This window comes from Semicossyphus pulcher, unplaced genomic scaffold (genome assembly GCF_022749685.1).
Source record: "Semicossyphus pulcher isolate SPU_LCO1_2020_fin unplaced genomic scaffold, fSemPul1.0.p SCAF_16, whole genome shotgun sequence".
Lineage (NCBI taxonomy): Eukaryota > Metazoa > Chordata > Actinopteri > Labriformes > Labridae > Semicossyphus > Semicossyphus pulcher.
The window spans coordinates 3954125-4242482 of NW_027211670.1; the positions used below are offsets into that span (position 1 = coordinate 3954125).

A 288358-nucleotide genomic window follows, 5' to 3' on the forward strand; every position below is an offset into this window, starting at 1 on the left:
TATATCACATCCTGTCCTACAAAGACACGCCTCCACAGCTGGAACATCAATAATAAAGAATTTTCTAAATATAGAGCCAGAATAACCAATAATGTTCCCATCAATCACTGCCACTATGCTTTCATCTGCCACAGACACATCACGCCAAGAATGTACCCTTCATTAGAAATGTTTTCAAGGAATATTTGGTTATCAATCTCAGATCCTGATTAAATATTAATGTATTCATTATTACACATTTTTTATGCATTTTCTTTTAAGCTTTTTAGACTTTTGAATCATGGAGTTTTTCTTTCCAAGGACATGAAACAGGCTGAAGAGTGGTGCAGTAACTTCAGGGCCGGGCTAGACATTTCTGTACCTCATTTACATTTGAAGTCTTGATCTTTGAAGGTTTTAAATGTGTTCCTCAGAAACTGTTGTTTACTTCACAACTGCTACCATTTAACATTAAGTGGCTAGAGATGAGGGGGAAGTTAATATTTCCAATATAGTTCATTAAGTGCATTGTTTACCTCTCATCATCTGCTGCTGTTTCTCTCTCTCTTCTCTCTCTCCATCATTGGTTGCTGTTTCTCTCTTCGTCTCTGTGACTGCAAAAGAGTGTGCTGTCGGATCATTAGTCCATGGCCCACTAGCTTAACAACATAACCTACAATAATGACAAAGAAAATTGTACATCATATTGCAAATCAACAATTAATCATTGGTCTATTGGAGAATAACTTCTTCCCCTTCCTTACCTTTTGAAACAATCAGTAACCTTGATTGATAGAGTTGTGCTTTTCTTGCTTGATCTGGATGCTGTGCCAATTCTCTGTTGTTCCTGCTGTAACAAGCATTTGGGAAGTGTGTGATTGACTATTAGACCTTTTTTTATTCTTACATTTTCCAAGAAAACACTGCAGCTAAAAGGCCTTTCTAAGCTTACTGCCACAACAAGCAAACAATGAGCTAAAAGAAGGTTAAATAAAGTGTGTTGAGTGTGTGTATGAGTTACTGATTTTACATAACAAAAACATTATTGACTGATTTGCCCATGTTGCACACTGTTTGGATTTATGAATATTTGTTAGGATGGCCGTTAGCAGCTGGATTTTAACAGCCAGAGACTTGAGGCAGAGGTTCAGGTGCATACCAACCAGGTGTTTATTTCACCAACACAAAAAAAACATATACATAACAAACATCCCATACACTGCAGACCCAGAGAGCATCGTCCTCCCAGTAACCAAGCATGATAGCAAATGGCAGCCTTTTCTAGCCTGCTACTAGGCATGCCCCTGAGCCACTACAAATAAATATATATTCCACTGGGGGCTCTTTTACTCCGGTACAGTAGCTGGTGGTATGCACCTAAGAAGTAATGGTTGCAACCCTAACCAAAAGAAGAAGAAGAAGGGGACTCTTTTAGATGAAACTCCTGGAGAGGAAACACAAAGAGGAAGGTGACTTGAACAAACATTTCAATATCTATTGCCCAATCCTACAGAGGTTAATCATTAACTTCAGATAAGCATTTGTTAAAGTTAAAGCAATATGCACAACTTGACTTAATGAAACTACAGCAAACTAAATGTTTCTCATTACAGTCTGGCCTCCAGTCATCTCCAACTGAATCTGTAACAAACACAAGATTAATATTGAATAAAACATTTTTAACCTCTGGTTTGTGTCCTAATATTTAACCATACTGCCTTGATAATATTATACAAAATACAAGTAATAACAACATAGGTAAGGAAGACTTTCTTCATTACAATATTGCATTGCTTAAAGTGACTATTATTTCAGAATATTAGCTCAGTACATCACAGGAGCGTCTTTAAAGAACTGTTCTGGTCGGCTGGTCAGCTTAATTTATTCCAACACAGAAGCTCTGGATAAGACCTGTGCAACACCTCACGTTTCAGTGCCAATACTGCCTAATCCTTCCATCAAAACTACTGCCGGCTATTGATCGAGGTGACTGCGTTGATTGAGTAACTGATTAAAACAAGAGGGCAGCTAAACAGAATGACAGATTGGATATCAGAGAGTGATTAGTGACAAGGTGTGTGAGTAAGATAAAGGCCCGAGTACTGTGGAAATGAGGTTGATGAGAAACTGGACATATAGCAATTCAATGAGGCGTGTGAGTATCGGAAGGCTGTCAAGAGCGGAGTTTTTGTATAGCGTGAAAGTGAACAGGTGGGACAATAGACTTCTCTAAAGTGACACGTATACATCTTTCATATTCACCATGACTCAGTCCTTTGAACTAGATAATACACTGAACCTCGCGCTGTTTATGAAACAGCCCACTACAATCGTCACTATACTTGAACCTCTTTTGAAGTAGATGAGGGCGACTGTGTTGCGGTATCAAAGCCCTGCTGCACAGAGCACCAGAGCTCATTTGACCTCTGATTTTCCTCATTAGGCCCGACTTTGTTAAACATAACAAGCCGATATATTGTTAATACTAAGCCAGCCAATGCATGCATCCTCGTCTACATCTTCTAATATATCCTCTGGTACAATTTCTCTCATATTTCTCTTGCCGCATGCTTATAATCACACAGTGGCTGCTGTTTTTACAGAACACTGCACATCTATTATGAAGTGCTTGCAGGGAGCAAGGCACAGATCAAGAGAGATTTGGAATCAAAATGATCGAAACGAATAATAACCTGTGACATTTCAGAGGCTCCTTTTTAATGGTTTTTTGAAAATAAAAGTGGATGTATCCCCTGACGCTTTGATGTCTACATTGGCCCTGAGGTTTGAAAAAGAAAAAGTAACACAGCACAAGGTCACAAAACTTACAATCATACACCATAACTTCTGCAAATGGATGCATGTTCAGAGACCCATAAACTTTCCTTTACCTGAGTGTGTAGTGTGTGATGTGTAATATGTACGCTACCAGTCAAAAGTTTGGACACACTTTCCCATTCACTTGTATGAGAACGTGTGTCCAAACTTTTGACTGGTAGTGTAGTAGTTACTTTTGTAATCTTTAGCAGTAATTGAACAGCTTAGTCCAGCTGTTGTAACTTGACAGTGAATATAGTTAAACCAAATTGTTGAATTTGATATTTAACACTTTTGCTTCCTCTGTTTTATCATTCACTACACTTGTTTTGAGCCACCAGCCGCACAGGGTGCTACCATAGAGAGCATAGTGTGGCACCCATACAGGTGAATTGTATTATTTCTAACTTTTAGACCAAATTCATCTTTAAAATGTGTTGATGTGTTGTCTTGATTAGAAGACACCTTTATACACACTCATAAAACTGAATTGCACTGAGATGATTTCCTGTGGCATGGGGCTGATAAAGGTATTGAAATATCAGTGTGTTAATAACATACAGTGCTTTAACCACTCAGTGATAGTAAAGGAAGCTTGAGCTTTGGTTTGGCCTGTGGTGGTGTATTAGATCCTTTGTTTTTGAACTCACTTCACCGTCTAAAATCAGAGGCTTCTTCAGTGGTCCTTATTTTTCCAGTCCTACTTTTTGGACATCCATTGTGTAAATGGAATAGACAATAGTTGACTTGTAGTTGTGTATGTGCTGTGTTGTCCTGTCCTGAATTACTTGGGTCATTGGGTTGACCCCCTATATTTAAATGTTAAGGCATAGACCTTTAAATAGAATAAGCCTTTGCTGTAACTGTTTAGCCTCACTGGAGGTTTTGGATCAATAGAACAAAGACCTCTGAGCTCTTCCAATTTTACATCAGGCTTCAATGAAAACCCAAGAAATGTGCAGACCGAAAATATAAAGTGATTATATAAAATGTTAATTGAATGCATCAAATATTCTATATTCAAATTAGATTGTGCTTAACCTTAAGCTAATTCATTGAATTAGGATAAGGAAGGATAATGATTTCATTGTTTTCTGAAACTTTGATGGGTTTCCATTATTGTCAAACAAAACACAGGCAAACACATACAGATGATTTAGCTGTTTAACAGAGAGACACAAATCAAGTTTGTGATGAAAATGATTTAGTTATTATAACTTAGCTTAAGGCTAGAACACTTTTAAAAGGATTTCAGCAATTTCTAAATGAAAACGTATTGTTTCTTTTTACTTTTAGATTTCCTAAAAGGTGCACGCTTGTCTGTGATGGACTGAAATATTTTAAAATGAGGATTTACAATGTCACCAATGTAACCCAATTCCTTGCTTTTCTTTTATGAATCTTCCATTTGATGCTGAGCCAAAAACTCACTAAAGAGTCACAGTCGACTTCAATTGTGTTTGCATCTATCAGAGAGTTGGAGGGTTTCAGCTTCAGTGTAATTATCTTTGTAAGCTTTTGCAGCCAAGCGAATAAATCGTTTCCGTTATGCTCGAGCTGTGCAGTATCATTTATCCCCATACCTTTTTTCTCTTGATCCCTGGCAAAGTTTTGAACTTTGCACAAAGAAATTAGTGAAGAAACAACAACAACTTGCACTTGCAGCTCTGCCAAATGTGTTTTGCTCTCTGTTAGTATTTGATAGTGTTTATCTGACTGTTTCTTGTCGCTGAAGGAAGCAAACAGGGAGCAGTGAGGAGTAGAAAGATAGCAGAGACAGATGGCCCCCTGTTGTTAGTGGGAACTACAAGAACACAGACACACACACACACAGACAGACACACACACACACACACAAACACAATGACTAGAGATGCTTCATGCCAGGAGCACAGATGAGCAACTGCATAGTACATTATTTTTCCTGGCCCACAGTAATAAGTTGGACAGGTATAAACTTCTGGAGGATGCGATGCCAGCCAGCTGCCTTTAGTCAGCATAATCACATTATTTAGAAACGTCATGGTTTTTGCTTGTTTGATTTGGATAGTTAAGAAGAAAATGCCAAAGGTGTGTTGTGTATTTTTGCTTTAACAAAAAAAAGCAAACACCTGAAAAAAGACAATTTTCTGCTTGAACACTCAGGCTAATGCCCTTGATGATTAAGCGCTGACTTTGTCTCGGCACTTTCAGGTATAAGTTGTGCTCAGACAAGCGGTTGACGTGGGAGGATACACACAGATCAAGTGCTGAGAAGAGACAGACATCCAGTCCAAATTAGGATTCAGTTTACCTTCTCAATCTAAAGCATGTAATTGTCTCTTCAGTGTCTCTTCCTATCTTTCCTGAGCTCACTTCAAGCATTTTGAATCGACCTATTTCAGTGTTCATCTGTTTCTACACATACACAACACTTTAATTTACTACAAGTTCTGAACTATTTTGGATGACACAGATGGGGTGTAACAGGGTTAGAAGTCAGACATGTGCATCCACTTCCAGCAGAAATCTGTGACTTGCCATTACATATAGTGTACACTATATATCACACCACATAATACATCATGGCTGTATTGTTTTGGAAGTTGGCTGTTTTTCATTTCCAGGTCAACGTCCTTAGCCAAAGTAAACAAGAACAAATGGAAATCTACGCACATCACATCACATCTGTCTGTCAGCACCCACGTGACACTTCTTTTGTGCCTCACAGAACAGCATATGCAGTCAGACATGTGTATTGTAATCTCTGAGTTCTCCTCCTGTAGGTGTTGCTGTGGCTGTTTTGTAAGATGCAGTTACCTTGCTCCTGTACTGAGTTAAGTGTGCACAGAATTCCTGACCTTTTGCTGACTAACGGATCATAACATTACCTGGAACAAACCATCATTGTCATACTGGAAATGGGCAGGAGCTGAGACATTTTTGTTCTACTTTTACCAATATGAATATTTATCACAATCCATCCATCCATTATCTTATATCTGATTATTATTATTATTATTGCTTATCCTGTTCAGGGTTGACTGATCGCCATTCAATCTCAGAGCTGACACAACCTGAGAAAACCTTTCACACTCACATTAACACCTACGGGCAATTTAGAGTCACCAATTAACCCAACAAGCATGTCTTTGGACTGTGGGAGGGAACCCACACATGCACAGTGGGAAAATGCAAACTACAAATATTTTAATGAGAAATTATGATAAAAATGTATCAACATTAAATAGATAAATAACACTTGTACAAAGCACTTTCATGAAAAAAAAAAAATCAGTGTGTCTCTCCAGCAAACAGAGCCTTTTTGAAAGTTGCTGGAGGGTAACTTTTCAGATATTACAATGCCCAAAGCGACGTACATCTGAAAGTTAATACAACACAAGCAACGATCAAGACAGGAGGGAACAAAGTCAGCGAGTGCCAACAAACAGCTTCAAGTGTGATCAGACACAGGTGCCAACAGGCAGTGCACAAACAACATCCTCAATGTCATCATCATCAGTAGCTTCAATTTCATTAAGTGCACTGTGTGTGAGGTGTTCATGAAAGTGCTGGGTCTTTAGCTTCTTCTTAAAGGGGAAAGGGACTCTGCAGACCAAATGGAGTTTGGTAACTCATTCCACCACCGGGGGACGACTGAGGAGAAGAGTCTAGTTAGCGATCCAGGGCCCTGTTGTGATGGGAGTACCAGGCGCCTTTCATTGGCAGAACGAGTGGGCGGGAGGGAGTGTAGACCTGGATGAGGGAGTTCAGGTTGGCAGTAGCCGTTCTGTTGCTGTTCTGTAAGCGAGCAACAGGGTTTTGACTTTGATGCAAGCGGCGTCTGGGAGCCAGTGGAGGGATATGAGCAGTGGAGTGACATGTGCTGTTTTGGGTTGATTGAAGACCAGTCGCGCTGCTGTGTTCTGCATCATCTGCAGAGCTTTGAAAAAAAGGGATGATAGAAAAAAGTTTTGTTGCATATCCTGTGTTAGTTGGCACAGATCAGCAGCATATTTCCCAGACCTTAATATGAGCTTAGTCACTGTTGAGTCCAAACCAGAGCCACATAATTGCGGTATATTACCTCTTTTGTCAAATATTTTCCTCAGCTTTTGAGGATAATCCATAAGTTCAGAGATTTTTAAAAAACAAAAGACAAAAAAAAGAACTTAATGTTAGACACATAAGCCAAATAAGCCTCAGACTTGTTTGTGCAGCATTGCCCCAATACTCCTGCTCAAAGCAAAACTGTCACTCAGCGAACAGAGAAGAAAAAAAGTCTGATCCATTGTAAAACTGTCTTCCACCCTTCCACATCCAATCACTGACATTGTTAGGTAGGAACAGTTACAAAAGGGATACGTGTGATGTGGAATCACTGAGCATGGATGTCATCCTTACCTTTGAGAAGCCGTGAACCTTCCTCCTCTGAATAGACGGTGATTGTTTGAGGCTGACCTCGGCTGAATCAATAGCTTAATCACCCCTATGTGCTATTCTATTCTCTCTTACTGTCCACACTTCATTTAAGTGACGTCACACCTTTCGCTGCGTTGAGAACGGTGATGTCCTCTGATTACCATATTGTGCACAAACTGATATGGGGACAATATATGTACAAAAGAGCAAATGAGGCACAAATGCATCTCTGACAGCAGCCACCTGTTGCAATAAATGCTTGGTGACAGCCAGAAGTGATGTTTTGTCATAAAATCAATTTTATGGAAGAACACATTTAAAGTCACTTGGTACGTATAAAACCACGATAGATAGCAGGATAACAATATAGAACTAAAATATATTTAAACTTTGATCATCTTTTTTTTTTCCAACTTAATCCACAATGAGCAAGCACTGTGCAACAGTGGCAAGGAAATATGAGTGACCTGGTTCAGAAAGCTACACATGAGACTGTGTTTGTTCGGTGAGTTGTTTTATTAATTCATTTGTTAAGCGCTAGCTTTTCTGATGGTTGGGTACAGTAGTGATCTTTAGCAAGAGTCTAGATTGATTATTCAGAGTTGGTTTTGCCAAATCCTCTTCTTAAAAATGACCAGTGCAGACGAAGAGCTGTCTTAATGTGGAGGGTTGATGTTTACATTGAACAGAGCCAGCCACCACCATCTAATCAGTTTCATCTAAATGGGGACCACACCACTCTGTTATTGTATGTTTCTCTTGTACAATTAAAACAATATATTTACAATAGACAAAACATCAATATAGCTAGAATTTCCTCTCACAAACTGAAAATTTTCAGTTTGACTTTGACCCATTTTCAGTTTGACTTTGACCCACATAGATTAACCACAAATAAAATCAACACCATGAGGTAATGCACCTTATGGTGGCATTTAACATTATCCTGGAGCCACAATGGTTGCTTTACAGCCAGTCTTACGTTGTCAAGGTTTGGATTTTAAACAAGAAGGTTGAGGACCCAGATGCAGACTTTGATATGATTTAATAAACAAAAGGCAAAAACAAAATCTAAAATCCAACAAAAGACAAAAAAGGAAAACCAAAGGCAGAGCAAAAAAACTTACAAAACCAGGGAACAGGTAATCCAAGGGAACACGAGGAGTCAGGGAAAGCACGAAGAATATCCACGGTAGAAACACAAGGAACAAAGTACAGGTCACGGACGTAGACTAAACTCCACAGGAAGGACGACAATGAACTGCACAGAAGTGTAGGAACACAGAGACTAAATACACACAGGGTAATCAGGGACAGGTGAGACTAATTAACACAGGTGAACACAATGAGGGCAGGGCACACAATCTTAAAGGCGGGAAACAGAACAAAGGAAGGAAGTAAAACAAGACATGACATACAAGGGGCAAGAACTACAAAATAAAACAGGAAACACTAGAAACAAAATGCAGGTCTAACAGGGCTACAAAGTAAAACAGGAAATTCTCTACATGAAATGCACAACTAAACCAAGACAGGAACATTATATACTAAATACAAAACTAAACAACAAGAACTCAAGACAAGAAGAGACAAAGTGACAAAGGAAAACAGGAAATAATATCTAAACACCAAAATACAAAAACCACATAACTAAACTAGAATGACTCATGACATACATAGGCTGACTTAAGACCTTTTTTGCACAGTTCTCATTTTTAGGCAACCTTAAAAAGGTCAGTTTGAGACTGATTTTTAAAAGTATGTTAATTAGCTACTGTAGACACACTCTGCCAATGATAGCTGTCATTTCTGCAAGCATAATGTAAAGGCTCTGAGTCAAATGAAAAGCTTGTTCTTCTGCATACAATTATCCATTTAAGAAACACCATGAATTCCACATAGTCAGTCTGGTGTATTTACATTGTAGATTGTTGCATACAGGCTGTGCTACGCTGGGAAAGTTTGACTCGCATATTAAGTAAGGTTTAGTAATAGCGTACATTTCCACAAATCTGAAAGGTCTCTCGTCAAGAGTAAAGAGAACAGAACTTACATTTACAATGACCACCCAAATGACAGCCCTTTCTTTTTACTCTCATGCATATAATCTCTGCTGAGGAAGAAATACTTTTCATAAAAGTACTAGAAACCACTCAGAGATGGCATACACCCATCAAGGTCTCACAGACTGATTGACATCTTTTAACAGTAATGGGACTGAAAACAGAACGACCGTAGCAGAGTTTCAAATAACAAAGTTATATGATTGTGCAGCCTTGGTCCAGATAACCCTTTTAATCACAATACCATGTGTCTGCACGTCTCTGTGACAACAAATCCATAGGTAGAACCCCATTCATTATGCTAACATTCAGGGGTAACATGATGAAAGACAAAAAGCTCTAGAAGGAAGTATAACCTTTTTATGAACTTTCCAATTCTGCAGATGTTCAAGTGAGAGAGTGTGCATGTATAGAGTCCATCACAGGGACTAGCCTATAGATTCCAGTGGATATGACAGGTAGGGAACAGGAGGTCACAGAGAGGACAGCAGGTGGAAACACACTGATGTCCTATTCTCAAAAACCTGTACATTTTATGGAGAAATAGAAATAGAGACGGGGAGAAACATGTGGAGCTCAAAGCAAGAATAGAGAATTGAAGGGGAGAGTGAAATACATTTTTAATAACCGAGAATAGAACTGAATTTTTAAGAACAACGGATGCATGAAAACACACACCGAAAGGCAACTTTACTGACCTCCATGGTGATGTTTGGTCATTTAAAAAGATGTTCACACTGCAACAAAATATGGTAGCACAATCAAGCTGGTAACATTGTCTTAATTTAGCTTTGTTTGCCATTTTTAACATCAAATTGATCTTCTTTGCCAGCATTCGTTATTTGAAATCACCGTTATAGGAGCTCTTATTAAATGGCTGTGAATGGCTAATGCTAATTCCTTAAGCTACAAAGTAACTCTCAATTTTTGCTTATCGTAAACATGTGTCATTTATAGTCTTCTTATTTTTTAAAATTTGCATGACTGTTATATATGATGAAAAATATGTGCATGTGTTCCCTCAAAATACCAAACACACAAGTATGATAAAAATAACTGATAGATGTTCTGCTCTTTGTTGGTATAAGTGGTAAATGACTGCACTGGCACCAATCTCCAATCAGGATCTACAGACATTCATACACCAAAGGCTTTGCATTTGGGGTGCAGTGTCTCGCCCTAATGACACTATGACATGTAGAAGTGACAACAGCAAACGAAAAACAGCAATTTTACCTCAGAGAACACGAGAGTTGCTGATGGTCTACCGCTGCCTCGATCGGTTAGTTTGTTATTGTGTGGTGTTTTAAAGGGTTAGTTCAGTTCCCACTAACATGTGTTATGGCACATAACGAGGCAGCGGTCGACCAGCAAGTCCCGTGTTCTGCGAAATAAAATTACTGTTTTGCTAATGGAGTCTGGTGGCTTTGAAGAGAACGATCTAACAGCTGTTTCTGGTTAAACAATAAACTTCCTTCAGTCTGTGTCAAAGGTGGTGTTTCATCCAAACTCTCTTCTGTCCCATTCATGTTTAACGTTATGCGTCAGGTCCAGGTAGCTGCAGCCCAGCTCTCCTTCTTTCGCTTCGCACTCCGTGAAAATAAACCAACGCCGCTGTTTTGTTACAGTAACAGTAACGTGAGGACTTTTAATTCATTACTTCCACCTCTGTCGACATGTGACTGTAGCAGTCAGGGATCGAACCCCCAACCCTCCAATTGAGATTCGACTGACTCTACCACTGAGTCACCGCCCCTTGAATATGTTACAAATTGAGTATTGATTCAGGATATATTTTATTGCTCTTTTTAGTCTTTATATATTTCTGACGACTTATTCAATCAATTAATCAATCAATCAAACTTAATTTATATAGCACTTTTCATACATTAAAAATGCAACACAAAGTGCTTCACAAAGAATAAAAATAAAAACATGCAACAGAAATGCAACACGTCCCCTCCCCTCAAACACACACGCAGACCCACGCATCCATCGCACGCACAGGCACACACACACACACACACCCACCCACCCACGCCACAGTAAATGTCCGCGTAATAACATGGCAGGGCACTGAGGAACCATGAGAGGAAAAAGAACCGCCTATGGGGAGCTCATCCACACTGAGAGGGATCACAGCCCACGGCCACAGGGAGCGACGCCACCACAGAGACCCCCGACCCGGACAGACCGGGGTGGACTCCACACACGGTGCAGAGCACCCCAGTCCTCCAGGCCCGAGGGGTCTCCAGGACGACGCCCCGGTGGGCAGACCAGACACACCTCCCAGTGTGGAGGCCCCCCATGAAGAAGCATTGGAGCTAAAAACTAAATCACTCAGCTAAAAGACAATAGAGTAAAAGGACATAAAAGCTAACAGACAATAGAGTAAAAGGACATAAAAGCTAACAGACAATAGGATAGGATAAAAACAGGCCTGACTTAAAAGGGTAAAAGAAGTCAGTTAAAGGCCAAACTAAAAAGTATTCAACACATACAATGTAACTCAGACGTATTCTTGCATAAATCAGTTTTAGCCAAACCAGCTAAACTATCTAAAAACAGCACTCAGCTTTGTTCAATGGGGGATTGTAGTAGTAAATAGAGCAATATCTCAGGTTGAAGACTTTGAAGAGTAATTGGCTAAAAAATAAAAACATGTTGACTTAAACAACAGTCATTAACCAGTTTAGAAAAGTTACTATATACTATTATTATGTGCAGTGGTTTACAGCATAATCGCTGATACAAAAGTAAAATATGGTGTGTAAGCCTGAGTGCTGTAACAAATAACCATTTAAAAGTCTAATTTGACATTTAGTCCAATGCTTCTTAAAATACAAAATACAAATCAGTATCAAGATGATTTCCCTTGTAAATTACCAGGGCCCCCGTAAATGAGCATAGTAGGCCCAACACACACACACACACTCAGGTAATTAATGCCAAGCCTACATTAGATTACTGACTTAATCCGCAGCCTAGTCGAAGTATTATCTGGTTTTATTTGTGTGTTGGAGGGGTCGCTTGGCTCCTATTTCATCTGACAAGACACAGTCAGATTCATATAATTGCATGCTAATTTGTCCCATGTCGCAGAAGGGGATTATTACTTATTTTAAAGAGAGTGTTTGGCGTTTACCGACCTCTAACAGCTCCATGACTGCAAGAAAATGATATGGTCAGGACTCTTCAGTGGGTTATGGAGGTCAGATACAAGAGGAGAAAATTAAGAAGGCAGCGACAGGAAGGTCAACCTTGGTTCAAGGCCCCAATTTCCACTATTGAGAAGCAAAGCTGGAGGCACCGAATGTCCTTTCTGGTTGCACTCTGGGTCGTTGGAAAGCTGACAACATCTGTGCAGAAGATATTTGAGTTTCACATTTTAATGCAAGCTAAACATGGTGTTAAGATCAGGTCGAATGGGACTACATTCTACTAAAGAATTGGTCAATCCTAATGAGAACTGTAGATAATCCTAATATAACTACTAAGACATGAGGCGTCATGCAACGACAACTAATCAAACAGATTAGGACTCATCAAGCCCAGTTTTACCAGTCAGATTGTACGCATTGCTCTACTGAGTGAAAACAGTGATGTACAACTGATAAATCTTAGTTTGTAATAACACCTAATGTTTAATAGTCTCCACTTAACAGCCCCCCATTATGGACCAATGGATTTTCTACTGACACATCTAAATGTGTGTTGAGTTTTTATCAGATGACTTCTGACAGCAGACTTGAATTTTTGGGTCAAAATTCCCATTTAAGTCTGATAACCTGTTTTGGAATAATGCTACTACAGTCGTTCTGCCAACAGTTTTATGTAATTCTATTCAATTCAATGGGGCAGCTGTGGCTCAGTGGTAGAGTTGGTCGTCTTTCAATCGGAAGGTCGGAGGTTCGATCCCCAGCTCCCTCAGGCATAGCAAACAGTTATGAATGTGATATCTGATTGACAGTTGGGCACTTTACGTAGCAGCCTCTGCCATCAGTGTGTGTGTGAATGGGTGAATGTGATATGTAGTGTAAAAGCAGCTTTGAGTGGTCGCAAAGACTAGAAAAGCGCTATATAAGTACAGTCCATTTACCATATTCAGATAAACTATGACTGGAGATGGAACAGACTTACGTAGAAATGTATGTGTTGATATGATCATATTTTGTGAACGCACAACTCTACTGGTTGCATTTATCAAACTGAATCAATATATTTAGCACAGCTTTTCGTCGTTGAGAAAGTCTGAAGAATACACATCAAAAGAAGAGAACCTTGCAAGAAGAATAAAGATTTTCTTGCATGACGCACATTGTTTGTACATTTACACAATACACACTTTTAATACTTAACTTAGTGTTGCACAAATTACATTCCAAACACCGCCACTGTATTGGAGAAATGGTTGAAATTTTATTGGTAAACACAAAAAAACTAGTAAAACATAAATGCTGAGTGATTTGTATCAGTTAATATCTTTTCCTGTAATTTACCACTCACATAAGATTATTACAACTATTTATTTACAAGTTTAAAATTAAATGTGCAAAGGCGATTAGACCCCATTGTGATGTCTTTGTGTGCTTGGAGGGATGTAGAGGCCGAGAGCAGGACAGGATACCCCCTGATGGAGTCTAGACACTGGTGGTGATGGGGGTGAAGAGAGGATGAGCTGAGCTGACTTGGACACTGATGGGATGGACAGACTGCGGAAGAGAGGGGAGTAGATTTAAAGTTTGACAGCAGCAAGATGATTGGTTGACAGACGTCGTGGCTCACTCTGGTTGGTTCATAACTTAAATGGAAACGCCCATAATCAGCTGAACACAGAACAGGAACAGAGAGGGGAGAGAGAGAGAACGTGGCATGAATGAATGATGCTAATGATGAATGAATGAGTGAGAACAGTCTTCCTGCATGAACTTTCGCTAAGCTACATTAATGTCTTTGTGTTGATTCTTTGGGGCAGTTTTAAATGCTGTTTTACACAAAATGTACAAATGCAGGGAGATTGTGACATCTTAAAAAACACAATGCACATACACATTGATTTATACTTAAATTATGATTGAAATGAATGTAAACTTACTAGAATATCTGTCATCATGCCTCTGATTTACAACTTGTATCATCATTAAAAAAAACACAAACATTTTTACAAAACAAATGTCTTATTTTTTCTTATGTCCCCATTTAAAAGGCCTGTGGAGATTTAAGTATATATTTCCATTGAAAAATTATTTTTATTATTCAATAAATATTATTAAGAAAATTAAAGGCCACTTTTACAAACTGAATTCACTGTGTATTTATCTGTGCATTTTGTTGTATGAGTTATGTAACCTGACGTTTGTGAATAAGCTACTAATGAGACTGTTGTTGTGTGTTTTGTGGTAATCAGTCAACATGTCTTTTTAAAATCTTCTTTCAGCTTTCATCTGGGTTACGATCTAACTGGACATGACCTGTTTATGTTTAATGTAACATGTTTAATCTGCTGTACTGTAGTTCCTGTATACCTTGAGGGATGTGGATGCTTACTTTGAGCTGGCTCAGTCAATGCACCGTCTAGTACAGGTATGAGTAACTCTAGTTAGTGGTAAGTAGAGTACGCTCCATGCCTGAGATATAAGGTAGTACATGGTTATTACAATGTCATAAACCTGTAATAACAGTAATGTGTTTTGTGTATTGTAGGTCTTTATTGGCTGCTGTTATGCTGCTAGTTAGTATATTGTCTCCATTTTATCTAATGTTTTGCTGAAATTGCCTGCGACCAACAGGTTTTTGTCGTTATTGTTTTGTTTTGGTTTGCTTAATACTTTTGATTATTCCTTTTAGTGACGCTGGTTGCAGCTTTTTGGTGGAGGCTAGGCCCTCTAGGTGATTCCCTTCGCCGATTGTAGTGGTAAGAGCACTGGGACACAATATTTTACACCTGATTGCCGATTGCTGTGAGTTCACAAGTGGTACGTAAGTTGCACTCCGGGAACACACTCTTAAGTGATGGACTGCCTCCCCTAACTAATTCTACTCTCTCCACAGACTCTTCCAGTCATCAGTTCTTGAATAATTATTAATAAATTTGCATTTCTTTAATAACCATGTCTGTCTTCCTCCAGTTTTGGAATCTGTGTTGTCTGTGTATAACCAAGGTGCCTATACTATAATATAATTCCTGGAAAGAAAACCCCCAGGTGACATAGCCGGGTTAGTTAGATTGTGGTTGTTTGCGGATTACACCCCTGCAGCCCTCGCACACCGGCACATTGTAAAATATTTGTTGTTATGTGGGAGAACTGATTAATAATGGAAACATGTTTACAGTTTTTCAAGTTGAGGGAAAAAAGGACTCCAGGGTCAGCTGTGCTGATAGGTTGGGATGTTGTTGTTAATGTTATTGCTCAGTATAACAACATTATGCCCATTCCAGCTGATGTTACCAATCTTGGATTGCCAATGGAATCTAAAATTGCATTTCTGCTTGTAATTGTATTTAGGGTCTCACTGAGGCTAGTGATGAAATCCAATCTGCTGTGCTAGTTAAAGATACAGTGGATTATATAATACATTATGGCTGAGTGATGTCACCTGAGGTCAATTTTGAAATTAATTGTCATATTTGCCTTTAGCATTTATTAAATCATACCTTATTAAATACACCTGCGGCCATGATCCTCTGCCCTCAAAATGTCCTTTACAGCTGTTGAACTGAGGTTAAAGCTAGCATCAGGGTTAACCCCTGTCATTATAGCTGCTGCTGCTGCTGCTTGCCTTTGTTGTGCATTTCCAGTTTCATTAAGAGAAATAATCGATCAAAGACATTTGAATTTGAAGGGTTGGGACACGTGAGATCTTAAGGAAGCTGTTTCCGTCTTTGTACAACGAAAAGCTTCTTCATCCTGTTTTGTTCTAACCCGAAGTACAACCTGTTAACTGCTGGTTCAAGATCTAAGGTTCCTATTGTTTTTTTGTTTATTTTAATATGATCAGAAATGTGTTTTGGCCAGAGTGATTAATGGACTGATTAATAAACTAGCTGCAACTATCTATAAGTAAGTGTAGGCCAGTGGAAAGATTTAAACACAGAAGCACAGTTGACCGTGATTGTCTTTTGGGAAGGCCAGATAACAGACCGTAAGAACAGTCCACACTGTAAGAAATAACAGCATAAATGAGTTTCTAAGTCTTTTCTGCATGAGACATCTGATTCTTGCTATTTATTAGTGATCACGCAAAATTCAGATTTCGCCTTCGCCTTGATGAGGCTGCTGAAGCCCAGATGAGATTACCTAGATCAGATCTTGTATGTCTTGTTCCAGAGGTTAAGGACAAATGACTTATTTTGTCATTTAATTTAGAGGTATTGTTGCTTTGAAGAATTCATAATGCTAAAGTAAGCAAAATTTCTTCATTCTACATCAAACTGAATTGTTAATTGGCAATAGCAATAATCTCTACAAGTCAGCAAACATGCTAACATCCATGGAAGCCGGAAATCAGTCCCTTCAAATAGAGTCATACATTACCAGGCAGGAAGTCAACCACTGGGTCACACTGTACCTTGGCAGCAATTGCTGCAAAATAATGCAATATTGTACACACTATAGTCAGACGATAGATTTCCGACGCTGATTCTCAAGCGTTTGTAAGCTGTGATTCCATCAGAGAACACGCTTATCTTACTGTGTGTATCGGTATGTCAGAAGTTGGTGATGGTGACAGGATATAACATGGAGCATAAAAATATAATTTGTACAGTGGTACATAGTCTTAATTCTTTTGGTCCACTACACAAGGTTCATTTATTGTTATGTTTAGATTGGCTTTTTAGAGGTGTATGATTGCCAACAGTGTAAATATAAGCATATTACACAATGTTTGGATTGTCTCTCTTCTGCTAGTGATGTCATTTCCTGCTGTCAGAACTGATTCCACAAGACGGACTCATTTCGCCACAACATACTTTGACCTCCAATTACCTGCTTCATCACACACTCAGCAGATGTGCTCTGGAACAGGAAATTGAGAGAGCATTGAAAGAAAATGGGCGAGCTATTTTTGGCCACCCCTTTCCTGTTTCTGATACCGGAACACATAGTCCATCCATCGCAGGTCCAGAAAAAATAAGAAAGGGAGATTTACATTTTTATTGAGATACATGACGCCTTCCAACTTGTGACATCATACTATCATGTTAGATTTAAAAACACAAATATTTTTTTCACATTTCAGTTTTGTGTGTTTTATTGGTTGATTCTTAGCATCGTGCCGATATATCTGTTAACATGTTGTTACACATTAAAGGTAGAGGCAGACTTGAAACAAAGGAGGTAAGACACCAGCTACCAAAGCCCTACAGATATTTTTTTAAGTAAGGCAAGACTGTGTTCCTTGTCTCTGCTTTGCAATCATTTTGGTTTGTGCTTATGTCTTACATGTTATTTACTGCTCAACTCTCAGAGAATGTTAGTCATTACATTTATTTTCTTGATTTTAAAAACTGTTTTCTCTGACGTGGCTCATGGTGGCAATTTTGAAAGTTAAAGAAGATGTTAAGGCATAAAAAGTGAGTTTGAACTTCTTTAATTCTTCGTCATGCCTATGCTGTTCTTGCAAATTTTTACACATTTGTACCATTATTATTGGCATTGTAACCGTAAGTATGTATTTTCTGTTGTTGTTGTTGTTGATGATGATGATTATGTAACAACATATGTTGTTGATCTCTGCCTGTCTCTATCCTGCATCCCATCCAGTCGAGGCAGATGTTCAACATGAGTCTGGTTCTGCTCGAGGTTTCTCGAAGAAGTTTTTCTGCCAATGTGCCGAATGTTGCTAAGTGCTACTCATGGTGATTCATGTTGGGCCTCTCTTTAAATAACATAACAAAGAGTCGGTCTAGACCTGCTCTTTTGTCTCAAGTGTCTTGAGATAACTTTGGTTGTGATTTGGTGCTATACAAATACAATTTGATTGATTGATTTGATTGATTAATTCTTTGTTTTGCACTGTATTGCCTTAACTTAAAAGGTATGACAAATTTATGTTATCTAACTGTACATATGTTTTCCCCCAGTATTCACACTTGGGACCCGATCATCCACCTGGCGTAAAGTGCCAAAGCTCATAGCGCAAGTGTCATTGCTATCTTCCAACCGGCGCAGTCATCATTTTTACGCCCAGCGCCAACATTGTTTAAATAGCAAGTGATCTTGCACCACCGTTAGTGCCTATGGGCATGTTGGTTTTGAAATGAGGTGTGGTCAGGCAAACGGGTGGTGCATTGCTATCTTGAGGACGCAGAAAGCGACTGCGCCATAGACCAACAAAAGCCTGGTCTAAAGTCTATGGCGCAATCTTTGTTGCTATTTAAAGGGCGCGTTATGGACAGACAGCGGAGAGTTCACAACACATGTCTGTGCTTGTCACTCACACGGGGACGCACAGCAGCGCTTCTACTCATAAGGAAAAAGCAGTGTGTTTGCAGATACAGTGAAAAAAACGTTGTTTGAGGGACAGGCTGCAAGCTTTTGTTTCCCTCGTCTCCTTAAATCATGATACTGCTTTCGGTTTGTTACCGATCTGCTGAGAAGTGCAGGAAGACGTGGACAAGCTCACTGCTGCCTCCGCACACACCTGCCTCACCTCAGGGAGATTCCTACTCCAGCCGTGCATGGGCCAAAAACTACAGAGACCGACACAAAACTCTCCATAATGCACGCTCATTCTGACGCACGCACTCTCTAATACAGAAACACACACACACTCACACACAAGCAACTAAGAGGTACATTTATTACCATACTCAAACATAACTACCTGTGGCTACGACAATTGTGCCCACAGATATTAAAACATATTTACAAGGGTTCAAATTGAGGTATTAATGAACTTTGTCATTAGTAGGATATACCTTTAGTATTTAGGGACCCAGCCAGTGTACACTTTCCAGTGGAACATGCAGTCATGTTTGTGGTGTAGAGGGCATCTCTTTTGGCTGGTGTCAAAGTTGGTGATGTTTTTCAGTAAGATAATGTACTCTGTGTTTGTACACAGTTTAAAGTGATTTTGGGTCAAATATAAGGCAGCTAATGTCCATGAGGTGTTTAGCAAGGTTACAGGAAGAAATCAAGAATATAATGTTGCATTTCACACCAGCTAAAATGTTATATATACCATATTTTAGTATATTGTAGACATTGGCTTGACAAGGCAGGTTTCTGCAAATCCATTTAAAAGGTTGCATTCACTGCTTTCATCTATGTGCTTTTTAATTATTATGCACACCAATAATACATAATCTAATAAAAAATGGTTCATTATGCTCACTAACCCGGATATGATGGGTCTCCCCAACCATCTTTTCAAATTGACTCCACAACTCTTAAATCTGTTAAGAGTTACCAAGTGAGAGAAGCTATTTCATGGACTCCTGGTCCTGGAAGGATAACTCCCGTTTGTAGATGTTGTTCCATGACTCAGGGTGAAGCATTTCTACTGCTTGGGTGGACATGAAACTCCCAAAGTGCTTAAAATGCTGTTATGTGCACAGCTAATGGCAGATGGGTGATCGAGATTACAACGTTGAGAAAACACAGTAAGCATGAATTTGTTCACTTTTAAATAATGGGTCAATTATGGTTTAATTCAGCAACAGTTTTACTTCCTCAATGATTCACGTCTCTGTCTGGCATTTTCTCTATGGCAACAGTGGCTATTGTAAAAGTAATTGTACGTCAGCCATCAGCCATGTCAAAATGACGGAGGAAACATGACTTCTTATTAATAAGGTTGAAATAATTAGAAGTGGTTGCCATTACATTATTGTTACCGCTTCTGGCAGCGTTCAGTGCTTTAGAGTTGAGTAAATCTTTAGGTTATCTTTTAAAAACTTAAATAAAATGGTAACAACATATCTTAAGCCAGCAACCACTCACAAAGTTTGTGCTAAGGATTTGCGACTCACCTTATGGCTTTCTGGAAGCTGACAGAGCCAGCAACACACTGATTGATTCACTTCACAGGCTGTGGTTCCCAGCGAGACCACAGTTTATCAGTCTTCATAGAATTAATTAATTATAATCAGTTTTCTGTACATCAGACAGGTGAACACACAATGATCATAGGCAACCTTGGTGCATAATGACAGCAATTCATCTTTAGCTGCGGTGGTGCAGCTGTCTGCATCTAAGCGTGCCTGATTCTAACAGTGACTCAGTATACAGCATGAAAGTGTTGGAAGGTCACATGCCTCAATGGCAGTTAATTGAACCAGCATCAATTAAACACCCACTGACTGCTGTCATGCCCAGTGGACCACCTTGATATACCAGACTGCAGGCAATCAGCCCCAGGCAGAGGGGGATACAACATAGCATAACATCTGCTGCAGAGAGCCTCCGCTGCCATCACAGGGCCAAAAACACACTAGCATATTTACATACCTTAACACTGCTGGCCTGGAAATCCAATCCCCTTATCACTACTTAAAGTCATTAGAGCTCATTGTGTTTACGAGCTTCAACAATGGCTTCCAGGCAAAACAATATGGCGTCTTTACCTCCCTAATGTGAAACACATTGTTAGAGGGTGACATAACACGGTGAATGAGTGTGTTCTGGCTTGTTGTGTGTGGTGTGCTCTACGAGTTTACTACCAAGCCAGAGAAATGCAGAACTCATACAGCAAATGGGACTTTTGTCCTCAACTGTCTTTCTTAAGCTATGTTTTGACAAGCCTGCAGTGTGACATTAGCAACAACAGTGTCAGTATGTCTTTAGTCCAGACTGACCTTTCTCAACAACTACTGGATCAACTGGTGTGACATTTGCCACAGACATTTTCCAGTCAAAGTTTAAATTTGTTTAATACTTCCCATGTTTTTCCATTTCCCATAACATTGTAGGGACTTGACTATGTTCTTTTCAGTAAATGTATTTGAATTTGATTGTATTTTATTTGATAGGGACAAAGCAATTTTACATTGTTCCAGTACAGAGCATGAAACGATGAGTTTATAGCTTTTGGTAGTTTTCAGTTGTTGAGTCTTTACATTATACATAATAAAAAATAAAGCATGTAGTATCATTAAACCACATAAAACTACAGATATGAAGATATGTAGCTATATCTATCTATATTTATGTACTGCACAGAAGTTATAAGCGCTGAGGTGATTGAAAATATAAAAGTAAACAAATACATTTTAGAAAGTTTATTTGTTTTTTACTAAAATGTAATGGCAAAACAATAATTTAAAGCTTAACAAAAGTGAAAATTCAAATAGTTGGTGATAAAGGTGAAAAATAAGCCAATATCAACGTATTTCGCATTTTACTGAATAACTACATTCGTCAACATTTTTTTTTACATTAGTTTTGGTATCTTTTATGACATATGCATTTATCTATCAAGTTGTCTATTTTTTTACTTTTGATTTTGGCAGATTTCATCCTCCATATTTTGGTGGAGGATAGGCACGCTGTGTCTCAAGTAGCAAGTCACTGTGAACGTTTTATTATCCACACTGTATTAAAAAAATACTGTGATCTTCACCTAGTCTTAACCAAGAACTGTGAATGATTAAACATTTTATACATTATACAATGACAAAGATTTTACATTGTTGATCGATAAGTTCCATTGTTCAGGTTTTGGTCTGATTTTGCTTCAACTTCCAGTAGCAAAAAGTCCAGCAGGCTTTTTTGGATGCTTGTGTATTGGTCAGCCTCTTTGACATTTTGACTGGCTGACGTAAAAGAGCACCAAATCCAGATTAAAAACTATAGACTATTCTACAATAGCTATCCATAGATAACAGCCAATTACTGCAAATGTAAAATGCCCCCTATGATGTGGTGTAATCATTTGAGATATTTTGAGGTTTTCCTTTTCTGGAGACAAACCTAAACAAGATATAAGATAGTCACAATCTCCTATTTTTTCAGATAAAGAAAGTTTGGTAGAAAGATTAAGTGGAAGAGCTCATCAATCATACTGTACTACGACATGTCACGAACTCTACATAATACATACTGATTTCTTTAAACCCAATGCAAAAGCCAAGGTGTGGCTGTGGCTCAGAGGCCACAGGTCGTTCCCCACCCCCTTCGGTCTATATGCTGAAGTGTCCTTGCCAAGGCACTTAACTGCAAATTGCTCTCGGATGCATAGCCTGCGCCGTGTAAATACATGTGCATGATTAACTGATAAGTGACTTTACATGACACACAGTATATGAATGTGAGTGTGAACGTGTGAATGTGACAAGTATCGTAAAAGCGCCTTGAGTGGGCTGAAGAGAAACACGCTATATAAGTGCACCAACCATGCATCATGTTTTCATTACACATTTTCAGTCCCATTCCCTCCCAAACAAACATATGCACACATAAACATACACTAACATCATCAAGCCTGTCTGATTGGACCCACTGGGACAAATGTGCTTCAGCCACTTTCACCAGTGCACAGAACATCGTTCCAACTTTAAACCTTTTAAGATCAGAGTAAAGAAACACGCAGACGTTTTAATTGCAGTGTGATGACTCAAATGTTAGTGCTGGAGGAGCTCATCAACATTGTGTTGTGAAAAGGCTACATTTTACTGAGATTAATTGAAACAGTGGGAGGCAGAAGGGATGGCGCAGTAGGTTGACAATGTGTTGATGATATGCATTAGTTCACAGTCTGTCAGTATTAGCATACAACTTCACATGGCACACCAGTGTATCATGTAAAACAGCTGCAGGGTCATATAACCCCTCAAGGGCTTCATTAACCTTTTAGGGAGACACAGGAAGCAGTTGTCATCAAGACTGGTGTGTTAGTAACAGCTACTGTTCATGTCCGTAGTACACTGCTTTAACCCTAAGGCACTAACCACGATGTTCTGAGCTGAACAGTGCAATGAAGAAAAGTGCCTCTTTAATGTAATTATGAGTTACACAGCAGCAGCCGTGTGAAAAAAGTAAATGTGGACCGTTTATTTCAATAATAATAGACGAACTAGTATTAGACACATTATGATTCAGTCGAAGCGCAGCCTCTTAAAAACCTCTGTAAAACAGTTTCAACAGAACTGATCATTATTGCCTTCATGCAGAGATGATTTACTGCATGGTTCTTGTAGCACATTTGGCATGCTGAACCTAATGAGCAGGCAAATGACTGCAATTCTTTTTGCTATACTTGTAAATTGTAACCGTTTCCAATTTTCTTTGCTGTGTTTTCCATTTATTTATAGAGCAACCTGAAGATGCTATTTTCTACATTTTATATCAACACTGAATCAAATCACTGTGTTTTTCCCTGCTCTGATGTTTTATAGATGCTATGGACCGTTTTAAGCTCTTGTCAATGTCACTTCTCCCTCACTGACCAATCAAAATAAAGAAGGGGCGGGACTTCAGACAACAATGGCAGTTTATCTCATGCAACCAGACTAGTTTTTTCGAGGGTACAGGTCTAGAGCTACTGCTACTCACGTTTTTAGGGATACACAATGTTATCGGCACGTTATCGATATCTGCAGATTATGGCTTGAAGATGACATATCCGCATCGGGAGATATGTCATTTTTTTGCTGATATTCTCTGCTGATATTTTCCACCAATAAAACAACGCTTTAATTATGCCTTAATGCTCGATGACACCATAAAAAAGCTTGACGTAATGCCACGACATTAACAAAAGAAATGCAAAATGCATAAAAGCAAATATTAAGCTTAAAGAGCAATTTAAAACAGACTTAACAGTCACTACCAAGGGAGCGGAAGTGCCGCGAGATAACTTTAGCAACCTAGCATCAGTAAGCGCAGCTGAGAAGCGCTCTGAAATTGAGGTTGTGGGCGCTACCAGCACAAAAAATATTGTAAATGGACACAGGCCCTAGGCTTGGCATTTCCTCATGTGTCAATGTTTCGTGTAGTACTTTTCCACTACCTGCAAGTGGCCAAAAAATCTGGTTTAAAGGAATCGTTTACCATTTCAGGATAAGATGAAAGAGCACAACTTTTTCAACATTTTTTCTGGAGTGAGATGAGATACTGACTCTCATGTCATGTCAGATATGTTCCGCAAAACAGGTCTTGATTTATCGCTCTCTATACTGTCGGAAGGGTACAGAAAGCACAGTCACTGTTGTTCCTAAATTAGACTTGATCGTAACTTTATTATTGCTTGGCTAGCAAGTTTCCTCAACTCAATTGAAAGTCTGTCTCTTTAAGTTAATCAGTTCAACAAGTGTAAAGCTTAGCTTGCAGGAGTTTCTGGCAGCTTGAGCTTTCTCAGAATGATTCCAGCATTTAAGGTATTATATATATATTTTTTCTATTTTTGACCTGCCAAGCATGTCTTTGGACTGTTGGAGGAAGCCGGAGTATGCAGAGGGAACCAACCGTGCACGGGGAGAACATGCAAACGCCACACAGAAAGGCCCACTTAGACTGAACCGGGGTTCGAACAAGGAACCTAGTTCCTAGGAATCAACAGCACTGTGAGGCAACAGCACTAACCACTGCACCACCGTGCAGCCCTCAGGCCATCTTGCTATAACTAATAACCTTCAAAACAAAAAAAATTTGTTTAAACTTTCATAATGTCTCTTGCATGTCACCATCCCTTAGTGTTAGAAAGTACTCACTGTCATGTTTGGGACAAATGTGGACTTAAGTATATTTTTCTCTATGTGCTCTGTGAGCATTATTTGCTGTTGAAACACATTTGAATGATGCTATCAAGTCACTCTTCTAAATAACCACAGCTATTGCCAACTTCATGTTTATATGCAAACCAGGCCTCCCATGCCGGAGTTGACACAATTATCAGTTAATCTCCCGCTGACAGATATAGAACAAACTTGTCACCTCCCTGACTCCCTCTAAATAAAATCCTAATCACAACTGACAAGCTGAGTGTGATGCAGACGTAACTTTGTGTAGTAGCAACTATTTTTCCAAGTCCTTCATTCGTCTATTCCATAAATTATGCACCGAGACCTCTCTGACAGCAAGGTCAGCCGGAGTGAGCTCTGAAATCGATAGAGGTGCACTAGAGCAGCTCTTTTTTTAAACTGGCAACACAAAGAGAATGATAATGAAACTACATTCACAACAAGATGACTAATAGATGGGATTACAGATAACAGCACATGGACGTTTAAATAAAAAGTACTCAGAGTGCCACTATCCTCTTGAAATGTAGCTCTTTGGTAAAGAGTTGTTTCAGCTCAAGGTGGTTAGGCTGGTGAGGGACTTATTTAACTTCTACTACAACATCACCTTAACAATTCAAGATTTTAAAGAGTAGCCTTATTGGAAAATAAAGGAATCATCTGAATAATGTTTTACTTTTACTAGCACAGGAAGGATGACATGTTGCGTGGATCCATCTTAACTGCCTGGTTTTAAATAGATTAATGAGGGTTTATAAGACGCATTAAATTGTGGCGCAGAATCTTAGATTTATGTAACGCTCATGTTATTCTTTTGGCAACTCTGCATTCACAAGTGAGACAAGAGTGTTCGACATCTTACAGCAAAGATTAAGGAGGATTTATGATAATATTTGAAGGTTTTTTTCCCAATACAGAGATCATTACAGCAGATGCATTGCAGATAAATGACATAGTTGACTCAAAGAATAACTTAATGTCAAGGTCATTAGAAGACAAGCAGCCAATAACACTCTCCCTAAAGAGAAGACTTCAGACTCGATTAGAATGACTGCATGGGACAGTCTTGCTACTCTAATTCATAAGACTAATTACCACTTTCAATATCTGTTAACACTGATGAATGGATATTTATTAAATGAGAGACCGGTGACAGAAAATTGATGGTTATAGACATGGCATAAGTTGCTCAGGACCCAGTCACTGTGTCATTAATTGTAATGAAAGTAATGAGATAAGAATTGTGTCTTAATGGAGTTCAGATTTATGTTCTCTTTGTGCCATCAGAGGTTTGTGACATGAAGGATGCTTATTACAATGTCCTGACTTGTGTAGTTATTACTGGACGAACAAAAGGCATTGATTGCCTTTCTCCACACAAACCCTTAAATGAACAACCTTATGAACAAAGGGGCACACACACACACACACACACACACACACACACACACACTTGTCCATTCCATATTATAATGTTCTTTGTTTAGATAATTGTGCCTCCATCCAAAGCACACCATGAGACATAATGACATGACATATTTTAAACCTTAGGGGTGGAAGTGAGTTGCTGCCACAAGTGAAGGAGTTATAGTGTCTCTGCATTCCGCTAGCAGATTTCCATTAAACCAGTCAGTCTACATTCCAAACCCTCACATGCGGTCTACAGCTTTGGGCAGCAAACTGAAGAATGGCACTGCTGAAACAAGCAACCCAAATAAGTTTAGTCACTTATCTTATCTCCAATAAGCAGTAAATGGATGAAAAGCTTTACTTGTTTTGCATCTCCAGCCATAAAACCATTACAGAGGGAGAGAACCAGATTGTGAAGTTATGAAAGTTCTGTTTGTTTGCTGTTTTAATTTGAGTTCCAGTTTCCTTATTGTCCCACACAGATCTGATGCTTCTATCTGCGCACGTAGCACATGTACCTCATGACTAAGTCTGTTTTTTATGGCACTTTGATGTTGCTTTTATCAGCACACTAATTTTTCTTCCTAAGTCAAGTGTAAAGCTTTTATTATTGATTTCAACTCTTTGAATTTACAGCTTTGACACTTTTATCTGCAGATCTAAAATGCACATGAAAACAGGTGGATTGAAAAACTTGAAGAAGCATATGTCAATAGATAATTGTTCAACTGTAACTATTCTTTGTGCTCATTAAAAAAACCATTTCTGCATTCAAAATGCCCCATCTCATTTAAACATCAGTACAGAAAAAACATCAAAAGACAAATGTTCCCTATAATCTGAGGAACAGTTCAATGAACCAAAAAATGGCATTCATACATAAGCAGTTTTTTTCTGTGTTCTTTTTAGTAAAGAGCAAACACACTCACATGAATGCATTATCGTGTTCAAAGACCTGCATGTAAACACTTCTACAAACTGCCTGTACAAAGAATTCACATTCATAATGTGCCCTCATTCACCTACAGGGAACAAACTACACAATTTTCTGTCAAGACAATTTAGCCCATAACCTCCCTGTCATCACTGAAAGCATACAAGTCATCACTGTGCACCATTGTTCCCTGTAGGGCCATACCTGCACGCTGAGTGCACAGGATTATTGCATGGCTGCTGCCGTGTTCATGCTTTTTTGTTGATGCTTAACCATCCGTATCCCCATGTGAATAGCTGATATGCTGTCTGCATAGGTAAATACATTACTTTAGCCTCATTACAGATGTGATGCAACTTTTTTTTCAGTCTTTTTTTATTGAGGCAGATGAAATGATTGTGCTCAATGAATGTGTCTACCTTCACTGTGATGAATACTTCTGTCAAGACAGTAGGCCTGTACTGTACCCGTGAAGAGCAGTACAGCTCCAGTCAATGTCTGATTTTTTTCCCCAGACTATTGATCATACAAACCAATAGGACACTGTGATAATGATATCATGATATGAGTGATGGGGTAATTGTGCGAGATGAAGAAAGAGGGGATGCAAACATTCATCATCAAACTCTCAGGAGGAGGCTTTCTTACTGCGTATGCTAATTATAGTAATAATCATTTTACAAACGGCGACATTCCAACATGCCATATAGAATGTACAATATTCGTAATAACAGTGCTCATTCAAAGGGTACATATATGATGATCACCAGTTTGGGTGAAACAGAATACATAATTATACATGAAAACTGTAACAAAATGTTCACTGTCACATCCATAATTGTCCCTCTAAAGATATGAAAACAGGCAAGCTGTGCTGAAGCTTCTGAGCTGGATCAATGAACATGGGCACTTCTCAGTCATTAGAATCTAATCTAGCGTGCATGCCTAATCAAGGCTTCAAGATCAAACAGCATCCCCACTGTTGAATGAGATCAGAGACACAAATCAGCCTAATGCACTTAATAATCACTACTTATGTTTAGCCACTAACATGAATTGGAGGGGCTCTCTTATTAAATACCCTTATTAGAGCTCAAGGCATCAAATCTACTTTCTTATGTTTCCATTGTTCTATGTTTTGCATATTTAGCCCTTTATCTTTCTCCCTGGAATACCCTACACCTGCACTGCAGTCCCTCCCTCTACTGCTAGCCTGAGCCTGTGGCAACAAAAACAACAATGAATAATATTCATTGATCTCCAACTTTCAAACTGATGCAAGGAAAACACTGCAACTAACACTAACAAGCCATAGCTGTCTTGCTTTAAGAATTCCATTATTTCACTTAATACCAACACAAAAATAAAGGCATGTGGCCTGTTTTCCATTTGTATGAAGAAGTGATTTTGTCGATATTAGACGACAAAGAAAGAAAAATCATATCACAGCTGAAACTGCATGTTCTTTTATGGGTTAGAAATTCTGCTAACCCTTGAGCTGAATTACATATTTAATAAAGCATTAATAACACAGAGTAGGTACAAAATGAGCAACTTTAGATTTTCCACACATGTAAATTTGTATTTTTGTTGCTGTGTATTTGTGTATTGCCTCAGTTATTCCTCCTGAACAACAAAACACACCTTACAGAAGTTTGTCTGGTTTCCTCTTTTTTAACTACAAAAAAAACCTTGTAAATGTCATGGCACATTATCTGTACAAAATGTTTCAGACTTTTCTTTGCACTCTACAGTGAATGACTGAAAATATATACTTTCTATACAGATTCTGCTGCTCAGCTGATGAAAGTCTGATATACTTCAAGGGGAGAGATGACTTTGACAGATCACAGAACATAATACACACGGTTAAGCATTCACACTGTCCGCTTGGTGATGGATGACGGAGCCTCTTGGGGATGGAATAAGGACATTTATGGTGTCTTAAATATTCTGCTCGAGTTCTGAATCCTTCCGAAGTTGACCGACCCGCATTCTTCTTGTCCTTCACACAGGTAAGTCAACAAAAAAGAGGGAAGCTTTTTAAATCATTATAGGCTCATAAACATCCTTAAAATATTACAATATATTTGCTACTCCTGACCAATAAGCAGCAAAAGGCTAAATCTCAATGTTTAAGAGAATTTCCTTAAAATCTCTCCACCACTGCAGGGCAGAAAATTGAGAGACACAAAAAACTAATAACTGATTTAGAAGTAAAAAAGAAAAAGAAAAAAAAGCATGGCAAGAAAAATAACTTTGCAAGTGAATCTAATAAAAAAATAAAAAAAACGAAACAGAATTTATCTGAAGTTCACTAAGTGCCTTTTGCAGACATTGATTTACCCCTGAAGTCTAAACCTCACTTGATTAACTGAAAATATATAAACATCTTAATATTCAAAACATAGTCTATTATTATACCACACAAAAATCCTCCTCATGAGCATCTCAATTATATGTGGGAATAGATGCTAAGTAAGTGACGTATTCATACAATGTATAAAATGCAAATCTAAACACACACAGAATATATGATGCACAATACACAACAAACATTAAAGAGCAGCTCCAGTCATGTTTTAAGACATATAAAATGCTCTGCTTGAAATAATAAATTGTGTCTGATATGTTTAATTACCTTGTAAAAATCCTGCCAAGGCATCTCCTCCTTCTCCCTCATTAAAAATTCCTGAATCTGCATAGGCCCCGCCCACTATGTGCTACGTTTCTGCTTTTGTAAAATAACAGCCGAAAACAAAGCACGTCTCTGCCATCGTTTAGCGGCAACTTGTTGAAACTTAGCCAGCTTGAAACGTTGTAATTAGTAGTTGTAACGTTAACGTTAGCAGTCAGTAGTAGGTTGCATATAATAGCCTCACCTGGTCCATTAACAGGATTGGCTCCGTAGGTTTGTGACGTCTCAAACCTGCCAATCTGAAAACGTGTTGTTCAGCCTGTCCTTGGTACACTGCAGTTTAAAAGCAGACAGGCCCAGCCATGGAGATGACTGCTCATCTGATATTTCTTGTAGCACATGAAAAACACCAAATTCAGATGTTTACAAGGTTAAACACTTGATTTTCAATGGACACTATTGCCGAGTTGGGTGGGTGAGTGTGTTGGTCTTTTACTGCCTTTTTAAAGAATCCACAAAATGACTGAACTGAAAGGATGCTGGCAGAGCATTCCATAGTTTAGGTCTTAGGTCTTAATGCAGGTGTCTAGGACAGACAGCTATTCAGCTTATTTGATCTTTGGAAGGGAGTTGATAAGAGAAGTTACATGTTGGTCTTTTTCCAAGCAAAACCCAAACAACCCTACTTAAAATCTTTTAAATGAGCTCTGAATGATTTTCTTAGGTTGCTAATGTTGGTTCAAATTTAAAGAAATTGTTCGTCTTGGGAAAATGCACTCATTTGGTTTCTTGGCAAGAGATAGACAAGAAAATTACCAGTCACAAGTCATTTTGCTAAATTTTAAGCTACAGCTGGCAGACAGTTAGATTGGCTTAGCATGATGACTGGAGGCATTGGCTAACTCCATCATTACAGAAGTTAAAAAGGGAGAAAAAACAGACAAAACACTTCGGAAATCCATCAGTAATAAGGTCTGAGAGAGGACAGAAAACAGCCATCATCCTTTATATCGTAATGTTTCAACTCAACTCTGCTTTCCTGCAGTGGTCCTGTATCCTCATGTGCACCTCTTGTGCAAGCCCGAGGCTGCTGTCAGAAATCAGCTTAAAGCTTCTCAGACCTGAATGAGTTCCTTAGGATGTAAAAGGCACCCTTGTCTAATCGACACAAGAAAAGTCATCATTTTTAAAGCTTGATGATTCCAGCATTGTAACCAGTTCAGTGTCTGAAAAGGGATTAATTATAACAGATACAAACTGGTTAACTGTTTCCCTATTTGCAGTCGTCATGCAGGGCTGCATGAAAGCGGTATCAATCTTCTCTTGCAACTCGCTTCCCAAAACATCAAACTGTTCTATTGTGTTTCGAATTGAATTCAAGTTTAATTTCCGAAGCAACTTCCTCAGATAGTCATCATTTATTTGGCCAAGAGACATTCTGTCTGTACTGAGGGCAATAATTGGGTCTTCAAATAGAGGCCACATGAGGGTACATTCTGCAGCCATTAGACATGGTCTATTTTGAAAGAAGGTAAGAACAGAGAAGTCTTATAGCTTAAAAATTCTTAAATATACTGCAACAAAATGTATCAGCACAGCATGATCCGAGAAGAAATCCACACAGGCTGAGAAAAGCACAGCATCTTTGGGTGTAAATAAACACAGGCGATGAAAGCTAAAAGGTAGCAGACCTAAAAACAAGGTTAAAAGAAATGCATGTATAAGGGCTATTGTTTTTTATAACCTGAATAAGTTAATAAGTTAACATCAGAAGTGCCTTGACTGTATATTGACTTTACAGACTGTGCCTTCAGATAATTGCTGTCACACAAAGTGCAAAATAAGAATACCAGGGACAAACAGAGCATCAGTGTCAGCTGAGTTCCTGTGGGAAGCGCCTGACGTTGTAAGCCTTTTTTACACTGTGGTTCCGCCTCAGCGCCATAACGAAGCTCCGTCCTCATGCCACCTTTGTCAGTGGACCATGCAACGCTGGCGCAAAGCCACCTCTGTGTGTTTGTACATATAGTCCACGGGCCAAGACCCAAAACTTAACATATCGGTACCATCTGGGTGGGCAAATTCTAGATTTTTTAATTCCTATACATCCCTATTATGTTTTGATATGATAGACATGGCTGACTGGCAGCTTATTAGTGGTTGTCACCTCTTAAAGTAATGGACTGCTGTCGTTCAGAATCAGGAAAGCGCCTTCACTTGAAATCTTTCTTTCTTTATATCCTCTCCTTGGACTGCTGGCCATCTATAGATACTTGTAATAAGCTCCTCAGTACTTTTTAACTAGTTTAACAATATCTCATTATACAGTTATTTAAGCTACCTTTGGCAGATTTACAGGTCTGACTCAGTGCAATGTATTTTCTAATCACGGACACTTTTTTCATTCATTCATTTTTTTCCTAATACCTTAGTTAATTTGTGTAAAATATTTTGCTTTAAAGTGGAAAAAAATGTTATTGCTTTATTTTTATTGAATTACTTTAATATTTAACACATGTATTGTTTTTTTGGGTTTTTTTATTAAACACAAGATACTTGTGCCCTGATGATAAGGATAAACACTCAGTGAAGAAACCCCTCCCCTTGTACCCTCATCCCAATATGGTTAATTAACCTACATGACCCTTAGTTGTCACCACAACCCAAGCAGCATTGTCAGCTTCAACAGAACGGGGCTCTGTTCATACGAGCTCCTGGTATTGACAACACTGATACTACAATAATGTTTTAAACACACATGGGACAAATAGAGAGAGAAGGATAGAGAGAAGAGTTTGTAGGGAAGACAGGGAAGGCAGAGCCAGGGTGAGGTGCTCTGTCCGGGGCTAGCACTCACCCCCACCAGATCGGGTTGTATGCTCTACCTCCCCCTGAGAGAGGAGAGAAGAGGGAGCAAGGAAGATGGGGGATTTAGGCTAAGGTAGGTAAGGGTAACTCTAACCCCAAGCCAACACTACCTACCCTACCGCATGGCTTTGAACGGCCCCCACAACTCAAACTTAGTAAGATGGGCAGCGAGAGGCACACATCAAGTAGGCACCTCCCTTCACCGGTGTTCCATCAAGTTAGGCACACGACACCTGGGGGAGGCTCAAAAGTTAGCTCTGGTGTCCCAGAGCCACCCCCTCCATCCTAGCTCTCACTGTCCACTACAACACTTGTACTATCAAATCCTTATGAACATCCTAACAAAGCAACTCTTCTTTGTGGCAACATTATGTACGAAGAAGGAAAAGCATAGATGAAAGGATTACTGTTACATTTGTTTTGGCACCCAACTGGTATTATTTCTCCTCATCAGTAGTGTCTGTTGATTCTTTCTCTCTCCACAATTTCCTTCATTTAAAAAACTGCAAAAGGGCAAACGGAGGGAGAAAATACACTTTTTTTAGAATTTGAGGATGCGATTATTTCCAAAGTCAACGACCACAATGACTCCGTCAGGCGTCACAGCCACACCAGAGATCTCACTGACTTGTTTTAACTGATTCATCTGACATCTCCTTTACAGCCTTTCACAGACTGTGTCCAGGCACTCCCAGTTCTCCCAATAATGAGATAGTTGATCATGCTATGAACTCTCTACATCCCACTTCTAACAGGACAAACACTAACCTTCCATCCTCGCTGTTCAGCTTCAGCTGCCAAATCTGCATCCAAGCTTTTTCCTTTTATACGCTTCCTTCCACTGTCGCCTTCTACCTTCAAGTCCTGCCACTAAACTTTTGCAAACCTGGTTATGACTCCATGTGTACCAACCTCATGGCAGACTAATCTTACAACCTGACTAAGAGCTAATGGCAAACTAGGACAATGTCAACAAAATCACATTTCAAAAATTTACCATTACATCTCATAACTATATAACACCTACATACTACCAATTGGTACCCACAGAACACTATTAGCTACTGACCATCACAGTTCACTGCAGAGTTGAATATGTTCTACGCTCTCTGAAGAGATGTCATGGCCGCAGCACCTATATAGCCTATATATTTTTTATCAGATATTTGCTTATGATGAGCTCAGTGTTGATTTGTAGTATGTAGGATGTTAGTATAAATTATTAAGCTTAATGTCCCACTTCACCCTATTACTATTCACCCTATATGTACTTATTTAAACAGCATTTCTTTCTTTTCAAAACAACAAAATGTGTTTGCCCATTCAAACACATTGCTTAAATTACTGTTAACAACCTTTATTAATGTTTTTGTTGCCTTAAGTACAAGATAACATCTCTGTAAATATGATATTGGCTGTTTCTGTGCTTTTTGCTAATCATGCAAAGGCATAAATAAGGCAAAATAAGAAAATGCTCACAAAATGTGAAAAGCTGCTCCTGTTGAAAAACTATCATATTTTATTTTACTTATATTGACCCTATGGACAATTTAGGATAGCTAAGGTTTTGCCCACTCAGATGGTACCGACAGCTGGTCTGACCCATGGACTCATAGCGTTCTGCCGTTGCGGAAGCAAAACGTGCGCGAGGTGTAAACAAACAGCGCATGCTTCAAATACACACACACTGTACTGTTCCACCCCGCCAGCTCTGCAGTTTACACAGACGCCGTTTCGCCTCTGTTACGACTCTGTTACTACCTCCGATGCCGGCTCAGAGGCGGAACGACTTCGCCCCACCAATCCGCCTCCACGCGTTCTACATAGAAGACGGAACGTCACAACCTAATAATCCCGCCTTGAACTGGCAGTGTAAAAAGCCCTTAGCGATGTAAGAATGGTGAGGGTTAGGGTTAGCATCAATTACTGTAATGCTAGTTATTTAGTTACCTCTCCTCCTCCCTCCCTGCCGGCCACTCCCACCTCATCAGCCAACTCTGCTCACCTGTGCACACAGCTGCCATCTGCAATCAAGCCAGTATATAAGCCTCTCCTGCACACTTACTCGTTGCCAGATTGTTCTTTGCCTCCTTATGCAAGACTCTCCAGAACTCATTCTTGGACTGATTTCTTGTTGCTGACGCTGCCTGCCTCTGACCTGCCTGCCTTGTCTTATCCCAAAAATCACCTTAGCTCTCTGTCCCTGACCACGATTCTGCCTCAGCATTCCTGGTTTCAGTTTGCCTCTTCCCATTGGCTGTTTGGCAATTTGTGACTCATATCAGAGACTCTCACGGTGTCGCCACACTTGTCACTGTGTGACCTGGTTCTGTACCTGCTGCTTCCCTGACCACGTCTGCTGCCTGCTCATTCATGGTACTGTTACCCTCTTATGAACTCTGTGTATGTGTGTGTGTGTGTGTGTGTGTGTGTGTGTGTGTGTGTGTGTGAGCCATCAATTTACTGCATTCACCTGTGTCCTGGTTCGGAGCCCCGAGCCCCCAGCCCAGTCCAAAGACTCTTGTGTCTCTAGCCTTAATATTGATCTGTAATGTGTAATTACCTGCCTGTTTGTTCCTGTTCCTGCTGAAGCAAAAAGTAAAAATAATTACCGACAATCCCTGCATTCCAGTGTGCTTCATTTGGGTTCGTACACAACCAAAAAAGTCTACTCCTGTTGCTTCAACTTGTGTTCTTCAGAAATTTCAGCAAGCTGAATAATTAGAGTAGGGGAATACAGTAACGCAAACGGCTTTGGGAGGTTTTTGTAAGGCAGAGCTTTGCATTGAGCTACTTTTAACATGTCAACATGCTTAAATGTTATGTTAAAATGTATCATGTATGATTTGTACTGTGTTCTCCATCTTAGTTTACATGGTAGCATTGGTGACTAACAAAAACCGGGGATTGCTCTTAACATGCTAATATGGACGGACGGACAGACAGACAGACAGACAGACAGACACATAGACTGCGTAGACCATTCAAGCCGAACTGAAATGAGACGGTCTGGTCTACCCTTGCGTCACCAAACGTCGCTCCTGTTGCCAAGAAACAAGTAGCTAGTGGGCTAAGTAGCTAGCATAACTAACGTCACTTTAGCTATTATGTTAAAGATAATTTGTTTCAAGGGCCCTTTCGTTTCTTAAACATGTCTAAAACACTAGCTATTCGATTGAGTTGAAACCAAACATTTTTAAAGTGTATTTCTCTGCCGTTTGAAAGTCTGCCATCTTGTTTGAATTGAGTCTAAAACTTGAGTCAAAAACAAGTTTCACTTCAGCTCAGCTACTGACTAAAGTGAATGTTGGTGATTCCCACTTGATCACAGGTTCATTCAGTTGAAGGTAAAAACACTATTCAGTCTGAGTTGTCAAACCATTAAATTGAAGCGCAACAGGGAGGGATAAAGCATGCTGTTATAGCTTGACCTAAGAGCTGTCTGCATCATTCAGACAGAATAACAGGTTTTGTGACACCCTCAATCAAACAGAGCCTTAAGCTACTTTTCACAAGATCAGTTGTATTCTATAATGTATTCCTTTTTCTTGACTTATCTGACTCCAAACATTTCTCTAATCTGGAAATTGAGTTGCTGAGCTTAGTGTGTTGACTCCAGTTGAAGGCTTTATCGCTGTTCCTGCATTGATTTTATGGCGGGACAGACATGTTTACCAACTGGGGGGCTGTGGAGATGCTTAACTTGTTCTCACTGACTCAGAGCTTAAGAGAAAAGAAGCAGACTTTGCAAGCCTCTCTACTAAAGTCAACGTAGAGTTTTTAAAGGAAGGAAGTCTGAACTGTCATATTTTATGTTTATTCTGTAGATGATTTGGAAATCCAAAAATCCAGTCAAACAAAGATGCTGCAATGAGTCATCTCTTGATTTTCTTCAACTGAAAGCTTTATAAAACAGTGATAAAAAATGCTACACACCAAATAAAATAAATACATAACATAATCAATGTGTCCTTTTGTTTTTAATTTAAGCATCCATTTATCACAAGATTTTTTGCAGGTATTGTTTGCTTGTATTTGACACAAAATGTGAGGGAGAAGAGGGGGCTGACATGCAGCACAGGGCCCATTTGAATCGAATTGAACCTTAGCAGCTGTGAGAAGGACTTTCTCATCTAGCTGACCTAATGGTTGGTTTAGTACTTAAATACTATACGCCCATAATCAGCTGATCACCAGACAGGAAGGACAGAGCAGGAGAGAGAGAACGTGACATGAATGAATGATGCTAATGAATGAATGAGTATGAACAGTCTTCCTGCTTGAACTTACGCTCAGCTACATTTGTCTGAGAAAAGGAGAGAAGGGTCGATCCTCTACTCGGCCACCATAATAGACCGATCTCAAAACAAATGACACCCCCTGAGCTTTCTACCACAGTGATCATGTAAACGTGTATGAATCTTAACTTGCTCTAAAAAATACTTGATTTGAACTCTTTTTCAATTTCAAACCCCAAGAGATAATGCCAGGCTAGCGATTCTTTAGAACTCAAGTGTGTGTCTATCTGGGCGTGGTTCTCCATTTCCCCCTTCTACCAATCACCTGCTTCCTGCTGCCAATCAACCCTCACACCTGTAACACATCCATGCGGCAAGCTCGTACTTTATATAGAGCAGCTCTGACCTCTAGTCTTTGTCAGATTGCTCATTTCACAAGTGTGGCACTTACATTACAGCCAAGATCTAAGTTCTTGTCAGTACTTTCCTCATGTACATAGTCTTCATAGTAATTTAGCAGTTTTCAATTTCAGCGATTTACGGGTTTTACGTTTTGGCCCAAGAGATCAACAACTTTGGTCCATATTTTAATACCTCAACCACTATTTGAGGGATTGCTATAAAGTTTTTTACTGACATTTACTGTTCCATAAGGGAGATTCCAACTGACTCTGAGGATCACTGACTTTTTCCAACATGAGGTTAAAATTTGCAGTCTTGGCAACTTCTGGGTGGACTTCAGCACAGTTAATGGTCATTTCACACAGTAGTTGTTCAACGCAGGATGAATCCTAAGACCTCGGGTGATCTTCTGACTTTTCATCCATCGACATTATCGGGTCAAACGTTTAATTTCCAATGATTCGGCAAACTATGAAAAAAAATGTTAACTTGTTAAAGTTAACTTCTAAACATCATAACGCAATATAAGTTGTTGGCATAATAGTTCCAGCATTCAGCTTAAAAGACCCCAGTGTCAATTACAGCTGGTTAGTATATTGGTATAAATATAACATAATAATAAATAGAATAATGGAATATAATATTCATGAACAGGTATTGATCAATGTATGATCACTTCAAAATAATAATGCCTTCTTGATTTTTTATTTGGACACCATCTCTTACATGCTTTAAAACTTAAGGTTGAGGGAGCGGTTATCAGTTGGTATCAGTAAATCCACTCCAATCTTACTTTTAAACTCCACTGTGCCTGAGTACGGCCTCACAGAGGCTCGAGAATCACTCTTGGTTTAGTTTTATACTTGAAGGTTAAGGTGTAAGCTTTGCCTTTCCGTCTCCCTTGTGTTTCCTGATTCCCCTCTGTAGTGTTTCATAATTGTTCTCAGTCTGTCTCTCCGTCTGTTTGCTGGGCATTGCCTCCTGGTTCCATCCTCCTGAGCTCCTCCGGATTAGGTACTCAAGCCACTGCAGTATAAAACCCCGGCTCAGACATATCTTCTCAGTTTTTGATATATTATTTTCTATATGACCTCAGCTAATTCTTGTTCTGTGTCTTAGGATTCACCACGCATGCTCCACCTGAAAAACCTGCCACGCCCAGCTTTATTCTTGTCTGTTGCCTCCAAATTGCTCAGCCTTCAGCCCCTCTTCCTGCTCTGCTCCGCCATTTCCAGTCCCCATCAGCCACATCGAGAATACTTTAGTCAGGTGGTCTGATCCATCGTTAAATTACAATAAGTTGTCTTTAAGTTATTCAAGATCTCTTAGTTCATGTTTACATTTTCAACACTTGAAAATCAAAGAAAAGGGAAAATAACTCTCTCCATCTTGATCTGAATAAGTGCACTCGAGCTGCACTGATTTCATAATTGATATGTGTCACTTCCACAGTCACCTGACAACACTTCCTCCCAATTGGTCTATTTTTATTTAATGACAGGCTTAGCAGAGAACAGTCTAATCTACCAATACAAACTATATTTTGCATGTTGATATTCATGCTACTTTTTCATAGCCTCACTCGTCAGTGAAAGTTCCACGTGGCACCAGGGTCCCTTGGCGGGATCAGAGCCTGGTGAGAATATAAATTCTTTTGAAGTTCAGCCACAAACTCTGAAATTGATTGAGGTCAGGACTCAACTTCACTTCAGCACATTACCATTGATTTTTAAAAGCCTTTCATGTGCAGCTTTAGCTTTCTGCGCAGGGTTGTTTTCTTGCTCAAAGATCTTCTCACAAGTGCAGCATGTTTGCCTCCGGGATTTCTCTGTGTTTTGTTACATTTATTTTATCCTCCACTATCACAAGTTATTAAAGCCTGCTGCAGACAAACATCCCAACAGCATGATGCTGCCACCACGAGCTTCATGCAAGGTAGGTTATGACCTGAGCTGGGAAGTAACACAAGTCCACATACTTTCCCATTGTACTTATGTAGAGTTTTCAGGTATCTTTCTTTTAGTATCTTTTTTCTCTCAGCCTTAACATTTGATTACCTGCTGCATCAATCAAGCAGCATAAATTAAATAGCATTCAACACATTGTGTGACAGCAGAAATCTAAAAGGACACAACCTTGGACACACATATGTGATTTACATTTAACCAATCATTTCTTTGACATTTTGAAAAACAGAACTTAATAGATTATAATATATATCTGATCGAGTGAATCATACAATCTTTCTATCAATTCATTTTATATATATATAATAATAATAATATTCCACAATTATTTTATTACAATACAACATGAATATTCTAATTATTTGTATTGGCACTTGTATGAAGAAGTGCAGTCATCACTTTGACATTGCCTTGACGACCCAAAGGAGCAATGAATAAACTGTTGCCTACTATTCTCCAATGCTGTGTCCGAAACCACATACTAACATACTGCCTACTACATGCTCAAACAGTATGTACTGCATGCTGCCTCCTAACCTGACTATGAGGATGCCGGCGGCATTATACTCAGGTCGCTTCTCCGTATCACGTGACTTAATCGTTTACGTATGTCCGGTCTGATCTCCGGTCCACCTCCGCCATAGTAGAAGCTGAATAGCCGCAATGCATTTGCTCCCGTCTCATTCTCAAATATCCGGGCCGATCTAGGATACATCCGGGCATTTCTCGCATACACAAAATTGCATACTTTGAGATGGGAACGCATGACATACTCAATTTTACTTCACGGTTAGTATGATTAGTATGATAGTATCGGAAACACCGCAAGAGAATTCAAGAACTGCAAGCCCCCCTCCACTCTGTTGCATCCTGTTTTATTTCAGTGTTTCCTTTTGAGTGCTCATGTGAATCACCTGATTGCAGGCACCTGTGCTGACGTCTATTTAGGCAGAGCCTTTGTTCATCTCTCTCTCTCTTTCTCCATCCTGTTGCAGCAACACCTTTTGTGATATTTGGTATCAGGTTTTCAGTCATTTATATATTCAAATAAACTAAAAGGCAATAATACAATATCTCTCCTGGCATTGTGTCCATTATTATGCTCAGTGTTTAAGCCAGCCATAACGACTCAAAACTATATTTCTATCTTATTGTTACTTCACTTGTTTGAGCTGCAGGATGATGTGTGCAAATTCACTGAAGGCGAAAGTTTATTTATTTATTTATGCCCACAGGCCTTAACAACTAGTTTGAAGTCAATCATGGCCCCGTATGCAACTAACACGAGTGCAATTGGGGGACTGCGTGCATGCATGTCAGAAATATAGCTGCAAAGTCAATATAGGTTGCTAAATCTACCTAGCTACCAAATTGCTAAATATTATAATTTCTAATCCACATCCCCGCTCACTATGATTCCTCAAATCGGTAACTGCTTAAATAAAGAATAGTCAGTCATAGTCAGTGAATATGTCAAATAATTCCAACTATCATCAACATACAGGTAGATGAGTACATTTCTGTCTACTGTCCGATGTAAGGAGCCATTGTTTCATTGCTAATCACTGCAGATGTCAAGTAAATGATCAAATCGTATGAATTTGTAAAATATGTCTTATTATGCTTCAGGAAAAATAATCCGTTGTGCTGCATCAAACAGCAAAAGCCACACAGTGAATGAGTCAGACAGTTGTTTGAGCTGTCATCTAGATCAATAATATGATGAGTGAGGATGCGTCACATTCTGTCTGATGTAGCTCAGCATGGGATTGATTGATTGATTTTTTCATACATTCACTTGACAGTAATTTATCAGAGCTGCAAAACCTTCTGGTTTATAACTACTACTCCCTGCTTTCTTACAGTGCAGACGCTTTGCTGCTCCCTCTCCGCTTTGCTTAAATTCTTTTGCTGAAATCTTCATTTTTTTTCACGCTAACTAATGGACAGTGGATCCTGGATAATTATAAATCACTGGGACTGTAATTTTTTATAGATTTTTAATAGGTCTGTTGGCATATTTCAACAATTTTATGACCTACGCAGGGCTACATGACTGTGGCCTAACAACAGCACAAGCCTGTGCTGCAGCACTTAGAAGTAGTGCTGGAGGCCAAAATTCACCGCCTAGAAGTGAATGTGGAGGTGAACGGCCTGTGTGGGAATGACAGCACCTTACCGTTAACTCAAAACAGTGGACAACAGCCAGCTAACACATGGCTAAGGAACACAGACAAAACTACCAAGAAACAGGTGGGCTCTGTACTGTGTAAATAATCTTCGAGTGGTAGTCCTCCTTTGAACTATCTTGGGGCAAAACCCAAGAGTAAATCACGTTCCTGGGAAATGGGAGGACGAATAACGGGCAGAGCACAGCGCGCTGGGATATGTGATGAGACCGGCTGGCCTTCACTACCTCCCAGGCAGAGCGCCTCCTCAACCCCGGTAGTTGGTAAGACACAGCTGCGAAAGGGAGGGTTAGCAACAAACCCTGGATCTTCATCTGATGAGCTAGGCAACTCTCCATCCTCAGGCAGTAGGGTTAGGACTGAAAGCATGTCAAAAAGCAAAAGGCTGCAGGGAAAGCTAAAGCCTGGGCCTCAAACTCTGACTGTGGGCGACACTGCCTTGAGAGATGTGCAAAGTATGTGCAGTAACAACACCAAAGTGCTCTGTTTTCCCAAGGATATGGTCTCTGACATGGCAGAAGAATCCTGCACATCCCACAGTGTAAAATATCATGCTGCACATAGGGTCGGAATGAAGACATAAGATTTCACAGCGGAAACCTCAAGGAAGAACCCCGTCTGCCTCTGCCCCCGCCCGAGGAGAGTTCTGAACTGGAGAGACATCAAAGCCGAGAGGTGGGGACTCCATCCCCCTCCAACCCTTTCACTAACACCTGTGTCTCACCCCCTCAAACCCCAGCCAGGTCATCCTCTTCCTTAATCACCCTTTCTCCCTCCTCCTCCCTTTTGGAGTTCACTGACCAGATGAAGGAGCTGGTCAATGCTGGAACTAGATGCACCCCCTCTCCCATAAACCCTGCATGGCGCCCACCTCCACCAGTTCCGACACAGCCATTACAGCCACGACGCCCTCCCCCTCCTGTTCGGCGGCAACATACTCTGTCTGCCCAGCCTGATAAGGTTGATAAGGTTGCTTGTGTTCAAAATGTACCAAGTATTTATGCCCCAATTGCAGCCAACCACTTGTTCCGGGCCTCCCTTAAAGACAATGCATTTAATCAGCGGTTCAAAAAGGGAATTTTGAACATTAGGCTATTGTATAAAGAAGACATTCTTATGTCATTTGATCAAATTAAGAATGAGTTTGCTCTTCCAGCACATCATTTCTTTCGCTATTTACAAATTAGACACTTTATACGAAGTCAGTTTACTCAACTTCCCTCCCTGCCACCAAAAACATCTCTTGACTCAATCCTAGAAACCAAACCAGGTTAAAGGAACAATATCCAGGCTTTATACAGCTACATTTGATATGGAAATGCATCCCTCTCAATTATCAAGGAAAACTGGGAAAATGATTTGGAAACCAGCATATCAGAAAATCAATGGTCTAAGATACTTGAAAATATTAATTTATCATCCATTTGTGAAAGGCGTGGCCTTACTCAATTTAAGATTGTACACCGGCTTCATATGTCTAAGGTCAAGCTCTCAAACATTTTCTCTGGGGTAAGTCCTACCTGTGAGAGATGCAAGCAAGCTCCTGCCAGCCTTTATCACACATTTTGGTCATGTCCAAACCTAACAACATTCTGATCTTCTATATTTGCAGTGTATTCAGAGATCGCAGGTCGAACAATTCAACTCATACTCTGACAAAAGCACAATTAAGCAGCATGGCTTACTCAACCCGTCAACTCGTCTCATTCTTTTGAATTGGAAGAGTGACCACCCCCCCTCCTTTGGCAGGTGGATTTGTGAGGTCATGCACTTCCTTAAAATAGAAAAGATAAGATACACCCTGCACGGATCCACTGGGAAATTTGATGTAGTGTGGCAGCCTTTCATTTCTTATGTGGAACGTCTGACTCTGCCGCCTGCCCCTTGAAAGTGGTATTGCTTTGTATATGCAAACTACTCTGTGAACTGGTGTTTGTTTTTTTTAGTTTTTTTTAGTTTTCTTTATTTTGTTGTTGTTATTTGTCTGTTTTTGTTTATTGTTGTTGGTTGCTTTTTCTATTTTGTTTAATTTAGTTTTTTCTTTGTTCATTATATCTGTCATTCCTGCTGTATTCTGTATCTGTGAAAAATTCAATAAAAATACAGTGACAAAATGTACCAAGGTCAAACTGATATGTGGAGGGTCCAGGCTGTAAGGATAATGGCAGTCATGACTCTTTCCAGGATAAGCCCGGGCCCTGTATGCCAATAGGTTCCACAATTTCTGTCCTGATATGTAATAGAAAAAGAAAGGCGAATCTACCGCGAAACAGGAAGCACTGATGTGATTCTGCAAATTTAGCATCCATTCGTTGTGAGCCACAATCTGTCCCAATCATTTGAGCAGACAAGGCTCCTCAGTCATTAAAGCTGGCTTTATTAAACATCAGATCTCTGGCAGGGAAAACATTTTAATCAATGATCTTATTACTGAGCACAAACTTGATTTTATGTTTTTAACTGAAACTTGGTAAGACCAAAATAACAGTGCCGCTGTTCTTATTGAGTCAACCCCTCCCAACTTTAGTTTTATTACCGAGGCTAGAGTGCATAAGAGAGGAGGTGGAGTTGCAATTTTGTTTCAGGAGTCCTTTCAATGCAAGCAGCTATTCTTTGGAAATATTTCTTCCATTGAATATGTGGCTCCGCAGCTGAAGTCCTCCCCTCGGGCCATGCTCCTGAATATTTACAGGCCGCCTAAATACTGTGCAAACTTTTTTGATGACTTTAATGAAATGCTGTCTTTCATCTGCATTGACTTTGACTGTGTTGTAATTGTTGGTGATTTTAACATCCATGTTGACAACTCTCAGGACAGAGGGACTAAAGAACTGTGTTACACTCTTGACAACTATGGGCTGACTCAGCATGTGACAGAGCCCACACACAATAAGGGGCACACTCTGGACTTAATTATCTCCAAGGGTCTGAACATCTCCAAGGTTGTGGTGACAGATGTTGCCCTCTCTGCTCACTCCTGTGTTTTCTTAGTGCAGACAATTACTCAAACAAAAGCAATTACAAAGCGTATCACTGAAAGCACCAGCAACATTTTAACCAGGTTTTCTCTTCCACACCTGCCCCGTCCTGGGTCTCAGTCAATGGCTTGGTAGATAATTTTAATTCTAAATTGCAAATGTGATGGATTCCATCGCTCCCAATAAGACGAAGGTTGTCTCTGGTAGGAAAAGATCCCCTTGGAGAAATACCACACTGGTAACAACTGAAAAAGGAGAGTGTCGGAAAGCTGAACGCAGGTGGTGAAAAACAAATCTTCAGATTCATTATGACATCTATAAAGACAAACTTCGCATTTATAATTCACAACTGAGGAATGCAAGACAATCGTTCTTCTCTGACATCATCACCAAGAACAATAATAACACATGTGCCTTGTTTGCTACTGTCGACAGGCTAACAAACCTCGCCGTGTCAGTAGCACCTGAACTCCACTCAGCCTGGGCCTGCAATGAATTTGCCTCCTTCTTTACAGAAAAAAATCTGAAAATCAGACAATCAGTCAGTAACTCAGTATCAGGTTCAGGTTATGTGCTGCATTCAGCTAAAACCAATTTAAACACCATGTCACAATTTTATCTGATCAACAATAAAGACCTGGAAGACGTCATACAACCCCTTAAATCCTCCCACTGCTGCCTTGATATTATGCCAACTGATTTTTTCCAAAAGGTCTCAAAAGTCATGGTACCAGATCTGATACAGGTTGTGAACTTGTCTCTTCTCAGGTGTCTTCCCACAGGCCTTGAAAACAGCAGTCATCAAGCCACTGTTAAAAAAGAACAACCTAGACAAGTCACAGATGAAGAACTATAGGCCTATATCCAATCTACCATTTTTAAGTAAGATAATCGAAAAGGCTGTCTTTCAACAGTTTAACCACTTTTTGACAGTGAACAACTGTTTAGATGTCCCAGTCAGGCTTTCGACCACACCACAGCACTGAGACGGCTCTCGTCAAGGTGATTAATGACATCCGCTTAAAAACAGACAGGGGCAGAGTTTCAGTCTTAGTACTACTCGATCTTAGTGCTGCATTCAACACAGTTGACCATAAGATATTACTCATCTGGAAAACTGGGTTGGACTTTCTGGCACAGTACTAAACTGGTTTGGTTCTTATTTGAAGGACAGGACTGGACAGGCAACAAGACTTTCAATAGTCTTGTTGCTAAAATGTGCTATAAAAATAACCTTGCCTTGCCTTGCCTTCTGAGACAAACAATGCAATCAAACACAATCAAGTGCTGATGTGTGAGAAGAAACTTGTGTTGTTGTCCTGTTCCATGATTTGAGCTACAGTTTATGTAAATATTTTTTCTGCTTGGTAATGTAAGTGTTGAGCTGAATCTCAGGAATGGGTCTAGAAGAACTACTCTTCCCAGAGTGTACCAGCAGCAGCAAAGCTGCTTGTCACCTAATCAGTCATTGTCACTGATTTGGACCACCTGAGAAGAAATGGAGGTCAGTCATTCAGACAAACTTCAGAGAAAAGAAGCTCCAAGTTCACTCAGAGGTTCAATCCAAAGACTCCAATGGTAGGTGAAATGTTTTATTTACTTTCATGGTGTTTGTAATGCTGCTTTATATGTTCAAGTTTATGTTTAACTGCTGTGTAGATTAGTTAAGATAGATTGGTTAAGGAACACATTGCAGCATTGACTTCATTGACTTTCTGTTGAATGAGTTTGCACTAAGATTACCTATCATTTTGAGTTTGAAAAATTTAAAGTATAAGATACAAAAGGATAATACAAAGTTAAAAATGTTACAATTCTGTTAAATGTTAAAACTTGACTGAAAATGTGGAAAATTCATGAAATTAGATTTTTCTTTATTCCATTTAAAAGGCTTAAGTGGTTAATTCATTTATGTTCAATTAAATGTTTAAATTCATTTAAAATTCATTTAAAAATGTTTAATTAAAATGTTTAATTAAAATGTTAACTGTTTCTCTGTCTTTAAAGGTTTACAACCTAATTTACTGAACACACCAATCAACTGACAAAGCCAAAAGAAAAAAAATTGATTGAGTTGGAAATTTGAGTTGTCCTTGTGTCCTTTAGAAGCTGAACAAGAGGAGGACTTGACAGTAGGGTTAGCATTAAGCACAATTTATGCTCAACTGGACAGTGGTAAAGAAAGGATCGTGGATCAGAGGCTTTCTGTTTACTTCAATTTCTAGTCTCTTAGCAAAAGGAACCTGCTGTCATGTCCAGCTCTGCCTCTTACGCCGTGTTTTCTTAAGACCTTACATTATTGTTTCCTGTTTTATTTTGTGTTTGTCCCGCCCTCATGTGTCTCCCACCAGTGTGATTGTCTGCCCTGCCATGACTGTGTGTTTCATTGTCGTCATTGTCACCATAGTAATTAATCTGAGTGTTCCTCTCCCTCTGTGCCAGTTCATCTTCATCCTTTGTGTCAAGCATTTCAGCCATGAGTCCTCTTGTGGATGACTCTTGGTCCCATATTCACAAACATGTTGAGAATACTCTCAGAGAGCTTAAAATATAGCTTAAATGATACTACAAAGCATCTCAGCCCTTAAGAGAGCTCCTAATGTGGAAAAATGTTTGGAGTAGTGTGGAGGACTTTTCTTTCTCAAGCAGAGGAGAAAAAGCAGAGAGACAGAGAGAAAGGTCAAAAGTTCTCCAAACACTGAATAACGGTGAGCTGACTAAATGCAATGACAGATTGGATCATGCAGGGATCATGTTTGTGGTACATCTCATAGAGATGCACTCACATCTCCCACACAACTCAACTACACACTGTTCGCCGAAAGTGATCACAACTTTAAGATATTTGGCAACTGTTAGAAACACAAAGACACATGAATGCATAACCTACTAATAAACCACTATGACATGATAATATTAACTTCTAAAGCTTGACATGTTCCTTGCATGTGTAAACCTGCCTCTCACGCAGGATGAAAAAAGGAATTATACAAAGATTTATCTCATAAAATTACTGAGGCCCTTTGATATGCAAATTAAAGCCATATTTCACTGAATATCACTTTGAAAACTATAAATATGTAGTTGAAATGAAGCAAGAATAAATGGAAAACATCTGCACTTGCACTTTACCTTGGATATTGTAAATCTGAGGATATGTGATGTAAGCATTCCAGGCAAGTATCCAGTCATATGCTATAAATCCTTTTCTGCACAAAATGATCATCTTTGACCTGCATGATTGCACATATGCAAACCAAAGCAAAAAAAAAGGAAATGCACACATTCATTTACATATCTACTAAACACCTTTTCACTTCTTCAGCCCCCCGACAGATCACGTCTCAAATCAGCAACTTCGCTTGGCATAATGCACCATTTGCTGTGGACATGTAGAGCACAAGTGAACAAACAATCCCACAAGAAAAATTTGCTCAGCGGGGAAAAAAAGGAGCTATTCAATTAATGAGTCTGACCTTTCCACGTCTATACCCTTGTGCTTTACCACAATCTGGATACAAAGCACCTTGTAACTAATGTATCAAAGGCCTCATCTCATTTCTCAGTTGCTGTTATGAGCAGAGTGTGTCTTGTATGATCAATCAGCAATGTTGTTTCTACTCCACAATTCAGTTAAAGCAACCACAGTTCATGTCCCTCCTTGTTTTACTCATACATACATGATTTACTCCTTCCCTTGCTTCTGTGTGTAACTTGCTTGTTGCTACTCTTGCATAAGACTCCTCAAGCTTATATGGCCTGAAGATAGTCTGTCCTTTATACTGGTTTGCAGAACTCCTGGTCTTCTCACTCTTTTCATTCAGGCAGATAATAATGACACTTTAGCTCCTTTTTTTAAACATAAAAATACAATTTTACAATATTCTGGAGTATGCTTTCTATCTCCCTATCCTCCCATCACTTTCCACTCTTCTCTTCCTGCCCCGTCCCTTTCGTCTTTTGACCTGTCACCCTGCCTCATTCCATTCAAATTCTACATAATGTGCATACCTACTATATCCTCCTCTTATAAACTCCATATGGTAAAAATAAATATGCATTATCTCACTGATTTAGCTCCAGTGACATAATATACAGTACCTTTCCTTTGGGATCCACAGTAATCTTATCTCTTCCAGCTTCCTTCACTGCAGGGTCTGTGGCTCGCTTTTATTATAAAACAAACTCATCAGCAACACAACACTGCCTAAGGCAGTTTAAGTAGTACAATGTTAGACAAATGGGCTTTAAATATGTATCCCTCATTAAAAAACATTAAAATAGTTTTGAAAACATATTTATACATATTTAGCATATTTTTGACGAGCCTCATTAGTTTTTAGATTTACCATACACATCAGTTATTTATTAACAGGAAAAACAGGTTCATTTTTAAAAACGATGATCTGAGAATATAGTAAAAGGTTTCTCCAGTGGAGGCTGGGGGAGAATGTTCTAGGTGTGGCTGTGGCTGTGGCATGTTCTGTAACTTTAAATTACTTTCCCAATTAACACTAACAGCAGGATTACAGTGCTGTGAAATAATAATCATTTACTCCCCATTAATCAAATTTTAAGACATTTTTCAAATAGAAGAAACAACATACTGTTCAGACAAGCTTAGAATTTTCATTTCTGAAGGTTTAAACATTTTCACACATAATATTAGGCAGAAAAGCTGTTAGGCTGTAAGCTGTAAGGCCAGTTACATGAATCACTGTTTGTTTCATTCAAGTGGCTAAATACCTGCTGTACCTTTAAACTGTAATTGATTCTGATAAAGCTCATAGCTCACTCCTCCTTTTAGCAACTTACAAACTAAGCAGTTCTGCCAGTAATTGATGCTCAGTGTGACAGATATTTCTCTGTCTCCCATAGTTATTGATAATGAATATAGTTTTAGTATAAGTATTTCGTATATAATAGTATTAGTATTTGCAAACATGGAACTCCTTGTTCTGTCTGTTTCCCTGTTAACCTATTTTTTATTTTATCCTGGCACTCTCACCTCAGCCAAAGTTACAGCAGAGAAGGCCCAGAAAATGTAAGGCTGAGTCAGCAGCAGTGCTTACAGCCTCACCCTACAAGAGAGCCCTGGAGGAGAAGGCCAAGAGCAAGAAAACAGTGAAAAAGCCCCAAGCAAATAAAAAGATGCAAGGAAAGAAGAAGACCCAGGAAGATGAGGATGCTGAATGTCTCTACTACACTGAGCTGTTCTCAATTAGTGGTGGCAAATGGATCAGATGTGAGAAATGTATGAAATGGGCTCATGAGGACATGAGGACTGCAGCAATGCAACAGAGACAGTTTGCTGGTGTGAGTTTTGAGTCACAGTTTACTTGTTGTTGTGCTTTGCTGGTTTAAATGGCATTTTTTGGGTCTATTTTTGAAATAGTTTTTCGAATTTGAAATTAAATTTTGTGGCTTGTTCACATCAAAATGAGATTGTAATAGTTGTTTAATTAAATATTAAAAATGATCCTTTTATTCACATCATTTTAAATGATTTGTTTGCACTTTTGCTTGCTGTTTTTTTATCTAACAGTATTTTAATGTCAGTAATTATAACATAAATATATAAAATAAATAAATATATATAGAAATAATTATATAAAAACTATCAATTATAATAAGATAAGATAATCCTTTATCGATATCGGAAATTCGGGTGTTGCAGCAGTACAAAGACAAAATAGCCAGTAAGTAAATACAGTACAAAAATAAGAATAGATAAAGTAAATAAAAATAAAAATATGAGGCATATACAACTGTTATACAAGTAAGAGTAAGTGACAAGTTATGGGATAAAGTGACATGGTATGCAGGATGAGATAATACAGTATGGTCTGAGGTCAAAGGTTAACGATATGGTACAATTAGGTGCAGTGTAAAGTGGCAAATAAATACAGTGCATAAGTAATATAACGGTAAAAAGTGCACTTATATAGTATAATATAGTATAGTGTAATATAATATTGTATACAGTATGGTATGGTAATAATATCGTAATAATGTGCATTATTTTTTTTATTTGTTTATTTGCCAGGGACAATGTACAGCTTCTTAGCTGTACCAGAGTTAAGTTAAGCTAATTTGCATCTGTAGTCCCTGGGCACGAAACAAAGAACAATTACAAGTAAAAAGAATAAAAAACACAATTACCAGACAGTAAATATTCACTATATAACAACAACATTTCACAAGATTAAAACACAAAAGCTGTTAGCGTTTATGTGTGATGGGTACATGAGTTCATCTTACATTTAAAATCATTAAAACTGCAGCACTCTCTAATATAATTTCAAATATAAGTTCCAAAACTTTGTAGCTCTGATAGAAAAAACTGATCTGCCAAAGTCAGTAGATCTGTGCTGTAACGCACGTTGTCCTTCCATTATTTGAGCGCAGTGTTATGAACTCCTTTAGTGGGGGAGGAGCCAGATTATTGATCACTTTGTACACTAAACTAGTGTGTATGAACATATACATATAGATAACTACAATATAATACACTATATAATATACTATATAACAATTAACATTAAAATATTATAAAATAGTGCAGTAAAAGTAAGTAGTAAGTACAGTACAGTATATGAAGATATAACCACCTGATAGATATAACAGTATATGGCAAGTATATAGTGATAAGTGTAAGTTATAATTTTTTTAAACAAATCTTTCTCAATTGTGATTTGTCCTAGGCCCATCAATTCGACATTAATTGGCAATAATCAGAATGTTCTTAAAACAACAGCGGTACTCACTCTTGTGTGAGGATGACCTGAAATTCCGATCTGTGAACCAATCAAGCTGCAGTTTGGCTCCAAGACATATGAGTGGCTCTACATTTGGTCAAAGTCTCTGTCACCATATATTAGATCCTGTCCACGTCCAGGACCCGGCGTGCCCTCTTGTGCAGCTCACAACAGTAAGGTGGTGCTGCTCACAAGCAGGGTTGGGACAGATGGGACACATCTTTACATTCAACAATTTGTAGGGCATCCATACAAGTAGTGCATGGGTGGGCAAAAAAGCAGTCTGGAGCAGAAGTCTGGTGGTACAGGTGGCTGGGGTGGAGAGTACCAGAGCTTCAGGTGGTCTTGAAGCTGAAGTTGGCCCCAACTTTGAAATAGCCTTTACAATCCATTTGTGGTCTTCAGGTGGCAAGCCCTCTGACAAGAAACAGGGCAGCTGAGCTGACAATGTTTCAGGTGCTTCTGTCTCAGAGTCAGCAGTCAGTATTAAGTATTTTATTTGATTTATACTTTCTTTAGACAGGTAATCTCATTGAGATGGTTTCATTCTCAAGAGAGACCTGCTTGGAAAGTATGCAGAAACTGGCAAAAGACACCGATGAGGCTCTACACAGTATGAAATTAAATGTTAAATTACTTACTGACAAAGTGTCAACCTCTACTATGGGAATAGAGACAGGCACTGACATTTCAGTATCTGTCTGAGGGTCTAAAGCCTGGAGAATCACAGCAAGGAATAATATACATTTTTGATCTTGTGATTTATTTATTTTTTGCTTTCTGATTTTTTTAAAGTGCTGTATGAATAATGCTTTACTTATTAACTTACATTTAGGTGTCATTCGAATGGATTGTAATAGTCTTTAATATCTTTGGAAAAAGTTTGCTTTAGTGAGTTGTATGATTACTCACTGAGGCAATAATGCTGCAAAGGGCTGTGTCATGAGAGGATAATATTCCAGGCCAATTTATGAAGGTCATTAAAGGCATAAATACCATTGACAAATTCAATAACGGCCGCTGCTTATGGCCCCCGGCTCCAAGATCTGGTCCCACTGGTGCACTCTGCTGCCCTGCAGCCCTTTGGTCAGGACCCACTGCTGCACTTTGTTGTCCTGAGAATCTTTGGACGCACCCCAGCTGCAGTCTGGTACCCCACAGTGCCTTGGACCCGACCCAAAGCTCTAGTGGAGTGCCCTTCAGGCCCTTGAGCAAAACATGCTCCAATTGACTGTTTTTCCATGAGAGAGTAGATATATCACTAATTAGTTTGTGTACTGATAAGCAAACATATATTCACATGACTTGGGTCTTTAATTAACCAGTTTTTCCGTCTGAGCATGAAATCCACACATGCACTTCCTCTTTTGACCAAACAAGGACATGTGTCCATGGCTCTGCATGGGACATTTCTCACTCTAGAAACAATAGTTCGATATATTTGATTAAACATGGGTTAAATCATTGATACATTTTGTGTCGATACAGAAATGATGTAAAATATTTACTCATAACATACATTCATTCATCTGAATTCATCTTTTTCTACTTGATTCAAGTTAGGATTAGTAATATGTATTGTAAATATATAATAATATAATGTATATGCTCATACCCTTTGATACAGCTCGTACCACTTCCTCTGCCTGTGAGCTGGCCTGTTTCCTTCACCTGCAGGCCAGGGCCCTGTGCTGGCAACTTCCTCTGATGTGACATCCACTCTGAGCCTGACATTCCCTTGTGAGATTCTGGCTTCGAGACATTGCCTTTACATAAATGCAAATACAGTATAATCAAATAAAAATCTAAGGATATAAATTATATATGTAATTGCTAAAACAAATAACAAAGAGCATTTTCTGTATAATATTGTAATAATTCCATTGTGTCATAAGCCACATAAGATATTTTGCTTGTATTTGAAACTAATAAATTACCTCATTTTCATTAAAAGTTTTTAATAATGTCTCGTGAAAAATATCATGAATTAGGAAGCCAGTTATAGAAAGTTAGACCATGTTTTTGTCAGGATAATGGGGGATTGGGCGCAATTGCAGACCGGGGTTGTCTTCAAGTTTTCCCAGAGGGAAAACCACAAAAATAATAATGAGCTAAAAAAAAACAAAAAAACTCCCTTTACTAAAAAACACTTCAATGAGGTGAAACTAAACCACAGCTGCCGAGCAGCTGACAAGAAACGTAACTTTCAAGGAAATACTTCTAAACCAGAGAGAACCTCTCACTATCTCTGATGCTGAGATAATCAGTCAGCCCAGAGCACTGGAACCCAAGGGCATATTTAAAGGCTTCCCACACCTGGTCTTAATCAGGAGACACACACACACACACACACACACACACACACACACACACACACACACACTCGACCCTGCATGATGATTTCCTTACCAAACTCAATCATTGGCAAGTGTGATTGCCCCTCACAGTTTTTATAGTAACCTAACATTAATATCAGGTACAGTAAATAGCTCCACTGTTTTTCAATGTTTATCAGTATAACAGAGGACACTATAAAATAAGCTGTTTGATGTGTTTCTTTTGACTGATAATATACTGATGTTATTATGATTGGCCAAATTATTCATCAACCCTTTTCAGAATAAGTGAAAATGACTAATACGCCATTGCAGTGACTTTACCACCCACCCAGCTGTAAATATGGTTACTGTGACAGTGTCATTAACTGGCATTAACATATAGGAATTATTTTACGAGTGCTAAATGGAGGACTGGACACATTCACACATTGATGGCAGAGGCTGCTATGTAAAGTACCCAACCATCAACCAGTTATCACATTCATACCTGCCACTGGGAGCAATTTGGGGTTCAGTGTCTTGCCCAAGGACACTTCGACATGTAGCCTGAGGGAGCTGGGGATCGAACCTCTGACCTTCCGATTGAAAGACGACTGACTCTACCCCTGAGCCACAGCTGCCCCTAATCATCATTCATCATTGTAGAAAGTTGGACAGCCAATCCGGCGGCTGCTAGCGTTCAGGTCGCAGTCTCTCATGAAGGAATGGGTTCGATGCTCACTTCTGACAACCTGAGATTTTCCAAGGAACCATTGTCCAAAAAATTATATAGGAGAAGAAAAGTCAGCAAGCGTTTGCATGTCTGTGGACAAGAATGATGAAATCCAACATCAACAAAGCCTCTTTCCTTTAGACTGTTATTCAGTCATCCATCCAGGAAAAGTGTTCCTCCATTGTGGATAACAGTATTGCAGAGAGAAAGTGCCTCAAACAAAATTCTCTTTCACTCATCATTAGGTTCAAGTGAAATTACAGGATACAATGTCCGAAGTGCTAACCATGCAACGTGCATATAGGATTGGCTGGTAGTGAATGGCTTACTCACAATATGTCTGCATATACAGTAACTGCTATGTGCTCTGTCTTTCAAGAAATAAAACTTAATTCCAAGTGAGCATATGAAGCAGGAACTAACCAAGTAGTTAACTAATGCTGCGTTCACATGCAAGAAAAGCAGTAGCCACAAAAATGTAAAGTACGCAGTTGTACCTTCTGGGAAGATGTCACAATCTGGGAAAGGTAATGTAAATATGTTTTTGTGAACACCTGCTTCAGCTTACCATTAAGCTTTATCACTATTAAGACCGGTATCCTCTGGCTGTTGTATCTCTGGATGAGGATGTTCTGGTTAACTTCCACCAGCTGAATCTCAGTTTCCTGCATCAACAGAGAGTTTCCGACAGCAAGTTGCCTAATCTTGTGATAGTCCCTCAAAATTAAGGCCCACCTTAAATCAGCCCTCTTACATCTCTGTACTGTGTTCGGAAGGTTGCAGAGTCTTATACTACTTGCACGTAAAATGCAATGGGTGGTGTTCTCCACACCAGTCATATTTGAAGGCTATACAGATTCTGTCCTGAATTTGTGCTGCATAAACCACCCCCTGCTTAATCATCTTCATCCATGTTCATACGCCTTACGTTTTTGTGAAATAATTGTGACTTCAGATAAAATTTCAAAAAGCATTTTCTGAAAATAATTTCACTAAATGTGCCCCAATTTGCAAATCCGTTGGGTAGGGAATGTCTTGCTGCTCTGAATCTTCCCTGATGACGCTTGGAATGTTGGCTGGTTCACTTTTATGCACATGGCTCTGACATCTCATTCACTAGTTGCCTCCTATCTTCCATCTCATTTTTTTGATACGTCTTTTGCATCTTTTTTATCCAATTATGTCTGACTTGAGTGACATGCACTGATATATACTTTTATAATGTGTTATTGTCCAGTCCATGTGAGATGAAATTGGTCTTGATGTTGGGAAAATACTTGTTCCATGATGCCTTTTTATAGGTGCTGCACAGAGAATGCAACTATGTAAATGGTACAATGGTAAATGTTACTTATATTGTGCTTTTCTAGTCTTCCAATCACTCAAGGTGCTTTTACACTACATGTTACATTGATACACTCATTCACACACTGATGGAACTGACCTAAGTGCTCATTTACAATCGGGATCTATGCATTCATACCAGCAATTTGGGGCTCACTAAGACACTGAGGCCAACTCAAAGATCTGGCTAGCTCTATGATTTCCTGAGTAGTTAAGTGAAAAGGCAACTACTACTATACTACTACTTATTATGATCAGCATGCAGCTTTGTAAAAATGCTCAGCACAGATCCTGATGTTGGACTGAGCGGTGAAGTATGGACAACTTTTATTTCTTAAGCTGTTATGAAATCATTCTTTTTGATGCATGACAAGTGTTTAGGCATACAGATTCATTTTTCCTATAAGTTGTACATTTGATACATGTAGAATAAATGTCCTGCCTTGCGGGCACATTTCTGTAGCCTAATGAGGCAAGTTACTACACTGATATCAGAATAAGGAAGCCCAGATTAGTAGGTTTTTGTTTTAAATATTGATATCCAAATAAAGATGTTATTATGTTCAAGTTGAGAATTTCCAACCCTGCACGTTCACTGCTCTGTTGAGAACACTGAGAGTGAACAACAATAATAATATTAAAAGTTGCAGGATGCAAAAAGAGACATTTAAGGCAGAAGACTCTGAAAGGTGCTGTGGGGCTGAGGGGAGCTGCAGAGTTGTGTGATTAATCTCTGTGGGTTCATACAAGGAACCATTAATTCATCATTTTCAGCAGTCCAACTTTGCCGCTCTCTAAAAATGTATGAGAAGCACTGGTCTCCAACCTGCATGTTACATTTTGCTCATGTCACATTGTGATTATCAGAAAAGCCCTGTTTCTCTGCAGCTTGAACCTCTCATGTCTTTAGCAGCATCTGAAGGACATGAGACAATGGCATGATATAAAACATAGCAAGACCAGTCTGATTATTCTTTCTTTTCTCTAATTGCTTTTTTTATGTTATTTTTAATGGATCCGAGTCTCATGGCCTGATGTGCAGAGCCACAGAAGTACAAGTGTTCATGCAATGTACCTACCAGCACGGGGGGTGTTCGTTTTTATCCTGGAAATCACATCCTGTGGCAACTGATTCAGTCATTTATCTGGAAGGAGGACTTGTGTGGGAGTGTGTGAGTGCGTGTGTGTGTGTGTGTGTGTGCGTGTGTGTGCGTGTGTGTGTGTGTGTGTGTGTGTGTGTGTGTGTGTGTGTGTGTGTGTGTGTGTATAAGTGTTGGAGGCAGGAAGAAGAATGTGACAAGACACTATAAACAGACATTACAGAAACAAACAGTGGGTGTCACAGCTTTAATTGCGACTTCTTTTACACCGCTCGCCTGTGCCCCTGCCCTTTCAGTCCAACATGGCTATGCCAACTGGAGCAGTTTGATGTTCAGTGTCATGTGAACCTTCCGATTGAGAGACGACCGACTAAGATGACTTATATTTTTTATTCTACTACTGCTCTGCTCTTGAGCTGAAGCTGAATCTGTAAATGATACATGCACACTTTGCATACTGCACACAGGGCCAGGAGGAATTATGGGTAAAGTATCTGGTCAGTCTTGCAGATCAGGCACATGGATGTATGGGTGTGCACTCATCTATGCTGTCTGTGGAAGATTGTTGGCTCATGATTGCTGGCTCAGATCAAACACGGTTTAGGAGGGCAAGAAGGGAGGCAATAGAGCAAAGTCCACCGCAAACATTAAAAGAACAAAAATAAAAGGACATATATGAATAATATTTGCATGCTGTAAGGGTTGTCAGTAGAGAGACAGTGTGTCTGTTTCCACCTTTGGCTTCATGAAGGGCCTATTGAATGTGTTGAGGCATAGGGATAGATCTTCATCTAATGGCAAAGTGGCTGGTGTTTTATTTCTTATAATTAAAAATTGTCCTTGAAAATAAAAGACAACTGAGCCCTAATTAAACTGACCTTCAGCGCAGAAGCTGCAGCATTAACACATAATTCTACATAAGAAACTCACTGTGAGATTTTCTATTTCTCAGCATAGATTAAAAAATATGCACTGACATTTGAAACTCTCTGTGTCGATTGATTATCATCATAATTGTAGGTGAACTTCCTGAATAACAATGGACTGTTAATTAACGTCCTGATAATGTTGAGATGCAGACCGGTCCATGTGCAGCAGAAAGGGCATGAATTGGATGTCTTGCAGAATTAGCGCGTGTGCGCATGAGGTGGATACAAAAGGAAACATTAATTATCTATGCAGGTTCAACTGATCTTTATTAGTCTCATATACAACAGGCAAACTGATGATCAATTGTGAGATACAAAAGAAAAGTTTGTGCGTAAAACTGACTTTTGTGCAATTAATTAGGTGCACACAGCGTGCTCACCAAACTTTTGATGAAACATTTGAATTAGCCATTTCACATCTCTCGTGTCCATGGAAGCATCCTTTACTATTTTCTCCCCTACACCTCGCCATTAATCATCATTCTCCCATTTAAACAGAGCTGAACAATGTTCACAAATGCGCCAATTAAACGGTTGAGTACATTGGTTGAATATAGGTTGAATATGTTGGAGATGTATTTCCTATATGATTCAGTGTGAGTGTTACAGTCGTGACGTCAGGAGCAAAGAGCATCAGTCAGTGAGCGGAGAAGCGGATAGGCAGGACACAACCTGTGCCAGAGCGCATCGTTCCAAACTTCTCCAGCACAGTCCAAGAGCACGGAGCAAAAACAAAAACATCAGTGAGAGATCATCGGGGGAGCAATGAACAACAATTCAATCAATTCAAACACGAGCCCGCCGCGGGTCGGCGGCTCCGGGACGGTGGATCATGAACTCATTATCACATCCACTTTCGGGACGCTTCTTTCTGTTGTTTACATCATCGGAGTGTCGGGGAATGTGTACACGCTGGTGGTGATGTGTCACTCGATCCGCTTCGCCACTTCTATGTATATCTCCATCATTAACCTGGCTCTGGCGGACCTCCTCTATCTCTCCACCATCCCCTTCGTGGTGTCTACATACTTTCTAAAGGACTGGTACTTCGGGGATGTGGGCTGCAGAATCCTGCTCAGCCTGGACCTCCTCACCATGCACGCTAGCATCTTTACACTCACCGTCATGTGCACGGAGCGCTATCTGGCCGTGACTAAGCCGCTGGACACGGTGAGACGCTCCAAGAGTTACCGAAAAGGTTTGGCGTGGGGTGTCTGGCTGCTTTCTCTGTTCCTTACTTTGCCCATGATGATAATGGTCGCACAGACCACTAAGAAGACGCCGGATGGGGGTGTCAAGAGGATGTGCGCACCCACCTGGGCACCCCTGGCGTATAAAGTGTACGTGACTGTCCTGTTTGGCACCAGCATCATGGCACCGGGACTCGTAATCGGTTACCTGTACGTCAAGTTAGCCCGCACTTATTTAGAGTCTCAGCGCAACTGTGTGATCAGCAGAGGCGGAAATAAGCGATCACCCAAGCAGAAAGTTTTGATCATGATTTTCACCATCGTGTTGGTGTTTTGGGCATGTTTCCTGCCGTTCTGGATCTGGCAGCTGTTGCCTCTCTATCACACCAAGCCCCTGAGCCTGGCCTCGCAGACGCACACCTGCATCAACTACCTGGTGGCGAGCCTAACGTACAGCAACAGTTGCATTAACCCTTTCCTCTACACACTCCTCACCAAGAACTACAGGGAGTACCTGAAGAACAGGCACAGGAGTTTCTACAGGTACACGTCCTCTTTTAAGCAGCGGCCGCCCAGCCTCTACTCGTGGGGGAAGTCTGCGTCCTCCAGCAATCAGTTTGAGTTCAACTCCGAGACGCTGGTCATGGGGACACTAAAGTGACTTTCGAAGCGCGTGGGAAAGAAGCGAAAGCGTTTGGAACAGCAATAGGTAGGTGCCAACCTCTCCATTACGCACTGGTCAGTGCAACACCGTTCTTTAAACTTGCACACTGGTGACAAAAGTTACAGACTTTCTCACTGTTAATCTTTCCACGTGGATTATTTTCAAGCAACACTGTTCTCCTGTCTTCATACAATCCCTTCAGGTGAGAGGAGAATGTACGTTATTGTTTTCATGTCTAAAGGCAGATCGATGTGAAAAGTTCAGGTAGGCCTGTTTAAAGGTTTTGTTTAGGCTTTTATTCTGTTAATATGGACATTGCCGGATTATTATTGGGCCTTGGAACAAAAATGTGTTCTTGGGCCCCACTGGCCCCCACCTCCTGCCAAAGCTGAACCACCAACCAGGCAAAGGGGGCAACCGCCCAGAGGCTCCGAATTTTGTTCTGTGTTTTTAGCTGTTTTAATTATCATGTGTTAGTTTTGCAGAGAGAGCTCTGCAGATAATCTGGCTCCAGGTTAAAACCTTGTGAAAAATAAATGCTGATGGAATTCTAACCTTCAAAAACACTAAGCCACTACAGGCACAAGCTAAACTAACTTTAGCAACAGCTTGACTTGCAACCCCTCCTGATGTCTTGTGTCCCCTAAAGCATGGAGAAACAGCCTTTTCTCCTGTCTTTAGGGGGACATTTGCAAATCTGTAACACTTTAAATTAATGGTACAATTTATATACTGAAGTAATGCTTAAGTAATGGATGATGATCCCCAAGTAAAGTGATGTTGTTACACTAATTTGTAAATGGCCGCATATCAATGAATGTATGAAGTAACTGTGAATTAGCATTCCTTAATTGATGATCTACTAAGTGCAAACTAATCACATATAGTCACAGTGATTTCATCATTTCTTAATGGTGAGCAACAGGAATTCATGATACATCCTGCATTAATGCATGCATTAAATCTTCATGAGTCATGCATCACTTAAGCATTACTTCAGTATATAAATTGTATCCTTAATGTAAATAGTTACCAACACATTTGTATAATTAAATTATCAAAATACATACAGCATTGAAGTTCACTTAGGGGCTCAGAGCTCAGGCCATGTAGTTTATTTAGGGGGTCGTATCTTTTAAATGATATTTTCATATTTGCATGGGTTTCACATTTTTGGGTGTTTATTGTTCACAGTGAAAAAGTGAAAACTGCATAACTTCATGTTTTTCCAGAATTGTGTTTTTAAAAGGGTAGACTTTGAAACGGGACGTTCAGAACAGCTGCAGGTTTCACATAGAACCTTGCTTTCGCTGAAATCGACCAATTATGTAGTCCAGTTGTTTTTCAAGATTTCAACTCACCATTCCGATACCTCCTTGTGATTCTGGCTCCTACATACAACATACATTGCATAGCTAAAATATGTCCCCTTTAATATAGCACCAAATGCCCTTTGTACAATACGGATACACTCATTTCATCGATAAATCACTCGCAGTGACTTTGACTCCGGTGGCGAACATTACGAGTGGCCAGTACTTCGACATCAACTAGCACGAGCTCAACATACCTCGAGGGGAAACGCCTTCGATGCTATATTCCAACGAACGTTGATATAATAGCCTGAATGGAGGCTCCTGTTCACTAAAACAGTCATTTAAATATGGCAACGCCAAATAAAGAATTCAGAGCAAAGCCCCAACATTTTAATTTACCAAACCTTTCACATAGCCTTTTGAACCAGGAGCAGATATGACACAGAGCTGTGTGTTTCTCATTCTCTGTACCTGGCTCAATAACGTTGCGATCTGTCCGTATTTCTGCGCACAGTTACTATAAAGTATAAAGTACATCTTAACATGCATGCTAACTTGGATCTGTGTTAATCACGCCACGCACTGTCACTGTTAACAGAGACTCCAGTCTGTATATATCACACACAGAGCTGAAGAGGAGCATCAGGCTTCATGATCAAACTAAGTTTCATGATCATACTGAAGTTTTATCATCACTTCAGTCTGCAGTCACCCGCTCCCTCCCCCTTTCCCTCTGTGCCCATGCTCTCCCCCTCTTAGCGCTTCACGTCTGCATCACAGTTTTTATTAAATGACGTTTTTTAAAAGTCTAATGAAGGTGAACGACGCTCGTATATTCACCCAGCCACCACCACAACTATGATTAAGATTAAAATGATGGGGGATTACTTGCATGTCGCACTTTCAATAAGTGTTGGGTTATAGGGAGATATCATGCTTGCACTGAGATTCATTCACAATTCTTTGCATCCCAGACTGAAGTGTGTGTGAAAAGTTTAAGATTAAAATGTTGGGGGATTTCTTTATTTATTTAAATGAACATCAGAGCAATGAGGCCTCGTTGTAATAAACACAGTAGTCGTGTTCCCCCGCAGGCGTGTCACATCGCACCCTCGCAATAGTGGGGTACACAGAGGTAAGGGGGCACACGACGTGATTGGCTGCACCGGTACAATACACCTTGCCTCCAAGTTCATATTAAGCCCAATACAAACTATACATTTCTGAAGCCATACATCATTTCTGGTAAACTGATTAAACACAACTCTATTGAGGCATCTGTGGTTAGAGGTGTAGTGGGTTGTATGATCCCCAGCTCCTCCAGTCTCCATGCTGAAGTATCTTTGGGCATGATACTAAACACCAGATTGCTCCCGGAGGTATAGCCTGCGTGTGTGAATGTGTGTCAGTTTATCAGTTGCCTTGCATGGCACTAAATGAGTGTATGAATGTGTGTTAAAGGGTGAATGTGACATGTTAGGCCCTTTGAGTGGTCTGAAGACTAGAAAGGCGCTATAAGGTGCAGTCCATTTACCATTAAATATGCATATGTGAGTGCTCCTGTGAGTTTCAGATACTGAGAATAAATCACAACATGAACAGTTCCTGTACAGAGAGTTTAGTGTTATTTACATCTGTGATTAAAGCACCAAATAATCTATTTTTATACCAAACTCATGATGACTAAAGCCAGACGGGTGTTTTACTTTGTGACTGAATTTAGCTCAGAGGAACTGATTTGAGCCCACATCTGGAGCTCAGAGTCATTATCTGGCTGGAGAAGAAAAAGATATCTCCCCTGCATGGCCAATCACTTCATGGAACTTTCACGCATCCTCCCACAGAGGCGGTGATGGAGCATTTCCAACAAGGCTTTGTATGGTCATTTAACGACTCAAATGTGGCCTGCTTACCTAAGTGAGGACAATGCTGCAATGTTGGAACTTTATCATAGCTTTGTGTGGTATTCAACAGCCTCTTTAATTAAATGACTGCGATTTCATCAACATCCAAGAGCTCAAAGTACTGAAGGAAGAAGGTGACAGCCCCTTCTGTTCAGGATGATCACTTTGGCAGATATCTTAATGAGTGATGCATAAATGTGCTTCCTGTTTTATGGAGAGTTCATAACTCTTTTATTAAGAGAGCTCATACCATTGACTTATTAAAGTCATCAGCTTGCTCAACCATCTGCTGGAAATCTTGATAGAAGTCTTCTTTCTGTTCACCAGACAGGAAAACAACCAGTGTGTATACAGCGGAAACATTATGCATGTCTGGTCACAGCTGCTGTGCTCCTCAAACACACAGTCTGACAGGAAAAACCTTCTTAGTGTCAGATTTTTTTTTTATAATCATTTATACTATATGAAGGATGTCTAGAGCCGCGACATTTACAAACTCATGTCCCAGGTGGTATTGTAAATGTGGGTGCACGTTGACTTGTGTTTGTTGCATGTCAAATGCCACAATCTCATGCATACATTCATTGCAGCAGTGGAATGAATCCCTTGGTGAGTCACAAATATTATTACAGCATTGATATGGAAAAATGGCCTCTGACTTTCTATTTTTCACTTTCCCCAACATTGTTCGACTCTTTGCAGCATATCCTCGATGCAAATTCTGACTATGATGGGCTGTGTGCGAGACTTATGAGCTTATGGCTGTATACATTCAAAATTCATGAGAAATCATGGAGGGAGTTGTTGATTTTTCTCCTGAGCGTGCAAAAATCTGTTCTGTCTCTGAGTTGGAGAGAAGCACTTTTAGTTTTACTGCAATGTAATATTGAAACCCCCCCCCAAAAATACATTTAATTCATCTTGATTTACAGGATAAAGTGGCAGTAAAAACTTCACCATCATGACAAACACTGTAAGTGAGCAAGTTTTTGCACCAGATTGTGTTTAAGGATGGCTGAGTCTGTACAATTAGTCAAAATGTCAATGAACATCTAATGGACTGTTATTGTAAAACAATAAATTATTATTATTATTATGACCAGGAGATCAATCTGTTCAGGGCTGTCTGAGGCTCAATCCCAGCACATACAGACACACGGTTCCAGATGGATGGAGACGGTCTGGAATCTGAAAAATTCTACTTAAGTACAAGTACTGTTACTTGCAAAATTCTTTTTATTGAGTTTTCCTTGGATGCATTTCAACAGCGAATGTCAGGGCACAAGGGATTCACTTCAACACTTCAAATAAATAAGTAAAATAAACAAATCTGTAGATATCTAAGTAAAAACTATGCCAAGATCATACAGAATCAAATCATACCAAAACAATGCAAGTAAAATAAAATAACCATAAGAAAGAAATAAGAAAAAAAAAGAAAAATGAAATAAAAGTAAAACAAACAAACACAAACAAACAAACAACAACAACAAAAAAGACTCACCCCCGAATTTATAAAAAAATCTATTGCTTCTATGCAAAGCGGGAAGGCTGCAGGGCCGGATGGCTTTCCAGCCGACTTTTATAAAAAAATTTCAGACAAATTAGTACCCCTTTTGCATGCGATGTATACCGAATCCTTTCAAACAAAAATTCTTCCTCCGACTTTATATCATGCCACCATTTCGCTCCTTTTGAAAAAGGACAAGGATCCCCAGTGCTGCTCTTCTTTTCGACCTATAAGCCTCCTTAATCAGGATTTTAAGATTCTAGCAAAAGCCCTAGGTCTCCGTTTGGAGAAGATTCTTCCCTCCATCATTTCTAATGATCAAACTGGTTTTATCCGCGGTAGACAGTCATTCTGTAATGTACGACGACTGCTCAATATTTTGCATACTCCTTCCCAACATTTAGGTGCTGAGGTTGTAATTTCGCTAGATGCGGAAAAGGCTTTTGATCGTGTCGAATGGGATTATCTTTTTTTTGCTCTGGAGAAGTTTGGTTTCGGTAAAAATTTCATTTCTTGGATCAGGCTTTTATATGTATCACCCATGGCTTCTGTACTTACTAATTATCAAGTGTCTGACCATTTCCATCTAGGTAGAGGCACAAGACAGGGGTGTCCTTTAAGTCCTCTCCTGTTTTCGATTGCTATTGAGCCTCTCGCCATAGCTTTGAGACAAGATGATAGGATAGAGGGAATCATTCGGGGCGGTCAGACGCATAAGGTCTCCCTCTATGCGGATGACCTCCTTCTTTTTCTCTCCGACCCTGATACCACTCTCCCTTATGTCTTATCTCTGCTCAGTTCTTTCGGGGCCATCTCAGGGTACAAACTCAATCTGAATAAGAGCGAATATTTTCCCATAACACCCTCCCCCCTTCGGCAAATTGATATACCGTTTGAGATTGTAAAGGACTCATTTAAATATCTTGGGGTGACTATCACTCGGACATACTCAAAACTATTTCAGGCTAATTTTGCTCCTCTTCTTGAGCGCTGTAAAGCTGACTTTGCACGATGGGCTGCCCTTCCTCTTTCTCTAATTGGCAAACTTAATTCAGTGAAGATGAACATTCTCCCTAAATTTCTTTATTTTTTTCAATGTCTTCCCATTTTTATAACTTGCTCATTCTTTAAAACTTTACAACGACTAATTTCTGACTTTATCTGGGCGGGTAAACATGCGCGCATACGTAAAGAGTTCCTTGAGAGACCCAAGCGGCTTGGGGGCCTTTTTGCCCCTAATTTTCAACTATACTACTGGGCGTCGAACTTGACCAACATGTCTTTCTGGCTTTTACCTTCTGACAGTGCAAACTGTCCAGCATGGGTTAATATTGAGGCCTCCCTTTGTCATCCGTACTCCCTCTCTGCTCTCTTAGGTGCATCGCTTCCACTTCCAGTTTTAATCCCCAAACATAATGTTGTTGTGTGGCATTCTTTGAGAATTTTGAAACAATTTAAAGTTTCCTTTGGCCTACAGAGCATCTCTCTTTTCTCCCCGCTCTCTTACAACCCCTTATTCCCCCCTTCTAGCCATTCCTCTGCTTTTAAAATCTGGCATGATGAGGGCATCCAAAAACTGGAGCACTTGTACATAGATGGTGTCTTCGCCAGTTTCACACAACTTAAAGAAAAATTTGATCTCCCACGTTCTCCTTTTTTTCAGTACTTGCAGGTGAGGGACTTTATTAGGAAGAAGTTCCCAGATTTTCCCTCTCTCCCGCCTAAAACTCATCTGGATCATATTATTAACATACTTTTACACTCTCAAAGGGGGAGGCTGGCCAGGGTTTATGAATATATAATTTCAATTAACTTGCCCTCTCTAACTATTATAAAACAGCACTGGGAGGAGGAGCTTGGCTTTGAAATCTCGGATGACATTTGGGATGCAGCCTTGGATCGTGTACACTCTTCTTCCATATGTGCGCGTCACAGTCTTATCCAGTTCAAGGTATTGCACCGCTTACATTATTGTAAGACTGCCCTGACAAAAATTTACCCAGACATTGACCCCCTATGTGACAGATGCAAAATTCTTCCTGCGACTTTATACCATATGTTCTGGGGTTGCCCTGAACTAGATCGATTCTGGTCCTCTTTTTTTGATTTATTTTCTAAAATATTTTAAAAAACTGTTACTCCCTGTCCCCTTATGGCCATTTTTGGGGTAACCTCGGGAAACATATCCTTGACCTCCTGTCAGCGCAAGGCTTTGGCATTCTCCTCCTTACTAGCGCGGCGGTTGATTTTGCTAAATTGGAAAAATTCTGCCCCACCCACCCACACACATCACATCAAGAGTATCATGTGTAATCTCAAATTAGAAAAGATCAGGTATACTGTTAATGGTGCTCTTCAGAACTTCCATGGGACGTGGGATGGCTTTGTTGAATTTGTGAAGCGGTTAGATGGACTACAGTTGGAGTGATAGGCTTTCAGCGGACCCACTGTAGCTATGCCCTAGCTGAGGACGAGTGATTGAATGCACAACTGGACCCCCCCACCCCCAGTCCTTCCCCTCCTGTCTTTGTTGTCCCTTCCTGTGGGTCTGTACAAGTACTGTTACTTGACTGAAATTGTACTCAAGTAAAAGTAAAAGTACTTAAAGTAAAAGTTACTATAGTTACTTTCCCTTCCCCGCTAATTTTTATAATAACATTTTTTCTGCTAAGGTTACCTTACACATGAATCCTATGCAATGAACTGAAAAGGAAGAGAGGACATGATAGCACAGTTGTTGGGACATTGTAAAGGTTGATGTAGTTAAAGTGATAGGTGTTCCAAATAATGCCATAAATGGCTTCATAAAACAGGGTTATGAAAGCTTATTGTGTCATCTACATCCTCAGCTCCCAGTTATAATTCAAATGAGTTTGTTTAACCAGAAACAGCAGTTATATAGCTCTATTCATAGCCACCAGACTCCATTGACAATAACAGTTATTTTACCTCGCAGAACACTGGAGTTGCTGAGGGTCTACCGCTGCCTCGATTGGTTAGTTTATTTGTGTTATTGTGTGGAGTTCTAAATGGTAAATGGACTGCACTTATATAGCACTTTTCTAGTCTTGCGACCACTGACAGCTGCTTTTACACTACATGTCACATTGACCCATTCATAGACTGATGGCAGAGGCTGCTACCTAATGTGCCCAACTGTCAATCAGTCTTTACATACATACCGTTGGCTAAATAATGTGCAGTGTATGGTGCTTTCAGCACTCGCACTCCATTCTTAGTGAAGTCCCCCTTAATGTTTCATCAAAATGTGCTTCACAAGCTTTTGGTGAAAATTGTTACTTACTTGCACATATACAGTTCTACGGCAATGTAGTATTGACCTCCCTGCCACCCACACTGTCTACCTGCAATGCTTTCTGTCTAAGATTCCTGTTAGCCCAAGCTGACATAACCTAAGTGGTGTCCCTTAAGTAATTTCTTTAGACTTGATAAAGCTCCCCGGAGCCACAGGAAAAAATACTATATTTATTAAATGCTGGGTATTAATCGTCATGACTACAAAAGCTTGTGCTTTGGGAGGAAAAAGAGAGATGTATAAATAGCCAGATGAGTCATATCACCTTTGCTGGACATACATTTTAATCTTTTCAGCTAATAGCACTTCTGTGCTTTGAGACCAGTTTTAACATTAATAAAGCGATCATTTTGCACTTACCCTCTGGCTAAAACTGTGTAGGTTAAAGCTTGTATCATGAATGAGAGATCACATGCACACAGGCACTTTGGGATACACTTTCCTAGCACTGCAGAATATACCACTGTACTGTGCATCTACAATGAAAATGTGGACAATTATATTGCAGCTGTTTATAATTTTGTATACTTGCAGACACTTCAAGCTTCATTAAATTAAGTCAAGTAAGCAGACTGACTTTTTCCTCCCCAGTGTACACTTGTATGTTACGGCCACATTGATGCTGTATCATTGCTTGAGGCTGTCAGAGGCTTCTGTAAGCAGGTTGTAAAAGTCCAAGGCAGGCAGTGTACATTGGAACAACTAAAGAAAGCTCAAATTACACCGACCTCTCCAGATGTTTGTCCTGACCCACATGTCATATGAAAAGTCTTCTTTTCTTTAATTAAAGTCAATCACAAGAAAAACTGTTTATTATCCGGGTTCATATCGCAGTAGTTAGCCAGAGTGAAGCCTCTGTCTAACCTACTATTTACAGTGAAACTGAGACTCACCAGAAAAAGATGAACGGGCACTGCTCCGGGGGATTTGATGAACAAAGGCATGACAGCATTTATTGTGCAGACATATCTAGAGGGGAGAAATTCGCTTCACTTTTGATCTGAACACATGGCCACTTCTCAAGATGATACTGTAAACAATGCAGCAAGTGGAAAAGGAAGTCTTGCCTGGAAGTCGTTTATCACTAACCGCTGGCTAAACCGGACACACCTGACATGTTCATCGTTCTCCCCAGAGGCTATATCGTCTCAGACGATAGCTGAGGTGTTCCGGGATTGGGTAATGACATACAAGTGGTTATTTTTGTTATTTGATCATTAATTCATCTAATTATACTTTTTTTCTATTTTATTCAGTTATTATTTTTAAGTGTGTTTCCTATTACTTTTTGTTACATAGAATATAGAAATATGTAGAAGCACAGTGACATCATGTTTGATTATCTCTGAAAATGATGAACACAAAAGAAACACATTATCTGACTAAATAGATGGTCGGCAAAAGAAATCACTAGTCTGTGTTTGTATACCTTCATCTCAATTAGCTTGTATAGTAATTTAGGATTTTGAGTGGAGGGCCTGCATCAAAGGGGTTCAACTTATCGGGTTTAGTTTTCCTTTGAGGTTTAGTTCTGTTCAGAGATCCCTGAGCTGGTTTGTCAGTATGACACACAAGCCATTCAACATGATTGTGTGCTTATTATCCGTAACCGAAGCATTTACTTAGAAGATTGAAGGAGATCAATGACACCTTTTACGGGAAGACAACTCACAAGCTCAATGTTTCTGCTTATTATCTGAGTTGGTGTAAAACTTTGAGTAAGGTAGAGAAAAATATGTGACAGGAATAAATGACCTTGCAACACTGACGTCCATACATCCTGTGTGTCTCTTTGTCAGCGAGAAACACGATTCCAAATGAGTGCCTGTATTGTTACAGCTCTATACTGGATGTGCAGGTCTGATCAAACATTTATGATATCAACTATCAGTAGAAAACATGTCAGTTTTGTGTCATCAGCTTGTTCCATTGCTTCCACTACAACAATAATGAAACTTGAAAGAATAATGCAGCGCATAGGTTCACTGTTATGTATTAACTGTAAAAGTTTCAAAAGTATATAGATAGATTTTTTTAGTGATAATGTGCAGAAATTAGACATCTGTACAAGTATTTGTTAGGTTTTCATTTAAAGTAATGTAAACTGCCGAGTATATGTGAGCTGTTGGTAATTCAAACTGACTTTCATTACACAGCTTTCTTAGTTAAATGGTAAATGGACTCTACTTATATAGCACTTTTCTAGTCTTTGCCACCACTCAAAGCTGCTTTTACACTACATGTCACATTCACCCATTCACACACACATTCATACACTGATGGGAGAGGCTGCTACTTAAAGTGTCAATCAGTTATCACATTCATACCCATTGGCTATGCCACCGGGAGCAACTTGAGGTTCAGCGTTTTGCCCAAGGACATGGTAAATGGTAAATGGACTGTACTTATATAGCACTTTTCTAGTCTTTGCGACCACTCAAAGCTGCTTTTACACTACATATCACATTCACCCATTCACACACTGATGGCAGAGGCTGCTACGTAAAGTGCCCAACTGTCAATCAGATATCACATTCATACCCGTTGGCTATGCCACCGGGAGCAATTTGGGGTTCAGTGTCTTCTTCTACACTTCGACATGTAGCCTGAGGGAGCTGGGGATCAAACCTCCGACCTTCCGATTGAAAGACGACCGACTCTACCACTGAGCCACAGCCGACATATGAACAATCCATGTGTCATTAGTTCTAATAATATTCAATTGAGAATCCAAATTTTATTTCTTTATTCATTTATTAATCTGACACCAAAACATGTATGACAGTTTTTAAAATGTTCTTTATTATGCTCAGATCAAAAATAGGAAATAAAAAAATGTGTTTGTTTTTAGTATTTAATTTGTCCTGTCTGTGTGACCGGAAAGTTCACGTCTTTGTGTTTTGTGATGCACTTGATGTCTTGATGCAGCAGCACCTAGATCAAAAAGTGGCCGATGCTATGCCAGAGCATGTGCCAGTAGTTCAGCAGCATGTGCTGTGGCTGATGGGATGCCATTAGGGGGCCAGCAGCATGTGCCAATCACTAGACTGGGTGCCGATCCCCTCAGTGCCACTCGTCTTCCAACTGTAATTGTTTCCTAATGGCAGGAGCCGCTCGAAAGTGAAAGGCCACTATCAAACCACGCATGTTCCACCCACATAATGCTAAAAATACCAGTGGTCTTGCTTCATGACATTTACTGACTTGAATTTATACATGTGTTGTCTTTAGTGACAATGTATGTGCAACATAGTGATGTAAACAAAGGAATGAACACATATCTCTCGTCTGTCTTAATGTGGGATCACATACTTTCTGCTATCAATTACTCTGACTAGCTATGGTGGCTAGGCTAACATAACCTTGTTAGCTGAGATAAGCTTTGCCACAAGCTTACTGGTGACATCAGCAAGGATATGGTCTTAAGATTACTTTTCTGTCATCAAGGTGGTAGTGAACAACCATACTTTCAGTACACATGAAATAAGGCCAAAAAAACGTATATAGTCCTCTATGCATGAGGGTGGTACTGGTGTGACAGCCTGATAGTGGCCTTCCACTTTCAAGCGGCCCCTAACCCCGTTTCGTGAAATGATGGACTCAAGGCTCAAACTCCTGATAGTATAAAGCAAAGCTGAGAGGGTGCTCTGCTCTAAGCGGTTGTGCAGAAAATTTGAGTGCATGTCAGTTTCTGATTGTCAAGTGCCTCCTCAAGCAATTGAGTTTCTGCCTTCTTGAGGATGTGCAGATAAGACTGTAGGAGTAATTAATACAGGTTTACACAAGAAGGATATCTGTTTATTAATGACACCTGATGATAACTGAAGTGGTTCTTAATAAAAACGAACCTGGTGAAAAAACAGACCAAATACTTTGAGTGCTAACAGTGAGGCAAAGAGACGAGGTTCATGTTTTATCAGTATTTTATTTCAAACCATTCATACCAACCCCATTGAAGGAAATGATAACTAACTAAAAAGAGTAATCCCTGTTTGACAAGGAGAGGGTTCTTCTTAGAAGAAAACACCTCCTGGGTCATGGATGAAGGGAATATATAAGTAGGAACTGTGTGGTGATGGAGGATTTGCCAGATTTATATTTCTCCTTCATGAAATTGGCAGCTCTTCTAATCTATAGATACACAGTAAGCACACAACCACACTTCAGATTAATTGATACTGTATCAGCTCGAGCCATCCTCCAAAGGATTAGGAGAAACAAGTTGAGGAATGTGTGGGAAAACTCAACGATGCCGTACACTAGCTATTATGGTTGTGCAGTGAAAAACACTGCTGTAGAAAATTGGATAAAAATACAAGGATCTGTAACAACACCTTTCTTTCTGCAGCACAATCAGTAAATAACAGCCAGTCAATATCTGGGGATAAAAGAAAATTACAGATATTGACTGTGCAGCTGCAGTAAACCAATGTTACAAGTAAAACCTCCATCTAAAACCTTGCTTCTTCCTCCTCCTACTCCCTTGCTTCTCCCCTCTGCTCCCTCTCTTTGCTGCAGGGATTATCTGAGGCAGTGAGCATCCTCATCACTCCTGGGTAACTCAGGGCAGAGCCGGATCAGAGATGGCGTGTGCTGGGTCGCAGGTGAAGGACACGGTGATGGCGTAGCGTGTTCCCCATGCCACCCTTTCCACGCGGTGGAGGTTCTCTGTGCCGGAGGAGAAGAAAGACACTCGGCCTGGGCGAGAAAGGAATATAAGGGAGGGAGAGAAGAAATGATTTGAAGGAATAGTTCAACAATTTGGGAATATGCTTTTTTGCTTTGTCTCCAAGACTTAGATTTTAAGGTTGATATTGATAATACACGTTCAATAAGCAAAGAACTGGAGTCAGTGCATGGTTAACCTAGCTTGGAATATTCAAAGCAGTGGTCCAAAGTTTAGATATACAAGTAGCAACACTTCTACAGTCCTCGAAATTATAAAACATAGACATTTAGCAACTGGTGCACTACCAGTTGCTAAATTCAATCAATGTTGTTTTCATTGCGATTCTTTCTGTCAGAATCTGCCAGTATGCAAACAGCACAGATCATCTCAGTGTACAGGTAGCTGTGTTTCCTGTCCTGCGGTTTTTTTTTTGCATGCTTTTTCTGGGTTTGTGGGTTTTTGATTTTGCATTACTTCTGTATTTGCAGCACGTTTGATTTTAATGCATTTGTTTCGGCCTTTTGCAGCACATTGTTTTCATTTGCATGTGGTTTTGAATTTGCATGATTTCTAAATGTGCAGCCTGTCTCTTCTAATGGAAACCGCTTCGGCCATTGCAGCGGGATTACCCTAGTCGGCCACTGTACATTTCCACATGTATGAACATGGGCAATTGATAAAGGGACCCAAGTTTAAGTGTTTGAAAATATGGTCACCCTAATTTAATACACAATAATATTCTCATCTCAATCATGGAAAGACAGTAAATAAGCTTATTACCAGAAATGTTGAACTGAGCCTTAAAAGAACTATCATGCAAACTATACAGTAGTGCTTGGGGAAGTGAATGAAACTTGATGAGAGGAGACGAGAGGACACAACACACGAGACAAAGCTGGAAGCCTGAACACTGAAGATATGAAAGAGGACACGGTCAGCTTATTCAAGGATTGTATTTTAGTGAATGCTGAGAATATTTTTTTGACTGTCTAAATAAATCAAACTTTTTTCCTTGGACTGACCCACAGTGTGAGTCTGGAGAGTTCGCCTGGGGGTAAATTCTCTTCATTGATCACAGGCTTTGCTTCGCTGAGCCAGCTAATGAGCTAATGCCATTTATCATAGAGTCTGGTTCTTTGGAAAAACACCCAGCTCTTTCTTCGAGAGACCTTTACATTAATATTTACATCTCCTCTGCAGTCGTTGCATAATTAAGAGATTTATATTAAAAAGTTGTTTTGTTATAAAACTTCCAGGTTCTTTGCCTTTTGTACGGGTTATCTCATAGAGAGAATATGAATAAAAACGTTAGAATCATTATGCCCTGATTTGTTTGCTCTACTTTCTCTCAGAGGAATACTGATGACTCGTGTTGGTCTGAGTGTGTACAGTGTGTGCGTGGGAGGGTTAATCCCCCTGGCAGGGCATTAGCTGAGGACATGCGTGGAAAGCAGCACTCAGTTAAACAATGACATTTACACTGAAAACATAAAGAGAGGCAAATAATGAGGAAGATAATTAATGCACACAAAATGAGTGTGAGCAGCAACACAACAAGCACTGGTCTGCTTGTTTAATGTCTTTGAAATAGAGGGCATTTTCAAGTGCTTAAATTAGCCACACAGCTTTAGATAAGTGCACAATGCAATAATCTTTGAAAATAATCCCCTGCACTTGTCAATATAAACGTTCCCAGTGTTTACTGTGAATGGCCAACAGATTTCGTACAGTCAGCAGCACAGATTAGTGGCAGCACAATAGAGGGATATTCACGGAGGAATTCAACAGGGTTCGCACTCTTCAAGGAATCAATTTCCTGGGCATTAACAGGATGTTATTCACCGAGATAATACAGTAGTTTCTGTGTGTGTGCATATCACAGAAGTTTAGAAGGATAGGATAGTTTACAGTAACAGATCAGCCTTTACACTTTGGTTGTCACCAACAAATAATATGACTTTTTCAACTTGACATGACTCATTTCCCTACAAAACCCACAAAACGGGCTGAAAAAGTAGAATCTTCTAGGCTGTGTTGCCGTCCTTAATGTGCAACGGTGCATGATAAAAGGTTCACAAGATCTACAGTATATAGAGCTTTTCAATCTTATTGTATTGTAGCAGCTTTCCACTCGATCGCTGTCTAATAAAAGTTCCATTAAAAAGAAGATGACGTTCCAGCAGGATTTCTCTGGGAGGCATCCTTTGGGAAAACGGATTTTATGACACTGTTGACTGACTTTGATGCGAATGCGGAGAACACATGCTGTCCTAAAAGAAACTGATATCCTCCCACTTGTATTGGTTTTTTTTGCAAATGGAAAAATAAAGCTGTGCAGCAGTGAAGATTCAGTCAGGACCACACTTTCCTGCAGTAATAAATCAAACTTTGATAGCCCTCACAGTGCCTCCTACAGTACCTCCTAAAGGCTCAATCCCAATTTCCTCCTTGGCCCTGCCCCTCGTTCTAAAGTGCCCTTCAGTGGGTAGTGACCATTCAGAACAGAGCTATAAAAGGGTAGAGGAACAGATCCTTACCAAAAAATATGACACTACTTGTAAAATCATAATTTCCAAGCTGAATATTCAATCCAGGCTGGCAACAGTGACTTTCTCAAGAACATGCTATGTGCCTAACTTTATATCTTTAGATAGGGTAGTTAAAAAAAAAAAAAAAAAAATCTGATATTGTTACTGTATTAATAATAGTTACCCAGAAGACTGAGAATTCACTCACACAGAACCTCAAAGCAGGACAAAAAAAAGAGTCCATCCTTGAGTTTAGAATTCTTGGTACATCTTTAATGTCCACTGGACAGAGAGAGGAGAACACTGAGAGCAGAGATTAAACAACTACCAAGATTTAAACATTTCATTAGTGGAGAGCGCTGAGTCTTACGGATGTGGATCAAACCAAGTTACAATGATGTAAGAAGCTGATCTGCTGAGCTTGGAAACTTTCCTTGGAGCAAAGGATTAATTGATTAACTTTGTTAAAATGCTAATGGTTTCATTTCTTAATTTCTAATCTAATCTCAGTGCTGTGCTGGAGATGATTTGGATATAAAAAGTAAAATAAGGAACATGATAATTTTTTCAGAAAGTGCAAAATGCTGAATCAGAAATGTTATTGATTTACAAAAGGTAGTGGAGCAGAGGCGAGAAAGGATGTGGCTGTATGACTTTCTCTACCTCAAGGATACTTAAAGAAGATTATTCTGAGTTGTTAGCTAACAGGTTAACATCAATAAAGCAAATAAAAGCATAAAAGCAATCAAAAAAGCAAGTACTTAAAGCTCCTGTGAGGAGTTTTTCGCTGGTTATGAAATTAATTCTGATGACTCTATATGAGCTACAAAAGCAAACAGACCATCAGCGACAAGATTCATGATTTCTATCTAGATATTTTTGATGCGTGAAACTGCTGGTGGCAGACAAAGCGATTAACTGCACATTGCCTTTGTCCACATTTTCCAGGGCATATATTTAAAGTGAGTGATACATATGATTGTTAAAGAAAACAGGATGAAATGTTTTGTTAAAACCATCACTAAAGCACGTACAGGACAAAATCAGCAAAGAGATAAGAGGTACGGCTTTGTCCACCGGGGGCGCCAAAATCAATGCAAACCAAAGGCTCCTCACAGGAGCTTTTAAGTCAGTATTGTAGACACTAAAAAACACTGTGGTAGAATAGGGCTGACAGCATAATATTGTAAACACAGGCACATCAAATACCAAGGCTTATATTAAAATGTGCACATTTCTATGTAAATGATCTATGTAAACAGCACTATATCCAAAAACAGGATCATTTGGTCTGATTTTTTTTCACATACATCTATACATTAAACCCTAAGCAGAAGAAAGTATTTAGATTCTCACTCTCTTGTCTAATAGCCTTCTTAAAACCACAGCTGTCAGTTTGTCTTTAAAAGAACATCACACTCTAAATGTCAGTGTATCGCCCTTTAAAACTTACTCTATTTAAATTATTCAAGCTTTAAGTCTATTGTGAGGTTAAGTATAGTGAGGTAGGACTGTTAACTGTCAAGAGAGTTCATAGGAATGATCCTGAGACGTTTAAATCACGATCTCCTACACCAACACAAAACGTAAGCTGTGTAAAACAAACAAATCTTATGCACCCAGCTGTGGAATTTGCCCAATAATACCAGAGTCACTCCAGTATATCTTTATTAAAAAGACCCAGGATTTTTTTCGAGACTGAACAATCTTACTGAGACCAACTCTGAGTCATAGCAATATCCAGAAATCAATTTGTTTTAATAACCACTGCCTCTTATGAAAGGCAGAGGGGAGTGGTCCCCATGCAGGACAAGACTGGATGAGCACAATCTGAGACCCAAACTCCCTGTACTATTATTCTGTCATTTCCAAAGCATACTTATGTTCGTAAACATATGGGTCCTTTTTGTTTTGCCACCCGGGAAAGGTCTTAAAAAAGAAAAAATAATATTGTGGAGAACTCCTTTAAAAAAACTGGTGGTGTTTGAGTGAAAGAGCTTAAGCTAACTATTTTTAGAACGTGAATCCGTTTTCCAGACTTCCAGAAATCATTTGCCCAATATGACCTGCAGCATCTAGACTGTCATTAGCAATGACATGTATCAATTGTTTGGAAATCAAGACCAACACGCCTCTGCCTTTGGTGCACTGACATACTGCCTGATCAGCTTCTGCTGGTCCTATAATACCTCCCAATGTTAAAAATAAAAAATGACATCAATCAATCTACAAGCAGACATTAATATATCTGTAATACAATGAAGTTGTCTGACAATATCAGCCATGTCAGTCTATCTGTCAGGCTGTAAATGGTCTGAATAAAGGGTTTGGTATGAAAGGCAACGCTGGCCAACAGAAATGTCTGCCGTGCTGTACTGTTCCAAATGTTTCCAGAAAAAAAAGGGAGGGGGGGTTACAGCGCTGCGTGGCTCACACGAAAATCGTAAAAGTGAGCTTTCTTAAAACAAAAAATCCCCAACAAATTGTCATTTATACACTAAGGGGGGATTCACTAAGCCTGAATTGCGGCCGCTGATGGCACCATCATTTGCGCATCATTTGCCCCACGCTATCTGCTCCGTCTAAAGGTCAGATTCACAAAGCAAATTGCACTTATGATATTCAAGCACAAACGTGCCCATAAAGTTTAGCAGATCCGTCTAGTTTGCTCTTGTTTTGTGTTTGATTGTGGAGAGAAGCTGTCTGCACCTGCACTCTCTGCTGCGCAGTGCTGCGCTCTCGGATGAGCGCACACTGATAGATCTCAACTCCATGCACAGACTGATGATGAGCAGGGAGAGGAGGGGGCAGCTCTTTGAACAGTTTATTGTAAAGTCCAGACTTGACAGGTGTTTACTAGTTTAACTGTCTGTAACAGAGCTTCATTTTTTAGAGGAGCCATCAACAGCAGCTAGTCCATATAATAATCCTGGTCATGCGTAATGGCTCCAAAGTGTGCCTGTGTGCCGGAGTTGAGCCTCACACAGCCCTGGACTGATTGGTCACCCAATTATAATAATAATGACAAAATATTAACATTTTGTTTTTACAGATAATGACATTTTTTGATCACAAAAAAGGTCGAATTTTCGTCATGATCACTGTAAACTCAGAGCGTGACAGCCCTTATAAAAGTGGTATATTTTTACTCTAACTGCGTGTCTGCATAATGACTCATTTAAATACGCGCAAACGCCACGCAATCCTTTAGTGAATTCCCCCCAAATTGTGATAAATAGGTGTGGCCATGGCTGCAGTCTTTCTTTGTTAAATACTGGTTTTCTTACAGTAGCTTGCTATACTGTATTATTAATATAGGCCAGAGCAGAAGTGCAGTAGTGGTTATCCATTCAATTTGTTCACTGTACACTTTTGTCTCCAAAGCAATGCAAGTGTTGGATGTAATTTCATTGATTGTTTAAAGGAAATTTGTTCTTCAGCTGTAAAGGCGCATTAAGGAATCTTACTATCCCAAGGTTTTTAGAGTGGCTACATTTCTGAAACATGTCAGCATGTGTCAGGGCTAAAGAGGTGTGGAGTCCAAAAGATGCGAGCTTATGTATTTTTGTCCATCTATTGTTGACAGCGTTATATATTGTAATGCTGTAGTGGTTTAGTACATATTTTAAAAAGAAAATCAGCCCTTTTTTCATTTGTATTGCATGTTTGTAGAGCTGCAATTACTTCAATCTTTAGAGGCACCGCGGGGCTGGAGCCAATCCCAACAGACATGGGACGAGAGGTGGGCTACAATTCTTTGGATTAATAAATGACTAAACAAGCTGTTCCTGACTGGAGAAAATTGGGCAGTTTATCACCACACAACACCGGAGAGGTGATGGACTAATTTACATTTGACAAGGTAGGACAAGATGTAATAGCCAATTCTAGAAATGTAATGGAAATGTAACATAATCACTACCTATGACTGTCATCAGGGAGTATCTAAGTGATTATTAACCTTGAAATGTGGAACGAGAGGTACATGAAAGCTGACTTTGCTGCCACAGTATGTTATCTACAATGAAGGGGAGACTACACATTTGTCACATGTTGCTTGTTATCTTAGCTGAAGGTAAGGAGAGCTGAATTTAAACATGCACTGACAAGATATCAGAGGAGTGCACTGTAGAAACACTACAATGTCTGACAATGTATTTAAAGACAAATCATGGTTAAGATCCTAGGAAGCTTATGATATTAAATTTACTTCTGAGCAAGTTGCTATCATCGAGCAACCTTTCCTCAACATGTCATGCCTCTAGATGCTAAACGGTGTTGAGTCAACCATTGCCAATACCTAGGTTTGCTGCTAGAGTGCAATGCCTGTAAACAGCATCAGCATGGTCACAAGGCGTGCAATACTTCGACTCACTGCCCCGGTAAATGCATTGATTACTCCCACAGCCAGATAACTAATGAGTGGAGGATGAATCACACAGGCAGTATCATGTCTCATGGGACGCTGGGATTCAAGTTAAAATGTATACGATGCGAGTTGGCATTGAATTAAAATGTTGCTTGAACATTCAAGATCGAAAAAAATGTGGAATACACTTCCAATAACTGAGATTAATTTGTGATTCAGCCCCAGACTAATATGCAAAAACCCTCCAGAGGTTTTAAAGACATAAGAGCTGTTTCCAGCGGTTTCCCACTGCACCATGCATCAGCAGCACTGAGGCCAGAAGCTGCCACCATTTCTCTCAGCAACATGTTAAAGATATAGCTTTAAAGTAATAATCTCAAAGATTTTCATCTAAATAAATGTCTGTTAAGTCACTATCTGTCGCCGAATGAGGTAACACAATTGTGATTGAGCCTATGACTCACTGTTGAAAGCCTTTGCATTTGCAGAATTACGGACTGGATGTCGAGTGCGACTCACAAAATCACAAGCGGCGCCCAGTTAGTGATGTTTTCCATCAGCCAGCAGTGGTTAGTCTGCCAGAGAGGGGGAAGGCGGAGCTAAGCGGCTGCTTGTCCGGCCTCTGCAAGTGGTGCGAGTAAACAGTAATCTACTACGGCTGAACAAAGAAGGAAAAGATCCATGACTACAGATACAACTTCAAAAATAAGTGAAAATCCAAATGATCGGCAGACCGGGAGTCAAGCCTGCGATCAGTGCGGTGAGGACTGTAGCCTCTGTATATGGGTTCTGCTCCAACTGAGCTTAACCAGCGCCCCCAAATTTCTAGGTTTTTACGAGTTTTATGCAGCAGTGGAGATGAGCTACCTTACCGGAAAGAAACAAGCGACCCTCTAACACAATAAAAAACACAACTAGTAATAATTATACATGTTTTGGTGTTGGCCATCATCTACCAATTAAATGTTGCAAGATGAAATGAATCAAGCTACGAAAGGCGCTTGGAGGAAACCTAATCTAATGCTGGAAGAACTATTTAATTAATAAATTAGCAAAACTATTTAATCAAGCAACTATTTTGCTAATTACATAAACTTGGTTCTGGCTTCTTAAAGCCTTTTTTTAGCACTAAAATGAATGGCAATAAAATGATTAATACAACTGTAAGAGTTTGAAGCTTAATGCAAAATGCAGCTGGACTTTGTTGAAGTTCTTGTAGACGTTTCACCTCTCATCTGAAAGGTGGCCCGTCAGTTTAGAAGTAAAGAAGACTTTTGGATGAGAGGATAACATCTTCAAGAACTCCAACCAAGTCCAGCTGCATTTTGGATTAATCTTCAAATTACCTGTCTGACCTGTATGACTCAGAACCTTTAAAGACACAACTTTAAGAGCATTATTCAAAGTTGAAATTGACTTTGTAACATCAGAATTTTATCAAGAGCTGTGTCAACTAATCATTTCTTGCAGTTAATGAGTGATGGTGCTAGACTGAAAGACCCTCATCCGCATGTTCAAAGTGCAAGAAAATACAAAAGCCTGGTAGGCAAAAAAAAAGAAAATCATGAACCTTTATAAGACTGAATGGGGCACACATGCTTGATTGAAACTGACAAAATAATCCCCTGATGATGTCATCGCAGGCTATCGCAGCATTGGCCCGGAGGGAAAATTGCCTTATAAAGTAGTTTGGGTGCAGAGTTTGAAAAACGTCGGCATTTGCCAGGCAGGAAGGAGCCTGATCCATAGTAATGACTAATGCTGGATGTGTTTGCCTGTGATGCTTCGAATGTAGCCATTCCAACTTTGTAGTCGTTTTTAGTCCCCAGACTTTTTTGAGGTGCAATAAAACATTGCTGGAGAACTCCTATAATCGAAACATATAATCAAGAGATTCACTAAGTATGAAAAAATCTTAGTTGCAACCCCTTACCCTTTTGATAACACGTGTACACATGACACCTTATAAAAAAGAAATCAGCCCTATAATGTGCCAAGATTCAGTCCAGACATTTTCATTGTATTTAGTGTGTTGATGTTTGCAGAGGCACAGCCACCAAGGTCAAGCTGCTGGTTTCAAGGCAGCAGCCCAGCTGAGGTTATCCAATTCCCCTGTGGTTGTTTAGCTGGCAGGTTAACCCCTGACTGGCAGCCGTACCTTTTTGACTCTGACCTTCCCTTTCTCTGTGTGTATCTGCCTTTCCCAGCCAAACACCTTATCTCTCTATCACTTATCTGCTCTTTACGTATCTCCCAGGCATTTCCTGTCTGTGCCCACCCTCCTTTATGTTTCCCTCCTTGTCAAAGAGAGGACGCGTTCACATACACATCCCTCTTTTCTTATCTTTCACTTATATTCTTCCACATTTTTACCTTACTTCAACAATACTTCCACATCTATCTCCATGGAGTTTACCGTCATTACAATCCACTTCCGCTCTCTCTGAGAGCCAGGTCTTGATTGTCTTCCTGGTGTTATAATTACACCTTGTTCGTCACTGTCGCCTCAAAGAGACATGATTATCTCAGCATACTAATTATCCCTCCAGATATCAGGATCAAAGGAAGTCAAAACATGTCAGTAAACTGTCCAGCATGCAGCCCAAAGACTTTCTGAAAAAGGGTGAGGTGTGTTTTAGCAGAGACAAATAAATGACGTGGACTACTGATGCATTATGCATTTGAGTTTTATACGTCTCCCACTTGATGCATCTCTCAGTGACAGGTGTAATCAAAGTGGTCCGCTTCCCTGAGAGGCTTGACAGGTCAGTCATATTTAAATACTTGTGCATGTGACGACTCCATTGAAATTAGAAATCTATCAAGAAGGACCTCAGAGAGGGAACAGTTGTCCTACTTCTATCTTGTCCTATCCCTTCCTCCTCCTCTATTCTTCATCCTGCAGGTTTCATTTAGTTTAATATCACGCTGTCACCATTCTCTCTGTTGTCTGAAGGTGATTCTCTTTTCACCCATGCAGGATGTCTGCGCTATTCACAAAAACCTGTCACTAGAGACAAGGCGGAAGGCAAGCCGCATTCACTCTTTATTACCATATGACCTTCAGTCAACGTCTCTCCCTGCCTCATCATAGGACACCACATAGGATACACAACATGTATCTCACTAACTGGGTACGAGGCTTGTGTCCGACTAGTGTATTGGGAGATGAAGCAAAGTCAGGATCAATGACCAGGTGGGGCATGAGGGGGGGGGGGGGGGTGGGGAAGTGAAAAATTGTACTCAAGAAACAAGAGGGAGTAGAACACATTTTTTGAATTGCTGTTGATTAAAAGTGGCTCAGGAGCTAGACTATAGGGCAGCAGTTGATGGACAATGGGTGAGATAAAGGGAAGGAGGGACGACCGTCAGAGGAGGGAGTGAAAGAGGGGACAAGGTGAACAAAGATGGCAGGGGATGGTTATGATGGAGTGGACGTAAAGCTGTAGAGGTAACGCCATACCCTCCTGAGACCCTGCGTCCTCATACGGGGACATTACATTTTGGCTTCACAGCATCATAATATTTAATTCTGCGAAACTTCGACCAGTTGGTCTCATTCATGGACACTTTGTCCACCACCTTGTCGTCACAAAAGCAAATTACACTGTGTGTACATTCAAGATGGCCGTGATCCCGACCAAAATGTGTTACAGTCGGCCTCTACAGAAAACTCAACCAGGAACAAAACCTCTTCAGATTTTATGATTGAAACTTGTTTATTTAATGCGTATGAACAGTTGCAGCTTGATATGGCAGACAAATTTGACTAATTTTATCAATAGCAACAAGCTACAACACCGTTACGACAAGGTACTCACAGGAGGACATTGGGACTTTTTAAATGTACCACAAAGACAATTCTTAGGTTTCATACTTATTAGGTCCATTTAATCCCTAAAAGGTAGGAGAAATTAAAAATGCATACCAAACAAAAGCCCGGGTCTCAGAAGGATACAAGATGTTTTACATATTGATAGGATTTATTAAGCCTTCACTTCTTCACAAGCGATAACATGATAGAGGCCTCACATAAAGCAAAGCAAGTAACTACAAATCAAGGTGGATGCAAATTGTATTGCATGTGGATCATAAATAACAATGAAAAAGTGGAGCTGACACAGTCGTTCCAAAACTACAACCCATTCCTGAACATCACCGTGACTAAAGAGCTGATAGTGTAGATTGGGAGGAAGTAAGGAGCTTATCTCAACAGGTGTAATAGGCATTTCAGACAGTCATTAGGCGTACATGAACGAAAGCCAAGACAACGGTTCCTTGATGTTCCAATGATGGAGGGCTTTACCTCTGAGCGGTATAATGTCTCAACTGTGAGGAAAGCAAGGCAGAGAGGCCTCAGACGCTTTAGGAGTTTGCTTCCTAAATGTCAACAAAAATCCTGCACCATTAAGAGGGTGCTGGTCGGGAACATCACTTCCTGGTTTATGAATAATAGAGTACTACAAGTCCCAACAAAGAGTAGTTTATACAGCTTTACTAACAACAGCTGTGCTCTAAAGGATATACGCATCAGAAGCATATGTGATTGGATGTGACATGTAAAGGAAAAAATCATTGATTGAATCTCTTAGAGAGAAATAAATGACTCAAATAACATTGACTTGTCTTACAGAAACAAAAACACAGCACACTGAGCTCATGCTTGTTTCCACAAATCTTCTTCAGCCCTAGCTTTAACTAAAAACAGGACCACTGAACAGTTGTGTTATCTGTGTTTGGTGTTTAACCTAGCCACTAAACAAATTTGGCCTTGAGGAAAAGTTAGTTGAAAAGGTTTGCGCAGTAAAACGGCAGAGCAAAAGTAGAGCAACATTGCTGGAAATTAACTTGATGTGTGAAAAAAAGTTGTCCAAAGTCATTCTGGCACATTCCTTTAAAGAGACCAGCTCGGAAACTTCCTTGATATCCCGCTGCCTCCCCAGAGAACTGATCCAATTTTATTGAGACACTGAAGTCAGTAAGGTATATTCTTTCATGTAATTTTTACACATGCATATTAAAAATCCATTTAAACCAGCGTTACCTAGATTTTCTTTATGTGTTATATACTATATTAAAAGACACAGACGTCTGTGTCATTCTAGATCAAGATGTTGCTATGTCTACCCCCCCAGGGTAGTTTATATGTCTTGTTATATAGTCTAATTCCCTGCACCTTCACCATGCAGCAGTCTTTGCTGCTGATTCTTCACTTACAGAGGATTACGCCTTCCTTTCTACACATTTTAGAGGGTTAAAAACACCTCCATATTCCCTAATGCAAGTACAAGTACAGCAATCATAATTTAAAGCAAGGCTCGATTATGAAATCCAGTTAATCGCTTGCTTCACTTAAGAGTGGATTAATAGGCTTATATAGATAAAGGCAGGAGTTACCAGGTGTTACTACTGATAGTGATGCCTGAGCTGCTGTGAGGCATGATACATTAAATCCAAACAGTCTTTGAAGCTGAAGTGGGAGAAGAACTAAGAAGCACTGAGTTTGGCGGATTAAGTTTTTAATAGTTACCTGCCCGTGGTTCCACTGTCCGGTTGCCATTTTGGTCCATGAAGATAAATCTTCCCCCAGTGAAGTCAGAGCCATAGTCAGACAGGTACAGGAGTGAGGTGTAGTCGAAGGAGCCATAAGTCACCTGACAGGGTGAGAGAGGGAAGAAGTACCTGAATTAAAAAGTAACTATTTCTTGTCTTGCCTGTAAATCAACCGGCAATTTCTACACCAACTTTGAAAACTTTTACAGCCATGCTAGCAGCGATGTTAGGCTGTACTACGCCACAACTAACTGAAACAATACATTAGTATTCTCTTTACAGCTCAGTGATTGTTTAAGTTTAGTCATGTATTAAGTTTTTCAGTGAGTTCACCTGTCATAGGGAGTACTACTCAGCCTATGGAAACAGTTAATAGATCTTTATGGGCTCCCGGGACTGTTTCCAGTTTGAAGAAGTAACCCCTGATGATGTCAACACAGTTCTCTCTGCTTAGGCTGTTGGGGTGTGGCTTGGTGTTTGAAGATGTGGGTGGATTGACAGGCTTGGTTGAATGAAGACACCCTATCAGGTTGCATTATGGGATGTTTGGAATCCAATGCTTTTGGAGCTTGAACCTTACCATAGAGGTTTTCAGGGGTCTACCTGGAGCCTCGGACCACAGGCCCATACGAGTACTGCTCCACAAGCTAAGTTATTTACTGCTGCAGACGGGGCCAAGAGTACCACATACTTTAGACAATAAAAGAGTCATACATATAAACAAACATTTCAGTTTAAGTGTATGCTGTATTTCTTATTTTTGTCACCGCTTCACCTTGGCGTAACACAGCCCTCTCCCTCAGCACTATGTCTTACTCCACAGAGTCCGCACAACGGCCCTGTGTACCTATGCATGCAGCGCACAGTATCTGATCAGCTGTTTTGGTCAGCGATTTTTAAATGGGACAATAAAAGAAAATACAATATTATTATTATTCACTTCTGACTTTCAGAAGTAGTGCACACAGACTGTCACTGCTGTGAATCTTGTGCACTGTTTTACCACGCAAAGAACAAAACATCCAATAATGCATGCCTTTTCTGTCCGTGCATCTTAGTCCCATGTTTGTGGCCGCTGCGTCAGCCAATCTTGTTGGAATATTCAGTCTTACTTCTCACACGGGTTTTCTTGCTGCTGACTCCTCACCTGGACTGCTCATCTCTTAAGACCTTAGGGTCTGATTAATTATAAGTGATGTGGGGATACTTGTAATTCGCATTGGTGCAACTATTTATGTAACTAAATGGAATTTATTTTTAGGGCAGGCCTGCAATCTGGAGCCCTGCCTTCAAATGTAGTGAAAATCCCATCATGCAAAATGAACTGCGCTGTGGGCTGTTTATGCTGCACAAGTTACAACAGCACTAATAATAGATGCTCAGATCTATGAGAGCCCCTGACTTTGAACAGTACATAGCTTTAATGCTACATCAAAGTGATAGTTGACAAGGAACAGGAGAATGTGTCTTTTCAAAGAGTCAAACAGTATTTTTACACTGAGATTGCTCTCGCTTGATCGTACCTCAAAAGAAAGATAACAAAGTGAGTTTTTTGTGAATCTCTGGAACAACTTCAAACCCGGCTCAATCAGAGAACAAAACTGTTGAGTTTTATCATTTCAATGTGCAACTTTTCAGATTGCATAACAATTAACCTATTTATATTACCGGCACGTATCTCACAGAAGACTACGTCTCTCCCTGCCTCAATGCCTTATTTACCGGCAACTGCCTTTTCATTGTAAACTGAGATGCCCTTATCTTTTGTTGCTGGCGTATAAAAAGTAAAGTGGGTTTTGATTTATAGTGAGACAGCAAATTGGAGTCATGCCAACAACAACTTTGGAGAAGAGAGTGATAAAATCAAGTACAGAGAAACCATGGAGGCTAAGAAGCTGCACAATGAGCTCTAATGTTGTGATACAGGTTTACATTTTTATATTTTCTTTCAGTCCAATTTTGTTTTGTTTTGTAGATGATCATTCTGCTTTGTGAAAAAAGACAGGTAGATTAAGTAGAAGTGTCAGGAGTTGGATGGAGTTTGTTGTTATCTGTAGTCTTTTAAGTTGGACTCGAAGCTCAATGCACAAGCTGGACAATAAGTCAGTTTGTGGGCCCATCAATTAAAACGATATGCCAAAAGAGGCTAAATCTCTCCACAGAACTGAAAGAAAATGCAGCAGCTTTAAAAGTAAGTTTGCCCAAAAATCTGTACATTTTTCTTATTCATTGAAAACAATGAAACTGGCTACACCAGGCAGGAGAGCTGAGAGTGAGTGTGCCATGTACATGTGTTTGACAAACATAAAAATAGGCCATTCTTTAATTTATGCAACTTAAAGCGAGGTTTGCCTCCCTCATTTTTTACACAGAAATGGGTGATAGTGTTTTTTTTATTAAACTGTAATACAGGAAATGACTTGAGCTTAATGGCAGTTTGGATTTGAGAGTTTTTTATTATGAGAATTCTTTTTATTTATTTTTTAATTTTTGACCAAAACCAGCTTGTTGAGTTACTTGAGCCGACTTGACTGAAGATGAAAATTAGTTATAGTGCTGTGCTGGGTCCAAAAACTGAAGACTCACTTGAACCTATGATTAATTTTTCTTCATGAAGGCAAGTTTGTCACTGCCATGAATGAGATACAACACACTTTCCTTGCTGTCATACTACAACTGGTGCTATGACACCTAATCAGCAACATGATCGATGGGGAATAAATTCAGCACAAAAGACGTCAGGGGCCATTTACATTTAAATGAGAGATGGGTTAGCCAATTACCCCCCAAATTGCAGCAGAGACAGATGGGGAAGAGAAGTGGGTCCTTTCAGATTACATTTTTCCAGCTGTCGAGAGTCAATGAGGCAACAAATATCAATATGGACGAAGCAACAACAAACACACTATAATCCAAGAAATACCACAAGCAAAGTAAATATGTACTGTTGTCTCATATTTCTCATTTAGCAAGAGAGGACTAAATCAATATTGGCACAGATGCTTCAACTGTTATATGAGTGATGCCAATAAAAAACGCCTTCAGGCCAATAGTCTAATCTAAAAACGTCAGCTGTATTACACTGAATATTTAAATACAAATTATTCTAAAAGAGCCTTGTTGTAAGACAATAAGAAAGCATTAAAATCATCACATACACTTTGAATCAATGGAATCCCTGTCCAATGAAGAAATACCCAAATCATGTTTTCCTACTTTTTTACTAAATTAGTTGCAAAGCACTGAAACTTTTTCCTCCCTAGACAGACACACAATTTCTTCCGAACTTGCCTCAAGGTTTTCTGTCAGTCCCCAAGCAACTTTTAACACAATAAACACACTGCAAAGCGCATGACTGACATTAAAGGGGTGACAAAAAAGCTGTTCTGTATGAATATTTATAAGGAATGATCTATGTATGACAGTTTACATAACTGAGCAGAGGCGGGGGTTATAGAAATTCAAAAGTTTCCCTGAAAGGGAATACCACTTGTTTTAACAAATCTTATTAAAAAAAAATGTTTCTTCGTTCATCAAGATCTAAAATATGCAGCAGCTCAATGTGTGAACCGATGGTTAAAGAGAATTTGAGAGAGGTAAAGGGCAGTGCCTGTACATCTTCAGTTAGAGCCCCTGTGGCTAAGACCAGTAATCAGGCAAATCATCTACAATTAGTTTCAACATAAACATTTTAAGACATTAAAAATTAATCTATTTCTGTGGCTAATATGAGTTTGAGTTAAGGGGCAGCAGGCTACAAGCCAGGGTATGGAAAGGCATCTCTTTTCTCACCATCATCTTTTGAGAGCATATGTAGCATTGCACTTATTTTTACACACTATATAAATGTTAGTGTTGTAACAATACCAGAATTTAAAACCTTTATAAGATAGCAGTACAAAAAAACCCCAATCCTTTAATAAGTGGGAGTTTTTTTACACTGGTATGTTTTAATGGTAATAATAATGAACAGCTGCTTCCTCTCGCCATACACTCTCTACTTTGCATGGTGAGGGCTTCTCTTTATCTTTCTTGCTCAAACGTGTGAGAATGAAAAAGTATCAAATTATTGATACCCAAGACAGCCCTGGTGAATAGTTCAGTGTGAAATAAAAAATAACCTGAGAGAGATTTTCAAATCCTCTAGTGCTCAGTCTCCTGCTGCGCCTTTTTAAGGTTAAAGTATGTTGAAATCGAGTCAATCTGACCTTCCTTACAGTTTTCTATGTGTTTTAAAAGAGTGGTAGCCTTACAAAGTAGCTCAGTTCACTGAATTGTAATGCCGGTAGTTAGCTTTCATTACTAGCTAAGGCTGATATAACACAGATCGGCCAATTTCTGTGAATGGACTTTGCATTTCCTCAATAATGACAAAAGTCATTCACAAGTCAGCAGGAAGGGTATAAAAATAAAGAAAGGAACTTTTTAGATGATTCTGCACCGAACCAACAGACGAGCAGCCCCATCATTTGTGGAATGTATCTGAAATCCAATTTTTTACGGCCACTACCCATACCTCATGAACATTTAGACTGACACACTACACAAACCATTCCAAATTTTAAGGTGACTTCCATCGGCCCATTTAATAGAAGCCGAATACATCTTTGTCATGTTATTATAAATGCACCAATTCCATTCTGATTTTTCTAAGCTTAATCCAAAAGGCAACTGGACTTGGTTGAAGTTCTTGAAGACGTTTCACTTCTCATCCGAAAGGCTTCTTCAGTTCTAACTGACTGGTGGACAGAGTTAGAAATATAAGCCTCTGTAGGTCATTAGGAGCCATTACATGCTGAGAGGGAGTGTGATCTCAGCTGTTTGGGCAGAGAATTCAACACTGCATTGTAGGTGGGTAATAGGTGGTGTCTTAAGCTGGAAAAACCAACCTTAACAGAGGTGGTGGCCTAACATAGATGGCTTCCTTGACACCTCTTTCGAACCATCGGTCATCAGCCAAGAATTTTAACCTTGCTGTCGTCAAAGGAGTGTCCTTTTTCCTTTAGATGTAGGTGGACAGCTGAGTCCTGATCTGAGGAGCTGGCTCTCCTATGCTGGGCCGTGCTTTTGTTGAGGGGTTGTTTTGTTTCCACAATGTACGGGTCAATGAATTCCTCATTGCATTGGACTGCATACTGGTTCGAAAGACTCACCCCTGATTACACATCCATTGGCATACTAATGACCTACAGAGGCTTATATTTCTAGCAATTTCAATTCAATTCAAAAAGCTTTATTGGTATGAATGTAATCGTTACAATATTGCCAACGCATCATGTAATTAAAAATATATACTATTATACTTCTAGCTCTGTCCGCCAGTCAGTGAGAACTGAAGAAGCCTTTCACATGAGAGGTGAAACGTTTTCAAGAACTTCAACCAAGTCCAGTTGCCTTTTGGATTAAGCTTAGAATTACCATGACCTGGATGACTGAGAACCTTCACAGACATTCTGATTTTTCTTTAACTCCCAATACTAAATCTCAGTGAACACAGATACATTATGTGTTTAATGACTGGTGCAATGATGGTGCACTTCTACACTGCCATCATTGAGTCCATCCTCACCTGCTCCCTCACCGTCTGGTACGCTGCTGCCAATTCCAAGGACAAGTGCAGCGTATCATCTGCTCTGCAGAGAGGGTGATTGGCTGCAATCTGCCATCTCTCCAGGAACCTGAGGCGTGCAGGTAAGATTGTGGCCAACCTCTCCCCTACGGCAAGAGGCAGCGGTCCATCAGGACCAAAACCTTCTCACACAGGAACCGTTTCTTCCCCTCTGCTGCCAGCCCCATCAACAACGGCTCCAACCCACTCCCCCACCTGACCTGACTCTCATCCATCCCCTCAGTCACTCTAAATCAGACTCTATGCGTTACATTAACACACACTGGACACTGCACATCTGTACAGTTTTTAATTACACCTGTCGTAATATACATATAAATGTATCTTCTTCTTTTAAAGCTAAATGCTGATGAAATCAATACCATCTCCAACACAACTTAATGTACAAGTTCAGTACTTCTCTGAAGTCTTCCAAGGTGGAAGGAGTTGCAACCCTGTTTTGGGGCATTACCTTATCTATGTGCGGATGCCAGTACTCGTCATGTTGGGTCTTGGCTGCTGTGCTGTTGATTCTGGAGAAGAAGGTCGGCTTGGTGAGGTACATCAGAGTTGGGTCCAAACCAAACGTCTCAGCAATAACGGCTTGAATTCGCCCACGTACATCTCTGACAGTAGAAAACAGTCAATGAGTCAAATTGGAGAGGTATGATTTATGGCCGTTATACTGCAGGCGACGTTGGGTAAAGCTAGTCAATAGGATTCACAACTGAAGTTATGCAGCTAAGAGTTTATTAACTGATGACTGATATCTGTATAAACACTTCTTCCAGCAAATTCTTTGTGACATTATTCAATTTACTTTCACTGAGGTGCTCATGGGTTTTGTTTTTGCTAAATGTAATAATCCAAGAGGTGTGATGGGCATAAAGATCCATACTTAACTTTGTTGGCTAACAACATCATTGCATGTAATTGATGATTCAGTGCATCTTTAAATATAAGTGAATTATACCAAAGGTATTATTGTAAGGGATCGTGTTTACTATTATTATGAACAAAGTATAATCTTTTGAGTTTGAGTCACTTTTCAAAAAATGTCACTCTTATTCCAAACTCTTTTGAATGTGAAATAAATGCATGGCTGACTTTTAATTAAGGCTCCATAGTCACCTGTAAAGCTGGAAATCCTCTGGAGTGAAAACATCTCCGATCTGATCGCCAAAATACCTGCAGCCATATACCGTCACACAATCACAGGCAGGCAGTTCAGCACGCAGACAGGCAAATCAGGACGCAGACAAGGCCAATCAGAGGCACATGAGCAGACACAAACACGAGCACAGACACAGCAGAGGGGCAAAGAACAGAGGAGACAGGATCTGTTAGCATAAATTAACTTTTGCGGCATGGCACAGTGCACCATTAGCCAGGCAGATGTGCCACCCAGCCAACCAAACACAGCAGATAGTAAACTCTAACTGCCTCACGAGGAGCTACCCAGTGGGGGGTGAAGAGTGCGAGTGCTATCGTCATCACTTCCTGATTAAAATCTGCCAGATAGTCCCTGTGGATCCCATGTCAACCACCTGCCCAGTGGGACGAGAGAGAAATGGGAGGAAACTGAGGTAGAAATGAGTGTAAGGAGGAGGTATAAGGGAAGAGAGGAGCAGCTGATCCAAATAAAACTGGGCTCTGCTGGCAGTGATGAATTAGGGGTGGGGTATGGGTCACTAGACCTGGAGAGGACAGCTCACAAGGACCAGCATCAGTAAGATTGATGACGAATTTTGGTGAATATATTTCTGCAAATGTTGCACATAATGCAGGATGTCATTTCTGTAGGCACAAAAATAGTCTGGACAGAAAACAAAAAAGAAGACAAGATGAACTTTCCCACCTGTAGATGTTCACAAACTGTTTTCCCATCGACAACGCTCCAGAGTGCAGGTCAAGTATGGAGGCCTGTAAGGGAACAAACACGAATTAGCAGGAATTTCAAATGAACTGGAAAAAAAATACTGGCTATTGATGTACATGTATGGCACAGTATTTGTTACAAGGCTTAGTGGTGTTCCCTTTGTGGGCTTTTCCTGGCGTTCTCACTCTGCCCTTTACTTGTTATTGCTTTTCAACTCCTTAGGGGTAGTGCTCTGTCCTTTCCTCAGAAGTCCCCCTGTTGCTTCCCCTCCCTTCACTCCATAAGCAGGTCCTTTATTGGCTGTGGACCAGGTGAGCTGGGGATGGTTAGTTTGAGATAGAGCATGCCAGGGACGCTTGGACGTCTCTGGGTGAGAATATTACTCTATGTTTGATCTGCCAGAGCAGCTCAGCAAGCTGTTGCTTTGCTTATTGTGCCAGCCTGCCTCCTAGTGTCAAGAGAGGTCCATTACAGCTGGGACTATCGATGATAAAGAATTTATGTTTATGTCTAAAATTTGGATAACAGATGTTAGATAACTACTAGTTGTGTGACTGTGAACTTACCATACTTGATAGGATTTTAGTTAATTTTAGTCTAGCTATTAAACAAATCCCATGAAAAGACCAAAATCTACAATGAATGGATTCTACTACCTGCTATTGTGCGTGTATCCAAACCTGAAATACCTTATTTCTCAGTGCAACAGAGCTCGACTGTTGAACAAATCTCATTTAAAAACACACCAGTGAGCCAGAACATTACACAGGGCGAACTCTTCCTTCGATGCCAGATAGGCACACTGTACTTTATTTTAAATTCTATGTCAATACTACTGAACCAGTACTGGTTGAATCAATTGCAGGAAACACATTCACTATGATAAATTAACAATAAAGAAATAATTTACATTATTAAACAGCCTGTCTGAAAAGAAGTGAAACATATTCTGGTTACCTTGATATGATTTGGAGTTATCTCCGTTATACAGTAGCACCAGTGCCAAAAAAGTAACCATGATGCACACTTAATTGTGAGAGTTTCATTTTTTGCAAGTTTATCCTTAAAATTAGATTTTTTTTTTACCACTGGTCGCTCATTGAAATAGTGTTAAGAGTTCAAATGACAGCAGATTGCTATTGATCCTGCATATTTATTTTTTTCTTTAAAAACAGGATGCAAGGGGGGAACTTGTCGTGGATATTGGTCTAGTAGCTAACAGTGTTGAAAGTCATAAACATTCAAACACAGTAGTGATAGTATAACTTCATTACAACTGCAACCAAGCTTGTAGGCCCAGTGCTTCATGAACAGACATACACATTCAAGCAAGCCTTTCACTGGACCTTCAAAATGACCTTTTTGTCATTGTTGGGCCAAATACTCGCATAAACATGACAATCATTGCAAGTTGATAACAAACCATGACTTGTTAGCAGAGTTCCACAGACAGGGAAGGGAAGCTGAGATGCACTTAAATACAGACAACAAAGGAGCTCTGTGGCACAGAGGAATTATGCACATGAGGCTTTGAGTGGACACACAACAGCAGGATCAATTCATTGTTATTTTAGTCTTTGATTAGGGGTTTTTGACGATATGAAAAATCATTTATAAAAAATACAAGCATTGTTGCTTTGATTAGCTACAAATATACTTAAAAAACGCAGTAATAAATACATACATTTATTAATTTTCTTAAATTAAAACTACATCATCTTCGAGAAAGGGCTGTTAAAAAGCTGGGGCACTCAAGGGGGGTGTAATTATGTAAAACATAGTTTTTTTAGAAGACAAACATTAGTTCTGGGTTGTTAAAGTGCTCATTATTACTCCACAGGGGAGACAACAACACATTAATTACAGCTTAGATAAATATCTGAGGAACGTTTCTACAATTATATTTTCATTAAGCACCAAAAAATGAAGAAACAAATGCCTGAAAGGTCAGTTTTAATATTTTGTTATGCTTTTGAAAATGGTGATCAAAAAGTGTTTATCTATGAAATCACATAAAAGCACTTATTTGGGAAATTACTTGTGATAAAAGCGGGGTATGCCTTCCTGTTCGTTTATTCAAACTATTTTATTTGGCCATACACTTACCCCTCCTTCTGATCCAGCCAGCGCCAGCCCTCTCTCAGCCAGCCTGTGACACAAACAGAAAGCATTAATAATGATCCAGCTGCACTGCAGAGATATAGGACAGTGAATGGAAAAACAAGTATGGAAGTCGACATGTTTACCTCCGGAGGACCTGAGCTTCCTCTCTCGTCACCACACTGTCTGTGACTGCACGGCCACACTTCTGAGGAGTGCATCCTAGGAGACAGACGTGTGAGAGAGGATTTGAAAAATAATAATATCGTATTTGGTGCAGTATCCCCTTGTCACAGGCTTTGGGCCCCAAAGCAGAGAGAGAAAGTAGCTAGTAGAGAAACAAAGTGCAAGGTAAGGAGTTCATTGGAGTTCTACTCATTAATGCTCCAAAATTCAGGGCATCCCTCCAAACTTTGAGGATTATAATTTATTGCTTGAGGCCTGAGCCTCCCGCTGTGTCTTCTTTAGATAGTGAGGATGCAAAATGTTCTTTCTCCGAGGAATAGTCTCAAAACTGTTCCAAATTTCATAGATTAGACAGCCACCCTTATCAATTAGGTTTGGAAATGTCTGTCTGTTTGGAGATGGATGGGGAAAAAAAGTCCTTTGATTCCAATAAGGTACCAGATATTTAAGTAAAAAGTTCTTCATCACTTATTTTCTATTTCTGTGTATTTCCAGCACATTCGGAAATGTGACTGCCTACCTGCTCACCTATACTCATTGGGAAGTTTATTGAAGGAAATAAACTCTTTTTTTAAAACTGATTTATTGTGTACGCCAATTTTCAAGCAAAGACACAGAACACTCTCTGGTTCTAGTTTCTCTTTTTTCTTTTCTTTATTTTTTAGTTGATCTTTTTGGACTGTAGATGTCACAGCCAGAAGGTTGGTAGTTCAAACCCTGGTTGATACGAAGTGGGCCTTTCTGTGTGCAGTTAACATGTTCTCCTCGGGCATGCATGGGTTCCCTCCGGGTACCCCAGCTTCCTCCCACAGTCCAAAGACTTTAAATTGCCCATAGGGATGGATGTGAGCGTGAAAGGTTGTCTGTCTCGATGTCTAAGCCCTGTGATTGACTGGCGAACAGTTCAGGGTGTACTCCGCCTCTCATCCAGTGACAGCTGGGATTGGCACCAGCCCCCCGCGACCCTGAACAGGATAAGCGGTATAAATAATGGATGGACTATTGATGGATGAAGATCTGTGTAGCCCATGGCGCAGTAATCCTGATGGTTTTCAGAAGCCCTAAATGTGCTATGAATTGTGTCACTCTCACATAACAGTTCTGACAGACATCATACTTAGTCTGACCTGTAAAATTTCAGTTACACTTTCAACTCCATTTAATTACTATAAAGACTACAGGAGCACAAGGTTAAATACATACTGTCATAAAGCACTATCTCTTACACACAAGGAAAACAAAATATATTCCATAACTTATGAAACGGTGTGGATGCCCCATGTTTATGGCATCAGATATTCTTGTTATGTCCGTTCGTTGTTCAAAACTAAATATTTCCCCTATTAATTGAGGAAAAGTCATTATATACTAATCAAACGAGCTGTTTATATTTTAAACATTCATCTATACCAATTGCATAGAGGAATGATATAAATATTCCGCAAACTCTTTATGTATGCGAAAAGGAATTAAATGAGAGCCCAACCGAACTTATTTCCATTCAATTTATCTGCAATGTTCTTAGATAGGCAGCTCATTATTCATCTGAAAAATGATGAAACCAGATGGGAACATTTGCAGTAGTAATAATGCAGTAATATTTTGGACAAGTTAGCTTGTGCTATAGTGCCATCTAGTGGTTGCCTTTCATGTCGTTGCACACTGATTCAGGAGAAAATGCTTTGAATTTCATTTAAAACAGTGAAATGTAACTTTATACATTTTCTTGAGTATTGCACTTAAGTACAAATTCAAGGGACATTTTTTTTATCCAGAGGATTACAATTTATTCTACTTCATTCTTCAACTCCACTTCATCTCAGAGGGAAATATTGTATTCTATTCACACCAACCTATTCGTCTTACCACTTAAGCTCATAATTTCTTTAAGATAACCTATCATGGCCTTCCTGTCCGGTGAAAACCTTACATCTTGAGGTTTTGAATTTGTTTTTTCTGAAAAACTGACAATGAAACTAACTGTGCCTTTATGGTTTGGGTTAGGGTTAGTAAAATGCAACATGCATACAAAGCCAAAATATGTATCCAAAAACATTGTATGTAAAAGTGAAAGTCTGACGGGGACCATTTAAATGCACAATGAGTATTTGTACTTATGACACTTTAGTACTTATAACTAATAATACTTACATTATTTTACTCCATGGGGTTGAGAGCCTTCAGCTGCTCTGCCCCCCCCCTCTGAAACTCTCTCCCACCAGACATCCGAGACATTGATTCTCTTTCAGTTTGCATCTTTCTAAATTTGCATATTCAGTTTGATCGCTCCTCTGTACACAAAGATTTTATACACTGTAAATTTGTCTTGTTAATTTTGTTGATTTATTGTTAGGTTGTTTTGCGTTTTAAACTCTGCCTTGTAAGGTGACCTTGAGTGTTTTGAAAGGCGCCTATAAATAAAATATATTTTCATTATTATTGGACTTTTTCTCTCTATGTTCAAGTTTAAGTGTTGTGAAAGATAAATTGTATTGAGATTGTATTTGACCCACTCTTATATCATGTTAAACTAGCAGAGCAGAAACCAACATCAGCCGCTGGATTAACCTGGTATTTATCAAGAGGGCTTGTCGTTATCAAAACCCAGTCATGTTTACACAGCAGACAGGTGTCAGTTAGATTACCTGTGTACCTGAGTACAGTGCAAGGATCAGAGCCTCACCTGGATAACGTTTGTAGTTCTCATAGTCTTCAGAGCACTGGACGGTAAAGACTCTGGGCTTGGATTTAACCAGCTCACTCTGGCTGACAAGTGTTTCTGTTATCTCACTGTCCAGAGAGGTGATGTACAGCCACGTAGCCGCCCCACACAAAGAGAGAACGACCAGCAGCACGGCCACTGATCCTCGGGAACCCCTCCATGCAGATCCCTGCCGCAGAGCGTTGCCTCTGACCAAGACAGAAGAAAGTCCAGATTATCAACTGAATTTGACCAACTGCTGCAATGTGGCCCATTTAACACTCTTAACTAAAATAAAGATGAGTTACTGAGTAAGACATTACTCTTGTTGTGCTATCCTTATTCTAATTATATTCTCTAAACACTCCAAATCCGAGGCCTATGTGCCCCATTGCATGAAACAACTGTGGAGCAGCTCAAATAATCTGAAAAGAAAAATTAAATTATGATTTCTAGTTTGTGTTCTGTCTTTGCCAGGTCTCACTTGGAAAACTGATTTTAATATCAAGGCAATTCCTGGTTAAAGTAAAAAATAAAGAATTATTTGACAATATGAAATACAGATCCACTTGTATAGTAACAGGAGGAAAAGCAAACAAAGAGGATTTTAATTTGCTGTGACGCCTCTCTCGAGTAAATTAACTGTCAAAACAAACAATAAATTACCAGATATGACAGGCCAACTGAACAGTACACCTCAAATCAACCTGAGTTCATTGTAACTAGTAAAAGCCATACGTTGTCATTTAGAATGTGCTTTAAAACTGTTAAGCAAGCAAGTGATGTCATATTGAGCTTGAAGTTACAATGGATACATTGTTTAAATAAATAGAAAGAGTAAAATAATCTATAAAAGCTAAAATAGTTTGCTGTAAAAAAAAAAAAAAAGGGAAAAAAGCATAAATAAAAACAATAATTATTGGAAACTTCATTAAAACTTTACTTTAAGTTAAGAAAGTGCTTCATATGGTTGAACCAATGTAAAAACTTTTCAGACCAAGGCAAAATAAAAATTTAAATCAATTACACGGTGCTTTCAATGGCTGGACCACAAGATGGCTGTTAAAGAATCCATAAATAAAACTAAAAAACTCTCCAACAATAAAAAAGAATACTGATATAAAACAGATGAGACATGCTGCCTTGTCTGATTCAGTGCTTTGTTCTCGCTAACGCCACTCCCTCCCTTTATTCACTCTCGCTGCTTGACTAATAATGCTGCTTTCCCGCTCACTCTTGAGCTGGGGAGGAGCTGGGGCCTAAGTTGAACCTTGTGTTTACAAATATCCAAAAGATCATGTTAATAGTCTCTTTTCATTTAAACATCTGCATGCATTAAAGTACTTGTCTTCATTCCACCCATAGACTGTATAAAAAGTATATATACAGTCATTGATTCCACCAAACAGAATATCCTGCTGTCAGACGTAAAGGGAGCAAAACTTAACAATTCTCAATTTTACTAAAATCAGAGGAGTAATGGATCATTTAAAAGTTTTTATCCTCTTAGGCAAAGCCTCTATACTGTATGTCAGGTGGACTCAACCGTATTACTCAAAGGTTATTCTGCAAATTTCTACTTCTATGCGGATGATACTGTTATTTACTGCTCCACTCCAACACAATATCAGGCTCTCTGTTACTTATAAGGTGCCTTTGATACTGTACAACACACTTTTCAAGAGTTAAAATTGCATACTCAATCACTGTTTGGATCTGCCACCAAACAGGACAGAAACAGACTACAACGGACATCACTGCAGACCCCTCGCACCCCGGACACAAACTGTTTAAACTTCTCCCCTCTGGTAGGCGTTACAGAACACTGTATGCCAAAACAACCAGACACAAAAACAGTCTCTTCCCACAGGCTGTTACTCTGATGAACACATAACAGTCACAGAGCGTCAGAGCAATCAGTGAGGAAAAACCCTGTCACCTGTAAATAAGGTTACAGTAAGGTTATTGTTCATCTCATCATGTGGACACACACTTTATTCATGTAATTATCATCCGTCATCTGGCACGAATCTATGCAGTTTTTTTTATTGTAAATACTATACATTAACCACTCTGTTACATAATTACATATTATTTCTAAATCATATATATTTCAGCATCGTTGCACTCCTCATACTTGCACTATGGTCTTTCGCAGGCTTGTAGATACTAGTTTAATATTTAATGTTTAAGTGTATATAGAGAGCAATGTTAAACCGGAGTCAAATTCCTTGTATGTGAACATACCTGGCCAATAAAGCTGATTCTGATTCTGATCTGGAATTGATCTTGAATCCTGATAAAACAAGTCTCACAATGCTTACAAACTCAAAGACAAAGCCACTAAACCTGTCATCTGTTACATTTCAGGGTGGTGTGATTGAGTCTGTATCTTCTTAGAAATACCTGGGATCCTTGATTAATGATTGGATATCTTTTAAGCTTCATATTCAGCAACTCATAAGGAAGTTGAAGTGGCAGCAGGGCGTTTATTTCAGCAATAAATTATGCTTTTCTTTTTCTACGAAAAGAAGACTTGTTGCTGCTACTTCAATGCCCCTGATTGAGTACAGTGATGTTTTATATGCATGCACCTTCTAAATGCCTTCACTCTCTGGATACTGTATACCATGGAGCATTGAGGATCACTAAGATTCTTAAGGCCCAAACTCATCATTGCTCCCTGTGTGCTCAAGTTGGCTGGCCTGCACTGTCCATCCCTAGACTGAATCACTGGCATGTCCTTTTTTTAAGGCAATTCTTCTCCCTCTTACTTATGCAATTTCATTCATCTGAAAAATGCTGGAAGCAACAGTCTTCGCTCTGTGACCCATTCACAAGACTTATTTTTGCTACCTGTCCCCAAAGTCTTGAAATTGGTAAAATGGGTTTTAGGAAAGCTGCTCCTGTGGCTAGGAATCTGCTGCAGGATGATGTGGGTCTACAGGAGCTGATCTCTTTAAATCTTTTTAAAAGTAGATTGAAAGCGTTGGAGGAAGATGCATCACGTTGGAGATGCTTTGACTAATGACCTTTCGCTATGTGACCGCGAATATTGATTGTAATTGTTATGTGTTGTATGTCTGAAATGTTGTTAAAATGTGTTGCTGTCTGTCTTGGCTAGGACACTCTTGTAAAGGAGATTTTTAATCTCAATGAGGCTTTTCCTGTTTAAATACATTTAAATAAATAAAATAAGTAAATTACTTATCAATCAGAATAATCTGTCAGTAATTGATTGAGTGATTTTAGTTCTACCTCAAACCTCACTAACACACAGACACCAAAATACAGATATCATTTTATACGTTTATTTTCCTGGAGGAATTTATGATTTTTTGTTGTTGTTGTGGTTCAGTAATGTTTCGTCCTCCATAACGCAACAGGACAATGTCATAAGTGGAATTAGCAGTGATTAATAAAAGCTGTACGCTAAGGCATAATCTCCATATGGTAAAGAAAAATGTTCTTCGAACTGAAGACTGCATTTACGTCTATAATTATAGCTTCAGTTTGGCACTAGTTTCAGCCAGGTTTTTACCTCAATCTGCATTGTTTGAGTAGACTGACTGACTGACTGGCACACCATCTCTTTTCCATTCACTCACCTTTTAATTTTCTTCTCAATCTCAGTGTTAGAACCCTGCGTGTTTCTCATTCGCAGTAGCGCCATTATAACTCAAAAACTTCTTCTGCATAGCATTTACAAGATACCGTCATACAGTTAGTCTCGACTTGACTTATCATGCCGTACTACCACCTAGGGCTAGTGCTACCACCTGAATCTCATTCCATTTCCTGGTGGACGCATATCGGCATATCTATTGGCTCTCTGGAAAAGAAAGCAGGGCTCTGATTGGACCACGTCAAAGTCATGTGAGTTCTACTGCAAAGCATCGTTGCAAAAAAAATATAGCCATATCCTTATCCTGCATTTGTAACTGTGTCTCGAGCGTCACAAAAGTTGAATGCTTACATCATTTAATCGGCATGATTAAACTCTAAGACTAAATTAATCGATTACCTACACTGTGCTTTAGCCTTGACAGCAGTGGAAGCGATCGAGAAGCGTTTCTTGTGCAGAAAAGGTGATCCACCTCTCAACAACATCATATTCGCTGTGTCAGTCCTCTCTAACATCCCAGCTCTGATTCTGACTTGGTCTACGCTGTTCTGGTGAGTTACAAACATTATTTAATGTCCCTTTACAAACAAAAACAAACTACGGCTGAATACGGATTTCTGTTTGTGCCTGCAGACTGTTTCAGGCAGAATGACGTGCAAACCGTGGCCAAAAGGAAAGAGACTAGTTCACCTTGATTTGAAAGGTGCCCCTCCAAGAGTAGGATACCTTCACCAGGTGAGAAAGAGCACAGTCGCTTCCCCTGTGATCTTCCACCCCACATGTTTACACACCTGTCACTCGTTGAATAGCCTATTGTCATTCATGTTTGCAGTCCACTAATGTGTGTTTCATCCCTTCAGCTGATCGAGTTCTTCTCTCAGCTGGGAGTGGATGGCCTGCTGGTGGAGTATGAGGACATGTTTCCTTATGGGGGGGAGCTGAAGCTGTTGCAGGCCACAACTCAGCCTGCTTACAGGTGCAGTTTGGGACGTAAACACAGGACACTGATTATTTCATGACTCATTTATGGGCCAACTGTGATTGTTTTCTATCTGCCTTATCATCCTGTTGATCCTGTTATAAAACTAGAATCCTTCCTGTGTGTGACAGAAGTAAAACTTGATATGCAAGTCTGATGTGCCATAAAATGACTTCCTTCTATAATTTATGTCTGTGTACTATGTGCTCTATTTACAGTCGAGAGGAAGTATTATCTATGCAGGAATTTGCCAAAACCAAAGGCATAGAGGTCATCCCACTTGTGCAGACATTTGGTCACATGGAAGTAAGGCAAACATCCTGTTCTCCTTTTTAAAATGGCTACTATTGCACAATTTTCAGATGGTTCAGAAGCTGTTCACTGTCCAAATGACCTGCTGCTTCCATTCTCTGTCACAGTTTGTGTTAAAGCATCGGCCCATGTGGGGGCTGAGAGAGGTGCCATATTGTGTGGGCACCCTGAATCCCCACAAAGAGGAGGGGGTGAAGCTGTTGATGGAGATGCTGAGGCAGGTGGTGGAGCTGCATCCAGGCCTAAACACACTGCACATTGGAGCAGATGAGGTGAGCGAGCTATTGTCTTTTCTTAAAAATGAGTTATTTATGATCCAAAGTAACATCAATTCTCCTGTGTCATCAATTACTATTACTCCAGGTGTACATCCTTGGCGAGGGGGAGGAGTCCAAGCTTTGGTTGGCCTCACCAGGATGCACAGTGGAGCAGCTTTTCCTGAGTCATGTGACCAAGGTGGCCAAGGCAATCAAGAAGACTTGGCCACACATGACCATCATAATGTGGGATGATATGATGAGAGGCATGAGTCAGGAGGTTTTAAAAGGTAAGGAAGACATAATAGAGATGGTCCTATTAAACCAGGATATCACTGATATTTCACATACTGCATGAGTTTTGTGAATCCATAAAAGGACACAGGGGCATTACTGAAGTAAAGAAGAACAGTTAGTTCCGAACAAGTAATCTGATTGGACAAGAGTTTACTTTACTACATTTATCTTACGCCTATAGTAACTTGTAATTTTACAAACTAGGATATTATGTACAAAACATCAAATAAAATATGACCCACTGCTGCAAATTAAACTACATTAAACTTGTATTTTGATTATGTTGTTTTACTGCGACCAACTTCAGGAATAAAATGTTAAATATACATTGTGGCATCAGTGACAAATCTATTAATATAATGTGTAATTGTATAATACTCAGCGTGGCTATTTTTCAGCATTGAGCATCCCTACTTTAAGTATATTTTGCCTAAAATGACTGTCACTGTTACCGTCACTGTTCATTTCATTCAAGGATTTTTATATATAAGGACTTTAATGATATTGCTACTTTTTTTTTATAACTAGAGGATTTAAAAACTTCCTTTAACACAGCATACATGGATTAACTGTCCAGGGTTCAATATCACTTCATGTGTCCCGTACATTGCGCTACAGAACGCCCACTTATTATATTTACGTTTAAGTAGTGTTAATCAAATTTAAAGAAATTTCATGCAAATTAAATTAAGTTTGACACACAAGGCTTACTTCCTTTTGCCAGTAGGTGGTGCTACTACTATGACTGAATTTTCATGCAGATGTCTTTAGGCCAATTATTTTTATTCCGGGCAAATTGAACATTTATTTCCTATTTCCCGGCAAAATATCAGAACTGGACATCAGCACCCCCACAGCTAAACAACACTCAAGATTTAAGAAACTTCTTTTCTAAAAGTCTATTTTTATCCATCTCACAGATAGCGGCCTAGTGGGACTCGTCCAGCCAATGTTGTGGGACTACACCCCTAATCTAGATGTTGAGAAAACTGGTAAGAACTGTTTGCTTTGGAAATCAGTATTTAAATATGTCACCCTTACACCTTATTGACATTAACATACACAGTGCTTTGTTAGTAGTGATGTACATTTTCCGTGTTGTCCAGTGTCTCTGCTGGAGAAGTACTGCAGTGCTGGTATGTCAGACCTGTGGACAGCCAGCTCCTTTAAAGGCTCCACCAGTGTTTACACCTGTGTGCCGAGCACACAGAGACATGTGGATAATCATTTGCAGTGGCTGAAGGTGGCTGCCTCTTTATCTGCTGGTGTAAACCTGCAGGGCATCGCCATCACAGGCTGGCAAAGGTTAGTGTTCAATTACTGCTCGTCTCCTACTTTGTTGGAGTGATTTATTGCATGACATCAAGTTTGAATCCAGGACTGTGTTTGTTGTTGGTAGAAATGAATGCGCAATGATTTTTCACAAGCATAAATGTGAAGATAAAAAGCACAGGGGTAACAACATACACCAGTATGTAGAATGTAGAAAAAAGGTGCTCATTGGTTGTTCCAACAATTTTTGTGTTGTGTTTGTTTTGTTAGGGTCTGACTGACTTCATTAACCAGAAATAATTTGATGTTACATCAAAAAACCCAGAAATGCAGTAAACACAGAACTGTTTACATGGTCCATTATTCTCCCACTGTCAGGTTTGACCACCTGTCGGTGCTGTGTGAGCTGATGCCTGTGGCGCTTCCATCACTAGCAGCCTGTCTCCACACTCTCAGCTGTGGTCAGTTCAGTGTTGAGGATCAAATCAAAGTTTCTGAGAGACTGGGTGTTTCATCAGTGGAGGTAGAAGCCATGGGGAGGTGAGGTCTGGCACCACCCAGTCACTATGTCGTCTGTACTGTATGTCTGTATACTTTGCCTCACAGGGTTTTTTTCTGTGTCTTTTAGGACTTCTGCAGACAACTTACTGTTCCCAGGACAGAGACTTGCTGAGTTAATTGTGGAGCTCAATTCACTGCTGAGCTCAGAGAACATTCGATTTTTTGAAAATGACATGTGAGTCTTGGGTCTTGTTAGCACAATATTTCATTTCTAGTGTCATGTCTATTTTATCTTATTAAGCTTTCTTTCATGTTGGTTGGCAAAATATGAGGATAAAGTCAGAAGTTAGTTAGCTAAGCTTAAAATGGCCAATGTAGATACTCTCGTTATACTATGCAATCTGCACTCTGTGCTAAGCTAACCTAACAGGCAGCTTGCTGAAGCCTCATATTTAGCCAACAGACATAAGAAAGGTATCAATCTTTTTATCTATCAGCTAGAAAGCAAATAATGTTTTTCAAATCTTTCAGAAATAGATAAAAATCTGTATCCTGTATTTACTGCTATATATAAACAGCTGAATAATTAAATGCTTGCACTACCGTAGGTTTGTAAGAGGATGGTTCAGCCCCTACCACAGACGGAGGAAGATGGTAACCCCGCTCATTACCATGCAGATTCACAGCCAGGCATCAACGTGAGAATAATTTGTTTTCCTACAGCTACATTTTCAGCACACTGCCTTACCATTCAGAAATTCACAGAGAAATCCTGTTAAGCCTCCATAGACACCCGTCTGATCTTGTCTCCTCAGGTTTTTGACTACATTACAACAGAAGGTGGAGGCTGTGCGAGATGAGATGCTGCGTCTATACCCAGATTCAACAGCCCAAGAGTGGATAGAGGAACATGTCAGCCCAGTAATGGCTCCTCTACAGAGGATAACAGAGGATATCAGAGCCTGTGTTAAGGAGATGGTGCCATAGAATATTTTGCCAGATCAGAATCCGATATTCCAATACAGGTCTTTTTGCATCTAACACTAATTTTTTTTTTCATGTGTAACTTGTTTCATGTGTAACTTGTGCAATTCACAAACTGCTGTTTGTGAATTGCACTTATTGTTGCAATTAAACAAAATATTGATAGAGGACTTTCATATACATATTTAGAAAATCTTTATATAATTCCAAAAATATGTATTAAATAAACACAGACAATAAAATCAGTCAACAAAATATATTTTTAGTTGACCAACATATCAAAGAGTTCGCCTGAGATTCAGTATACTGTTCACAAGAAGTCAATGGATGTTCAAAGACAAAATGGCTACAGAATAAAGCATTTCACCCATAATTTACTCTTGATTCAGCCATGAAAATCCTTCATGCTTGATCACAGTTTGAACATGCATATATCCGGATTGCAGACTGGGTAAGGAGGAACAACAATGCAAAAGGAGATCATCAACCGGGTGGTCCTGAAAACTGTGGGAAAAGCACTTAACATTAAAAGCATAAACACTTATTAGAGCTCAGTAGGAAGGCACAGTAATTCTGTAATGTGGAGTGTATTCTCAAACAGTAATTAGATCCAACCAGTTAAGGCATGATATTCACTGAGAGCGACATTTACAGTAAAATAAAGGATGTCTCATTCTTCCATTACCTTTAACTGTATAAGAAAACTTTAACTTGACTAAACTAGGATTGCTTGACAAATTATTTTATTGGATGATTTTTTTCCACCCCAGTTAACATGAAAATTAAATTTAAAAAAAGGTTATGGCCCTAGGCTCTTATCACCCCGCCTGGAATATAAAAACACCATGAATTAAATCTGTTAGGAGACGCTGAAAGAGGCCACATGCTAACAGTGTAATATGTAATAGAAGAATCACAAAAATGGACCCTCTGTAATGCCTTAGCACTGCCATAATGCCCCTAATTTAATCCATACAAAGTAACAGCAAGGTTGCTAGTCTAAGTAGGATCAGTGTTTGTCAGCTTCCTCTTCTGAAACACTGCTGTTGTCCAATGAGTCTTCCTCTTCCACCTCTCCATACTCTGCCTCTTCCTCCCGCTGCCTGCGTTGCTGCAGCTCCTCCAGACCCAGGAAGCGCTTCAGCAGTACATCCACTGCCTCCACATCGCTGAAGGGTAACAGATGGCACAGAAGGAGAATTGGAATAAATTGTATTACACTGTGTTACTTGCAATATGGATTTTTTCAATTGTTCTGATTTTCTACCAGACAGTAGTTAGACTCTGGATCTAGGTCAAATGAAGTCATCATCAACATTACATCTGAAAATTCATTAATGATGGTTCATAATACAACCATTTTTTTCTTTAGATGCCAGGAAAGTAACACAGTACTACATTTGAGTCATTAAGAAACTGTAGCTAACACAACACTGAAATTCTATCACCTTATAAAGAAGTAGTTTAAATGTAGTGCAAACACAAAGCAGCTTTTACATTGATTGGACTCAACATACTAGAATGTCAAGCAATATTAAAAAGAGGAGCTACATGTGTATATAAGCATCTCCTGTCTACAGTGTTCATTGCTACATTTCCTCCTTGCTTCTGGTGCAAAGCTTGACAGCAGTTTGACAATTGTTGCAGTTGCCAGACTAATCAGTTAACTCTGGGTGTCACTGCACTCCAACAACCCATAAATGTTCGTCTATGGAGATTTCACTGCTGTGCTCGATTTCATCCACCGGTTAACATTGTTTGTGGCCTATATATCTTAACTTGTTCATTAAAGGGACTTTAAGCTCTGTTATGTGAATGGCAAATCAGTGTTGAATCGCTTTAACTGGTGTGTCCACTGACTCTTGAGATATACCTGCGACTCCCCATTGTGGCACTCTGAGTCAGGGGATAGGAGAAGCCTGCAGCCATCCGCAGTATCAGCAGGTAGCCCTTCCCCAAATAGCGTACCCTCTCTTCCTGGATGTTGATGTCACACAGCTGTGTCAGATCCAACACAACTAAGAGAAAAAAATAAAACTTAAGATGGAATACATAAATTACTACAAGACTAGGAGACTACTGTACTAGGTAAACCACCTAGTGGGGTTACTGACCTTTCTCGTGCCCCTTCCTCCACAACGTCAGGACCAAAGCATACAAACTAAAGCTCTTTAGCTCAATCAGGTTCTTGGTTTTGTCAAACACAGCCTCCTCCCATTCATCCATGTTCTGCATGGCTACAAAAAGGCAGCCAGTCACATAGAAAAGTTTCCACAAGATGCTGTCTGTATGAATAACACAAAAAGCTGTATGAGTTACAGTAAGTACTGAGAAAAGTTATATAAACCTGTAGTTTTAAATTACTGACGGATGATGTCAGTCCAGTTTGTGTACCTGAGCTGTAGTAAGCAGCAGCCAACCCAACAGATGCTATACCTGCAATGAAAATAAGAGACTTACAGTTTTGGAGGAAATACAGGGAGCGTCAGTGTTAAAGTTTAGTTTTTCATATTTGTATATACTGTAGATAGATTGTAGATAGATAGCTTGTATGAACCTTTGCATGCACACTTACCGACAAGAAGTGACCAGGAACGAATGCCCGGGGATCTCTTCAGATGGAGCAGGGTGAAGCTGTGTTGCTCTACTGTCATGTACCCCATCTAAACAACGGCAGGAATATGAATGTAAAATTTCATATACTAAATGTCTATTTTACATTACTATAACACCTTAAAGAGCCAGTTCACCAAAATCACTAAAGAAACTGTTCTTGCTTGGCCTAGTGTAAGTAACAATGCTGACAGGGGCTGTATGCACCCAGGTTTTTCTCAGTTCTTGTCTCACTTTCTGATGACTAACAAACCTGCAAAACCAGGGTAACTATCCCATGGCAGCAGACCTCTAGGAGTCCCAAAAGCTCCTGGCTGAATGTATATTAACAACTCTGTGCTAAATTAGTTGGTCTTTTTCAGGGCAGATGTTCTTGCCCTATATCTAGGAGCAAAAGCACAGGAGTTTCTTATAACACTATCTACTTTATCATTGGCTTAAAAATTCACAGAACACTGACTCTGTTGTATTGAAGTGTATAGGAGGCCACTATTTAGCAATCATTAATTATATTATTTAAACCTGTTCTTTTTCTAATTGACTTTTCAAGAAGTCCCCTTTTTTGAAAGGCCAAGTGACAGTTTGTTAAGAAGTATTCAAAATTAAAAGAATAACAAATTGCAAAAGCATTGGCTTGAGGCAAGATCTGGTTTGTTACAAGATAGTCTTGTAGACACACTTAATAAAAAGCCCTACTGTGTCTATAGTTTTAAATCTTCATTGTCTCATATCTAAACTTGTATGTCACTAAAGTTCAATTCAATTCTAAATGAATTAATTTATCTAAATAAGTAGCCTCAAAAACCTTGGCCCAGGCTCTCAGGTTTGACCTGAGATATACTGTATATAGCGTAGAACTGTATACAATTCGGTGCCTCCCTTGCTGGTTCTCAAAGCCATGGCCGATTCATTAATCACTTTTTTTTTCATGTAGTGACAAAAATTAACAAAGGTTGCTTCTTAATACATTACATATAAAGCAGGTCTAGACATTCCCCTAATATTACTGAAAAGGAACCAACAACTGTGGTCTGTCAAAAAACAATGTAGCCTACTAGTTAATCAGGATATTCCAGATATATTACTGACAACTATTGTTTATACTGGAACCATTATATACTTGAAGAAATGGACAAAAAACTGAAATCTTTTGAAATGATCTACTGAGAATCATCCTAATAGAAAGAACGTTATCAGGGAGAGACTTCTGTTTTAAAATATCTCTGTCCTTTGAGCAGCTTTAGTGAAAGTCCATTCAACTCTATCAGTGGGCTGATGGTACAACTCTCTGTGATGAATATCTCCACCTATTAATATATATATTTGAGACTTGGTTGTAGTGCGCCTTTGATTTGACCCGAAAACCGAGCAAGACAAGAAAGCTGCTTAAGCTGACGGTGGCAATGGGCATGATGGTTAAGAATTACCCACACATCACTGTCTGTCTCACACTGACAGATGCCTACTATTTGACGTTTTGTATCACTTACCTTAACTCTTCTCTTTTTCGGAAATTTTGACCTTTCAGATTTAATAAAACAGCGTTAGTAGGAAGAAGTACATGCACTGAATTATAAGGAAGTTCCACACATATTATTGCTACAACTTCCACACAACTGTAAAGCAAGGGTGATATTTCCTTCCTGTATAGGTCTGTTCTGATTGGACGGGCTACTTTGGCGCCGCCTTCAAAATAAAAGCTTAACATATAACACACATTATGTATTTGGCCGTGTAGTCTGATACATATATAAAATAACGTTTTTGAGTGTTTTTTGTTTCCGTGTCTTTCATTTTCTTCATCAAAACAAAACATATTTATTTATTTACTTTTACCGGTCAGAAAAAGACATCGTCTAAGCTTCCGGATCAATTGAGGAGACTGCTTCTCTTTTAGCGCATGCGTCGTAGATTCACCGGGGGAGAACACAATGGAGTCGGACGTACATAGACATGACTGGCTTGAAAACTAGAATCCCAGGCGTATATCCAAGCCAAAGTTGTATATTATGAAATAACCGCCTAGGTTTAGCGACCAGTGGCGATGACACCGCCCACAGACGACTTGAATTAAGACTGATAGAGTGCTGAGTAACTGTTGTCCTCACCTGCTGTGAAGTGTATCAGTGCGGTTATCTTCTTTTCAGCGCTGCTCTTTTGACTGTCCTCTGCATTTCTCCACGTCTTTGTGTGAAAGGGCATTGAAATAGAAACCGGCCGGTAAGTTACCTAAACATTCGACCTTGCAGTGTTAAGATAGGGCCTGATACTGTTGAACTAACTCACAGTTACACAAATAATGAATTACCCGACATCAGAAAAAAGGCCTGTAATGAAAATCGCATAGTTAGCTTTAAAAAAAAACCCTCATAGCTATCTAATAACGGTAAACACTGCATTAAAAAAATGTATGCTATATTTATAGCTAGTCACGACTAAATTAACAATAACTATAATTAAAGATTCACCACATAAAATAAATGTTTTTAATAATTTAATTTACATGATTGGCTCGTGACTAATTGTTTAAATTGTATAATAAATGTCAGCTTCCAGCCCATCTTTTTTTTTAAAGCTCCTCATGCCAACATAATGTGATGTAATGGCCTTTGTGGCTGTTTTTTCTTCAACTGTGTATATAATTAACTTGAGCCTTTTGATTTCTTAATAACAGGATACCATTTTGTTCATAGTCACTTTCCCCTTGTGTTTCCCCATCATTATTGAGCTGTTGTGTTCATTATAAATGTGCTGTTTGTGATAGGCCAGGGTGAAAGTCATGGGAGGGTGGAGCTGACAAAACAACACACAGTAGCAGACTGCAGGCACAGTCATCATAACAGTGCTTCCGAACAACACAGGGATGCTAAATGTCACCCTCAATTTACAGATAACCGTCAAGGAAAATGTCAGAGGTCAACATAGCAAAGCGCAAGGAAAAGTGTGAGAACTGCACCAAACAGGTGAATATTTAGATCAGTCAGCTGTTATGTATGCTATTTATATATGTTGATCTCAACCTTGAATTTGATCTTTTTGAATCTTTCTCAAACAGTGCAACAAGAAACAGGGCGAAGATGGTGCCAACTCACACCAGGAGAGAGATGAAGTCAATGGACAGGTAATTTCTGTTTACTCCGCAATTATATTTACGATCAATTGATGTGGCAAAAAACTTTTGATTACATTATTTATTAAAATTATATTTACTCCAAATTCAGTTCATTTGTGTTAGATTATGTAATTCAGACTGTGAAACAACTGTTCTCTTCCATAAAATCCTAAGTGGTAAGTGTGGGGTCCAGTGACTAAGGTCTATAGACTTTACTATAGACTAGTCTAAAAGATATCTTGATCCTTTTCTTAATTTTTTATTATTCATTGTAAAATCTGTCTCTTGCTTGTTGTGGAATCCACTACTAAATCCCTGGCGTACCCTTGCCAATTTTCCCTCAGGTGCATGAAGGACCCCAGCTATTGCTGAGTGCCTGTCTGTCCTGTGATGGCTGCTTATCGGAGGAGGAGAGTCTGAAAATCTCTCAGCAGAGCCTGGAGGAAGTGGAGCAGGTTCTGGCACTCAATAAGGTACAACGAGCAACCAGTCAGCCACTGAAACCTGAGATGTCAGAAAGTTGAACTCTAGGCAATATCTCACATTGTCCCCATTGTTTCTCTGTCAGAAGTGTGACGCGTCAAAGCACAAGGTGCTGGTCGCGTCGGTGTGTCCACAGTCTCTGCCTTTCTTTGCGGTGAAGTTTGGCCTGGACGTCACTGAGGCTTCCCACAAACTCTGCAGCTTCCTCAAGAGTTTAGGTGAGCAAGTGGGATTCATGTATAATGATGTTTAGCTGTCACAAAACAAAGCATCTTGTGAATCATCGCATTGCACAATATTAAGTGGTAGTCTTGTTAAATTTTTCCTTTGTTATGTTAAAGATTTTTTTGTCTGCATTTCCACTGAAAGATCCACACCACACCTAAAATATCCCTTAAAAACTGACCACTTAGTTCTATCAGATTTTGTGCATCATTATGTTATTAGTGTCTGTCATCAAGAAGGAGTTTTATTTTCACAGCTTGTTTTATTTGTTTCATTTTAAGATTGTATTTGAAGCAATACAAACTCTGAAATCTAGCTTCCTGAAACAATTAGAGACATTTCTTTAAGGATTGTGTAAAGAAACTTCCACCTACTCATCTGCATCTATCATCTCAACATTCTCCCCCACTCTCTCTGTTCTCATCCCTCTGTGTTTTCCCTGCAGGAGTGCAGTATGTGTTTGACACCACTCTGGCAGCCGGCTTTAGCATCTTAGAGAGTCAGAAGGAGTTTATTCAGAGGTATCGCAGGAGGCATCACGACTCCAATGCCTTGCCGATGTTCACCTCCTCCTGCCCAGGTAAAACTACGGTCCTTCTCATATCCTCCTATGCCAATTAACTTTTTTTATACAGCCTGTCAGAATGTTATTCTAGCCAACAGAACACCCTTGATTATTTCCCTCAATTTTCATCTTTTTGACTCCTTTGTCTCTGCTGCTTCTCAGGCTCCAAGTTATACAATCTAATTTACATGTTGTGTGCTGAATATGAGTCGACAGCTTGTTTTAGAAGTATAGATAGCAGTAACGTGCTGTTGGGGAAAGATAGAAAGCTCTTCTTTAACCGCTCCCTTCATCAGAGATAGAAAGAGAAAGTGAAGGACTTTCATGAGCTCTCCTGTTTTGCTCAGTAACAAATGCGTATACTTCCATTTCACTGGTTCTGACGTGAGGTTTTGCTCAACCTCAGAAAAGGAAACATTTGCCAACAAATACATTTATAATATGTCTTTACTATGTCAGAAAACCATTCCCATTATTTAATTCCAGAGCCGAAGGTGCAGCCTTAATGAAATGTCTGTTGCATTTATGATTATATAAAAGAGAGAGTAGAAGTATATACTCATGATTCAGGAACTGTAAGCTGATTATGTTTGACATTTTTGATTATTCTTTACTTTAGAAACGAAGAATGAAAAATCTATTAATTCACTAATCATTTAAGCTTTAAATTATTGCTTGTGTGTGGTGGTTTTTAGCCAAACTGAAGTTAAGACAGGACTTTTCACACATTAATAATGTTAGTACATGAGGAAGAAGTCAGGTAATTGTCATCGCTTTAGATCCCCATAGAACATTCAAATGAGGGACATCACCATTTACAACTGTACTGGCAAGGACAATGTACATCATAAAGCTTTGTATACTGTATTTCTCTTATGTATCTTTTAATGGTGATATCTTTTGAGATGTTTTCTACTCTGTTGATAGGTTGGATCCGCTATTCTGAGCGTGTCCTGGGCAGTTTGGTAACCCCTCATATCTGCACAGCCAGGTCACCTCAGCAAATAATGGGCTGTCTAGTCAAAGACTACTTCTCCAAACAGCAGGTGAGGGTTTGCTGTTTTAACAGTCAAATTCATTTAGTGTGTTACATTATTAACAACATTAACAGTTGTGCACACAGTGGCAGTGTTGGTGAAAGCTGGAGTTTACAGATAAAAAGGTGGGATAAGTTAAAAGAAATATTGAGCTGTGCAATTTGTGTGTGTACCGATAAAATCATGAACCATCTTTATCTGTGATGAACATGTTATTTGTAAGGGAAATAGTTATATAAATATCATTTTAACAAAGGAAGCAGCTTTTCTTTACTCAAGTGAAGAATTGTTTACAGTATTCTGGGTTACATAGTTGCATAACACTGTTCTGTCTGGAAACGGATGATGCAATAACATGACTGTGTAACTAAGTTTATCTGGTAATAATATAACAGACGTTCTGTCAGAATCTGCCTTCCTATGTTGTTTTTATCTTCTGCCTTGTCTCCCAGCAGAAGCTGAGTCCAGAGAAAGTGTACCACGTGTTGGTGGCTCCCTGTTTTGATAAAAAGTTAGAGGCTGTCAGAGAAGAGTTTTACAACAGCCTGCTGGAGACCAGAGATGTGGACTGTGTCCTCACATCAGGTACAGCCCTCCTTATCTCACACACTGCTGCCCTGAGCCAAGCAAATGTTTTTTTTTTTTTACTTCTAGGTTGTGTTAAATACAGCTTATATTATTTAGAGGCCTGGGGTCAGTTTCAGAAAGCGGGTTTAGTGAAAACCCCGAGTTTGTTAACCCTGAAAGAGGGAAACCTCGGGTTTGCCGTTTCAGAAAGAGAGGTAACTTTAACTCTGAGTTGGTTACTATGGTAACTGTGTCTGTGAACCTAACCTGGTCGGGAGCAGGTTTTCTTCAGGACACTCAGAGTTTGGCTCTGTCTCCTCCCTCTAGAATATAAAACCCTCATTCACTTCCTCATTCATTCAGCCCGTCTCACGCGTGTGTTTGAGCGGTTACAAATAAAAAAAATAAACGTTGCATCTCTGTGCTGCTCTGACCCCTTTGTAAAAGTCTTTTATAATTATGATAAAAAAATCAAAAGACAAATCTGTGTCAAAGTCATCATTTTTAGATTTTCCACCACCACTGCCGAGAGCAGCGAGAGACGCCGTAAGTTATTGGAATTTCTTTTTTTAAACTAAAACATTCAGTTTAATCTACATGAATTATAATGTATGTGAAGTCAGCATCATCTTAGGGATAAAGCTAATGCACATTAAAACAGCCACTGAATGATATTTAATCTGTTTAATATTTAAAATATGATTGAAGTGAGGTTCAGCCATGAGCCTGTTCTGCCTGAGCCGCACCTTTGAATGATGTTCTGGTATTTTATTTTTATTTGTTTCCATGTATGTTTTTTTCTCCCGCTGGATTGCTCCTAAATTAATATACATTTTAGCTTCCGGTCGTGATTAAGTATTAAATAAATAGACCAGTTCAAACTTGCATGTTTACTCGAGCAGCAGTTTCTTCCCACGCCGCTTCTCTCTCTTTTGCAGCTGCAGCCGTGTTACTTTATTTTTCTAAAAACATGCTCGTATTCGCTGAACGTCCGCATGAGGATTTCGAGCTTCACTGGTGTGACGGAGGAGGACCTCTTTTTGTGTACCGTTGCCATGGTGAATCGTGGTGTCGGGGCTCCATTAATGCTGACTTTTTACAGTCAGCATGCACGCACTTAACTCCGGCTGAACCTACTCAGAGTTGACTGAACTAACTCTGATCAGCTGAAACCAAAAACTCAGAGTTTCCTATCTCAGAGTAGATAAACTCAGAGTTCAGGGTTAGACTCAGAGTTTGTTGAACCTGCTTTGTGAAACGGACCCATTGAACGGACCCAGTGAACCCAAGAGTGTAGATACACATAGGAAGATACTCAATATAAGACATTTGAATCAAGTGAACCCTTAAGATAAATTCTAATTATAATTCATTATAGAGCCTTCACAATTTCTTATCACACTGCAGTATGTCTCAGCTATTTGAAAAAAGTATGGAAAACTCAACATCAAACATTACACACAACCGCAAAACTTTGATTCTGTCCCATTTAGACCTCACTGTTGTGTTAATATGCGTTTGTAACAGGCAGCAGCTCACACCTGACATCACAGTGCATCTCAGTGTATTTTATGATTGTAAGCATGATTATTTTAATATGTTTTTATTTGTATATCAGGTTTTGTCTCTTCAGTGAGTAATGTAATTTTATCTTTGCTGCCAAAAAAAGAAAAAAAACTATATTACAGTGTGCATTCAAATGGATATTTTGCCAGTTGAGATCAGTTACCAATCATATTTCCATTTGCCTGTTCAACCAAATACATAACAATAATAATACATGTTACATAAACCGTTTCAGGGGAGATCTATCACCTCATGGAGCAGAAGAAGATTTCAGTGGAGCAGCTGGACTCAGTTCCACTGGACCACGTGTGAGTATTTATATTAGTGTCATTGATGATTGTCATCATTAAAGTTGTATTTGGTGGAAAATAAAAGCAAACAACTAAAATTTACTTGGTATTTTTAAACCAAAGAATAACTTAGAAATTACATTAGACCCTGGTGGGCGGCTTGCTACCTTGCATAGCAGGCTGTTTGTAAATGTTGCAGTAATATATAGTGCTGTGTTTGGTCAAAAGACAAGAAAAGCACCAAAAAAAAGCGCAGTGCATTTTCTTTCAAAATTGTCATTGCAGCCCATTAAAGCAATACACACAAGTCTACATTTGAATACTTTGCTACTGCACATGATAATGATATTGTCCTCCCTCCCTGAATTGGTTGACTCTTTTGTCCTACCACCCCACGTGGGGTTTAGAAAGCATCCAGCTTTCTAATGTATCTGTTGACTGAGTGGTTGTCAAAGTGGACTAATTATTCCTGCAGGCTGGGAGAGACTGGAGACCTGACACCAGTAAGACATGAGGGCCGTGGCTCTGAAGGCTTCTTAGAACACATCTTCAAACATGCAGCCAAAGAGCTCTTTGGTCTGGAAGTTCATGAGATCACATACAAGACCCTCAGGTGAGACACACTGGAACCCTGCGACCTATTCTGGTGTAACGTGCTCTAGCTTTAAAGAGGGAAGCCATGCTTTTATTCTCCAGTTCATGTGATGGCTCTTACATACATATCATGTTGGCTTTTTAGGAACAGGGACTTCCAGGAAGTGACTCTGGAGCGGGACGGGGAAACTCTGCTGCAGTTTGCTGCTGTCTATGGTTTTAGGAACATCCAGACTCTAGTTCACAGAATGAGAAAGGGACGTGTGCCTTATCAGCTCGTGGAGGTGCTGTCCTGCCCAGGAGGTAACGCCACAACTACAGATATGATTTTAGAAATGTACATTGTTTATCATTTCTAACAGTCCTGGTTTCAAGTTACAAGGGTTTGAATAAGATTTAAAACAACACCCTTCAACCCAGAGCAGCTGATAAACCCTTCTTATGGCTGTCATGTTTCCACTCAGGGTGCTTGAGCGGTCGTGGTCAGGCGGAGAGCGAGGTGGTCGGCCGGGTTGATAAAGCTCTGGTGCAGCAAATGGAAGAGGCCTACAGCAGCCTGCCAGTCTGTCTCCCAGAGGTCAACCCCACCCTGCACACCCTCTATCAAGACTGGCTGCAGGGCCAAGACTCCCCACAGGCCAGCACACTCCTGCACACCAAGTACACAAATGAGAGTCAGGTCCACACACAACCCCCGCACATGCAGTGGTGAGGAAAAAACAAGTATGTTTGCTTTTAAGACATGAAGGAAGCTGAATGGAGGCTGCCTTTTGTCGATTAGACCATCACATTGGTCATGCTGGGAACATGAAGGACAAGCCAAGGACCAATAAAGTCTCAACAGGTGCAGTTCTCCCATGTGGACACAGGAGGGGGATGTTTGCATCAATCTGGATCTCCTGTGCTGAATCTGAGCCTGAGACTGAGACTGTATGAGGGTTTAGAGTCCGGAAAAACACGCACTTTCATTTAATGCAGACTAAAGCAGTGATGTCAAAAAGCTGTATGTAATGGCTGTCAAAGAAATTAGGTACAAAGTCCCCTAATCCACCAGCTCTTCTGAGAAATAAGGAAGTCTGTAGCAGGTGTCAACTATTTATATCAATGTGTGTACAGAGCAATAAATCACGAAGGAAACATCTAACGAGCCTTTCGCACAACTAGAGCTGGTAAACTGCACTTGTGGGCCAAGAACATGGGTTTAAGGGGTCTAATGTGTTGTTTTACTTGGTGTTTAAGTTGTCTCCACTGTTCCACTGTCGTCAAACACAGTGATAACTATGCAACAGTGTGACCGTCCTAACTCATATTCAAAGGGAAGAAGTGCTGCTGGGTGATTCAAAAAGTTAGAGGACTTTTAATAGCACTAAATTAACAGACAGTGAGTCATTTTGTCATGTGGAAGTACCAGCCCAGTGTTTGGTTTATCCATCCTCATGAAAAATCATAGTCATTTTTTAAATGGATATGATTATTGCATTTGTTTTGTAACATTGTTCCCATTCCAAATACTAGTGTTTTTTAAGTTAAATGTTGTTGTTCTTTGTTTTACGAGATCAAACATTCATATTAAGAACAAAAATATTCCAACAAATTTCTCTGCTCATTTCAATAGTCTCTGTGATTGAGGTTCAGTAGACAATGACAACAACTGCCAAAAATGAATCTGCATTTTAATTTTCTTTGTATTCTTTATACCAAAAAACACATACATGGTTAGATGAAGGAAATCTTGAGAATATAAAGATCTTTTTGTTTGCTGCTTCTTACCTTTGATATCAGTGGTATCAAATAAACCAGTATTTGTATTTTTGGACGTACAAATTCAGCAATTTGAAGAAATCACATGTGGCAGTTTGAAATTTGAATTTACCTGTATTTTGGTTTATTTTTTTTACTATGTTCAGACTTTTTTCACAGCAATGGTTTACCACGTCATCAAACGAAAACCTTTATTGTCTCATTTATTTTGATCCTTATTGCTATTGTTTTTAGGGGTCCACAGAAAATATTAAAAACAACAGTTTAAAGGAATGGGTTTTGGAAAAATATTCTTGGGTTTCTGTGCAGTAACTACTGAGCTGGAGCCAGAGTCAAGAAATTCACCTACTATGACCTCCAAAGCTCACTAACATGTTGTGTCATGTTTGTTTAATTTGTAAACTAAAAGGAAGGTAAAGTGTTCTGTCCTTATTTTACTCTTGCTAACAGCAGCTAAGTGTACTGTCTTACTGGCGTCTTGACATCACTTTAAGTCGGCAACAACTCTAAGAAGACGCTTTAATTATTTGGTGCATTTCATGTTAAAAAACATCTTTGAGGAATTATCATGCTTTCATTTCAGTTAGTTTCTAAAAGGGAATCTTTTGATCAGTCTCATGTTGATGATTAGCACACACTAGGCAGAAGAAGTTCACGGAGGCCAATGCACAATCAAAAGACCAGCGGTCTGTTCACCTAACATGTATTAAACTGTACCTATGACAATACAGTGTCTGCTCATTTTTCAAAACAGACCTGTGTTGTTCGATGACACTTGGCATGATAATCACATGCAAAGAAAGAACAAAGAAAAACTGATCATACTTTTTTTAAATTAGTTGAAATATACAACCACTGTATCTATTTAATTTGAACTATCTACTGACTAATGATCTAAAATAGACAATAATTGGGTGACACAAGCTGAGCTGGGTGTCTTTCCCTATGAATTACCTGCCATAAACAACGCATGATTTATTTAAGAGCATTGACTTTAATACTTGAAACATGGAGTGAGTCTTTGAGTACAGTTATGTCAGTAACACTTTGATCTGGTGAGGAACAGGACATACAGCAGGTAAACGCAATGTAACATCTCATTTCCTTTGTTCACCACGCTGCTTTTTTAAGCTTTCATGCAACAGTCAACCCATTTAGTCAGTCAGGCAGCTGTGTATTTGATAGACAGCCTGCAGCCCAGCTTACAGGATGAAAGCCCATTGGTGGAGCTGTGTATTGGGATTACTCTGCATGTCTGGTGAAGTGATACTTAGTGCCGAAATAGGTGAGTTTGTGTCTAAGAGAAATAAGTGCAAAAAAATGTATTTAAGTTTTTACAGAAGATCTAAAACAATGCTCATGTTTTGAATCTGAGTCATCTTTTCCTGCTTGCAGCCTCATCCTGTTTGAGCAGTTTCTGTAAAAGCAGTCAGTGAAAAATAAATCTTCATTTATTTTTAATTTAAGTGAAAGTGCCAATAGAACAAGTTCTTAGTCTAAAATTGTACTTCATGAAATGTTATTTTAAAAGAAAAGTAACAGTACTCGTTCTGCAGGAAATAGTCACCCTGATACATAAGAATTTTACATAGACAAGGTAAGGCTAGTTCTAACTATATTATGTCAGTACTGTAGTTTTGTCAAGTGGTTTGCACCTTAAAATGTGCACCCCTCCAGTGGGCCACATGATAAATCTGAGTGGGTTGCGAGAAGGTAAATGGAACAGGAAGAAGAAAAAACATTTCACCAGTACAGATTTGTTTTGAAGTTTTATTTTATCTTTGCTTTTGGTAAACTGTGGCATAACCTAACCTATTTGGAAACTAAATTAAACCAGATAAGACATAGTTGGTAGAACTGCTCACAACTCAGACATCTGACCCGTCAAAATGAGCCCCAACTTGAACACTTGATATCTGTGAAAAATCACAAGTCAATAAAGTTTAGATACCACTAGTCTAATCTTTAACAAAGCATGGTATTCTGTAAATGTTATTTATGCTCTAAAAAGTAAGATAAATGTAGTGCAGTAAAATTACAATGTTTCCCTCTGAAATGAGTAAAAGTGTGCAGTTAGCATGAAATGAAAATACTCTATTGAGGCATAAGTAACTAAATGTAGTTTTAAAAAGTCATTAACAATTCATCATTCTTTGTCTTAGTTTCTCAAGATCCCTTGTCCATCTCTCTAATGAGAGTCAACTCATCTGCTGAGATCACATGCTCCACATCATTGCCTGATGCATTGGGGTTCTCCCTGTACGGGCAATTCAACAACAGGAACATTGTGTACCTGAACTTGGACAACGGAGTAGTTACCAAGACTACTATTGCTGCAGAATTTACAGGCCGAATTCAAGTTGCTCCAGCCCAGCAGATCAGTGAGGGCCAGGGATTCAGCTTGCAGTTTTCTCTGCTGGGGCTGGGGGACACAGATGTGTATTACTGCAGCTGGAGCTACTTGACACCAAGGACTAGGACAGAAGTAACCCAGACGGGCAAAGGCACCATTATTCTTCTCAGAGGTGAGAGAACTTGCTATTTTAGTTTAAACATGAGAACACACTGTCTATTCATGCTTACTTGCTCTTTTGTCCTGGATTTAACTTTTTTCTGTTGCCACTTTTTATCACAGAAAAAGCTCCCAAGGAACAATGCAAGTACCACATTTTGGATCACATCATCATTGCCTTGACTGTGACAGCATGCACTGTTGTGTTGTTATTCTTCATTGGAGCACTCATTGTGAGATGCAACCGAGTAAGTACCACTGTAAGAAGTAGGACCTCCTCTCAATCATGCAAAAACAATGCTGGTGATTAAATTAATGTTTTTCTTTGTGTTTCTACAGTTCAAAATGAAATTTAGACCTGCCGAAGTTGAAAGGACATCTAGAGCTACCAGGCCTCCGCCCGTCTCTCCTCAGCAGACATTTCAGCATCGTGCATACCTAAACACGTCAGCAGACAGCCTGGACTCCAGGGGCATTCTGTAATCCTAAGAGTTGATGAGATGCTGATGCGATGATACAAAGAGTCTTGGGAAAAGTTAATACTGACTACAGTGAATGTATCATTTAGAGGGTGTGTAATAGATTATAGGCCTATATTTTTGAGTTAGCAGCTCGCCTTGTGTTCACAACCCAGGAAAGGTGTCTCTCATCTTGCTCTGCTGTTCATTTCCTCTCATAGAGATATGTTTTTGACAGGGCTACCACATCCTGGCTGATGCGGGATGTACATGTGTGATGCATGTTAACAGTGTTGGTGAAGAAAAACTTATGATACTCTCCTGTAAAGGTTCATTACATGTGCGCTTAAACCTATTGAGCTATGCCGTATGCTTTTTCTATGGGTTGTCTGTGTGGGTCATCCAAAGATTTTGTATTTGGAACAAATGTGTGTCTTGTTCTATATGTACATTAAATGTAATTTTTTTTTTCAACTGTACTACTATTTAAAGTCTTCAGATACTTTTTAAGCTACTACTGCATCCTTACTTATCCTGGAGGAGGAGTTGAATACAGACCAACTACTGAAAATAATTGTTGTCAAATAGGATAGATTATCGTATTACAAAATAATTAAGATACCTATTGGTTAAAGTAAACTGTCAGGATATGGTAGTAAGAGGTAAAGGGATGTACATTGTTCATGTGGAACCAACGCACTGGATTATCGGTGTTCCACGGACTGTTGGGAGTGTAACACAGGGTGCTGCCTTGAAAACCTAATGATAAAAAAATATATGTTATAAAGTTCATATTTACAAAACAAACAATAATTCGTTTCGAGACGCAAAAGTTAGCTGTTAGCATCAGTTAGCTCGTTGAGCACGGAGACAGTCTGCGAAAAAAAAAAACTGTGAACACGTTTCTCACCTTGGCTTTTGCTCTCAATCCTGCCTTCTGTCCGAAGCTCAAAGCAGTGACAGCAAGTGCTTAACAAGTGCCACGAAAACAACACAGTGACTTTATTAATTTTGGTTTAACGCCAGACAGCCTGGCTGGCATCAGGGAAGAAGATGAGCGGCCATAAACTGCTGTTTTCCGGGTTAAAGTTGTGGACTTCAGGAACAAGTCGATGGATAAGTGGACTTCATGATGGTGAGGAAATCTCTGATCCCTTCTGTATGCAATGCTGCATTAGTAAAATTATCCTTGGTATGTCTAGTGTTCGTTGTCCTGTATGGAGGCATAACTGTTATGCGAAACCTTTTACGAGGTGAATTCACTCTTCAATTTGGCGTATATCCAATGTACTAGGCAGCACAAATATCTGTTCAATGTAATATGGTCCAACTTTATGCCTGACATTGAGTTTTTCATTGACATAAGCCGAAGAGGAACCTTTCCCCTGGCTGTTGCCCATGAACATGCCAGGGGAATTATATTACAATGTCTATTAAACAGGTATTACTTTAAGTTTAATTATCTCTGGTTTCTGCAGGTGTAAATAAGAGTGGAAAGGCATGTTTTTCCTCTTGCAGCCCAAAGGTGTGTATTGTTGGAAGCGGTCCAGCAGGATTCTACACTGCCCAGCATTTGATCAAGGTATTCTTTGCTTTAGTAGTAGTAGAACACATGGGCATTTTAATGATGATTGGTGATGTAGATGGTCTTCCATCTCAATTGTCATTTATTGTGGTGTAGATGTATTGTCATTAAGAAAGTCTTTGTGTTTGTGTATAAAATAGCCATTAAAAGCCTGACAAATAGAAATACACATATTTGCTGTCGTGAGAAACCATATACAATGCCATGTTAGACTCAAAATATACCAAATCTCTATTGTACCAAACTATACTTTAATTAGATATCCAACAGATACAGATTAGAAATTAAAATACAATACCGTATCTGATTAAAAATATGCCACATATTGATGCTATTCTACTCAAAGGCTGCATGAAATAGACGCTGCATTTAATGCTACCAACATGGGCTTATGATAAGTAAGAAGAATTTAATTTTATATTATATCGAGCATAGCCAAATTTACATTTAGTACAGTGTCATTTGTTACTTATTCAAAGAAAACTGAACTGTAATTGAAAGTTAAACCACATCTGGTCTTTAATTCAAACATCTGTCATAGCTTGGATGTTCTCCAGAGTCCTGTGGACTTTGTATTTAGTACATAGCCTATTAAATGCTTCCTTGATATTCTTCTCCCACACCAGTTAATATATCAGACTATAAATGCCGTATTGCTATCAGACTGCAGTAATGTGTGCAAGCTGTCAGGACATTGCATCTTTATTTGTCACTATAAGAGTCTTGGTAGACTTACTTAAATGGTATAATGCTACACATCAGTTACAGTTCTATCACATAAGTAAATTACATATTCAAATACAAACTGATTACGTTTTTTGTACCTTTGAAATAAATTGTATTGTTTTAAGCCCCACAGGCCTCCTATAAGTAGGACAGGAAATAAATGTCAGACTGCTTTGTGTATACCAAGCTGCTATTTACAGTAACAGATTTATTATCAGTAAGCAATTACTGCCTGGTTATTGCCTACAGTTTAATTTTAAACCAATCTTTATAGCCATGCTCCCAAGAGTGTGAGTTTTGATACATATTACTTTTTTTAATAAATAGAGAAAATTATTACACAAGAAAAACATTCAAAGTAAATTGGCAAAGCCCAAGCAACCGAACAACTCTGGCACATGAAACAGCTCATTCAAATAAAACAAGACAAATGAATCAAATCAAATCAAATCAAATCAAATGTTATTTGTATAGCGCCAAATCATAACCAGGGTTATCTCGAGACACTTTACAGAAAGAGCAGGGGTCCGTTTCACAAAGCAGGTTCAACAAACTCTGAGTCTAACCCTGAACTCTGAGTCGATCTACTCTGAGATAGGAAACTCTGAGTTTTCGGTTCCAGAACAGCTGATCAGAGTTAGTTCAATCAACTCTGAGTAGGTTCAGCCAGAGTTAAGTGCGTGCACGCTGGTTTGAGTTACCTCCCTTTGTGAAACGGAAAACTCAGAGTTTCCCTCATTTCAGGGTTAACAGACTCAGAGTTTTCACTAAACCTGCTTTGTGAAACGGACCCCAGGTCTAGACCGACTCTTTGTTATGTTATTTAAAGAGAGGCCCAACATGAATCACCATGAGTAGCACTTAGCAATTCGGCACATTGGCAGAAAAACTTCCTTTTAACAGGCAGAAACCTCGAGCAGAACCAGACTCATGTTGAACAGCCATCTGCCTCGACTGGATGGGCCGAACATGGGATAGAAGGAGATGCAGGATAGAGACAGGCAAAGAGAGCAACAACAACATATGTTCTTGTTACAACAACAACATATGTCCTTGTTACATGAACAACAACAGACACATACTTATGGTTACAATGCCAATAATAGTGGTAGACTAGGGTGAAGATAGCAAAATAAATAATAAATAAATTAGCGAGAGAAGCAGAGTAATGATAAAGGCTGAGGTAATCGTAATTGTAACAGTTGAAGTCAACAGGTCTACTATTTAGCATTAGCAGCAACAATAATGATACTATGGGGAAGGCTGATGTTAGTAGTTGTTGCAGTCGAGCAGGTCCACAGCAGCAGGTGGTCTGCAGCAACGATCCCCAGGAACCTTCAAGACAAAGGACCAATTTATTTTTGTTGCCTCAAGCATAAATTATCATTCACAAGTGTTGCAGGGTCCTCCAACCAATTGGGAAAAACACAGGCGTAGTGAATGGTGTAATTTATTTTTTACCGGCCTGCCAAACCGGCCTTTTACCATAAATGTATAATCTTATTATTTCAAGTGCCATGAGCTTTTAAACTTTGAACACATTTTATAATAAGATTTTATACATTTTAATAACCATCTTAATCCAACCAAAACAATATATCCGAGGTAAGGAAACCTTACGCTGTGTAAATTTGTGCTAAGGTTAACAATACAATATACAATTTGCAAGTGTGCACCCTTGGTCGTGCTACAGAAAAGGAGAGGGGAAGAAGGATAATGGAGAGTTTTACAGGCAGATTAGAGACACTGATGGAGAGGGAAAAGTTTGATGTGTGTGTATGTCTGTGTCTGGGTGCGCGCTACCCACAGTCAGTGACAGAGCCGCTCTGTCACATCAAGTCTCACTGTTAAACTTTAACTGGTGTACTTTTGTGTGATGTTGTAGTAAAATTTACCAGTGTAACTCTAGATGAGTTCCTGGAATTACCATCATGATTTTTTCCTCACATCCACTCCAGAGTTTGAATTACCATTTCTTTCACTGACCTTCCCTCCTGATCTTCTAAATTGTTATTTGATGTGTTTCAATAGTTTTTGCTGTTTAAGCTCACAAAGAACAAAATACCTTCAAGGTATTTTTGCCATTTACATTTAAGCCTGTTGGTGATTGGTCCAGCGACACGACATACAAAAACATCAGCCATGAAACGGCATTGTTCAATGTGTTTTTGATGTGTGTTGTGGGTTTCATAACAGTAATGGAATTGGAAAGACGATGTGTGAATATAGACCCCATAGGCAGCTCACTTGTTATGTTTTGGTCCATTTCTGAGGTTACCATCACAAGCTGTTACACAGGTTTCTAAAGATGGCTGTTGCCTGTGCTCCGTTGGCTCATGTCTTTAGAAAAGTAACTACTCTGTAGTAGGAGCTAGGGCTGGGCGACAGGCCAAAATCCTATATTATGAAAATATTATGTTATATATTATATATATATATATATGTATATTATGTTAAAGCCTATTTTTTGATAATCCTGTGTTACTTAAATACTTGACAAATAAACAGTACTGAGTTTCGGTTTTCGTTTGGGCTGAGCCTGAGTCCTTTTCTGCACGTTAATGTCCATGTTAATAAACAGCGGCTCCCTCTTTGGTTTGCTCCAGGTTCACTCCGACGTGCAAGGATTAGAACATAAAGCATTGTCAAAATGACGTACAAATTGCCATGAAGCAGTTCAGTTGCTGGTTTTGTGACATTACGATAGAGACGATATAGAAAAACACATACGATAGACATTTTCATATTGTTTTAATGACATATATTGAAATATTGCCCAGCCCTAGTAGGAGCTAAAAAGAACTACAACTTTTCCCAGTTTTTGCCGTGCCAACTCAGGCGAAAAGGGGCGGGATCTGCCAACTGCTCTTAGAAGAATATTAAGTTCCTATTTCCTGTCTTCTAATGCTGTTTTGAGCGAAATGCTAACGTGAGCATGCTAAAATGCAAATTATAACAATGCTACCATGCTGATGTTTAGTAGAATTTTGCAAATTTTTCTATCTTAGCTTTGTGTGTTATCATGTTAACATAAGCAAATTAGCTATACCTTCAAAACACAGCTATGGCTGATGGGAACGTTTTTTGTTTTTCAAGTGTTGTTAGAAATCATAGTAATGGATTAACATAAATTTTAACCTGATCATTACGCCAGGAAAGTTAAGGGATCACCAAAGCTCGTCCTGAGGAGAACATGAATGTGTGAAACTAATTTAAAGGAAATTCATCCAATAGTTGTTAAAATATTTTAGTTAAAGCCTTAAATGTATATCTAATGGTGGCGTGAGAGGAAAATTCATGCAATCACAGAAGTCAATACGATTCATTTATTTGGCTCATGGATATCTTTGCAAAAACTCAAGGCATCAATTCAATAAATTGTTGAAATATTTTAGTATAAACCAAAGTTTTGGACTGATTCACAGAGCTTTGCCATCAAAGGAGCCACACTGTTAAATAAAAAGCTCAAACAACACCAGTGTTATCCTGTATCTCTTCTGCTTATTGTCTTTTAGGGAGTCTTACCCCTAGCCTTTTGGATTTTTTTTTTTCATATTGTGTTTCTCTTTTCTTTTCCTCCCCCCAGGCTCGTCAAGATGTTGAGGTCGATATTTATGAGCGGCTGCCGGTTCCCTTTGGCCTGGTCAGGTTTGGAGTGGCCCCTGATCATCCTGAAGTCAAGGTCTATAATCCTAAATAGATGTCTTGGACTTATGTCTTAAACTATTTGGGTATTTACATACTTTCATAAGGAACGAGCAGGTTTGAAATAGCCATCTTCAGCTTTGTAGATGTGGAGGCTATTATAATAAGTCGTCATGCAGTGTGGCTTTCAAACAAAGCAAGAACACTTTCATAATGATGACAGAATTAGTTTGTACTCTGGCCATGAGCTTTTAGTTCAGATAAACCTATATACTAAAGTCTAAGGAAAGATTAGTTACGACCAGACTGGAGTTCAGCCATTGGGAATGCTGATAAAAATAAAGGGAAAAAAAGTCACTTAATAGTGTAAAAATGTCAATAAGAAGGCAACATTTGGACCATGCTGTGCAGTCCATTCTGTCACTCTTATTATTAATCTTATATAAAATCAGACAAAAACGAAATTATAAAATCTCACACCACATAACCTTTATGACAAAAGAACTTGAAAATGTTTTTAAGTTTTCTTCAGTATCAAAGTAATCAAGGGTTAGTGCCCAGTACAACAGTGGGAAAAGTAGCTGTTAATAGGTTATTTGGCATTTCCAGTTGTTACACTTGTCTTGATTCCGTCTGAGAAGGGCCCACACTTTAAGACTTAGAAAACCCTGCCTCAGACTAATCTTTTAATATTGCTCTGACAACAAACCGGTGCCTGTACTATAATGAAATACATTAATCTTCATGAACATTTAACAGATTGAATTATGGCTACAGCCAAATGAGGCCTATTGAGGGTTAATCACCACTATAGGAGCCATGAAACTCTTTTTCTTCCTTTGTTTTAATAATGCTAAACTCTCTTCTCTTCAGAACGTCATCAACACATTCACCCAAACGGCCAAACACTCACGCTGTAGCTTCTATGGTAACGTGAATGTGGGGAAGGATGTGAGCATTGAAGAGCTGCGGCAAGCCTACCATGCAGTCGTACTGGTAAGAACAAGAGAGCACACTGCTGTGTCTTTACAGTCAATATACACCAAAATAGCAGCGAGCAGCAATGATCAGGGTCAAAGCGGCGAGCTTTTCAATGTTTCTTATTTAATTGACAAGAGGCAAAACTCTTCATTGTCATAAATATAACTCACCATGGTATTAATTATAATATGTTTTAGGTAGAGATAGACTGATATTGTTTTTTCAGGGCCGATATGATACCAATTATTAGTAGTCAAGGAGGCTGATAACCGATATTTGAAGCCGATATTCATTTGCAGTAAAAGTGAAAATATTGGTGTCAAAATTTTGAATAATACAAACTCCAAAACTTAACTTTGTTTAAATGCCTTTAAGCATGTGCATCAGAGCCAAAATAACCCAGTTTTAAATTGATCTCTTATTGGCCGTCGGATTTAAAAAGTAAAAAAAAGGCCGATGCCGATATGCGCCAAGATGCCGAATATCGGCGGCGATAATCGGCCCGGCCGATAACCGGTCTATCCCTAGTTTTAGGTATATGAATCTACTGTCAAAAACATTTAACTGAGAGATAAAGATGAAAGAATTTTGACTCTAGACTGAGCCGTTAAGACAATTATAAAAAAGTTTAACTTGACTGTTACAGCGCCACCTTAAGGCCATGAGTCAGTTTGCATGCCTGGGTGGTGGGTGGAATTTTGGTGAGTTTTGGTCCTATAGTTTTTATATGCACAAACACTGATCAGAAGAAATGAGAAAGAAGAGGAAGAATAATGAGAACTAAAAACAATAGGGCTCCAGCAGGGAGTGTTACTGATTGCTCTGCTTATAACGAGTGTCCTCATGATGTGTGTATGTTCACTGTTTTTTCTCTATTTTAATTTAAGAGCTACGGGGCGGAGGGAAACAGGAGTATGGGGGTGCCTGGAGAAGACCTGGCTGGTGTTTACTCTGCCAAAGACTTTGTGGGCTGGTACAATGGGCTACCCAGCTGTGGAGAGGTGAGCCGTACGTTTTGAACGGCCTTACAGCACTGCCTTGGGTGGAAAACTCAGCTCAAAGCATATAAAAGATTATCAAATCAGTCACCTTCATTTACTATTTGAGATTTTTTGTCCATTCTCTTTGCCATTCAGCTGAGTCCAGACCTAAGTTGTGAAACAGCAGTCATTCTGGGACAAGGCAACGTGGCCTTGGATGTAGCAAGGATCCTGCTGTGTCCCATTGACATTTTAGAGGTGAGGAAAACACGGCCTTGGTGATGTAAGATACGAATATAAAAAGAGATTTTAGTCTTGACTTGAGCAAATCTCAAATGTTCATCCCTTAACAGATCACACATAGCTTCTTGTTGCTTACAGCATAGTGAGATCTGAGAAATGTGCAGTCACTGATTAAAGGCAACTTTGATGAGGAGTAACAGAACAGCTAAGATCACTGAGTGTTTGAATTATTGTCAGAGAGCCTCAAACAACCTCATAATATATGTACATAATATAGATCAATGAAGGCATATTTTCATGTCTTTGTGTTTGATAACAAACTACATTCTAAATCAACAGCATGCTAAAGAAGTCCCCATGTTGGTGGGGATGGTAATTTTACCCCTCTGTTCAAGAGGCTGTAATGGATCATTTCTCCTGTCTTTTGCAGAAAACCGACATCACTCAGCCAGCCCTGGACGCTCTTGCAGAGAGCCAGGTCCGCAGGGTGCTGATTGTTGGCAGGAGAGGACCCATACAGGTCGCCTGCACGATAAAGGTATGAGGTAGACCATTTATCCATTACTTTATGCTTACTATTTCAGCTGCTCATACATTTTCAATGCCAACATGTGGCTTTATGGTGTTACAGCTGGGATTGGTTGAAGGTGTGTAGAGTGAAGTCAGCCCATCGTATCTTGTAGTTTGATGTCCTGATAATAATTAACTTCAGAACAGTCTCACTCATATTTGTCATTCATGATGGAGGTTTGCTTAAGTTGCAGTATAGCAGTTTCACCCTTTATAACCACCTAAGTCATTTGCTAATAGAATAACATGTTTCTAGCTTCTAAATGATTTTTTTCGTCCATGTTTTATGCTGTGTTCCCCTCATCTACAGGAGCTTAGAGAAATGGTGAACCTGCCAGATACCAGACCTGAGATGGCTGCAGCTGATTTTGAAGGAGTTACAGAAGCTCTTAAAGGTCAGACACTGTATACCTCTTCTTGAGGTTATCATTTCCTTTTTACTGCCTCATCAGTCTGTTCCTGTCAAGAGTTAGGCAGGTTTCATACCTGTCATACCAGGTTTCATATTTGCAATTTTTAGTTGGCACTAAGCATTACAATAGGCAACATACAGAAAATGATTTATTAAATGAAGTACAACTAAATAAATCAAGTTTTTTTTTCTTTTTCCAAAGTAGCATGACAGAATATATAAGATAAGAACAAGAGCTGAAAGAACAAAATTTAAAAAATCTGACTCTGAAAATGCATACTGTTGAAAACGTCATAAGGAAGGAGGAAATGCGTGCTGTGGTTTACAGCCGGAAAAAACCCTATTGCAACCTGTAGCCCATATAGATCTCAATGCGGTGAGAGGAATGGAAACCCTTAACCAGTAAATACACAAGCTGGTTTTCTGCCACTATAGGAAAATGCAGGTTAAGAAAAGACTTCATCATTGTGTTTTATTTAGCTGACTTGTTGGCCGGTCCTTGTCCTTGTTACAGAAATGATGTTGGGCTGTCTGATACTGATCAGCATGTTCAGGCAGAGAGTGATTACAGTCTCCCTGCCTCAGTTCATGGCTAATTCTTAGAACCTTGATACTATCTCTGTTAAACATGATAAGCAGTAAGTGAAGGGTGAAATTAGACACTTGTGGCTTGTGTCTGTCTAACCTTCAGTACTACTAAATGTGTCATGCCTGATAATATTAAATGTGCTGCCTTTGTGACTGCTTTGTGGTCACAGCAGACCATCAGAAAGCAGTTACAGGAAATGTCTAAAGGCAAGTGGGTTTAAAGAGCAGCTCCAGTCATGTTTTAAGACGTTTTAATGTTGTTGATGTTTTAACTGGGTCTGATGCAAAATATGTTTAATTACCTTGTAAAGATCCTCCCAAGGCATCTCCTCCTTTTCCCTCATTAAAGATTCTGGAATCTGCATAGGCCCCGCCCACTATGCACTGGCGATGTCTGCTGATGTTGTCCCTGATATGTCTTGTAGCACATGAAGAACACCACATGCAGATGTTTACAAGATTAAACACTTGATTTTCACTGGAGGGGGTCTTGAATAATTTTTACTAAAAGAAATCAGTGATGTAGATGTTTGGGTCCCTGGATGTGTTTAAAAAACTGATACTACACATATGCACACATTTCACACGCTATTCACAGTAAGTACTATTTTACATTTTGGTTTTAAGTTTAAGTTCAAGTTTTATTTAAGGATGGTACACATAATTAAGCTGTAGAGGAAACCTATTAAAGAGAAAATGCTCTAAAAATAAAGTTATGCGCAGGCAACAAGGCAGGGATTATTTCACTGGTCGACACTAAACATACAATTGGTGGATGGGTTTGTGTGTGCACAGAGGCCTGAGTGCACGGAGGATGACTAAAACTGGAGATTATGAAATCTGTGCATACAACATCATCAACAACAACAACAACAACAATATATCTAAATGCCAGCACACAGTAAATGCACAAGCAGGGACTACTTGAGAGCAAGGAAAGGGCTTTGAAGGAAAGCATTAAAAAAATCTGATCGTGAAATCAATGTATCATGCTCTAAAACTAAAAACATCATGCTCTTGAATGAAGTTAGGGAAAAGAATCCCCATAATCAAGGAGCATTTAGGTGTATTAGAAGCAACACACTTGTCAAACTGGTGCTAACAATTGACCAAAATTTGTAAAGTTGAAATGATGTTTTTTTAATTGCTGCTTTTCTGTTGACATCTTTTTCGCTTCTGCCTGAAAGCTCCTGTGAGGAACTTTTGGTTTGTGTTGATTTTGGCGCCCCCTGTGGACAAAGCTGTACCTCTTATGTCTTTGCTGATTTTGTCCTGAACATGCTTAACGGGTGGTTTTTAACAAAAAGTCTCATTTTTAACAGTCATATGTATCACTCACTTAAAATGTTTGCCCTAGAAAATGTAGACAAAGGCAGCGTGCAGTTAATCGCTTCGTCTGACACCTACCCCCTGCCAGCAGTTGCAGGCATTAAAAGTAACCATATAGAAGAAATTTATCTTGTCTCTGGTGGTCTAGTTTGCTTTTGTAGGTCATGTAGAGTAATCAGGATTAAAAAGTCTTCAGGAGCTTTCAAACCATTCTCACATGACTATATGTGCATTACAGGACTTAGTGGTTGCTGTGATTGTTACTGGCCTTATCAGGATTATATATTGGCCAATATTTGCTGACTGCAGATATGTCAATATCTGTGTATCTGTTTTTGTTTAATAAGTAACAATAAATTGCTGCACTGAAATGCCATGTCATTTATACATGGTGTCTCCATTAAATACTTTGTTGTCCAGAAAGCAGTGATAAGTGTCAACTAAATAAAGTTTCACGCAGTATGTATCTTCGGCTCTTTTTATCAAATGAGTCTAAGAGATCCATGCAATCCGTTTAACAAGAAGTATCTGTGCTGTGTCAGATTTGCCAAGGCCCAGGAAGCGTCTAACAGAGCTAATGGTGAAGACAGCCCTTGAGATCCCAGGAGAGAAGGAGCAGGAAAGGCGAAACAAGGCATCCCGCACCTGGGGTTTGAAATTCTTCCGGAGCCCCGTTGAAATCCTGTCCGACCCTGACCGCAAAAGAACAGCTGGCATCAGACTGGCGGTCAACAGGCTGGAGGTAAGAAGGATTTTTTCTTTTAAATCTCAACAAGCCCCTCGTGAAGATGTTCTATTGCTTTAAAAATTGGTCTGGTTCATTTTGGTTTCCTCTTTGTAACCAGGGTTCAGGTGATTCATCCCGGGCAGTGCTCACTGGAGAAGTGGAGGATGTGACCTGTGGCCTCGTCATTAGCAGTATCGGCTACAAGAGCCTCCCCATAGATCCATCAGTACCATTTGACTCCCACAAAGCCATCGTCCCGAACAACATGGGCCGTGTTCAACAAGCTGCAGGTATGAGATACATACCACTAAGAAAAAGACATCTTAGCATGTTAGAACGAACAAAGAAAAACTGAAAAAATGTGTGAACCCATCTTTTCATCTAGGTCTATATTGTAGTGGCTGGCTGAAAACGGGGCCCACTGGGGTGATAGCCACCACTATGAACAATAGTTTTGACACTGCCAGATCCTTGCTGGAGGACATGGACTCTGGAACATTGGATGTATCTCCTGCCAAGCCCGGTTCACAAAGCATCAGTGCTCTGCTGGACAAGAGAGGTACTGTTCTTCAGGTTGTTTTCATCACCTATTTTTAGGCCTGTTACTGCATCACTTCATAAGGTGCTTTACATCTAAAAGTGACACCTACATGGTCTACATTACATACTTGTAAGTGAAATGCATGTTATTAATTTGGCCACAAGTTTGATTTAAGATACAAATGTATGTTGTCCATATTTTATTATCTGTAGGAGTGAAGCCTGTGGTTTTCTCCGACTGGGAGAAGATTGATTCTGTGGAAATGAGCAGGGGTAAAGCCATCGGGAAACCCAGAGAGAAACTACTGACTGTAGAGGGAATGCTGCAGGAGGCACAAAAGTGACTGAAGATAAGTGACTGTTTAAGGTGGACACAAGTAACTTTTGCACTATAAGATACCACAATGGGAACAGAATGGCCTTAAGAAGCATTCAACATGGAATGAATTCATATTATAGACCAAACACAATAAGATAGTAGGTACTGTTTACCCCCCAATCGTGATGTCTGGCCTGAATAAAGAGGACTTTCTAACTGATGTTATTATAAATTTACATAGTGTGTACTGTAAATGTATGTATGTTAAAGAGTAAAATCTATATGGTTACAGAAATGTTTTATACACTTGCAATTCATAAAATGTGAAAAATGAAATGTGTAATATTATTCTGTCTATTTTGAATAAATTACATACAGATATAATTGTATTCCTGTCTTGGAGAAACATTTTCCACTGCATTCTTAATTTGGGAGATATTTTACTTACGTTTTATTAACATGAATTTGCTTGCCAGAATGACACATGCCCCTCATCATTTGACCAGATTTGACTCCCAGTTTGTCATGATTTAAATGTTAAGGTTGGTTATGGTCTATCTTTTCAAGTTAGTCAAGAAAGAAGACCAAACCCAGTTGTGAATTTATCCTACTTATAACCGTTGCCTGTTTAGCCAAAACCTGGTATAACAGTAATTTATTCTTCCCTGCCATATAGCCTAGTCGGTAGTACTGCGAGGATAACAGTTGTCTACAAAATAGGTGTTCTGTATGCCACCTACCCAGTGGAAGCTGGTTGAGTGTTCCTGTCATGGCTTGAGCTCTTTTCCTGCACCTTACATCTCATCCAAGTAGATGTTGCTCCCCATTATTTTGAAGGCCTGTTTTAAGAAATGGTTTGCTAAATGGCAGAGAGGTATTACATTAATTCTTATATTTCCCATATTATGAGGGACATGTCATTGTAGTTGCGTCATAACTTATCAAATTCATCTATTTCTGTTTTTTTCTTCTGTCACTTTTGGGCTCCTAAAAGTGTGGTTCTGTTTAAATAATTTATTTATGTTATAATTATGCTGCAGTAGTAAAATAAATAGTAAGATGCCCACGAACAAAAACAACTCCTTAACACAGACTGCGTTTTGCCTACAACAGGTACCTCTAATGATTTGAATCTTTTCATTATCATATCGTGACAAAACCTTAATATACTATTCTGTGTATACCCCATGATTGTTATGTGCCTGTTAAGGTAACCATGCTTTGTGTTTAAAAGACAAGATAAGGAATAGTAGACCAAGCCGAATCCAAAAAGCCAGGTCGTCCTTTTGGGAGCACAGTCTTGGGTTTAACAAACCACGTTCTCAGGAGAACTCAAGAGTTCTGTGCCAGGTAGTCTCATTCTGTTAAATAGCTCTGCAGTTTGAGTGCAATTGATGCGACTAGTGTCTAGAATGCTCACCCGATCTAAACCTACAGTAAGAGGATATAGTTCAGACACACAGAGCGATGCCAAACTGTTACAAATAAACTTGTAAATTACACTATTTTTTTCAGTTGCATTTTAGAAGTAAATCACTGGACACAAAAGCTCATTTTACAGTTTTAATTAAAGCGGAGACAGATAAAAGAAAAAAAACAGGTACATGCAGAAACATCATCGATGTAAATGAACTCTTGCATGGATCCCCAAACCTATTTTCTACTTTAATAGACTCAATGGACCAAGTCAGACCGTGATTTTGACACTGTGGGCTTTGTGAGTTTTTCTGAGGTTCCAACTTTCCAAGAACTAATTTTGTCTGCTCTTGCCGCAGCTGCTGCACCACCTTTAGATGCCCTTTCTGTGGCTTTACGAACTTCTCCGTTGCTGTCGCTCGCCGTCATGTTGGGGCTGTCGCTCGCCGTCATGTTGGGGCTGTCGCTCGCCGTCATGTTGGGGCTGTCGGACGACGTCATGTTGGGGCTGTCGGACGACGTCATGTTGGGGCTGTCGGCAGACGTCATGTTGGGGCTGTCGGACGACGTCATGTTGGGGCTGTCGGACGACGTCATGTTGGGGCTGTCGCTCGCCGTCATGTTGGGGCTGTCGGCAGACGTCATGTTGGGGCTGTCGCTCGCCGTCATGTTGGGGCTGTCGGCAGACGTCATGTTGGGGCTGTCGGACGACGTCATGTTGGGGCTGTCGGACGACGTCATGTTGGGGCTGTCGGACGACGTCATGTTGGGGCTGTCGCTCGCCGTCATGTTGGGGCTGTCGGAAGACGTCATGTTGGGGCTGTCGGACGACGTCATGTTGGGGCTGTCGGAAGCCGTCATGTTGGGGCTGTCGGACGACGTCATGTTGGGGCTGTCGCTCGCCGTCATGTTGGGGCTGTCGGAAGACGTCATGTTGGGGCTGTCGGAAGACGTCATGTTGGGGCTGTCGCTCGCCGTCATGTTGGGGCTGTCGCTCGCCGTCATGTTGGGGCTGTCGGACGACGTCATGTTGGGGCTGTCGGACGACGTCATGTTGGGGCTGTCGGAAGACGTCATGTTGGGGCTGTCGGAAGACGTCATGTTGGGGCTGTCGCTCGCCGTCATGTTGGGGCTGTCGGAAGCCGTCATGTTGGGGCTGTCGGAAGCCGTCATGTTGGGGCTGTCGCTCGCCGTCATGTTGGGGCTGTCGGACGACGTCATGTTGGGGCTGTCGGACGACGTCATGTTGGGGCTGTCGGACGACGTCATGTTGGGGCTGTCGGACGACGTCATGTTGGGGCTGTCGCTCGCCGTCATGTTGGGGCTGTCGCTCGCCGTCATGTTGGGGCTGTCGGCAGACGTCATGTTGGGGCTGTCGCTCGCCGTCATGTTGGGGCTGTCGGCAGACGTCATGTTGGGGCTGTCGCTCGACGTCATGTTGGGGCTGTCGGCAGACGTCATGTTGGGGCTGTCGGCAGACGTCATGTTGGGGCTGTCGGCAGACGTCATGTTGGGGCTGTCGCTCGCCGTCATGTTGGGGCTGTCGCTCGCCGTCATGTTGGGGCTGTCGGAAGACGTCATGTTGGGGCTGTCGGAAGACGTCATGTTGGGGCTGTCGGAAGACGTCATGTTGGGGCTGTCGGACGACGTCATGTTGGGGCTGTCGGACGACGTCATGTTGGGGCTGTCGGACGACGTCATGTTGGGGCTGTCGCTCGCCGTCATGTTGGGGCTGTCGGACGACGTCATGTTGGGGCTGTCGGACGACGTCTGGTGTTCCATCTGTAGCTGGTTTCCCTCAGTTTTGACCTCTTTTTTACTGTTCAGGGGATGCTCAACAAGCTTCAGGTGGCCAACTGAGGCCTCAGCTTCCACTTCATTGGTTTCCAGTTGTACTGGAAGATATTTGATTGAGCAAGGGAGAAATTAAACAATTTCAGTTATGTTCTGCCAGAGAATTTACAGCCAAAACTTTTATTTCCTGACTTGAGACTTGCCCCAAAAGACTTGAATAACTCTGGTAATTAGTCCTGTAAAGTTGTCTTCATTGCAATACAACCAAAAATATTAAACTCCGATATTGTAGTTATACTTTTCCACAATTTTATGCAGGATTTTAAGTGAACAACATTTCTTAACTTATAATTGAGTGGCCAATGAGGTTTTAATGAAGCAGTCTTATTGAAAAAAAATTATAGAGCATTAAAAAAGTATTTAAAAATTTGATTAACCGCATCGTGACATAAATAACGGGAACAACCCAAACTTGTATTTTGCTTGTATGGTTTCACACAAAAAATGCTCACCTTCCTCAGCATGCTGCTCCAACATGGACTCCATTGACTGGAGAAGAGCAAGGGCCTTCTTCATGGAGATCTCATTGGGAGACAGATCTGTAGCAGAAAATACATTAAATTAGTGTCAGAAAATAGCCCAGACAGGATTCTGTCACTGATATTCTTACCTGGTACTTGTTTCTCCACACCATTATCATGTCTTTCATTTGTGCCAACAACTGGAAAACAAGAACCTAGGCACAGTGCACTTCTTGTTAATCAAATGTTTGCGCCATTTAATGGAAAAACATACAACAGAAATGTTACAGCTACAAGACACTTTAAGAACTTCTCGTAACACAACAATTTTGTCTTAGAGCGTGTAAGAGAAGGAAGAGCTTACCTTTGGCAAGCCAAACAGCCAGGACGCATATACGAAAAGCCCACATTGCTCCCATTGCTTCAATCACCAAGAGAAAATGTTACCTGTGCTGCATGCCAGGCTTTAAAAAGCTCTTCAGGCAGGTGGCACAGCTGTGGCTGATCAGCTCTAATTGTCTCTCTCTGAAGAGGAGTCAGCCCTTCCTGTTACTATGCTGTATTTTTCTATGCATGCTTTTCTGTATATTTTCATTAAAATATTCAGTAGTAAAAAGTTTTTTCACCAGTTGCTGGATTCTTGGTTTAAATGAAAGACATTTAACAGTTGAAAAAGACAAAAAAACCAAAAGGGAGCTACCCAGCCCAGAGGAATCGCATTACCGTATTAAACACACAGTACACATTGGGGCAGCTGTGGCTCAGTGGTAGAGTCAGTGGTCTCTCAATTGAAAGGTTGGGGGTTTGATCCCTGACTGCTACAGTCACATGTCAAAGTGTCCTTTTGCAAGACACTGAACCCTAAATTGCTCCCAAAGGCTAGGCTTTCAACCAGTGTTTGAAAGTAATCATGTTAAGTTTATTTACTAAAGAACAGCAAGTACAATTTAGGAGTTTTTTTCCCCATAGGGTGCTACTATATGTAGTAAGACAGACACAGTTGTCCCTTCTCTTTTACTACTGATATACAAGCATTGACAGCACAGGCAATTTTTTTTTTTTTTTTTTTTTCAAGAAATCAATGTACCTTATTGTGGTGTAGGCCCAGTGACCACTGTTTAATATATGAAATACTCTAAAAGGGCCATTATAAATTAGGATACCTTTTATTTGTTTTAACGTATGTATTTATTGTTGGCAATGCATCTTTAATTTAGTAGATTTTTGAATGCAGAAGTTTAACTTGTAACAGAATATTTTTACATTGCTGTATTGTACCTTTGACATAGGCAAATTCACTCATCCCAATCACCATGGGCAACTCCTCACGCTACAGACACATTAGCTCTTGTTGTGAACTGACCTAAGTTAAACACATTTTTTTGAGCAAATGGCCACAGCTTTGCATGAATAAAGGCTTGTTTTTCTAACACTGAGAAATCGTGAATCCATTTACCAGATGGTAAAAAGAGGAATTGGACATGACAATATTCTCCATATCTGAGAAACCTTGAAGCTGCGGAAAGTATTGTAGAAAAACAAGTTGTTCAAATACAAGATATTCTCCATCCAAACTCCATCCCCTAAGAGGTGATTCCTTTGGTTACCAAGCAACAACTCAATTAAAAAAATGTTGTATTACATCAAAGCAAAATGGAGAAAAGAACTAGACATCACATAAAGATTGATGTTTAATATGGACTCAACATTAATCCTAAAGCTGAAAGAAGTGGAAAGAATTTGGTTGGAAAAATGTGATTTGTTTTTCTATCACTTCCCAAATTACTCGTAAGCAAATCCATTGGAAATGTCATGTCAATGTTTAGATCTCGGAAAGGTTTGGGGATATGGGATCACTAATAATGTTATGGTAATGTATCTTTGTGTGAAGAGAGAGGATGGGATTATTATGAAGTACTTGTATCTGTAAAAAATACTGCTGCTGGTTAAAAAAGAATACATGAAAGCGATTCCTAAATTATAGTAGAAGTAAATACTACCTTATGGTGACAGTCATTCGACAATAATGGACCTGTGACACAATTTATTGTGATTATTTAAGCTGATGTGGCCCCACACTCTTGATTCTTTACTTTTCTCTGTGTTTTATACAAATGTTAAAATTAAGAATTTAAAAAAAAGCTGCTTTCAACTAAAACATCCAAACTGAATACCTCTTGATTTAGAGGACTGGGGGCGACCTAAAATGTGAGCAAATATCAAGATCTTAAATAAATATGAAGAATTAAGAATAATTTGGAATTCGAAAATGCATAAAATTACAAACAAAAAATCAAACAAATACGTTATTAAAAATAAAACAAATGACACAAACAAACAAAACAAAAATAACTTAGGTGAGCTTGTTTGACTGACCCTGCTGACCCACCACCAGTGGATGGGACATCACTCAGTATAATTGTTATTATTATTACCCCTATTAATACATCTTCCTTTTTTTGTAATCACAATTAATATTTGCAGTAGCACTGCTCATCACTTTAATGCTCACTTATTTATGGTTCTAAATCCTTATGCACATTTGCAGCTTACTGTTTTTGCACTAACTCTGCTCATCATGTTTAACTTATCACCACCTCCGTAAAGCAACTACTCATTGTTGCAGTGTATAGTTGGAATTTTAATAGCCTTTTTTTTATTTTTGTCTCTAATTTGATCATTTTCTTAAGGGCTTAAGGGGGGTGGGGGGTTGGGTTGACAGATGTGTGATTTCATACCTTATAAGCTACTGGATGCCTAAATTTTCCTCAGGATCAATAAAGTATCTGTCTATCCATCACTCATGAATTCACTCATTTACCTAGAAACCCCTCTTCCCCATCTTCTGTATATTTGATACATTTCTTTATTTAGCCCCCCTCTTTTCCAATCACCCATCCCATCTATCCACACAAACGAACCAATCACACACCCCAACATCAAACCAACATAACACACACACAGCCACCCTGTTTTTCTCCATGTTATTACCATGTTGTTCTGTTCTGTCTTTTGTCTTGCAATAAAAAAAAAACATCTTCTCTCACCTCAACTTCCCAAAACAACACAATAAATTAATGTGACTACAAAAAATGTTTTATTTATTTTAACATAAATATGGAAAACAGAATTTCACATTTGCACGATGATGTGTTAGCAGACATTTGCAGCTCTGTGACTGTATGTTTCATAATCAATATATTCCATAGGTGTGCTCCTTTCCTTCTCTGTATCTGTCCAGGTAGCGTAGGGGCTGTCCATGAGGGTATTTGACCTGTGGAGGATGGTACACTGGAGGCCGGATGAACTCAAACACTGGCTCCCTCATGTCTGCAAGGAGAAGACACAACACACAGGCTTTATTATTAAAATATAAACTGTCAAACAAACATTTAGTCCTGAAATCTGGGAAGGAGAAGATCAGTTGTACATGTGTGGAAATACATGTCATGAGAGCACTAGTGTGACTTACTGAGTGTGTTGTGGAAGGTGTTGGTGACAGATTCATCCCACTGGCTCTGAAAGAAGGAGAGACCTGCCGGTGTCATGTTGTCCTGGTGCTTTCTGTAGAAATCCACCGTCTTAAATGTGCGATCCACCAGAGAATGGCTGGGAGGAGAGGCAACACAGGCTGTCTTTGTTTCTTTATCAAACATGATATGACACACATTAATGTTGTACTTGTGAAACAACTTGACTGACAGATTTTGGATATTTTAACTTACAATGGCACTTGAACTCTTATGACCTGGTTTATCACATTACATGTCTGTTTTCTGCAATGTTTTATGCTAATGACAGGCGTAATGGACAGTGATTAATAGGCATCTTTAGAGAGGCAACCCGAAAACTGAGTGAATGTATTATTATTATTATTATTTTTTGTTAAAGGGGTGAAAAACTGCATATACTTGTAAGTTTATTTGCTCACTCGATGTTTAAATACTTCATGTAACACATTTAAATGAACAGTTTAATAGCTTTAAGAAATACATTAATTCACTTTTTTCTGTTTCATTAATAGTCAGAGCAAGGACACCGTTAGCTTAGCTAAGCATTAGAAATGAATGCAGGGGGAAGCAGCTTGCTTGTCTTAGTCCAAACCTTTGTACAGACTTTTAAGAGTCATACCTCTTACCTAAACTATAAATGTATGTACCAACAAGGCGAGTGTTGGCTAACCTATCGCTCCTCTCCACAGCAATCTTTTATATTTTTCATTAACAATCCAATTTTTCATCAAGAACCACCGCCTGGCGTGGTGCTGTAGGCTGTGGGGTTCTCTAGCTGCTGATGAGCAGGGGCAGTAATTCACTAACTACCTTCAACGTGCATAGACCACAACTTCAATAGTCAAAGAAGGCCTATATTCTGAGAGCAGGTGGTCCTTCTTAGGCTGTGGAGCAGAAGAACGCTCGCGCCCTGTTAATTTAGGAAGGACTGACTCATTTCAAATATTCAAAGATTATTGGTTTGCATGAGATATTGTTTAAATGAAACACCAAATTATGTAGAAAATCAAGCACTTTTTGAGGAGTATAAATCCAAATTCAAGCATATTCCTAACAAGTTCAAATTAAACATTTTATAAAAACCCTAAAAAGTGATCCAAATCCCCCTTTCAGCATCTCCACAGCTAACAAACTTAACATTAGTAATAGTAACATTGTTTAATTCTGATTTTAGTTTATATGCTAAGCTAAGCTAAGCAGCTACTGGAAGTTGTACGTCATATTTATTGTAAAGGACATGACAGTGGTGTCAATATTTTCATGTGACACTCGGCAACAGAGCAATGATTTGGGTATTTCCCAAAATGTCCAATTAGACTTTAAAATTCCCTTAATTACTTCAGGCTGGCAGATCTGCTTCTTCCTGTGTTAGAGCCTTTGTTTTGGTGATTAAGGCCAATAACACATGCGGATCATTCCAGAAGATTTGAACCTCTCAATGTAATCGCAGCAGAGTTTACAGAAAGCTAAATGTTTACATGACCATAAAAGGAAAAGCTTCTTGAGCACTTTTGTTAAGCAGTAGTATAAGGACAGGTTTATGTTAATAATCTCAGCTTCATGTGCGTAGGTTGAGCGTATTACTCACCATGGGGACGGTCTGAGATCCTCCTGGAAGTTGATGGGTCCGTCCTGCTTGAAGAGGACAGAAATGTAGCGGTGGAAACCCGTTCCCTTGGCAGGGAATGGTGGCAGGTAGTGACACAGCTCCTCTCCGGCCGACACTGCTCCACCTGGTATGTTCCCTCTACAGAAACACAGGTTGTTACAGGCTGGATGGTTAAAACTTCTTAAAATTGCATCTCTTCCTTCTCCCTCACTGAAAAATCACAATCTATGAATATGCTGTTCGTAAAACGCACAGATCAAGACGTCTCTTACTAAATGTACAGCCAGTTACAGTTAGTTTGCTGAAATAGACCCTGATGCAAAGCTATAAATTATCCCTTACTGTTAATCCTCTCTGTAAAATTGCTTTAGTCAACATGTGTTGTTTTTAATGTGCTGAATATATATGTGAGTACTCACACTAGCCAGTGGACATATTCAGCCTCATTATTCAGAAGATGCTCATCTGAAAAAGATTAAAAGTTATGGTTAGTTATAAGTTACTGTGAGTTATTTCATGATCCACAAATGCTGAGAGTAGGTCAAATATTTATTTTGTTTTCTTTCTTAACCTGGACAGGTGAGCAGAAGGGTCCACAAGGAGCCTTCCTCTGCATCAAAGCTGATTTGGGGGACTGATGCTGCCTAGAAGTAAAAGCACAGCACAGACAAGGTAAAGAATACACTCAGGGCAGCCAAAAAAGGTGGGGCAGAAAAGTGAGAGGACAAGTAAAAAAAATAAAGCCTCATCCTTAAAACATGAATTGGAGGGCTAGGTAAGGCACTGAAGTTTTTTTTAACTTACTTCAGTAGGTGTCAGTCGATTCCCATAATGCACTTGACCACTGTTGTCCTGCCCATAGCCAATGTGGAGGGGTACTTGAGGTAGAAAATAGGCCATCGGGAAGAGATCTCTGAAAACTCCGTAGTGATCTGCCAGTCTCATTACATGAAACGGAGCGCTGGTTTTCTCCCAGGTTTCCTGAACCTGATCAATACGGATCTTAACTGTTGAGACAAGGAGAAAAGTTTATTTCGTTATCCATCAAAACATAATAATTCCATCAATGGTGAGCGTATGTGTGAGCTTACAAGTGCGCAGACGGGCAGCCCTCTCCAACTCAACATTCGTCTTGTTTTGCTTCATCACCTGCTTCCTCTCCCTCACTGCTTTGACCCTGCACAGCTGATAGGTCGGAAGTCCAATGTCAACTCGCTCAGCACCTGCAACATCATAAGAGTGTTCACACTGCCCGGGGAATCACCTTCAACACTAGCTTCCACCTTTATTCCTCACCATGCTCAGGATCAGCTGCTTCCTCATAGCTTCTGTAGGTCTTCCACCAGGCAGGTTTTTTATCTGCTTCGGACGCTTGCCTGAAGTACGGATTGTAGCTGCCATACTTCTCTAATGATTCCAGGTTTTCAACATCAATCTCCTCATTTGGCATTTGACCCAAAGGAGCTTTCCGTCTGCAGAGGAATGCTGTTAAATAGGAAACATGCCCAACAGTTAGTTTGTAAATAGCATAAAACTGTTATTTTTTATTCTTGCCTTTTATTATACATCATTTAAGATTTTATCAAACATTAATACAAGGGAATTGTATTTGTTCAGGTTTTCCAGACTCCAAACGATTTTTGTAGGTTTACCATTTTAAATCAATTTAAATTTTAAACAATGAATTGCTTATTTCTTTTCTAATATAATTTTGTATCGTTTTTCCATTTGAACACGTATACAATGCATATATTTTCTGCATTTGATCAGATTTTTCCTTTACTTATTTATTTTTTTCTTGAAATGTATTTTTCATGTAATGAAGTTGTTAAAGTAGTGAAAAATCAGGTCATCAAATTGACTCGCAAATATAACAAAGATTAATCATCTCAAGCAGGGTACGATTTTTAAAGGACATTCTCTATACATACGAAACTCCTTTCAAACTGATAGTTATACGTTAAGAGGGAGCGTGCTACAAGACGAATTTCCCGATTTCATTTTAGCACTTTTAACACCATACATCCAGTATGGAGAATTAAATGTGTCTGTACAGTCTATGGTGTCATGCAACACTTACCATTCAACAAATATTGGGAACTACAGCGCAAAAGAGAAGAGCCATTTCACTGTTAATGGCCACTGATATGAGAGATGGATGACCATATTAGTGATATTAAATTCCTTCTCTTTCCTTTTTCTCATCCAGTAAATTATTTAATTCACATTAACGGTCACATTTTCTTTGAGTTTGGCAGTATGTAACAGGGTCTGCTTCAGTAACCTGACATACTCCGCATATGTAATGCTGAAGCCCTGGAACAACTTTCCTAAATGTTAACCCATAATAATTCAGCAATGTTGTTACATTACCTGTTGTGACAATTGTCCTCGCATTATTGACCCCTAAATCTTTCCCACTTCGCAAAGCAGCAGCACATACCGTGCGCAGCGCCATCTTGGACTGGGGTTTTCTGGGCGTACGGTGGGCGAGAGGGGCAAAAAATGAGTGCGCGCTGTACGTGCTCATTCTTCTAATGTCCAGTTCAGGTTAAATAATGGATCATTTCTAGCAGATATCCACGAAAAAAACATATTTTAAAAACCAATAAGTTAAAAAATGGTTGTGTTTTTTTATCTTAATAATTTCACATTCACCATCATAATTTTGGTTATGTTAATAATCTTTAGTTAAACCAAGTGGATTAGTTGTAATGTTACAATGTAGTATATCAGAGTCTGCAAACGTCGAATATATGAATGTTACATGTTGACTGAAACACTTTACAACTACAGTTTATCTGCGTTTGTCTATTTTCCTGTCAGCACGCGAAGGCAACATTTGCGTCTGTCGTCATCAGTGACGCTTCAACTGACGCTGTTCAGTGTTCCCACTGATGCTGTGCACGAATGTATCTGTTGAAGTGGTAAGAATTAATATTGTGTCTTCATTACATTGTATCAAGGCAGTGAGTATAAACGCATGTGCCAATTTACAGTTAAATCACCAGCTTATTTTAATGTTCTGCCAAATATTTGTCCCACCAGTAATAGCTAACGTGAACTGACTTGATCCTTGGCTAACGTTAGCTAGCTTTAGCTTTTTCTATCAACTTGAATGGGTTAATGTATGGTACCCAATGTTATAATTTTAACTGAGCCGTGTATTGCTGCTCATTGTTGTAGCACGGTCTGATAACTGGCACTTAAAAAATATATTTTGCTGGTCTTAGCATTAAATACAGAGCACTAAGGCACTCAAGTTACATTACTGCTATTGTGTGGTAAGCATATGATATACTCATATGTTTTAATTCCGTCATCATGGCCAACCATTTTTCTTCTCGTTTTTCTTTTTATAGAGGAGTCTACTTCTTCTTCAGAGATGGAGTCTCAGAATTCAAACCTGGTCTGTGTCATATGCCTGGAACGTTTCCGAATCCCAGTAACCATCCCCTGTGGTCATACCTTCTGTCAAACATGCATCACAATTCACTGGGACACCAAGAGCAAGTCTGACATTGGACCTCAGTGCCCCATCTGCAATGAGAAGTTCTCCACAAGGCCCATCCTCAAGCGAAATGTGTCCCTGTCAGTCCTGACTGAGGCTGCAAACAGCACCGGGCCCTCCAGCAGAGACGTGCTCATGAGGGGAAGCGAAGGGGCCAGAGCCATGCTGCTGTGTGATCGCCATAAAAAGCCTCTTGTTTATTACTGCAGACAGGACAGAATGTCTGTGTGTTGTGAGTGTGGCATCTCTGAATGCCTGAACCATGAGAAGGTCTTGTTGGAGGTGGAAAGGGAATATCAAGAGGTATAACAACACAGGGCCACCAAAGTGTCTTAGCTGGGAGTTTAACATTGGTTTTCAGCCCATTAATTACTCTGTCTATGTTACTCTGATAACACAGTAACACACATGATTATATATTATTTGTGACTTGGTAAGGCCAATAATCAGTTTGATGTTTTCTTTACAGATGCTGCTGGAAAGGAAGAATAAGGAGGTGGGGAAACTCATTGAGGATACGGAAAAGAGCATCAAGGACCTGGCTGAGAATATCGATCAAGCCAAGGTAGTTCCCAACACTTCCCCTATCTTATGGGAAAAGTAGCCTTAAGCCTTAAAACAGGCTGTAATGCTGCAATGTATTCCCTCCGGACAAAGCACTTTAAGTGGATGCGCTCTCACTAGACGCCCAAAGATGACATTGCAGCCATGACAGTTTTGCAGCTGTCTGTCAAAGAGAGGAAGAGGACTATAGAGAAAGCAAATGCATGGTTTAGGAGTCGGAACAGATGTGATAATAATAATAATATTCAAACTGAATCATTTCTTGTTTCACTCTTCTTTGCAATGTTTGAAAGACTTTAAACAAGTTTCAAATTAATTCATATCATACTATGTTTAAAACTGAACGACAGTTAAACGCAATTTAACAGGCAATTAATTATTCTCTTTGCACACCCACAAGACTTGTACCTAGGGCTGCTGTTTTCATGATCTAATTATGGTAAATGGTAAATGGACTGCACTCATGGTCTTTTCTAGTCGTCAGACCACTCACAGCGCTTTTTACACTACATGTCAGATTCATCTTTTCACACACTGATGGCAGAGGCTCTTATGCAAATTTCCAAACTGCTCATCAGGATCTAATGCACATTCGCACATCAAAGGCTATGCCTTCTGGAACAGTTTGGGGTTCAGTGTATTGCCCAAAGACAATTCAACATGTAGACTGAATAAGTCAGGGATCAAACTGCCTTTCACTTGAGAGACAACGCACTCTTGCATTGAGCCACAGCCGCTGATTATTTTCACAATTAATCGTTAAGAGTGTAAAACTCCCAAAGTGATATTTTTAAAATGCGTCTTTGTCCAACCAACACCTATTGACTAACAAAGGAAAAAGTAAAGCAGCAAATCCTTTCATTTATTAAAGAAGCTGGAACAAAATGACCAAAATAAACAACATTTTAAAATAGTAGGCAGTTAATTTCCTTTTGATCCACTGATTGCGGCAGATCAACTTCTAATGCATTTTAAGGAAATAGTTTTGTCCTAACTGTCAAAGCTTCGCCTCAGAAAACACTTGATGATATTGTGGATAAATAAAAAGACCAGGAAGAAATAATTGTCATTGGACACAATCAACCATGTGTTGTTTAAATGACATTTGCCATCAACAGGTCACTCTTCAGCAGACTTCTGCCTGGGTCAATGTCAAGTTCTCCAGCCTAATAAAAATCCTGGCGGAGAAGCAGGAGGCTACAGAGCTCTTCGTTGAGGAGCAGAGAGAAGCTGCAATCACAGAGGCAGAGGCTCGGCTGGCTGAACTAGAGGGGCGCTCCCAGATCCTCCGAGAGAGTCAGGGACAGATAGCAGCTGTACGGAGTCTCGCTGACACTGAACTCATCAAGGTTTGTACCCCTCTACACTGGCATTCATTTGGCTTATATAAAGAGAAATTGCACTGCAAGGTTTTTTTAAAAGCAGAGAAAAAGTCACCGCTGCACTGAGCTTAGAGCTATCTTAATGTAATCATTGGCCGAGTCTCACTGTAGGTTTCATGTTTTCTCCCCTTGTCACCCTCCTGCCATGAGAATGTTCAGATACAAGCAATTTGGTCCTCTGATCGTAATTGGGGAACTTCATATTTACATGAACATCCCACAAATACAATCTCACTGCATGACATCATTTATATGGTTAACACATTTTGAGGTTATGTTGACCAAGCAGCAGTTAAAGAATGACTGTGTTCATCTTTGTTTACCTGGTATATTCAAACCAGCCAAATCTAAAGGTAAATTGTTTTTTTCTTAAAATGAAAAAAGTTCCTCCGAAGGTCACAAATTATGTATGTATTTTGTAATGCAAAAGAGTTACAGTGCAAACGTGTTCAAAGAGCTGTTCACAAGCTGTTTTGGCAGAATACCAAACTGAAAAGGGAACAAACAGTCAGACGTCTGTAAAAATGATGGATCTGTCTCATGCAGTAGGTGCCTATGAACAAAGAGATGGTTAAAAAAAGCAGCATTGTGCATGCTGCATGTCTTTCACATCTGACCTCACCGAACAGTAGTAATATACTGTCGCATTCAGTGAGGTGAATATTTTACGGCTTGGTGGCAGCAAAAGCAGAATAAACTTCAGACTGCTGAATGACACAACACTCTGAGCATAAATTCTTCCTTCAGCTTTGCAAAGCACTCCTAAAATTAAGAAAATCACTGAAACTTTGAAAACATTATTATGCATCATCACTTCTGTACTGAATTATTCCAACATACTGAATTGTTCTAAATAAGCCACTGAAGGGGTTAACATGGAAACAAGTTTAGTGTTCTGGGTAAAGTAATGCACCAATGTCCAGTGCATCGTCAATTAGGGTATGGTGATCAGTTTATTCACTGTTTCAATTCAAAATAATACCACGCTGACACTCTCACTCACACACTTACACAGTGAAAAACAGTTAGAATTTACACCTGGCTGCAATCACCTGGAGCTTGGCTTTATGCACAACCTAAATCAAGGCTCCACCCTGTGCTATGTAACAGAATTACATGCATATACAGTGTTACACACTGTAGAGTCTCATACAAAGAAACGTTAAAACAAATAAAAAGCACATTTCTTTTTGTACTGCCAAATGAATTTTGGAAATCTTTTTTGAAATTTGGAATTTTGCATCACTGGCAGACACATGCAATGATTGCAACACCCTTTATTCACTGTGTCAGTATGTATAACAATATAACATATACCAATTATCAACCCAACATGAAACTGTGTGCATCTAACATACTGTAATTCAGCACATTTAAGAATAATCAACCGCCACATCATCAGGCCCTTCTTTAAAATGTAAATCTCTTCACAGGAATCAATGCTTATAGAAGTTCCCCGTTTCGTGGATATTACCAAGGATGTGACGCCAAACCTTCCAGAGCGATTGAACGGCATCACAGAAGTCCTGTCCCGAGTTTCCAAGCTGGTGTCTGAGGACCTGGAGAAAGCTGTGAGCACCACCGTGGGTCATGACAAAGACGGTAATTTTTCTTTTGATATTATTTTCCATCTTTACCCTTATATGCTGAAGATGCAACATCAACTATTTCTTAGTCTTAGCTATGCATTCTCAAGTGTGTGCTGGTCTGCAGGTTCACCTCAGGATAAGAGGCCAGTTCTTGCTGTGGTTCCAAGTCCAGCTGCTCCATGCCACCCTGGTGGTAAAGAGGGCCTCAATGCTTGTAAGTCCTATCGAACATTTTCGACTCCGTATTTGTTCCAAGTATACATCTGATTCTCCTCTTCTTCATGTTATAAATAGTTTGCAAACCTGCAGAAGGGCAATAAGTGTCAGGGCTTGGATGACATTAATAATGAGCAATGAAAAACAAGTTAAAGATAACAGTGTAGATATCTACTCCTGCTTCAATCCCTCTGATCCCTTTCTTCCTGAATAGACCGATGTGCATTGACCTTCGACCCTCGCACAGCCAATGGGCACCTGTTTCTGTCCCTGGAGAACCGGAGGGCGGAGCACCTGACCTCCGGACCACGCCCCGTCCCAGTCAATGCAGCCCGTTTCGATCACACCTGGCAGGTGCTGTGCTTTCAGGGCTTTACCCATGGACAGCACTACTGGGAGCTGGAGGTGTCCAAGCCTTGGGCTTACCTCGGGGTAAACTATGCGTGTCTTTGTGAGAGTGCTTGTTTAGAGTTCCCATAATCAGGAAAATAGCCAAGTCAATTTGAACAAGTGTCAAGATATGATTTTTTTTTTTTAATTACACAATGTCTGAAAGAAACTGCAACAATAAGTGTCATCAATTCTTAAAATGAAAATTTTCTTAAATAGGAAAATTCCTACAAACATAAAAGTTTGCTGCCCCTTTTCTATAGGCAATGTAACAGGCTGCAAGCATGCATGTGATTGGCAAATTGTAAGGAAGAATGGAGGGGGCAGGGTTTGACCAACTTTAAAACTTTATCACCTATGAAATCTATTAAGAACTATAAATACAGCTACAATAGCATCTCTGTGAGAATTTACAGAGGCTTAGGAGTGCTTTGAGGTAAATCCCATTACACACAGGCTAAAATGCAACAAATGACCCTGTTGATATGTTGTCTGCATCCAGCACAACAGAGACTCTCTGTTACCATTGTGCTTCACAAAATTCACCCACATCCTCTATCCCGCCTCTCATCAGGTAACCTATGAGACCATCCCCAGGAAGGAGAAGGGCAAGAGGTGCATGGTGGGTATGAATGAACTCTCCTGGAGCCTGCAGCTGGACGAGCATCAGCTCAGCGCCTGGCACAATGGCCGACGAGAGATTCTGTCCAGCCACTCCCAGCACAGCCGCATCGGCATGCTGCTTGACTATGAGGCGGGCACGCTTACGTACTACGGCGATGGGCAGACCAGGCTTCACGCCTTCCACTGTGCCTTCACCCAGGAGCTGTTCCCTGCCTGCTGGATAGGAGAGGGTGTCAGCATCACCCTGTGCTCCACATGAGCTGACTTAAAAAGAGAAGGGAAGGAGGGAGCTCAGTAATAAGAAGCACTATCACACACGGACACTAGAAGACTCAACCTAGAGGTTCCCCCTTAACCTTTTAGGACTTTTTGAAATCGTTTCCCCCTCTTTGCTATGACTGCCTTCCTGTAAAAGAAAAGACTGTGGAGGGCTGTCTTCCCCAAAACAAGCCACCCGTCTTCAGCTTATTCACTAACCACATGACAAAATAGCAATGGTCACAATCTCTGGTCCTTAAGGCCCTTATGGTTCTTGCTTAAAGACAATGCATAACAGCAATCAAAAAAATTGCCAATTATTTTGATAATATTTGCTGTGTCCAGATTGTTATTTTAATATTTCTATGTCATTTATGACAGGAGATTATGAATTTCCAACTGTAAGTTGGACAAAAGAAGCAATTTCCCCCTCTTTTTTTTTACATTTTAAAGACTAAACAATTTTATCAGCTCGGGAGGAAAACTACTTTATTTTGTTTGGTTTGTTCTTTTCTTCAAAGTATTTATGAAATAACGATAGATTTTACATCGATCATGTCTGCTTTCAGGTAGGACATGACCGCTGATCGCTTCAACTCAGTATGTCAGATTATTGTACTTTTATTTTTGCTCTACAAAATTGAGAGTCCTTGTGTTCTTGCAAGGCAATGAGCAATTACAGGTGGGCTTTCAGGCAAATGGCTTATAAAATACATTACATTACCACACACATGCTGAGGTCAGGGTTTGATTAGTTAAAAACCAGAGAGATTCTGAGGAGCAGATGAGTTCAGTATTATCAGTTTCCACAGTGATAGGGAAGTACTGGGTTGTTACTGATAAGGTTAACTTGCATCATCCTCCTGAGGTGCTTTAGAAAGTCATGTCTGTGTGTGGCACATGCTGTTACGCTGGTGAAAGTGTGCCAGAGTAGATTTCACTTTCTCTGAAAGGTTTTTTTTTTTCTTTTATTTAGAGGAGAAGTTGATTCCACTCATTGTGGTAAAAAGAACTATAGTAGTTTGACATAAATACTGAAAATATGCACAACAGCTTGCCTGGCTCTGCTCAAAGGTAACTTACCATCACTGCTAAGGTGAATTAATTAACATATATTTTGTTACCTGGCAACCAGTAGCAACAAGAGGAGACTTCAGGAAGTCACTGCGCCCAGCACATAACCCCCTATAAAACCATAGTCTGACATTTTCACTCTTTGGGATTTCACACTCACGGTACTACACAAACAGAATATAATGATTTAATAAATGAGTTTTAGAGGTGCTGGGTGGTGACTTTTATTGCCTTTAGACGGAGTCCAGTCTTTATTCCCTGTCAGCTAAGCTAACCTGTATTTCTGTGCAGAAATACACATCAATCTTTTATCTCTTGTCAAGAATGCCAGTAGGCTTGTTTCCTCATGGGAGCCTTTTATCCAGTTTCATTTCTTTAATGTTGAGGTTGAAGTAGATTAACCCTACCTGTGCCATACAAAGTATCTGTACACATTTAAGAGGTCATTGTAGCACAACAAGTAAAAGAAAGAGAAAATGACACTATTGCAATGCAATGGGAAGTTTTCTGTTGAGTAATTAATTGCCCAAGCGGTCTGAAGATCTGGCACTTCTCCTAGTCATACTTTCTTTTCAGTTTCTTTTCTCCCTAAACAAGTTTTCATCTCTGTAATTTAATCCACATAAATACTGGAGTTTTGTGTGTGTATAGGACACTGCGCAGTATGCTGAACATGATTACTTTATGTGACATTGTCCTGTAAAAGGTACAACCCCTCTGTTGTACTATGAACAGTTGTGGGCTGTTTATTACTACTGAGAATACAAAAGTGACAGTGTAATGCCATTTTTGTTATCATTCTGTATGTTAGCAAAAAGGCACAAACACCTTTCCTGTACATTCTACAACCTGTGATGCTGACAGAGTTGTGAAGGAATCTGCTGTACACTACAAATGTTTTTAATGGGCTTTTGGCCTTTTTTTATCGTGAGCACTTAAAAGGCATGGTCGTGACCTTCACAGCGTAAGGAGCTGGAGGCTCAGTACGTCACTCTTTGGGAAACTGCTGTGGATTTGCACAAGTTGTTTGGAAGCACAGATGAGAACTACTGACTCTGAGAAGGGAAAAACACATCTGCAGACAAAAAACATAATTTTTCCCACTGACTCTGGAAAAGGTTTATGTTAAGTATGCTAATGCACTATGCTGTGTTCTAAGTGGATAACCCATCAATGTTGTGATATAGCAATGGTCAGTTTAGAACATTATAGCCCTTAGCCCTTATATAAAAAGTGGACGAAGCCATCAGAACATCACCCACTGCTTTGAGAACTGCCTTATGAAGCAATACAATTTTGCCTTCCCCGTTTTGTTTTCCAGGAGTCTGGACATGCATTGATGCGGCTCTATCCTGACTGAGAGGTCCAGTGTTAGCGTCTTGTCAATCATAGGCAGCCAAGTCCTAAAGCATCCCCTGGTTTATCATGTATTTTAGTCGAAGTAGGACCATACTTTATAGAATAAAAAATCTAACTGAAGCGAAGCTACATCCACTTCTTATATACAGTCTATGGTGTAGAAATAAAGACAGACAGTTCTGTTTCACATGAATCAAGATCCATTTAATAAATCCAATCCAATGCATACAAGCATTAGTTGAGATCATGCTTTGTTTTACTTACTTGAGCCATTTTACATGAATTATTCAATAAATTACTTTGAAATAAATACAGAACTTTATTATCATCATTATTATTATTATTATTAATGTACACACAGCCATGACAGAGCAAAGAAGAGCCTGATGCATAGCATTCTGAAAGTGCAAAGAATCAGCCACAGATGTGCCACAGGTACGGTATACAGAATAGTCACAGAGGAAGGAAGAGTAGAGGCTCAGTTACTGAGCTGATCAGATCAGATTTAAAGATTGACCTCAAACTGGAGCGTTACGAAACCACGGAAAGTAGAAAAACTGAAACATCCTCTCAGGGTTTTGTTCATTTTAATTTTTAAAATAAACACTAGAAGAATGATAATAGGTTGGCGGTGAGTCTGACCATGTGTTTTCTCGAATGTTCAGAGGAATGACAAAACAGGAAGTGACATCATTGTGGACTACCTTGCTCTTGTGTGTTACAAAGATAATCCCCCTGGCTGTCCGTCCCTCCAGTGGTCACCCTCACTCTCTGCTCTAATCCAGGATCAGGGATTCACTGCCTTGGCTGCTCTAATCTTTGTGGTCTTCTCATCCATTAAAACATGTTGAAGCAGACACAGCCTCCCCGCAGTCCACTCCCTTTACAAAAGCTAGTTTTTGCTCTAGGTTAGTGTTCTTGAGAAAATATCTAATTTTTAAAAGTCTACATATTAAAAGCCTGTACATACAAATTATAGAAAAATAAAACACTGCATTCAGCACGCCTCGGAATGGATTAGCAAAGTAATTAGCATCATCTGATTCAGCCTAGTTTATTAGACAGTAATAGAAAATTATAAGTGAGCTTCACAATATAGCTGAATCTTAAGTTTAGTGTGGTCGTATGATTCTTTGGACACTTGCACTGCCATGAATGCTAAAATAACTGGTCAGGTTACAACATTTTTGTCATCCTCATTGGGAAAAGCCCCAAAATCCTGACAATCTTGGCCTGAACAATTTTCTGGTTTCTCTCAAAGATCGCTACCAATATTTCTAGCTTCAATCAAGTATAGGTTCTTATGTAGAGAATGATGCTGATTACAATATAAGAATCAGTAGAAGGAATTAAAAAGCAGTGGAATGAGGAAAAAGGAGTTGTAAGGAGTCCAGGAACAAGAAAAAAAAGGGAATCTGTTAAAGAAATGAAAAATGATGTGATGCAGTAGGAAAGGGACACAGGAGACAGAGCGGAATGAGGGTGAGATCGAGCAGGTCTACTGGTTCTTCTTGTCTTCTGGAGGAGAGTAGGGAGGAGGCTTGTCCTATGGAGAGAAGACAGTCGTGGTTGAAGATAACTGTACTGTACAATAATCCAATCTGAGCATGTCCTGTTGATATGAAGAAGCCCTGCATTTGTGAAGACACTGAAGAGCGGCTCTTTTGAGGTATTTTTATATTTCAGCACTAACATTATAGTACAACAAAGGACTCAAGTACTTGCACGAAGTAAGCCCTGGTTTGCCAAATATATATTATTGGTGTTGTCATGGACACATGCACTAAGTTTCTCACAATTGTTTAACTCCTCAGCTTTTGCTCAAAGGTGAGCAGCTATGTTATTTACAGTGTGAAGGTCATCAGCTGCTATGGAGCAGTACAGATAGATAGATAGATAGATAGATAGATAGATAGATAGATCTAGATCTAGATTTCCTTCAGCTCAAACATGTAAACTTTAAAACAGGGCAAATTAAAAATGCAAGAACTCTATACGTGAAACAATTAGTGATGTCTATAAAGAGTTACCAAGCACGAATGCCCAGCCCTAGTCTGAAGTCCTTCTGTTAGAGTCCAGTTTTTATGGTCTTTATCAAAGAGGACGTGCCATGTGACAATTAACAATAAGGTGCTCCACCATTGGTTGTTTTCATAGTAGTTCTATGTGTGACGTTGGCTGATTGAATTAGCTGACCCTGTCCTACTGCCAAGAAAAAAGGAGAAAGTCTATCTACAAGCACATAAAATAATATTTGCATCTCAGCAGAGTAAGTTTGCTTTGCATATGTTTTTTTTGTGATGGTGTTCTTTTAAGTAATATGCAAATTATTTTCCCAATTGATAAAAAACAATTTGTCAATTAAAAAAATAAATACTGATAAGTAAGTTTAACTTAAGATGTGTAGCCGAGTGATGGAATGCAGCTCACCTGTGGCAGGTACACATGTGTAGGAGGCAGTGTGACACAGCTGGCGCTCGCTGCTGCCTCGGCTGCTTTGGCCTCCGCTGGGAAAGAGAGGGGAGGGGGACATTAATTAAACACGGTCTAAATGGTAATCCCTGGGATATACAGTATGAAAATACTGAAGCTAATCAAAACTAAGGGTGGTGTGACGATGAGGGGAAGAGGAAATTACCTGATTTATTTTTTGGTGAGGCAATGTAATATGACAGAATTTTGGCAATATAATTAAGAAGTTGTCCTAAAAAAAAAGCTCAAGGTCCACTGACAAGCTTTTTCTGTGGTACACCAAATCCCTAGTCATCCTCAGAGTAAATGAGTTTGTTACATCCACTGATTTAAACCATGAGATGTTCAAGAAATAGTTTCACCATCTATTTATAACAATGTTTTTCAAATATTGACGAGAATTAAGTTAAAAAAAATACTAATAAACAGTATATAAATCATCACATTGATGTTCATTGCTACCACAATAACCGTGTTCCAGTGACATGCTATATGTTAGTTACATGATAACAATTTGCCTCATTAAATCATCAGACTTTTATGAAAACAATATCCTGATTACGGTTAAAAAGTTGGTTAAATCTATTATCCATCAACAGACAGAAAATCATTTACGTTCCTAGTTACAGTCAATAAACTATTTTTCTAGTCGTACCTGATTTGAAAGCTTAACTGCTTTGGGTTTGGACTGTTTTAAGAGATTACGTTGGGCTTAAGGTATTGTGATCATCAATTTGGAAAACATTTTGACATGGTTTTATCATATCAGCATTAGGGCTGTCAACCAATATTCTAAATATATAACCGAAATGTAGCTAAAAACTGTCTTGCGTGTTCTCGCATGTCCTCTCACACACTCACGTGGTTACGGACCATCTTTTAAAAGGCACGTTGTTATGTTTAAATACATCGATCTTTGCAAGTAAGTTTGTCTCTCGTGATGATGTGATATCAGTGAAATATGAGGAATGATGAAAATCAATTATTGCCCTAAAAGCAGTCTCTTGAAAGGGACTTTAATAAAGCGCGCATCAGTTAAAGGCAATACTATTCATTATATACAATGAGATCTTTTGACACTTTTAAAACAAATATGGATTAACTAGCCAAAGGTTATTCTGTACCTAATGTAAGCATCTTAAAGGAATTCAGATCTCTTTCTTTAGATTTTTATTTAAACCTGCAGTGAAGCTATCCTTCTCGCCGTTTTCCTAGAGCGACCAACCTGCTGCTGAGGAAGGAAGGTCTGGATCATGTGGGGGCTGCTGGCCCAGAGGAGCCGAATAAGGAGGTGGAGGTATGTAGCCAGCGGAGGCATCAAACGCTGGAGGGTTGGGGTAGAATCCACCTGGACAACATGAGCAGAGAGTTTACAGGTTCACCCAGCTGCGATGCACACTTGCAACACTTTCACAAGACCCTAAGGAGATTTAGGAAACTAAGGTGCAAATGAAAAGCGTGACAATTATTAAAGGCCTTACCTGCTGGAGGAGGGTTGGGGTAAGAGTAGCCGGGTGGAGGTCCAGCAGGGTACATCCCATTAGCAGGAGGGGGAGGAGGGTAAGCGTAGGCCCCATTGGCCATGTAGGGGCATCCACCAAACCCTGAAGTCACTGGTTGACCTCTTGATGCTGTAAGACACAAGGCAGGAGGAGAAGGAAGACATAGGAGAAGTAATAGAGAGGACAGTCAGCCAAAAGGATTGTGAACAGTGGAAATGTAATTTCCCATTTCAGCTTTGCACAAATGCATTTCCATAACCACACACCCTTTGGGAAATGTAGCCCTTAATCCAATTTCAAATGTGGATGGGTACGTCATTTAAGATATTGGCAGTCAATATTTTTGTCAAGTGGATAATCATTTTTGATATCTAATCTTTATAACGAACAGATAAATAAAAGAAACTGGGAATAAGTTAAACTAAATTCCAAGCCGACATATCAGTGAAATCACAATGAAATGCTGATATCTGTAATGGCTATAAGCGTAACAGATTCATTGCTGAAGGGGCTTCCCATACATACCTTGAGCTGCGACCTGCAGCATGTACTGGCCAAACTCTATAGCTCCTCCTGCAGCAAAGACAAGTTTGAATGTAGCACTGCCCTCCCAGCCACCTGCAGGAGATATAACACAAGGAGGAATGCAAGTTGTTACTGTGTGCTGAAAAAACTAACAGACACAAAATAATGTATGATTAAGCAACAGTATAACCTATGACGCACATGAACCTGCGCACACACATACAGATGCCTACCTCCAGGCTCTGCGCCTACAGTGCCTTTGATGTAATTTGCTCCTAACACAGGTTGCTTGACCTCACAGCCTTTCATGAGGTAGAAGGGCATCATAAAGGACTGTAGTGCATCTCTCCCTTTAGCCACAAAGATCACCTGGGAGAAAACAACAGCAAATCACATTATCACAGCTACCTCAAAAGTCTTGGGGAACTCTTAACCTGATACTGACTACAGTTCTGCCAAGAGGATGTTGTGTACTTGTTGTCAATAGTAACCGCATTTAGTCAGCATGAGGCTGTGGCTATATTACAAAAAAGACACCTGGGTCTTGTCTCTCACCCTGTATGGAGTTAGGTAGATGCTGCCCTTCTTGCTCTTTCTGAAGGCTTCTGGCAGACGTTCTGCATCACAGAAAACCAGCTCCACGTTATCGTAGTTCATCAACACACTGGTGACAGAAATACAAGAGAGACAAGAGATCACACTTAGTTGATCTAAAAGAAATAACAATTTCGTGATATGTCACATTTGTATTACATTTTATTTACAAAATAACAAACATCAAAATAATTTATATAAAGTTTTGTTTGATTGACAATATGACTCAAACCCTTGTTTCATAATCATGGATTTAGGAGCTTAAAAATTAGATCATTGGGTCATTGTGTAACTGTCCAGTTACTAAACATGGCTCATCAGTTACTTTCAGTAAATGGTACTATGGTAAATGGATTAGGCTTACATGCCATCTATTGACAGGGCTTACTTTTGGCTCTGGATGAGCTGTCATGGGCTTAACATTTTACTCCCGTATATTCTAAAAGAATTAACCATTGATTCTAATTAATGATAACTGTGTTGACTTGGTCCTAATGTGAATAACAAAATACAAGAAACCTTTAATAGAGAGTGGGCCAGAGTGTAGCTGGTGAGGACAGCAAGCAATACAGTACTACCATAGTCCTCAGACACTGGTACAGTACGATTAAATTAATATACACAAGTGTGTCTGAAGTAAACATTTGTGTAATGACAAGTGAAGCCCGCTATGGTTGACTGCAGTGATGATATAACAGGTTGTAGGCCATGTCGGGCAACGAATCCAAAACCCGGTTCCGGATCATTCAAAGCGACTATTGCTTAAAAAAAAAAAAACATTATTACAATGAACGTGGCCTGACTGGCCTGCCGTTTGGCATTTATGAGTATATCTGGTGTCGTTTAAGATTGGCTAGAATTATTCTTTCATTCAGCTTCTTAGAAATACACCATTTTGTTAAATAAAACAAGCATAGCTTAGAAAATGCTCCACCGTTGACACGACATGCATTATTTTCAATAAAAAGAAATAGGCTAACAGACGCTAGAAGTTGTTATTCCAATGAAGTTAGCATTGGGTAACGTTAGCTGGTTTGTCAATAAGAAATGTTGTCCTCATGTCATATGAGAGCAGTCACAGTTGTCAGTCTGGTTAACGGTCACTGCTAGCTAGCCCGTTGCATCCCCGCTACCGTTACCTTTCACTGTTGTTGATGATTACTCCGCCGGACTCCGAGTTGTTCTGGTTCAGAGTCATGTCGACGGGCCTCCAGACTGTCCGAGAACAAAAAAGGCTGTTCCTTTATTAGAAAACGTAAACGCAGGCCTTTTTGTAGCCTTGGTAGCCGTTTCCTCTGCGTTGATAACGGTTGTTGTGAAAATGCTTCTGGGTTTGCTAGTGCACCTGCCCTTCCGCCGCCATATGTGTGAAACGCCCATAAAGTGACGTCACATGGTATAAAAAATGATGTGTTTACTGTAAAAAGGAGATTTTCAGGTTTTTGTTAAAGGAAAAGTGACCATTATATGAATATTAAAATAATTATGTCGGTATGAAATGTCCTTCGTTATAATTATGAGCCTCTTGGAAATAATAGTGTATAGTTATTACTAGTGAGTGAAGTTTCTAGAGGGTTCTACACCGATTACACCAGTATTGGACTGAGCCTTGCATGACTCTGGACATTTTTTGCCAAGAATTAACTGACTATAGCAGCACAATTGGATAACTTTTACAGAAGATGCGTTTTTATGTTGTGAATTTGCTCATGGGATCTATTTTTTGAAAGTATATATGTCTATTTTATTTGTATTTCTAGTATGTTAAATGTTTATGTGCCCTACATGCTGTTATTAAAAAAGAAAATAATCTACCATACAGTTCTATAATGTATGCGTTTGTCAGTGCATCTGCAATATAGTAGACTATAACTGCAATGCATTTATACAGTGTGGAATCCAATCTGTTCAAGGGGCAGAGGATCTGGATCCAGATGATTTACAGCACAACATGACAAATATTGTCAAACACAATTATGAACAAATACTTCAACATAAGAATAGGCCAGGGTCATGACAGTTATTTTTTGATGTGTGTGATTTCTTGGGCATAAACCGGCCTTAGGCTACTTCTTACAGTAAGGAACAGTATTTCTCAAAATGAATGAAGGAAAGGACAGCTGTCAGGTTGCAAAAGCACCAGCATGCTTGTGAAAGATGCAACAAGATGCAAATTCATGATGATGGTTGGGAAACAATAGTGAAGGTCTTTGTCTGTCTAGCCCTCTCTTTGTCTCTCTTACCACACACACACACACACACACACACACAGTCCCAGGAATACAATGGAATTGATTTAATTTTTGAGAGGATGATTTTAACATTTAACATTTTTGTTTCACTTAAAATGAAAAAATAACCAGATTTGTGAAATATAAACACCTCTATTCTACAAATCTAATGGAAGGTAATCCAAGGAATTCAAATCAAATACAGTGTTAGATATCAATATAAATAGATAGTGGAGTAGCAGACATTAACTCTCTGTAGAGTGATCATAATAGAGCGAGTAAAAAATGGGATAATGGCACACAGGTAGGGCTAACAGTACACAAACCACAGATGGACTACTTTGCACTATCTCATGTTACAATCTGTTCTGCAAACCTCATTCAGCTGCAGCTATGTTATATATGTAATGTGAGATTTGTACCAAGGATTTAGACCTATGGTGGGATTCAGTGTATTAATGTTAACAGTACAACAAAAACAGGGCAGCACCTTGCATGCAAAACCCTAACCATTATTCAAACCAAAGAGCCAGAGATGTGATTAACGGTTTTGTTTTGTGCTTTGAGTGACTGTGTGCGTGCTTTGGTTTGTGCATTTAAACAAACAAAGGAGTGGGAGGACTGTTATTTTGCATTAAGACACCATGCACAGCTCTGGATGAACAAAACAGACAAGTCACACATAGACATCGCCACCTTAAACAGGAAGTGATGACTTCCGGCTTCAGTGTGATGGTTCATAGAAACACATTGCACACACTGCTTCCCCTATATGACACACATAGAGCACAGCAGCTTGCCAGGAGGGAGTCTGGTTGTCCGATATCAGCATCAAAATGTCAAGAAACAGCGAGCCCACCAGCACAGGAAACAATCTACTGCAAACACCTGAACAGGTATGGACTACAATGCACTTTAGTATATTCTGTGGTCTAAAATATACAACATTTTTGTTTGGTTTTGGCTCTGTCCCAGTTACTAATAATGAAGTTTTCATGGCGCTATGTGTATCGCAAAAGTGATGATGCTGTCAGATATACAAAAAATCCTCTTCTGTTGTTCTGAAGGTAAAATAGTCAGATGAGTTACAACAGTGTAAAGCCCTGTTCCCAAACACTGACTCATATTGACCAAATTGCTATTTCAAGATGCTGTGACAATGATTCATAGTTGTTTTGGATGTATGCGTGGAACAGATGACGCAGGATGAAGCATATTTGCCTCTCAAGACAGCCATACGGCATGTTACTGTGTATGTTGCAATTGTGTACAATTGGCTATTTCTGAAGTTAATTAAGCAATATTTTGTTGATGATATGGTTGGGGACAGATGTAACCTACATATTTTAGGTTGGGTTACGAATGATTCCTTCTCAAGTGAATTTCGTTTGAATATTGAGTGAGTTGTTGCGTATAAGTCACTTTCATTATCAGCAATAGAGGAAGTCAAGGCAGCTCTTATCAGGAATCAAAGAATGTTTCTTGAGTCTTGCAATGCCATTTTTTTTAAAAGTGTAGAACTTTTACGTGTCATCAAATCGAAGATTCATTTATAGAGCAACTGATAGGATGAGGTCAACTTTGAAATATCAACTTCAGTTTGATTTGATCTTGCACTACGAACATTTACATCATTTACCCTGTATTCTAAAAATAAGCACAATTTTCTGTTTTTCAGGATCATGGCTCAAGACCAAAACAGGTAAAACAAATCCAAGTGTCTTTTATTCTGTATTTTAGTGAGAAGAGTTGTCTTTGCAAGTTTGACCTCCTTAGTTTTACAACTCAACAAAAAAAACTGTCTAAAACAACGCTTTCAGATGTGAGGCAGTACTTTGCATGCTAAACTGTTATCAATGACAATGCTAACATGCAGATGTTTAGCAGATGTAAAGTTTACCATATTGACAAGCTTAGGTAAGCATGCAAACATTTGCTAATTAACACTGAAAATAAAGAACGTACACTGATGGGAACACATTACTTTTGCAGATAGGAAAAGTTGGAGGATCACAAAAGATATAATTTATCCTTAAGGGGACATAAATATCTGTAGCAAATGTTATAGTAAACTATCCAATGGTTATTTAAACCTTTCCCAAAATGTAATGGCAATGTATCTAACAGCTGTTGAGATATTTATTTATCTATTGGTGAACTGACCAACTAACAGACTGGGGGATACTTACATCCTAAGAGGCACGCTGCCATTCTTGCTGAAAAAATCAGACTCTTAAAACTCTCTCTTTTAACTATGCAACCCTGAAGTGGAATACACGACTCAAACCAAATTTTTATAGCATCTGGAAATGAGAAAGAAATCGCTCTTTATAAATAAGGGAAAAGATATTGCTCTGGGAAAATAGTCAACACTTTAATGTACACTATTCATGACTTTGCTCGTCTGTTAACAATGGCTGAATTTTGTCTTTTTGTCTTTCTATTGTCAGTTTTCTCCTGGCCATGTTCGCAAACTGGGGTTGACGAGGAAAATTCGAGAAAGGAGGGTATGTTACACCCTGTGTCCCTAAAATGCCTAAAATTAAATGTCAGGTTATCTCGTGTATCTAACAGAGTCATGAACAAAACGCACCACTCTTCTCTTTCAGGATTTAAAGGAAGATGAAAACCCAGAAGAGAAAGCACGAAAACACAAGGAGCTGGAGCTAAAGCCTCTGTATAAGGAGCTGTTGTACACCATTGCTCATAAAATGGGTTACTCGTCATCAACAGAGCTCTTCACAGATAGCCAACTTCACCAGTACATCAAGGAGGTAAATATCTCAGCTTCAGGCATAATTCGACCCCAAACTCCAGCCTGCGTTGGTGTATGACTGAGATTCTGTCATTCTGTCTTTCCCATCTACCAGGCCTTCACTATGACAGAGACAGAGCACAACACTCTGAGCGAGAAAGTACAGAGTGCAGAGGTGAGAAAAGGAAGTCAGTTTGTTCCAATGAATGCGCCTTTAGAGACCCCAATATCTATCTGGAGTTCTTAACCAAGCGTCTCACCAACCTCCATTTAGTTTACCAGTGGCAAAAATGATGCCGTCTGCATGTTTGACAAAGCACTAACAGGCTGCCTCTGTACCAGTAACTAAACCACTGCCTGACCCTTTCAGCCCCCAGTGTACTGCCTGATGGCCACCGTAAAGGAAGCAAAGGGAATCCTGGGAAAAGACGTCACTGGTGAGTTCTTGCTCTGCAGACTGTGCAGATGTATTCTTCAATGATGTGATGACTGGGACTCGTCAATCTGTGGGCTGGTTGGTTGGTCCACGATTTTTGTCAAAAATGACCTCAACAGCTATTGCACTACTACATTTGATCATGGTCCCCTAAGGAAGAATCCTACAGACTTCAGTTATATTCTGGCTTTCCATCTAGTGCCACCAGCAGCTCAAAGTTTTCTTTAAGCCAGAAGGATGTCAGCATCTACCCAGTGGATAGCCAAGAATTCTTGAGCAGCCATTCGTAGTTTCCTTAAAAATGTGTCCTAAAGATTTTGGTGACACAATTTTTCCACAAGTGCCACAAGCAGATTTTTTTGGGTAGAAAGGGGAAAGTCTTGTAATGGATTTCCAGCAGACGTTCATGTTCCCCTTATGATTCATTTCTTCCCAACTAGCATTAGACCAGGATTCCTCATTGTCTGTTACATTGGTTTTTAACCCAAATACCTTCAAAACTAATTACAATCCTATAAACATCAGCTGTACTTTGTGTTCAGTGCTAACTAGCAAATGCTAGCATGCTAAAATGCTAAACTAAAATGGTGAACACGGTAACAACTTTACTTGCTTAACATCAGCATAGTAGGATTGTCATTGTGGGCATTTAAGCACAGTAGGCATTTGAGAGTTACTTAGTTGAATTAAAAGTACTTTCGGGGTTTCCCTACTCTTTCAGAAGTCCTCGATACTTAAGTGTTTTGTTCCATTAGACTTTCTGTTCTCATGTGGACATGTAATTCTTCCCTTTCACTTCTGTGACTGTCTACAAAATCTGTTGAGGCTTCCTGTGGAGTAGTCTCTCTTTGTCTCTTAATTTCTAGACTGAAAACCTATTTATTTAGGATGGCTTTTAATACCCAGTAGTGTGGTGACACTTTTACTGTTATTTTTATTTTATTTTATTTTATTTTATTTTATTGTATTTTATTTATTCCTTTTTATTTACTATCTATTGTAAAGCACTTTGGTCCACCGAAAGGGTTGTTGTAAAGGGCTGTATAAATAAAGAACATTTACATTTACATTTAAACAATAATGCCATGTTATATGTCACTGCGTCTTGTGTGTTTAAACAGGTTTCAGTGACCCGTACTGCTTGCTGATCATCCTGGAGGACGAGGAGGAGAGACGAACACGCCAGTCCAGATCCAAGCCCTGTAAATCTGTTGTAAAGGATGCAGTATCAGATGACAAAATCTACCAAACAGACATAAAGAAGCAGACTCTGAACCCCATCTGGAACCAAACCTTCATACTGTGAGTCTGAAGTTTAACAAAGTTATACAAAGTTATAATTTGCCTCCTATAATTTTTTCTCTTTGGTTTAGAGAGTTTGAGGACATCGCTGGCGCCAGCTTCCACCTTGAGATGTGGTGAGAAAACATAGACATAGATAGATTAAATTTTTCCTCATCATTGTATTTACCTCAACAGTGCCATTTTTGTTTCAGGGATAAGGATGAAGAGGTTTCACTCACTCAGAAACTAGAAGACATCAAATCCAACTTTAATAGTTTAAGGAGGTATTGTGCTCACTCTGTTACTCACATACAAACAGTTAATGAAGCAAAGCAGGTGAACTTTTCTTTTTCTACCTGTTCAGGATGATCAAAGATGCCAAAAAGGAGAAAGGCACAGATGACTTTTTGGGAAATGTTGTCCTTAAACTTCAGGTTGTAGATGGTCATATCTTTATATCAGATATTTTACTCTACACTCACACTTTCTTCCCAGTTCCATTATCATTTGTATCATCTCATTTAGGATCTCCACTGTACTGAAGACAACTGGTACAATCTGGAGCCCAGAACAGAAACGTATCCTGATCGTGGCCAGTGCCACCTAAATCTCAAGTTTATCCATAAAGCGGTAAAAAGTGCATTCCCATTCTGCAACAATGTGGTTTTATTTCCTTATATAACATCTATGCATGAAAAATTAGAATAGTTAAACAAAGGGTGATTCTGTATGTTATCCAAAATCTATCTTCCAACATTTCTTGTCTCTCTTCCACTAACATAATTTCTACCTTCCCCTACATTAAGCCCATAGCAGCATAACTAGGGGCAGGTCAAAGACAAGCCTGAGTCAGCCCTAAATAATAGTTTTATCAAAAAGCTAAGTTTTAATCCTTCCCTTTAAAATAAAGAGGAACCAACTGACACATGTTTCAATAGAATTGATTCTTAACGGCGCTGCTCCATACTACATTTGGAGACTCTTTGTACCACAAATAGGAATGCTCTTAGCAAATATTACAATATTTCAAACACTTGTGTCGTATGCTTCAGTTTGGAACAATTTTAACTCTTGATCTGTGTTTTGTGACTGACAGAGAGATGGGACGCTGAGTGCCGGTCGGAGCGCTTACATCAACTACTGTGGGATTCTGCAGCAGTTTGTGCAGGCTTACATCTCCAAGCAGAAGGTAAAGGACATTTGAAAATACCATTCATCATCTTTCCTTTATTTCTTTTGTCTTAACTCCCCCGTCTTGTTTGGTCTCTTTCAGAGTTCTGCTCCATGGAAAGGGGCACTGTGCGGCGAGGCGCAGACTCTGCTCGAGCTCTATGCTACACAGAATGACCTCTCACCTTTTCTTCAGGACCTTGCGTAAGCACCATGTTAACATGAGATTATTTTAGACTATAACATCGGTACATTGTTCCATGAAAGTTGTTTAAGGGTCTGTTTTAACCATTTTAGTCTGATATAAAGCAGAAAAGAGGAACACACTTTAATACTGCATTTACTCTTGTGAATTTGTCCCACTGACAGGAAGTGGGTAGCATACAGTAAGCTGTACCAGAGTTTAGAAGTGGACTCGTCTGTGCTGTTCCAACAAATAACCAGTATAGAGTACCACTGGCATCAGCAGGAGCTTCCATACCAACAGGTAAGTACTGTGTTTAGGTGCTTTACTTCATTTAAGTACTGTACTCCCATTTCATCCAACTTTGCAGTTCTACGTAATGTTTTTTAAAGGTAGATATGAGACTTTATAGCTCTACTACATGTATTTGAAACTTATAGATGTAGATTTTATACATTTAAATTATGCCTTATGTAACTTTAGTAAGAATAATTCAGCAAGTAAATGGTGTCACAAAGTGCTATTATTTTGGACATCTGAGTGATTGCTTTACTTCTAATACTTTTATGCTCCTAAAAACCCTAAAATAATGCATGATTTTTATTTTAAGAGTATAATTTCACACAGTGATATTGATTAATTACTCAAACAAAGGAATTTCAATTGTTACTCACTTCCTATTGCAAAGTGATCTTGAAATGATGAACCAAAAACTAAGACATCATTTACATCTATTGACGGCTCTTCCATGCTGGGTTTTCATGGTACCTTTACTGTAATCCTTACGAAACCAGGAGTTATCATCCAACCACATGCTGATGTTGAGAAAGGTGTTGCACTCTGTTAACAGAAACAGGAACTTGGGGACTCTCTTCACGGTTTCCTGCAGTATGGACTGTGCCTGGTGGCCAAATACAGAGACATCTTCCCTCCTACACCCAGCGCTACACCAAAACTACACACACTGCTCAGGTACATACTGTTAAACGTGTTTTTATAATCGCTGATATTGTTGTTGTAATTTAATACACAGATAAAGGACTACATGTATGTGGTTTTTTCAGAATCTTGGTCCAGATCTGTAAGACTCAGGCCTTTCAGAAACTGAACCCGGCACAGGTTGAGTTACATGATGAAGTCTGTGATGCCTTACAGGTCAGTAGTCATACTAATGTGATTTCTACCTACAGTGTGTTTATCGAAGTCTTTCATTAACTTGTAATATGACCTTTCTTACAGACAGGTACGCAGGAGTGGTTTACCATCAAAAAGGGTTTGCATCAACCCATGACTAAGGTAAAGACAAGCACACCATGAAAGCCTTCATAATGCATTTGGAACAGAGTGTCTTCATTTATTTCCTGGTTCTGAAAGTCATGTTATCTTTTTATCATGCTGACACACAGGACCTTTCAGAGATTGTAGGCGCCCTCTCCAGGTTGATTGGGGAGGTACAGGAAGATATAAAACACAACAAGGATGTTTGGAACAGAGTATTTGTCAGGTAAGTCTGGACAACTGGACTATTAGCAGTATTATTGTTGTTTTTTCCTCCAATAATAGACAAAGATTTTGACTTGGTGACACTAAGTGTAATTAATAAAGCCTGATTATGGCTGCATTCCATTCAGGTTTGTCAGTTAAAGGTCCCTGGTAGTGTGTGCTACTGGGACCAGCCAGAACAGAGCCGTGTTTATTTAATTTGTAACAAATGTGCTTTTCCTGATTAGCCTGGTTCATTTTCTAAAGCTTTTTTTCCTCATGTAACAATGAATGCGTTTCTTTCCATTACTGTAGTGCCGTTCAGGTGGACGTGTTCACTGTAGTCTACAAGAAGTTTGACTCCCTGGTAAGTTGCGATAATAATGTTAATAAGTCAGTCTTATGTTTGCTCAGCTCAATTAATTTTCTCTCCTGGCCATCCTCTTCTCTCCTCCAAAGCTTGCAAAGGAGGTGAGGGACACCATGTCCCTGATCGAGGGTCAGATGGAGCAGGCTCTCGCCAACAGCCTTTTCCCTGTTTACCTGAGCCTGCAGGTCATCCACAAAGACAAGGCCTTCCTACAGAAAAGGTCAGACATCACACTCACAACACACTCTACAGCAGTAATTCCATAAGTTTTGTCTGCCAGCTGTTATTCTAACCTCAGGTCATGGACGTAGCCTCTTGGTTATTAAAGTGAAGTCAGTACAGAAGCACATTAAACCTGCATTCTTTATAATGAGGAACTCCACACAAGTCCCAGTGTACAATCTATGATTTCAAGTGATGTTAAGTAATACTACATAAAGTATACATTATTAGAAAGTTATTTGATACAACTGAATTTTAATTGATTGATCAAATTGGAATTCATGCTAACTTTATAAATCAGAGGCTAATCACTTTAGCTAAAACATGTTAACAGTATTGATTACATTTAGTTTATTATTTATTTACCTTAACCTAATTATCAAAACTGTTTATTCCTTACTTTGAGGTACTACTTCTCCCCCTTACCCGTTCATTTAAGGTCATTATCACTACAGTTTCTACCTCTTTTGTTTAGTTGGGAATCCTGTCTCTACAATATAAAACTACAACAGGAGAAACGTGACCTCTTGCCTTCTGTAAAAACATCATGATGTTAGGAGTTTGTACTGTTGTTTCAGGGGATTACTTGAGCTGACAAACTTTCAAGAGGGCTTCAGGGAGGCCCTGCCGTATTGGCTGAACAAGGCGTTCAGCACGACTCAGGACAGAGTGGAGAGGGCTGTGCAGGTAGACGAGGTAACACTGCTTTGTTGCTTTACTCTGATGTTAAACATTCACTTTCATTTATTGGCAGTATTATCATGATATGATTTTAACTCCCCTCTTAGCTCCAGCCCTTGCAGTGTGGTGCTGTGCCCATTAAACACAGTTCCTCAGCAGTGGATCTGGTGGCATGTATCCAGCCTATCTGCCAGCTGTGGGAGCAGCTGTCCTGGCCGGACCCTGAGGAGGCCTTTATGCTCATGGTCAAACTCACTGAGGTACAGTAGCCTGCCATAAACACATTCCTAATCACATAATATCCCAGTCAGATATTTCCCAGAGTGCGGGAATGCTGATTGTTGGCTGTGCTCTATCTTTGCTTTCTCTGTGTTTCAGGATGTGTGCAAGATTGTGGTGAACTACTGCCACATCCTGAAGGAGCGGGTGAGGACGCTGTCTGAGAACTCAGACCACGGCAGCGCCATCAACATGGTAAGGACAGGCAGGAGAAAAGTCTACACAAGAAATATTTCTAAGGCTAAGCATTTCTGGAATCTCTCTCCCATCTTTGTAGTTGTGCGTGGTGGTGAATGACTTGGAGCACTTACGGTCAGTGCTAACCCGTCTGCCTACACAGCTGAATTGGACAGGGCTTCGAGATCGGACCCAAAATGTCATAGGGGAAAGCCAGTTCCACAACACTCTGCCCACACAGCTTCAGCAAGCCCAGGGTGTCCTCGGCAGAGAGATTCGCTCTGCTTTGGACACTCTTGGAAAAAGGGTGTGACATTTAACTTTTTAACATTCAATCATCACTCAAAACTATAGAAACATCTTCAATTTTCCTCTCTATGTCTGTTTCTAGCTGAACAAAGACATTGAAACTCATGTTAGAAGCATGGAAACCAGGCGGAGGCTTCCCTCCAAATCCACAGAGGATGTAGGTGACCATCATTGCAAGTTTAAAATTATGCAGACGCATTTAATGTTTGCTTGATATCCAGCTTCTTCTCTCTGTCAGGCTGCAGCACCTCTGATGCGCTACCTGGAGCAAGAGCTGCAGTATATGAACGAAAACCTTGTTCAGGAGAACTTCAACAGGTACAGGGCTTGATTATTATTCTTTCATTGTGAGGTCTGATGGTTCATTTTTATTAGTGTTGATTTAACACAATTTCGCACTCTGCTTTACCTCTCAATATTATGTCACTCTATGTTTTCTCTCATGTCCAGTCTCCTGACTCCTCTGTGGAATAACTCCGTGAAGATCCTCTACCAGGTGGCTTCTAAGCATTCACAGCAAGAGGGGCTCATGGTGTACTGCCAGCGACTGCTGTATACACTGCAGGTCAGTCATCAGCTGTTTCTTTGTCTTGACTACCAGGGCAGAAGAAGACTCTCTTAGTTCATTGCAATCGTAGTGCAAAGGTTATGCTTTTTTTTTTATCTCAGCAAGAACATAAAAAAACACATTATTATACCACTGTAATGCTATTTTCATTGGTTTCATTGGCTTCCAAACACATAAACAGGCTTTTAACTAGAACAAGAAATAGAGAGAGCATATTAACCTAGTTTAAGCTTACCTGCACCAGCACCCAGAGCTTCAAGGGAATGAAGTTTTTACTTGTTTATAAGGCTCTTAAAGGTTCTGGACGCCTACACAAATTATCTTGGCCCCAGAGATTCTGTTCACTCCTTACCCAAGGCTGTAGGATGTAAACTCTGTGACTGTTTCTCCACTTGATTGTAAATCTCTTTTGGCCACTCCCCCTGAATGTAAGCTAGTATGTGAATAAAGTTTTATTAGATGTAGTATTAGTGTGAGCCTTTAGCAAATGAAACATTATACCTACAGTGACTGTATGAAAGTTTGGGAAATGGCTCATTGGCTTTTTTGCAAATAGAAATCTATAGCTGTGAGAGCTTTAGCTTAGCTTAGCAAAGACTGGGAGCTGGGGTGTCTAGGTCCCAAGTTTAAATAAACCCACTTACTAGTACCCATAAAGCTCATGTGTTGTATCTTTTTTTGTTTAACCCTTGAAAAATTATATTTATCATCAGCATGGCAGGGTTTATATGGAGCCACAACCCTGTGGTACATTTTATTTCCTGTTGTGTGAATTTCAGTGCCTGGAGCAGTGCTTCCATGCTGAGGGAAATGGGCTCCCTCTAGATACACTCCACTCTGATGAGTACAAGGTAAACAACTACAGACCACAACAGAGGGGATTCATTTCATTGTATCGTATCACATTTGCTCCAACTGGAATTATAAAGATAATATACCTCATTCATTTTTCATCTTTCTCTCCTGATCCCAGACTCTCAAAGGTCACCTGACCCACAACTCTCTCAGCAGCCGGCAACTTGTGGAGAAGTTCCTTGACAGGAAAATATGGGAGCAGGTGAGACAGCTTTAAGAAAGAAACCCCCCACAGACTTCAGCTAAACCAAACTAGTGGCTCAAACCTTCTTTCTATTTCTTCTGTTTGCACGACAGAACGTGTACAGTGGTGAAAAATATGGCGCAGTCACTCTCCTCACGTCATACAGGAGATCAGACCAAAGACTCAGAGTTGAGGTGTTGAATGCTGTCAACCTCTTACCAATGGACTCAAATGGTGAGACCATGCAGAACAATCACAGCCACATGCAGCATACACAGTATATAGGATAAAAGAAACTTTGTTAATTCCTATGTGACCTATTGTGACAGCTTCACGCTTTAATGCTATCTCCAGGTTTAAGCGATCCGTTTGTGCAGCTCTGTCTGGAGCCCAGCCACATATTTCCTGTGGTAGAGCCTCGGAGCACTCAGATCAAAAGGTGTGATCTCAATCCACTATTTGATGAGGCCTTTGAATTGTGAGTTGATGGCATTTTATTTGTCAATATTATATTTCTCATTTCAGTTTTTACTCTCACGAGTGAACACATACAGCCCTCTGCTTTCCGGACGGTTCTGACCTCCTTTTTCTCTCTCCGCTGATCTGTCCTCTTTACAACAGTCTTGTATCCCTGGATCAATGCCAGACTCCAAGTGCCTGCCTGGTGGTGACCGTTCTAGACCACGACACCTTGAGCACTGATGACTTTGAAGGCGAGGCCTTCCTGGCCCTCAAGGCCATACCAGGAGTTGCTGGTCAAAAGAACGGAGATGGACCCAGCTCCAGGCCAGATGAAATCCCAGCTCAGATCCGGCTGCCTTTGATGCATCCTAAACCGAATGGTATGATCTGTCAGTTAATCAGGTTTTCATTTTTTTAAACAGGATAAGATGACTGTATGAGCCTCTGTGCCAACAATGTCTAGCTGGGCCACATTTAAACTCCCCTTTCTTCCTACTGCAGACTTTACAGTATTTCCTTGAATAAATAATATAAATATTGTGACAGACTTAAAGTATGAGACATGTAAGCTCAAAACAAACAGACTCTTTCAAATGATTAAAAGGTCACCCAAATAACTTAAATTCCATGTGTGGATTTTTCTTTCCTGCAAACCCTGAACTTGTTGGTCTTTTAACATTTCCAGAGGACAGCATTCTGAGGTTACTGGAGTCCAGGAAAGCAGAGCGAGAGACTCAAGCCTTCGTGAAGAAGAGAAGACAGAGAGAGAAACAGTCCCAGGAGGGGATTCAACTGTAACAAACACACAGACAATTTCTTCCTCCAAAAATATACGATTTGTTTTAATGATCTGTACCAAAAACAAAGAAAAGTTCACTCAGAAACAAACACTGTTGAGTCGTGTGTGGACAGAATGCAGAGCATGGGTTTAACAAAAGCCATCACAGTGATCATGAACACATTCACATCTGCATTTAAACCTCATACATCTTTACATATCTGTCTGCTTCCTGATTTTTATTTTGTCTAATCAGTGCAAGAGATAAGTATGACATCACTTAACTATGTCTCAACGCACTGAAATGTCAAAGATTACCACAACTGTAAAAACGATGGCAGAGAAACCTGTCACATGTTGATTTAAAATAAAGCAAATGGACTGGATTTAACAAAAAATATGTATGTTTGAGTTAACATGAAAAGAAATTAAAAATATGTAATTTTAAAGACTACACAAGTTGAGTACATTTGCTTTGATTGTGTTAACATGCTTTTCTCTTCCAGTTTATGTAGAAGAATATTAGAGAAAACCTGAGAGCTTTAACAGAGGCCATCTGTTGTAACTTTAAACAAATATTACTATTTTTTTAAATACTTTCTGTTATTATCCAACAGTAATTGAAAATTTAACTTTTTCTAAATAAAAAAAAACTATAAAAAATGTTTACAAGAAATTCAATATAATCTACACAAGCGCTACCAGCAGACTGGTACAAGACCCCCTTTTTGGCTGTAGTAACCCAGAATAATTGTCTGAGTGAAACTAAACTGTTCTTGTTTTCAGTCAGACCTGTTGATTTTGTTGGACAGCTAGTCAAAAATACAATTTTTAAAAGGCTGCGAGCCTGCTGTGTCATCTATCCAAGTAGAAAGTTTTGAGATCTTTGTCTCTTTCCAGAAATCATAGGGCAGTAACTCACGGTACCCTACCACCAAGCTTCACCGAATATACCTCAGCTACTAAGACAAATTGTAGTCTCACGCTGATTTCTGTGTTGTCATGTAGCATATGCATCTCATCCATAAATACAGGTATATTCATGAGTCATTGTCTTGATTTCTAAAAAGAGACGTAACTTTTTGACATTTATATGAAACATTTCAGAGCTTTGAGTGCTATAAACCAAATGCTCTTTCACCTTTGGAGACAGCAGACACCTTTAAGCCTGAGCAAATCAACTTATCCTAAATTTTTCGTATTAGATCTTATGAAAAGTGATCCACAATATCTTTGTGCATAATCCAACATATATAGAACATGTTCTTATCTCAGTTTGTCAAATACTTAAACTTTGTCACAGCTTCTTTAAGCACAGGTATCCTTAAGCATCTGTTTTCTTTCTCCTCTCTGAAATTTGGTTTGGTCTGTGATAAGGTGCCCTCTAGTATGTGTTGATTTCCTTCTTCACATCTAATCTCCTGGGTGAAAGTCCCCATCCATCATCACCCCAAGCGGACTTTCACTCCTACTACTTCCCGTGTATTACCACATGCTATTACATATTGCTGCAGAATATTAAAGGCCTGGTTTCCAAAAGACCTCACAAATAGTTTCACCATTATGTGGGTGATATGTGAATTATAGCGCATTACTTTTCAGGTATAATTAGGAACACTGACCTGAAACTTTCCAGATGGATATATAACACTCCAGAAATATGTGGTCTTACAGTCTAGCTTATGTGTTGAAACATATCAAAATATGATTTCGAAGTATGTATATAAATGTTTTATAATTAGCTAAAGAAGATTTAACAGCAGGTCTTAAAAGTTATTTTAACGAATGAACAACAGGGGTAAAGAACAGTGTTGCTGGTCAAAAGCAAGAACTAGTAAAATGTACTGGTGTTACATGAGTAGCACTGGAAAAATTATTAATCCTAAATTCCACATTAAGAGCTCACTCGACTCTTTAAACTGATCACTCATCAGTAAACGTCATCTTATAAATACAAAACCAGATCAGTGCTTGCGTTGTTACCAAGTAGGAAAATGACCTCAACACAACTTTGAATGGCGGTTGAGATCCAAGGCTGGTATTTGTGGAATCAGGACTGACTGGTCTTGAATCTGGGTGGTCTGTGGTGGTCCTAGTGGGTTGTGAGGTCAAGAAAGCGGCTGCTCCAGGGTCTGTTCAGGGCAGAGCGGGCACTCTGTAGAGGTTGAGCAGTTCTCACACTGTAGTCCGTGGCCGCAGGACAGGGACACTGAACCCTGCTCTCCACACGTCACACAGCATTGTCTCTGTTTCCTGTAAACCACCTTGAAAACCCCACCACAGGAAAATGTTTAGGCCTCTAAAACGGACTTAACGGGCATAGGAAAAAGTCAAATCAAGCTCAAGAAACAACAAATAGAGCAGTTCTGTCAATAAGGCTGCACTAAAATTCATATATTGAGCATGGTCTATCCCTAAAATACACACCAAAATGTAGAGGTCTTTTCCCACTGGTCAAAAAACCTGCTAACATACAGCTTTTTATCTTAGTGGGAAAGGCTACAATCGGCATTCAGACCCAACTCAAATGACTCTACAGTGGACCCGGGTAATTATCGCCTCGGCTCCGATCGCCAGTGATGGGAATACAAAACCTGTGTCGACAAGCTAATCTCTGCCCCCTTTCCAGCACGATGCAAAGCTCTGTACAGAGCGTCTGTAACGTCAGACGGCGACGCAGCAGAAAAGAGACCGAAAGGAGGATACTCCACTGGCAATGGGAAAAGAGACAATCGGCAACGCGCTAATTTTGGTGGAAAAGGGGTATACGTTACTTGAAGGCACCCCTTGCTGATGTGGGAATGTACGATAAGCACTTCATTATTTCAGGTGTATTATTTAGTGCACATTATAGCTCCCATTACTACATTAACAAAAATATATCTGGTAGAGCTTACTGAACGGTTAAGGTCTGATCATTTGATCTTGTTTTAAAGCAAGTTGTCATCAGCTAAACTACTTAACAGTCTTTAAAATGGCAACCTGCACTGCTTAGCTACAGGGCTCACGTTCAGATGTTAAAACTTGGGCTGTCAAAATAACGTATTCATTTTGATAACAATCAACAAAAATTTCAGATCAAAAATATTTACACAGATTAATTGGTCGTCACTGTGCAACTACTATAACCATCCAGAATAGTTTTGTAAACATGATGGGGGCAGAATGACACAACTTTACTTTGCTTCTCGTTTATATCTTTATCTTATCTTATATCTGTCTGGGAGAACAATGCCATATGTGATCGATTGATTACTGGACAATCTCCCCATGCTCTCCCCCTACTCCTCTTGTAGCTATCTTAAGTAGGATATGCACACACATGCTCTGCAGAGAAACACACACACACACAAAGGAAGAGACGTCTTCTGTCATGTCCCTCCTGTAAATTTATAGACTGAGGTACAACCTTTCCTGTTTAATATAGACCTTCTGTTATTGTTTTAAAGCTTGTAAGTTGTCCAATGTCATTCAGTAGCATATTGGTTGTTATCGTTCTGATAAGCTACATCATCAACAACAAGCCTCGCGCTCACGTGGCTCTCATTCTGGGACAACAAATCAAAACGCAAATAGAGTTTGGGGGCAAATTTATATTAAAAAAAAAGTATAGAGCCGAGGTTTAGGTGCGGAAAAACTCTAAAATCAAGTGGGATTAAAGTAAAGTTAGTCATTTCTTTTTAATCGTTTGACAGCCCTAGTTAAAACATGAATCCTAAAGACATGTATTTAGTCTGAAAACAGCATGTTGGGGCCATCAGTCTGTGGTATTACCTGTTCCACAGCATGTAAACAGCTACAGAGCTGAGCCTGCAAACTGAGGACTGACTCCAAAGGTAGCCGGTGTAGTAGCTGCAGTTGGTGCAGTGCTAGATGGGGATTGTCTCCGCTCCTTAAGCTCTCCATCGCCTCCTGCAGAAGAGAAGCCTGTCTCTGTGCCTCCTCCTCTGCCTGCCTAGCTCTCTCTGCTTCCATGGCTAACCGTGCTGCATGGGCACGGGACTCCTCTGCATCTGCTTTCAGCGCAGCCCACGACTACAGAGACACAGTACAGTACAGAAGCACAGAATATTAATTCAACACTGCATTTCAAAGTCACTGCAAAGTGCAGAAACATACTGGTCACTACACTAATGCTGCATTCATGCTCTCCTCTGATGGATCCATTTTTCAAGTTGGGAAGTCGTTTATTACGAAAACAAATAACGGTTACAACCTTATGCTATAGTAATGAAAACAAATGAACTAAAAATCAATATACAATATGTGAATTCAGTCAAAGTTTTTGCCCATCAATCCAACATTTACTTTGGTCTCGCATGTTTCTTTCTATATAATATGTGTCAACCCTGTAAGTCGGGTACCAACATTTTCAATGACTTCTTCCACATTGAGGGAGCCTTGATGTGAATTTTCCCTGACTCAAACTTTATTTCTGATTATTCCCACCCCACGTGAATGCAGGGTAATTAAAAAAAGACATGTGCGTGCAGCATGCCCCACTACCTACCCACCTGAGCTGTGTGTCTCCAGCTGTGACCCCACTGTTTCAGTGCCCTGTGCGCTTCCTCCAGCTCCTGTTTTAGCCTGGAAGACTCTACACAGGGGCCAGAGGGCAGAAGGGTGGGGGGTGTACCAGGGGAACCCTGGCCCGATGGAAAATGCTCCCAGATATTAGAACTCATACCATTCAGACCTACGAAGACAAGAAAAAAATATTTACAAGATCATCATACAACACTGCTATACCACTTGATGTCTTTTATAAAATTCCACAAACCTAAAGAGCTATGAGATGGTCCCAAGAAGGTGCTTTCTGATTGGCCAGGTTGAGGCATGTGAGTAGAAAAGAATGGTGAAGCGTGTGGCCTGATTGGGGGAGATGGTGAAGGGGAGCTAAAAGGAGCAGAGCTGCTAAAGGATCCTGGTATATTGACTGGGGCAGAACTCTGAAACTGGCTACCTCCTATAATAGCAAAGAGACAAAGAATTTTTTTTGTTATGTTTAGATGCAGAAGCATAGTGCTAAGTGTGCATGTCTTCATGTTTGAATTGTATGTAGTTTTGTCTGTTTATTCTTGTGTCACTAACATACCAAGAACAACTCCCACACTGGGTAGCGCAGAGCTGCTCTCCAAACTCTTTTCCAAGGCCGACACACCAAAATCATTCAGGTCAAGATCATCCAAGGCTGACTCTGTAAACCAAACAACACCAGATTTGTTTTACTTATTTTGTATTGTCATAGCTGCTTGTAATGTGGATTCAATGTTTTTCATCACTTACCAACAACAGACTCTACAGTCTCACTGGTGGGGTAAAAGGGCAGGGCGTTAGCATTCATGCCAGAGGAAATGCTGGATCCAGGGTGCCCGAGAGGGGCGGGACTGGGTGGCGTGGCGGCGAGACTGGAGGGGATGCTGGAGGACAGACTCAAAGGGCTGCCCACAGGTAGAAATACTAACAGGTCCTGAAGGAGAGCAAATGTGGAATGAGGTATTTGGAGAAACAGAAGTAAGTATGCAGAATTTGACACTGCTTAAAAAGACAAAATAGAATCAAATTGAGTTTGAGGTTGTTACCTGTTTGCTATGTGTTGATGACAATTCTCTGGTCCGCTGCTCAAGAGCGAAAGTCCTTTGCTTAGCCTGAAACCACAAGCAATGAAGAATGATGACTTTAAAATTATTTTGTAGTCACTCTGAGAATTTTCAGGTAGTGCTGGGCAATAAATAGATTTTATCAGCTAATTTGAATAAGTGGTTTATGATGTCTGTGGGACCTTAAACCACCAGCAGCGCAACTCATTTACACCAGCATCTTAAAAGAGGCTAGCAGACGAGCAGAAGTGTGTGGTACTGTGAGTTGCTAAAGACAGCAACAAAAAAATGCTTTAAAAAAACGCAACAGTCGCAGCTACAAGTTGATAAAATCCTAAATTGGATACAGAATGAATATTGGAAATCTTATTATTCGGCCATATTATCCAGCCCTCCATTCTTAGTGTTTTTTTGTTTAGTATCTCATAATGCCCAGAGTGCCGTTCGGCCCTTCTCACCTGATCTTCCCTCTCAAATCCAGGCGCTCTGCAGTACCCTCCTTCTCCTGCCCACGGAGACAGAGGCTCTGCTCCTCCACTCATGTCTTCACACAGAGACAAAACGCTACCAAGAAGTCCCTGTTCTGCGACACAAGACCCTACAGAGGGGGAGAATGGGTCTGAAACAGCACCCAAACCAGGCCCAGACCCCATGCTGTGTCTGCTGGGACTTGATGAAGCTTCCTGGGCAGGAAGAGGGTCTGGAGGTCTGGGTGGAGGAGGGGAGCTTGGTGTGGGGAATGATGGTTCCTCTAAAACAAAGGGCTCTGGAGGAGGTAAATAAAAAATACAATGTTGAATTGCAAGATGAATCTTCAGGTGGTTGTTAACAGCATCTTAGAAATGTATTGTGAAGACTTACTTTCAATATGAGCAAAGGCACAGAAGGGCCCTCTGGGGCAGCTGCCACACTGCTGCATGTCATTGCACTTAGTGGATTTGTAGATCTGTACAAACAAAAATAAAACAGCACGTGTTGATTTTCATCTCCTGTGATTTTCTGGTCGGGACTCTAAAAGGTCTCTGCCGAAACAGACAAACCTCTGGGTGGAACTGTTGTTCTGTTCTTGTGTGGCAGTACTGACATCCCTCCGCTCCTTCACATTTACTGGGATCCCCCCATTCCTCACTCTGTTTCACAGCTGGACATGGCAACGCTCTGTGGCAGCAAGAACAATTTTTTTAACACATCCACAACTGGGCAAAAACAATACATGATGTTAAATATTTTACAATATGTGATACAGCACCTGTATTTGTGTTTGTGTGGGCTGCGCCTCCTGTCTTTGCTGTTGTGGTAGTATGGACAAGCATAACCCTGACGGCACAGACGAGGTGGTTTCTTACAGAGTTCTGTCTTGTAGTGGGACAGCACGTAGTTGTTATCTAAAGATTTAAACACAAAGGGAGACAATGAAGCAGGCAGATGGTTGTGGCTGATCAGTAGTGACTATGTGAAGATATATGACAACAAGTTATTGGCATCAAAATGGTTTGACAGAGTTAGACATGAAGATATAAAGTAAATACGAAGAATAAATGAGTTATCACCCATAATCACAATGACCAGAATCCTCAGCGGTTACATGCATCCTTTACAACAGTTACAAACATGTACCAACTACTTATTGAGAAAAAAACACTAAAGCATACAACAGGCCTACATGAACTCCTGACAATTACTAGACAATTTAAGGAATTTAGGTCCTTACATTTTATAGACTTGCCTTTAACACAAGTTGCTCGCAGCAGGAGAGTATGGTATTGTCCCTGCTATAACAACTCAAAATACTCAGTTTGGTTAGGTGGGGGTGGGGGGGGCACCTGGCTAGAGCTTCAGGAGGCGGAGAAGTCTACAGTAATGGGGACTGTTTCTGGGTTCATATCACCACAACACATAAAAGGATGTTTACGCAATACAAATGCCATATTAGAAAACGCAAAACTGGCAACTTAGATGAGCAGTAAAGACTATAAAGCAGCAAAACTCCCCTCAACTTGAATGACGTCATTGACAAGCCCACTGGCACGCTGTGAATGTTCCAGACTATTACCTGCTGTGTTCACACAACAGCTCACTGAACTTTGTTGAGACTTTTTACAAGGGAGCCGGCAGGAAAAAGTCTGCTTGAAATCCAGGGATTTAGACATTTGTGTACAAAAAAATGGACAATGTCGAGAAATTTTCAGGAGTGCAGTGCATGTGTGAAAGGAGCTATAGGTCGGATGAAAATATATGAACTGAGAGGGGAGCTAGATTTATCTATTATAAATAATAAAACATGAGTATGCAGATTCTTCTGGTTCCCTGGCTACAACTCTGCCTAGTTGCAGCCAATGTATTCAGAGTGCTTTTTAGGAGAAATTCAGCAATCGGACCAACTTAAGCCCTTCATTAAAAAACCCAGGCCACTCATTCATTTGAACGAGGCCGGTCTAGGGACGCAGCGTGGTACCACAGCAAAAAATTAGAGGGTCATCTCGCCACAATTGTGAACCTGGCCAAACCTGCTGGACAGGACAAGTGCATATTTCTGGTAAATTATTTATAACTTGACCCTAGCATGGAATTTCCTGTGTTATTTTAACACTGGGGTGTTTTTGGTCTGAATGCCTGCTCAAAGGATGTAACCCAGATTTACCTTGCCAGCGTGGTTCTTCACTAAGAATTTTCTCTATGAGGGCTGTACTCGCTGCCTGTCCGGACTGTCCGTCTCCTCCACTTCCCTCTGTGGTCCCCGAGCCTCCCTGAGACTCCATTACCTGCACTTCTCTGTAAAAAAAAAAGTGTAAAAGGGAATTTGCAAACCGCTACAATACAAACACACATACAGAAAGTAATATGAAATCAAATGTCAGTCGGTTAAAAAGTACAATTAAGTTCTTTTGGCACCTGATATCATAAACAGGGCTGCGCAGGTCATGTGATCCGTGTGCAAATGCACAGTGGGAGCCGTTTTTGCTGCAGTGGCCTTTTGCATCCGTTTCATGGATACACGATCCCGTCTTATAGTAGCGGAGGTGGTATCTACGTTCTGTGTCACCTGCTGTCCGATGTAGAAATGGGCATCTAAAGCACAGAAGAAAATCACAATAACACACTGATGCAAAAATTGGGACATACAGGTGTTTTTGGGCAAAAAGTTTACAGCAAACACATATTCTATAGAAGGCTATCAATAATTATTATTTCAATACTACGATACTATTTTCTTGATTAATCAACATATTGTTTCATCTTTACAATGTCCAGAAATTGACCAGCACAACCAGAAGTCCTATAATTGCTAGTTTTATCTGACTAACCTCAAAAATTTCCATTTACAATGATACGACAAAAAAAAGATTAATTAATGCTTACATTTTTGCTTAAAAAGTGACTCAAACAATGATCTGGTTAACAAGTTCTGAATTGCAAAGTTCTTCCAATTAACTTATCAATTATTTCACCAATTATTTTGAATATACTGTTTACTAGTGTATTTGACAGGGCAATGATGGGGAAAACACTAGGTTCTTACATATTCAATCTGCTAGTATAATTGTAAACATTTCAAGCACAGATTAACTACTTGGCCAAACTCATAATATTGAATTCAATATTTCTTGAAGCAGCAACGTTTTCCTTATTAAAGCCTGTAGGTCCTTTTTCATGAGTTGTTTCATAGATGAATATTGATAAGCAAATAATGAAGTCTTCCTCTTGAGATGAGAACTGAAAGAGAATCAGTTTGAAATGGTCATTTTGCCCTCGACCAAGTTTTTCATTAGCATGTAACGTGAAAACGCTGACCCTGAATCAACTCCCATCCTTTTACATTTACATTCCCTTTGTCTATGAGTGTCACAATGACCATAAAAGCTCAACACATTTCAGCCTAAAAGAGACCCACAGAGAGGCAGAGTGGCTGTGTTCAGTTGCTAATGCCCAATGTAAAGGATTATGCATCAGACACTATTATTTCAGGGTGTTAAACTTGACTCACAATAGTGGATGGGAGTATCCGAAACCACTACTTTGCTGACTTTGACCCAATTGAAAACGGTCCTTTGCGATGTAAGTGCTCTGGTGATTAACCTGAGCAATCAGGATTTAGATGTAAAAGGCTTAAACATTTTAGAAACCAAAAGTGACAAGGCTCTGGGTAACAACAGGATTTAACCATTTAGAGGTAAAGGGACTCTGGCTAACCTTTTATGGAGTTTCTGAAATAGAACCAAGTAATTCCTTGAATCAAAGGTTAAATCTGCCATCAAACTGCAAAAAGTTAAACAACGTGTACTCTTCGCAGATTCTTCTCAATTCAGTTATGGTCTTGATTTGTGTACTTTTGCAAGGCAGTGGAACAACAACAACAACACTAGTCCTTAAGAGATGCCTATGGTTTTACATAGTCAAAGTATACTACTATCAAGGAGGCCCTGATCATGAAGGATGATGAGGAAAAATAATCAGAAGCAGTATTGTATACATTTGAACTCTCAGCTGCACTCACTCATCTCCATCAGGGCAGGTGCCCGTTCCCTCATCATATTTGGTACAGTAAACATCTGGGCTGTAGTTGAAAGTTCCGTCCCGTCTGCGGATGGGTCTGCGGCGCCGTTGGTTGAGGAAGTGCCAGTGGAAACAGGAAAAAGGCCTATGTTGTGTACATTTATGCTGTACAAACAGAGGGCACTGCTCAGTTCTGAATTCCTTTAGATATCTGAGAGAGAGTAAAACAACAATACAAAATGTAATACATTTTAGGCAGTGTATTTGTCTTTCACAGTTTCCTACAAAAGCAAGATTGTTATATTACTTTGCAGCACATTCTAGGAGTCCCTATATGTCTTCATCTTTGATTTTATAACAAAACCTTAACCATTAAAACTAATATATTATGCCACTTATCCAGCATTACGTTTCTGCAGCCCTGAGACATATTCACAAATATAGAACACTATACAATAGACTACACTCCGTCTCAAAGCTTTAAGAAATGGCATACTTTTAACGTTAGGCCCCTTTGTGGAAAACTGAGCTCGTTAATAAGTTATTTATCGCTGTATAGGTTTGCTGCAATCTCTTTAAAAAAAACTCGAGTTCATCAGTCACTATTTTTCTTAAAATACATTTTAGCTGGTTTGATATATGCAACTACACGTGAGGTTGTGTACACTTAGCTAGCTAATCCAGCTAACTAGCTACGTACGTGTAATGTTGAGGTTTCTCGGGCTGTACGTTCAACACGGTTGCGGGAGACGTCGAGCCCCCAGCAGGCGAAGATGATGAGGACGAGGAGGGTCCCCCGGTAGTCGTCGCTGCCGAAGATAATGGGGGTTGTGAGTGTGTTTTAGACATTTTATCCGCTAAAAGCCTTACAACCAGAACGTTGTTTTTAGCTTACTAGCTAGCTATCCGTATTAGCTTCGAAATCCGCATTCTACTACGATGTGAGCTTGCGCAAGGTAGGAGGAAGTAGTAGCAAAGGGGACAATTCGCGACAATGCGGAACTCTGGGATATGAAGTCTTGACGTATGACTTAGAAGCCCATAAAGAATTCATGGGATTAGTGTATGCGCTGCTACAGTACATTCGGTACTAATGTGACATACACTTGGTGTGTACCAAACTGAAACATGTGAAAATGAGCAATATAGTACTTTATGATGCATCTTTTCGATTGGTTGCGTATGTCCGCTTTGGAAGGTGAACCAATGAGCATGCAGTTTTTTTACAAGTATGACGTCACGACCCACTATTAATACTCGGCCTAAACCCCTCCCCGACATATCTTTTTCAGCGGTTACACTTATCTGAGCCCTGTGAGCTACGGCGGTTCCTTCATATTCACCGATATCTTAAAGGTAAATATCGTTTACTTCCTATTAGTTAATGTACCTAACTTCCATCATTATTGTAATATGTATCGGGAGCTCGTGTTTCTATTTAAAGACAGGCAAACGTGTCGCCTTGCTAGTATTAGCATTAGCTAAAAATAGAACAATGGAGTCTCTTACAGTTGACGCTGTAGCTAAACGTCACCTTGGGCTCGCTATAGTGAAATTAGAAATATTAAAACATGTCCAATAATATAATACCTAAAATTACCTTTTAAGATTAAATGGGTTTCCCAATGTTTGAAATAACCGTAGCTAGGCTAAATGTATATAAGCTCACGTTGCTTACGCTAAGCGGAGGCAATGTCGCCTGGGGGTGAAATAAGAGGCGGAGAAAATGGCGATGTCGAAAAAATGCAAAGGCTAACTGGCTGGGCAGGTAGTGCAGGCCCCGTCTGTTTTGACGCTCCGTCTCTGCTGGAAATGTCGCTGAATTAGCTTTGGGTAGGTCAGTCATAAAGTCATTTATGTAGCGTACTTCATTAACATTGGTGTCATATCTACGAACCATAACCTTTGCTGTGCTTGAGAGGACCAGAGCAAACCGGACGCCTCCCAGTGCTTACAACCTGGGGGAGGGGAGCCTAGCTATATTAAATTGTAGGCTAGGTTAGCATCTTGGCTTAAGAAATGGTAAACCGATCTGAACGACTGCTTCCGTTTGGTTCTGCAACCGTGTTGCTGAAATTGAATAGACCAAGTAGTCCAATATTAACCCCAGTGCTGTTACTGTATTTTTAGCAAGTACGAGATGGCCCGTACCAAGCAGACTGCCCGTAAATCTACCGGAGGAAAGGCGCCAAGGAAGCAGCTCGCTACCAAGGCAGCCAGGAAGAGCGCTCCGTCCACGGGAGGAGTGAAGAAGCCCCATCGTTACAGGTGTGTAGTCCACATTTTTTTTTAAAGTAAAAGGTTTCTGGCATGTAATCAATCAATTTTTTCTTAAAATATGCCTTCAAAACGTGGTGCTAAAATCTTTTGTTCTGTAGGCCTGGAACTGTGGCTCTGAGAGAGATCCGTCGTTACCAAAAGTCCACAGAGCTGCTCATCCGCAAGCTGCCCTTCCAGCGTCTGGTGAGAGAAATTGCCCAGGATTTCAAGACTGATCTGCGCTTCCAGAGTGCTGCCATTGGTGCTCTTCAGGTAAATGAGGCATACAAGTTTGGGGAATCTTGATTGTAGAATTGCATAAACAGTAGATATTAACCCTCTATTTCTATGCATTTCCTTTGACAGGAAGCCAGTGAGGCTTACCTGGTTGGTCTGTTTGAGGACACCAACCTGTGCGCCATCCACGCCAAACGTGTCACCATTATGCCCAAAGACATCCAGCTGGCTCGTAGGATAAGGGGGGAGAGGGCCTAAGCAGCTAGTGGCAGCATTATCAAGACAAATGATACTATTTATCGTACTTCACACTTTTTTGTGGACATTTATTTCCTGGGTATTTTTATAAGTTTTCTTTTTGGATTTTGTATTGTATTTTAGATTGGGACAATTTATCAATCATTCCACAAGCCTGCGTACACTTACTGTAGTTTGAAATGTTGTGCAGTAGAAGAACAAACTCATTTATCATTGGTCATTAACACATTCAGTCATACCCCCCAACCCCTCCATGTTTTGTGTGGCTCACAGGATTTCTTTGACAAAAGGATTAATTCTTCGCATATTCATGGAGGTCAAGAGTTTCTTCACCTACCCTCCATTTACCACAAAATGCCAGCATGTCTTGCAAAACGGGTCTTACTGCAGTGTAAGGGTATCTGCTACTACAGTTGATGCTCGGTACTTGGTGACCAGGAGCATGGCAGACTGTCCTGTATTTTTCTGGACTGCTTTTTACATGTTTTTCAACAAATCTTGGCAGCTACATTTAATACTATTTATGAAGATGTTGTCACATGTCTTTCTATTAAAGGTCTTTATGATTAGAAAACCTTGTGCCTTGTAGTTGTGGTATTCAGACAATAACACAATGTTATCTACACACTTTACATTTATTTACAAACACCCATGAGACAATTTTTGGTGACTTGTCATACAAACCACTCTGTATGCTTGAAACCAGTAACTGTAAGGATGACAAAAAGCTTTACTGTCATGATTTTTTTTTTTTCCGGTCACATCAAAATGTTACTCATTGTATGTAAGCTGTCTCACCTATGCGGCAGACTATCTCTTCACACATCTTGATGGTGTTGGCTCTGAATGCCACACAGCAGAATCCTGTAGACTGAGGGGTTTCTGGAGAGTCTCTGTGAACAAAGCCAATTATGTGCTTGGATGATGCCTGGGTCCAGCCAATGACAGCAGAACTCTTATGACCTATTGCATCATGTTTCTAAAGGATGTGAAATAAACTACAGTGGGGCTGGATCGTAAAGGATGAATAGAAAGACCTTAACAGCAATATTTATCTTGGCATACTCCACATTTTCGGCTTAAATCAATGACAGCATAGTTGCGTGTGTGTGTAACTGGTTTAAAAGTAATACTCACGCCACACAGAATGCAAATATTGTGTAGTCTGGTTGACTGTATCGCCCAACACACGAAATCTCTGGATAGTGATGCTCAAACAGCTCCTAAAATCCAAATGAAATGTTACTGACTAGCAAACAAGGAGCACAGATTGCTGATTCCGTTAGACATCACTTACCAGTTTACTGCTTCCGTCTGTGCATGTCAAATGTGTTTCCTTCATATCTAGAAGCACCTCCTGTGGGGCATTAAACACCGACATGTTGATATTGACAAGTACATGTTCCTCAAAACATCTTAAAATCCAACAAGGCCTGGGGCACAGGACGGGTTCCATTACCTTGCTCGGCAGGTTTTTCTGCAATACTTGTGGGATGGCTTGCTGCAGCACTTCCTTGCCTCCGAACTTGGATAACAAGATAGCAGTAATCAGTATTGTGATCGACTAAAACATGAATACACAAATTTAAGAGAACATTTAGAGCAAAAGTGATTTACCATTCCAATGTTTGCTTTGCCCAAGAACTGCACTATATACACAATCCTGTCAGAGAAATGAGTGAGTGTCTCAATATCTACACTTCGATACATGTTTTTAACATTGAAGAATTTAATAACCAACTTGCCTTCCCTCTTTGAGACACTGTGATGGTGAGGTTTTCTGCTCTGTGGCTGACTCCTGGGAGGGAGCAGGGCCAAGCTGCAGGGTGGGGTTCTCTATCGTCAGGGCCCGCAGAAGTTTGATGAGGGGCCGATAGACTGTTCCATCCTGAGCCCTCCAACGTAGGACACAGATGGACAGCAGGCAGCCCTTCAGCCGAGACAGAACGACTCCCGCCTGGGAGAATAGAGAAAATGTATTGTGATTGCATTTCTTATTACTCCAACTTCACAGGCTTCTACAGCCTGTAATGTAAAAACAAGTTTGATGATAACACTTATTTTTCTAATTATTCATAGAGGAACGTCGGAATGTAGACACCATGATACGCAAACACAAAAATGTCTAAATTAAATAACCTTTTCTGTCATAATTAAACTAATCTGCTAAACTAAAATTTAAAAAAACACTTCTCACTGTTCTCATTTTTGCACCTGTTTAATATAAAGACGTGGCATTATATCTCAGGTGGGATCATGTTTACCATGCACACTGAAACTGACAGGGTTTTTAATTCTATATGCTGATTAGACTGCTGCTCAGGTTAGGTACAGCTGTGAACTGGCAATGTCTCTGAACTACATGTAGTAATGAAAATAATAAAGCATATGTTGTCCCACCCTAACTTGGAGCACACATAAAGTGAATTCAGGGTTTTTTTTAAATCTAGCATCTGTACACAACTACACAGTCCTGAGAAGAGGTCTAGAAAGGCCACACACGTATAACATGTTGCAATAGAAAAAGCCCTGGTGAAATCATTAAATCAATAATGGCATGACTCCATTTAGCTGCTTAATTTTGGGGTCCTGTTTACTGGAACACTTGAACAGAACATAGGCATCAGATTGGAAACCCCTGCAGTTTGCCTACTATGGCATCCTTATGTATATGTCTGGGTAAAAAAGCCCTATCAAATAACATAGATCTTGCACGTTTACCTGAAAAGGCTGGCCTGGAACAATGTCTAATCACGGCACCTTTTTTGTTTTTGTCCCGGGAACCTTTTTTTTTATACATGTTTTGATGTTTATAGGATGAGTGGATTCAAACCAAGGGGCGACTGTGGTTCAGTGGTAGAGTCCTTCAATCGAAAGGTTGGTGGTAATTCCCAGCTCCCTCAGTCCACATGTCCTTGGGCAAGAAATTGCTCCTGGTGGCATAGCCATCGGTGTGTGAATGATTACTGATTGACAGTCAGGTACTTTAAGCAGCAGCCTCTGCCATCAGTGTGAATGTATGTGTGAAAGGGTGAATGTGACATGTAGTGTAAAAGCAGCTTTGAGTGGTCGCAAGACTAGAAAAGCGCTATATATGTACAGTCCATTTAACATTTACATTACCATATTGTTTTGCTCAGTTCATTAAAACTGCCATGCCCATCAATGAGCAATTTTCTCCACCAGGGCAAGTGTATAGGCTTTTACTCATACCAGCTACAGTGTGTTGACACATCGAGAGACATATACTGTCTGTGAATTTCACTGGTTGTTTTTTGATACAATACACTGCATTTCTGATGATACCTGTCCATTCTTAGAATTCCTCAGCGAAGTCCCATTGATCTCATCAATAACGTCGCCAGGACAGATAAACTTGTCGACATAAGCCTGACTACCAGGTATCAGCTCGAGGACGAAGACTCGCCCACTGAGATACCTGCGACACAGACAGAGATAGGGGAGATAGTTGGATAGGTATTTTTATAAGTAGATATACCTGAGGTTAGGGAAGTACTTTGTAGAATGAAAGATACAAACCTCAACACCATCCCCACCTCTCGACAGGGAACTACTTCATATGTCTCACACACCTGGAACCATAAAATACAATGAACCGACCAGCTCTCATGCTCTCTGCTGGGATCAAATTCCATTATTTCACTGCAATCTAACTTGCTCGGGAGACTTTTTGCATTCTTATAGTTTCCATGGCCAGTACAACCATAATACGTAGTATAGTGGAGATATGTGAGTTGCTCATTATCACTGTTTCTTACCGGTAGGAGCCAGCTCTCGTCGAGAAAACTGCAATTCTGTTAAAAGAGGCGGTTATTAGTAAAAAGTATTGTTTCATTAATCATGGTTTTATTCTAAAAGAAAATCCCTCTGTGGCTTGAAAATTTTGAAAAGGGTTACACAACACATTTGCAGCTTAAATGCTATAACTAAAGGAGTTGCTCTGACCTCCATGTCCAGTTTAAAGTCCATGTGAGAGAGGACCAGCAGCAGTGACATGAAAGGCTCTGGAAGAGGGAGAACACCGGTGTTGATAATGGCAACTAAATTGGAGCGATGACAAGAATTTCCTCAGCTAATCTCAACATTGACTGTAAAACAATGAGATCAAGTAAAAAGCCTCACCCACAAATTCTTCATTTCTTAGGATTGACATTGATGGGCTGTACCACTGGAAGAAAGAGAAACAGCTGGTTTTGTCCATAGGGCTTAAAACATTTTGCCTACATCATCCAACGGCGACAGGACTGAGCTTCAATCCCTAAATATATTGCATTATAGAAACAGTATCCTGTCCACATATCTGACCTCCAGGACTCTGGGTGTGTGCAGCAGGTGTGTGATGAACTGTGGCAAAGCCTTGCGGCTGAGGGCCAGTCTGAGCAGGTAGCGGCCTCTGCCCTGAGCTGAGAGAAGCTTCCTGCAAACTCTGGTCTGCTCCACCACCAAGGACAAAGCAGACAGCCTACACACACGGCCATCAGCAGAGATAATGGGTTATAACACGGTTTTAAATAGTGCTACATTAAATAGTGTAATGTCTATTACAGAGTTATCACAATGTAATTTAACCAATCAGTAATTCTATACAGGATGTTGTTACCTGCCACAGGCATCTTGTTGAGTTAGCTGTTCAAAACACTGCCAGTAGTCTCTGTGTACCAGACTGAGAACTGGCTCTGCAGGGAGAGTAAACACACACTCTGTATACCTACAGCAAAAATGGATTCTTACATGTGGTTGCTTCTTCAGATTAACCATTTCATTTATCATGTAGATGTTCAAATACATCAGATTCTGCACCAAATAGGTTGTGTTTTTGTACATGATAATTAGCCTGTGTGTAGCATAAAAATAAAAAACAGTTATACGCTTGTAATATATCAATCTGTTAAATAACACTGTATTCACTAGATACAATCTTCATAATATGGGGATACTGACGTTGTAGTCCCTTCCTGAGGACCAGCTCAAGAAGCTCACAGCAGGAGGCGAGGTGTGGGTTGATGTCCGTCACGATCTCTCCATCTGACTGCAGGTTCAACACACAAACTGGGAGGGACAAGATAACACAATTGACAGTAGCTACAAATGCACTCGCTTTTCATGCAACCTGCGTTATCATCGCCTCTTATTACATAAGAACGATTTAAGACAAGGCAGTGCAGGAGGTGCACGATCCGGCAGATGCTGTTTGGGTACATTTTAATGATGATAATGTATTCTGTCGCTGAAATAGAGCGGTTGTTTGTATTGGTTAGCCATAAAACCCGCAAAACCGGACGAGGCAATCAACTGCATAAGACTGATATTGTGATCAAACAACCCCAGGTTTGCATCATGCGTTTATTTTGTATTCTTACCTTTGAGAGTGCCGAGTAGAGGGTCTTTAGGTGACATGTTGAGGCACCAGCTGTGATCAAAAGATGTCGTTGACAACAGGCGCGACAAGTCTCCTGGCATTTAAACACAGACACGCGCTGTAATCTCACTTCCGTGTAGCATGCTGAACATACCGAAACACCTTCCCATTCCAACGTACCTGCCATATACTGACCAGCGGATTGGGTGGACAGTTGGATTAAATACAATTTGTTTTTGGAAAAAAGTGACAGAAATGAAAATATATTGAACATCTGCCAGAGCTTATTGAAATAAAATACACCAAGATGTGAAGTGTATTGTCTGTACTGTACTGCTACTGACATCTGCTGTTCTGCTTACGAACCTGAAGACGGTGTACGGACTATGTATGGTGCCTTGTCATTTGTGTAGGTCTATACAGTATAAAAGAACATCTCTCGCAGTGTTATGACACCTTTTTTTTATTATTATTATTATTATTACAAACTAGTGTCAGTGTACTTTAAGGGGAGCATATATAGATGTTCTTACAATATTCCCTGTCAAATATAGTTCCTAAACATAATTATTTTTATTTCACATAGCTATAGCCTACTTATTCCCCATACATTAGAAAACTATTTTAATATCTTTATCTTAGATTTCAGGGAAATGCACGCGCAGAACCGCCAAGTAGTACATCTCTATAGGTAGCACATCTCGACAGAACAAGACCGTGCTGCCTTCAAAGGAGGTGTAGGACTTAGCTAGGCTATTGACTAGGCCTTTCCCTATTTCAAAATGTGCGTGTATCATTGGCCTGTATTTTCTTTTTGATTATAAAGTTGCTTACACGGAGATTGATTCCACACTTTGCAACAACAAGGAACAAGAATTGCAAACTAGTAGGCCTATTTAATGCATGACTCGTGATTTTTTTGTATGACAGTGGAATCCCGTTGCTCATAACTAACAAATAGTCAATTTACTATGGCTTTATCTTTATGGGTCATGACAGGGGATAGATTATGAGTTTATTCACAATTACTTATTATGTCAATTGATATGCAATGCAAGCTTTATATGACATAACTCTATTTCTATCATTTTGTATTTATATGTAGGCTATTGTTTAAATGTTTACATCTTAAAACCAGTTTGATTAAAAACTAAACATATTTCTTATTCCAACTGTATTTCTTAATATTCTGTTCTGCCACAGAGGGCTGAGCAAATACATTGGTCTGAAATGCATTTAATAATCAAACATTAATTAAGCATTTTGATAAGTCACAATGAGTACCAGGATGATTCCTCACAGCCAATATTGTCAATACCAAGAGCCTAAAGTCTGTTCACCTCTGACTACACTAGAGGGCACACTCCAAATTTACTCTGAGCATCGATTGTTTTACTAAACTGCAAGAATATTTCACAAAGATTGCAACCTAATACCAACTGTAAAAAACTAATCCAGCAAGGATCTGTTGTCGGACCAAAACCCAAAAAAGAGAGAAAAGGGTAAGTTACTCTTCTGTGTCTCAGTGTTTTAAACGCTAAATTATTTTCTTGACAACATTTTGTTAAACAAATTAACCAACAAAAAACCTTTTAGCAGGCAAAAGGCCATCACAAACACAGCACAAACCTTTCAGGCAAAATGGACAGGTAGGCCTAAGTCTTGCATTGGACTTCAATTAACATCAATTATAAAGTCAGAAGAGTTAAGATTTGCAGAAAACATGGTTAGAGAGTAAGAAGAGCAGTGGTGGTGGAAATGTTTAAAATGACTGCCAAAGGATGGACATATTCTGGTTTTTGCTTGTGTCTAACCACACCATATAGTGTCCCTGCATATATGACTATTTAAAACAGGTTATATACAGTATATATATATATATTAGTATACAAATTATACATACATGGTGCAGCTTTCAAAAGGCAGCCAATATAACACCTGCACAATGGGAGTACCACTACTTCCTTGCTGAGGTAGTTCCACTGCTAGAAGTCATGCAGTGACCTAGAAGACCTGTCTCTGAGTCCACTGCCTGATGAGGTCCCTTGGCCTCCAAATCTGCCACCTCCACTGATGGAGGAGGAGTTCCTGTGTTTTTGCCTTGTTGCTGAGTTTTGTTCTCTGGATGACAAAATTCCTCCAAGGCCTCTTAGGCTGATGGCTCAGGAGGGTCCACTACTTCCAATCCCCCAACCATCTGATGACCAACTTCAGATTGGAAATGAGGAGAAGAAGTCTCCTTCTCTGGAAGAAGAAGTTGCCTAATGAGAAGATGTGCCAAAATCTGTCTGACATACAGTATGGCTTCTTTGTCTTGACAATGATGTGCCTGCTTTGTTGCCTTTAAGTCAGCCGGGCATCACCTCCAAGCCCTCCACCTGCTAACATTGTGGACACTGGACGCACTGACGAGAGGAAGAATCCGGATTTTAACAACATTGGGATCCCTTCTTTGGATGAGGACAGTGATCCAGGACATTCAAACTAGTTGCACCAGGAGGTTCCATTGCCTTCAAGTGATCGTCCTGCTGAGGCTGGTCTTTTAAGGTAACTGTCAAACAGTCTTCTGTATAATACAAGTGGCAGCCAATAAAACACCTGCTTTATCCAAACATTATCCAAGTAGATTCTGTTGTTCTCTCCTTATCTAGCAAATCAAAGTGTGGTTTTCATAATCCTTTTCAAGAAGTAAATGTCAAACTGTATCTTTACTTGGTAACAAAGTAGCTTTAAACTGAACTCCAGCTACCACAGATTCTAAACCAAGTTACCTCAAATAGTGCTTAACAACACAAGTAGCACAAAAATATTTCCTTGAAACAACTCTGTGGTTAAATCCACCAAATCATGCAAACCAATTTACGAATTAAAAAATGATTGTCATTATTATAGCAGAAAACAATATTATAAAAGAAAAAGACAAAAAACAAAACTATTTTAAAAGAATACAGACCAACAACTGTAAGTGTAAAACATCACCTACGTATGGTTTGTTCTGTGTTTAATGTGTGTTGAATGAAAAATGTAAAAATAAGTTAAAAAAAAACCCAAAACACAACCCAAAGGAGGAAGGAGCGGATTTTTTGGTTTGCATTTTGTGAATGAATTTGCAATGCTGAGGATTAAGTAAAAATGTAAAGTCAAACTTTAGAAATTAGTGCCAGGTGTGAGAGAAAATGATTAAAAGGAGGAAGAAATGTTGTAAATGAAGTTTATCTGTATATGAATTTAAAGTCTCTTATACGTTTAACGTTATGTATATTAAAGTTGAAATGTAATGTCCAGATTAAAGGGCCCAATCTAACATTGCATTATTTTAATTATGATACAGCTACATAGTCAGTTTAATAGCAATGTTCTTCCTGCAGTCAACAACGGATTACAATTTTAAATCTGTTGTGTTGGCCTTTTTTTTCTGACGGACCCTTGAAGTTCAATCTACAACATCTTGAAACAGCCTTTAGAAAAAACAAGAAATGTTTTCTGTTTCTGAGATAACAATGTTTTTCTTTCACCTTTTGCTTAATTTTTAGTTCTAAATTTGTGGCATTGATGTAAGCATTGTGCATAGGCGCGGGAAGTAGGCAGGGGCGCTGGAATTAAGTCATAGTTGGGAGCTCTGAGAGAAAAGTCAGTCTATATGATGACGTCATACTTCTGCTGCGCAATTTCATATTTTCATAATTAATCTTAATTTTCAGGATTATTTATATCTTAAGTATGAACTCATCCGGATTTTACAACACTTAACACTTTCACAGACTAAATTTCATACTGCAAGTTCACACAGACGTTGTCTATGAACAGTTTAGCATAACTAACCAATCCAAAGTGATGCGCCAAGGTTGCTATGTCCGCATATCCGTTTGTCTCTTGCATGACATTAATGTGTCCTCGCCGCCCCTTTAGTTACTGTTGCTTTGTAAATGTAGGCGTTTTTAGTTCAGTCCTAACATGATAGAACGTGACATTACCTAGAAATCCGGTGTTGTGGGTGGGTAATCTGATTTTTAGCGAAGCAATTGCGACCTCGCGCGGCTCTTCCTTCTTACTGCAGCTCAGTGCAGCTCGGTGGTACATTAAAGCGCGCGCTGTGTTTGTAGTAATGCAGTTGAAGTGAGGGTGAAACGGTGCATCACTGAAGGATGGCGGAGATCTGAATGAGTACGAGTTTGGCGAAATATCAACAAAAAAGCTGCTTAAAGTTATCCGAGGGAAAGAAAATCGTCATTTAACAAGGTAAGACTTCCATTTTGTGCACAATACGTCAAGATTAATTAAGGAATTCGGTTGAAATGTGCTCCTGAATATGGCGATATTAAATAATATTGTTTGCCTGCAACTGATTGTTGTTCATCTTTGGAAAATATGCCCCATGAGCTCGAGGACAGTTTGTTTGTCTTTATTCCATTTCCAAAGACAAGACTAGCATACAGTAGAGAAAATCTTTAATAGTAGGCCTAGCCTATGCTACTTACACATTTTAACGTCATTCAGTAATTAAATATTGCATTTCCTTTCATGTGCCGCTTACTGTGCAGGGTATATTTGTTTGTTTTTATGTTGACTTGTAAAGCGCAGGTTGCTCTGTCAATCCTTATATAGTAAATCACTACCTGTGTATGCCTACAGCAATAGCACCGGTGGTAATCCTGGATTTCCTCTAATCTACCAGCTCCTCTTCAGCACACAGCTCGTGTGCCACCTACACACTACCTTCATATCCCCCCAAAAACACAACCCCTCTCTATCAAACCAGGTCTAAATAATGACCCGTTTTGACAGTTTTCATGTCATGTAATGGCATATAGCCTACTTCACCCATTATTAACTTTCAACTGTTTAACAACTTAATACTGTATCTACTTAATTAGTTTACAGGCTCAGTGGCACGAGGCAGGTGACACGTTCTTTCGTTTCCAGCACGTGTGAGGACATATGTGGACAACATATGACTCTGTAACATGGTTCACAAAGACTTTTTCAAGTCATTGTACTCACTGATCATCATGGTGCTATAACTATATCACTATTAATTTACATACAATCTACGTTTAATTAATGTATCATTTATACTATATAAAATAATCTGATATTACTCACTTAAATGTTTTAGACACAAAGCCCTTCAGTTTGATGTGTTTTCTTTGCCTAGGCTCTCAAACTACCAGCACCATATATTCTCCTCAGTCCATGGAAAGTCAATACCAGCATCCTTTGGCTCAGCTGCCACCCCTTCATCACAGAAAGAACAGCAAATCCCCTCAGCGCATCAAACTGGCGTGCAGAGGCGGACTGCTGAATCAACAGCAAACTGGTCCAACGATCCCCCGCACCCTCCGCAGTGTTTTAAAAGTGCTCTGCACTGCTGTCTCACATCTCCTTGGGAATAAATTTCCAATTTCAAGGCCATGATCAAGATGCATTGACCCACGCACGTCAGGAAATCTTGTTACAGTGCAATTTTTTCTGCCTGTCTCTACATTGTTTCTCTCTTTGCAGCTCACTTTGGGGCTATTTGTGTGTGCTGAGTGGGTGGATCTCTTCACTCCTCTACCAATGTGTGGGTCCTCTTTTCTCTCCTCCTCCTCTCCCAATGATAGCTCAGAGTGCCTCATAACGAGCTCTCTGTGGACTCGTAGTGCAGAGCTGTGATAAAAGTTCTGCAGTGCTTTTCTCTTCCTCTCTTTACACACGCTCGTACCTTTTGCCACCTCTCATAAATTACGCATTTCATCGATTTATGTGTGGGCGACAGGAGCCCAGTCAGCTGCACCTCAGCCCCAGCTCCTGACAGAGCGAGTGCCAGCACACTAAAGCTTTTTATTATTGTACCACAGGGCATCGGCCTCGTTCTCCGGCTGCCAGCATGATGAAGGACTGCCTGCAGTTCCTAATTGAGCCGGCCAAAAAGCTCAAGATCCGACTCAAGGTAAGATAAACAACCCCTGTGATAGCACGAGATCTGCTGCAAGTGCTCAGTGTGTACGTCTTTCTCCCAAATGTGCTTCAGGAGATATTTATTTATCGGCTTTTTTTGCTGCAGGAGTCTCGTAAGCGAGTCAAACTTGAGAAGAAGGAGCCGTTGGTGGAGAGTCAGGTTTTTATAATGGAATTGGCCCGAGAACTCAACAAAATTTGCCAGGTAAACATTATTTTCTCCTTTTCTTTTTGTCGCAAGACAAATGCATCTATAAAGTCAGATTTAGACTCTTGGCAGGTTTAGCTGTATTGGATATTTTACTTCATCACAACTGTATGATGCATGTGTTTCCCCCATATTGAATAAGGCTGCAGGGATATCAGGATTCAAAGAAAGTAAAATAGCACACTCTAAAGAAGAGCTGCACACTAGATTTTAGGGCATTTATAATTTGGCTCTAGCGGCTCAGGGCGACATGGGATGCATTCCTGGATCAATAAGGTCAAAATGATAAGACTGTGGAATTGTTTATTTAATGTAAAAAAATCGGGTAAAGAAAAAGTGTTTTTTGTTGCTTTGGACTAAATAGAACAATTACATCGGAATTAAACCTATTAAGTTGCCCAGTTGAGAACAGGAAGTATCCCTCTTGCCCTTGAAGTGGAACGTTTAATTCTCATGATATAAGTTGGCTCCTTTTCAGTCAGTAGAAAATATCAGGATGGTTTATTTCTTGTAATTGTAATTTATGTTTCTGCTTTACATGACATAGTAACAAAATCAAACCAATCAATCAGTGAATCTTATCTACACTATCTATATTATTGTAGAGATCAAACATCCTCGGCCACATCTGGACCAATGAGGACATCTGGCCGGCCAGCGAGTGTCGTGACTTCATAGTGGAGTGGGCTGCAGTGTTGGAGAAGAGAGTGCAGGTATGTAATGTTTACTATAAGTGCTGATTATGTCATCATCACCTTTAATAACTACATGCTGTCTGATTTTTCTGCTTTCGTTTTAATGTAGGACTGCGACCAACAATTTTTTTAAATTATTGATGAATTTGCGAATTATATTCTTCATCAGTGGTTTAGTCTATCAAATGTCAGAATGAAATCAAACTGTCAACAGTTTAATTTCAAAGGTTTTCAGTTTAATATGATATAAAAATGAGAGAAAAGCAGGAAATCTTCATGTATGAGATGCTGAAAACAGCTTTTTCCCTTCATTTCCTTTTTGTGATCAATATCTTTAATTCAAAGGGGCTGACAATTTACAATGTTTCTGTTACAATGTTAAAAGTGACAATACATTTCTCAGATGTGTACAAAAATTAAAAAAAACAGATCACAACTGTTATATAATATATATATATATAATATATTTATAATGTAAGTACAATTTGTGACAAATCTAAAGTCAAAGATAGATTTTATCCGTCTTGCCCTCCATATCTTTATTATTGGATAAAAAATACATAATACAGTTTTAAAATAAAGCTAAAAGAAGAGAAAAACAACATTACTAACCCACACAATCAGAACAAGATCCCCACCCCCTCCCCTCTCTGTCCCAAACACAAAAAATTACTTTACTTTATTTTTCTTGTTCAGCCAAGGATCAACCCATCTGACTACCTGTATGAGAAACCAGAGAAGAAAGACTGGAAGGGACACCTCCTCTGCATCCTGGAGTCAGGGGGGGAGTGTGACATGGGGCCCCACAAGAGAGTCATCATGGAGTGGGCACGGGACATCAAAAGCAGACATCAGGTGATTACAGGATGGTCCGTTTCAAGGAGAAAAGAGTCATAGCTTTTTCTTCTTGACGCTGGGTGTCTGGTCGGTGCTTATAGTCTGACCCAGTTCTCTCCTTACATCTGATAAAGATGATTAGGCTAAACCAGCCCTTGTCAATCATCCCATCATACTCAAGAGTGTGCTGGAGCTATGATCCCAACTTCAACACTTCATTGCGTAACACTGCAGGGCTAATTGTCTTGTACTGGTTCTTTCCAGCCCGCCGTGTGGCCAGGTGAGCCGGTGCTCATGATGCTAGACGACTTGGAGTTCCAGTGGAAGAGGGGTCGCCTGCCCAACCTGCTCCCCGCCATGGAGCTCATCATGCTGGTCGTGCTGAATGCTGACAGCCCTGTAAAGGTCTGGATGTCTGTTACAACACATCCCTGATAAAAATGTGTTGAATGTGCATGGTATTGAATGACTAAAGAAGAAATCACCAATGATTGCATAAGAAGTATGCTCGTTAAATATCATTGAAAGGATTGAAAACATGATTCATTTGCATGATGCTGTCAGTTCAGTAGTATAAACAGTGTGAAGCATATGGTTATGAAACCCAGTCGGGCTAAGCTCTTTATCGCATTGTGAAACTCACCTTGGCCTGCTTTGTCCTCATGTGTCCTTGTCTGTGTGTGTGTGTGTGTGTGTGTGTGTTTAGGAGGATGTGACAAAGCAATGGTTGGTGAGAAAGCAGAGGAGCCACAGGATTGGTGCGTATATTTAAACTCTATCATGTTAACTAGTAAAAGTGTTCACACATCATAAAGAAGCCAGACAGGAGGCTGAAAGGCTGTCCCTGATGTGTGAATTGCTATTGATTACAACAGCATGTGTGCACACAGTAGCACTATTGATTTAATTAAACCCTTTCGCAGGAGTAAACTTGATGAGTCTTTTCCATTAGAAGTAATCAGAGTCAATGTGCGATAAAGGCAGGTGGAGAGGTGGGTGTTAAATAAAGACAAGATAATAACAGTTTTCACTTCTTCCTTTCAGATGCCATCCGTTACATCCCCCACAGTGGTGAGTTGAAATCCTCATTACTTTTTAAATTAGTAACACAAAATGTAAAACACAATATTAGTTGTATGGTGCATCCTTGGGTGTAGGGTGCAGGGTGATACGGTTAAAGACTGTTTTTTAACTTTGTAAACATCATGTGGTGTTTTTCATGTGCTACAAGACACATCAGGGACAACATAAGCAGTCATCACCATTGGCTGATGTCTGCTTTTAAACTGCAGTGTACCGGACAGGCTGAACAACTTGTTTTCAGATTGGCAGGTTTGAGACACCACTAACTTAAGGAACCAATCCCGTTAATGATGGGGTAACGCTATGCATTTTGGGGGATGCGCGAGCCAGCTCTAACCATCATCATACATTTTTCAAACTTGCAGCTGACTACTAACATTAACGTTACTACTACTAATTGCTAAATTTCACGCTGGCTAAGTTTCATCAAGTTGCCACTAAACGACGGCAGAGACGTGTTTTGTTTTCGCGACGGAGTTGGCGGTTGGAAATTTGCACAGTGGGTGGGGACTATTCAGATTGGGGAATTTTTATTGAGGGTGAAGAAGGAGATTTTAACAAGGTAATTTTGCAGAAAAATAAATCAGACACAATTTATTATTTCAAGCAGAGCATTTTATACATCTTAAAACATGACTGGAGCTGCTCTTTAAAAAGGTTTTTTGTGTCAGAATATTTTGTCACATCTATCTTGAAATGTTGTGATGTTTGTTTTAATAGATATGGCTAGTTCATGAAGACCAGAGCTGGTTGATTGGTTAATCAACTGCCATGGATTGTCTAATTGTATGTTTTAAAGTTAAATTGAAATTTGTTAGTCATAAAGGAGATCCTTGATTGAGTCTTTAATCTCAAAGTACATAGAAAAATGGGGAAGAGTATTATTGTGAGGCATAAGAAGAATTGAGATATTGTGTGGCTCTGGCTCAGTGAGAGAGAGTGTGTGTGTGTGTGTGTGTGTCGGTGTGAATAAGGCAGGTTGGCATTATGCATAGCAGCCTGTGTCATCGGTGTATGAATGTGTGTGTAAAAAGGGTGAATGTGACATGAAGTGTAAAGCGCTTTAAGAGGCCATAGGACAAGAAATGTGTTAAAAAAGTGCCATCCAATTACCACTTACCCTTCATATATATACTGTAACACAGAGAAAAGCAGTCCATTTTCACATTTCACATAGAAGCTGAAATAATGTGCTGTTTTGCATAAATTCTTACAATATTAATTTTTTGAACACTGACTTATTCTATCAGCCTTAACAGCCTTTTAAACCTGTGTTAACTGATCACAACCTTCACTATTATCTCAATCTAAAGAGGATATTGTGAGCTTGCTAGCTATTAGTTACTTATGTACACACCCAGCACACTCACAGAGTTGTGTTTGTGTTTATCCGATGTAAGTTCAGTATTCATTTTAACCTTAATTCTAGTTTTAGTAACCATCAAATACTATTTGCTTAATGCTTCACTGTGTTCACCACGTGTGGCTAACTGTGTCTCAGATGCTAAGCAGGAAGAATAGAGTGAGTTTTAGGCATTTATCTCTGAAGATGGGTCTCATAAACAGTTGGTTGATTATTCTCTGTTGGCTCCGCTACACATGACACATAGTCAGTTGCTCTATTAATTAAATAAAATGTTTGAATATAGCAGGCTAAAGAGCTCATCTTTTTTTTCTTCACAGTGTGGAATTGGATTTGCGACGCTGCAGGTATGAAAACCATTTTCAGTGTGATTATCTCTGTGCCTCTTAAAGATCTGATTTGGATTTGACAGTTTGTAATCGTTCCTTCCTGATCTGTAACTCAACAGAGGAAGTCACTTTGAATTCAGACACAGCCAACCCTGGCCTGCTCATCTCCAGCGATGAGAAGCGCATGCGGTGTGGCCTGGAGCGCCGGGAGGTCCCGCATTGCCAGCAACGCTTCGACGGCTGGTGGTGTGCGGTGGGTCAGGAGGGCTACACCTCTGGACGCCACTACTGGGAGGTGGAGGTGGGTGAGCGGGACTGGCGGCTTGGCGTGGCCAAAGCCTCTGCGGTGAGGCAGGGCTTTCGCTCGCTCAACACAGATTCAGGCTACCTGACCCTGCGTCTGGAGAGGGGCACGGATCTGAAGGCTGTGACGGTGCCCTCCACCCCACTGTCACAGAGCCTAGTGCCCAGGAAAGTGGGGGTGTACCTGGACTATGAGCAGGGCCAGCTGTCTTTCTATGATGTGGAGAAGCGCTCTCACCTGTACACCTACAACGAGAGGTTCACTGAGGAACTGTACCCTGTGTTTGGGACTGTGGAGGTGGTCAAAGACCTTGTGATTAGGCCTGCAGATGCCAGACAGCCATGTCTCTGCCCTGGGCCCTGCCTCTGGACCTGAACTGATCAGTCACTCCTTAATCCAGATTCAAAGCAACCCACAGAGTCTGGGCTTTTATTCTGGTTCATCATTTAATTAAATTGTATTTTGTGTGCTTTTCTGGACTCAAAGTCAGGCCCTCTCTGTGAGGGACCCTGTGAGATGAGTAACAAGAGTCACCAATATTCTGCATTACACTTTCTGTTACTCCGCCTTCATGGAAGACTTACAGTGTTTGTGTTGTGAAGATGAATATCAAAAGGGCTGTCAGGTCAGGGCTGATTAAGGCTAATAACGGTATCACTTACATTTTAACGTTCCTGCCAGTATGACATTCTGGATAGATGAGGCATTAACTATGCTTCCAAGATGCAGGACATTGAGATGATCTAATGCTATTTACTACAGTCTTTAATACAGTATGTGGCGGTATGCACCTTTGAAAATGTTACATAAGAATAATATGGCATGTAACCTTTGTTGGAGTAGTTTTTCCATTTTGCCCGGTGAATGTGTACATATTTGTATATTATGTTTGTATCCTCCTGTGGGCATAATATGTAAATAGCACTGCAGGAGACACTTGATGGTCTTTGCAATTAGGAGAAAAAATGTATATATATGCATATATCAGTAGTGGCAACAGATATCACTCATATTAGTTATAAAAATAGCAGCAAATCCAATATTGAGAATCCCCCAAGAGGTTGTAGTGGTCCCTAATGTTGTTTGAATTCCACAAAGAACCATCTGTGTTTTTGTCCAAAGTAAAAAAGGCCGCATGTTTTTTATGCCAAAAGGCAACATTTGATCTATTTTCTGATTACTTTTTTTTTTTATTCAGGGATGAAATGCATATGGTATAAAAGCATGAAGGGACTGTGAATGAATGTGCAAGCAGAGCCTCAGTGCACAGAAACAGAGCAGCTGGTGTGTGACGCACACGATGATGTTCACAGACAGGCTTGATGCATGTGAAGATTTGATTCTTACTCTGTTTGCGTTTTTGTCTCAAGCTTCCTGCAAACATTTGTCAGGCATTAGCTTGTTCCTGCAGCTGTTTTGGTTCATGTGTGCAATATACAGATATCAATGCCCCAATGCCTCAATAAATTAAATTAAATTATCCAGCTTTTCTTCAGTAGTCACACATACAGATCTAGAAACATACAAATGTATTGTTTTACATTTTTATTAAGTGCAATAGAATTGACATATTAAAAAAAAAAGAAACAATGCAAAAAATAGTAAGTTATACATGTTGATCAAAAGTACAAGAATACTTAACTGTGTGTGTTTTTGGTCTGACGTTCATCCACTCATCCACATCAGGTTTTTCTGACAAAAAAACCCTCAAAATATGTTTTATATGAAGTGGAGCCAAAATACAGTAGAACTTGCATGAAAGCAAATACAATCTTTCTGTCTTTATATACTATTTCTGGAAAATACCAAGATCTCATTGTCGAAAGTTAATAAATCTACTCAAAATGCAATTTTGTGGCACAGTGAGGAACCATTACAAGTATCTGCTTTAGCACTGTGTACAACTCTTGAAGTATAAAACCTATGGAATGCAAAAACACATCACATCTAACAAACCTTTTGTCATCTATCTATATCGTAAAATCCTGCCCATCGCACGTCAGAATGAAAAATCTCTTATTTGGCATTAAATTTAATGTCGTCCGCTAAAGTAAAAATCTTAAAAAGTATTAAATATGCTTGGAAAAAAACACTTATATAATACAAAACTATGGACAAAACTCCCAAATACACCGCTTTAATAGTCTTGCTCACACAGGATAAGAAAACTTATAAGGATTTAACTTATAAAACTGCATCTTTAAAGACATAAAAGTTTCATGTTGTTCGGTTTAGCCTGAAACACATGATGGACCAAAACAGTCAAACACGTCGCACAATGACAGACATCTCTTACAGACAGGTGGAGGACAGGAGACAAGGGGAAAAGGTCACTTTGGATTACTGAACAGCAGTCAGATTACTGGTCTGCACAGGCTTTATTTAAAGCCCCAGTGTGTGTTACCAGATCTGTACCAACAGAGGGAGTGGACTTTAACACTACATGCTTTGCTTAGTGGAAAGAAACCAGAATGAGACACACCAGAAGCAACAATGAAAATGAATGTGGATGTTAAAAAAAACATAATGTATGGAGCCACAGTTTGTAACAGACAGGACAAAGCCACCTCCTCTCTACTAATTACAAGAAATCTTTTTTGGTTGCAGAATGTCACACATATAAAAACATGCACTGATATTGTGTGTGAGCACTCTGAAGCCGACTCTTTCTAAAAGAGAATGTCAGATATGAGTCCGTGTCATGTTGGATCTTTGTTGGTTAATTTTGGCACAGTTAAATAGGATCTTAAGATTCATAAAACATCTTCTTTGTGACGGTGGCTCCTCCTGTGACGCTCCTCTGAACCACTTCCTTGGTGACTTGACGGGTCACCATGCCGCTGGTCTCTGTGCGCTGTGTGGTCATCATCATCCCATCTGATAGAGAAGAGCAGTTGGTATTAATATTTAAATATTCTATTTGTGTTTTTAAGAAAAAAGAAAGTGAAGCTGCATCTGTACCTGAGAACAATGAGTCGAGCATGACATCGTTGGTTCGCAGTGGCATTTGGGACATTTCCGACATCTGCATTGACTGCATGTTGTACTGAGACATAGCGCCTGTACACGGGGAGAAAACAAACAAACACTAAATTAAATCGGAATCTTGAGTGCATAATTAAAGCTCCTGTGAGGAGTTTTTTGCTGGTTATGAAACGGACTGAAATTAATTCTGCTGACTCTATATGACCTACAAAAGCAAACCAGACCATCAGCGACAAGATTGATTATTTCTATATAGCAATTTTTAATGCCTGAAGCTGCTGGTGGGGGGTAGGTGTCAGACGAAGCGATTAGTTGCATGCTGCCTTTGTTTACATTTTCCAGACCAAAAATTTAAAGTAATTTATATGACGTAAGAGCGTATGAAAGTAAGCAGGATTAAATTTTTTGTTAAAAACCACCACTAAAGCATGTACAGGACAAAATCAGCAAAGAGATAAGAGGTATGGCTTGGTCCACAGGGGGCGCCAAAATCAACACAAACTGAAAGTTCCTCACAGGAGCTTTAAATGTGGACTGTATTTAGGCCTTAGTCATTGATGTGGCAATATCTCAACTGTTTATACATAGATATTCACACTTCACAGAGGATCATTTCTAATGATTTTGGTGAATATTTAATTTTACAATGTTTAGTCCCCCTGAAAGATGAGAAATATAGAAAAAAAGAAAATCTTGGTAACCATTTTCTTAGTCCGATCTAAATTGATTTCTCTCCTGTACGTACAAGAACGTGAAAAAATGTTTTCAGCAGGTGAAAAAGTTTGTCAGGATAATTTTGTTTTGTTTGTCTGTGAAAAAACATTTTTGAGGCTCTTTTTTCTGGGTGTTTGTTGATGTTATACCAATTCCGACCACAAGATGCCGAAGTGCACCACAATGTTCTTAGTAGGAATTAAAAAGCATCCATGTTTACTTCCAAGGGAGTTTTAATGTCTCCATGCGCTCTTTTCACAAGGTAGCTACTTAGTGTAATAAGTGATAAGTGTGATGTCATGATTGTATTCATAATCACACTTATTTCTATATTTACTGTAGAAATTCATGGTCACCAAACAATAATCTTGAGTTTTTTTTGGGATCTGCTAACAGTTCCTTCCTCTGATTACATAGGAAAAGTTTGCAATTTGAGTTTCACTGCTAATGAGCCCTGAAAAAATCAGCACGGTTTTAGATGATCATATTATGAGGTGTAATAACATTTCTGCCACTACCAGCTAGTCCTAGGAGTTTAACGTTTCAATCACATGGAAAGTTTTGCCAAAAGGACTATGTTACCTCCATCCTGAGACTCAATGGTGATGATGCCCTCCCTCTCAGGACCGAAGCCCTGTGTGGTTCGAGCCTGGACTTTAAACTTGTAGGGAACATTCTCAGTCAGGTTTGGGACGGTCAGACTGGTCTCAGCACTGTTGCCGTTCACCTGGAAGGTACGCACATCTCCTGGAAGACACCAGACACAGAGGTCAGAAAATATAACAACAAAAGCTAACAGGCTTATTGCAACCAAAATAAAGAACCCCCCCCCCCAAAACAAACCATGCTTTGAATGTTCTTTTTACATCTTTCCTCTGGGACTCACCTCCACCGTGCAGCTGTTCGCAGGTGACAACATAGCCCAGGATGTCTCCGTTTGGTTTACGAGGTTTCTCCCAGCTGAGTTGCAGGGAATCAGGACTCAGGGCGGTGAAGACCAGGGGGCCGGGGGCACTGGGAGTGCTCAGAGTAAACGGCGAGCCTGCAGTAAAATATGACAAGAACAGAATAAGAAGAGAGAAATTGTACTTCTGGTAGATGCATAATCATTGTGTCTGTGGGTTAATCCAAGAAATTGTGACACCAAAATCAGAAACAGTACCTGGCATGGGGCTGAGCGGGCTCTTGGGGTCAACAGCGGACTCAATGGTGATGACTCCCTCTCTCTCTGGACCCCAGCCCTCCTGGCTCTGAGCCTTTACCTTAAATAGGTAAGAGTGATTGGGAAGCAGGTCCTGGATGATCACAGAGTTCTCTGCTGGGTTTGTCACGTCAACACGTTTCATCTCACCTACAAGGGAGGACACAGGTCGTTCAGCTTTGCTGTTAAATGCTCAAAGTGGTTACAGCTACATGAAGAGGTTACTTGCAATATACGTGAATGTGTAGCATGCAGAAAACATAAGATAAACAGTGTATGCTACCATGCATCAGGCAGTAAATGCTTTCTGAAGGGTTCATTTACCTCCATTGATCTGCTGGTAGAGAACAGTGTATCCCAGGATGTCTTTCTCGCAGTAGGGCTCCTGCCAGCTGACTTTGAGGGCAGTTGGACCCAGAGCAGAGAACACCAGCCTGCTGGGAGTGTCTGGAACACCTGGAGAAAGTCTTGCATCTGATGGGTGATACAGATAGACAAGATTAAAAAATACTGTTAAATATGATCATTATAAATATGTGGTCTATCTCTGGTTAGAGTATAATGGTTGAAAAACACTAAGATATATAGATTGAACTTATTAAAGGGTCATTTCGGTGTTTAAGCTGGGAGCTAAAACGATTTCTTTTAAAACCAGAAACAGCAGCTACATCACTTCTTCGAAGCTATCAGACTCTGTTGACAAAAACTGTGATAAACTCATTAATTATGTTATTGTGTGTTAAAAAATATTGTGTGGGATCTAAATTAACCATGTAATAAAAACAAAAGCCACAAAATAACAAAGAAACTAAGCGAACAAGGCAGAAACAGAAAAGCCACTCCCTGCTGGCTCTAAGGAGAGTGATGAAACATCTTTTTCTTGTTAAAGAACGGATTACAGCTTCACAATAAGCTGAAGGTATTACTTCTGTAATGGATTACATTGCAGTTATTACAGTCTGTTTCACAGCTGCTGAAGTGGTCTACTGGAGAACTTAGAAAACGTATTGTACTTATTGGATCAGTCATTAAGATGTGAAAGAATAGGGCCCCGGATTAAAAATACAGATGTTACCCTTAAATACTATTCTGCACAGAACACTTTGCAATACTTTTGATTTTCCAAAACATTATAATTTTTAAAGATTTTTTATTGAAGTTTTTGATTATTTTCACTCTATCCAGACAAAAACTCAATTCCATTGAGTTGCTATGAATTTCAACTTGAATAAAACTTCAGTTAAGTTCTTCCACAAATTAAACATCTTTGTTTTCTGATAGTCACAATATTATTGATTGATAAAGAAGTTATTAGAGACTGATTTGAAAATGAATCTTGACATTGTGCGAAATTATATTCTGAATTTTGGAACTGCAAGGTTGCTTTTACTGTTTTTCTAAACAAGTTCTGAATATGTAATGACAAACATGTTAGGAAACGACCGCCTATGTACACATCCAGCGGACATGGAGCTAAATCTGGGTTGTCTTCTAGCCATCCAGCAAATTTAAGTCCCGTATTCACTGTCTGTCTTTCAGCTTTGTTTGTGGTCTCTCCACTGACTGAGAAAAATATCAGAATCTGTATGAAACGCTTCATGACTCTTACCAGCTAGTTCCCAACTTAATCACTACTTAAAGATGCTAAAATACAACCTAGAACTGAACTGCAGTTTGCTGATAATTCTTTCTTTGCCTTTATCTTTTCAAGCGTCATTTGCTCCCTAGTTATTACTAGTAACTCCTAAATCTCTGATTTTGCTGCTTTTCATATCATACGGAAATTAATTCAAACAAATGGCTTTTAAAGTATTTAAAGCAGGTATAATATGCTCTAAGAGAAGGTTGACAGTATTGTAAGATGAGTTATTTGTGGTGGCCTAAACACATAAAACACCAGGTGAGATCATTATAGAGGAAATCAGAGAGGGAGATAAACTCAGAGGCAGGAATAAAGATGTCTGAAAAGGGGTGCATTATGCATCAATCCCAGCGAAAAAATCCAGTGCCTTCATGCTTGTATGCTGCAGACTTACCCTGGAGCACCCTGTCCAGATTATATAGGGCTTCATTGACGTCTGAAGACGGGGTCCTCGCCCTCGAGCCCTGAGACAGGCTGTAGCTGAACTGGTTCTGAGAGCTGCTCTGCATCCCAGTGTAGCCGAACCCACCTGAAAGCGCATTGACCAAGGGGGCAAAGGAGGAGGAGGAAGGAATGAAGAGAGGTACAGAAAGCGATGGAAGTAGCCCAGAAGGAAGGGGAGGGGGGAGGGGGGAGGGTAGGTATGAAGTGAAAAGAGCGTATTAAAGACAAGGGTTGGGAGGGAGAAACAGCGATAGTCAGCATAGCTCCTGCAAAGTCAGTGTGGATAAGCCTGCTATGCAGCCAACAGCCCCAACCCTGCTAACAGACCTCTGAGCCATCGGCCTCATGCACTTTCACAGTTTACCTGCCGAGGCCTCTCAAATATTTTACTCCAAAGTAAAATCTTTCTTTGACCAGAAAGTAAACTCTCATTTCTTTTACATTTACTTTGGAATAAAGTCAAACCACTGCTGAGGTTGCAGGCTTACCTGGACTTTGGAACTTGCTTGATAAATCTCCCATAACGATGGAGTCCCTGATGTTTTCATCTGTGTAACCCCTGTTCTCTGAGCGCTTCCTCATGATGACCTCTGATGTGTGAACTCCTCCTCCTCCAATCATATCCTGCCTGCGAGAGCCTCCTACGAGTAAAGAGAAAGAACGATAAAGACAAATAATATCTTGCCATCTTGTCTGTTAATTGCCTATGCTATCACTGGTATACAGCTTACCTGGTCCGGTCAGGTAGGTTGTGGTTGTTTCTGTGGTATAAGTGCCACCTGCCCCTGTGTAGTTTGAGCTTAGAGTGGACATAGGAGAGGACGATGCTGACAAGTTGCGTGTCCCTAATCCCCCTGGGAAAAGGAAGTTCTGGTCCCACTTCCCATTCATTGTGTAATCTGTAAAACAACACAATAGGAGCCAGAATTGTTAACAGACTTACCATTTTTCTAGGAAATGTGGCAGTTTTAGAATTCAGGCATTGGGACATTGATTAGAACAACACAGTGCCACTGAGGTCAAGCACCCAAAACCAGGCTCAGCCAATCTATAAAGGAAGCAGCAGCAGTTTCAGACAATTTTCAAATAAAAGGTTACAGAAAAAGCAACAACAGTTTAGCAGGTTTGCCCCAACTACAGGCAAGAACAGTAGCTTTCATAATTATACAAATTGTGCTAACTGCAGACAACAAGTGTAAGTTTTGTGTTATTTTGATAGATTAGTGAGTGACTAGTCCCCCAGAAAATAAAACATTTTGCTCAGTTCTCTAATGAGTTACAGCTGTTTCAAAAGGAAAAGTGATTTAAAATTATTATACACATTTTCAAATGGGTTTTGGTGCTTTACAGCAACAATAAAGAATTATAATTAGAGTATTGAGTCGGTGAACGCAGAAGAGACAGTTATTTAATTTTTACTGAACACAAAGTGCAGCGTAGGCTGATGGAGATATCATTAGTCTATCCAAAGCTTTACAAATTCACCACTTAATGCACTATACAGCGTCTTTTTAGTCATCTAACCACTCAAAGTGCTTTGTGCTAAACGTCAGCATTCACCCTTTTACACAAATATTTATACACTAATGACAATGCCATGAAAGGCTCTAACACGTAACGTAATCACACACAAAAGGTTATGCCTTCAGAGGCCATTAACTGATATTTGATTGGTTGCAACTCATTGTATCTGGCAGAAGTAACTTTGTAATAACTTCCTTTGCCTTTAAGAGGCACCAAATCTCTTTACTTTGGCATATGGCAAATTAGTCTGCCTTAACAGCTTTCCTCGTGGAGAACCTGCAGCCTGCTAAGTATGGATCAGTGTGTTTCTACAAACCAGTGTTAAATGGTGCTTTACATTGAACAAAAAGAACAACCAAAAGCTACAAGAAAAGGTGTCATAATTGCAAATGCCCTGCAGATAGGAGACTGTTTCTAATCAAGCAGCCAGTATCTTCACACAGCTGCAGAGTAACTAAGCCTTTACACACACCCGACAAGCTGCCTCCAGATCACTACCTCCCCAGTGGGATGGAGAGAGCACAGACAGAGACAGGCACCTGGAAAAGCCTGCCCCTGATCATCAACTGAAGGAGCGCAAGTTGATGCCGGGCTCCTCTGTGGGCAGCTGGGAGGAGGATAGATGGAATAGGTGCCAACTAGGGGCAAGTGGACAAGGACCTGAAGCCCGAAATTGAATGATTAGACAAATGTTGCTAAATCACGAAGGCAGAGAGAAACGTTGGTTGCCTTGCCGGGCACCTGACTGGCCGTGCAAAATAGCTGGCATGCTCGCTCCCTTTCTGTCTATCTGTTGGTCTGATGGAGTGGTCTTCACCTGGCAGGTATGATTTGGTGTAGCTGGGGTTGGGGGCCTCATCTGTGCTTGTCTCTGTGTCTGTGCTGAGCCGATATGGGATGACGTCCACTCGCTTTTTCCATGACACCTTACGGAGATCCAGGTTGGACCCCACCAACTTGACATAATTCCATCCTTGTATGTGTGGTCATGGGGGAGAAGCAAGCAGGCGAAGAATAGATATGTAGCGAAGAAGTATTCATTTTTTTGGGTTGTCCTATATATTATTTCACAAAAAAGCTCTTCAACACATTTCTGGATGAATGGGAATACATGAATTAAACATATTATTATATTTTCAGCCGGTTCCCACTCTTTACTTGCTTGCTCAGTAGCAAAATGGCTCAAATTATGACACTTCAGGAAACTAGAGTCACCGTCAACACCGTCCCCAAGCTTATTGTTTTGATGTGCTGAAGTACGGTGACGTAGAATGAGGTGAACAAAAGTCCTTCTGGGGGGAGGCGTTCGGGGAATATTGATGAGTCGAACAAACATAGGACATTCTTCCTGTGGACCAGGATTTGCTTCAAGTATGAAGCCAAGCCAAAAGCTAATGTTGACTTCTTTGTGTTTACATTAGTTATGTGATAAATGCACATTAATTATGTAACATATGTATCTATATTAGTACTGAATAAAACCCAAGTCGTTTCCTAAACCTAACCAGGTGTTTCGGTGCCTAAACCGAAGCATACTTGGAACATTTCACAACTTTAACCACCTGTTAGTTGTTGCACGTCATAGGGCAGCTGAACAAGCTGCTGTTCACAAGTTGGGAGTGAGATTTTTCTTTTATAGGTTTATGTCAGAGACCTCTAAATTGTCTTATGGAAAGGTGCAATATAAGCATTATCTTCCAGAGAAAAACTGCTTAAGAGCAATGAATGATAACAGATTTAAAGGGGACATATTTTAGCTATGCAATCAATTTTCTATTATTCTAATTTTTGTGTGTTTTTGAATCACGTTGGTAAAGTGTGTTTCATTTTAAAAACTGTATACATATTCTAATTTAATTATTTTTCGGAGCCTCTCCTTCCTCCTGAACCGAACAAGCCTGTTTCCATTCAAAGGTCAGACCTTAGCCATGGTTGGCTGACAGTATTTGGAGTTACCGCATAGCCCCTCCCCCATGTGTGCGATCCCACATGGAGGAGCGGCCACACTGCACTAGGATCGGTTATATGGCCTTATACTGTATGTACGAGCCAGAATCGCCAGGAGGTATCGGAATGGTGAGTTGAAATCTTGACAACAACTTGACTACAAGCTGGTGCAAGAAGGCAGCCTGAGGTGAATGACGGTGAATGACGATTGGTCGATTTCAATGAAAGCAAAGTTCTACATAGAAACGTGCTGCAGTTCTGAACGGCCCATTTCAGAGGCGACCTTTTTAAAAATGTTATTCTGGAAAAACACAGACTTCTGCAGTTTTCACTTTTTCACTGTGAACAATAAACACCCAAAAATGTGAAACCCATGCAAAATATGAGAATATGCATTTAAAAGATACGGCCCCTTGAATGAGAAAAGGCTTTGCGCTTTGGGATTGTAAAGCACTTCTGTTTCAGATAGCAGCAAACGCATTGGAAGCAGATTTTTTTGCTGCCTAGCAGGGGTGTTGCCTGAAGGAAAAATGTCCACCAAATGGAAATGATGAAATATACAGTAGAGCCATGAAATGATGCCATCCCTGAGCCTTTGTGTACTGGAGGAAGGTTTTCAGGAGGAGTCACACATGCTGGATAAAACAGATCTGACCAACATTTTATAGTGAACTCCCTCTGCTTCTGACAGGGCAATGACACCACAGCATATTGCGCACACGTTGGGGTTCAACACTGGCTACAAGAACAAAGTAAGATGCCTGGGAGTACTGAAAATGTGGGCTGACATAATTGGATCCATATTAATCTAGAAGTCTGGCAGTCACATGCATCTTTTCAGAGCCAAGAAATGCATCAGAGTTAGCACAAAGAGTTTACACTGTCAGCTGTTATAAGCAGCTTGTGGTTTTGACTCTGGGTACCCACCATCACCAGAGACACTGGGTGTCTTGGAGCCTGCTGGGGACTTCAACACCTCATTGCTGTACATCAGGTAACTGTCATATTCGTCTCCTGCCTCTGCATCCACGATAGGGACATCTGGAATGATGGGAACTATGGACAGAAAGAGAATGAAATGAATATCTTTTCAGGACTGAAACAGTCATAACACTGAGGTGTTTTTTGCTCGTGACTTACTGGACAGAGGTCTGGTAGGCTGTGAGGCCAGGTTGATGGTGGCATCTCTGAAGGGGCCCCAGCCTACGCTGTTCTTTGCTCGTACTTTGTATTGGTAGGTCTGGGCATTCTGGAGGTTCTCGATCAACAGCATTCGCTTCTTAGGGTTGTCAATCTTTACTTTCTTAGCAGCACCCACTGGCTCTGTAAGGCGAGAAGTAGGAAATCATGAAAAATACATATGACAAGAATTTGTATAGTATTTACTTCTGAAGGTGGGACTCTTACTCATGTCATCATCAATGGGTGTGTAGATGACTTCATAAGCTGTAATGTTGCCATTGGTCTCTGCGGGCTCTGCCCAGCTGACCTGAGTGACAGTTGGACTGATGACGTTAAAGGCGAGACGTCCAGGTTCACCAGGCACTGCAGGAAAACAGAACAGGAAGTGATTTTAAATTCTGGACATGGTTATAACACAAGTGCTTACTGAGTGGAGATTTACAAACCACTGTATTTAAAAAAGTTGCACCACACAAACTAGTTCTAATGCAGCAAAAAGATGTTACTATATACTGACACAGACTAACTGCCAGGGTTACTGCAGCATTAGAGGTAAAAGGGAATATGCTTGACACATTTCACCTTTAATACAAGCTGTTGAATAATGATTTAGTATATAAGGTTTAGTAAAGCACAGCTCTGAAACGAGCTCTTTGGTAACACCTCAAAAAGAACTTTAAATACAAACTAAGGGACGGATTTTTCAGTTAAGTGATTGTCAGAAATTACCATCCTCCAGTGTTTGACAGGAAACCATGTCTGTATTGTAGCCATCTCCCATTGCATTGTAGCCGCACACTCGCATCTCATAGTCACAATAAGGGTACAGGTTGGTCAAATCAGCTTGAGGAGTCTTTACATCTAAGACCTGGGCATCTTTCTCTGGGTCGCCATAGATCCAATATTTGACCTTGAATGAACAAGGAAATCGCATTAGAAAAATAGAGTGCCCTTTGTATATGATGACTATTAACTCAAGTTATAGCTTCTCGACATGCAGATTGAAGTACCTTGTAGCCCATGGGGTTACCAGCCGGTGGGTCCCAGTTGAGGTGGATGCTTCTCGGTCCAGTGGCTTTGGCCTTAAGGTTTGCTGGGGAGAGAACGTGACCACCAGGGGAGGTGGCTGTTTTGTTTATAGAGCCCTTCGTCAATGGGGCAAATTCTAGAGGTTTTTGACCTGCAGCAAGAGAGGGAGGTTAGAGGATGATCACAAAAAAAAAATCACAACATTTAGTACCTCTGTTTTAGAATGATACTCTGTTTATGAAAATCACACTCTCTAAAACTCAAAAACTCTAATTTGAAAGTTATTTAAGAAGTTTTTCTGTTATCTTTAGTTTCATGTTTTTGTGAAAACAAAAGTTGTGTCAGTTGTGTCTTACCTCCCTCAGTGACATTGACAATGGTGGTCTTCCTCTCTCCAATAGAAGCGCCATTACTTGGGTCATACAGCTCCAGTTGGAAGGACTCTGGCTTGATGGGGCCCGGGTGGGTCTTTGGGTCAATCACTATGTTCTTCTCTGTGTCTCCAGGACCAAACTTTAGTGGGCCTGACATGTCATGCTGAGCCTTCTTGGTGCGCCATTTCACCGTGGCAGGGGTGTCCAGGTTACGATTGCGGACCACAGGGATGGTGTAGGTTGGGTCAGATGTCAAAAAGTTCTGGGTGCCCTTTTTGAACATTATCGCACTGGGTTCTGGATAAAATAAGATGACGGGAAGAAAGAGAATAAATATTAGCACCCAGTGCTTTGGCTGGTAGAAAGAGGCAGGACACACTGGTGTAAAGCTTCTTGTGATTTTCACCTGGTTGATCTGCGATAGTGACAGTAGTTCTTGGGTAGCGCCCCAGCTTGGCACCATGCCGTGGGTTACTGAGATCCATGACAAACTGCTTGACCTGTTTGTCATCCAGGAGGCCATCTTTCTCTGCCAGCTCCAGCAGACGAACAGGCACTATTTTTTGGGTCTCACCAAGATTATAAGTCAGGTCTCCTTCCACAGTCAAGTAGTCCTAAAAAACATGGAAAGAACAAATTAGGAGCACGGCCCTGCAGCAGCCCTGAATCTCAGCGACTAGTCATCACAAACTGGCTACAGCCTGAAGGCCCTGTCAATTGGGCAAATGCCAACATTGTTCTGGTAGGCCTACAAATAACCATGCCAACATTGTTACAATCCTTACAATCAACCGAACTGCACTTTTAAGAATTAAAGCATATTCCAAATGAACTGATGGTAACAAATCAAATGTTTTTATATGTGGACGGATACCAAGCTTTATTTTGGGGAGTGCAAAAGCTCACTTTCTTATCCTTGGCTGTGAGATCTCGGCTGCGATAGGTGACCTGTGTGCGTCCATCTTCTATGATCTCTCTGGTGATTGGGATGTTGGCCATCCCGTCCTGCCTGCTGTAAGTGTAGGCCGGTTGAAGGAACGAGAAAACACTGGTGGCTAGAGGAAGGGGAGAATCTATTAGGGCAATCCATAGCTCAGGTAACAGGAGCTCTGATGAGTTGATTGTCTTTTTTCTTTGATTACAAAGTTTAAAATACAAAGCTTAAATTAAATTTTCAAGTGCAAACCTATGGAATTTGAAATTTCTCACCATGTTCTTTGAAGATTGTGATGTTGACCAAACGTTTTCCAATGTCGGCAATACCCAGTGGGACATCCACGGCCTCCAGCAGCAGCTGTTTCTTGTCATCATCTTCATCCTTGACGAAGAGCGGCACATGAACATCTACTGACTCCACATTTTCTTGGAATTCTATGGCTCCAGCAGCCTCTGCAGAGGAACAGTTTGTTAAACGCAAGAGTTGTGGCAACACTGATAAAGATATGCTGTTCAGAAGACATCAGAGCTCAACTGTGCTAAGAACTGTAAATTACAATTTTATCCCAACACATGAACAGTTTTAACACACCTCTATCTGTAGCCACAGTGTAGTAGCCGGGCACCACTTTCAGGTCACGTAAGTTTCCAGACTGGACATTTTTCTCTGTGAGTTTGACAATATCAGAGTAGCTGCCGCGAAGAGCTGGCAAGACAGTGTCCATGATGGCGTATTCCTGCCTAAAGAGCACAGGAGATGCAGAGAAGTTAGACATGCATGAATTTCAGGACAATGAATTCTGGTGTTGTATTTTGTTGTATCAATCAAATGTTTACCTCCGTCCGGCATTTCTCTGCATTCTACAAGAAACAAAAAGTAAATGATGAGTAATTAAAGAAATACATTTCATGTTTGTTCAATTTTTTCTTTCAAGACATGTAGTTAAACACATCTTACCTGAATGAGGTCTTTTGCACCTTCTGTGCACCAGGAATTTGCTTGTACACTTCATTTAGCTGGATGAAAAAACAAATACAGTACTCAGTCATATAGTTATCATTCATTAAGTTGTTCATGAGTCCGCCATCAAACAAAAAAACCCCCAAAACACTCACGTTATCGGCCACTTCCTTACGGAGCTGTTCTGCGTCTCTGGATTCGGGGCGAGAGAGGTTCTCAGAAAACAACCTGTTTAGCCGGAGTGAGATAGGGTACTGGACTGTAACGGAAAGGGGAACAATGAAAAGAAATCAAACAGAGGTCACAGATCAGATGTTCAAAATCGGCCTTTCCCCTAATGTTTGCAGCGATAGAACATTGTTGGTCAAACATTTAATAACTCACTGCTCTCCTTAGGGTTGGGCTTTATCAGAGCCTGGGGGTGATTGGCTCCTCGGTGCACATTATCAGTGACCTTCCAGCGAACCACATCTGTTCCCTTGGGCGGGCCGGTCCTCACCATTGGTGTGTCCAGATGGTCTGAGGTGAGCAGAGACTGGCGTAGCATATACTCATGTTCCTTGAAGCCAACCATGCGACCTGGAGAAATACAACATAAGGTGATGTTATGAACAAGGTCCCAGGTAGGAGGGTAAAAGATTAAAGGCAATACTTCTGTAATACAACAAATGCCTTACCTTTTCTACAGCAAGGCAGCAGGGCAAGACAGCTCTATGTTAAGAAAAGACAGAAGGCGTTACTCCCACTGTGACTTAATAATGATCATGTAAGGGTAAAAATTGAAGTGTTTCTACCTGCCAGCAGGTTTTGCAGCAGGCGCAGTATTTCCAACAGCAGAGCAGCAAAAGTGCCAACAGTAACAAGAGGAACAAGAGGAGTGGGAGCAGCCACAGTAGGCTAGCAGGGGGACAATCTGAAGGTTTGACACAAAAAGTAGATATGGTTATAACATAAATGATCATACAGAACACTACTGCAAACTGGAGTAAAACTAAAGGTCACATCAGTCTTTCAAATATGTGTTTTCCCCCAGGTTATCTGCCTCCACCCCAACTCAACAAAAGTAAATGGAATTTTGTCTCTGGTTCTCGCTACTTTTGAAAAATAAAATTTAAATCAGGGACTTTCAGAGTTCCACATTATTGTAAAAAACACAATTTTCCTTGAATAAAAAAAACCTGAGCTGTGCAGGGTGGGCTACTGCTGCAGACCTTAGGGGACCCCAGGAGAGGACGCCTTCTTGGAACACTGGCTTTTGACTAATTTCTGGGTTTGGGAAGTAATGGGTATGGGAGATAATAATGTGGGGACAACAGGGTACATATTCAAAGCTTAAAGGCTTCTTTAGTTCTGCATTTCGAGTGAGAGGTGAAATGTCTTAAAGAACTTCAACCAAGACCAGTTGCCTTTTGGATTAAGCTTTGAATTACCACAACCAGGATGACAGAAAACCTTCACAGACATGAGACAGGGTACATACACAGTGCACAGAGAGTGGGAGATCAATAGGTGCCAAACAACTTGAGCTCTGTTTTTTAAAGATTAGTTTAAATCTGTTTGGCTTCCCTAATACAGATTTGGGTAAACATACCCATTAGGATCCTAGTACCTGTCCACTAACCAAAACTGTTTGCGTACTTGTGTAGGATGCAGTTGCTGATAGTAGGAAGTAGAATTACTATCTACTTTGAGCAAAACAGATCAGGACAGACAAAACCCCCAAAACTACAAAATTACAATCTTTAAAGTTTTTCAGTAAATGACACATCAGAAATGAGAGCAAAGAGCGTATGTGATAGCTCACCTTTCTTTTTGAGCACCTGAGCCTCCAAACCTTTATCTGTCGTTCCTTTAGGGTTTTCAACTGTGTAGTGATACGTACAGTCGTCATCCTCATCACGGAAACTGCAAGAATCAAGCACGTCCTTCGCTAAAAAAACAAAAACACAAACACATGAACTATGAGAGTGATCTGGAAATTGATTTATTCAATACTACAGAAAATGACGGTCATTTTTCTCCTCTTATACGTCCTTTACCTTCTTTGAGTTCGTCCACCATGACAATTTTGACGGGGCACTTAGCACACTCCTTCTTCTCTTTCTTTTCTCCAGTCTTCCAGGCCTGACACTGGACACAACTCCTCATAGCTTCACACACCCCCAGCTGGGCCTAAATACGACACACACAGACAAACAAAGGTCAGGCAGGGCTATAAAGATATGCAAACTAAGGTTAAAAAGCTAAGAGCACATGTAAGCATTTTCAGGTTTAATATGAGGCACATAGTGCAGTTGACTACTAAAAATTGTTTAAAAAGCAGGGAATTTATATCAAGATCCTGTCTTTGAGGCATAGATAAATGTATGTATATATTATAATTACAAACCTGGTAATTTGCCTCACAGGTTGAAGTCATCTCAATCCCAGAATTTGGACACTCACAGCGGCCACATACACATTTACCCAGCCCATTGCAAACACCCTGGTACGAATAAAGACAGAGTTAGGCACACACACAGATATAAGGTGACACGGTAACCTAATCAACAAAGAAAGATTACTCACGCCTTTAGTGTCCCGACAGGTTTGGTTGCTCTTGGGACATTCACAAGCATTGCCCGACCAGCCTTCTGTACATGCACAGCGACCCATAACGCAAGAGCCACGGTCTAATAAGAGAAAAACGACAAAGATTTAACTGTTTTATTTTAGGTGGAGAAATGGTTATAATAAGGCAGTCAAAGGAGAAACAACAGACAATGCTGGACTGAACCACAGAACCATACCAAAATAACTGTCTAATGCAGATTATACCAGTCTATTAAACCATGTCACCTGACTTCCCAAATGCTGGATGACTTTAGCAGTACTCAATTTTGTGGGCTATACACAAATTACAGTACTTCACGTTTTTGTTTGTATAAGTAAAAATAGCAGGCACAAGCAGCACCAAATTAGTGACGCGTTTTCCATCACCCAGCAGTGGTTGGTCTGCCAGAGAGGGTAGGCGGAGCTAACGCAACGTAAAGCAGCTGTTTTGCCGGTCTCTGCAAGTGTTGCGAGTAAACAGAAATCTACTATGGCTGAACAAAAAAAGAAGAAAGATCGATGACTACAGATACAACTTCAAAAATAAGTGAAAATCCAAAGAACAAAACAAATTCGACGCTCAGATGAAGGCAAGCAGTCTAAAAAGGAAAGCGACCGTCAGCCAGGAAAATCAAGAGTTAAGACCATTACAACTGGAGCCAACCGTGGACGTCAGACATGCAGCACAGTTTAGATATCTTGGAAGTGTGCTCCCGCAATTATCGTTTTACGCCATAGGTGCCGCCAAAGAAAACGAAACTGAGATCTTAGAGATTACCACTTTAATATATCTGGTTTAATTAATAAGAATGACCTTGCGATCAATTAATGTCCAATTGTTAGACTTTTGTTTCAATGGAAAGCATGATAGCAGGTTTCATCATAATGTGATGTTTGCTGGCTCGATATATGCAAGATTTTTATGGACATAAATAATTTTGAAAGAGCATTATTCACTGCATTTTATATATATTATTAGCAGAGCAAAAACACACTTCTCCCAATGTCCTTGAAGTTATACAAAGACAGTATGTGGAAGTACCAAATGTATATAGTTGGCTCGGTGTGTAATAGCGACATCATATACATCCACTATATCACCAATTCAACAACCATATGGTATCATACCGTTGCAGAGGAATCCTCCATATCGTTGACACTGGGTTTTATCATACTGACAGTAGGGTCCTTCAAACTGATCTGGGTTGTAGCACACACAGATTCCACAGTCTGTGCAGTCCCCACGGCCTGAACACGGTTCTGTCGTGTCGGGAGCTATACACTGGCTGCTGTCCTGAGATGCAGCACTTGCCGAGCAGTTACAGAATGTACTTAGCCTGAAGGAGACACATGGACAAAACTAAGATAAAAACACAGGCTTAATCGAGACCTGAAACAGCCCATCTCTTCACAAAAGCGCTGTTAAAACAAACTAACGTAACTAAAGTCTCACCAGCCTTCATAGCACTGACACTTTCCACACACAAGCTCTCCGTTGCCATGGCACCTGGCCGCCTTAGGGATTTTGGTCTGGAGGACAGAGAAAATAGCTAGTTGAATAGATCTTTAACAAACAAGTAAATAGCTTCATCTTGACTTTTTTCATGCTTCAGTATTAATCTGTGTATCTACCTTTTCACATTCGCAGGTTGGACACAACACTGCAGCCCGAACATTGGCGGCAGCACTAAAGGTTGATGGTTTGACTCTCATTGTTCCCTCTCTCTGCTTTGGATCTATTTTACAGACAGGCGCCTCCTCGACCTCTTGCTGGGCTCTGAGCAGCATCTTGAACTTGCCCTGGAGGACATACACACATTAGGCACATGTGTGCACTAAGCAGTTGGATGAGTCTTAGCACTGATTTTCTTTTTTAGTACGTTAAAAGTTTAATTGGCCAACAATTTGCACACAAATTGCACTCAGTTTTGTCCGTCTTGTTTCCTTCTTACTATTTCTCCAGGCGTGTAATTAAAGGCTCCGAATTGTGCAGCGCTTCCACTGGTGGTCAGGAACTGAGTTGCAAAAGCCTTGGGTTTTTCCTCTGCATGGATGCTCATCTTAGAACGAATATTCTACAGGGACATAAGGAGGGAAACAAAGGTTTGCGGTGCCTTTCATTGCATTGACTCAATTCTCTACAGAGTGACACATAAATGATACTCTTCCAACAGAAAACTGTCAGAAGAGATGATGATTTACCTTAAAGGCAGTGTTCATGACTTCAATGATATTGGAGGAGTCTTCTTGCAGCAGACCAACCTCAGCAATAGGGAAGTACTCTTGGAGTTTCTACACGGGGAAGACCACATTACAAGACTAAAACCATGAACAAAATTGGGATTTTCAGGAGCTTAACTTCATTGGAAGCAAAATAACTAAAGCCCACAAACCTGGTAGTACGTAATGGAGTGGTTGGTGACTGCAAAGATGGGAATGATGTTGTTTTTGCGTAGGAGACGGACCAGTGTGGGTATTGAGGGGTAATCCTGGTTTATATCCTCTGTGTATTTGCCTTCATTGTCCAGATGGCAGAGCTCGTCATTGCGCGGCAGGATGCCTGAAAGCACGTTAATACCGTCAGCCTCATAGTGGAAGGCTGACTCAGTAGAGAAAACCAGGAGATGTGTGCTTTCAGGTCGCCAGCCGATCTTGTCCTAGAATAAGAATGCAAAACAAAAATGTAGAGCAGAAGACACAGTGGTCAGAAGAAGACAAGCTAATCTTGGTAAAAATAATCAAAAGATACAACTGAAGCAGAATCCATAAATTATACAAGCATGTTGTTCCAAAGTTTCTTGAACAACTCTTTTTTTTTTGGCCACTTGGGGCAGTGGAACAAATTGTGAACAGCACTTGGGTGCTATATATCATTAACTGTTGACATATTGCTATAAAACGACTTTTATTCTGAAAAAAAATCCCATTTTTGAAATAACTCATATTGATATAATAAACTTAAAACTGCAACAAAAACTATAGGTATCATATCAAATTTTAAAAATGTGTGGTACACCCATCCCTATCCCTAATGCTTCAGTGCTCCCCTTAGCTCTGTGTTGCTTGGCTTTTTGGATATAAAGACCACGTTTGCTGCCTCTACAAACAACACAATGAAAGCAGGGAAAGTAAACCACTGCAAAGAAGAGGTTCAAAATTAGGCTTCTGTGACATTTCTGGACCAAGAATTTAAATGTGTTTGGTGACAAGTCTATTTTTGCCACTCAGATTTAGGCTAAGCAATATCTCTTGGTATTAAACTTTCTTACTAACCCCACAAACTGCAGCCTGTAATATGGCATCAAATCCTCCTTCAGGAGCATCCAAGTTGCCAGATATATTTTCCTTCTTGAGCTCGCTTATGAAAAACTTCGAGTCACTGGTCAGCTTGATGACATTTTGGAACGAGAATGGAGGGTCACTGTCGTGCCATGGCTGCTTAAGTCTAAATTGGTAAAAGATTGATGAACAAAAGAGAAAAGGAAAAAGAGCATTTACATTACTACTGAATGTTGCATTTGTGTATGAGCTTCATTTTATATAACTTGTTGATGTCATATTTTCTCTCTTACTTGGCCGGCCTCATGTCAGTCTGTGGCTCGACCACTTTGTCCACAAACTTTCCAAAGCCAATGGTGTAGTCATTTGACAGGTTATTTACCAGTGTAGCTGCAGAAAAGACATTCACCATCAGTATCACAGCAACAACTTCCTCAACAGTCAGTACCACACACTACTAATACCAACATGCTCACCTAGCTCTTGGCCCATATTCTTTAAGTTGTCCAAATCGTCAGCCATGGAATTGGAGAAGTCCATAAGAATATAAAGGTCCAGAGGACCTTTGGTCGGAGCAAACACTTCCACATCCACCAGCCTCTCCTCTCCTGGCAGGAGGGTCATGCTCATCAGCTGCGGAGACACTTGGGATTGCTGAAGTTTCATGTTGATTTGTTGATTCTGAGCCAGAAAAAAACAGAGGTTCAGTACAGATTTCCTGCTTTAAAACATCAAACAACAACACAAATTTAAAATGGAAAAAAAAGTGAAAGGACTAGATGAGAAATAAGGGGAATGAAGATTTACCTTTTCTATCTGCATACTGCCTTGAGCTGTGATTACTGCTGCAGCACTGCAGCCATGAGCAACTATGTTCTCGTACAGGTCACAGCGAGGGCCATTAAAGGTCTGAGCAAACAGGAAGTTTGATTAGTGATTTGGGCATTTTTAACTTGCAAGACTTCACACAGCAACTATTTTTGTAATAGGCAATTTAAATTATAATACTAGATTAATTATGCACCTTAGAAATGGTAGCAAACTCAACCTGCTAATGAGAGACACAGATGGAAGCTCTAAAGAAAGCCTTTGATTCAACATTGGTGAAAACACTATTTTATAAGTATGATGTTTCATACTAAGTTTTATACTTAGGTTACATTAGGACAGCTGAACTTCAGCCATGACAACTGAGCAAATTCTGTCCTCCGATGAAGACCATGACAAGACAAGTTGATAGAAAAATGATCTGATGAAATGAAATAAAAGATTATGCTGCCATTTTTTAATTTATCATTAAATCCTAAACACAGTACTGATGATAGATGACTAGATTGTTTTCTAATTTGCCTCATTGGGCTTCCATATAAAAGAGTTTATAAAGCTTGTCCTTTCAAATGTATGTCTTTGAAAATTTTAGAATGAATACATTCATAGTACATGTACATGAACTCATTGCACATTTCGTAGCTACCATCCAAGATTCAGAATAAGACAATACCCCTGTTGTTTTTCTGCTCTTACCTCAACAGGGCAATAGGCACAGCCTTTCCCAGACTGCAGGCATTCTGAGCATGTTTTGGCCCTGGAGGCGAAGCAGTAGTTCACTGTGGGGTAGAGGAGAGGATGAGAGGGGTAGAGGGAGGATGGGGAGGGGTAGAGGGAGGTTGGGAGAGTGTCAGGAAGAGTCACGGAGAGGCAACAAAGTGAGAATCCAACCCTTAAAACATACCAAGAATACCTGCGGTAACACTAAACAGACTTTGGCACAACATCTTGTTTTCTCTTGATAGTGTCCCAAATGAAACCAAAAAGCCTCCTTACAGTAGTATAAACAAAAGTGTAGATAAATGCCCAAGCAATACATGTGCTATTTCTTATTAAGTGCTAAGAGGAATTGTTGCAAGCTATTTTAGATGTTACCTGGCTAACTGAGTTATCCTGCTTGGAGCAACACCCGCACCTGGACTCGAGCTGACATTCCTTATACTTTCCAATGAATATGAAGTTTTATTTATTACATTTTTTTGATAAACCAATTACTCCCTTAGCCAATGTAATGAGAAAAAAAGTGGAAGAAATGTACAGTAGATGACATCTTCAAACAGCTTCTATTTTCCAATAAACAATCAGAAAAGAGAATTCTATTTATGATTATATGAACCGGTGAATATCAGCACCTTTTAAAAACACGTGTCAGAGATCGTTAAGACATATTGATAACTGACACTTAATTGTTAATTATTTACTCAACTAAAATACTCAATCAATTAACTATTACTAAATCTTTAAAAATAAGATATTGATGATAGCAAACTAGTCTATTTAGTCTACTTCTTGCACACAAAAATAACATCAATTAATCACTATTTGTGTGACTTTAGGCTCCCTCACCTTCAGCATAACAGCAGGTCAACAAGACGGCTAGAAGCCCGAGCCCCGCTGCGAGATGTAACGTCCATCTCCCCATCTCCTTCCTGAAACAGAAACACAAATATGTTTTTGTGTGCAAACGTATAACACAGCTAAAATGCACTGTTGCAGAGACAGAGGAAAAGATAAAGGCAGAGAGACAAGACTTTTACCCTACAGGAAAATCTCTGCCAACAGAGGTGTAACTTGAACCACCTGTACTTTCCCTTGGTCTAGATCCAGAGAAAGTGAACAGGACCAGACATTCCCCCTACCTTCATTTCAGGTTGTGAAAGAGCTACTAAGAGCAAACCAGGACAACACTCTGCTCTGTCAGAAAACAACACCATAAACAGACTTTTTAACATTTTTCCTCATCTATCTTATTCTCTAGTCAACATTACCATTCTCTTTGTCATGAGGCATAAAAAGGAACCTAGATTCAATTACAACTTACACCAAAACATGATCGAGGCAACGCAAATGTAATTGTCCAATGAAAAAGGTTTATTTGAAGAAAGAAGAAGAGGACATTAAGATCTGTGGGTTTTGTGTTCTTCACAACGTAAGGCCTAAACACAAAATTCAATTGACCTTAATATTTAAGTGGAAGCAGATATCTCAAAGACAGATATTAGATACAGTAGTGTCAGGAAATATTGATACCCTTAAGTCATTCGATACCATGTGTCGTGATACTGGATGAATAAGCTCTTTTTAATTAACATTTTATAGGCAAAGATTTGTGGCAGAAGCTCAAGTTTGTGTTGTGTTTTAACCCCTAGCTATCTATTTACACCTAACTGACTCCACTCAGACATAACATCATAAACTGAGGCATAGAGAAATAAGTGCATATCACTGACATAATCACAAGGAACGTCTCAACCCCTTTATGGTGTAAGTATTGAATTATTCATGCCTTTACACAGTCCGTAAACAGATATATAACATATACGAACATGATTTTCACATATTACTTTTATACCTCGATAATGGAGGCTAAGAAATGAAGTTCAGACAGTTTTAAGTTGGTGTAATGTTGGCTTTACCAATATGACTCATTTCAGGCAAAGACACTCTATAAAGAGCCAGTTGAGGCATGATCAAATGTGATAGAAGCATCACAACAGGAAGGGACCATTTCTGGGTGGGACCTGGAAAAACTCCAGCAGCATGCTGGGTAGACTCTCCATAATAAAACTACTTTATATAATCGTATGCGGGAATGTTGGATAGAGAACAATCTGATAGACAGGAAGCCGCAAAAAGATCTCGACTAAAGACGGGAGGTGGAGAGTGAACAAAGGGCACTATGTGGCATGAAATGTCTCAGTAATAGTCCCAGTGGGCAGAAAACTGAACACTGTCTGTGCCACCACAAAAATGCACCAAAATAAAATGATGATTTGTGCTCTGAAGGTTTACAACTCCAAGAAGGAATTTCTCCTTGAGGCGAGAGAATGACCTGTCCAGGTTAAAAACACAGTCTGAAAACACATGGGAAAGGCACCTTAGCACCTGGTTGTGAACTTGAGCTGACTACAGGTGTGTGTGCATTAGGTGTCACATAAATCCCCGACTCAGGAAGGAAAAAACAGAACAGACGAGCTCCTATCCTCCAAACTTGACCATCACTGAATATGAGCGGAGTAGAGAAAAGGCACTTCCCTCCTTCTCAGACAAATTCAAAGACACACGGGCGTTTATGTGACACTGACAATAAACTGGGAGACACAAATTACAGCTTCCAAGAGGCAGAAAATAGAACTGAGTCACTCATTCACTGTCTCTGTGGTGCATAATAGAGGGGACATTTTTTCTGAGTTCAAAGCTGTGGTTGTTGTCTCTTCAGACAACAAAATGCCTGCCAGGAGAACATACCACTGCTGGGTGTGGGTCTGACCCTGTCATGACATCATCACTAAGGGGTTGGGGGGTCTTCAGTAACAGGTTTAGGGGTCATGCTAGGGGACTTGCCTTTGACAGTAAGGTAAATCACAGCCACACACAGCTGGAAAATCCCAGTCTTTGAAGCTATCCCAGCATTCCATCTTTAAAACCCAAATAACACAAACCTAACAAACACACAGGTCTTTAAGTTTTGTGTGACAGAAAAACCTGCTGACCCTGGGAATTCTCTCTCTACTGTCTGTTCTAATCCAGTTTTCACCTGAGCTGAAATGTAATCTCGGCTTCCATGTGTGCAATCATGCAGAAAATAACAATTAAAATAAGGCATAAGAGAAAATAAGCACTCAGCAAAATCTCAGCTTCAGATCTCAGCTTTCAGTCTGTCATGCAAATGTAAAATCACATGGTGAGATATAAAGTTACATAATGCACACTTTACAGTCTCTCACCTTGCCATAAAGTCACAAATAAATGAACCAGCAGAATAATCTGTACATTTTGCAATGCTGAGAAGAGTAACATGTTTAAGGTGAAGGGCATTGAAAACAAAGGAGCTGTTAGGACATTTATGACTGGATACAAAGAGATTACTGATCAAACAAACCTCTTACTGTGCCCTCGCTCAGTCCGAGTCCAAAAGTCCAACAATAAATAAGAAAAAAACTAATTCCTTTTTGTTTTGTCGGACCCAAGAGTTTGGAAAAAGTTTGTATCCACCTGTCAAAAAAAAAAAAGGGAAAAAATCTTCAAGTCCTTGACTCCAAGTAAAAAGTTCCAAAAAGCGGAGATGAACAGACTTTAAACTTTCCTGTCTTACGGTTGTTTCCTTCCTGTACAGAGCCGTCTGGTCAAAGATTTACTTATTTGCCCTCAAACTCAGCTGAGTTGTGTGTGTGTGTGTGTGTGTGTATGTGTGCCTCTGCCTGTGTTATTAAGTGTGTATAGGAGAAAGATATGAGAGACACTGAGACTCAGAGCAAGTGAGTGAAAACAACTGTGTGTGCTGTGACTTGATCCCTCCTTTACCCTCTGCACACACACACACACAAACACCCACACACACACTCCCTCACACACACTCCCTTTCCCTATCCAGGTGAGTAGCCATGACGGAGAGGGTTAACTCCCTTCCTTTGCCTCTATGGTATCTCTTCCCCACCCTGTTAGAAGTTAAAAGCTCCACACCTCTGTGTGTCAAGGCCCCCTCCCTTCCGCATTCCACCCCAACAGGAGTTCACCTGTGTGGGCTTGAGAGGAGAGTCAGGCCCCTCCTTCCATGGCCTCCTCCCAGGCTCTTGGGAGTGGCACACAGAGCAGAACACTGCCTGCAGGCTATGGGAAACAGCTTTGTGACTCTTGTGTTTACACAATCGTGTGCTCATACTAACGGGCACATTTTCTACTTGTCAAATATTTGATATGAACATCACGATTGCCACATAACCTTTTTGCCTTTTTTGGAGGTGAAACAACTTCCTGTGCACTGGGAATCTGCATTCAGAGCAGAAAGACCAACTATCATCTCACCATATGGCACAGCAAATCCACCCTGACTTACAAAATAAACTAAACAAATGTTTTCTGATTGGGCCATGCTACTATGTCATGTCAATGTCTTCATAAGACCCTTGTGACTTATGCAAATGAAAGGGTTTTCAGATGTCACCACTGTTGTTAAGGCTGGGAAACGAGTTCAGACAACTAAAACTGCATGTTTATGTAAGGCAAAGATTTTAGTCATAAATACATCAATAATGACTGTCTATAGGAGACAGAATATGTAGACTACCACAGTCTCCATCGTCAAAGTAAAGCTCTTTTGTACACACCATTCACCCAGACCTTCTCCTTAAACCTGCAGAAATGTAGGTTTCTTTTGGCCACATGGGGGCAACACAATTAGCAGTAAACACAGCAATGACATATTATCACCTTACAGGGGCCATATCTTTTAAATGATATTCTCGTATTTGCATGGGTTTCAGATTTTGGGTGTTTATTGTTCACAGTGAAAAAGTGACAACTACATAATTCCGTGTTTTTCCAGAATTACATTTTTAAAAAGGTCGCCTCTGAAATGGACCGTTCAGAACCGCTGCAGGTTTCTACATCAAACCTTGTTTTCGCTGAAATCAACCAATCGTCATTCACCTCAGGCTGCCTTCTTACACTAGCTTGTAGTCAAGTGTCATGATTTCAACTAACCATTCCAATACCGCCTGGCGATTCTGGCTCACACAAAGGCGAAATGACTGATCTTAGAGCAGCCATGTTTTCTACAACTTTGGAGTGACAGTGCAGTGCAGTAATTAAATAAAAATATGTATACAATTTTGTAAAACGAAGCAAACTTTACCAACGTGATTCAAAAACACATTTGAATAATAGAAAATTTCAATGCATAGCTAAAATATGTCCCCTTTATCATGGTAAATGCCTTAGCAATAAACGTGTAATGTTTGCTAAATGCCCTGCTATAATTCACCATCTAGTTGTCAACTGTGACTGTGTAGTGTGTGGTAGTGGAAGAGGCTTCATTTAGTCAAAGGGAACTTGGGTGACAATGATCTGTGTTTTTGTCACTATGAGCAACAACGTTCACATTGCTGTTGTTGATGAAAAAGCATGGATTAACCAGCTTTAGGAGAACAACATTATCACGCTACATCTGCTTTGCTCCCCTGTACAACAGTCTTTTTTTGTGTTGAAGACCGATTTAAAGCATCCATTCTAAGAGAGAACTCTATTCAAGTTTCACTGGAACGATAAATATTGACTTAATTTTAACCACAAATTCTTTTCATTCATTCAGTTCAACAAATACTGATTTTAATCAGCCACCAGTCTTGTTAAGCTAACCCTGAGAGGGACACTGAACCCCTACATTACAGCAGTGTTTGCTACATGATTGCTGGTGTTGATAGAAAAATGTTCATAAAGGAAATGGCACAACATTAGCATTCTTTCTTCTTAATCACTTTCATTTCAACAGTGTTTATTGGTGAACCACTTGTAGATTTCCTGCGGCATTGATAACTGCTATTGTGAAACTACTGAGTGGAGGGGGTTCTGTGTAAGGGTTCTGCTTTAGAAAAATAGTTTTAAAACATTTTTTTTCTTGTACATTAAGCCTGAGGGGGACATACATTTGGTCCTTTGGTTTACCTGTTTGCACCTAACATACTACTTACCAATCCACCCTTAACGTTTACATTCATGCCTATTTACTCAACAACCTCCTGAGTTTGACTTGAATCACTTTCAAATACCAATTTCAATGATTGTTTTATACTGTCAGTGAGAGCTGATCAACATGCCACTGACTGATCGGTACTGCACATGTGCAACTCTCAACAGAGATAATAAGGAGGCAGACGGACCACTCATTGAAAAAAACAACATATTGTATTATCTCAAAAGCCTGTTTCTGTCCGAACAGCGCAAGGGCAGGGGACGAGGAGTGGATCGCCCGGACAATGCCATCCCAGAGGAGTACATTGTTAGTTGTTTTTTGCTTAAGTGTGTACTGTTATTGTATTATACTACATTTGGAGTCATAATGTGACAGTTTGCTGTATTCTTCCAGATACACGAGGTGTCAGAACCCCCACTTCACTTTTTCTTTTAGAGAGGAAGGAAGGTGGCCATTTGGCCTCAACTTAAAGTGTACTTTAAGGGTTTACAATTTGTTTCATTACTCGCCACAGTGCCAATAAATCTGAAAAGTAATGATTAACCAGATTGTTTTTATTATCAGTTATTATGCCACTTACCTTCTTGATTAATTTCTCTCTGTCTATAAAGCATTGTCGGCATTTAGTCCTGGATAAGTGATTTTTTCTTGTCGACCAACATTCTAAATGTAACTGGAACCAGCAAACATCGCATATTTTTACTTTTAAAATTAATAAAACAATTATTCCATTCTCAAAATAGCTGCCGATTAATTAATTTTCCACTGATTGAATTATCTATTAAGCGACTAATGATTCCATTTTACCTAAGAACACCAATAGGCAGCACAAGCCCTGATCAATTTGACAAAGAGCACCTGTTAAACTTGGGGAATGTGTACTATGTTTTGGTCTTTCACTGACTTAATGAACTATTACCTTTCACAAACCTTACATTCCCTTAAAACAAATGTTTAATTATACTTCTAGACTATTTTTTTTACATAAAGCAGATTGAATTGAGTTACTTTGACATGTTTTTTCATCTATTCTTTTCCTGTTACTGTAACGTATTTGTCATTACTGTAACTTTTCTTTAAATTACTCTCCGACAAATGTTGATGCTTTGCATTCTTTTTATATAGGTGCTGTTTTAATAGGATAATAAGAGGCACAATAAAATGTAAAAAATTATTCCAGAAACACATCAGGTGTTAAAGGTTAATCACTGTCGACGGACAACGCCCCATCACACACCTCATAACCGGACACACACAGAGTCGGATTAGTACCCACGGTAAATCTGTGACAAAGATCTGGGATTCAAGGAGTTAACATTACTCAGAGGACAAAACAGCCCTTTCCTCTTCACTGTACATACCACACTGGGTAGTCTGAACAGGGACATACACGGTCACGCTCCTAGCAACCAGATCTTGTTCGATACAATGGCTAACTTCTTTGGAGAGGAACAAAACCTCTGCAGAATCAGCTCTTCCCCCCTCCCCGCTTTCTTGGCTGACACTTCGGCAGTGATGCCAGTCTAAACATGGAGAAGGAGGAGCTGGAAGGGAGTGGCCCGAGGACTTTATCAGTTTTCATATTTGTGTGAGGGTTCCTTGAGTGTCACAACATAAAGCACTTTTTATGCTTGATTTGAACTTTGCATAAATATAGAGTACTGGCAGTTACTGGGAAGTTGTTCGGTTATACTTCGACTATTAATGAGGAAAGAATATCTTGTGTACTTTTTAATCCTGTCAAATGCATTCTAAAGCTGAAAAATGTGAATGACTCAAAAGTGGAATATTGTCACAACAGAAATACAGAATGTACATCAGTATGTTAAATGTTATATATATTAGTTTGTTTATTTACTGAGCTAACTAGCCTGTTTGCTAGCTTCCTTCCAAATCCATGGTTCTGTAAGAAGAACGTCTGAGCTGGGTCCCCTTTTTATTCCTAAGAAAGCTGCTTAGTGGGTCATGTAGCCAAAAAACTTAGACTCTAATATTCAGATATTGTAGACATCTTTAGCAACCTGATGTCCATAGAGAAAGGGCACTAGCGTTTCCTTTAACCCGGCCTCCAAACTCTCGGGAGTCTGATGCATTATGTCCATGAAAATAACTTTTGTGATTGTTCACAACTTTCGGACTTAATGATTTGAATAACTGGAAAATATAATAACTGATGTTGACGTTAGTAGATGAAAAAAAAATGTTTTTGAGCCAGTGTTCATAATTATAATTAAACAGTTTCACCACTATGACAAATGTGCTTATAAGCCCAGCACACTTCCTGAGGGCTTGGCCATGTCAATGTCAAATATTAAAACTATAACAATGGACTTATTTGGACCTGACAATGAAGCAGCTGTTAATTGACCAACAATTTTCTTTAGTTGAAGAATAAATCTTCCTCTTTCTCAGCAGACAGATGAGATTATTGTAGTGTGGACAGTTTAGAAAGATAATAGGCTACAACATTTTTTTTCAAGTGCAGAGTCAAGCCCTTCACTAGAAAAAACAACTACAGTATAATTATATATTATTTTATATATTATATATTCTTGCATATAAATTATTGAGTTTTCTTTATCAGACAAGTTGCATGCATCACAGTAAAGAAGTGATTTGTTTCAAAACACCCTAAAATGGTTAATTTGCCGTCCTCATTTGATTTAAAGATTGGGGCGGGAAAGTGTGAAGTAGTCATATCAGGACAATGTTTCTTTTATTGTTGGAACCACAACCCTTAAACAATGTTGATTTAATAGTAGGGCTGGGGGATATGGCCAAAATCCTATATCACAAAATCAACAATCAGGATTTATATATATATCATGTTTTCTGGTCATTTAAAATATAATTAGTCCATATGAAATGACCACATACAAGCCTATGGTTTGACAATCCTGTGTGAATTAAAGTAAATTAAAAGTTTCTGTTTTCACTTGAGTCCTTTTCTGCACGTTAAAGTCAATGTTAATAAACAGCGTCTCCCTATGATTCGCTCCAGGCTCACTCTCATATGCAAGGATTAGAACGTAAAGCATTGTCAAAATGACGTAAAAATTGCCGTAAAGCAGTTCAGCCGCTGTTTGTGTGACATCACAATAGAGATGATACACATATGATGGACATTTTCATATTGTTTTAACGATATATATTGTCATATTGCCCAGCCCTATTTAATTGTATTCTTTCAACACATTAACTGTGACCCCTGAAGAAACCATGTAGCAAACTTTCTGACAAGAACTTAATGTTGCAAAAACATATTTTGCTACCTGGGACATCAGTGCATGTCAAGAATGCCCAAAAAGCACAGCTAGGGGAGACTGGGTACAGTTGCAAGTTGCAGGTGAAGTCTTATTTCTCTAATCAGAGGCATACCAGAGGGATGACACTAATACTGTACACGCTTAGTTAGACCCGCCCCCTACCTGAAAGACACAACACACTGCATTATTGAAATAACTTGTTTTAGAGGTATATTTTTGTCATACAGTCTTTAACTTTTGAATCAATCAGTCAAAATGCATTAAGTTTGAATCACTATTTTGTTGACATGTAAGTGACATGGTTAGCATGTAATAAAGTCATTGTGTCTGGATAGTTTGTCATGGCTTATATGATGCAAAAGTTGTTGCAACTGTCCCCAACATGTTGGTATTTTTACAATATACACAGAGTTTGTTGCATAGTTTATTGCTATATTCTGTCTCATAATAAAATAGATGTGATAGAACTACTGAACAGCCTTTGTAACAATTGCAAATTTACTTACGGTATACTGTAGGCCTATGATCTATGCATAAACAAACAAAACCTAATAACTAAGTAAATCATAGATACAATAATGATAAATAAATCGTAACACATTAAGATTATTTAATAAGTGTTACTGTTTAATAGCCTACTAAAATATTTATGTATATATAAATCTTATAGGCTAATTGGAAAACAGTATTTTTTATAATTTAATGGTTGTTGACACAAAAAAGGGACAACAGACATATGGCAGTTAAATATAGAAAACTTGGGTCAGTGTATTCTGAATAGTATCTGAGTAACAGAGATATGCGAACAAGTGTTACAACCAACCCCAGTGTCCCTTCCATGAGACCACAGAGATCTCTTTAGTTTGCCTCTTTACTGTCTACACCCAGGGGAATCTACTGTGTATTTAATGAAGAGGGTGAAATTAGGTCGTTCAATTAACACGTGTAACTCTTCACTAAAATCATTTTTGCATACTTTGCATTTAGTCTTTACTCTCTGTCTGTTGCAAACATTGAAATTATGACGTGAGGCGTTACTTACTGTGAACGGGATGCTGTCGTGGTGACCTGGACTCATTAGCAGAAAAGACAGACCGAGCTGCACTCCCCTCACAGGCTGCTGGGAAACAAAAACAAATCCCCCTAAAATGGATAATTGCACAAGTTTTTGGATACTTAGGAAAGCCTTACAAGAATGTCTCCATTTTCAGCTCCCCTTTCAGCACTTCAAACTGAGTCCAGTCTGTGCCCAAGTCCTCGCCAATTTACATGACAAAAACTGCTTTTTGGATCAGTGAGTTCATTCAGTGCATAATGGCGTCTCGCTTTTTGTCCATCCAATAAATCTGCCAGAGTGATGTAGACTACAGCATAGGGGACACCGGCGACATTTCAGTGTAAGTATTCACATAATTGGGAAAAACGACAGCTACCTGTCACGTTATTTGACACGGAATCAAAATGCAAAGTGAACTATTTGTGGCATCCATTCGGTAAATAGGCTACCGATGATGATAAGGACAATGTAAAGTCTTTCTTCAGCTAGTTGGGGCTGCGTAAGAAACAATTATCCCCATTACAACCTGAATGTATCCCTTCAACTTATTCTACACAGCTACAAAATGCTATGCTAACCATATTAAACTTCAATTAGATGAACTTCATAAAAATGTAATGAAGAGTGATAAAGATACGCTTTTATTCAGTTGACTCATTAGTTACAATAGGTGTCAGTATGAAGTTTTGCGTAAACACCTACTGAGTTTTACTGCGTCACGGCGGCGGATGGATGAGGAGTTGGAAGAGGGGAAAGTTGTGACCTGTTCGGTACAGCTTGTACATTAGGTGTGTCTCGTGGGCTCAGCTGCAAAGTGTGCGCGCGCTCACACGAATTCACACACACACACACACACACACACCTGCAGCGATGAGGAGCTCGCGAGGGTGAATCATCCCGACAAACATTCCTACATAGACATCTTGTGAATAGGTCGCACACAGTTTACTCTTTATCGTACCTTAACTTACGGTTTTATATTTCTATTGCACCTGAGTCCCTACTGTGTGTGTAGAGGAAAAATTAACACAGCTATGTCAAATAGACTTAAAAAAAAACTTGACTTTCTATGTCCTTAACTTGCTTTTTTTTGTCTCTATGAATACTTTTATAACCCAAAATCAATACAACTAGTCAGGTGTTGAGAAAATCATATACATAAAATGAATGATGATGATGTTACTTTTATTAGTGACATATAGGCTACAACTTTTAAGGAACTACCCAACAGGATGCAGACTCTGGTTAGCTTGGTGTCTTTTTTTCATCATTCCAGCTGGTAGAATATTTATTCTGCAGTGAGGTTATATGGAACCAAGCGTGAATGCCACTAAGTATGACATGTCAGACAGATGTCTTGGTGAGGGAGTGCAGAAACATGTCAGGATACAAGAAGAATGTAAGTCTCTGTCCATGTACTGTACCGAATGCTACTGTAATGTCTCAGTGGCCAAATGTGGGTATGATTCAACTGAATGTCATAAATGACGAAGGATTAAGTCCCAACCTGTTCTCTACACCTCAATAAACGTTTTATTGTTTTCTTTTTACACCAAGTTCTCACTAGAAATGTTGATCTATTCTTGCCACATTAGAAATTTAGAATCGAAGAAAGTTTTTCAATTTGACATTATTGCTGTGAATACAGGATTAAGTTTAGATACATGCAATAAAACACACAAAAGTCAGCTTTGAATATTTCCATTGTTCAGTTAAAGGCTGCACCCAAATGTCTCAAAGCATGAAAGGTTAGGACAGAAATATTTGCTGCTTGCAACAGTAAACAAGTGGGAATTTTATAATAACTCCTTTCACTTGGCCACAAGTCAAAGGGAACTTTGGCCTACTTGCATTGTTCACTTTGACCCTGAGCAATGTTTCAGAAGTACACCAACCTGTATGCACCACAGGACAGAAGTCAGATGTGGAGACAGAGGTGAGAGATTGCATAGGTCACAACTACACCTGGAGCACACATGCTTTCCCTGACAGAAAACTCAGAAACTGTATGTGGTATGTGTGCGTTTGTGTGTGTGTGAGAGCTAGCAAGCGAGCCACAGAGATTCTTCAGGCCAGATTCAGGCCAGTGCCTGCAGTCAATAGAGCGTGTTTGCGATGAAAGGAGTGTCCTTATTTCCAAAGTAAAGATTTTAAGCTTTGTTAAAATGATGAAACAATAGAGACAGAGCGCAATTAAGTCCCACCCACACCTGAGGGGAAAACTATTTATCATTCACCACTGACTTTGCATTGCGTAACCGTGTTCCTCTTGTCACTTTCATCTGCTAAAAAACAATAAATTCCTAAAAGCTGCTGTGCAGCATGTTCAGTTAAGCACCCAGAAGTTTTCATTAAAAATGAGCCTTTAAAAAGCATAAGGCCTTAAGATGTAAGGCATCAGCAGTAATAGGACAATTGTGAGATACTGACACTCAGTAATGAGGAGGTTGAAGCAAAGCCTGGTGTTTGTCTGATCGATTCACAAGTAGTAAATATTAAAGCATTTACATTTTTGCCATTCAGTATGATTATTTCTATAACAAAAATCAAGGCCAGGAAAGGGGCCCAGGTATAGACATACTACTGAGTTTGTCAGTTTACCTTTTGCTCTCTTGTCAGTCAAAAAGCGCCTAAATAATCCTTAAACATGCTGAAATCCCATGTTTTTAACAAGCTCCAGGCTTTTTTGTTGAAGTTACAGGCCTCTGGTCACATATTGGTGCCAAATATTTTTCCCTCAGGTTGGTGTGGCTCTCAGAGTTGCTATAGAAGCTATTTTCTTCTCATCTGGGCTTCATAGTAAAATGAATTTACACCAGTTCCTTATTCAATGTACAGACGAAGCACTCACTTTCAGTATTACGTAAACTCAGTGTAAGGTTGAACAAGGTTTGTGGAAATAAAAGCGACAGACAATGATACAACTATAAAGGCAACATCTGATCCATTTATTCACCTTACCATCAATACATATGTACAAGTGTAAAAAATCTTACCTTAGATACGTTAAATTGACAATGAAGAAAAAAATAAAAGATGAACAAGTCAAGCAATTAGACATAATTGCTACAGGATGCACGGAAATACTGCACCAGAACTATGCATAGAAAAATAAAATATCTTTCAGATAAATCTACCAGGTCTTTTGGGGACTCTGTTCCTTATTCAACCGTTGTCATGCTCTTGCTCTCCTTAACTGTTTTACATTAAAAAACTGTTGCCGACATACAAAAAATTGAATCACTTAAGTGTTTTATCAGTGCGACATCTGTATGCACTACATTCCCAGATTTTGAGAGAATCTATGAATATTTTCAGCAAACTGAGAACTTGGCTTTATGAGGAAGCAGTGCCCAGCTGGAATTGGCTACAGTCCCCAGTGACAGCGAATGGGTGTAATAGTGCAGATATCATCCCAGAGATAGAAGGCAGTTTTAGAATAGTCCATTTGTACAAGAGGCCATTTGTAGATGTGTTCTGAAAATCCAATAAGTGTCCCACACTTCTTTTGTACCATCTCCACATCTTAACATATATAAAGAGCAAAGGACAACAGCATAAGTCACGTTTCTGCACATTCTGTGTGTTTACTGTTTTGCCTTCTTTAGGATAGTTCCCACTGCAGAGATGACGGTTGTCTTGGTGCCGCTGGCGGTGGTTGTCACAGAGACGACAGCAGGCAGGGTTGCGGTGGTGGTGATGAGGGTGGGCTGGGCCAGGGTCACAGGGATTGCAGAATCCCACTTGCTTTTCCTCTTTTGAGCATCTGCTGACGAGAGTAAACAAAAAAGAAGTGAGTAATGTGAACGCATGATTTTAGTTCTGCTTTTATTGTGCATGCGCATAAATACACACATGGTGGCAGAAATATGGTAAAGATTTAGCATTGCTCCAAAAAAGGCCCTGAAGAAGACTGCTAGCTAGCAAACATGGATTTATACAACATATATATAATTATTATTATTTTATATATAATTAAGTTAAGTTTTTAAATCAACCTTAGAAATTTTATATAAAGAAAGAAAAGCAATCAACATGTTTGAGAGATTTTAAGGACACACACGAGGTCATTCAATGTAAAATGCGGTGAAGAAATGGAAATTGAGTTGCAGGCTTCCTCTATCCATCAAAGCAATAGCTTCTTGGCATTCAAATATGGGTTTCTGTTCCCTGAAGGCTCTAATTAAACATGACAGGATTAATATCTATAGAGCTGCAATGTTCAATTGATATAAATATAAAAAAATGTATTTAAAATTAGGGCAATAAAGATATCCAATGATGTTTCTAAAACGTGTTATAGCATCTGAATGTTTTTCTCTCTTATTCTAAGAGGCGTTCAGATACACTTTGCTTGACTGAACCTCCCACATACCACTTTTAACGTACCACTCATTGTGAATCTTTTTGGTGCAAAATGTAAATAAAGGCACTCTAGGTTTGCATGCAGTAACTGCAGTGGCAGTGGTAACAGGCACTAAAAAAGACTATATAGAAATAGTTAAAATAGTCACTAATGGTCTGGTTCGCTTGTGTAGGTCATATAGAGGCAGCAGTATTTCAGTCTGTTTCATAACCAGTAAGAAGTTCCTCACAGGAGCTTTAAAGTGGGTATGGTGCAGTTGGTAAAATCAGTCACAGATTTTGTATGAACCAAACAGAGTTTAACTACATTTGAAGTTGTGATGACAGTTGTGGGCTTATTTCATTATGCTGCTGGACCACTGCTAAACAGATGTGATCAGAGCATAACATTTCATTAAACAACAATTTAAGATTTTGTTCAGACTGTTGCATATTAGGTGGTGAATACTTTATGTTATATAGAAAGATTTTAAAATCAAGTTCTTAACTTAAAGTTATAATCTCGAAGATCTCAGTTTTGTTTTCTTTGGCTGCACATATGGCGATACTTTCGACACCTCCCAGATATCCAGACAGTGACCCATGTGTGACATCCACGACTGGCTCCGGTTGTAATGTTTGATTATCTTCGCTGATGGTCGCTTTGCCTTCATCTGAGCGTCGACTTTTCATTATTTTTTAAGTTGAATCTGTAGTCATCGATCTTTTCTTTGTTTGTTCAGCCATAGTAGATTACGGTTTATTCACAACACTTGCAGAGACCACAAATACAGCCGCTTTACGTTGCGTTAGCTCCGCCTACCCTCTCTGGCAGACAGCCACTGCTGGGTGATGGAAAGCGCGTAACTAACTGGGCGCTGCTTGTGATTTTTTCCGCAAAAATTGCACCAGACACCCAGACAGTAATACTGCAAATGCCTTAACATTACTGTGACAACACTTAATTCAGACTTATGCCGCTTTGGAAGCTTTTTGTAAACGGATCTAGTTCAAACCTAGCAACACTGCCATTGTTGCTCCTTATTTGCCTCAGGTGTGTATTCCAACATAAACCAGCCATGTAAAATTACCATGACAGTCACGCAGCGGGATTGAACAGAGCTAAAGCTGTGAGATGTTGCAGTGGTTTATGTTTACCTGTGGCGGTGGTGGTGGTGGTGTTGCTGGTGGTGGAGGCTGCTGTGCTGGAGGGGTTGGTTCCCTTCTTTGTCCCCGTGACAAACTCAATCTTTGAAACACAGAATAACAGAGCACTGGTTTTATTCTGGGTGCTGTTTGATGTGTAACTGTTTTCAACCAACAACCACTCAACAAAATGTGTTGAGTGGTAACACTGTGCAATAACACTTCTCTGCTCGCGATCAATCTTCCTCTCTGAGTCTGAGCTAACTCGTGTCCACATACCCTGAACGTCTCTGCACACACCTGTTGCAATTACCTACTTAACGATCGCCTTACCCGCCCCATCATGCCTGTGTGTGCTGTCCCCGGTGCACATCCACCATTTGAGATGACAACGTATCATTCTTTTATTTTGTAAATTCGGCGGACTTGGAGAAGCAGCAGTGTTTCGCTACATACATTTAGTGAATTGTTGCAGCCGCTGCTTCAGAAGTTTTAATTAAATGAGTCTTTGGAGATTTCCGCTTCGAATCAACGACCGTCCATCCTCTCCTCATTGAGGAAGACCACTGAAACAGTGAACTCCCAAAGTCTTGGCAACCAAATAAACAACAGTGGGACCAGTTTATTTCTAACGTCAGAAGAGGGTCCGCTCCGCATCGCTGACATCGGCAGTTCAAATACGCAATGTAAACAATCCACGTGGCTCTATCCGCTGTGCGCTCAGTATCAAACTTTCAGCTCCCTGGCGATCTCCCTCCAGCAGGCTGCACAATATCATACTGAATGAGGAGATATTGTCTATCCAACTCCGTACGTCCTGACTGTAAATACATTGATTGTCATGGTTTATAAAGGTTATAAAAGGTGATGTCATTTGATAACGAACGATCGTTTTGATCGCTACGTCATTTATAACGTCCCTTGTGCACACGTGGCTCACATGCTGTGATCTCATTAATGTAGTTTGTGAATTAAAACTTAATGAGGTGAAGAAGAAAGTACAATTAAAGTGTGGAAGTAAGAAATAACCATCTAGAAAGAGGGTAAGTCTTCATGTTATGTGCTTCTCACAGAAATCATTGATTTATGAGATTAATTGAAATCAATCGATTAAACAGCCTGTAATTAATTAGATTCATGTTTTTAATCACCTGACAGCAATAGTTTTGATATGATGTGCACTCGCGCACATACCTGGGTAACCAACAAACCCTCTACCCTGCTGCTGAAAAAAATCCTAGAGGAAACACTGCTTTCTCATGCGCCTTGTTGTGTTGACAGTTGCCATGAGAACGCGGACTGGCGGACCCCGGCAGGTGTCAATCAACATGGGATCTGCCACGCCTACACAGTCCTAAGAAATTGTCTGAACAGCCAAATGATTTTCTAGTGGTTCTGAACATTTATTTTCACTCAGATTTGCGTGTATGCTTTATGACACACTCAACTCTGATGTCATATATGCATTTTTGCTATTTGAAGCTGAGTTTCCAGGGCCTTTACTCATTCCCTCTGTCTGGCTTCGTTCACTCATCAAATCAACCTAATGTTAACTCTACTGTGGCCCACATACCGCTGTCTACCTTTCACAGCAGGGAATAACAAAGCAGCTCCTGTAAAGAACATGTCCATTCAAGTCCAGTTTCTAACTGGCATCAGCAGGAATGATTCTTCTGCTGATGATAGCAGCATGTATCATCTTGGGACGATAATACAGCTAGAAAAGAAAGACACACTCAGGTGTGCAGGTGTTTTCAACTAAACTTATACTGATGACGTGTTTTTTTCATGGAAACCCAGTGAAGAACATGACTAGGCAAGGGTGAACTCGGCAATCTTGATTTCTGTGTACGTCTGATTAAGGATATAAAGTAGAAATTAACTGCAGCTGGTGGAGACCTGCCCTTGACGCAGACAGAGGAGAGAACTGACTCCTGAATAATCCTCTTTTTTTGTTGCTGTTGGGACTCACCTTTGTCCGCTCCTTCTTGGCTTTCTCCAGTTTGTCCATCTCCACCTTTTGGGCTTTGGCTGAAAGGAGAAAACACATAGATGAGGATTGGGTTCTAATCTAAGGACACAGGGCTGTGAAGAAGAAGTGAATGAACTTACCGAGACCTTCATAGTACGAGTCCTCTGACCAGCCATGAGGATCAAACATGTCTTTTGGGTAGTTAGTTCCCAGTTCATCTATACTGCAGAACTGAATGAGCTTCTCGTAAATGCTAAAAGGAAACAAGAAAAAACGTTCATGTATCTTTAAATTGAGGCCCTTTTTTTTTTTTTTAAGGGTATTTATGACTAATAGGGAAAACAGTTTTGTCACTAACTGGCTCATATTGTTAATCTTGGTTTGTTAAAGCATTACAGAAATTACACAGAGACAGACATTTGTTTTTGTTAAGGTAACAAAATATTTTTGTCACACAAACTAACTAAAAAAAAACCCTAATCAATCGAGGCAGCAGTAGAGAACAAACCGAGTTCTGCTCTGTAACATTACTGTTTTTGTCAATGAAGTCTTCTGAGAGAATGTCTGGTTTGATGTATATGTAGCACTCCATGTGTTTGGCTTGTTTGATAGCATTATCCAGCTGAGCTGCATACCTTGGGTTTCTGAACTCTTTCTTTTTCTGGATGTGGCTGTTTGTGTCAAAATCTCCATGGAGCTTCCTCTCGTAAAGCTTGAGGATCTTGTCCTGTTATAAAACAAACAAAGAAATGAGGGACATGAACAGACGGCAGACCATCTCCCCCTATCTGTTTCCTCCTAGTCTGCATTTGGCAGGAAACACGCTCAAATGTATCATACAGTATAAACAGAACCCATATGTGATCTTCTCTCTCGAGCAAGGGTCAGTGTGAATGGAGCTGTTGTATTTTAGGTGTCTGATACACTTGGGAAATATTTGACAACCACGTTCAACTGAACCATGAGGAGCTGGCAGGTGTAGCCAGGGCATCAGCTGGGAAAAAATGAGGCCCAACATGGAACAAGATGGAAGAAGATCTTACACCTTTATCTAATAGATTTCATTGCCCTCCTAAACTGCCATGTGGTTGCTAAATGAAATGATTGATTCTTCAAAGCAAACTTGTGTTTACATTCTGTCTCTCTTATCAAAACACATTTTGTGCATCCAAAGTCTCTTAAACTGCATCCATGTTTCCCTCACTTGCATCTTTTCTTGGGTCTTCGCCTTTCATTTCACTTGAAGACGCAAGGAAACCATGCGAGAAGAGAGGAGATGAGTAGTCCCATCTTTTGAAGTGTCAGATGTAACGACATCCATCTCTGATGAATGGCAGGGGATCACAGCTGGATCAGCTGTCAGTCAGCTTTAAAGAGACTGTTGATGGAATTTGTGTCTTGTACATTTGTGTGCTATAATAATAAAGACAACCAGTAATCAGTGGCAGAGCAGCTGTGTTTTCTCTCGGGAGCCTATTAACAAACCTGTTAAAAAAACACCTGCATATGCAGAACAAGCTGTCTGAATGTACAGTGTGCACTGTGTCCTGCTTTCAGAAACAAGAACCACTTGTACGGGAAAAAATGTCTTTACATTAAATATTCATTATTTGTGTCTGTATTTATTCATATTTTTATTGTAAATTCGTCATTTAATAAACCATAACATGATTTTTGTGTATTCTGAACACTTAAATAACACTTTAAATTATTACATTTATCAGGCAAAATGTTCCTGGAAAATAGAAGTGATTTAGCTTAAATCAAGAGTCCTAACACACATGGAAACTTGAGCTCCCAGTAAGGTAATTGTTAAGACCGACAAATGCTGCCTATTTGCTACGGACCAAGCTGAGATCATGACTTCATGCAGTCAATGGAATAATTGCAAACAGCAAAAAACCACTCGTAAGTGGACAGATTCCAGGAAATTGGGAAATCATAGCAAAATGCCATTTCAACAGTTAAAATCCTATTCTTCTTCATATTCACGTGTCTAAGCTCCTGCGTAACCTGAGGGCCGGGATATCCAGGCTGTTCTGGCAAAGGTGAATCATTAGATGTTCATCTGATAGTTGGGGGAGTGTTCGCCCAGCGGGGATACTTGCTGAGCTGTTCACTTGCTAAGTCAGGTGTGTGTCCTGACCTGCCTCAGCTCCCAACAGAGCAAACTATATTGCAGTAAGACACATCAAATCCACGGCCGCACGGCAGGAAGAGTTGGTGCTGGTGATACTAAATTGATAGAAGATGACACTGTGTGCTGGTTTAATTACAGGAGTGAGTCAAAGAATTTATGAAGCCACCAGTTTATTTCTAACCCCAGAGGGAGCGAGAGAAACTTCAAAATTATTCACTTGGCGGGGCGAACAGGTTATTTTGCATCAACACCAAGATGAATGGTCTCGGGAGGAGGTAGCTTTAAGTGCTAAACACTCCGAACTTTAACTCTAGATCTTGAACTCCTAACTCTAACCATTGTACGTACGCCAAAGGGGCGAGTGCAGACAGTGTGTCTGCTTATGAAACCAACATCTCCCTTTAGGAGCCAGTGAGAAGTCAGGAGAACTTTTACTACCTGGAAAATGTTTATCCAACACATAAAAAAAGCCTGCAAATGTGCTAAAACACATTACACAGGCCTCCAGTACTATTCTATTAAGCTCTCAGAAAACCCACGACTCCAGATTAACCACACGCCCCCTCCTCTAGTCCTCTAGTAGACATAACCATGGATGGGGGTGATATTAAAACTGCTTGCACAAGACAACAGCAGCAGTATATTGTTAACATTAAAAGGCTGTGCATTCAAGTGTTTCACTGTTGGTCCCATTTCTTCAATCATTCTTCCAATCCTTGTGTTTGTGAGCTTTAAGTCTTGATGTGGAAACGACTTAAATGATAAAATTCCCATTTCATTTTGTTTTCCCTATGTTCTGACTCCACATGAATCCAGGAAGTGTGCTACGACAAAAAAATGTGCATTTAAAGTCATGTGATTAAATACTTATATAACCGAGGAGGCGTGTCTACCTGTAGTTGGCTCGAGCAGCGTCCTGGGGGCTCTGGGGGGATCCTGATCTCATCAGGTGACATGTTCCTCACCTTCTCGGAGAACAGAGCTGGCAAAAAGACAAAGATATAAACATGAGCACTTTACATGTTTTCACTTGACTGGCTTTCCCTCTCTGCCCTGTCTTGCATGTCTTTTCATGCAGAATAAGGATTAACTAAGATAACATTGTTATACAAACAAACCAAATGTGTTTCTGTGTTCAAATTCAAAGATAACAACAAGAAGGGAGATGGTATTTGGATATGAACTGGAGAACAACCTCGGTTAATAAAACAAAGGTTTACTGTGTGTAAAGCTAATGTTGTTGGTGAATTCCTGAGCATCCTGTTGTTCATCACAGTTCTGTGTATGCCATTGCTTTCATAGAGCAGTGTGGTATGAGGATAGCACGTCCTGGGCTGGGAGTGGCTGTTGTTGGGGCTTGTAAGGAGAAGGGAGGCTCCCCGACCCTCCCTCCCTCCCTCCCTCCCTCTCTCCCTTTGGACCCATGTCTTGTTTGGCTCTCCCTGCCTGACTTGTCTGTCTCTGCTTTCTCTGACTGCAGGCCAGGCATTCTTCAGTGTCACTCTATATCCCAATCAGACAGATAGTCGTCAATCACCCTCTGAATAAGTGCTGCAAGCTGCGCGCAGTGTGCGCGTGTGTGCAAACGCAGGGGCTCGTCCTGCTGACATTCTGTGCAGATTGTCAACAAGTAGAAACTTGACTGGACATGAGAGGATCATTTTCTGAAGTGTTGTCTTTTAGCTGAGCTTTGCTGAACACTTACAAAACATGAGAGGAAAATTCCGCAGTTACGTACCCTGACATGGTTGAGCATCAGCAGTTTGTAATGTGATGTATCCAGGAGTTTTTGTTTTTAGTGTTTTGTCATCTGTAACTGTCATTCACTTTCACTTGAGGTCACGAACACTCCTCGTCTCTAATTTTTTTCCTTCCCATTTACATAAATGAGGGGGCCAGAGTATTAGAAACACCTCTGAATATAATGCAGCTCAGTACAGCCCCATATCACTGACTTAACACCTCTATGACAGCTTAGAGAAAAGCCTGTACATTACGGGCAACATAAAAGCAAATCTTATGGCTGAGCTGGTGTACTGGATTACGTTAGATTTTTCAGGTGTACCTAATGAAGTGGCCGGTGAGTGTGTATATATATATATATATGATATATCAGCCATTTTTTTAATTTAATGTACAAAATAATCACTTAAATTTGTCTTTAAAACTGTGACCACCTGTAAGCTGGACAATTAAAAACACTGCAGTGGTTTAAGCTAAATGCTAATGTGATCACAATGACAAATCTAACACGCTGATGCTCACCATGTTAAACATCTTTTACATTCTAAAATTTGCAAGCACCTTGAACATATGTTTTGCAGTTGTGCACAGATATTTGTCATTGTTTTTACTTTTAATATTTACAGTGATTCTGATTCAGAATTGTAATTGTTTACTTATTACACACTTCATGATTAAAATCCCAAATTGGGATAATTTTATTTGGGTTAAACTTCTTGTATGACTTCGACTGTGTTTCAAAAACATTCGAGAAATTACGATTTACTTTTTACCATAAAAAGAGTTTGGTGGAAAACATATCTGAAGTATTGGACAAAAAATATCATCCTGGTTATGAGCACTGAAAGCCACGTATCAGCATATGTGCTATGAACTGCATGTGAAAATGTATGATTTGACACCGATCTTTACATGCTGAAAATGTCGATGTTGCTGACATAAGATGAGGATCCGTAGCTACAGTATATCCTGCCATCTCTATATGTTGGCTACAATATGAATGTTGACATAAACATCACCAGTCAATAGTGAAGCAATCCTTGTCTGTGGGGAAAGTGCCAGAGCTGAACTTTGAAGTGTTTGTGTGCAGACAGAGCTCAGTTGAATACTGACACAGCCTTTCCAACAGTCCCTCCCTTCAGGATTCTTGCTATTTTTCTGGGTCTACTAATCATGTGGGATCACAGGTCCCTACGTGTGGACTGACTTCCCACTCCGAGCTCCCTTAGTTCTGGAAAGTTCATTGCTGATTTGGCTATGGTTTACCTCCCCCACCAAGTCAAAGGAGGGGCAGGGCGTTGTCTTTATTGGCTAGACACACAAGAAATGCTAAGCATGTATGTATGCATGCACACACACACACACATTTTTTTTACAGCAGAACGAGAGCAGGTATGCAGTGACATGAATGTAAATGGTTCCATACATGTAACTAGTTTGTACAGTATAACCCTTATTGTAAAAACACAGAAGAGACTGTAGCCTCCAGGCATTAAAAACCTGACGAGGCAAGTTGCATGAGTCACAGGCGTGTTTTCTCTTACAGTCACACACATGCACACACTGTCACAGACAATTACACATTGTAGCGTTCACAGCAGTTTTGTATTATGGAAGCCTGCTTATCCTCTCCAGACAAGAGGGATTTAGTTGATAATTCTCCTGCCTTGTTGAACAAACTCAAATTTAAAACACCAAAATAAACTCTGTAGCCTCTGCAGTAGTAAAGGAAGTGTGAATAAATCAAAGCCTGTGGAATAAATATCCCTTTTGTAATTCAGCTCAGTGTGAGATGAATATTCTCACATAACAACAGCACTGTCAGAAAGGACATGGAGACAGAGTAATCAACAGACAGAGGGAAGATTCTGTTCTGCATGAAAATTACCATCTGTCCTCCCGAAAAACAGACAGAAAGTCACAATCTGTGCCCTGAGGGTCTTTTTGGACAGGCAGACAAAGTCTGTCTCTTCAGTGAACAGACAAAGAGCTGTCTTCAGCCAGCTGACAGGAGGCCTTTTGCCAGACGCACTGTGACATTTACTGACTGACAAGACAGAGGAGCCGAGCTCGCTACAGCCTTGTCAACTGTCTGAGGCTAAGAGTCACATTTTGCCACTACAGTAAAGTGATGAGGATGATGGGGTATAAAAGTTACTCTAGTGCCTCTCCCTTTTCTTTTGCGACTTCTTTTTATGGCTGAAACAAACCAGAAGGGTGGTGTTAATGGAGAGAGAAAATCTGTGGGCAGAAGCCACTAAGTTCACTCTGCTGCTGCTGTCTCTGCCATGTGTGTTGGAAGGAGTCCAAAAGAAAGGGTCCTTAGTTTAGTTAGAAGACAATGACAGCGTGGTAAGGTTGCAATTATTGTTTGTTTTTAAGTTTTTGACCGCCTATGAAATTTGGCTCAATTTTTTTATGACCTATTATCTATACAATTATCCTTAATAATCAGGTTGTATAAAAACTTTTTCGGGTACAAAACATTTAGGGTACTCATAATGGAGGAGCCTTTGTTTACATTTACTCCAGCATAGTTTCACAGTACGTACGTTAGCGAGTTGAAAGGAAGCAGGGAGATTTCATTTTTGAAGAATACTATGCACACATTAGTTTGGAGAGATGAAAAGGCACTAAAGAGTAAAAAGACTAAAGATCAACAAGACTAGGTCAAAACCTAGTATGTGGCTGTCCTTATGAGGCCGATGACAACGTGTTTGAAAGCAGGTGCGCGCTGCAGACGTAGGTGAGGACAGCGGACGAGCAGCGGAGGAGCAGCCCCGCCTACTCCCTGAACAAAGTATCCAGAGCCGTATAGACAGAGAGTCAGGTCAGTGGAGATCCAATATGCTCCATGATTAGCCATTGTGATGTTGTGACTCTTTCTGTCTCTACAGCTCTGACAATACCATCAGTCAGTCAGTCAGTCAGTCAGTCAGTCAGTCAGACAGATACAGGCCCATGTGTTGGGCTGACCCCAGCGGTCAGCCAAAAAGGCTAAAAGGGAAAGTTATAGTACACAGTCCAAAAACAAAGTCCACCTGGGTTGGTCACTCAATCAAAAGAGAGATTGGAAACTTCAATTCATCATCTTCCACCTAGTCAGTTTATAAACTGTCTATTTCTTTCCTGAAATACTTTGCAAGAAGTGTCTGTATACAGTCCTTGAAGGTCAAAGTTGAATTTACTGTAAAGCAACTAGAACATGACGGTCATGATGCCTTGTTACCAAGTTGTATCTTGATTTTGGCTTTTTATTATAGAGACTTACCATTGCTAGGGAAAGTCAATTACTTTGACCAGTGGAGCCCCTCAGTCAATTAACAAGTCTGTAATTCGGACTATGCGTTACATTAAAGCACACTGGACTTTATATTGTCTGTATACTGCACTATTTTTACATGTTTACTGTAAGCTCTTTGCACTGCTTAATATTCTGCACACCTCTACAGTTTTTAATTACACCTGTTGTACATATTTTGTATTATACATATTGCATTTTATATTTTTATTCGTATTACCTATTTTCTTTATCTTATTCTATTTTTCTTATTTTTATTCTAGTTCTGTGTAAATTGTTCTGCACCAAAATCACCAAAACAAATTCCTTGTGCAAACCTACTTGGCAAAAAAAGCCGATTCTGATTCTGATTCTGATTCTGATTCAGTGTTGGGGTAATGTGTTACAAAATAATCCATTAGAGTACTCTGATTACTTTTTTGTTGCAACAAGAAACATAACGCGCAAGTTCTGCACTTCAAGTAATCCGTTATTTAGTATTTCCCTTTTCTTTTTGTCGCTACAAAAAAAGAAAATCCAAGACGCAGTGTTTCTGCTTCTCCTACTTCTTGGCGCCTAGCTGCGTAGCAGTTAAAGGTAAACCTACAATCGTGTCAGTGCGCATGCGCAGCGAGCTAATTCAACTAGAGATAGGGACAAGAACAACATCACAGTGAAATGTAAGGTGTGCCTTAGAGGATAAGTGCTTGTCAGCTGCGATGAGCTCTACGTTAAATTTGAAGAAGCATCTGCATCTAAACACAGCTCCATGACACTGGTGGGACTAAGAGCCTGTGTTGTGGTGTTTTCATTGAAACAGCCATACCTAATACTGTATGTCTTTGCCCAGTTCACTGTCAGATTGTTAGCATAATAAAGAGCTGTAAAGGTTATATTGCATCTGTCATTCCTGATATAAGGCTGCAGAATTACAGATTATGGGCCATAAACGAGGCTCTGCAATGACGGTAGAGTCAAATTCGAAGGTTAGACGTACAGTAGGCTACTCGCCCTCCTGACAATATAACCCACGTGTAACAAGTCACACAGGGGGTTTCCTTTTTGGGAACGCCAAAGTAATCTAACTTTAATTTTACCAAGAATATGATTTTTCAAAAGCAACCAAATCTGTTAAATGTAGGCTAAACAATGTATTAGGTAAAAACGTAGCTTACATTGCCACATATAGATAGATCACCTAATCACATTGCATCCTGCAAACAGCTGTGTATATGAAAGAAAAATAGTATTAAAAGATCTCTCCAACATGAGGCTGCTGCTTCTGTCAACAGGGACTACTATATCCAAAAGATCCTCATTGCTGCTTTAAAATCAAATCTGCTCTAAAGTCATCTCCCACTTGGATTCTTTGAGTCTCCTTTCAAAATAAAATCTTATTTTCTAAAAGGATCATCTGGCAATCATATTTTCTAAATTATTATAATTCAGTTAAACACATAGTGTTTCACAATATGGTGAAATAAATCGTTTTCCAATTTTATTTTACAGTCAAATGACGGATGAGGATGAGTACTGCATTGCATCATCTGTGCTATCATCTGCATCCAGCTATGGGCCCCAATAAACAAAGAACAGAGAGGGAACAACAAGTTGATGGGCTTACAGACTGTAGTGTGTGATGCCACTCCCTTTATCACTCATATCCTGTCTGATGCTTACTCACACACCTGTACTGGTCAGTCATTACTCACCAACCACCAGTGTAAACCTTTGTAACCCTCAATCTGACAGTCAGTGGACAAAGAGGCTTTCACAATTCAACTGGGTCTAGGATGTGATTCATACATTTACTGCACCAACACCCGAGTGAAACATTGAAAGAAAAACTTGTATTCTTACATGTGTGTCCTTAAATTGTTTTATTATACGTGGATACTGCTTCAGAAGTGGCTGCTCAAGAAGTGCTTGGCACCCAGAACCGAGTGTTTCATTCTGAAGGCGGTCACAAATATATGGTTCAGAATTTTTCTGTCACTCTTAATTCAGATGTTTGATAAGATTGTACTCTTGCTCATAATAAGACACTGAGTGTCTTGACTCTAGCTACTGTAGTTGGCAGTACTGACTGTGTTAAACAAGCCTGATGGTGCTGACTGAAACAGCATAAATGATGGAACGCATAAACTCCAGCAGAAAAACACCTGCAAACTGCCTGTAATCTGATATTAAAGACAAAAAATCCTGCCAGGTAACAGAAAATATATGGAGCCGTTTCAATATTATAAATATTAAATATAACATCTTAGTCTTTAATAACCTCCTGAGGCCTTGTTTTTGAAGGAAGAGTTTTCAAACCAGCAGATAACCTGGAATACAGATTTTGTTCTCTTGTGACCACTGGACAATATATGCGAGGTGGAAATGTTCATTTTAATGACAGAACATGTCACTAAGTGCAACAGCGTGGCTCACTAAAGTGTCTTTGGTCATCTCAATGGCACAGAGCAGGAAGATTTATCAGGCTTTGGAAACGCGCACAATATTTCTTAGGTGTAAATGTGTACTCACTACTCACCAACTAGCTCATTGGGGTCCTTCCTTTCTGCTTCTGAGATCTGTTAAAAAAAGGGACGAGAGGGGAAGAAGAGAGAAACAGAAAGACATGAAGTGTTTAGATCCCATTTGGTGCAAAGAATATAAACATCAACCTTTGGTGGAGGGAAATATTTACAGCAACAGTGTTCAATATTATCAAACCATGTTCCAAGCTTGCATATAGTTTAGTGCAGGGGACTAGAAGTGGTTTGGTGACTTAGCAGTTCTTGTGAAAGAACTTGAACCTACAAATCACAGGTGCTACTGCAACAGAGTGCACAGACTGGAAGCTTTCATGAGAAGAGTTTCTAAGAAGCAATTGAAACCAGAAGAGTAAATCTTGGCTGTTTTCAGTGAATGCCTGAGCTCTGCAGGAGGAGGAGTTTCGCACAGCTTCTAAAATATGCGGCCCGTTGTGCCAGCACTGTGGGCATAACACAGGTTCAGCAAAGAGGAACAGTGCTGTTATTCACAGGCATCACATCATCACCTAGCAACTGCACGGGCAGATCAAAGAATTGTCCTGAAGGTGGCCAAATCAAAAGGAGGGGGAGCGGACAGAAAGACATGAAAGCACAGCAGAGCTGGCTGGAAGAAATCCAAACCAAACGAAAAAAAATGGCAACTGCTGTCTCAGACAGAAGCCATTACAAAATATTTTTTTCCAATTATCCACATCTGAACATTCTCTCTGATTTGGCCGTCTTTCACAGGAAGGTCAGAGGTCACTTACACTATGACACAGCAAAGATGATGGTGAGGTAAACCTGCTTCCCTGCAAACTGCAGATGCGTTTAATGGTCGACAATAAATGTGTGGACAAAAAAAGATAACATTATGATATAAAACAAAACATTTTAAACCTAGTTTGATAATCTACATTTTATCATAAAATAATGATTTCAGGGCTCATGATTCACTGCACACGTCGCCTAGTCCTACTTCTTATATACCTGTAACCAGAGCCACATGGACACAACCTCTGACCATACAGACAAACAGATCATCATAACACGTTTTACATTCTTGTTGGCTAGGGACAAAATATTTGAAATATAAACTAAACTCATGCAGTCGTTAAAATCACAAACCAAAGCATAAAGTGCAAACAATAAGAATGCACTTATAATTGCCACAATATTATAATTAGGAGGGCTGATGTACTAGATTACCTCAGATAGTACAGGAGCTCCTATCTCTCTATTAGAACTAGTGACAATACATCAATGTTGATTTCAGTCTGCTTTATTAAATATGAGCTTTTACCTGCTTGGAGTCACCAGAGTTTGTTCTTTACGAAGCATAAATGTCTGTACAAAAACATCAAGCCAATGCTTGGTTTGTACCCCACTCATGTTTCACTGGTGAGGTTTATCTGAGGTTTTCCATATGTGCCAGCTGGCCATTAAAAGATTTCCAGGCAAACCCCTTTCTTTGTGTTGCAAGTCAGGTCACCATCGTGTTTAACAGGCTCCCACCCCTCCATATATACTTTGTCAAGAGTTACACAATTTTTAACGTGAAAATGTTTTTTTCAGTGTTTTACTGGTTTTAATCACCCAGTCTGTTTGTTTTTGAGATGAGGAGACTCCCAGTAAAAACCTCGTTAAAGATGACCACTGAGAATGTTTGTTAAGTTTACAGCATGTCATGTTGTTGCTCCGGACCGGTATCACTGTGTTTACAATGACACTGCTTAAACAACAACAAAAGTGCACAGATTGATCTGACAAATCTAAAACAACCGCAGGACTCTGTCGACTGATGAATTCCAATGGTTGATATTTAGGGGACAGCTGATTGCCATCCATGCGATAGTTGTATTAGGATGTATTTTAGTCTGGACAAAAGCTCATTACAAAAAGACTGACGCTGCCATCCTTTTGGCCAGATGATTTGCAATTTGAACTTAGAAACTCTAATACTCTGGTTGAAGGGAAACTTCCTGACTTACTTCGATGCCCCGCTGCCCAACTATAAACATATGTTGTACAACAGAGACGTCAAGACTATATTACTAAGTCCAAAGCCTTCTATCTCGAGCCCTGATCCAGCAGACAATCCCGCCCTAAATTAATGTTTAAAGTAATAATCACGTGCAACACTGTCTGGATATCTGGCAAGTGTGCTCCCGCAATTACCATTTATCACCATGGGTGCCGCCAAAGAGAACGAAACTGAAATCTTCGAGATTATATCTTTAAACTGAGTTTAAGCCAATTCCAATAAAACCAACATTCCCTCTTTCTGCTAAATAATAAATCTCAATCTGACATGGCTGAACATCACTCTTCTACAGGCGACACATCACGTGTCAGTCAACCGCTGATGTTTATAGTACAAACAAAGTTAACATAATAATTACTGATTATTATATTACAGAGTAAACGTCCACGACTTGCCTGGAAATGTTGTTTGTCTTCACTGGGAGTAATAACACACATGGCAACACCTGCATTATTGGGAAATCACACTATGACGCACAATCTTGTAATTACTTTATGACTAAGTCCGTACGTTGCCAGCTTTGTTATCTCTTCCTCTTAACACATAAAGGCATTTTGAAGAGACATAACTACCAGCAGCTTATCACATTATGATCAGTCAAAGACTATCTGTGAAACAAGGCATCAAACAGAGCAAAGTCACTTTTATTGTTTCTCAAAGTGTTGTGACTCACTCGGACCTCATTCACCTGTACTAAACGGAAGCTGGCATGCTTTCCAGCAGACACATCTTTAAACACACACACACACACACACACACACACACACACACACACACACACACGGTGGGGTTAGTAAGGTGTGCAGGTCCAAGCAGTGTGCTTTGAAAAACAACACTGTTTGGCTGAGCTCTTCACTTCAGAAGAGGTTTAAAAGTCACATTAAAATGCATCAGTCAGCATACTATAACGACTAACTAACATAAACCCACAGCACCATCTAGTGAACATGCTCCATCATAGCATGTGGTTACAGCTTGAACAGTGCCACTTCTTTAGGTTAGTCACAAAGCGAGGAGTGAGAAATTAGTCAGGCTTTAAATTCTTTTCCATATCCAATCCATCCCACACCAGGTGGGTGTTCAAATACCTCAACATCATCTGCGTCCCTTCCCTCGTCAGATTCGTCCATTTCCTATAAAACAAAAATGCAGATGGTTAATGACGTAAGGATCAAAGGGAGATCAGAGCAGGAGGGGGAAGCAGCAGTACAAGCAAAATGACAATCAGCACCCAGCAGTTGACTGCAAAATTGATTCATACTTGTTCAAGTAATACAGAGTCTGTCTAACAGGGTTCACAACAGACATCTCGAATACATGATAAGTTAAAGCCTAAAAATATCTCAAAAGCAACTTAAAGCGGCACTCCACCAGTTTTACTTGTCATGAGATGTACAACTCAATCTGTGAAAACAGTCGTATGTCTTCTGTGGCTGTGGAAGGAGGTGTCTTAAAGCTCACAAAACAGCAAGCCCAGGTTATTTGATTTAATTTCCCTGTTTCCTTTAAAGCTTGGGAGGTTTGGCTTGGATAATGATTGACGTCTAAAGAAGCTAATCGCGCTGCATTTCAGAACATTCAAGCTTAAACACAACCAGGGTTGGAAATTAACTTTTTTGTTAAGAACCTGCGACCTACTTATGACACTCCATAGTTCTTCAGGAGGCAGCTCAGTTATTCTACTGGACGATGTTACTTCAATGCAAGGCTGAGCATTTAAGTTTACTGATCATGGCTTGACTTAAGTTAAATTAAACTCCTTGGTGATATTTGTACTCCCTTTATCACAGGTCTACCTGGTAATTATTTAGAGTCCACTATGTTTTCTACCTAGTGCTTCCAAAACAGCTGCAGGCCACAGCATGTTCGCAGATAGTCTACAAATGTAACATACCACGCTGTATTGTGGAAACAGAATTATTATTACTGTTTGTATTGTTTTTATTGTGTCTAATTATATAAATATTTTTAAGAAGGGGCACTGATATTATGTAATGCAACACCAGCTCTCACAAAAAAGCATCCTGAACATCAGAAGTTTAAATTAACAAAAAAAGAAATTGAACTACTTGACTGGAAAAATAAATAATGTAAAAATAACCCACAATCTCACTGGTAAACAAAAAGATAATTACAACTGTGCAGTGAAGCCCTGTTCTTTTAAAATGCAGACTGTCACTCTTACGACTGAAGTTTCTTTTGAACAATCCAAATGTTATCATTATTTTTTAAAGACTTTGCACTACTCTTACTGATAGCAATAAACTGTCTGTGATGTAGCTACTCACAAAACTAAACAAGCTCCTAACAGCGTCCTCATTCCCCCAGAGTTCAGTGGAGACTCAGTGCTTCACTTTTGATCCAATGGTGAACATGTCAAAAAGCACCATATTGTCTAACCCCACACCTAGCACACTGCTTTCTGGGCAGACAATTTACCAAATAAATGATCAGTAGAAATAAAAGCTAGAGGGAGGGCCTTGTTATGTGCTTTAGTAAAACTCAAACTCAAATACTGACCGAGTTGCTCTCTCTGCTGTCCTCATCTCCAGACGCCTTTTCATATGCATCTTCAGTTCGGTTTAGGTCATCATCACCATAGCCGTAAACTAGACCTCCGACTTGCCCCCCTAAAGATGAATAACAGGAAGGAAAAGAGAGGCACAGGGACACCAAAAAATGAAAGCAGACGTCAGAAAACTACAGGAGGTGAACAGCATCACTGGCAGTTGGTACTATGAGAAAAGGGAATTTCACAACACACAAGCACTGCCAACATTCACAATATTTAGAAATAAAACCCAAAAGTACATTCATCCATGGGAGCCAAGACTGAACCAGTAACGTTAACTTTAACGTTACAGCAAAACAAAAGATCCCTGTTGTTGAGACTTACTTTCACGTTTTCATATCCATTCTGAGCCATAAACAAGACCAGAACAAAAACCAGCAAGTCACACCTGTAATAACTTTATATACTTGATCCTAGTACAACAATGTTTGTTTTACAAATACGTCTGGAATGCCTTGGTCATTACCTTTAAACTAGCTATGTTAGCTACAAGCTAACGTTAGCTCCACCATGACAATACCGTGTAAGATTCACACAGTATCTGAACGCGTTATGGCCCTTATACTTCCGACCAAAAAAAAAGATTACATTTGTGTTCACATACCAGCCTCTTCTATTTCGGGGTCAGAGTCAGGCTCTGAATCGTCCCCATAGTCCGCCAAAGAGGAAAGCAGAGCACTCTTTTTACCGCTCGCCATAGCTGTGTGCGTCGCATAAACGCCTGGTCGCATAGTAATAACGTCAGTAAAAGTGTATTGCGTAGGCACCAATGCACGCTGGGAGATGCATGCCTTGGGCTTGTGTGTTGTTGACAATATGCTGTTACTTTTCAGCCAAAACAATGTAATTCGAGTATGATAATATAAGGAATACCTCAGAATCATTTAGTTGCATTTGTTATTAGAACTCTCATTTTGGGATCACATAGGCCTATATTTGTTAGTCCATGGAGTACCTTTATTTTGTTGACATTTATAACATATTCGACAAGCACAACTGAATAAACAGTGAATTTTTATTTAATAATACATTTCACAGAAACCTTTTGGAAAGTAACAATATATCTCAAGTGTTTAATAAAAAAAATTTAAATTTGCAACATATAGGCTTGGCTTGGCCTGACAATGAACTACACCTACTGCGTTATACTGCAGCCAAGTGGCTGCAGGATAAATACAGGTAACTGGCACAAGAGCCAAATTAATGTGAAATAAAATCGATTAAGGATTGATCTAGATTAGATCACAATGATGTGGTCCTATGCTTTGTGTTGTCACCCAGTAAAAATACAGATGTGAAAAAAACAGCAAAGAAATATCAAAGAAAAGGGGGGAAAACAATTATCTCCCACATCTCAAAGATGACCAACAGGAGGACAGGTCAATTTAGACAAATTCTGCATCATCTTAATGTTAATTTAACAGTTTATCAGTCCATTGTCTTCAAACATGTCTAGATCACCATGTTCTCTGACTTCCTCTGACTCTTCTTCTTCTTCTTCTGGTTCTCTGGTTCGGTGTTGCAGCAGCATCCATACAGCAGAGCGAAGGCAATCAGAGACAGAGTTCCCAGCACAAACACTCCTATGACCACAGCACCGCCCAGCGCCCACGGCTCATGATGTAGCCGATACAGGAACCATTCCACCCAGTCCTCAGGTGGCTCTGTGGGTTTCAGCAGCTCTGGCAAACTAAGACATAAACCACATGAGCGCTAAAATGGAAAACAATGGGGGTATTAAACTGATCATATAATGTTAGTGGATACCATTAGTTGCCACTTATAATGCTCTACACAACCCATGTAGCCACATTATGGCTGATGATAAAGTGCCCCAAATAACTGTAAAATTCTGTATTTCAGAAGCTATATGATTTTTTTTTATCAGTGACCTCCATAGATATCTGCTGAGGTTACAAACCATTGTCGCTGAACACATTCCTGTTTTGAAACTCACCTCTCCACGGCCATGTCCTGCTGAGTAATCCGCTCACAGCTCAATGACTCCCCACAGAGTGTAAATATGCTGTAGTGTGTGAGATCAGATCGTTTCAGCTACTGTTTTGATACACTCGCAGGCCCAGAGCTATTTGAATGCATTCAAGACAGTTAACTTTCAGTTTGCCTTTCAGGTGACATTTTCAGTTGCTCTGTTGTGGGCAGGGCAAAGTTAAAGCAACAGCTCCTGGTTAATCTTTACCAGAGTTATTGACTGGTAGAAGCAAAGGAGAGATCTGCTGATAAGGTATGCATACAATAGTGAGCGTACTTCCAGCTTATTTTGATACAAACTAAATGCAAATATTGGAAGGAAGTCATTCAGCATTTGGATAGGGGATCATACCTTGCTCTGACAAATGTTATCCTACAAAAAACAAGTTAGTAATATATTTATCTTTTTAAATAACATTTATTGCATTTCAGGTAGATATACAAATGTAACATTTAATTGCTTCAGTGAAAAATACCAAAGAAAATGCTTCTATGTTACAAAATAACAAGAATATATTTGAATCTGTTGTATGTCAAACAATGAACAGCTCACATTAACCATTGGCACAAATTAGCAAGAAAGGAACTATTGGCCAGCAGAGGGCGTCCTGCCCTTTTACATTAACAAATCTTTGCTGAAAACACAGAATTACAAGAACACTATACATACAGAAGTTGGAATGTCTGTACATTTTCCATGTTGTTTTTCACATTCCCAATGAAACTCAACAGGATACCAAACCTGTTCACTTGTAAAAACTTGGTAACTGTAACATTTAAACACAAATCAACTTCCCTTTGTATCTTTTCATCCATGGCATCACTGTAAGGGTTTTGTTGTTGGAAAAGGCTGCCACACAGAGTTTCATTGTCCTGGTCTGTAATGAATCTTGATGAGTCGTGCCACTCTGCTGATTTATGTGGATTCCAGTGGCATGCCTCTCTGGATGTCAATCCAGTTTTTATCCCAGTACTGGAAACATCATGCAAATTGTCCCCGTCCTTTTCTGTATGAATCTCCTTTCAATATTTTCTCCAACAACTATAAAAGGAGAATTTTCTGTTTATTGTGAATCAAAAACCCTCTATCTAATGGAGGATTGCAGAAAGGATGTGGCAGAAAGGATCTAGGTTGAATTTACTTGAGGAGTCTTTTCTCTGTCTGAGCTTCAGGCAGGCTGTATAGGCAGCACTCTGGAAGCCTGGTATTTTGGCTTTCCACAGCAGCAACAGTGGATGCAGCACAGCACAACCATGAAGAGAACTGTGGCTGAAAAGACAGACAGGAGGGGTAGAGAGAAGACATGGGGTGTGGGTAAAAGTGTATTTGTGTATTACTAGTATTAGTGACAGATAAATGTAACACATTAGAGGATAATTATTTTTGCATTTTTAAGAAAATGTTGTAATGTCGAGGGTAGAGCTGAAATGTCAAGAATACAATAGAACTTTCAATATAAGTGCCAGTTATAGAAAATCGGAGGAGGAAGAATTTTGGGGGATTTTGAAGATAAAGGTGAGATGTCACGGATAAAGTCAAACTTTCAGAATTATTGCCAGGTAAAAAACATACATAAACAAGACGCAAACAACAAACAAGAAGCAAAAGTTTTTTTCCATTTTGAGTATAAAATCCAAATGTTGAAAATAAAGCTAAAATATCAAGGATAAAGTCAAAACTCATGGATATTTTGACTTCATTCCTAAAATGACCAAACAAATCTTCTAGTTTATGTTTTCTAATGCCTGGCACTAATACCTGTTGTAATACATGTTCAAATTTATGTATCCATTTTATTCTCGAAATGCAATATTTAAAAAAAAGAAAATCTTCTTGTCTTTGTTTTCCTAAGACTCTTCCGTAACCATGAGCCAACCAGGTATGTGTAACGTGAAAAGGGTCAATAGAAGTAAAAATAGACAACAGAGGATTATCAAATGACCTTACAGCTTCCTTCAAATGTGTTTATTTTCCATGTTTTGGTTCATGGTATGTGGTTCATATCCTGGCTCAACTTTTTTTTTGTGCCACAGTAAGCAGCTGCTTTAAACAAGATTGAATACATTTGCGCCTTACACTGTAGCAAGCAGATAAATACTTACCAACAAACAGGATGAGCACAGAGAAGGCTCCCAGCTCCAGAGGACTGGCTTGTGGGAGACCCTGCAGTTTGATCCACACCTTCTGAAGTATATCCAGAACTTCCTCTTTCACCTCCATGATGACTCTCAGATGCAGGTCCGACCAAGAGGTATTAAAAAATGCAGCAGATAGGTTTAAAGAAGGGGAACTCACACCACTGCACCTAAAACACAGGATGATACATCGAAGACATAGGAGTTTATCTTTCTTGCGGAAAGAAGCTTTGCATGTAGAAGTTTATTTTCATCCTCAGCTCCACCCTTCACAACTGCAATTTTATACTTCCACCCTGTAATTACCCCACAAGCTTGGTAAGCGTATATATGCCCCTTTTCCTTAAATACTCTGTGCTTTGTGTGTACCTACTCATCATGTATAAGCACCCCTGATTAACTGTGATAAACTTATCTTATACATAGGTGTGTGAGGATACACCATGTGTCTACACTGTGTGTGGTCCTGGCTACAGCGTGTGTGCGCGTGTGCGTAATTCAATGCTAAAGTTTGGGTACATTTGTATCCATGGACAAGAGGCACAGTCCTGCATGTTCAGTTTAATTATAAACAAGGCAGACTATTTCAGGCATGGCATTTCAAGACTTAGGCCTGTCATCATCACTGGAGCAGCTGTGTGTGGGTGAGATCCCACAGTCTGATACCAGACAGGCTGCACAGGAGAAATGGAAACAGGGAACATGACATGTCATCCAAGATCAATTTTGAATACAAATAATGTGCCTTAATGATAAACTAAAAAACTAATTTGATTAATGAGGAAAGTTATATTATGCCTAACTGGGGGGATTCATTAACCCATCTACCTACCAAATATGCTTCTCGTCAGTTACTCGTTTAACTAGTTTTATACGACAATAAACTATACTTCTTGTTTGTTTCACTGTCGATATCTAGTTGCTTATCTCATAAATGTATAGATATATAGACTATAAAATAAAATTTGCAATGTTGTGATTTTAATAATGTGATCCAAACTCAGTTTAAACATTCCAAACTATGTCAGTTACTGCTAGCATGCTAACGTTGGCTACGTCAGTGAAAGTCACATTTAGCAGGAATTATGAGATTTTAATTCACCATCAAGGTTGAATTTAGCTGAAATACCAAATTAACTCACCAAGGTATCGTGTCACCAAAAGAGAACGTTTTCAATTTCAAATGGCGGCTAAGTAAAAATTAAACAAGAAAAATTAGTTTAAGCTAGATACAAGGCTAACTGTGGCAATTTCACCAACTAGCCTGAACGTTAACTACACCAGCTTTCAGTTGATATGACATAACTTCGATAACTCCGACGCAATGCGAGTGCTGGACACTTTTTAACAAATGGCGTTGTCTAATTATATTAAAATACCAGTTTATAATTTACAAAATTTTATTATTTAGTAAAGATCCATTCAGTAAATAAAGAAAATATTGCCTAGTTGACCTCAGCAGTGTTGCTAGGCAACCTATTACTAGAAAGTAATAGGTTTCCCAAGGCTAGGAGTTAATCATACAGTACTTTCTTGTAGGTTAGGCTACTACAGTAAGTAGTATGCAATACTATAATACCGCCTATAGGATTCTACACTTAGATAAACTATACCATAGGCTACTACTATTCTATAATGCACTTTAAGTGTAATTCATTGAGAAAATGGAAACAAAATTCAGGCTAATACACTAAAACAGATGATCTGGCAGGTCGTGTTGCTTGTTTGTTCAGGAAGTGTATGTGTGACACAGACAGAGAACTGCTTTCTTATGGTGTGGTTCTTTTTCTTTTTTTCTTGTGGTTGGTATAATGTCACAATCTTTTGGTTACAATGAAATAACAGTCTGCAGCTCTTACAGGAAGAAACAAATTTCCTGACATCACTATTATGTAGTGACAACATACATGTAGCTATAGGCTACTGTTATGCCTACTCTATTCTTGTATACATTTTCAATTGTATTTAATTTCAGAAATTAAACCTCAGTGATTCCTCAAAAATGCATTATTATAGCTAATGTGCATAGTCAGAGACATGTATGCAGGCTTGTCTGGTTTTCCTTCTCGATATCTGAAAATATCAACAACCTGCTGGTGTTAGTCTGAAGAATGTCTGACCTCTGCTGCTGGCCTTCTCTGCTCTCTTTCTTGTCTTTGTCCTTACACTGCACTCCCACACCATGATTCATTATTAGTAGAACATAAAGTCAGGGACAAAAACATGCAGCAGAAACTTTACTTTAGTGAACAAAAGAAGACAATAACTGCATTTAGCATTGGATTTCAAAATAACGTAGATAAGTTTGAGTCACTGCTACACACTTATATTAATACTTACTTTGTGTGCAAAAAAAGTCTAAAGATGACATGAAGTTTGATACAGCTTGACCAGCAACATAAAACAGGCACTTACCTCTGAACGTGTGCAAAGTCACTTTAAGATCGCATTATTTCCACTTGTTAACTCCTCTATGCGAGGAGAGCCAAACTCAGCTGTACATAAAACGTCCCAAAGATGTTTCACAGACCTTCACTCCTCCTTCTTGTTTTCACCCTCCCCCTCTTCTCACTCCTCTCATGCCTTTTTCTTGAGTTTGTTTGTGGTGCCTGCTGGTCTCACTGACTCTTCATCTAATTAGCCTGCTCCAGATCAGACTGAGAGACCAGCACTGCACGTTTGGAAGTAATTTGACTCTTTCAGCAGATCAGCAGCTGTTTTTTCCTGCAACTGTTCCTCCTGCCGTGTGTGTTCACTTTCTTCCACTTTGACTGCTAACTCCTGTTCTCAGCAAGTTTGTGTACCTCCTCCTTCTCCTCCTCTTTCACCCTCCTTCTCTCCCCCTGCCTCTCCCCCCTCCAATCACTTCCCATATAGACGTGTTCACTGCTGCTTACGCTCGTCTCCCACTCCCCCTCACCCTCTGTCCTGTCTGTACATCTGAGTACCCATTCCCAGTTTTTTCCCCTCCTCTCTCACTCATGGTTGCTAAAGACCAGCTGTGCCAGGGCCTCTTTTTTGTCCTCAGTAACCGTGGAGACGAGACTCTCTAAAAGGAGCAGGGGGTGGTGTGTGTGCATGTGTGTGTGTGCATCCATCTGGTGTCCCGCCAGCTATTGCTCAAGACCATGATCATTAACATTTGCTGTTGATTCTGTCTTAATTCCACCACATGCACACATGAGAAGCTGCGCATTTTCCATAACGGAGGCATTACTGATAAATCTATTCGAAGCTGTGCAAGTTCCTCCTCCATCTACATCAGAGGTGGGGTCTCCTGAGCCACTGAAAGGGTCCCTCACAGAATGAGAGAAAGAACAATGAGCCTGTTCCTTTCTCTGTGTTGTTGTTTATTTTCTGGTATGAACCATGGCTGGTGTGTGCTTCGATGAAAGTCAAATGTGTGGGTGGTTACATCCATTACAGGATATTTGGAATTTCCAAACTACGCCTGTTCGTCTACAAAATGACCATTACTCATTTCCTAAAGCTTAACAGCACCGTAGGCAGAGTTCCTGTAATGGAAGTGTGTTAAAGTTAGAGCTGTTGAAAGGTGATTTAAAGCCTAGAGTAATTTGTCTTGGTTCCAAAAGCAGTGTTGGACCTGTTGGCAAACAATTGCCTATTATACAGAAGTACAGCAAAGCCATCTGGAGCCGTGTACCCGTGACTTGACGGATGTTTCGTTTTGAATATTCAGTCTAATTTGAGCAACTTCACTCACTCTAAGCATGACATTGACATATAATAACATTACAAAGTTGATACTGCTAATGTATCAGCAAACAGTTTTCTTTTAACACATTGAAGGGCATGGATTAACATAATTCATTTAACATTTATCATATTGTCTCATCTTTTTGCTTTGTTTTGGTTGACACCAACTTGTGGGGGAATATATATATCTTTATCTTTATTTGATCAACCATTTTCTCTCAGCAGTTTCTGACTTTGTTGGTGCTGTGCAGGAAGTACTCAGTGGGCTGAACACAGCTTACAAAGAAAACAAAAACAAAAACGCGACAGCACTGAGAGTGAACTAAAATGGTCACGTTGAAAAAACTGCTGAAAAACAGAGCGTGACCTAATTTTCATGATGCATCATGACATTTAGTTCATTACCTCCTTTCAGAAGATCTTGCATGCTTGTGGGCTACTCATCATTGCTGGTTGACATGTCAGCACATTCATCATTGGGTGAAAGATTTTTTTTTTACAACTGAAAAAGAGCCAAGAACAAAAACATCATCTGACATCCTTAAAGCCATGTGCTTTAGGGCACTGACAGTCGTCACTCATTAGCTTATCCTTGCTACATATTTACATCTAATCTTCATTCCATTCCTGTAGAAGAAAAGACTGATTTATTGGGGGGGAATCAATTGGCATTGATGGAAAGGGTCAGTGATGTATGAGTAAGTATGAGGCACAGTGTGCCACAAAAGGCTGATTTGCATTGACCCCTGTGTGATAGGATGAGGGGTGGTCTTGTGAAAGGAGACCAGTTGAGTCAGTCTCCATTCAGGCTTTGTTTTATGCAGACTCAGTGAGTAACATGACAACACTTTAACCCTGCGACCCCTGACAGTCAGCCCTCTGCACCGTCTAAACCTTTATCAGTAACCTTGTTGAATCTTTCATGTCTGCCATGATTCCTCTGTGTTCTGGGAGGAGCAACATGCACACCTGTGCTGGCTGGACTCAGTTATACACAGCTGAAGTTCATCTCCTCACAATCAGGACTCTTATAAATGGGGAGAGGGCTAATTGTTCTATTTGCTCTTCAACCAACCAGACATGTGTTCTCCTTTGCCTGTCAAGTGTGCCAAAAGTAAGTTATGGTCTAAAGACTATTAGTTTGATGATGCCATCTATTTTTTAAGCTCAATGTGACTTTATTTAGTGTTTAACTGATATACTGATATCTTGTATTTACATATGTTTAGAGCGTAAGTTAACCTGTCAGGCTAATTGTGTTAATTCATATGTTTTGTTAATATTGTTTAAACACAGACTTCACCACTTGACAAGTTATAGGTGGAGTGGCTCAGGTCAGAGGTTCGATCCCCAGCTCCCTCGGGCTACATGTCGAAGTGTCAAGAGGGCAAGACGCTGAACTCCAAATTGCTCCTGGTGGCACAGCCAATGGGTATGACTGTGATAACTGATTGACTGCCATCAATGTATGACTGTGTGTGTGAATGGGTGAATGTGATATGTAGTGTAAAAGTCACAAAGACTAGAAAAGCGCTATATAAGTACAGTCCATTTACCATAGGTGCAACTGTTAATAAAGTATTTTCTTTCTTAGGATCTCTTGTCTCACTGCCTCTAATTTGGATACCTCATGTCAATTGAATTTTCATAAGCGCCAGCTCCTCTAGGTTACACCTAAAATGAGCCTTATTGAGCATGTTAACTTAACTTTGAGCTTTATTTTTATCCAAAGTTGCACACTTGTAATATGTTCTATTTGATCTGACCCGGAGTGATTCATCATGACCTAATTTGTGTTGATCCCCTGGTTTTAGGGCCTAATTTTATAAGTAAAAGCAGAAAAAGATTGCATTTGTAACAAATGTGTAGTTTACCAGTGTGTTTAAAACATACTGTGTGTGTGTGTGTGTGTTTTTTGTGTATGTGTGTTATGTCTGATAGGGAGAGAGGAAAGGCCTGAGCTCTGAGAATTGTGCATGCGAGAGAAAGGGAGTGAACTAAAAGATTGTTGAGGGCATGTTTCTGCTTATAATCCCATTAAGAGTGGTCTGCAACAGCCCATATTCCTATACCATACTTCTGATTCCTGTGTTTGACACACTTAGTCTGAACCACAGCAGTGCTATTAGCTGCAAAAAGCCCATCCATTAACTCATGGGGCTGATAATATAAAAGGTATAATATACTAAATGGCTTTCAACTAAGACAAAGCTTCTCTGAATTCTAATCAGATGTCTGTTTTCAAATTACGTCTTTTTTAGACTCTAATTTAGTGTGACAGGAAGCCAATGTAACAATGCGTATTTGTTAAGGTCATTTACACAATGATTCTGAGGAATCAGATGGCACTTCCCAATTTTTATCAGCTTATGACGGAGTGTATTACACATCATCTTACATAAACAGTCAAATGGCACAATACATGAACAGATGTTGCAGGTCAGATCTTATCTCTGCTGCACCCTTATTCCAGTCATCGTCCCAACAGCTGGTAATGATAAAGCAACTATTTGCACGTGTCAAGTTATTCCAACACAATCCTCTGATGCACTGGTCTTGGCTTCATCTCAGTGTCTTATGGAGGCCATAGCTTGAGCAGTGCTCGATTTCAATACACAAGTTAACAGTTGGGTAAATAATTGATATATCTACAACCCCACCTCAAAGGTTAAATGTAGATTGATCTATAGTCACACATTTTGAAAAAGTTCATCATTTTGAACACAAAATCTCACTTTTTCTTTCTGTATTAATAGTCCAAATAACTTAGGTTTCCATCACAATTCTCTTAGTTAGTTTTAGGACTTAAAAAGATGTTCTTTGACTTAATATACTTTTGTGGTGTAAAATGCACTAATTGAATGTTTTTCCAAAGAGTGTGCTCAGGAGACATATAGCCAAGAAGTCCTCATAGTTATATTGTAATAAGTGTAATTCACAATTATTTGAATTTCAATGACTCCCAGATCAAATTATATGAGCATTAATCGTTCCCTCCAGTTCCTTATTCTAATATTTCTTATTAAATCACATGTACCCATACAGGGTGAGGCGTTGAGGCTTAAATGGATGGATTAAAGTTTTACTGTGAGTCTTATGTTATTGTGTTGTTTAAAAAAACGCAAGCATGCCCCCTAGTGGAGTATGATTTGTATAACACTGCTTGGAGCAGTGAGAGGCGATCTAATCATTATGAACCGGTTACCCAAAATAGAACTACATAGTTCAGTCAATTGCCACCAACTGCAGAAGACTCGCATTGCAAAGCAGGGTGAAGAAGGTTCTTGTTTAATTAAAGCGTAATATCTGTATTTAATTTATATGGCATTTTATTTACTAAATTCTTCGGCATTGTGCACAGGCTGTGGCATCAAAAACAGGGATGTAGTGAAAGCAGATTAGATATGATACGCATCCTGTTTTCTTATTGTTTGATCAAATCCTTCTACACTTATCATTGAATAATGCTTAATTTCTTTTGTCTAATAGACTGACTTGTTGTGATATGAAACAATGTTTCAGCAGTAGCACATTCACCCTTCAACACCCACACAAAGCCTTTCTACCCTATGCAGCATCACTGCGTCAAACAGATGTTGTAAATTATGCATTTTCTTTTTGCCATTGGGAGAAAAGGTCCTCAAACCTAACAATGCCCATGTGTGGAAATACTCTTACTTACTAGTAAGAGTTACTACTTAAAGAAATGCATTCAAAATTTTACTTGAATTAAAGTACAAAAGTCTCAGCATCACTATATATATAAAGTAACAAAAGAAAATGACATGCACAGCCATGACACATTTCAGAATAATATATATTATATTACAGTAACTGATACATCATTCAATGTTGAATATTGTGAAGGTGGAGCTCATTTTAACTACTTAATACAGCTTTAGCTTTAGTATTATTTTATAATTCATTTGTTGGCCAGAATTTGTGACAATAGTCTGAGATGCAAGTAACTAAATTTAGTTCAGTATTTGCCTTTGAAATGTGGTAAACTTACTACAGTTAAGTAAAAGTACCTTACAATTGTAGGCCAGTTACAGTACTTGAGTAATTGTATTTTATTACATTTAGCCACTGCTTTTTCAAAGAAAAGAAATACTTCGCAATCGCACATCTATTTCAAAGTAAGTAAACTCCTGCACACTGTCTAACTTGCACAAATGACATTTATTTATTTATTTATTTTGCCATCTAAATAGGAAGTGTCAACAAGCTTTCCACATCCACAACGAAAAACAGAAAACATGATAGATCATGTAACTTCATGTATAAATCAATAATACAATTTTTTTTTCCAATAATAATTTTCTAATTTGTCTATAATAAGTAGCCAAAATTTGTAATAAAACTAGATGATCACCATCTACACTGGAAAACATGTCGAATGAGTGTACACATACTGTATAACCACTGCTTTTTAACATAGACAGGGACACAAGTAAACGGCACTAGTTCTGACAAGATCCCCCACTGGCTTCCCACCCGTGAGCGCTTGTATTCGATTGTTTGAAGAGTTACTGTCAGGAGCTGAACTCAGATTTCTGGAAAAACTATGGGTGATGTGTTTCTACTTCATAACAATAGATAAAGGGGATGTAGCTGCTGTGAAGTCTACCATTTTTGAAAAGTGTCCTTTTAAAACCACAAGTGACCATTTTTGGACAAGAGTGAGGAGCTGAAAAGGAGTGAGGTGATCAGATCAGATTTATTTCTGTAAGCTGTGGAGTCCCTCACTGCTGGCTATAACTATTACTAAGTTATTTGCTTTTTCACAGGTGTTAATAATAACTTTAACAATGGTTCTGTTCTATTCCAGTGTCTGAAATAGCCATGACAGGCAGTCAGCATGCACACAACCAGTGTACTGTGTATATGCTAACAAGTCTAATGTGAAAAAGGCCTAAATAACTGAACTATTCACAGTTTTGCAGTTCTCCTGAATCTCTGGAATCCAAGTCAGATACATGAGAAAATGCGGAGTTTAAAAGCTGTTCGCAAATTACTTAATTTGTGCCTGACTGCCTGTACCAATGTACCTGTACAATAAATGAAAATAAATGAATGTTACCATGTTGGTTATAAATGTGAAAATGTAGAGGGCGCACTTGGCCCAAAGCTTGTTGTGTTGAAACAAAACTGTAATCTTGCCGCTTACGAGCAGCACTTGAAGGCATCGTGAGTGTGCTGCTGTAAACAGGGAGAAAGGAAGTGCTGCTATTGCAACATCGCTGCCACGTCTGTAGGCTCCTGTGCAGCAGCAGAGGAAGAAGCAGCGGATGGTCTGAGGACCGGGATGGGCCGGTGCTGGGCGGTGGTGGGGGGATGAGATGGAGAGAGGTGGGAGTGACAGAGGAAACACGTAGAGCCACAACACAACACTACCCGGCTGAGAGAAGCCTGTGCACAGCTCCAGCTTGAAGGAGCGGCTGCTGCCTTCTGGAGGATCCCGCCCGCTGGAGCTCTTTTGTTCACACAGTGGGGCTTGTTTCTGCGGTTTTCCGGGGGTCACCCATGCTAAGTTCAGGCAGAATGGAGGAATTCGTGACCGAAGAGGAAGAGCCATGGTATGACCAGCAGGACCTGGAGCAGGGTAAGATAAGACACCTCAGCATCATCACTAGCAGTTGCTGGCGCCGGCCGGTCAGCTGGCCTCCACCTAACAAAGGCTCTCTGTCGTGTAAAGAGACGGCAGAGATGTCATGTAGCTGCTTTCCCCTCATTTTCCATGTAATCAGTTGAACATTGAAGCAGCTTGTCAGGAGCAGACTGTGCTCCTTTGACAACAATACATTGAAAGCATGCCAAGCTGGGCCTTACATTACTGGAAATGGTCAGAATTAGACAGTGCGACCCTCACTAACAGTGTTTTAAAGCTGTGAGGAGGGCTGCAGTTTATGGATGATGAAATTACTAAAAAAGATTATAGATTCCTACAGCATGAAGTAGGCTGCTAGTTGATATATTGATTAGTCAATTAACTGAAAATTCATCCTTAAACATTTTGACCATTAATTATAATTTGTTGGCATTTAAAAAGCAAAATCCAGAACATGGAACACACGCTGTAAAGAGAGGGTTTGTATTTTTTTTATTTTATTTTACATGTAATTTGATGTACTGGAACTAGGGGGTGTTTTAATTATGGATTGTCTGTCAAATCCTTTGCCCATGAATTGATTACTCTTTAGGCCTGTAGAAAATTTAAAAAACTGTCAACCCCCCCCCCTAAATGGAAATGTACCATAATGTAAAGACAAGCCAAAAAAAGTCCTTGCACATGGAGGCTGTTACCATCAAATAGACAAACAAACCAAACCAAACATTCATGACAGAAAACATTTATCAATAATCAAAACTGCTGCAGGCTCATTTTCTGGTAATCGACTACTTAAGTAATCCTTGCACAACTCAAGTGCTCAACAAAGGAAAAACTTGGAAAAAAAACACAAGCCAGCAGGAGGGTTGGTTGTTTACTGTTTTTCTAATTAACCTTATTCAGAGTCAGCTCATTAACCTCTCTCTTTGTATTAAGGCCACCTGCTCCAGTCTGGTGACAGTGTCAGTGACTATCACTGCTATACAAGGGGAACCTACCTGATCTACATACATCTGGGACATTTAGGCCCTTAAATTTGAATAGATTTTAGTCTGCATAGAGATATTGGGAAGGACCAATTACTGAGCATGCAACAAACCTTTTAAATGTTTTGACAAAAATGCATTTCATCATGTGTTTTTAATAATTAATGGACATGGTGTCTGACAATTTTCATATAGATGATGGTGATCTTTTCATGTTGCAATTCAGAGGAACTAATAACAATCAGTCACATTAAGGAAACAACATTCTGTCACACTTTGTATCTTGTAATGGACTGAACATCTGCAAAGACATTCACCACATTAATATGCATTGTAGGCTCAGTGCGATATATATGAATTTTCAAATCTGATTATGAGTCTGGAATAACATAATGAATAAATATTTAACTTTTTAAAAATATTTCCAATCAACCAATCACAGCTCAGAGCATTGTAAACAATGGACAAACCATGTAATGAAACCATTTCCAAACACATTTTCATATCTGAAAACATAGGCCTATACACCAATCCTGATCTATCTGTGATAGGCACATATCGACTGATCACAGCACCCGACAATGATTTTGGTTAGACTCATTGCAGGGCCAAGGATCTTGTATCTCAGTAAAACAATGTCGGCATCACTCCATGCTGTTGCAGATATTCATGGCTCCTGAATACAGTTTTACATTTCTGAAAAACATGACTCATCACAAACAAAGAATTCTTTCTGCTTACTTTATTTTCTGCCTCACTATACCTCTCAATCACTTATCCTTGTGGCAAGTAATTACAATGGTACCTTGCCGGAAATGGAATGGTGCCGATGCAGTGATTTTGCTTGCCTGCAAACATGCATGCACAAACAGGAAGACATGCACCTAGAGTCATGACATAATGGACTATTTCCAGTCACTGATCAGTGGATCTGAGGATTAAAATGGTCTCTGTCTTTGGGGGTTTTGAGGAAGAAGAGTGAAAGAGGAATCAGCACAGACAAACATTTAAATGTCAAGATGGCTGGTGTGAGGATGGTCAGTGTCTTCATGTGTGGGTCCACACTGAGAGCTCTGCTTTTGATGGAGCAGAGAGGATGTCAGACCTCTCAGAGAAGAGCACAGCTTCAAAGTGCTGACTGCCCGAGCTCTTGTTTTGTTGTGCGACATTTCAGGATGCCACGAATCCTTCAGAGAGAGAGGGAGAGGGAGAGAGAGAGAGAGAAAGAGACACCACTGTCATTGTATTACAGCACCTTGTTGTCATGCAGGAATCACTGGCTGGCTGATCAGTCTGACCTCAGTGAAACATGGCTCCTTTGCAAGGTTTTACACCGAAAAGCCACACTTCTCTGAAAGATGGAAGGGAAACATGGAAGAAAGTTGAAATTTAACTTTAAATTAGGGGTGCAAACGAGTACTCGGGTAAACAAGTAAATAAATCATAATCGGTTACAAAAAATCAAATCGATAATCGTTTTGTAGTCCTTTATTTTTTCTACATTTTATCCCAGTAAGTTCGCTGTGTCATGTAGGCCTATAATTGTTATTTCAATAGCTATTGTGCTTGCCGCTTTCCGTGTTTTAAAATAATCCCCATGGCAACGTTGCCACGCACCACTGGGTAAGCAATGAAAAGGGAGACTGTTTCCGCATTAGGGATGCTAATTTAGAATTTAGTTTCTCACCGATGACCCCGTTAATGGTCATTAATCGTTAACTTATAAGAATTAATTATCATTTCTAGAAAAACAACAAGCTCTCCATCATGCTCGCTCATTCTGATGCGCGCTCTCTCTAATACACGCAGAAACAGACACACACTCGCACACGTAACTGACTACCTTTGGCACCGACAATCGTGACAACCAATAATTATACACTGTACAGTGTCCATTACGCACGCACTGGATAATACAGCCATGTGATCCAACAGCAACAATAAGTAAACAAACATTTACAGCCGACCTTTCTTTGATGGTCACCACACAGAACTTTAATAAACATAAGATCCTGTCCGATCTGGACGGCATGTCAGCAGTTTTAAATAATGAATGAGTAATGCGACTGTGCCTCATGCGTAAATGTTAATTTTCCAGGCCAGGCCTACTCCAGTCCTTATTATGTAGGAGAGACAGTTTGTCTACTGGTTTTGGCAACGAAACAGCAACATGTCGACGGGCTGTGGGGTTAGTTAACCGATGTTTAATATTGTTATTGTAGGTTATCAGTTAAACACTTAATTATTAACATCCCTACTCTGCATAGATTCCATTGCGCAACTTTTGTAGCCTGGGCCGCATGGGCAAAAACAAACAAACAAAAAAACTCCAAAGCGAGTACTTGAGTAATCGTTGGGAGTAAGCAATGGGACAAGTAATCGCTCTAAATAGTGTACCATAAAACAGGTACATGAGTCGTTGTTCAATTGAGTAAGCCCACTTTTAAGCAGCCTTGGTGGAATTTGTATTTTACAGTTTAATGCACATAGTGGTTTTTTTTTTTAAGTGTTTCCAATTATTTTCGGATTCAGTTTCTTTTTCCTCAGAATATTATAAGTCTTGAGAATTAAAGTCCAACAATGTATTTTTCAGTAGTTTCCCCAATAATTCACAAAGACTTGTGTTTGTGGAAAGAACCGCTGTATGTCACTGTTACTAATGTAAGAAAAACAGAGACACACATAGAATAATAATGTTTGATTTCAATCAAATATGTCAAAAAAGAGAGAAGGCAGTGGATTAAGCTGACCCTGGTTTAGGAGACATACTGTACGAACATATCAGTAGCAAGGGATCCTGTAAAATTACATGGCATGTTGCTTATTTGTAGCATTACAGCTGCTAATAAGAAGCATCTGGCATGAAGCAACTGACAACAGCCAGCCAGCCAGTTAGCTTAGCTTAGCATAAAGACTGGGAGCAGGGGAAGGCTGGCTCTATCTGAAAGCTAACAAAATGTGCTAAAGCTAACTGATAACATATTATATATAGTTTCCTTGTCAGGACTCGGGACACGGAGCTTGATAACGGGACCTTCCCGATCAAATCGGGACGTATGGTCATCCTTTTCATACTGTGTGTACCATAAAGACATCAGAGTGTTGTCCGTCTTCTTAAACTATTGGCAAGAAAGCCAGTAAGCTTTTTTCAAAATGGTGAACTTTTCCTTTATATCATTTTCAGATGAAGCTGTTCATTTCTGGGGAACGTTAGCAGATGTCAAACTTGGAAAGCAGAGTCCCCTTGTGGAATACCAGAAATGCAATGATGTAGTTACACATCACATTTCAACTCTTCAAGCAGTAAAACTTGAGGGATGCACACATTATTTGGATGTGTCTTTGTTTGGGCCTATTCTGTGTTAGCCAGAGTTGCCATTGGCCCAAGCCCAAGGAGTAAATATGCGGCCCTACCAGCTGAGACTAGATGCTTGTTTTCTCGACTCAAATCTAATGAGAGGCTTCTAGTGTTTAAATGCTCCTTTTATAGCTTAAAAAGTGTTTATGCCATCCAAGCATAAGGTTTTAAAAAGCAAAGGTCCAATTGCTTAATACTGCAGCATTATGTTTTTGACAGGGAAGCAGTCTGGTATAGCACTAAATAATTTATTTCTGGCTCCTGTATGTTCCTTGAACCTTTCCTGTGAAGAAGTCGGGGTTGCACCAAAGTAAAAGAAGAAGAGGAGACATCTTATTTTCCACATTCCAATAATTCCCTCGGGCTACATGCACCTACCAAAACAACACAGCCTGTGGAAGAGATCACCACATAGAATGTGGAGATGAATACGCCTACAAGTGCAGACATATCCATGTTTTGTTTAAAAAAAAACATCCTCAGTATCTGGTTGCATTGAAAGCTTTATAGAAACGTTCACCTAAAATGACCGTGGAGTTGATTGTGTGACAGTTGTAACCGAGTTCTTTGAACACACTCCCATCTGGTTGCAGCTGGTTTCTTGGAGCATGCAGGAAATGTATCCGTCATACATGATGTGATTACACCGGAGCTCCAGCCTCAGTGGTTTCATCCTGTTTGGGTAAAGCCTCAGGTCTGTCTGGAGCAAACAGACAGTTATCTGTGGGGAATATTGACTTGCTAAGTTGTCTTCTAGTGCACTGAGTTGTATTGATTGGATGTTTTCTCTTCTCCCACTCTCACTTCGTCTTCCTCCCTCAGTTTTCTTTTAGCTGTGGAGAGCTCACTTTCCTTCTGCTGCAGCCACAGAGAATCGAACACTTAACGTACAGCAGATACTGACGCAATGTTTAAAAGCTTGAATATGTTTTTTAGATGGGTTTTTTTTATATTGGCCCAAGGCTGGAGAGGATTTAAAGAGCTTGTCAGAGGTCTTTATTGCAGTGTATTAAATTTTAATCCAATCTATTTTTGGCAAATTTTGCAAATATCTCCTGGCAGTCTGTTAGCTGTCCGTCCTGTGTGTGCTGAAACAAATCAGGTGATAATAAAATTCCCAGGCGCTCTGCCTCTGTAGGCTACTCCCTCCCTACTCCCTAGTTTATTTATGAAAAGAATGATGTCCAAACTGACATTGAAATGACCATGGTGAAACTTCATGGTCTACAACACAAAGGGTTTGTGTAGATTGAAGACGATATGTAGGTGGTCTTTTTCTCCTCATTGATCAAGCAATTATAGTTTGCACTGCTAATGCTGAAACACACAAATCTATCTTTTCCTATTTCTTATGCAAACTCTTCAGTTGTGCATGAACCCATAAAAGTTTGACTACATTTCCTTCTGGATATAAGGATTATTAAGGTGTCTTACTGGGATGTTGATGTACCGGGGAAAAAAGTGGCTGCACAGAAGTCTCTTTTACAAAATGTTCTTTGGCATCAAGTGACAGACCTGACAATTGCAATTACACAGTTTGGCCACTATATCAAATTGTCTTCAAAGCCTATGGGATTTCTTCCCTTCTTTTAAAAGCATAGCACTTCAGTTTGATAGCATACTTTATATTATATTTTGTCATGCTTTCATCAAAGCCATGCCATTGCACTCAAATAGTTGTTCTGCTTTTGCTATAACTATATACTTTAACTAAATACATTTTATATTGCTATTTGCAGATTTCATGCACTCCATCTTTGGCCCTTCTCCTTATGGGATGCTATAAAAGAAAAGCAAACATGCCCACAAGGAGGCAGAAATCATTCATAGGTCAATGCTACATATGGTATTCTATCGGTTGAGCTACTTTGACACGGCTGTTGCACAAAACATAAAAGAACAAAGGAGAAATCTGAGAGCAGTTTCAAATGCACAGAAACAGTCTGAGTGTGAAGTAAAGCAGCTGAAGCAGGAGCGCAGGAAATCTGTGCAAGTAATCTTTGTGCAAACATGGAGTGTGAGCACTTGCAAAGAAAATCTAAGGGTAAACAAAATACCAACAACTGTGCTAGCAAGCAGTCAACCAGCAGACGAGTTCCTTAAAGATTACGTTGGAATCATGTTGATGACCAGCTGATAAATGCTAACAGTCATATCCTGAGAAAGAAATCTGTCTCTTTAGCAGTAAAATGCTATGTTTTACCGCAAGCTGCTAACTGGTCCTCGTTTGGTGGCAAAAAAGACATCAGAGACAATGCTATTTATCATGTCATTATGGCCTTTGTCGTAATTAAATAAAAGGCTGATGGCTGCTAATGCTCGTCATGAAAGATTTTAATTCCATGCTTTATGTTGAAGACTACATTCTCACAGGGCCTTAAATCTTGCTAGCAGAGAATTACAGCTAATTGGTTGGAGTCCTCTCAGTCCAGCATTGAAGAATCCTGTGGTACCTGAGCTGCTGATGCCAGAGCCCCACAGGAATTCATTAAGCTATCAGCAAAGAGGGAAGTATGTGTATTAGTCCATCTGTAGCTGTTGGCAACAGCATGCTTAGCTGCTTAGCTAGCTACTCATTAGTCTAATTGAGGGAGGTGAGGACTGCCAGGTAGAAGAGGAGCATGGTTTAAGAACATGCAGTGACTTAAATACAGCGCCTGATTGATACTTAACTTTTCTAAAATTATACCAATATTAAGAATTTAAAGAATATAAAGATGTTATTAAAATATATTGGCCAATACTCACTTTTATGTTTCGTTCATTTTATATTTACAGATATCAATGTATCTATTACAAGCTGTAAATCTTGACATACCAGCTTTAAATTTGATTTGGTCAAAGTTTCAATGTCATGCAGTTGCCTTTTTGATTATTCACACGTCCAGCAGGAATGAGGGACCATTAGCATCCCTGTGCAGGCATGTTTCTGAGCACCAGGTTAACACAAGTCAAATATTCTCTCTGCTACAGCCTCCCCAACTCCTGAACTTAATATCTTTCTTTCACCTTTTTGCTAATAGGTTTCAGCTTCTTGGTAATAGAGTACGGTTTCAAATTTTTTTTCCGCTGAAAGCAGCTGCCTGCTGGCACTGAGAACAGTGCTATGGGAGTAGTGAGAGTGAACCAAAACAGTAAAGTTGCAGCTTTTGCAACCAAAACAATAAGCGCACAATAAGGCGCTAAGATGCTCCATGATGCTCAGGAGAACTGCAGAGTTTGGTGAATTGTAAGTGTATTACACAAAGTCATTCAATCCATTGGTAACTTTTGAATCACTCAATTAGGACTGCACGGTGGTGCAGTGGTTATCGCTGTCGCCAAGTTCGAACCCAAGTTCACTGTGGAGTTTGCATGTTCTCCCCGTGTACTCCGGCTTCCTCCTACATGGTTGTTATGTTAATTGGGTTCTCCAAATTGCCTGTAGGTATGAGTGTGAAAGGTTGTCTGTGTGGCTGGTGATCAGTCCAGGGTGCACAATCACAGCTGGGATTGTCTCCAGCCCCCCGCGACCTGAACAGGATAAGCAGTATAGATAATGGATGGATGAATTACTGAATGAATACATATAAAAGCAAACTGCTGTGTTATGGTTGGAGCAAACTTAGCAACATGCTAATGTTGACAATACCGGCAACTTTCAGGACCAGATCATATTTATTAATAAGAGAAGAAGAGAAGTAACCAAACCAAGGCGTAGTTTTGGTAGTTTAGTTGATGAATGAATCAACAATAGTTTATAATATAAGATGATGATATGATAGCACTAAATCAGACAATGATTCTCTTGGTAGACGTAAGGTGCATTTTGAAAATGACAATTTTCTTAGTGTGAGCATCCTCAGTTAATATACAGTATGTGAGCTCCTGGTTGAATGCATGCAGTCTGTATTTGCTCCATCAGCTGCACTGATACATAGCACTTAGGGATAATGTAGTGATGAAGGTCAGGAGTTGGCATCCTTCCTAGTGAGCAATATTCAGTATTAAAGAGAGAGCCAGGGCTGAATGAAAGATGACTTCCTGGGCTGTTCAGTTTAGTCCTCTGCTTTCTCTCTGAGAGGTCGCAGAGCAAGTCTTGCTGACTCAGACCCCGCAATGTAGGCCGTCAATACGGATGAGTCAGAGCACAGTCAGAATAAAGTATGATGACAGTGACTCATCTTAATTTGGACATGCATTAGCAGGCCTGAGCACAAATAAAAACACCAGAGTGTAGCGCAATAACAAAAATTCACTGTCAGCAAGCCACTATTGTTTAACACATTGATATGCATATATTTCCCAGTCAAACTCTCCTGCTTTTCAGTCTATTTCTTTCCCAGCCCCAGTGTGAAGGTGTCTCTGAATAGACTTGGCACCAATCTCTGACCTTCATATTCAGTCAGTAGAGAGCAGAGGACCTGCAGGGAGACATGCTGCAGGGGAAAGTACTGTCTCTCTGTGCTCATGCTCACCTCCCTCTATAACTGAACTGGCCCAGAGCAGACTGCAACGACATGATGGCCCCTTTGTTCTATTTAAGGCAAGGTTATAACAGTGTGTGACACAATATGATCAAAGGGCTCCATTAATCGTGACAGCTGGTTATCTAAAATGTACGGCTGCAGTCTGTCTTCTTCTTTTAGATTAAATTACCCCTTCTTGTCCTCTCAATCCTTCCTCCCCAATTTTCCCTCGACCACCATTTCCCTTTTAGTCATATTAATATTCCTGCCCTTTGTCTTCGTCCAGTCCCACTTCTCTCAGCCTTCTTTTCCCCCCTATTCTCAAATTTTGTTCATCTACATCCTCCTTTCTACACTTTGACTTATTTATTCATCTCTTTTTCAATTTCTGTCCAACTTTCAGACCTCCACTTGGCTGCAGAGTTGGGGAAGACTCTGCTGGAGAGGAACAAGGAGCTGGAGGACTCCCTGCAGCAGATGTACATCACTAATGAAGAGCAAGTGCAAGAGATTGAGGTATGAATAATGGTAACTTGAAAAAGCTGTCAAGCTAACTAATTTCACCCTTGCTGACCTAAAACATAAACTAAATTAATGAATTAAATTTTGGCCAGTAATAAAAAGGACAGTTGAGAATATCCCTTCATTTATACGTTTTACTAGGTTTTGGCCAAAGGTTGGTCCCAATAGAGGAATTGCAATTTAAAAAATAGCATTACACCGATTCCACTGGACTCTACATTTAGACAGAACTAAAATCTAGCTAGAAAATTACAAATGTTACGACAATTTAAATATGACATTTATTCAACACACACTGGGATGCTTGGTTGTATCGAGCATGAAGTGCTAGCTGTTCCACTGAGGCATTGTGTTGACTCAGTGGAACTGTGAATGTTAGCAGTATCCTCCACTCTTTAGTCACCATCTGTACAAATTCAGGTTAAAGCTTTTTTTGAATGTAACCCTTCTTTCTTGACACTTATCCCTAAATGTGTCAGGGGAAATATGTGTTGTACTCTCTGGCTAGCTTGCTAACATTCCCAGATAAGGTTAGCTTGTCATTAGATAGAACTGGGAGCATCAAATGTTTAACGTCCCTCTACGTACAATAAGGGTGAAGAACAATCATCTCAGACTTGCTCTTTTACTTGTTCACTTGTTTTCACCTAAAGAAGTCAACGGTGAGCTTTCCCACCATTTCCATCTTTCCAACCTAGCCGCCCCGCTGTAACTGTAGTTAAAAAAAAAACATAAAAGCACATTTCACAAACAATCCCACATGCTGAGGCAGGTAGGGGTCAACTTGTAATAAATGGTTAAAACCCCTGCTTAGAAATGAATAAATAAACAGATATATGTGACTATAAAGCATTATGTTAGCTGACATTAAATGGTCAACAAACCCTTATAAATAATCTGTAAATGAATGACATTAATGACACCAGAATAGTGCAAAAAGAAAGTAAAATCCTTTTGTCTTTGTTAATGATCCAAAATGATACATATTTCTGAGATTGTTGCTCCGTTCATACAGACAAGCATGTGTATGTGTTTGTCCCACAGTACCTGTCAAAGCAGCTGGAGGTTCTTCGGGACATGAACGAGCAACACGCCAAAGTGTACGAGCAGCTGGACGGGACTGCCAGAGAGCTGGAACGGACCAACCACACTCTGGTGATGGACAGCAAGGCCTCGCAGCAGAAGATAGAGAGGTTAGTGTGACTAGAGGTTTCTTTTTCTCTATTCCTTCTTGTTTCTCTTTTATGCCAGAAATGTTTACCCTTCTTCTTGGACCAGGCTAACAGGGACCATTGAGACTTTGCAGAACCAGGTGGAGTCTCTCTCAGGGCAGGTGGAGCAGCTTCGCTCCATGGAGCAGCTTCGAGTCAGGAGGGAGAAGAGGGAGCGGCGCAAGACCATCCACTCCTTCCCTTGTCTGAGGGAGCTTTGCACAGCACCAAGGTACCTGTCATTTTTACCACTCATCATTCAGCCTAGTCAACTTAGTTAGTATTCTAGTAGGTTTAAATATACGGATTACAGCTGAGATTTATATTTGTGTGTCATGTTTTCAGTTATGAAGATGAGTTTGTAGTGGGAAGGGCTGAGAGTTTTTCTGTGGATGTAAAACCTCAGCCGTTTGAAGAGGAGAACCAGCACTTGAGGGAGGCGGTGTCGGCTCTGCGAGCTGCTGTTCGGACTGAAAGGGGGCGTAGAGAGGGTGTGGAGAGGGAGTGCAACCTCCTAATTGCAGAGTTCTCCCGCCTGCAGACACGAGTCCAGGTAGGTGCACAGTGGGACACTTCATCACAACCCAAACAAGCGGGTTCACATGTGGAAATAACTGTTTTCATTTACATTTTAGGAGCCAAGGGCAGAACAAGCAGTTAAAATGTGTCACCATGGGCTCTAGAAGCATGAATGAACAATTCTATAGATTTATCAGTCAATGAACAAGGCAAAGTCTTGTTACCTGCAGTTACTCCTGACGTACCATACAGATTTAAGTTTACTTAGTAGAAGTGATTTCAAAGAAAGGAGCGGTGAATGTGCACAGTGTCAGGAGTGACTGACATTACTGAAAGTATCCCTGCAGAAAGTTTTTCTCTACTTTAAAACAAGAAACAGCCTTACATTGCTGTCTTTTATGCCACCACGCTCCAGTGAAAATTATTATTTTATTCTACAGCTGCCTCAACAAGATTGGTTTTTTGCATGACTTTTGTGCTTTAAATGGTTACGTTAGATCCAATGACTATACGTAGATGGACGACGCATCTCCATCTGCTCTCATTGTATGAAATTGATGCCAAAATACCCCCGTGACGGGCGCTACTATCTTGCGATGGTCATTTGGAGCCACAGTTGCACAGTAGAGATCGGTAGGTGAAGCCACCATAGCCACTTCTGCTAACCAAAACACACACTTAACTTCCCGAAAAAACAGCAAGGATCCCGCACACCAGCATAGTTAACATCAGAACAGCTTCTTTGTGTTGGTCTGAAGCAAACATTCACAGATATGTAAACATCAATGACTGTAGTGATTGTTTAAGTTTCGTCTCCTCTTGCCAATCGTCCTCTACTCTGCTAATCTGGAACAGATCGGCTGCAGGAGCCGTATTTGTCAACAGATCTGTCAATCATCATTTTGACAGCATCAAATAAAAAATAAAAAATAAACTTGTCAGAAAAATGAACACTTGGACATAGATCAGCATGATAATAACTAGCTATAATGACAGAAACCATGTTTGAAAAAAAAAAAGTTTTTTGAGTGTATTTTGATTTTATAGTTTATAGTTTTATGACCTATACTGCAGCCAGTCAGCAGAGGGTGAAATGTTTTTGCTTCACTTTTAGGGAGCTGTCATGTCATCCATCTTTTTATACAGTCAGTGGTTGGACCCAATACAAAAAAAAAATCTATCAAGGTGGCACCAGACAAGTATTCAGTGCTCACTGCTCATTGTTCTAAGAGATAAAATTTTTGCATCGAGTCTTGCTGAGAGGTTTTAGAATCTTATTCCTCACAAAAAAGGGCTGTGACCATAGGGATCCTCCTTAAAGTATGAGTCAGACATCTGGAATACTAATGAACTTCACTCTGACAAAAAAAAACCATTTGTAGTGGTTGTACTTTGATGGCCATGTATGTCCCAAGGAGATGTTGCAGCCATGATAACCTGTGTGCAGCTGACCACTAAAGCAACTTACTGGAGCAATTCCAAACTTTTCTGTACCTATTAGTCATTAAAAACCTGAAAATATGAATAAATTGGGTTTAAAAACACTAAATTATCCTTTAACGCTGGGACAAAAACAAAGGAACCTGTAGATTTCGTTGTAAAATTGTGTTTGTCTTTGCTCACAGGATGCTGAGAGCTGCCAGGGGAGGGTGCGAGAGCTGGAGGTGGAGCTACAGGAGTTACAACAACTGCGTCGGGCCAGGACTTTCCTGCTGGGCAGCGAAGATGACGGTGTCACTCTTACCCAGACTGTCCTCAACAGCACCCCAGAGACTGACACCTTCCTGGAGGTGGAGGAAGGGGAGACCGGAGGAGGTGTTAGGGAGGAGACTGAGGGTGGAGGAGGTGTGGGAGGACAGACTCTCCCTGAGTCCAGCCCTGTGAGGAAAAGCTGCAGCGACACAGCACTCAATGCCATCGTGGCCCGTGATGCGTCCGGCCGCAGGAGAGGCAGCTATGCTCTGCACGCCAACAGCGTGAGAAAGAGGGGGATGTCCATCCTCAGGGAGGTGGACGAGCAGTACCACGCCTTGCTGGAGAAATATGAGGAGTTGTTAGGAAAGTGTAGGCGCCACGAGGAGAGCCTGTGTCACGCTGGTGTCCAGACTTCCAGACCAGTCTCCCGAGATCCATCCATGAAAGACTGTGCCATGGGCCCCACCCCTGCGCCTCCCCCTACCCCCACCCAGTCGCCCTCCACCCCTGAGGCCATTGAGAGCATTAGCAAGCAGGTGGAGGCAGTAGATAAGCGACTGGGACAGAACACTCCAGAGTACAAGGCCCTTTTTAAAGAAATCTTCTCTCGTATCCAGAAGACCAAGATGGACATCAAAGCTACCAAAGCTGCTAAGGCTAGCAAGTCTGGCAAATCTGGCAAATCTAGTAAACAGTAATGGTATACTGGTTTGCTCATGAGGGGACAGGTATGTGCTATTATAGTTGGAAGTGCTGGCGATTCCGAACAGGGGGTTCCTGTTGAGGGTGCTATTTAAAAAAAACGCTAAACTTAAAGTCGTAATCTCAAAGATTTTCAGTTTATTTAAATGTCTGTAAAGTTGAGTGGAGCTAACACAACAGACTCTCTCTTTAACTCATTTGTGATCGAAACAGTGTACTTTTTCCAGTCTCTGTTAGCGTTGTGAGTCTCCTTATACATCCATGGAGTAAACACGGTTACAAAGACTGAAAAACAACTGATTGACGATACACAGGTGACACTGATTAGGTCTTTGTGAGGTGAACACACCTGCAATTACCTCTCATCAGTATACGTGCCACAAAAAAGCAAAACTGAGATCTTTGAAAATGTAACTTCAAATGATATATTTGAAATTAATTTTACTTGAGGTTATATCATAGCGCAAAGCTTGCAGAATTAAGACGTATACGAAGTGAATTAATTTGTGGAGAGCTACATCACCTCCCTTCTATCTATTATTCAGTGTCCCTACTAAATACACAAATACAGTATAATATACTGGCTTCACTGCCTAACTACTTTAGGCATATACCACAGTGACACAAGAATAGCGAAATGCCTCTCAAGTGCACTAAATGTTAGCTTCACAAAAAAGAGAAAAACACTATAAAGTTGCACCTCTGATGAAAACATGAGTGAAAAACTAAATCTAATATTAACATGAACTGTATCTGTTAAGGTTATTATAATGGACTCTACTAATGTGTATAATTGCAGTAAGATAGAAAGGGATCCTCTCAGGCCACAGTGCTGTCTGCCTCAAGAGAGCACTTGAGGTGCTAATCCTTATACTCACATGTATGCCACTATACAAATGAAAACATTTTTAAACAAGCCTGTACTCCGAATGACATCACTACTCTCTTGCACCGTTCTCTGTGTGTGACCTTACTACTGCTTTTTGTAAGGTTTGCAGTACCTCACCCTTTAATCTAGAGGTTATGAGGTAAAGCTTTCTTCTTGACAGTTTGATAAAAAGGTTGATTACACTCTCATGTCTGTGTTGTAAATATGAAGCCAGCAGCCAGTTATCCTTGTTTAGCTAAGGAGTTTAAACAAGGACAAAGCCTAGCCACGTTGTGGTTTTAAACACTCATGTGCCAGACTATTTCTTGGCCAGTGGCTAAACAACAAGTCATTTTACGATTTTTCTTTTTTAAACCAATTAAACAACAAATATTTAATGCATTAATCACCTATCTTTAGAGGCAGAATTTGTTAGCATTGTACCAAGCAACGCTTGCTATTGCGCCATATTTTGAGTTGGAAGTTAGCTAACCAACTGCTGGTTATAGCTTCATGTTTAGCAATCAGGCATGAATTTGTTATCAATACTGACATGTACGGTAACTTCCTGCAGGAAAGCAAATGAGCATATTCTTAAAGTGTTAGCCTATGTTGAAGCAGTATTGATAACTCAAACACTTGCTTTTATTCATTGTGTGGGAAAGCTCGTAAAAATGGATGCTAACTGTAAAACTTGGGGAAATCAATCCAGACTGGAAACTTTCTTTACATTTCTAAATTCTCCCTCCGCTGTGTTAAAGTCACTTTAGCTTCATTATGAGTACTGTGTTTCTTTAACTGGACTAAATCAGCCCATTGGGGGCAACAGTACAATTGCTAAGTGAGATACAGCAAGCACTATTAATTTATTGTAGTGAGTTATATCCACAGTATAGGCTTTTGCAAGGATAGTGAAATGTGTTTTGAATGTGCGGAGTGATGGTGCCACTTAATGCTTAAAAAAGCTGCTGTCTTGCAAAAGACAATCTCTGGAGATTGTTCTATTCACTATTTCCTGGGCATTATGAAAACTCATCATACAGAATATAAACATCCCGAGGTTGAGGTGTCTAATAAGGTTTTACAACAGATACAGTACAGGCATTTTTTTGGGGTTGTTGGGGAAACAGTTTTGTTTCTACGTGTAATAGATCAGGCAATGAAAAATATATAAAAAAATGAAAGTGTGGTAAAACAGGCCGTTGGGTGGAGACAGCATCAACATCATAAACACACAGGGATTTGAATCCTTTTTAAGGAAATAGTTAAGTAGTAAATCTGATATCACAATGGTGAATAAAATATTCTTAGGAGCTTTTTTATACTAGTGTTGAAACTATTTTCCTTTACTAATAGCTAGATAGACACATTGTATAATAGAACTGTAACCAGTCTTAGGCTGCAAACCAGGTCTTTGTCTAACACCTAGCAGTCTTACCAAACTATAAACTAACCTGCAAACAAGTTGCACCTATTTTTCACAACATGCAATACCTATGCCTTTTTCTGGGTAACTTACTAAGTACTAACCTTTGTTCTAATGAATGTTATTACAGCTACTTTCCTTCAGCAAAGTTGAAGTCATAGCCAAGCTTGAAACCTCACACGTTTTGCAGCCGACACCTGAGTTTGAAGCTTATAGACGTTAAAGAGCTTAGGATGGATGTTTGGCTGCAACCTTGTGCTGAAATCAGAGAGAATTCTGTTAAAGGTTAAAGTTATGAAAAATCAGTTGGACAACTGATGTTTGAAGTGTATTTGAGGTCGATACTCATGTCTATTACATTGATTCAAGCATGTGGAGGGAGGAATATGTGTTAGCATAGACAAAACAATGCCAAACCAGAGCCTGCTATCATTGTGAAAGGCTCGTGAGGTTTCTGTACTGTAATGTCTTACCTATTGCACTTAAAATGTTGACGCCTCATCTTTTGCATATTTAGGATAGCTCATATAAAATTGTACCTGTGTATTTATTTGTTTGTGAATGTTTCATTTTTTTACATTTTCAGTGCCTATATGTGAATGTCACTAACAAATTGTCAGAATAAACCTATTTAATTTGCTTTACTTTATAATCCAGTTTAAATGTGTGTATTATTAGTTAATAAGATATCAGCATTTAAGTTCATATCATTCCTGAACTAAGACCCTGTTAATAAAGCATTGATACAATGCAGACTGTGTTTTTGTATTTACTGTATTTATAATCACACTGGCTGGGGAAATGAAAGAAATGTAATACCAATGTTCAGGACATGTGACTCCTTTTAGTGGCAGTGTTGTTTGCCATGCAGTGTACAGGGAAAGACCACTGATGACCAAGATGTGTTACCGGGTCATTACTGGGCATTAGGGGGTTGGGTTGGGTTAAGTTTATGAGGTTGGATTAGGCTATTGATTTGCTGTATGGTAGCATTTTTCAACAAGGTTGCATAAATTGTCAGAACACTGGCTGTTGTAAGTTGTCATTCATTTCTGATGTCTCAGATTTTGGTTGGAGATGGTTAGGGTCTCAAACAGCTGAAACGGGAGCTGTTTGCCCAACACATGTGCCTTCTTCACTGTGTATGTGAGTGAGAGGCAAACCTGTGTTTGACATTCCAAAATCAGACTCCCCTGACCACTGTACCAAATAATGGCATCTGGATAGAGAGCAGAATAAAAAAAGGTTTTGGATCTTCCACTTGTCCAGGCAAGTTTAAATGATCAGACACACAAATAAGCGCTTTTGTTGAAGAGGCGTAAGGACACAGGTAGAGAGAGGGATAAAAACAAGAATCAAACCACAGTTGCCCCCAAATGGCATGCACTGTTAGAATTAAGCTATGTTTAAAACTAAAGGGCAGCAAATATTCGCCTTGGGGAATTCATGATTTCAACCTGTCCAGGGTGTAGCCAGCCTCCCATCAAATGGGACTGGCTCTACCCCCCTTGAAGTTTAACATGATAAACAGTGTAGATTATGTTTGGATGGAATTAATTCAGGTCTGACAAAGAGAGACATTGAAATAACTAATGCAATTAGATCAACCATTTCAAATGTATGCAATCATAGGACATAATGAGAATATAAATTCTCATACGCAGCATCAAGGGAATTTCTTGCTCAAGTTGGAAAAACACAAATGTTTGCCGAGCCTGTGTTCGAATGGAGTTTCGAACGGAGAAACACGATTAAAAAAAACGCAATTGACGTCTTAAGGCCCTTAATTATGTCGGAGTATTAGGGCCACATAAAAAATAAAAAAAATTAAGAGAATAAAGTCGTAATATTGCGACTTTATTCTCGTAATATTATGACTTTATCTCAGGTAAATCACAGGAAGACTAACGCTGGCATAGCTCCCCTCACTAGTCTCATCCATCAACGTGTGTGAATTCACTTTAACTAACGAACAAGACTGATGACCGTGTTCTGAGGACAGGGCTGTTTGACATGTTTTGAAGCACCCACATAGGACGACTGAGCATTTTAACAGTGGGAGCCTTTTCCTCCATGTGACGCCTATTAAAACAGCTTTGACAGAAGACCTGCTCCATTTGTGTTACTTTGCTAAGTCTATGTAATCACCAGCTAAATCATTGTCTTTGTGTGTTATACTTGCATAGGCTGGAATATACCTTAGCTGGGGTCAAAGGTCATGCTTGGCTTTTTAGAGTCATATCACTGCCCTGACAGTTGATAGGAGTTATTAAAGGCCCCGTCACACAGGTGTATGTCATTATCAGCTAATTAGCTCCTGCTATGGTTACGTGAGGTATTAAACCTGAGTTCAGATTGTTATAGAGAAGGAAAAGCTGTCATTTGTCCCTCGCAGAAATATATATAACAATGACAAGTGATATTTAGAACTGGTCACACTTACTCGACACCAAAAGGAAAAGAGAAAAAGGCCTGTAATTTTCGGTTATATAAATGACCTTTGTATTTGCAGATGTTTTCCTTTGTCCCTGGA

At 39.8% G+C, this 288358-nt stretch overlaps 18 protein-coding genes across 21 annotated transcripts; 10 read left to right on the top strand and 8 right to left on the bottom strand.

The window, feature by feature from the left end:
* The first annotated feature begins 58513 nt into the window (after window positions 1-58513).
* LOC138593817 (urotensin-2 receptor) lies at window positions 58514-59599 on the top strand. Its single transcript, XM_069664900.1, has one exon. The coding sequence runs from the start codon at window positions 58514-58516 to the stop codon at window positions 59597-59599; it is 1086 nt and encodes a 361-aa protein (XP_069521001.1).
* Window positions 59600-71553: 11954 nt separating this feature from the next.
* On the bottom strand, window positions 71554-101009 carry ogfod3 (2-oxoglutarate and iron dependent oxygenase domain containing 3). Its single transcript, XM_069664424.1, has 9 exons — window positions 100850-101009; window positions 97224-97450; window positions 94501-94576; window positions 94361-94403; window positions 92234-92298; window positions 91507-91563; window positions 90848-91001; window positions 84745-84868; window positions 71554-72346 (listed from the first exon to the last, which is right to left on the bottom strand). Exons 1-9 carry the CDS (start codon window positions 100912-100914, stop codon window positions 72210-72212), a joined length of 948 nt encoding a protein of 315 aa, XP_069520525.1. The 5' UTR covers window positions 100915-101009; the 3' UTR covers window positions 71554-72209.
* A 175-nt stretch (window positions 101010-101184) lies between these two features.
* Window positions 101185-107276, top strand: hexd (hexosaminidase d). Its single transcript, XM_069664423.1, has 12 exons — window positions 101185-101417; window positions 101500-101601; window positions 101727-101842; window positions 102064-102151; window positions 102265-102429; window positions 102521-102704; window positions 103632-103703; window positions 103818-104016; window positions 104362-104523; window positions 104612-104719; window positions 105093-105182; window positions 105300-107276. The coding sequence occupies exons 2-12, from the start codon at window positions 101515-101517 to the stop codon at window positions 105469-105471; spliced, it is 1443 nt and encodes a 480-aa protein (XP_069520524.1). The 5' UTR covers window positions 101185-101417; window positions 101500-101514; the 3' UTR covers window positions 105472-107276.
* Window positions 105681-109694, bottom strand: cybc1 (cytochrome b-245 chaperone 1). Its single transcript, XM_069664425.1, has 6 exons — window positions 109572-109694; window positions 108044-108131; window positions 107863-107904; window positions 107583-107753; window positions 107342-107486; window positions 105681-106637 (listed from the first exon to the last, which is right to left on the bottom strand). Exons 2-6 carry the CDS (start codon window positions 108129-108131, stop codon window positions 106478-106480), a joined length of 606 nt encoding a protein of 201 aa, XP_069520526.1. The 5' UTR covers window positions 109572-109694; the 3' UTR covers window positions 105681-106477.
* Window positions 109695-110010: 316 nt separating this feature from the next.
* On the top strand, window positions 110011-118987 carry narf (nuclear prelamin A recognition factor). The gene is made up of 12 exons (XM_069664694.1): window positions 110011-110301; window positions 110972-111044; window positions 111137-111202; window positions 111538-111666; window positions 111762-111894; window positions 112347-112481; window positions 113394-113512; window positions 113959-114088; window positions 115872-115944; window positions 116402-116539; window positions 116666-116823; window positions 116985-118987. The coding sequence occupies exons 2-12, from the start codon at window positions 110988-110990 to the stop codon at window positions 117230-117232; spliced, it is 1386 nt and encodes a 461-aa protein (XP_069520795.1). The 5' UTR covers window positions 110011-110301; window positions 110972-110987; the 3' UTR covers window positions 117233-118987.
* A 413-nt stretch (window positions 118988-119400) lies between these two features.
* On the top strand, window positions 119401-121725 carry LOC138593989 (uncharacterized). The gene is made up of 4 exons (XM_069665077.1): window positions 119401-119566; window positions 120444-120806; window positions 120917-121041; window positions 121133-121725. Exons 1-4 carry the CDS (start codon window positions 119491-119493, stop codon window positions 121274-121276), a joined length of 708 nt encoding a protein of 235 aa, XP_069521178.1. The 5' UTR covers window positions 119401-119490; the 3' UTR covers window positions 121277-121725.
* A 282-nt stretch (window positions 121726-122007) lies between these two features.
* fdxr (ferredoxin reductase) lies at window positions 122008-134209 on the top strand. 2 transcript variants are annotated; one of them, XM_069664759.1, is made up of 12 exons: window positions 122008-122386; window positions 122730-122833; window positions 127149-127244; window positions 128081-128203; window positions 129076-129189; window positions 129325-129426; window positions 129842-129949; window positions 130292-130376; window positions 132853-133052; window positions 133156-133327; window positions 133423-133596; window positions 133791-134209. In XM_069664759.1, exons 1-12 carry the CDS (start codon window positions 122305-122307, stop codon window positions 133919-133921), a joined length of 1491 nt encoding a protein of 496 aa, XP_069520860.1. In that variant the 5' UTR covers window positions 122008-122304; the 3' UTR covers window positions 133922-134209. The 2 variants fall into 2 exon arrangements, with proteins under 2 accessions (XP_069520860.1, XP_069520861.1); XM_069664760.1 differs by lacking the exon at window positions 129842-129949.
* Window positions 134210-140707: 6498 nt separating this feature from the next.
* Window positions 140708-145206, bottom strand: mrpl38 (mitochondrial ribosomal protein L38). The gene is made up of 9 exons (XM_069664864.1): window positions 145122-145206; window positions 144045-144233; window positions 143840-143971; window positions 143553-143755; window positions 143320-143392; window positions 143168-143213; window positions 142728-142886; window positions 141100-141236; window positions 140708-140957 (listed from the first exon to the last, which is right to left on the bottom strand). Exons 1-9 carry the CDS (start codon window positions 145204-145206, stop codon window positions 140821-140823), a joined length of 1161 nt encoding a protein of 386 aa, XP_069520965.1. The 3' UTR covers window positions 140708-140820.
* Window positions 145207-145653: 447 nt separating this feature from the next.
* trim65 (tripartite motif containing 65) lies at window positions 145654-153987 on the top strand. Its single transcript, XM_069664744.1, has 8 exons — window positions 145654-145675; window positions 146111-146562; window positions 146729-146824; window positions 147942-148172; window positions 149639-149807; window positions 149919-150008; window positions 150225-150442; window positions 150975-153987. Exons 2-8 carry the CDS (start codon window positions 146134-146136, stop codon window positions 151281-151283), a joined length of 1542 nt encoding a protein of 513 aa, XP_069520845.1. The 5' UTR covers window positions 145654-145675; window positions 146111-146133; the 3' UTR covers window positions 151284-153987.
* wbp2 (WW domain binding protein 2) lies at window positions 153899-160163 on the bottom strand. Its single transcript, XM_069664745.1, has 8 exons — window positions 159948-160163; window positions 158770-158878; window positions 158448-158583; window positions 158215-158307; window positions 157669-157818; window positions 157413-157535; window positions 156146-156222; window positions 153899-155261 (listed from the first exon to the last, which is right to left on the bottom strand). The coding sequence occupies exons 1-8, from the start codon at window positions 160004-160006 to the stop codon at window positions 155214-155216; spliced, it is 795 nt and encodes a 264-aa protein (XP_069520846.1). The 5' UTR covers window positions 160007-160163; the 3' UTR covers window positions 153899-155213.
* A 1656-nt stretch (window positions 160164-161819) lies between these two features.
* Window positions 161820-173952, top strand: unc13d (unc-13 homolog D (C. elegans)). The gene is made up of 33 exons (XM_069664141.1): window positions 161820-161935; window positions 162718-162741; window positions 163490-163546; window positions 163649-163813; window positions 163910-163969; window positions 164165-164231; window positions 165352-165532; window positions 165604-165648; window positions 165727-165798; window positions 165879-165948; window positions 166040-166144; window positions 166611-166703; window positions 166788-166888; window positions 167054-167171; window positions 167719-167840; window positions 167933-168023; window positions 168108-168164; window positions 168275-168372; window positions 168666-168717; window positions 168810-168940; window positions 169521-169638; window positions 169731-169883; window positions 170002-170097; window positions 170180-170386; window positions 170471-170545; window positions 170627-170706; window positions 170839-170953; window positions 171736-171807; window positions 171930-172013; window positions 172109-172229; window positions 172350-172473; window positions 172617-172837; window positions 173143-173952. Exons 1-33 carry the CDS (start codon window positions 161876-161878, stop codon window positions 173253-173255), a joined length of 3348 nt encoding a protein of 1115 aa, XP_069520242.1. The 5' UTR covers window positions 161820-161875; the 3' UTR covers window positions 173256-173952.
* On the bottom strand, window positions 173281-184241 carry unk (unk zinc finger). Its single transcript, XM_069664143.1, has 15 exons — window positions 184030-184241; window positions 183331-183540; window positions 181728-181904; window positions 181477-181607; window positions 180085-180220; window positions 179876-179993; window positions 179697-179781; window positions 179294-179601; window positions 178818-178883; window positions 178522-178705; window positions 178331-178432; window positions 178016-178201; window positions 177750-177931; window positions 177010-177270; window positions 173281-175499 (listed from the first exon to the last, which is right to left on the bottom strand). Exons 1-15 carry the CDS (start codon window positions 184176-184178, stop codon window positions 175344-175346), a joined length of 2451 nt encoding a protein of 816 aa, XP_069520244.1. The 5' UTR covers window positions 184179-184241; the 3' UTR covers window positions 173281-175343.
* A 360-nt stretch (window positions 184242-184601) lies between these two features.
* On the top strand, window positions 184602-186657 carry LOC138593803 (histone H3.3A). The gene is made up of 4 exons (XM_069664886.1): window positions 184602-184685; window positions 185460-185597; window positions 185708-185861; window positions 185955-186657. Exons 2-4 carry the CDS (start codon window positions 185470-185472, stop codon window positions 186081-186083), a joined length of 411 nt encoding a protein of 136 aa, XP_069520987.1. The 5' UTR covers window positions 184602-184685; window positions 185460-185469; the 3' UTR covers window positions 186084-186657.
* Window positions 186658-186699: 42 nt separating this feature from the next.
* LOC138593800 (uncharacterized) lies at window positions 186700-191718 on the bottom strand. The gene is made up of 17 exons (XM_069664885.1): window positions 191644-191718; window positions 191465-191557; window positions 191046-191153; window positions 190705-190780; window positions 190410-190566; window positions 190227-190272; window positions 190050-190108; window positions 189863-189898; window positions 189624-189676; window positions 189390-189522; window positions 187829-188040; window positions 187701-187746; window positions 187543-187608; window positions 187381-187440; window positions 187221-187306; window positions 186882-186976; window positions 186700-186792 (listed from the first exon to the last, which is right to left on the bottom strand). The coding sequence occupies exons 1-17, from the start codon at window positions 191648-191650 to the stop codon at window positions 186758-186760; spliced, it is 1368 nt and encodes a 455-aa protein (XP_069520986.1). The 5' UTR covers window positions 191651-191718; the 3' UTR covers window positions 186700-186757.
* Window positions 191719-195583: 3865 nt separating this feature from the next.
* LOC138593152 (butyrophilin subfamily 1 member A1) lies at window positions 195584-203701 on the top strand. Its single transcript, XM_069664025.1, has 10 exons — window positions 195584-195702; window positions 197304-197395; window positions 197510-197608; window positions 198217-198324; window positions 199003-199161; window positions 199408-199548; window positions 199850-199901; window positions 200188-200214; window positions 201910-201936; window positions 202038-203701. Exons 2-10 carry the CDS (start codon window positions 197333-197335, stop codon window positions 202595-202597), a joined length of 1236 nt encoding a protein of 411 aa, XP_069520126.1. The 5' UTR covers window positions 195584-195702; window positions 197304-197332; the 3' UTR covers window positions 202598-203701.
* A 57-nt stretch (window positions 203702-203758) lies between these two features.
* Window positions 203759-223930, bottom strand: itgb4 (integrin, beta 4). Of its 2 annotated transcripts, XM_069664022.1 has the most exons (39): window positions 223840-223930; window positions 223509-223713; window positions 223326-223422; window positions 223027-223198; window positions 222147-222410; window positions 221956-222045; window positions 221706-221828; window positions 221386-221553; window positions 221207-221283; window positions 220882-221090; window positions 219730-219833; window positions 219551-219646; window positions 219201-219333; window positions 218966-219091; window positions 217956-218074; window positions 217839-217872; window positions 217546-217740; window positions 217317-217420; window positions 217159-217217; window positions 217038-217061; window positions 216793-216941; window positions 216474-216653; window positions 216171-216319; window positions 215671-215878; window positions 215247-215561; window positions 214872-215041; window positions 214591-214771; window positions 214087-214224; window positions 213820-214002; window positions 213607-213735; window positions 209940-210107; window positions 209697-209849; window positions 209159-209293; window positions 207447-207596; window positions 207084-207272; window positions 206808-206963; window positions 206504-206668; window positions 205184-205282; window positions 203759-205099 (listed from the first exon to the last, which is right to left on the bottom strand). In XM_069664022.1, the coding sequence occupies exons 1-39, from the start codon at window positions 223852-223854 to the stop codon at window positions 204969-204971; spliced, it is 5562 nt and encodes a 1853-aa protein (XP_069520123.1). In that variant the 5' UTR covers window positions 223855-223930; the 3' UTR covers window positions 203759-204968. The 2 variants fall into 2 exon arrangements, with proteins under 2 accessions (XP_069520123.1, XP_069520125.1); XM_069664024.1 differs by lacking the exon at window positions 209159-209293.
* A 13871-nt stretch (window positions 223931-237801) lies between these two features.
* sap30bp (SAP30 binding protein) lies at window positions 237802-257332 on the bottom strand. 2 transcript variants are annotated; one of them, XM_069664721.1, is made up of 10 exons: window positions 257239-257332; window positions 256583-256692; window positions 255151-255195; window positions 252036-252075; window positions 245370-245458; window positions 242972-243063; window positions 242477-242589; window positions 242337-242395; window positions 240377-240467; window positions 237802-238640 (listed from the first exon to the last, which is right to left on the bottom strand). In XM_069664721.1, exons 1-10 carry the CDS (start codon window positions 257330-257332, stop codon window positions 238462-238464), a joined length of 912 nt encoding a protein of 303 aa, XP_069520822.1. In that variant the 3' UTR covers window positions 237802-238461. The 2 variants fall into 2 exon arrangements, with proteins under 2 accessions (XP_069520822.1, XP_069520821.1); XM_069664720.1 differs by having other exon boundaries at window positions 237802-238643.
* A 12365-nt stretch (window positions 257333-269697) lies between these two features.
* Window positions 269698-286764, top strand: LOC138593881 (cerebellar degeneration-related protein 2-like). Its single transcript, XM_069664964.1, has 6 exons — window positions 269698-270084; window positions 279286-279398; window positions 280449-280597; window positions 280683-280847; window positions 280961-281168; window positions 282760-286764. The coding sequence occupies exons 1-6, from the start codon at window positions 270006-270008 to the stop codon at window positions 283525-283527; spliced, it is 1482 nt and encodes a 493-aa protein (XP_069521065.1). The 5' UTR covers window positions 269698-270005; the 3' UTR covers window positions 283528-286764.
* Window positions 286765-288358: the final 1594 nt, after the last annotated feature.

Bases quoted from the DNA above. Each gene is read 5' to 3' on its own strand.
- LOC138593817 (XM_069664900.1), top strand. From the start codon at position 58,514: ATGAACAACAATTCAATCAATTCAAACACGAGCCCGCCGCGGGTCGGC.
- ogfod3 (XM_069664424.1), bottom strand. From the start codon at position 100,914: ATGGCGCTACTGCGAATGAGAAACACGCAGGGTTCTAACACTGAGATT. The intron at 94,577-97,223 runs GTGAGGCTCTGA...TCTGTCTCCTAG, and splicing joins GAACTACAAACGTTATCCAG to GATGCACTCCTCAGAAGTGT. The intron at 84,869-90,847 runs GTAATGCCCCAA...TCACCCTGTCAG, and splicing joins GGCATCCGCACATAGATAAG to GTGACTTATGGCTCCTTCGA.
- hexd (XM_069664423.1), top strand. From the start codon at position 101,515: ATGACGTGCAAACCGTGGCCAAAAGGAAAGAGACTAGTTCACCTTGAT. The intron at 104,017-104,361 runs GTTAGTGTTCAA...TCCCACTGTCAG, and splicing joins GCCATCACAGGCTGGCAAAG to GTTTGACCACCTGTCGGTGC. The intron at 104,524-104,611 runs GTGAGGTCTGGC...TGTGTCTTTTAG, and splicing joins GAGGTAGAAGCCATGGGGAG to GACTTCTGCAGACAACTTAC.
- cybc1 (XM_069664425.1), bottom strand. From the start codon at position 108,131: ATGGGGTACATGACAGTAGAGCAACACAGCTTCACCCTGCTCCATCTG. The intron at 107,905-108,043 runs GTAAGTGTGCAT...TTTTCATTGCAG, and splicing joins TTCCTGGTCACTTCTTGTCG to GTATAGCATCTGTTGGGTTG. The intron at 107,487-107,582 runs GTCAGTAACCCC...TTTTTCTCTTAG, and splicing joins GAGGAAGGGGCACGAGAAAG to TTGTGTTGGATCTGACACAG.
- narf (XM_069664694.1), top strand. From the start codon at position 110,988: ATGTCAGAGGTCAACATAGCAAAGCGCAAGGAAAAGTGTGAGAACTGC. The intron at 111,667-111,761 runs GTACAACGAGCA...TTTCTCTGTCAG, and splicing joins AGGTTCTGGCACTCAATAAG to AAGTGTGACGCGTCAAAGCA. The intron at 111,895-112,346 runs GTGAGCAAGTGG...TTTTCCCTGCAG, and splicing joins CAGCTTCCTCAAGAGTTTAG to GAGTGCAGTATGTGTTTGAC.
- LOC138593989 (XM_069665077.1), top strand. From the start codon at position 119,491: ATGAAAGCCCATTGGTGGAGCTGTGTATTGGGATTACTCTGCATGTCT. The intron at 120,807-120,916 runs GTGAGAGAACTT...TTTTTATCACAG, and splicing joins CACCATTATTCTTCTCAGAG to AAAAAGCTCCCAAGGAACAA. The intron at 121,042-121,132 runs GTAAGTACCACT...GTGTTTCTACAG, and splicing joins TCATTGTGAGATGCAACCGA to TTCAAAATGAAATTTAGACC.
- fdxr (XM_069664759.1), top strand. From the start codon at position 122,305: ATGAGCGGCCATAAACTGCTGTTTTCCGGGTTAAAGTTGTGGACTTCA. The intron at 129,190-129,324 runs GTGAGCCGTACG...TTTGCCATTCAG, and splicing joins GGCTACCCAGCTGTGGAGAG to CTGAGTCCAGACCTAAGTTG. The intron at 133,053-133,155 runs GTAAGAAGGATT...CTTTGTAACCAG, and splicing joins TGGCGGTCAACAGGCTGGAG to GGTTCAGGTGATTCATCCCG.
- mrpl38 (XM_069664864.1), bottom strand. From the start codon at position 145,206: ATGGCGCTGCGCACGGTATGTGCTGCTGCTTTGCGAAGTGGGAAAGAT. The intron at 144,234-145,121 runs GTAATGTAACAA...CCTATTTAACAG, and splicing joins GAGGACAATTGTCACAACAG to CATTCCTCTGCAGACGGAAA. The intron at 142,887-143,167 runs GTGAGTACTCAC...GTGTTTCTGTAG, and splicing joins GAATATGTCCACTGGCTAGT to AGGGAACATACCAGGTGGAG.
- trim65 (XM_069664744.1), top strand. From the start codon at position 146,134: ATGGAGTCTCAGAATTCAAACCTGGTCTGTGTCATATGCCTGGAACGT. The intron at 148,173-149,638 runs GTTTGTACCCCT...ATCTCTTCACAG, and splicing joins CTGACACTGAACTCATCAAG to GAATCAATGCTTATAGAAGT. The intron at 150,443-150,974 runs GTAAACTATGCG...GCCTCTCATCAG, and splicing joins AGCCTTGGGCTTACCTCGGG to GTAACCTATGAGACCATCCC.
- wbp2 (XM_069664745.1), bottom strand. From the start codon at position 160,006: ATGACTCTGAACCAGAACAACTCGGAGTCCGGCGGAGTAATCATCAAC. The intron at 158,584-158,769 runs GTGAGAGACAAG...GTTTTCTCCCAG, and splicing joins TCTACCTAACTCCATACAGG to GTGATCTTTGTGGCTAAAGG. The intron at 158,308-158,447 runs GTAGGCATCTGT...TATCTCCTGCAG, and splicing joins TGTAGGCGCAGAGCCTGGAG to GTGGCTGGGAGGGCAGTGCT.
- unc13d (XM_069664141.1), top strand. From the start codon at position 161,876: ATGTCAAGAAACAGCGAGCCCACCAGCACAGGAAACAATCTACTGCAA. The intron at 162,742-163,489 runs GTAAAACAAATC...TTCTATTGTCAG, and splicing joins ATGGCTCAAGACCAAAACAG to TTTTCTCCTGGCCATGTTCG. The intron at 170,954-171,735 runs GTCAGTCATCAG...TGTGAATTTCAG, and splicing joins GACTGCTGTATACACTGCAG to TGCCTGGAGCAGTGCTTCCA.
- unk (XM_069664143.1), bottom strand. From the start codon at position 184,178: ATGTCTAAAACACACTCACAACCCCCATTATCTTCGGCAGCGACGACT. The intron at 180,221-181,476 runs GTAAATCTGGGT...TTAAATCTTTAG, and splicing joins TGAAGAACCACGCTGGCAAG to ATAACAACTACGTGCTGTCC. The intron at 178,706-178,817 runs GTAACAACCTCA...GCTCTCCTTCAG, and splicing joins CATCAACACATAGCAAACAG to GACCTGTTAGTATTTCTACC.
- LOC138593803 (XM_069664886.1), top strand. From the start codon at position 185,470: ATGGCCCGTACCAAGCAGACTGCCCGTAAATCTACCGGAGGAAAGGCG. The intron at 185,598-185,707 runs GTGTGTAGTCCA...TTTGTTCTGTAG, and splicing joins AAGAAGCCCCATCGTTACAG to GCCTGGAACTGTGGCTCTGA. The intron at 185,862-185,954 runs GTAAATGAGGCA...TTCCTTTGACAG, and splicing joins CTGCCATTGGTGCTCTTCAG to GAAGCCAGTGAGGCTTACCT.
- LOC138593800 (XM_069664885.1), bottom strand. The intron at 191,154-191,464 runs GTAAGAATACAA...TGTCCCTCCCAG, and splicing joins TCTACTCGGCACTCTCAAAG to TTTGTGTGTTGAACCTGCAG. The intron at 187,609-187,700 runs GTAAATCACTTT...TTGTTATCCAAG, and splicing joins GCAAAGCAAACATTGGAATG to TTCGGAGGCAAGGAAGTGCT.
- LOC138593152 (XM_069664025.1), top strand. From the start codon at position 197,333: ATGATGAAGGACTGCCTGCAGTTCCTAATTGAGCCGGCCAAAAAGCTC. The intron at 199,162-199,407 runs GTGATTACAGGA...GGTTCTTTCCAG, and splicing joins ACATCAAAAGCAGACATCAG to CCCGCCGTGTGGCCAGGTGA. The intron at 201,937-202,037 runs GTATGAAAACCA...GTAACTCAACAG, and splicing joins TTGGATTTGCGACGCTGCAG to AGGAAGTCACTTTGAATTCA.
- itgb4 (XM_069664022.1), bottom strand. The intron at 217,873-217,955 runs GTAGAAACACTT...TTCTTAACATAG, and splicing joins GCTGCAAAACCTGCTGGCAG to AGCTGTCTTGCCCTGCTGCC. The intron at 206,669-206,807 runs GTGAGTCCCAGA...GGTGTCTTCCAG, and splicing joins CGAACAGCTGCACGGTGGAG to GAGATGTGCGTACCTTCCAG.
- sap30bp (XM_069664720.1), bottom strand. From the start codon at position 257,332: ATGGCGAGCGGTAAAAAGAGTGCTCTGCTTTCCTCTTTGGCGGACTAT. The intron at 252,076-255,150 runs GTATTTGAACAC...TTTTTTTAACAG, and splicing joins GGGACGCAGATGATGTTGAG to ATCTCAGAAGCAGAAAGGAA. The intron at 245,459-252,035 runs GTGAGTAGTGAG...TCTTTTTGCCAG, and splicing joins GGACCCCAATGAGCTAGTTG to CTCTGTTCTCCGAGAAGGTG.
- LOC138593881 (XM_069664964.1), top strand. From the start codon at position 270,006: ATGCTAAGTTCAGGCAGAATGGAGGAATTCGTGACCGAAGAGGAAGAG. The intron at 270,085-279,285 runs GTAAGATAAGAC...TCCAACTTTCAG, and splicing joins CCAGCAGGACCTGGAGCAGG to ACCTCCACTTGGCTGCAGAG. The intron at 280,848-280,960 runs GTACCTGTCATT...TCATGTTTTCAG, and splicing joins GAGCTTTGCACAGCACCAAG to TTATGAAGATGAGTTTGTAG.